General features: G+C 50.3%; 4 protein-coding genes and 2 long non-coding RNA genes across 37 annotated transcripts in view; 2 read left to right on the forward strand and 4 right to left on the reverse strand.

Moving 5' to 3' along the window:
* Ube2f (ubiquitin conjugating enzyme E2 F (putative)) overlaps positions 1–14452 on the reverse strand; it is a 39018-nt gene extending 24566 nt beyond the window's left edge. Inside the window, exons 1-3 of one of the 4 annotated variants that reach the window (XM_005005695.4) lie at positions 14293–14447; positions 13271–13379; positions 10116–10245 (exon numbers count right to left, since the gene is read on the reverse strand). In XM_005005695.4, coding sequence (XP_005005752.1) covers positions 10116–10233 — 118 coding nt within the window. In that variant the 5' untranslated portion in view covers positions 10234–10245; positions 13271–13379; positions 14293–14447. Of the gene's footprint in view, positions 1–10115; positions 10249–13270; positions 13380–14292 lie in introns of all 4 variants that reach the window. The other 3 variants (XM_003474573.5, XM_023566965.2, XM_005005696.4) reach the window with 3 other exon arrangements.
* A 9709-nt stretch (positions 14453–24161) lies between these two features.
* Positions 24162–54337, reverse strand: Ramp1 (receptor activity modifying protein 1). Its single transcript, NM_001173009.1, is given in 3 exon segments — positions 24162–24603; positions 45340–45478; positions 54193–54337. Coding segments are annotated over 3 exon segments (447 nt in total). The 5' UTR covers positions 54245–54337; the 3' UTR covers positions 24162–24347.
* A 9515-nt stretch (positions 54338–63852) lies between these two features.
* Positions 63853–99667, reverse strand: Rbm44 (RNA binding motif protein 44). Of its 2 annotated transcripts, XM_063237039.1 has the most exons (16): positions 99551–99667; positions 98873–98963; positions 94685–96273; positions 94037–94092; positions 92126–92299; positions 91221–91404; positions 90999–91021; positions 90793–90877; positions 83674–83788; positions 83307–83435; positions 76832–76911; positions 76672–76745; positions 74710–74983; positions 73602–73747; positions 73344–73477; positions 63853–64224 (listed from the first exon to the last, which is right to left on the reverse strand). In XM_063237039.1, exons 2-15 carry the CDS (start codon positions 98946–98948, stop codon positions 73348–73350), a joined length of 3135 nt encoding a protein of 1044 aa, XP_063093109.1. In that variant the 5' UTR covers positions 98949–98963; positions 99551–99667; the 3' UTR covers positions 63853–64224; positions 73344–73347. The 2 variants fall into 2 exon arrangements, with proteins under 2 accessions (XP_063093109.1, XP_063093110.1); XM_063237040.1 differs by lacking the exons at positions 73602–73747; positions 74710–74983.
* Positions 64218–105486, forward strand: LOC134473261 (uncharacterized). Of its 3 annotated transcripts, XR_010043440.1 has the most exons (5): positions 64218–64496; positions 92402–92512; positions 98439–98559; positions 99500–99653; positions 104621–105486. It is a non-coding gene; the product is annotated as an uncharacterized LOC134473261 (long non-coding RNA). The 3 variants fall into 3 exon arrangements; XR_010043438.1 differs by lacking the exons at positions 98439–98559; positions 104621–105486 and adding an exon at positions 92935–93190 and having other exon boundaries at positions 99500–99634; XR_010043439.1 differs by lacking the exons at positions 98439–98559; positions 104621–105486 and having other exon boundaries at positions 99500–99625.
* Positions 105487–113117: 7631 nt separating this feature from the next.
* Lrrfip1 (LRR binding FLII interacting protein 1) lies at positions 113118–213329 on the reverse strand. 25 transcript variants are annotated; one of them, XM_013157394.3, is made up of 25 exons: positions 213138–213297; positions 165112–165198; positions 163376–163393; positions 160814–160861; positions 159622–159666; positions 159114–159164; positions 156268–156306; positions 153026–153085; positions 150113–150175; positions 145942–145986; positions 144853–144942; positions 142209–142286; positions 138079–138114; positions 137606–137731; positions 135995–136066; positions 134330–134500; positions 132550–132642; positions 131180–131272; positions 130099–130191; positions 128873–129014; positions 118707–118756; positions 116776–116893; positions 116123–116202; positions 114932–115036; positions 113118–113867 (listed from the first exon to the last, which is right to left on the reverse strand). In XM_013157394.3, the coding sequence occupies exons 1-25, from the start codon at positions 213225–213227 to the stop codon at positions 113757–113759; spliced, it is 2004 nt and encodes a 667-aa protein (XP_013012848.2). In that variant the 5' UTR covers positions 213228–213297; the 3' UTR covers positions 113118–113756. The 25 variants fall into 25 exon arrangements, with proteins under 25 accessions (XP_013012848.2, XP_013012851.2, XP_063093116.1 ...); XM_013157397.3 differs by lacking the exon at positions 156268–156306; XM_063237046.1 differs by lacking the exons at positions 131180–131272; positions 135995–136066 and having other exon boundaries at positions 213138–213296.
* Positions 213330–213368: 39 nt separating this feature from the next.
* On the forward strand, positions 213369–217087 carry LOC101789232 (uncharacterized). 2 transcript variants are annotated; one of them, XR_010043441.1, is made up of 3 exons: positions 213369–213523; positions 213853–213926; positions 215010–217087. It is a non-coding gene; the product is annotated as an uncharacterized LOC101789232 (long non-coding RNA). The 2 variants fall into 2 exon arrangements; XR_001202221.3 differs by having other exon boundaries at positions 215014–217087.
* Positions 217088–217901: the final 814 nt, after the last annotated feature.

Consider the following 217901-nt stretch of genomic DNA (forward strand, 5'->3'; position numbering starts at 1 on the left):
GAGAGAAACTAAAGACACAAATAAATGGAAAGACAGCCCACATTCATGGACTGGAGAATTAATACTGTTAAAGTGTTCATACTATCCCCAAAATTCAGATTCAATGCAATGCCTATCAAAATTTTAACGGCATTTTTCACAGAAATGGAACACAATGCTGAATTCTGTCTGGAACCATAAAAAGAGCCAAAGCAGTGTGGAGAAGAACCAACCAAGTTGGAGGCATCTCTCTTTACAATTTCAAGCTTCCCAACATATAATAATCAAAACAGCATGGTATGGGCACAAACATAGACCCATGGACCAATGGAACAAACATTGAGTTCAGAAAGAAACTCAGCAATGTACAGCAACAAATCTAAGGCTGCTAAGAAAACACCACAAGGGAAACAGCACTTTCCGTTAAGTGGCTGGGAAAACTGGAGAACCAAGACGAGAGAATGAAAGTGGACCTTGTTTTCCACACCTTGCAAAGATCAACTCAAAATGGGGGTTTAAAAAGGCTTAACCACGAAACCTGAAACTGTAAGGTTCCTGGGAGAATATACATGGAATAAATTCCTTGATTTGACCTCAGCAATTTCTTTTTGATATCATACCCAAAGATCAATCAACAATAAAGCAAAAGTTAACAAGTGGGATTGCATTAAAGTAAAAGGCTGCATGGGGGTAAACAGGGAGTACACAGACTGGGGGGAAATATCTGTACACCATACATCTGATAAGGGCTTAATAGCAAAAATATACAAGGAACTCACATAATTCAATAGCAAGAAAACAACCCAAACACAGAAAATGGACCTGAACAGACATTTTCGACAGAAGACAAAAACCAACCAACAGGTTTATGAAAAAGTGTGACTGTCACGAAACCTCAGAGAAACAAGGAACAAAACCACAATGACATTATCGCCTTGTGCCTATTAGGATGACTATCACCAGAAAGGCAAGAGATGACAAGTACTGGTAGAGAAAAGAGACCTTTGCACACGACTGGCACAGATGTAAGTTAGTTCAACCACCGTGGAAAATGCTGTGAAAGTGCCTCAATTGAAACCCAGAACCACCCCCTCTGGCAGTCCCTCATCCGCACACCATCAAGAAAGACAGTGGTACTGGGGAGATCACAGCACTTGTGTGATCCTCTGCAGCCCTGCTTATGACAGCCCAGTGGAAACAAGCAGCAGGTCTGTGGGTGAGCAGATGGAGGGGTGGAGGGACGGGAGGGCAGAGGGGCAGAGGAGAGAGGTGGAAGGGTGGAGAGGTGGAGGGATGGAAGAGTGGATGGAGGAATGGAGGGGCAGAGGAAAGGAGTGGAGGGATGGAGGGGTGGCAGGGTGGAGGGATGGAAAGGTGGAAAGGTGGAATGGTAGAGGGGTGGAGGGGTGGAGGGGCAGAAGGGTGGAAGAGAAAGTTGTGGTATTAACAGGAACATTGCTAAGCCTTAATAAAAAAGATCCTGCCATCTGTGACAACAGGAGTGAACCTCAAAGACACTTTGTGAAGTGAAATAACTCTATGCAGGGCATGGAACCCACCAGTCAAATCCACAGAAACAGAACAGGACAGGAGTGACTGGGGCCTCAGGAAAGGAGAGGGCAGTAGAAGATGGTGATGGTGGTCAAAGTGCAGAAAGGTGCCACTTGTTGGACCAGTCCAAAGATCCCAATGTGAGCACTCGAGGAGCAGATTCATAACCCTGAGTAGTGAGCATTTCGCTACAGATACTATATCAAAGCACCGTGCTATACAGCTTAATAATTCACAAGCCGGGTAATCCCAGCCCTCAGGAGGCTGAGGTGGGAGAGTGCCATGAGTTCAAGGCCAGCCTGGACTACACAGTGAGACTCTGTCTCCAAAAAAAGCCAAGAGTAGTCCACAGGGAAGCAGCCCCAAGAAAGGCCTCATGGCAGACTAGATCCTGCTGGGGTACCTGAGACAGTAAGAAAGCAAAAGAGAGAAGGGGAGTGCAAAAAGGGCAAAGCCATTGCGTGCATCCCCCATAAGGGACTCGAGGCCTGGCAGAGGGGCCAGCGTGCCCAAGCTGCATCCGAGTGCAGGAGCAAGGGCTGGGACAGCACGAACTGGAGTTTGTCCACCAGGCAGGCGTGGGCCTTGATGCCAACCACATTAATCCAGCAAGTGGAGGACCAAGTGTGGCGAGGGTTTGTGGGCGCCAGATGGCCACTCTGCCCTTGGGAGGTTGGCCAGGGGCAGAGGCGGATGGCAGTGCATCTTTACCTTCTCCAGTCTGCCACAAGCATCAGCCACAGTCAAATCCTTTTCAAAGCAAATCCTAGCATGCTTTGTGCTGCTGCTATTCGTATTTTTGTTGGTAAGAATTTATGAGAAACTGCTCTCAAAGGCCCTTCTTTTGAGAAAGTGATGTTTGCCTCTGGAATGTGGCTTCTGCTCTGTGGCTGTGGCCAAAGCCACTGAATTGAGGGCCATTCTACCTGCGGCGGGGACAGAAGTCCTGCTGTCAGCTCCACCTGACGAAATGGGAATGTGCTCAGAGGGCACTCACTGGAAGATGGGAAGCAAAGGCACCAGAGGGCAGTGCGTGTGCCAACTCCGGGGATGGGTGGGAGTGGGGCACCGAGACCTTGGCAGAGGTGGCGACAATGCGGGGCGGGAGGAGCAGAGTGGACCCATCCAGCAGCAGCGCACTGGGCCAGGCCCTTCAGGGCAGAGCATGGTGCTGGGATGTCCAGGGCAGGATCTGCAAACATGGCACTGGGGCCAGGGATCTGCAGCCCAGGGCACACTGCTCACACGGGGACCGTTTGATATTTCTCAACAACTTTAATGAGGGATAATTACTCAATATTAAATAGAGCTATTTTCCAACAAAGGATTTGATCATTTTTAGTAAATTTTGGAGTTTTGTCTCTATCACCACAAAGCAGTAGATACAGGATCTATGAAAAGCCTGACACCCCAACCCTAACCCACACCAGTTACATCTCAGTTTCCAAGCAAGGCCAGGACCCCTGAATTCTCCGCATTTTCTCCTGGTGTCTTAGTCCATTTGGTCAGTCATAAAAAGCAGCATATACAAAACAGGCGATTTGCTCCAGTAGTCTAGAGGCCAGGAAGCCCATGATCAAGACAACAGCAGACTCAATGTCCTGTGCAAACTGTTTCCTGCTGTGTCCCCAAACACTGGCACAGGCCAGCAAGCATTCTAGGGTCTCTTTATAAGAACACTTTCCTGAACTAACCACTTCCCACAGGCCCCTTCCTAACAGCATTGCACCCCTGATCAGGCTCTGACTTAAGAATCAGTGATAGCCGGGTGTGGTAGCACACACCTGTAATCCCAACACTCAGGAGGCTGAGACAGGACCATCCTTGCAAGTTCAAGATCAGCTTGGGCTACAAAGTCAGCTCAAGGCCAACCTAAACTGCACAGCAAGATCCTGTCTCAAAAAAGAAAAGAAAAAGATTTCCCAAGATCCCTCTCTCTCTGACATCATTTCCCAGGACCCCTCCCTCTTTCTGCCATCAGGAGGCTTCCCCCAGTCCTACTGTGACACTGCCACCCCCACATGTGTACTGGTCTCTTCTGTTCTCTATCACAAGTAACAGGCACTCTGCCTCTCACGCTGAGCAGCCTCCAAGGGATGAAAAAATCTGTGTGCCCCACAGAGGCCTGAGAAGGCAGTGGGGCTGGCGCTGCTGGGGCCCACAGAGAGGCTGCAGGAGGTTCATGCTGCAATGCTGCAGCCACTGCCACCTCACAACCCCAGCACTGCAAGGTCCAGGTGACAGTGAGCTGGCACTATTGTCCCCATTTTGCAGCTGGAGGAACCGAAGACCGGGATGGCCAACACTGACTTTGGGAGTAAAATCAAAGGTGAAGACAGTGGCTGTATCTGGGCTCCCATCAAACCCAAGACCAAAAGCATCATACTGCAACCTGAGGAAGCTGTAGAAGGGTGGCTGCTAGGGTCACAGGGAGGGGCAGCTGGAGAGACAGGGCCACAGAGCTGTCCCTTGTTCTGAATTTGGGGCAGAGAGGGGAGTTCATATCAGAATTTATTTCCATATCAGTTTTTATAAATTTTAAGTATTTATTTATTTGCTTATTGTAGTACTGAGGATTAAACTTGGGCCTTCACATTGAAAAAAAAAGGAGGAGGAGGAGGAGGAGAAGGGGGAAGAGGAAGAGGAAGAGAAGGAAGAGGAGGAAAAAAAGAAAGAAAGAAAGAAAGAATGAATGAATCTGTGGTGACAGAAATGTCACACAGCCCAAGTGCAGGACATTGTCTTAGAGCATTTTGCCATGTGACACACACAAACAACACACCTGCATGCACAATGTTATAATATAAAGCTCTGCTTGGGTAATGTAAAAATGACATCATACTATAGTCAAAAGAGTAAATTCCAAGACAAATACTTGGCTCGCATCTGTGTGGTCAGTGAAATTTACCTCCAGAGGACCTGCACAATTCCGTGGCTATGCAGCTTCCTTGAGAAACTACACTCTTCCTTTCTGAGGACCAAGTCACTGAGCCCACTGGAAGCATGACTGCACTCAAATACCAGATTGTGAAATTCACCTGTTAGCCACTAGGGCCCCATCTTAGTTACTTTTCTCCTTGCTGAGACTAAACACTCAGTACTCACAAGTGAAAGGAGGAGAGGTTTTTCATGCTCAGTCTATAGAGCTTTCACCCCTGTCAGCTGGCTCCAAGGCAGGTGTGTGGCCAAGGGGCATCAAAGAGTCACAGAGGAGGAACAGACCGTGGCCTGGTGGGCAGCAACAGGAACCAGCAGGTCTGCCTTTCTTTGTCCCTTTCTATTCAGCTAGGCCACAAGCTCACTGATGGGTGCAAATCGATTCACTACAGCATTAAGCCCAGGATCACACTCTTAACCCATATTTGCACCCCCTACTGCAGCCACCCCTGAAAACCCCCACCTATGAGGGCATGAAACTGTGGGAGACATCTAGACACAAGCCATCACACCCACACACCACGCACGCTCACAACTGGTACCTGCCCAGGTCTGTGTACCTGCTCGGCCCTACGAGCCACCTCTTGACACTGGACTGGGCTCACTACCCCATGGTGGTCTTCTCTCCTCACACACTGGGGACCAAGCAGGGCTCCACAGTGTTGGGGACTGAGCCTAAGCCCAGCTCCCTGAGATGATGATACTGAGGTGCGAGAAAGTGGGTATCAAGGGGGTCACTGAGGATGGAGCCCTCACAGTGAGAACAGAGCCAGGATCCCCCCCTCCTGCCATGGCAAACACAGGAGGTGGCTATCTGCAGGGCAGGAGGGCGCCCTCCCTGCCTTTCCAGGAACAAAGCAGCCACTGCTCAGGGGAACCTGACCTGACACGCAGCCTTCACAGCTCTGAGCAACAGGCACTGAGCTAATCCAGACGAGAGGCTGGTCACAGATGCACGCAACTTGGCTGGATCCAAGCCTGCAGACAACACCAGCCAGAGTAGCTGAGCCTCTGCTGCCAGGAGACATTCTGGGACACCCATTTGTGCCGAGTTCTTGAACTGACAATGTTCGAGCTTGCTGCCTGTCGTTCTGCACTGACATCTCCCATCTTGCCTTTTCTGTATACCCTCACTTACCCTCAGGCCTCACTGGGAGGTGTCCACAGCTGAGCCTCCTCACCCGGGAACCCTAGCGTCACTTTCTTCAGGGAGAAAAGCTGTGACCCTGAAAGCTAGGGCCTGGTGTCACTATGAGTGGAACCAAGGCCTCAGACCACGTGCTTTCAGCCCTAGCCCTTGTTTTATGCTCCCAGGCTCCTGTCTGCCACCCTCCTCTGGCTTCCTGGTACCAATGAATGGGGTATCCAAGTGCCCTGGGCATCTTCCCTGGTGCCCGCCCCTCCTCGAAGCACACAAAAGCAGCCTCCGGCAGCTGCCCAGCTCCACACTGCCCTGACAGTGGGACAAGCTGAACTGTGGTCCAGGCCAGGGGCCTGGGGCCTGAGATTCTAGCCAAGGAAGCGTGAGGCAGGAGGGCTGCAAGCTTGAGTCCCACTTAGGCAACTTGGCAGCTTCAAAGAGATTCTTTTGTCTCAAAATATGAAAATAAAGAGGGGCTGGAGAAGAGGCTCATGGTTGCAGCCCTGGGTTTAAATCCCCAGTACGGCAAAAAACAAACCAAAAATGAGTCCCACCCACCAGACTGGTTAGATGGAACAGACTGGGGAGCAGTGAATGCTGCTTCTCTTTTCCAGGATCAGACCCAGCTCTGGAGACTCAGGCAGGCCCCAGACCCCAGACTGCCCCGAGACATCCTGGGAGAGTCCTAAGCCAGGAGAGGACCTGTGCTTCCTGCTGGAGCCAAGCCTGCCTCTGTGCCGGGCCAGCCACACATGACGCAGGTCTGTGTCTCTGCTGCAACACCTGCAGATGTCCTTGACTCTGGGCCCAGCTCCGGCTGCACAATGCAGCACCCAGAAAGGCACACACAAGGACCAGCCCCAAGGTGTGGGCAAAGGCTCACGGAAGGCCAAAATCCTGCAGAAACTAAGTCCCATCAAGGCGGAATTAAAGGTGGGGCTACTGGGAAGCAACTACGCCACACCCAAGGGCTGCACTCCTCTGAGTGGAGCTGTGCCTTCCAACAGCTGAGAGGCCTCCTCCAGCCCCTTAGGACATGGCAGCCCTCACCAGACACCTTTGGCACCTTCCTCTTGAACTTTCCGTCTGCAGAGCATGGGGGCAAATGTACACCTTAGGAAAGGATCTGGCTGGTTACAGCAGCACAAGCACACTAAGGCGGTGCCCGCCAGAGGGCACCACCATGATGGCTGTGTGGAGGTGGGTCAGCCCCTCCGCAGTGCACAGTGTGAGCCTGCACTCTCCCTCACTCTGAGTCCCTCTACCTGGCTTAATCCAAGGAAGGAGCTCAGGCCCAGTCAGGCTCACTGGAGTGAGGGGCTCCAGCCCATGTCCACCTCCTGACCCTTGCACAGTGTCCACCCTGGGGATGGAGGACAAACCAACTCCTGGGCCTTTACTGAATCTGCCACTCTGCAGAAGCAAGAGCCTGGGCCATTTTCAGACGCTGTGTTTGCTGAGTACCCAGGGACCCTTCATGAGGACCCACAGAGGCCACCAGGTAGCTACAAACAGCATAGATCTTGACCCTCACTTGTATCTGTCTCCTTCAGGCAGTGCAAGCTCGGGGTCGAACCCTCCCTCCATGCTACATACAGGCAAGTGTGCTGACCGTCGAGGGTATTTCTCCAAAAGCTGGCAACACAGGAATCAGGCCTCCCCCTGTTCCAAGATTGACTATGCCAAGACAAGAGATCCTCAGGGACTCTCAACCACCAATAAACCCAGAAGCCGCCAGTCACTGCCCCAAATCCAGGTCACGAGGGTTCCAGCAGAGCCTCCACCAGACCAAGACTGCCTAGGGAGAAGGGTCACCTCCTGGAGCAGGACTAAGTGACAACTTCAATGCTTCCAAAGCTGGCCCTGTCCTTCGTTCAAGGGCCAGTCTGAGGTAGGGCAGGGAAAATAAGAAGATGAGGGAATCCTCATTTTCAAACTGGGCTTTAAGATTTCGAATTGCGAACACAAAGTTCTCCTGCGTACACCCAGCTGTTGGGAGTTGCCACTGAAGCTGGAATTGAACATGAGTGCAAGGCTACAGCATAGCTGATCTGAGAACAAAGAGATGCCTCAAGGAAAGGTCACAGCTGAGGACACCTGGCTCCAACCCCAAAGAAAAAGATAAGAGACTTGTGGAGGCATTCACTCCTGTAGTGAAAGTCAACCTGGAGTCCTTCTCTTAAGATAGCTCTCCTGAATTAATATAAGATAGCTCTCCTAAATTAACGTCGTCTGTTACTTGGAAAAATCCTGGAACTACTCCCAAGGTCCTGCTCAGTTTCCTGCATTTTCCTTCCTTTCCTTCCTAATTCCTTCTTTGTGTGAAACCTAAATAAATGTGGGCCACCCAGAGACATTCCTCGTCCGAGCCCCCAGAGTCTCAGACTCTGTTAGAGGGTTTTGATCCTCCCGGAGCTTTAAAATCATATCACTTGTCTCATTTAAGCCTTCGCCATACACTTGTTTGGGAGACTGGGGATCTTGGCCAGATCCCCAGCAGATGGCTTTCCCAGAAAGAAGGCTTTTTCCCTCTTCCAGCACTCACACCCCAAATCCCTTGAAGACACTCTGGACACCTAAACTAGCTTGGCTGATTAGGTAAAGGGAGGGAACCTGACCTTAAAACAGAAAGACAGATTCAAAAGCTTCAAAGAATGTTTTTGAGGAAAATAGACCCACTCTTCAAAAACGCACTGCACTGGGCCCAGTGACTTCACTGGTAAAATGAGCCATTACCTTTCTGCCTGCAGGTGTGGCAGCCCTTTTCTCCAGTACACCAGGCCCGAGCTCTCTATAAATCAAATCCCAGGTTTCCATCCCCAGAATATATAAACATCCCAGCCTCCAGACACTAACAGCCCCATGCTCGGGGCCGCACTGTGTTCTCTTAGTGCTTACTCTAACTCCTGCCTCGTGCACCCTTGTATGCCTCTCCAGGACGCAATCTGAAAGCTCCCTCTGGAGGAGAGGGGGTCAGCGACCCTGCAGCAGCCATGGCTGCCAGCCCCCAGCTCCACTATGGGAAGCGCCCAGACCCCGCCCACCCCAGGGAAGTCTCATTTCCCTGCTCCATTACTAACTCTGCCTGATAACCTTGCTATGCACTTCATTGACCATGCTGAAATGCTTTTTTGCAGCAAGTCTAGAAGCTACTGGAGGCAAGCTGAGGTCGCCATCTCTTTTCAGCCCTGTCCAATGACCACTCTTGGGCTACAACAGACCCTGAATACAAGCTGGGATTTAACTTATGAAATAAAACTGAGACAGAAAAAACAATTTTCATTCCACTTGTTTTCTGAGACAGGGCATCATTATGTATCTGGGCCAGTTTTGAACTCACTATGTAGCACAGGCTGGCCTCCAACTTGCAGCAATTCTCCTGCCTCAGCCTACTGAGTGCTGGGTTTACAGGTGTGTGCCACCATCCCCGGCTCTCTCATTCCCCCCATTAGGTTGTGTTCCCCAAAGCTAAGTCCAGGTTCAGCACAGCAGAGAGGCCCTGATAGATCATCACCAAACTGCTGCCTTTCTGTGCCCTCCCAGCTCAGCAGCCAGCAGCACCCGGAAGAGGATACCGTGCAGTCACACATACCATCTTCCTATCACCAGACTCGCCAATGCCAGGCACCCCTGCAGCCCACAGAACGGGAAGTGCATGCAGACAATGCTGGTGCTACCTCACCCTCCCGTGCTGCTCAGCTGCTGTATGCCCAAGGAATACCAAAGAAGCTGGTGCAGTGGCACACACCTGTAATCCCAGAACTCTGGGAGGCTGAGGCAGGAAAACCACAAACTCCAATTCAGCCTAGACAGCTTAACAAGATCCTATCTCGAAATTATAAAAAAACTGGGGACGTATCTCAGTATTACAAATCATTAACAATCATAAAGACATGTGACTGACTTGATAAATAAATAAAAAGTACAGTGAATGATACGCTCTTTAAAGGCAGGAACTGCTGCCTTTGTCGGCCTCACAACCCTAAGAAACTCACTCTGCACCCAAACACTGTTCCCTCACAGCTGTGCAAAAAATGGGTGCACAACTACACATGCACACAGACACGGATGAACACATACTTGCACATGCACACACACTCCCTCTCTCAACTCCACAAGCCCTTCTCGAAAAATAGTTTCCTTTACAGACATGGCACAAAGTGACTACTGTGGGCCTGAGACAGGGTTCACAGACTGAGTCCCTGCCTGAACACACCAGGAAAGAGTGCCGAAATGCCCAGCTCCATCCACCTGAGCTGGATTGTGCACCGGACCATAGCAGGGCAGACGGTGGCAATGGCACCCCGAAACCCATCTCCAGCCTGCCACTCCCACAGCCCTGCTCTTTCACGCTGGCAGATCCCACAAAGGACACGCTCCATGCCAGTTTCCATACCAAAATGCAATCCTGCCACCTACAAGTCCTCCCAGTATAGGTGACAGGTGATTACACTCAAAATCTTTCCTAACACAGGACGCACATACAGCTCACATGGATCACAATTACCTTTCACAAGCAGCTTGTCTCTCACAGACACCCTCCGTGTGGAGTCCGACGAGGTGGCTGCCGTCCGGGACCCTTTGAGACCGTCATCCCGCTTCAGTTTGCTGGCCAGTGTTAGCATTACTGCCACTTTCTGCTGAAAGACAGGGTGAGGGTGGGGTGAGGTGCTGAGCCCACAGGCTTTGTTCCCCTCTGAAACCCATCACAGATGAAGTTTGCCCACGCGGGTAAGACTGGATTCCTTCATCAGAAGCACAGCTAAGTTCTGTGCCATGCTCTGGAAGTCTAAGCTTTATGCATGAATTAAAACGTGCAGTAACGGAGTCTCACACTGACCATTACCTGGACACCCGAGCAGTGCCAGGCCCTGGGTGTGAGTCAAGTACGCAGTCTTGGAATGGCCTGGATCATGCTCAAAGGTGGCTTTGGAAGGCACCCGGGTTATGGGCAACTCAGTTGTGGACAGCAGCAGAGGAGGGGCCTGCTAGAAGAGGTGCTGCTCAGGGCGTGGCCTGGGAGGGCTTCTTTCCCTGCCTAGCTCCTCCCTTCCCTCTCCATTCCCTAAGTTAGATAGTTCTTTCTCTATGACCTCCAGCAGACACTCCTACTTGGGGGCAAAATAAACCTCCCCTTCTGGAAGCCGCAGGTGCCAGGCCCTGTGTCTCAGCCACAAGGAAAGTAACTGAGGCTGGGGCCTCCACAGCTTCTCCGCCAGCAGGGCCCACTGTCCATTGAGTAGGTTGCCTATCCTCCAGGCTAGAGCCACCCATCAGGAAGGGCAGCGCCGGCTCCAGGCTCCAGGCCAAGAGGGCCACCAGTGCCCCACTTTCCTTCAGCACTGTGCTTTGGCTTCCTTTCACAAAGGTGTGGGCAGAACCTTTGCCCCTGCGATGCCTATTTTATTTACATTTTTGGCAACAGCAACATCAAGACTAAATTGTAATTAATGCCCGAACTCCATTCTCTGCAGTGGGGCTTCTGGCCCACACAAGTGCAGGCAAGGACAGAAAAGACCAAACAAGGCACAAACACCTTTCCACTGAGACTCGCCCCCAGGATCAAGACCCTCCACCTTGTCACCACAAGGGAGCTGATGTGTCACTGTCACCAGGGCCACCGTTCATGGGGGTGCTGCTGCTTCCCAAGGATACAAACATCCTCAATAAACTGCCTTCTGTTTCTGACATCAAATCCCACTAACCTCAGGCTCCTGCTTTGTTCTAGAACCCTTTTTGAGTGACAACAAAAAAACTGGTCACCAGCATTTCCCTAATTTCCTTTCTTATTTTCACACCATTTCCTTCAGCACCATTCTGGTATTTTCAGTAGAAAATGACCTGAACTTCCCAGCTGCAGCCTGATTTAAGCACAGACTTGTGGTTTGAGGCAAAGATCCCCAAAGTTAAAATGTAAGAATACACTTCTCTTCATTGGTATCTTAGACCATTTTTAACCTGATACCTTACACGCTTCTCGCAGCAGCCTCTGTGTAACCCCTAAAAACTGTGAGGTTGGGCTGGGGGTTTAGCTCAGTAGCATTAAGTGCCTGCTTGGCAAACGTGAAGTCATGAGTTCGATCCCTGGTATTAAAAAAAAAAACAAAAAAACTATGAGGTTTGTTTTCTATCCTTTCTAGCACAAGAACAGTACACTTAATGTTCTCTTCTGAACGGTCTGCTGCCGAACTAAGGACTCGGACACACGCATACCCTGGTCTCCTTAGCAAGCACCTGTCCACATGCTCTAAAGGACCGCTGTTAGCACTCAGAACTGCAAACCTGGGACAGCCTGCTTCCCCTCGCCCACCATTTCACCATGTGGAACCCAGATAATGGGCCACCAAGACTGCTAGGAGCAGTCATCACAGAAACATTAGTTTCCCCTGGGGCACAGACCCAGAGTGTGGTCAGTCAGGTAGAAATCAAGGTCACATGTTTTCAATGTGTGCCTCCATTATATCTCAAATACAGTTCACAAAAATGTGAGGAAAAAACCCAAACCTGATCCTAGTTCCTTCAGTTCCACTCCTCCACGCCTCTTCTTTAGGGGGACCCGCCAGAGCTGAGCCTCCAAATGTGAGCGCACACACCCGGGCTTCACCCAGGGCCTAGGGACTTCCTTCAGCTGGTGCAGCCATTTCACAAGGGAAAGAGGGACACCAATGGGTGGAGGCTCTGGTCCCCAAGCTACCAAGCAGCTTCCCATCTAGAGCTGAGCTCTCTGCCTCTGCCTCTACCTGGGAAGATGTGTCAGGAAACTCTGCATCACAAGTCAGTGCCTGACCCCGGCCACATCCACTCCCACAAGCCCAGACTACAGCACATTGATCCTGCTATCTGTGAGTGAGGGTCACCTGACATAAGCCAACAGGGAGCCACCCACTGGCTCCATTCAGAGACAACCAAGTATGCATTGTCCAGCTACCTTCAGTGGTGCAGACTGGGAGAAAAGCAAAACTCAAAGCACAGAGAGTGGAAGAATTACAAAGAGCCCTGAGGAAAAGCCAGACCTGAGCACGGGTGTGCTCTGGCTCCTGAAGACGGGCACATCTGGAGCCACTTGCTCACAGGAAGAGGCACCACTGAGCCACTTCCGCCGTGCTGTGAGCTTTAGCTGTGCCCACAGCTTTTATACCACACTGGCTTCCTCTCTGTGCGCAGAGAATGAGCCTCTATAATCAACCCCCCAGAGGAGGTCAGATTCCTGGCTTTATCTTCAGCAAGTCTGTGGCCCTCAAGAGAACACGTTTGGCTGAGAGACTGGACAAGGCAGGAAGGAAAATAACACTGGTGTGTGGAAAGCTTACATATCTTAAGAAATATGTGAATATGGTGACCACCTCTGACTCTATCTGCATCACTATCACACGCCACTTCAGGGATAAACCACAGCCTAATTTGGAAACGTTTCCTTTAGCAGCAGAATCAAATCTATACAAAGAGTTTCAAACAAAAATTTTCAACTTGTGGAGAGGTCAGCTGACCACCTGCAGCTGCTTCAACATTCCCTCCCACTTCAATATTCACTTTTTGAGGATCTAGCTTAAAACTAAACTTCCCCTTTCCCACAAGTGACACTGACTGTGACAGCATTTCAGAGACCTTTCAGCCACAGCAAACAGTACACCCAGGCACTAATTTCTACAAGTTGCAACTGACCCAGTTAAGTTCCTCCTCTGGGTGGACCTGGTTTCAGAGTGTCCCAAGGAGAAGATTCACCAGCATTATTCACCAGTCTCATCAAGTGATGCTTGCTCCGAATTCTGGCCTGCAGTGGTGAAATCAGGCCATGTCATTAGTGCAGGGGCACTGGAGGCCAGCCAGCTCAGGGTGAGGGCCACTCCTCTCCTCCCCATAGACCAAGCACAAACGACAGAACTGCAGAAGACCAGGGGGCATCAGCCCCAAGCCCAAGGGCCCAGATCAGTCCACACCCACGGATCCTATAGAATGGCAGTCAGGGGCCTCCAGCCTGCCAGTCTAGCTGACTGCCCACTTGAGTACAGCCCGTATTATTTTCAGCAGTCAATCTGCTTCCCCCTCTGTCTGAATGGCAGGCATGGAGTGGAGGTCCCTAAGCCCTACATTCCACACGGGTGCCCATGCCTCTGAGTCTCTTCCCTCCTCTACACCTCTTTGCCCATCCAGGAAGCCGTGCGCCTCGGTCATTTCTGGAAGCTTCTACTCAATATGACAGCCGGGCCCGGGGCGCCCTCCCTTGGAGCCCCACCTGGCCCTACCCCGTTCAGACGGGCAGATCCCACTTGGCGTGCGCCGTGCCCTCCTCAGGCCGCTCCGGCTTGCCCGACCCCGCTCCGGGCCAGAGGGGCGCGACGCCGGGCGGGCCCGACCCGGCCTGCACCGCGGAAAAGCTGAGCAGGGCAGGCCGCGCCCCGGACCGCGCGGAGCGGGCGCCGCGCTCTTCGCCCCAGCGGAACCGCAGTCCGGGCCGGCAGTGACCTTGCGGGGCCTGGCCGGCCGCGGCCGCGGGCGCGGTTCAGCTCGGTCCGGCACGGGATCCGGCTCCCCACTGCCCCGGCCCGCGAGGCTGCCCTAACCCGGCCTTGCCCACGCGGCTCCTCCCGGCGTCCGGCTCGAGAAACCCGCGGCCTGAGGCAGCCCGAGTACCGGTGCCGAGAACCCCGGCCGCCCTCGTACCCGCCGAGGCCCCCGCCCCTCACCTGGGCACCCCAACACAGCGAGGCGGGCCAGCGCCCAACACCGTGCCCCGCCAGGTGGCGGCGGCGGCGGCGGCGGCGAGACGCGGCCCCTCACAGCCGCACCGGCTCCCGGCCGCGGGACCGGAAGTGACGGGGCGGGGACTCGAACGCTCTCGCCCGCTGCTGCTGCGACCGCTGCGGGCGCTTTAAAAAAAAAATTCAAAACCGTAGAAAACTTTATTGAGAGCCTCGTGCGCAACAGCAACGTGCGGGGGCCCAAGCAGGGCGGAACTTCACTGTGGCTCCGATTGTGTTCATTGGTACAAGGCGCGGCGAGAGGCGGACCCGGAGCCCACGGCCCGTGATGATTGGTTATTGGCAGTGGGGGCGGGGCTTCCTTGGGATTCCGGATGTGAGAGCCGGAGCCCACTGTATCTGCTTAGAGTTCCTTCGTCCATTCATTTCGCGGTGTGCGGAAGGTCGGCTGCCCCCTAACCATTCCAGAAGGGTCGCCTCGCTAGAGCTGACCGCCTCGGCGAGCTAAGCGCTCGGAGTACGAGCACAGTGCTCAAGTGCAAGGAACCAGCGGACCTCTACAGCCTGCAGCGCAGGGTTAGGGCATGAGGTGATCAGATGTGCGGTAGCCACCTGCGCACGGGAGCACCCTCTCCTGCCCGTATCTCTCTTAATTCCTTAAATTTACTTTAGAAATCTGTTTGAAACCGGGCATGGTGGTGCACGCCTGTAATTCCAGCACTCGAGAGGTTGAGGCAGGAGGCTCCCCCTAGTTCAAAGGCAGCCTGGGCTACAAAGTGAGTTCAAGGCCAACCTGACCTGCATAGTGAAGCCCTGTCTCAAAAACACAAAAACAAGGACGTCAGTCAGACTCATTTAGGGCTCGCTTTAATAACCTCACTTTATTCTGGTCAGCCCTCTCAAAGTTGGGGCACAGTGCCGAGATTCCTGGGGTCTGGCCTCTTCTGTAAACGCAGGTCCCACGGCTCTCTAGCCTGGGGCTGCAGCATGGGGCAGAGATAGAAACAGAGCTCTGCACTTATAGAACCCTAGCAGTTTGGGTTGTTGGGGACCGCCCATGTGGTTGGGATGTCAAGGGCTTTGTTCTTTTGTTTCTTTGTGGGTTTTCGAGACAGTCTCACGATGTGGCACTGGCTGGTCTGGAAGCCACTGCCATCCTCCTGCCTCGGCGCCCAAGTGCTGGAATGACAGGCAGACACTGCCTTCCAGTGTAAGGCCCTTGTTCTAAACCGGACCCATGGCTGAGACAGCGGTGGGGAAGGGTACTCAGCCAGGTGACTTCCCCTGCAGCTCCCTGCCCTCCCAGGTTCTGGCTGTGAGTGCTGGGGCCAATGGGCCCCAGATTGCGCTTCCAGCCCCCAAGAGCTTGGGAGCTGCCTGGTCCCTGTCGCTCTCCGTGGCCACATCAGGAAACCTTGGGAGGGATCCAAGTGCTCAGGTGCCCCCCTCGTAGCAGCTGTTTATCCTCCGGTCTGGCCATGGCCACCAGGACAGGACAATCTGGGGCATGGTGGCTCCAACCCATGCTCTGTGGAGTGCCCCTTCGTGGTGGGGTCCCACTTGTGATGCCCATCCTGGAGCAGCCAGCACCCCTGAGTCCACCCCACAGGCCCCTGGAGCACCAAGGTGGGGGCACTTTCCAGGGAACAAAAAGAGCTCAGGTGATAGGCACCCAGGGTGGGCCTTTCCTGCCTCAGCTTTCCACCCTGGCATGGCCTTGCGTGCTGTGGCACTGCTGGGGCTCCGGACGCCCACAGGGTCCCACAATCCCCAGGGCTGTTCTGTGAAGTCTTCCTGAGGCATGGCTCCTGCAGGCAGAGCTGGCACCAGGGGGCGCCCGGCGCACAACCAAGCGAAGCCTAGAAGTATGCTTAGCAGAGGCGACCTGCAAGGGGACTTCAGGCTGTCACAGTCTCCAGGAGGCTGCCAGACAGACTGACCTCTATCCCAGACCCCACCCTGCTGAGCACATGGAGGAGGCGAACCTGCAAAGGGTCTTGGCATCCAGTGGGTTGCAGATGCAGGCGAGATCAGTGAACCGCCAGCTGTGGGGGGAACCCCAGGCCTTTGTACTGAGTGACATCCTTAGCTCTTTTTAGTTTTCATTTTGCAACAGCATCTTGCTAAGTTTCTCAGTTGCCCAGACTGGACTAGAATTTGCAAGCTGGTGCGAGGTTTTGCTGGTTGGAAAATCCTGTTATGCACACACTTCTTTGTCACAGGTCTACTCAGATTATTTATTAAGTGAGTGTGAAACTTGTCCGTTTCAACTGCTATCTCCTTGCAAGTTAAAATTTCCATTACACATATTTAGGTGGAGTTGAGACAAGGGCTCGCTATGTACTTCAGGCTGACCTTGAACTCACTGTACATCTCCAGCTGGGCCTTAAACTCATACAGACGGCCTGCATCAGCCTCCCTAGTGCTGAGGAGGCCTGTACACCAAACCCAGCTGAAAATTTCCTTCTATAGACCCACTATTGTGTCACTGGGATAAACCCTATTCACCATAATATGTTATTCTTTTAATGAGCAAATGAATTCTGCATTTATTTTATTTAGGATATTTGTACCCATAATCCTATGCAAGATTGGTTCTAGTTCTGTTTGCTGTTTTGGTGGTGGTTGGTATTAACAGTACTTTCTTTTTTTTTTTTTTTTTTTTTTTTTTGTCTTTTTCATTTTTATTGGTGCCGGGGATCGAACTCACGACCGCCTGCATGCAAGGCAGGTGCTTATGCCACTGAGCTAAACCCCCAGCCCCTTAACAGTACTTTCTTCATGGACATGATCAGCAAGTCCTCTTTGTTCTAAGCTCTGGAATGGTTTAAGTATCCTTGAAAATATTTGTCCCTTAACATTTTTTTCTTTAAAGAATTTCCTTGTGTAAGCCTCATAGGACCTTTCCCCCTTCTGTTTCTTTACTGATAATGATATTTACATTTTCCCCCCTCTTCTTGGATCAGTTTCAGTGTATTTTACAAAAAAACTAAAATTACAATGGAAGAACGAAGATTGATAACTGGAAAGACAGTAAAAAGTGATTCTATCCAAAACTAGCATTCTTTAAATAGGGTCATGAATACATTTTGCCAATTTCTAAGTATTAGACAATTTTACTCTATTGTTTACATTTTTTGATAAAAGCAGTAGATTCCTGCCAGGCATGGTGCTACACAACTGTAATCTCAGCTCTTGGGAGGCTGAGGCAGAGGAGGATCACTGCATGTTTAAGGCCAACCCCCCCCCAAAACTAAACAACAACAACAAAAAGAAGCACTGTCGTGAAGTGTGGATCATCTCATCCTGTCTCCTTCTGCACATAAAATGCGCCCCCAGCCAGTAGGTTTCTTCAGTTTCTTAGTTGCCCAGGTTACAATTCCTGTTCCAGTTGCGGTTGCTCTTGTCTCATAGAAACAGCTGGGCACTGTGATGCACACTGTATAAACCCATCCCCTATTGACAAGCCATTCTGCCTCTGTACTTCCTGCTTGCCTATCCCATATAAGCCCAAAACTACTAGAGATTGGGACCTGATATTCTGGGAGTGACCCTAATCAGTGCCTGACCATGTAAAATAAATCTGCCTCCAAATCCTGGCTGTGGTATCCATGTCTCTGCTCACTGTTGCACTTCTGGATCTGAATTTGGTGTGGCATAACTTGCTGTGTGTCCCTGCATGCGTGTTCCCATGCACACAGGGGTACACACACAGACACAGCTGTCCCTCAGTGTCCCCTGCAGGCCCACAGTCTATGGATGCTCCAATGCCTGTGTAAAATCACAGTGTTTTAACGAGACCTCTGCACATGGCTGCAGAGTGCACATCATCTGGAGATTACTCACAACCCCCACAAACCAGGCGTGGTCCCTGCACTCCTGCCTCAACCTCTTGTCACCGATGGCCCTAGGGGAGTTGGCCTGCCTGCAGTCACAGATGTGGAATGAGAACTGAGTGGACAGAGTCTGTTCCTTCCCCTGTGATTAGAGGTGGGGTTTCCCCCCCCCCCGTTCTCATTTTCTGTAATGGAAGTGATACCCATTCTGGCACGAGTGTTGGCGAGTGGAAACTGTCACACTGGTGTGAGGGGTGCGGCCTCGCATGACCCATCTGGTGCTGTTTATACACAGCTCAAGGATCCCCTTGAACCCAGACTCCTACAGCTAAGCATCTGTGTTAGAAAGGAAAATAAAGGAGTCACACTGAGTATAATTTATAAATAGCACTGAACCAGTCAAACCCTGCCGTTAGGAGCTTATGACAAATGTGCTTGCCGTGGCACAGTGCCTGCCTGGCAAGCACAAGGTCCTCAGTTCAATTCCTGGTACCAAAAAAAGAAATAAATGAAGACTGTGCTCATTTAAAAATCTTGGGCTGGGGCCTGTATGGCAAAGTACAAAGTTGTGAGTTTAATACCCCAATACAGAAAAACCCCATCTTGGGCCAGGAATTTAGCCCAGCAGCACAAGGCCTGACTGTCAACTCAACTGAGTTCGATTCCCAGTATCAAAATAACCCCCCAAAACAAAAAAACACCCTATGTATTTGTCTGTGGTGCCAGAAACTGAACCCAGGTGCCCCGAGCATGCTAAGCAAAGGCTGTACCCGAGCCACATCCCTGGTGCTCTTTAGGCCTGAGAGGAGAGCTCTTTACACCACTCAGGCTGGCCTCAAACCTGAGATCCTCCTGCCTCAAGTTGCTGCTGCTCCCAACCAAAAGGAAATAGATTTTTTTTTGTTGTTCATTTTTCTGAGACAAGATCTTGCCATGTAGTTCAGGCTGTCCTTGAATTCACTATGAAGCCCAGGCTGGCTTCAAAGTCACAGTAATACTCCTGCCTCAGCCTCCTGAGTGCTGGCATTACAGGTCTGCACCTTCTCCCCTGGCTGCCAAAAGATATTTTTTGAAATTGAAAAAGTGATTTACAAAACAGGAGGAGCCACTGTTCTAAGTATCTGTCTCTGTCTGCCTATCATCTCTGTGCCTATAGCTAAAGTTTGAAGGCCATGTGTCAAAAAGAATGTTAAAAATTATCTGCTCGGAAGGACCCATAGGCTTACTGTTGCGTTTGCCTGTATTTTCCACAATTTACAAGATATTTCCATAACGGAAGAAGATTTTAAGTGGCATTCTGGTGACAAGGAAAGATGAGATTGAGGGATGGTGGGCCAGGTGTCCATCCTGGGACTGAACCCTGGACCCGAGTTTACCCAGCATGCTAGTGGCGGTGCCTGGTTCATGGAGCATTGTGGGTTCCTTGGCACTCAGGGCTCTCGCAGGGAATGTGCCTCAGGTCAGAAAGAAGAAAGAGAAAAAGAGAGAAGGGGGAGTAAGGGGAGGGGTTGTCTGTGTTTCCCAGTGGCCGCAGGCCAAGCTTGGCAGCCCAGGCAGGAATGAATCCTCAGTCCGAAGAGATGAGGCTTTTGAGGAGGGGTGCGGGGCTTGTGGCCCCCTGCCACCATTTCCATCTTTCTTTCTTTCCTCCTTCCCTTCCCTCTATCGCTGTCTATTTTTCTCCTGCTCCTTGTGAACCCAGGCTGCCGCACCACGGAGCTACAGCCCCAGCCTTTCTGATTATATTTTTTATTTTGAGACAGGCTCTTGCTAAATTGCCCTGATAGGACTTGAACTTGTGATCTTCCTGCCTCAGCCTCCATCAGTGCTGGATCACAGGCTTGGGCTTTCAGCCCTCCTGAGAAGTAGGCGCGAACAGGTGTCCTGCTAGCTCCTTCTCCCAAGAGAAGGAGCAGAGCACCCTGGGCCTTGTCCAGGGACAGGCAGGAGCCAGCAGAGGTGGCTGCAGCGGAACTGGGCAGGGAGGAGGGGTCCCACAGGGGATGTTACCCCACAGCCCTGCAGAGCCACCAGCCAAAGCCACCCTTCTTCTTCTCCTCCCCTCCTCTCTCTCCCTTCCCCTCTTCTTCCTGTCCTTCTCCTCCTCTCCCTCCTCCTCCTCAGCCCCCAGTTCCTGATTATTCTCTTGCTCTGGGCCAGAGAGACCTGGCGCCAGCACCCACATGGGGACACCTGGTCAGTGCTGTCACCTATCTGTGCCTCGTGTCCCCACCAGTGAAATGGGTCTGCGAAGAAGTCTGGCAGGCAGAAATGGTGAGGTGTGCAGCTAGGGGTGACGCCCGTCCCTCTCACCCGCCTTGCTCTCTCCTGCCTGGCTGCCTTATTGGGTGGCCTCCCTGAAAGCTCCAGCTGGCATAGCCACCTCCTCCTCTGCTGCTTCTGCCAGCCTGGCTAAGCTCCTGAGTGTTTTGTTTTATACTGGGGACTGAACAAAGGACCTTGCCTTTATCCACATCCCTAGCATTTTCTATTTCTCATCTCCTGATAGTCTCACTGAATTTCTAAATTGCCTGGGCTGGGTTCAGATTTGGTATCCTCCTGTTTCAGCCTTGGGATGACACTGTGTGCCAGCCACCTGCTTGGAATTGCTTCTGGTACAGGGAGGGTGATAGGTGACGACCTGAGTAGCCTCCTTGGGCAGTGGCTTGTACTTGGTGGGCAGTGTGGGGCTGCAGGTGCCATCATAGGAGGTACCCTGATGCCGACTGCCTGCCCTGTGGTTGGGAGGCAGCCCTGAGGCCTCCTCCTGGGGAGGGGCTCTGTTGGGGGGCCATGACCAGGCAGGGGCTATGGCTGGGTTGCAGTCAGTATTGCAGGCTGTGCAGCATACAGCTCTGTAGTGTCCATTGTTTTTTTTTGTGAGACAGGGTCTCACTGTGTAGCCCAGGCTGGCCTTGAACTCACAGCCACTCTCCTGCCTCAGCATCCCAAGTGCTGGGATCACAGGTGTGAGCCACCATTCCCTGTCTTGAATGCCTAGAACTGTGCTGGGCCGTGGGTTTCCTCCCCGTGCAGGCATCCGAGGGACCACTGTGCCCCTCACACCAGAGAGCAGGGGACAGTCTGAGGGTTCCGCCCACTCCTTAGCATCCTGGGCCCTCCCCTCTGGAAGAAGGCCTTGAAGAAGCCTAAACTCTGTCCCTGGGTGTCCCTGGGTGGTGACTCACACTGTCACCTCCCCCAGGCACAGTTATCAGAGAGGAAAAAATGCACTCAGCCCCCTTGCCTGTGTCTGCCTGGGCCTCCCCACTTCCTGCTGGGGGTCTGGGGTATGGAGTGACCTGACCTGAGGGGGTGTTTCCAGCCATGCTGACACAGAGGTCACCTCGATTTCCTGTTTGGAAACCTGCCTTCTCCAGGGAACTCTGCCCCCTGTGCAGGCTCCATGGCCCAGGCATCACAGGGAGTTCCTGGAAGCCAGATCCCTGGCAGCCCTGGTCTCCACCATGCTCTGTAAACACTCTGGGTCAAGCTGGGCCTCTCTACTCAAGTCCTGGGGATAAACTGCTAGAAGGGAAAAGTAGTACTATGAATAAACACTTACCAGCTTTCTGGGGGAATTGTGGTCACCTCACTTCCAGTGGTGAGGCCAGGTACAGCACTAACTTTCTACCTTGTGACTGCACCCCAAACCCACTCATCCCCTCTGGTCCGGCTGCTCACCATTATTGTATCCCAGCATTGTATATTATAACCCTTGAAAATATCATAATCTCTTTTTCCATTCACCTTGAAGTTCAGAAAGTTATATTTGTAATTCCATTGATACTTTATTGCAATTCCAAAGAATTAATTCCAATCTACCACTTCCAGTGCAACCCAGTGAGAATAAAGACACTAAGACATATTTACAGTTAGGGGCAGCCGAGGGGGCCTGAGTCTAGTCCAGGTGAGGACACATGGAATGAAGGCCCTGATCCAAGGCCTCTCCCACAATTTATTACCTGGTAAAAAAGGGAGTGGTTCAAGGATGAGTGACAGAGAGGATGGTGGGAATTACGTGAGCAAGGTGAGCTGAGCTGGCCAGATGGAGAGCAAATGAGCACCTTGAAATCTGCAGGGAGAAAGATATGCAGAAAGACCAAGCTGCATAACCCAATTGAGATAGCATGTGAGTGAATTTAGGAGGATGCTGCTTCAGTTTCTAATATGGACTTTTCTACTCTGGGAAGTCATAGCCTCTTATTTTGAGGCTCATACCCAGCTGACATCCCTGGAGCTGCCTGGTTCTGCCATCCCGCTGGGTTCAAATAATTATAAGAAACATGATGTGAGGAGACAGGAAATTGCAGCTGCTACTGAGGATTACATATCAGTACCTCAGCCAGCCCTATCTGCATTGCTTAAAGCCCTTCAAGTGGCTTGACGATGATCTTTGAAGCTAAGTGACAGGCCTGTTTCCCTGTCTCACTGTCTCCCTCTAAATGGTTGAGCTCAGTAGGATGCAGAGCCACACAGCTCCAGGGCTGTCAACTGGATTTCAAGCCTGGAGAAAGAGGCTACAATTTCCCAGGGCAGAAGAAGTTTGCACATCAGAAACTGAAGCACCATCCCTTAAACATTAAGTGCTACCTCAGTTGTGTGATGCAGATTGATCTTCCTGAATATCCTCCTCTCTGCATACTGCAGAGATATTTTCTGACCTCCTAGCTAGCTCAGCTCACAGTACTCACCTAATTTCTGCCATTCTTACAGTCACTTGTCCTTCATCCACTCTGTTCTTCACAAATTAATAAAATCTGGGTTAGGCTCTGGGTTGTGGCTTTTGTTCCAATAAGCCTCCATCTTTGCTGGACTAAAGACCCCTTGGTTTGGTTGCCTGTGATTACAAATATGTTTTAGTGTCTTATTTGCACCGTGGGTTGTACTGGAGGTGGTAGACTGGAATTAACTCACCAGGATTTCAATTCCGTGGGATTACAAATATCAACTTTCTGACCTCAATGAGAATGGGAAAGGGGGCTGTACAGTTCCTAGCCTTGCCCAGGGCATGGGACCCTGTCAGGCTAAAACACTGTCAGTCTCTCCACAGCTTTGGATGTCCTTGGGCTCAGATGGAGATGGACAAGGGGGAGAGTGGGGCAGGAGAGGGAGAAGGAGGGGACAGGACCTCCAGGCCCCAGTGAGAAGTTGAGAAGACCCCCCCCCACCCCCATTCTGGATCAGCAGGAAAATCTCACCTTTCTTGGGGCAAGGTCCTGGTCTCTACCACTGCTCTCTTGCTGGGCACCTATGAGTTCTCCATCCAGCTCATTTGCTGCACCTTGCACCCCCTGAAGGACACAGCTGGACTCCTCCTTCAGGAAGGCCTCATGGTTTTGTAGCTCTAAGGACTGAGAGGTAGATTCATGGGGTCCCTGAGCCCCAAGCCCACTCTGCGCCTGGCACCTTGGCCCTCTCCTGCCCCAAGTCTGCCTTGCCACACCGGTGGATGGAAGATAATCTCAGTGAGAGCTGTGGCTTGGTTTCTGGAACCCTCTGAGGCTGCTGCCCCCACGCTCATGTATTCAAGCAGCCTGAAGACACCAGTGACCCCGTTTCCCAAGCTGCACTCCCTCCCTTTCTTTTGCCATTTTTGGATTCTGTGACTTTCAACTCATTTTTCCCCTGTGAGTTTCCGTGACGAGCACTCGTCAGGTCTGATTTTCCCAATTCCAGTTGTCACGGCCTCTGGGGGTGGTGGGCGGGGACAGGCCATCCCAGCCCCCCCTGGCCGGGTCTGTTCTGTGCCAGGGCCTCCCTGGGAATTTCACAGGACTGCAGTCCGCTTCCAGTTCTGGACAGGGTGAGGGGGGGGGGTGTTGTGCCATGGGCGAGGGACTGGATGACTGGAGCTAGAGGTTCCCGAGATGAGAACAGGGATTTCAGGGAGAGCTTGTGTCCTCCTCCCATCCCCCAGTGACAGATTATATCTGCCCAGGCCAAAAAAACCCACCACAACAACCTCCCCCACCCAAAAAAAAAAAAAAAAAAACCCACAAAAAAACATGGTTCCTTGGTTTGAGAGCAGCTTTTTAATCACGACTACTCATCCACAAACACGTCTACGGGGTATGAGGTCTGGGCTGGGGCGCGGAGCACAGTGGTGGGCAGCAGCACACAGGGACAGGATGGGGTTCTGAGCCAGGGTGGCCAGTGGACGTCACCTGGGGCGGCTGGGCAGGCCCACGCCCATCCTCCTGGCTACACGATGCTCTCGGCGCGCTTGCTCCTCCACACCACCAGCGCCGTCACCAGCAGGGTCACCGTGATGGGGAGCACGACGAAGGGGCAGAGGATGGTGCTGGGTGGGTCCCCCAGTGCACGGCCAGAGGCAGGGCAGCTGCGGAAGTAGTGCCGGTGCACGGCCACGAAGAACCTGTCCACCTCCACATTGGGCCAGAAGCAGCCCAGCCGCTCGGCCAGGTTCCGGGTGCAGTCGGTGAGCTCCCCATAGCTCCTGTGGGGGCAGAAGGGAGCATCAGGGACCCTGCAGGGCACAACCTGTCCCCCTAGAGCCAGGAAGAGGGCGGAGTCTGTGCCCCCTGCCCTCCCGTGTCCTGCACCCTTGGACACCTGCAGGCCTAAGGGTCAGGAGCTCCAGGAGGGGACAGAGCCAGGGGCCCCGGCTGTGCCCTGTTCTTGCTGTGTCCCTGACGTAGGTGACAGTGGGCAGCCCCAGGTCCCTCCCCACAGACTCTCCTGGGCCATCCCCAGGGGACAGGTGACTGTCGGGGCAGGCAGTGCTGAGCGTTGGGGGGGGGGGCCCGTGTGGGTCCATGCTGTCCCGTGGGTGTCCAATTCTGTGTCACTCTTTGCGTGGTGACTGTCTGACATGTGTGTGACCCTGTCTTCAGGAGTGGCTGGAGTTTTACCCATAGGTCACTGCACTGGGGCCACCAGCGGGGCAGCAGGTCAGGTACTGTGCTGACCAGCGGGTCTGTGGGAGAAGGGTTCCTGGAGACGCCAGGATGGCAAGCTCCCCAGCTGGCAGAGGGTCTGTCCCAGGACTCCCAGTTCTTGGCCCAGGGTATAAGTGGGCCAGAGAAGCGGGTGCCCCCCTCAGCGGCCTTTCTTGTCCCTCAGGCACTGGGCTTGACTCCCTTCCCAAGGCGGAACGAGTCCCAGGCAGTCCTGCACATGGCCCTGCTCACCCTTTCCAGGCAAGGATGTGGGAATCTGGTGTCCCCATAGCACAGAGGACACTGAACCTGGGATGCCTGGCTCTGTTGGTGCCAAACACGTCCCTCTGGACCTCTTACTGGATGTGACAGCTGTGGACTCAGGACAGAGGGCCTTCATGGGGTGGGAGGCAGGGCCTATTTTCAGGGCCCGATGGCTGTATAGGAGTCTTAGAGGCACTTCACCAGTGTCCCTGGTTCTTTTCTCTTTTTGTTTTTTGGGACAGGTCTCATCATGTTATCCAGGCTGGTCCTGGATAACACAGCGACCATCCAGTCTCAGCCTCCACAGCTGCGATTCATGGCATACACCACCATGCTGGGCTGTCACTGATGGTGGTGTGCCTGGCCCAGGATTCTGGGGTATGGCTGTGACTTTCCGGGAAAGCTGCAGGGTTGAGGGGCTGGGGTGCATGCCATGGTCCCCACAGGCCCTTGACCTCCCTGCACCCAGCTCCTAGACCTCCCTGCCTGGACAGCCTGTGCTCCTCTAGGGCACTGGGTCCCCCTCACACCTACTACAGGACTGGTGTGCACCTGGAAGGGCACAAGTGCGCCCTGGCGGTCGTGAGGTAACTCTTGCTGGGTTTTGCCAAGTCCCCAAGTCCCTGGGTCCTCACAGTCCCCTGGCCTGTGGGGCATCCACAACAGCAGCCCCTCCTGCTTCATCACAGGCAGGCCCAGGTCTGAGCATCATATGTCCTGAGGCTGGGGGTGGGTGCCATATGGTGTCCTCACATGCACCTAACCCTGCTGAGTGGGGTGTACGTGACTCTGGGAGGCTGGCATCCTGCATCCCGGCCACCATGCAGGCTCTCTGCTAACCTGAGCCAAGGACTATGTCGTTTCCAGAAGGGGACCTGGGGAACTTTCCAGAAATGGGAACATACGGTGGCACATGATTGTTATCCTGGCACTCGGGAGGCTGAGGCAGAACGATTGATGTGAGTTCCAAGCCAGCCTGGGTTATTCAGAAAGACTGTGTGTGTGTGTGTGTGACTGTGTGGTGTGGCCTTGGGCTCTGTCCCTGGCACCACAAAGAATCAAGGTGAATCAGCACAGCCTCCATGAGGCTCCCACCAAAAAAAAAAAAAAAACACCCCTGAAATGCTTGCTGAGACGCTCCATCACGTACCCATCTCATCCTGATGGATGAGAACAGAGACCGGCAGCGGCAAACAACCACAAAAGACATGGCGAGGCCGAACCACTAGGAAACCAATGAAGCCTCTAGAAGTCACTCGGGAAAGAAAAAGACCCACACAACAAAGGCTGTGGAATAACAGTGGCTTCTGACTGAAGACCAGGGAGCCGGTGAGGTCCCACACTTCGGCAGGCAGCCTGGAATCCAGGGCCACCACACGGAGTACCAAGACAAGATCTCCACAGAAAAAAGCAGCAGGGTGATCGACTGGCCAGCAGATGTGTGCTGCAGGGGTGTCAAAGATCTCCACCCAGAACAAGGGTCCTGGAGGAATCTCTTTTTCTGAGATAGCTGTGTAGCCCAGGCCAGCCTGGGACTTGTGGGGCCCTCCTGCCTCAGCCTCCCAAGTGCTGGAATTACAGGTGTGAGCCTCACACCCAGCTTCCAGGAAAAATTTTGGGCCCAGAGAATGAAGAGCTCCAGAAATAGTAAACAAGGAAGACAGTCAAAAGATGTGTCTTTACTTTTTTACCTAAATGGAGCAACAGCCATAAATCAACTGTGCACACACCTACCAAGGTCTTGTCCGTGGCCACGTGCCTGTAACACACAGGACAGCACAGGGCTGTGGCTGCCCCCATGCTCGCAAGGCCTGGCCCGCATGTCCTCCCCCAGAGAGCAGAAGTGGAAGAAACCAGCGGGGGGGGGGGGGGGGGCCGGGGGGGGGGAGCGGGGACTGGCCGGCCGGCGCCAGGACCCATACGCGCAGAGCAGCGGCCCCTGGTGGTCGGTTGGGGCACAGCACTGGTTGGAACGACTCCGCCCGCTGGGACCCGCTGCACCCATGGGCTGAGATGTCTTTGGGAGAGGTTCCAGGTCCCAGCTGGCCGCCGTCACCACTGTCCCCAGGCTGGGCCCCACGGAGGCGCCTTGGTATGCGGGCTTCTAGGTGGCCGCCAGCATCGTCTAAAAATAGCCCAGTGTAGTTGCTGCTGACGACACTGACAGCTGAGGCCTTGGCGCTGGGGGAGGAGGAGGTGACATGGCTCCCCACCGGGGTGGGGCAGCAGCAGCCCTGGCTGGGGACCCAAAATAGCCCTGGACGCTCAGTTCCGGGCAGCCCGCTCACCACCTTCTCGGCCAGGACTTTCTGCCCTGCACCCATATCTGCGGCAGGCACGGGCTCCAGACTCACGGCTTCCTTGAGTCTGACCCCGGCCTGCACCCACTTTGCCCCAGTGGCGAGGGGCCTCCCGTGCCTGTTGGCACCTCGGTCTCCTTACATGACAGTAAAGCGACAAGTGCCCCACAGAGAACAGGGTGGACCATGATCAGCCAGATGAAGGGCCTGGCACAGAACTGGCACCCAGTTAAGTATGCTGGCCCATGCCTGTAATCCCAGCACCCCTCAAGGGGCTGACACAGGAGGACTGCAGGGAGTCTGAGGCCAGCCTGGGCTGCAGAGTCAGATCCTACTTCAGAAAAACCAAACCAAACAAACAGAAAAATCAGGCAATCCACCCCGGAAGTTTCCTCTTCACTCTCCCAGCAGGCCAGTGGGGCTCCCGTGGGCACACATTCCGGTCCTGTAAGTCAGCATCGCCCAGGCAGCGTGTCCACATCCGCAGATCTAGGGAGGAACTGCTTTGGGTTGGGCCCAGCTCTCTGAGCGCCTCTCTCTGCCACAGCCAGGTCACAGCCTGCTGGCTTCCGGCAGCATCTGGCACGGCCAGGGGACCCACCTGCCTGCCAGGCTGCCAAGTGCCATGGCCCAGAGGGGAAGTTTGGCCACACTTGGGAGCCTCGGGCCCAGGGCTCTGTATCCTCCGGACACAGCATCCATAGCCAGGGCCAAGCCTCGAGGATGAGCATTGAGAAGGCAGGAAAATGGTTAAGTGAGCAGATGCCCGCCTGGCCCTGCACTGGTGCTGTCCACTATGGCAGTCAGGAAAACACTTTGGAAGCCACACCCTGGAGACCCCTCTGGTCTCGTGACTCTGTTTCTGGGAACTGTCCTGTTACAAGCTCTGCACACAGCCTGGCGTATATGCGCACCTGTCATCCCAGCACTCTAGGAGGCTGAGGCAGGAGGATGGCAGCCTGAGCCTGGACAGTGACCCAGTGAGACCCTCACTCAAAATAAAAAACAGAAAAGGGCTGGGATGCAGCTCAGTGTGAAGGCCCTGGCTCTGATGCCCAATACTGGAAAGAAAGTGAAACACGGACAAAAGTCCTGACAGAAGGCACTGATTGCAGGGAAGACCGTGAAAGACGGCAGACACTGGGACTCTGGAAAGGCTTTGTAAGTGGTGCCACTGCGCAGCCTGTGAGGTGATATTAGAAGAAATTTAGGCCATTGGTTGATACTCAGCTAGGAACTTGAAGGAAATCGGCAGCCAGGAGGCCCAGTTACAGACACCTGAGGCTTGAGGGGGGCTGAAGGGAAGAGACTGATGATAGGATGAGGGGTGCGGTGACAGGGGTGCAGTGGGAGAGGCTGGCTGGGAGGAACAGGCTGTGGCCCATCTACTTTTGTTATGGATTTGTCAAGCTTTTTACAGTGAGCATTCGCTGTCTTCATAATTCTATAAGAAAGCTCATTTAGGGCTGGGCATGGTGGTGCACACTTGTAATCCCGGAACTCAGGAGGCTGAGACAAGGAGATCCAGCCTGGGCTGCACAGGCATACCCTGTCTCTAAATAAATAGATAGCATTTTAAAACCCCCATTTTAGGAAGACCCTGCAAGAAGGTGCCGAGTCACACCCCATCCCTCCCTGCTCCTGGGCGACCCCCCCAGGAGAGTAGGACCCCCTCCCTGGCTCCCCATCTTCCTGCATCCCAAGCCCTGCTTGGAGAGGGCACTTCCTGCCTTTTCCCAGAGCAGCACAAAATGGGAATGGAAACTTCTACAAGGAACCGATTCTGAGGCTGCCCTGCAGGACTCATCATCTCCTTCAAAAGCCCCAGAGTCTCAGGAGGCTGCTAAGAAATTCCCAGAGCAGAGCCCAGAGTGGATGCTCTTGGACTAGAGTGATAAAAGCTAAAGAAGTAGTAAGAGATGAGTAATGAAAAAAATAGAATCCCTAGAAATGCAAGATCACATATAATGTGGGGAATCCCTAAGAATGTGATTAAAAATCCAGCCACAATCTCTTAAAAATAAATGGTGATGCTGCACAGAAAATCAGTGGAATAGGTCCAAAACTGAATTCTGAGCAAAAGTTATACATTATCTTATTATAACTAAACAAAAACAAATGCAAATAAAATAAGTACTTTAAAAAATAAAAGCTTTCCAAAGGGTAAATACTTCAAGGCCATTAATAAATATTAAAATGTTGATATATTGCTGCGTGTGGTGGCACATACCTGTAATTGCAGGACTCAAGTGGCTGAGGCAGGAGGATTACTATGAGATCCAGGCCAGCCTGCACTACACAGCAAGGCCCATCTCAAAAAAATAAAAAACAAAAACAAAACACAACAACAACAACCTAAGACAGATGCTAATTTGTTTCATTTATCCTATTGCCCTCCTTTGTTCATTGAAAAGGAAGTTCTGTCTTCTCCCTGGCTTGTACTTTGTTCTGGCTCTCAGTCTGTACCCCTTCACCGTTCTTTTAAGATCATGGTGCATTAACCACTGTTATTCTATAGCTATTCTGTTATGAGACCTGGCTTTATTTTTTCCTGGAAACAAGAAGTGTTTTTAAAATATTTTCTTTATTAACCTCTACTAAAAATGCTTTAGTTCTCTCGGGCTCAGGTACGCAGTGCGGGGCCAACCCCAGGCCTCCTGGGTGGGCCCTCATGGAGTGGGCACATGGCCCTCAGGACATGTAGTAACATGGAGGGCATGTAGTCACCGGGATGCGCTAGACCCATCTGTAAATCATGGCACCTCGGCACATCAAGGAAGGAACCAAGCCATCCTCAGCACAAGTCAAGATGGTGTTTGATTAAAATTCAGCACTTATTTCTGATTTTAAAAGGCCCCACCAGGAGTGATGACACACACCTGTAATCTCAGCCCTCTGGGAGGCTGAGGCAGGAGGACTGCAAATTTGAGCTCTGCGTGGGGAATTTTCTGTCTCAAGACGGAAGCACATTGGGGCTGCTGCTATTCTCTTGGTAGCTGCCCCCCTGGCATCAACCTTGGGCCGCAGGTGTCCCAGCAGCCAGCAGCAGCTCCTTTTGTCCTGAGGTGTCCGGTCTGTCTTCTCCCTGGTGGCTTCCGCTTTGGTGTCTGGGTTCCCTCTCAAGTTTCCAAAAATAGTCACAGAGGACCTTCCCAAAGTAGGCGGCTGATGCCAGCATGTACTTCCTCTGCCTCTGCAAAGCCACTGTCCCGGTCTGGGGTGCCAGGGCCCACTGGGCACACATGGGGTCGTTGCCCAACAGAGGCACTGAAGTCTCCATGGGCCACCGTGTGCCCTGGGGACAAAGGGAGGCTTTGGAGCAGGGCTCTGGGTGACCCTGCGGAGGATGCTCCGCATGCAGCCCTGGAGTCCCCAGAACTGGGCCTCACCCTAGCCACGTGTGGAGCTTCTGGCTGGGGTTCCACCAACCCTGCTCTTCCCATGAGGCCTCGTTTCTGCACGGCCCAGGCAGGGGGACCTGCTCCAGGTAGCCTTCTGGGACAGGAGCAATAGGCACACCAGCTGTGCTGCTTCTGGCTCTCCTGTGTGCCCTTGGTGACCAGGCAGGGACTCTGACCCTCCAGGTCTGCTGCTCACAGCCTGGTCCAGCCAGAGGGAACCCACTCTGGGCCTTCGGGTCTGCTGCTTTCCCCATGGACACTGCAGTTCAGGTTGATCTTGAATTCATGGTGACTCTCTTGCCTCAGCCTCCTGAGTGCTGGGATTATAGACGTGTGCCATTGGGCCTGGTTCTACTCCCACTTTGGGGATGCAGCCACAGCAACATCCTGTGAGGCCCCACAGTGTCCTCTCACCCTGGTGCAGCTGCTGTTTGCTGTCCACCTTCCTCCCTGGGCTGTCCCTGTGGGTCCTGGTGCCCCTCCCCAGGAGCATACAGCGGAGCAGGGGCTGGACGTGTCTCGAGCCATGTGTGTCCTTGGGCTGGAGGCTTTGTGTCTCTACCTGGGCAGAAGGTGATGCTCCCACCCCTCACATAGAGCAGGCGCCCAGCAAGGTGTCTGCCACTAACACAGGGGACTTGGGCTTCTTCTGGAGAGAACACAGCAGGGTGGCAGTGCTGTCCACTGAGGCCCCAGACACTCCACAAGTGCTGCTGGGGACCAGGGAGGGCTCAGAGCCTGGGATTAGACTGCAGGAAGAAGAAAGGCCACAGAGGTGTAGAGATAGTAGACACCCAGCCTCAAGGGACCGATGGACACCCATGACCACTACAGGTGGGGGATGTGGCCTGTGCCCAGGCTGGCCTGTCCTCCCAAGTCCCAGGGGTCACCAGTCCTGGGGTCCCCGTACCTGTCCAGGAGGGACCCCTTCTTTTCCTCTCCTCTCTACCCCCTCACCTCTACCCATCGGCTCCAGGTGGGATAGACCTGGCCGCCTCTGCGCAGCAGGGAGGAAGCAGTCTCCAGAGCCAGTGCCAACTCCCTATGGCAGTGCTAGTCCAGGTGCAGCCCCAGCCACCAAGCCAGGCCAGGCAGTGGGGTCCCAGTACTCCGAGCCAAAGCCATCCTGGCCCCTGTGGGCTGAGAGCGCCGGTCAGACGTGGCCACTGAGCTGCGGCCACACTGGGTGCCACATGAGATCCTCCACCTCACTTGATCTGAGGGCTCTTCTGGGCCCCTGTTGCTGTTGGGGACACCCAGCCTGGAGAGGGGACAATCCCAAGTTCAGCTGTGAGGCCTGCTGGGACCAAAGCACTTCTGCACTGCCAGGGACATGGCCGTGCCATGTGTCCAAGCCCTGGGATTAGGCGTGACAGCCAGGACACTGTATTTGGAGGCTGTCGCCCAGGGACACTGTCCTCCTGTAACCACATGGGAGGCGGAAAGGAAGGGGCACCTTGGCTCTCTGTGCTTCCCAAGGCTGCCTGAGCCTCGAGATCTCCTGGAGGGTTCCCAGCTCTCAAGCGAGCCCTCTTCTCTCCCCACAGGGTCCCCTGCACCCTACAGCTTGTCGTCCTCACCCAGCTCTGCCGGACCTATTGTGACCAGACTTTGTGGTGCCAGGTTGGGAGAGGGACAGCTGCTCGCCCTGCCCCAGCACCTGCAGGCCCCTCGATCACCTCCCATCACTGACTGGTGGAAGTGGTGCCTGCCCAAGGGGAGCTCAGCCTGGTGCTGAGCACAGGTGTAGACGCCTTGCAGCCGTGACCTGCAGGCAAACCCGGCCAGGAGGGGAGCACCCAGCTGAGGATGAGGACAGCGTGTGCAGCAGGAGCTGCCAGAGCCTGAAGTGACAAGTGGGAAACTGAGGTACAAGCCTTCAAGTGCCACTGCCCAGAGGAGGAAGGGTGACAGCCTCCAGGGAAAGAGGGTGGCTGTGGCTTCTCTATGCCCTGAGCTGAGAGCCCGAGAGGCAGTCTCACCTGCTTTGGGGACTACCCCAGGACAGGTGGGGTCCAAGGTTGCGGGGCCAGGGTATGGGCTTCAGGAAGGCAGAGAGGACTCTGCACTGCTCCAGCTTCTGTGGCCACTACCATGGCCATGTCCCTGCTGCTGGGATCCTGTGTCTGAGTCCTGGAGCCTGAAGGAGACCTTGTGGTGGTAGTGGGGGGCCGGCACTTGTCCTGCCTCCTCAGACATGTGTCTGCCTGGGCTGGTTGGCATGCCACTGTGTCCCACCTGCTTGGCCGCCTTCCAGCCATGAGCGCAGAGAGCTGGCTTCCTGGGGTAGAGGCCAATCCACCCAGGAGGCCGGGATGCAGGCAACTAGAGTGTCAATGCTAGAGTGTCCATCCAGCATCCCAGCCAGAGGATTTTGGGAGTCAGAGGCAGGACAAGAACAGGTGGTCTGGAAAACTCCCCAGGAGGTGATCTAATGGCTAGGGGGATGTGACCAGTTCAGACAGAGGACTGGACAAGATGCATGAGGTCCTCCCACAGGGGATACACACATGGGGCAGCCTCATGATGAGTGAGGCTATTGGCATAGCAAGTCATGATTATCCTAAACTGAAAGCCATGCTGCTAGCGGCCATGCCAGAAAGGAGGAGTCAGATAAACAACAGAGAGAAAGAGACAGAAACTGACATACGGTACGTGGCTGTAATCTCATGTAATCTCAGCCACTCAGGAGGCTGAGGCAGGAAGATCTCAAGTTCAAGAACAGCCTGGCCAATGTAGTTAAGACCCTGTTTCAAAATAGAAGGTAAACAAAAGGGCAAGGGATGTAGCTCAGTGTTAGGGCGCTTGCCTAGCACATGCAAGGTGCTGGTTGGATTCTTGGTGCTAAGAAAATCTGTCAATCTGTTGCAATTGCTGCCTTCTCTGCTGATACAGAACCCAGAATCCATGGGCCACCAGCTACAGGGGACACTGAGTGCGGCCATCAGAGGGGAACAAAGACCCAACCAGAGCATCCAGGGCTCAGAGGGAAGTGGGGGTCTCAGAAGAGAGAGGGAGCAGGGGGCTGAGACTTAGGGAGAGGGAGGGGGCCAGAGCCCAGAGAGCCCTGCCTCTCCAGGGAGAAGGCCAGAGTGCAAGGTCTGATTAATGAGAAAACACAGAACAAGAATGTCCATCTGTCCACACTTCGCGACTGGCCAGGGGAGGAACACTTGCCAGCATTTCAGTCTCATTGAACAAAACACGATCAACAACGGGGAGAAGAGAAACCGCAGAAACAGGACACTCAAGAACACAAGCCGGGCAAGGGGGCTCCTGCCTGTAGACCCAGTACTTGAGATGCTGAGGTGGCAGGATCACAGTGAGTTCGAGGCCAGCCTGGACTACATGGCGAGACCCTGTCTCAAAACAACCAAACCAAACCAAACCAAACCAAACCAAAAGACAAAAAACAGGGAGGCTGAAGACAGAACACAGGACAGGCACGATGCCCTTTCCACTGGCAAGAGGTTCGCTGACTCTCTGGATTAAAAAATACCAAGCAAAAAACTGTTTGCCAGGGTGATAATTAAAACAGAAATTTACAGGAAGATGCGAAAGAGCCAAGCTCTGGGGTTTCAGGGCTCATATGAGACACAGCATCAGTCAAGGCCAAGCGGCGTCTGGCGAGGAGCCATGCAAGAGGCATCGCTGAGGGCAGCATAGTGACAGCGCCCCAGAGCAGAGTACCCGGTTAGAGTGCTGTGGGGCAAAGAGCAGAAACGTTAAACACGGCGACCTCGGGAGACTTCACGTTCTCCCACGCAGAAAACCTGGGGACCCGTAGCAGGTGGTGTCCAGATGGAAGCAGGAACCTCAGGCAGAGACTGGGCTTCGTTTTCAAGTCCATATTCACCATGTGCAACCAGGCTCCAGGAAAATCGAGACAAAAGTACAAAAGCCAAAATGACCCGGGTTGCAGCCTCTCCCAAGCAGAGGATGTGGAAGCTATGGAACCTGCATGTCTCCTTGAGGTACACTGCGGCGGGCACAGTGCAGGCGGCCAGCTGGACCCCCATGTGGGGGTTACAAGGAAGGAAGCTGGGGCTTTGAGCCCTGCACCGAGAGCTGAGCTCCCAGAGAAGCATCGGAGGACTTCCTCAGGTGGCAAAGTGACAGCAATGAGCCAAATGGTTCTGTCACATCTCAGGAAATGGGGAATCAGAGAGAGGGTAAAAGATAAGACCCAGAGCCAGAAAATCAGGGTAGGAGCTAAGGGCCGGCCTGTCCCCTGAGAGCTGTCACCGTGTGCCCACACACCAGGGATGAACGGGCTTCCTCAGCTCCTTTTGAGAGTGAGCGAGCCTCCAAGCGAGCAAGGCCCAGACAGAACAAAGACAGAGGCTTACCCAAATACACAGGTTACTAAACATTTAAAAAATTGTGTTTTTGAGTGAACTGAAAAATCTGAAGGCTGTGTGACAAATAAACACAGATGAAATACAAGCACAAGACATAATCCAAATAATTTGTTTGAGGTAGCCCACACCTATCATCCCAGTGACTGAGACAACTGAGGCAGGAGGATCACAGCTTTGAGACTAGTGGGGCAACTTAACAAGCCCTGGGCTTATTCTCCAAAGTGAAGAGGCGAATCCCTGTGTGCTTGGCTCTGCTGGCCCTCAAGGCCAATGGCTCAGGCTTCCGGGGAACCAGCTCATATCACAGCACAGCCACTTCCCAGCCCTGGCCTGGATCCTCACACTTGCCTGCAGCAGCAGAAGGAAGGGGACCAGGGACGGCTGAGGTGGCAATTGCCATGCTCAGAGTCCGGCTGCAGGGCTGCAGGGCCTGGGCCCTGGGCCCGGGACAGTTTTTTTTTGCCAGTGGCGAGGTGGAGGAGGCAGGCCTGGAGAGATGGGCGAGGGAACCAGGTGAGGTCCTTGGCCTAGGCTGAGAGGACAGCAGCTTGCAGTTGAGAATGTCAGTTAAAACCTCCCCTCTGATCACTTCTGCCACCGTCCCATCCTGCCAACCCATGAGATGCTGGGCCAGCACTGCTCTGAGGGACCCAACCCCAGGCCAAGCTGCCTCGGCTTCACAGCACCCACACTGGCCTCACAGGCTGCCTTCGGGATGGGCCTTAGAGAAGGCACTCTTGGCCCTGCTCCCGGGCAGCCATCCCCTGCCCACCACGATTGTCTCTGGCGAGGTCCTTTTCTTATGGCCAGCAGCTGCAAAGGCTCAGTCGACCCTTCTTCGGAGGGTGCTTGCTGGGCGTCTTGCGAGCAGCTTCCTGAACAGCAGCACTTTCAAGTAGCCATCCAGTCAATCTCAGTGATGGCCAGTGGGCACTATAGATATGGTTCTTAAGTTCTTTTGGAAAAAATGGGCAGAAAATATCTCTGAGAAAACAAAACAAGGCCAGAGATAACAAATGTGGGGTCTATCAAGAGCAGCTTCTGCATTAGAGAAACTGTCATAAACACGGGGTGATTTAAGTAGTGTGATGCGGTCCCAAGACCTAGGTGAAAATGTTCGGAAACTGACTCTACCACACCAGACACGGCAAGGTGACCGTGGCATGGTTTCTCTGACATGAGAAACTCAGAGCAATTTAAAGAGCAAAATAAAAGAGGCCAGGAAACAGCAAGGTGGACCTTCTACAAGTGGGAAGGAGATGGGGTGGGGACAGGGATTAGGATGAGGCACTGGACCTGGAGACCCCTGCCCCAGCCTGGGTTCAGGTGTCACAAACATGTACCAAAACCAAACAGACAAACAAACAAAAAGAGAAGAGCCGGGTGTGGGGCATATATCCGTAACCCTAGCCCTCAGGAAGCTGAGGCAGGAAGATCACCTGGTGTTTGAGTACAGCCTGGGCTACGTGGTGAGTTCAAGGCCAGCCTGAACTGTACATCGAGACCTTGTCTGGGAAAACCAAACCAAACCAAAAATCCTCCAATGGGTAAATGGAAAATCTGTGCCTTTGCCTCAGTTTTGCTGGAAATCTAAAATCACTTTTTAAAAGTCTTATAAAAGAATTTAAAAAAAAGAAGAGTTGAATTCGAAAAGTGGAAATAAAGCTTTTTCGAATGAGAAAGGCATCAAGAGTTGTGGGGAGCAGGGTGGGACGGGAGGGGAGGGGACAGAGCCCAGAGGAGAGAAACTGCCATGATGCAGGGAATCATTGCTGTGAATGTGAACAGGTAAAACGAAGAAGTGTTCAGCAACTAACCAGAAACACCCAGCGGCCAAGCCCGCAGACCAGGGTTGATCCTCCTCCATTCATAAACCAAGTCCCAAGCAACTGTAGCAAAGTCGCTCCACCTCACTGATGCCCTGAGATGGGCAAATTAGAAGTGGAGACCTCAGTTCTACCTGCAAAAATAGGAGTCTATCTGCTAGCGCTGGCCCACCCAAAAGGAGACAGGAGTGTCCATACACAGCTGATGGAGCTGTCTTTGATGGGATTCCTTGGGAGTGTGACCCAGCCAGCATGTCAAGAGTGCACTGTTCACACACATGCCACGGTGCTCACTGCCCAGGGTGATGATGGATGGCAAGGGTGCCTGCTGCTCCTGGGGCACTACACTGAGGAGGAAGTGGGGGGAGGGGGAGGAGGAGTAGGAAGAAAAATTGGGGGAGATGGGGGAGGAAGAGGAGGGGGATGGGAGGGGGAAGAGGAGGAAGAGGAAGAGGAGGAAGAGGAGGACCAAAGGGTCACAGAGCACACAGAAAGCTTTCCACTGCAGCAGGGGAACAGGGAAGAGAAGGTGGCAGGGGGCACTGCTTGTGGCCTGAGCTGGGCTGCCTCTGCCACACCTGCACTGTGGCTACTCCAAAAGAGTAATTTTTAAGAGAATGGGCGCCACATTTGTGAGACAAAAAGCTGGGAGAAGAGACTCACAGCAAAACCATGCCTCTGAGCAAGACACCTCATGCTTTGGGTCCCAGAAGACCTTCACGGAGAGAGGGGTCCTGACAATGTGCATGGGAGAGCCAGGCACAGCGATGCACCTGAAATCACACCTCCTCAGGAAGCCGAGGCAGGAGGATGACCAGTTGGAGGCCAGTCTGGGCAGCTTTGTGAGACCCTTTCCAAAATCAACAAAAAATGCAGAGGGAAGGCAGCTGCTCCAGGGCACTGGCCCTGTGTGTGCCGGGGTGAAGAGAAGCTTGGGGAGGGACCTCAGCTCCTGCATGACTTTCAACGGCCACACACACTGTGACATGCAGGCACAGCCCTGGGACCTTCTCCCTCCTCTCCCCTGAGATGGGGCTGGGCAGGTTGAGCAGGCCTTTGGGGAAGCCAGGTCCCTGAGGCACCCCCTGGATTGCGGGGCGGGGGCTGCCACAGCACCGTGTTGGGAAAGGCGGGGGCGGAAGACATGGGCCACCTGCTCGCCCTTTTGCTCACAGCCGTGCTCTGTTCAGCATCACCCCTGTGTGACCTTCCAGGTTCTGGCGCACAAGGAGGATATGTCCTCAAACCCAAGTTCAAAACAGAGGACTCAATCAGTGCTACAGCCGGCACTGGTTACTATTTGCCTGGGAAGTGGCCGTGAGTGTCCACCCCTGGGCTGGAGGACTCGGAGTGCTGGCTGAGGAGCAGCTGAGAACAACAAGCAAGCAGGACGGAGAGGGGCAGAGCTCCCCATGTGCATTTCTGGGGAGCTTCCTGAGAAAGGAAGTGGGGATCCCTCACCCCTAGACCTTTATCCACTGGTTGAGCATCCAAGACCTCTGGGGTCCTCATAGGGCACACGTGATGTCCAATGGGCCAGCCTGCTGCTTCCTGTCCCAAATGCCCTCCAGAGAAAGCCACTGGCAAGTGGGGCAGGGCCCTCGGCCTCCTCTGTCCCATGCTTGCTGGCTGGGCTGGCCCTGGATGGCCTGGTCCCCTGCTTCCTGCTCCCTCCCCTCCACCAGCGTGCACCTGCCTTGCTCCTACAGTGATCAGGACCCCAGGTGGCCGAGGACCCGCTGTTGGGTAGGGATGTCCAGAGCTCGTCTTCTAGAGGAACAGAGCCCCGAAGACGGTGGCCCCTGGCCACCTGGTCACACTGTGCACCGTACCATGGTTCTGCCCAGTGCCTGGGGCCCTTCATGGAGCCTTGCCAGTGCCCTGCCACCAGACTGGGCACAAGTGTGGCCCAAGTGCTTGAGGGTTTGTGGCAGGTTCAAAGGCAGATGCCTTTGGAATCCCAAGAGGGGACCCAGGTGGTGCCAGACCCTGCTCTGCAGGTTCCTGCTGGGCAGGAGGTTGCCCTGCAGTGGCCTCTGGGCCCTCTGTGGAGCACTGGGGGTGGGAGCCCCCTGAGATCTGAGAAGGATGATGTGTCCACCACCTAGAGGCCTCAGGATCCCTGAAGATGCCACCCTCTCCGTTCCTGTTGAAATTCAAACCATGGTCAGCTGTTCTAACTCTGCCACTGAGATCTGAAGAATTTCCTGACCTGACCAGACACACAAAGGAGACTGTGTCCTGCAACAGCAAGGGGACTGTGCAGCCCGGAAGAGCTGTGTGGTAGCTGCGCCTGCCTGAGCCAGCAGCCCTCTGTGAGCCTCCTCCCAAGGCCCTGGCGCAGTGTCCGCCTGTGACCTCCACCAGTGGCTCACGCCCACCGCATGTCTGGGCAGCATTTGGGCTGGGATGGAGGGCAGGTATGCTACAGAGCCCGGCCTCCGGATTCCTGTCCGGTTCCTGAGGACCCGCCCACCTGGAGTCGGTGGCCAGGGCAGGCATGGCAGGTGTGGTCCCCAGGGCAGAGGAGGTGGCACCTCACCTGGAGTGAGGTCACACTGGGTTGTCTAGAGCCACTGCCCTGCACAATGTGGCCACAGCAGACAGCAGCCCTGGCTGCAGCCCTGTCTCCTGCATTTTCCCACCTTTGACATCTTTCCCTTACCAAAGGTGACATCTTGGATGCTGACATGGTACAGGAAGGAAGGAAAGAGCAGAGCTGTCCCCTTCTCTCTTCATCAACTCTGCACAGCTCATTTAGGTGAGACAAATCTCATCAGTAGTTACTTTAAAACCAGCCACTTTCCCATCTGTCATCCAAGTACTCAGGGAGGCCAAGGCAGGAGGATCACATGTTTTAACCCAACCTGGGCAACTTAGGGAGATCCTGTCTCAAAATTAAAAAAAAAAAAAGTTTCAGAGATATAGCTCAATGCAAGGATCAGCGGTTCAATTCCCAGCCTGCCTTGCCAAAGAACAAAGAAAAAGTTGAAAAACCCCTCTTTCCTCAGAAAACTGAAGCTAGCAGGACCCCATGATCCAACCACCCAGCTCTCAGTTTCCCTGGAAATGAAAGGGGTGTGGGTGATGTGAGACTTAGGCATCGCCCAGTTCACGGCTGCACCACCCACTACGACTGAGAGGAGACGCCAGAGTGTGCATCCCTGGTAAGCAGAGGAAGACGACGAGACAGACACTGGGGACGCTGCTTGGGGCACAGAGGGTACAGCTGGAGCTCTGGGAGTGAGCCAGGCACAGAGGCAAAAGACACGCGAGGTCTTCATGCAGAATCTACACCAGGATCTCAGAGCCCAAGGAGGGGAGCACGGTCCCCAAGGCTGGAGGCACCAGGTCACAGCTAGATGGGAGCCCAGGGCTGGGAGAAGGAGTGGAATGTTTTCACCATACATAAGCCTTTAACATAGATGTGATGTGGCACATCACCTGCCTGGCAGGTGGAAGGTCCTGAGTTCGATTGCCAGTACAAAAAAACAAAACAAAGACCTGGTTAGGGGAATTAAAAGTGACACAGTGTATTAAAAACTGACACAATGTATCCACACATTGAAACATCAGTTTCCTGATTTTATGCATCAGCTATAAAACTGAAGGTGCCTCTGCTCCCTCAGCTGGAGGCCACGGGGTGCTGAGGCAGCTCCCTGCTCCAGCAGGCTTAGAGCACAAACTGGCCACGAGTTGTGAGCACTGCTGCCCTCCAGATGCCCCATCCATGTAGAAGGAGCTTGGGGATACCCTGGAGCCTTGCACAGCAGCCTGACAAGATCACCCAGCGGGCAGGGAATCAGAGGCTAAGTGCAGTGTGAGGTCACAGTCAAGGTCAAGCGCAATCAGGGAGCCTGGGCCAATTCATACACAGGTGCAGGCGCCCAGGCTTTCACTGTCCTGCTCCTGCATCTGCAAAGTCAGCGCAGGCCATGGTCCTGGTCAAAGGAAACACGACTTCTGCGGTTCTCTCAATGCTGTCCTCAGCCCTGGGCCTCACTGGGGAGACCATCTGCTCTCTTGGCCCGGGTCAAGCTAGGCAGAGCACCCTGCAGAGCTACACTCAGCCCGCCAAGCATAGTCCCAGCACTAGACCAGTGTTCCCTCCATTTGCTTGCATCTGTCCCTGTCACTTGGGGAAGATGGGTCCCTTCCACATGCAGCTGTTGTGCACCTGGAGTCCCCTCTGCTTTTGGAGGAGATCTGGATGCTGGTCCTCTGCCACTAGAGACACTTGCAGGCCCACCAGGCCCTGGCATAATAGTGACCTCAGGCAGCCCACATTTGGGAGCTCTGGTGCTGCGGCTGCTGCCATGTCCTGGTCACCTGATCCCAATGGTAGCCATGCTGTGCTCACTGGGATTTCATCTTCGTCACAGTGGTGACCTCCAGTGAGCAGAGAGGCCTCTCCCTGTGCCTGAGTCCTCTGTCCAATCACCTGCCTGGCCCAGTCCCACAGCCTGGCTCAGGACAAACTGAGGCCAGCCAGGGCCTCACTTCAGAGCTCACTCCCATCAGACACGGTGCTTCCTGCCTCTGCCTGGTGATGCCAGAGATGGCTTCCTGCCACACACCGCCTGGCACCACTGCTCTTGTGCTGCCCTCTCTCGTCCTGCCCAGAGCCCCTGCTCAAGAGACCTAAAGGCCCTGTATGGCCCTGCTGTACACGCAGACCTCACATCCCTCATGAAGGCAGGTGCCCTGTCCCTCTCGGACACCAGGACAGAGCCGGGGTGTGCAGCTGAGAGCCTGGCAGAGACAGCGAGGGAGAAACCCGACTGCCTCTCCCGTCACTGCTTATGTGTAAAGGAGGTAACTGTAAGCAGCCAACATGAAGCCTGTCATGTGTAAGTGCTAAGCAGATGCCAGCTGTGAGCACAAGCTCTCGTCCTGGGATGAGGGAAGGGAGGACCCGGGAGAAATGAACAGCACAGGTTTGGGTGCAGAGGTGGAAAGGGATAAGGCACATCAGGCACCCCAGGGCAGCACAGAGTCGCTGGGGGCAAGGGAGGGCTTTCTGATAAATGAGACAAGTGGGTACCCATGCAGAAAGTGATGCAGGAGTCACGCTTGTGTGCAGGAACACACTCAGCTGGAGCAGGCTCAGCTACGCAGCTGATCCTTGGGCCAGAAAGAACATGGCGAGCTCTCCTGGCCCAGGCGGGAAGTCCTCCAATCTAGACGTGATAGAGACAGGTGTGTCAGATGACAGTAAAAATACTGTGCCAGGTGTGGGGGTGCACACCTGTTATCTCAGCACTCCAGGAAGCTGAGGCAGGAGGGCCACAAGTTCAAGCCAAGCCTGAGCAGCTTAGTGATTTCGAGAGACCCTGCTTGAAAGACTAAAAACAAAAACAGGGATGAGGGTGTACCTCAGTCTGAAGGCCCTGGGTTCAGGTTTCAGTACTAAGAAGAAGTGTAACAAAACTCACAAAATACCCAACAAGCTTGGAGGAAATATCTAACAGTGAGCATTAGAGATAAAGGCCTTGTGTCTTCGTAACATAAAAGAAGCTCTTGAAAAAAGACCAGAAATGTGATAGAGACAGAGAGACAGAAACATGTACAATTTATAAAAAGATAAAAGCAGAGCTTTTGCACATACAGACCACACTCATGTCCATGAGAAACCGGGGAGATGAAGAGGTGCCCACCACCAGCCTCGTTCCTCATTGATATCGGGCACCAGGTTCCATCTGCCCAGTACCCCCACAGGTGTGCTTGCCTGGGACTGTGTCCCCAGACCTTTTCTGTTTTTAAATTTGAGATAGGGAACCCCTGAGTCACTCAGTTGCCCAGGCTGGGTTCACTCTTGAGGCTCCTCCTGCCTCAGCCTCCAGATGCTGGGACTCCAAGTATGCACCCCATGTCCGGCTGTAAGAGCTGCTTTTCTGAAGTGTTAGTTTGGCCATGCTCTGGGGACCACTACTGAATGAAACATGAATCTAGGAGCTACTGTAGGGGTTTCTGGAGATGGGGTGAGTATTTAAAATCAGGAGACCTGAAGCATGGAGCCTAACCCTGACCATCTGAGCCAAGTCTTGATGTAAACCTTGTTCCAACACCAAGGTTAAAAGGGGGTGCACACTTCTCCAGGGGTCCTGTCAACATCCTGGGTAGGTGCACACTTATGCACATGAACGGCTCCTAAATGCCGTTCGCTAGCAAAAATGACTGACTGGGGCTCCCTGGAGAAAGGGCTGACTGAGGGCTGAAGCAAGAAGTGTGAAGGAATGGCAGGGTCACCTCACTATGCAGGAGGAAGAATGCATTCAAACCAGGCCAGGGCAGGGCAAGGACCAAGCTGAGCTGCAAGCCCTGCAGCGGCTGAAGTAGAGTTGTGTTAGGGAGCCCGAGACATCTAGGTAATGTAGAGTCATCTCCCTGAGCCAGAGCCACCTGCCCGGCTTCTCCAGGTAGGTTCCCTCCGTAGTGTAACACAGCGCACACGGGAACCCCAGGATCAGGACATGGACATCAGGGGTCCTAGGGCCGCAGGCTGGGCTTGGGTGCTACAGGGCACTTGCTGGGCTTGGTGTTAATCTTCTCTTTAGGTGCACTGTTTCTTCCAGGTCCCCTGCTTCTGTTTCTAGCTGTGCCCCCTGTGGCAGCTGATTATTCCCCCTGCCCCATGCCCCTGGGAAGCGCCTGCAGGGCCTGTGCCTCCCCAGGGCCTGGCGTCTCCTGGGCTGTGATAAATGCAACCTTTAATTAAGCACAAACCACTCAGCCAGGCAGGAAGCCAATCAGCCTGCAGCTAGTTCTGCTGCTTTTCGCAACCTCATCCTTCTCCATTTCCAGCTCACTCAGAACTTAAGGCTTGTGGTTTCCAAGAGGCCCCAGGTGCGGCAGTTGGACAGCAGGGTGAGGACCTGGCTGGGGTGCTGCCAGGTCTCCAGAACACCCCAAGGGGGGACCCAGGTGGGACCTCCCAGGTCCACTGTGCCCCATCAAGGGTTCCAGGTCCTGAGCCTGGGGGGAGATGGGGTCTGGGCTTAGGCCACAGCTCCTGAGCTGGAGCAGGGCATATAGCTGGGGTGTGAGTTCTTGACTGCAGCACTGTACCCCACAGACACCGTGCCTGCCTGTTTCCTGTTCCCAAGGCAGAGATTCACTTTGATGGCTCTCTGCTGAGCAGAGTACTCCAGCAATGGAGCCCCACAACAGGCACGTGGCTGGGGGAGGATGGGTGGGTGGCTGCTGGTCCACCCACTCATCAAGGCTGAGGCTCCACGGGCAGGGGGAGCCCTGAGCCCAGGCATGGGGGCGCAGTGTGGACCCACTTTCTGGACTCCACACAGAAGACCCCATGTGCCCTCCAGCTGCATCCCACCTGGAGGGGCGTTCACTCCATGGGGCTGGGCCAGCAGAGCCAGGAACTGGGCGAGTCCTAGACCCTGAGGAGATGTGAAGCCTCAAGCAATTTGTGTATGAGCTGGTTCCTTCTCCCTGCCTTCATAGAGACCCCCTAGGCAGGCCCTCCTCACCCTTGGCTCTCACTAGCATCTTCGGGGACCCCTGTCCTCTCTGGCCTTGGGGTGCCAGGATCTCACACCCACTGTGTGTTGTGCGCTGTGGTGCAGCACACAGACCCTGCTTGGGGATCACTCATATACCCCCAAGCACACGGGAGCCCGGGGCTCACACTGAAGCCGCATCGAGGCCTAGACAGTAGGTGACAAAGGTGGACAGCCTGGCCCAGCTGGGAGGACCTTGCACCTGGTGAGGGTACCCTACAAGTGAGAGGACGGACTTCAGGTAGCACACATGCCTGCCACATGGAGTAAGGGCTCGGCCAGCACTGGGGGATCACCTATCAGGGGCAGCCCAGCTTGCAGCTCTGAGCCCTGAATGGAGCAGTCAGCCCTAGCCTGGCTACAAGAACCTCTCTGTCATGATCTGTGGCTACCATGGTCCTGGCATGGGGCTGCTGGGCTGGTTGTCCCCAGACACCTGTGCTGGGACAGCTGGGGGCACGCCCAGCCTAATTGGATCCTCTGTCTCTTGCTGTTTTGGCAACATCCCCCACCCCCGGCGACCTGTGCTGTCGTCCAGGGCCTGGTCACCCACCCAGGGTCACGTTACCCCAGGTGGTCCCCGCCCCAGCTTTGTCCCACACCCTCAGGAACACTGACTCACCCGATGGTCTTGCCCCAGTCGCACCACAGCGTCCTCTCCATGGCCTCCATGTCCTTCTGGAAGCGGGAGAGGCACAGCTCCTGCATTAGGGTCCCATAGTGGGCGTCCTGGCAGGCGGTGACTAGGAAGAGCTGATGGGCTGCAATAGAGGGTGACAGGTGTCACTAGCTGCTCTCTGGCCTGTGCCCACCCTGCCCACCCTGGGCCTGCAGTGAGCTCCTGAGAGCAGGGCAGTGGTCAGGGCCCCTGCAGGCATGCAGAGCTCTGGGCAGGGCCTCTGGGTCATCCAAGTCCCTGTAACAGCCCTGTCCATGGATGGGGCCCAGGACGCCCACCCTTGCTTCACTTCTGCTACTGGAGGTGACCTGTAATTGCCACACTGGTCACAGGTGCCAGCACCCCTACACCAAACTCTCCAGCTTCAGACCTGGACACTAAGTAGAGAGAATGACTTTCTGGGACCCAGCCCAGGTCTGGAGCCTCCATACCTGAGCACTGAGCCTTGATGCCACCAAGGGCTCCCCTGGAGTCTGGGGAGGGACCGTTCCTGCCCCAGGCAGTGATGCAGGAGGGACTCTCAGCCCATCTGTCAGGCCAGTGGTCACAGTATGCAGCACAGCCCTCGGTCTGGGCATTTGCTGGATACAATCTGAGCCGGTGCACTGGGGCACAAGAGCAGCCCTGTGCTCTTACTGTGGCAGACACAAGCTCAGAGGATCTGCGGTACTGTGCATCACATGAGATCAAAATCCACCCATGCAGGAGCTCAACACATGGGCAGGAGGGCTTCCCCCAACCCCTGCCCGCTGGGCTCCTCACCTGGCCTCAGCCTCGCTGCTCGGACTGTGGCTGTGTCTTTCCTCCATTTGAGTCAGGCCCCTGGGCAGCCCAGCTGGAGGAGGGGCCGGGGCTGAGCTAGGAGCTGGTTGTGAGGAGCTCAACAGCTGCCACAACCCACCCCTGGACCCCACTCTGCTGCCCTGAGGCCGGGGGAAACTTTGGCTCTTAGAGCATGTCTGGACAGCCTCCCTCATCAGCTGATGGGCCCAGGAAAACACCCTGACCAGGCAAGACGGAGCAGTGGGGACCCACCCTGGAGCTTGGCCACAGTACACACGGCAGATGTGAGCTGAGCTGGGCAGACCTGCGCCACACACCTTGGCCAAAGCCATGGGATCTGAGACAGCAGGAGCAGCCACAGGACGGTGAGTGCTGCCCAGCAGGGCATGGGCACCAGGCAGCCCTGTGCCCTGCCCTGCAGTGGTGTATAAGTGATACCTGGCACGGTGCCCGGGTATGCTAAGGTCACGCCCCCACCAGGCCCCCAAGAGCGACCCTGTCCTGCCGAGTGGTGCTAGCTCTGCTGCAGGCTCACCTGGCATGACCCAGGAGGAGGACAGGCTGGGTGTGAATTTACACTGGCTTAGCATTCATTTCATTTTAAAGAAGTTATGTTTTGCACACATTTCATAACCTGCAGTGCAGAGGCCCCGGCAGGCAACTAGTTTATAAATAGCCAATACGGCATTGCCAGAGATTTTGCAGGTGGGCACAGGGCCAGCAAGATGGGGGAGAGGACTCTTCTGATGGGCAGAAGTGCCCAGGGCCCCAAAGGGGTCCTGGGGAGCTGAAAGCAGGGTCCTGCTCAGCTGGGCTACTTCAGAACCATGTCCTGCTGGCTGCCAATGTGTCCCAGGCAGTGAGACCTTTGGGCAGTGCCTGGGGAGTGCCCAGTGCTGGGCTCTGTTCTCCTTGAAGATGCCTCCCTCTGATCTGTCCAGGGGAGGCTGAGCACCTGCCCCACCTGCCAGCATCCTTCAACCAGCTGTTCAGGGGCAGTGGCACCCAGATGGCATGGGCCCTCCTTGGCCTGGGTCCCTGCTTCCTGTTGCCTGGCTTTGATTCCCCCTCCCCCTCCAAGCGCCTGCTCTGGGCTGGATGTGGGGTGCACAGGGAACAATTCTTGGTCCTGTCTTATGTCCTAGTTACTCTGCTGCCATCAGAAAGCACTGGTCCTTCCCAGCCCTTCTCTGGAGCATCATGGCCACCCTGTCCTCCACCTCTGTCCATCTTGGTGACCTAGTGGCAGATGCAACTGCCCACAAGGGCCCCCCATAATCTGCTCTGGCCCTTGCTAAAATCCTACTCATTGTCAATAGACATTATTTATTTCTGTACTTTGTAAGCCAAGAAATAATCATGCTTATTTAGGTCATAAAATAGAACACAAGTTTAACTAAAAACAGAGGGACAAGGAGAAAATACAGACATGGAGAAGAAACAGGAAGTCCCCTGGAAGTATTAAAAATTGGAATGCAGAAAACAAGACAGCAGATAAACACCACCCTTATTTCTTAAAACCAGGAAGACTACTGATCGTCCCCTGAGCCCGGACTCCGTGCCAGCCTCACACAGCTCCCATGTGGAGGCTCGAGAATCCCCAGGACCCTCCCCGTACACAGTGACTTCACATCACCTCCACCTTACAGATCGTGAGCAGCTCAGACAGGAAGTAGCCTGACCGAGATCGCTGGCCCTGAGGGCAAGCACAGGATTCAGACAAACAATCTGAAAGTATCCCTGGAATCCTCCAGAAGCTGAGCCAAATCAGGCCACAGGATGAAGTGACTCAGCAGAACATCCAAGAGGTGGGCGCTGGGATGTCACACGGATGGCCACGCAATCCCCGAGGATGTTAAATTCCAGCTGCAGAGCAGCAGGTGGCAGCGCAGCCACACGCAGGGGTGGCCATTCTGGGAAACAAAAACAAAACCAAGGAGGGGAGCAAGCGTGGGTAAGGTCTAGGGGGGTCCTGGAAGGCATGGGTGCTGCTGGCGGGGATGTGGAATAGCATGGCTGCTGTGGAGCATGGAACCACAGCTCATCACAATCTGCACACTGGGTCACGATGTGACCTGGCCATCCCACTTCCGGCAAGCGTCCCGGAGAACCAAGAGCCAGGACTGCAGCACCGCAGGATGCCTGTGTCCATGGCAATGTTGTTGTGGCTGCCGCAGGCGAAAGCATGGTTGGGAGGAGAAAAGGGCACATGCTGTCCATGAGCAGAGCCGTCAGGGTTGAAATCTCAGATGCCTGGAAAGGACCTCAGCAGGGGCTTGCCAGTGGCCTCCTCCACCGAGCGTTCACAGCAGACTGTGCACTTGGCAGGCGCAGGGGGAGGTGGTCATGGGCCAGGCTGCTGAGGGATGAGTGCCTTTTCCTCCAACTGGACCCTCTACCATTCTGTCTCTGCCCCAGAGCCGCTGGTCACAGGTGAAACCTAAGTGGAAACAAACTTGTCCCTCCTATGTTATGGGCAGTGGATATTTTGTCCCAGCAACAAGAAAGAGACTAGGATGGGAATGGAATTCCTTTGAAAGGAAGGGAATTCTGAGCCATGATGCATGGCTGGACCTTGATACTACGATACAAAGTGAGCTCAGCCATTCGCAGGTTGAGTTCCATGTGGTTTTGCTTTCAGGAGATCCTGGAGCAGTTCCAGTCTGACAGCTGGGCCAAGAAAGGGATGGGAGCTACTCCACAGTGACAGAGCCGCCGCTTTGCATTGAGAAGCTCTGAGATGTAACCTCGAATATGCTCAGCACCCTGTGCTGTGTCCTGACGGGGCTGGGTTGTACATTTTATGTCACATGAACTCCGCCACAACCAAAAAGCAATGAGTGGGAAGGGAAGGTTACCCCGTAAGAGTCCCAAGCGGCAGTGACTGACTGGTAGGGGGCACACGAGTGTGCTCCCTGCAGTGTTGCCTGCACATGGGGCATAGCCACAGGGCACAGACAGGTCCTCCTGTGTGGACGCCTGACATGAGCAAGAAATCAGAGAACCTAAGCAGTGCAGTTTCACACCAGCACATAAAAGTGAGTGTCGTGCTCTTCCCCTGGCTCCTGGCCATCCACAAAAGGAAACACAGGTGGGCCCGAGAAGGAGCCCTCGGTATAGGCCAAGCAGAGGCCGCATGTATCCCCTGATCACCGTGCAGTAAAACCAGCAATGACCATTGGTAGAAAAAGCCAAAAATCCCAAGCTACTGAGACTCAAACACTTGCTTCCCAAAACTCCCTCTGTTAGAGGAAACAGAAACCACATAGCAAAAAATCCAGAAAATATCAACAGTGGGCAAGAGACAGGCCAAACCTCCAGGGTTTGGCAAAGACGCCAGCAGTGGATAGCAGGCAAAGACAGGGGTCAGGTGGGCGAGGAAATAAACACAGGGCAGCTGAAGCCTGAGCTCAAGCGAAATGAGCCAGTTACCTCTCAGCTGTCCCCCAAACTCCTCAGAGGTGAAACATCCCAAGTGGGAAACCAGGCCCATGGGCGCCCTGCTTTGTGCGAGATGTGCTCATTCCCTCGCCACTGAGGGGCTGATCCAGGACAGCCACGGAGAGGGCCATGGAAAGCGCCACATCAAAATAGAAAGTATGGTTCCTACTGACTGTGAGTCACTTTTGGAGCACTGTAAAGGGGGACTGTGATGCTGCACCGGCGGCAGGAGAGCCTGCAGTGTCCTGATGGAAGGAGACGCAGAAATCGCTAAAGGAGACCTGCGAAGGTGTCTGTGAAGGCTCCGCAGAAGAAATGGGTACACTGGGGAACACTCCTGCCTGCCGCACGGCCTGCCATGGCATGGGGTGGGGGAAGGTCCTCACCTACCTTATCTTGGAAAGTAGCCCTGGGCTGGGGATTTAGCTCAGCGGCATAAGTGCCTGCCTTGCAAGCACGTGGTTGTGAGCTCAATCCCTGATACTGGTAAAAAAAAAAAAAAAAAAAAAGGAAAGTAGCCCTGCTCCAGCAAGGAAAACCCACAGAGGGAAGTGGAAGAAGGAAGGGAAGCTGAGGAAGGAGGACACCGCCCACCAGCTAGAGCAGTGATCGCCTCCAGCGGAGTACACTTTGTGCCTACAAAGATGAGGCATTCTCCACCCTCCTCCCACTCCTATCCCCACACAAGGAGAATACACTGCGAAGAAAGACACAGGCTCAAGGGTTATTGCTGAAGGCTGCAGCAGATGTTGGCATGACGTACCCCCAGTAAGGCCTAGGCAGAGCCTGGGCAGTGGTGAGGTGGATGCTGGGTGACAGTGGGGGTGACCCACCCTCAGGCACTGACACCAAAACAGAAACATGTGCTCCTGGACACAGAGCCACAGCCAGCCCTGCATGAACCAGTCCGCAGAAAAGGAGCTGTCTTATGTATCCAGCTGGATGAGTTAGAGAATGAATTGGGGTGGGGGATACCCGACTCACGTAGCAGCCAAAAATCCAGATCCCTGGATGCTGAATGAGTCGTCAGGGGGTCTGGATATGCCCTCCCGAGGACCGATGGGGTCACTGCTGTCACTGGGAGAGTGAAAGTCAGGTTGGGGGCACCCCAGCCCCCACCTGAGTGAGACAGCCCCAGGCCACATGGGCACTGGCCTCACAGACCCAGCCGACTCCCCAGCGTGTGCTGGGGCAAGTAGGGCAGGGTTTCGGGGCTCACGGGATGGGACCGCCTTCTCCACAGCAAGGAGGGAGCAGTTGTGGGGCACAGGGAGCCACCTCCTCCACCTGGGCCCTGCAAGGGATGCGGGATGAGAAGGCCAGGCTGGGGCAGCCAGTCTCATCAATGCACCTCCTGGGCCCCATGCCAGCAGTGCCATTCAGAACCTGCAATGCTAACGGTGACGTCTTCAGATGTCAGTGAAAACATTGAAACAAAGCCATTTTAGGAACAAAATCAGAAGCCTGCCTAAAGCCACACCAGCATGGCTTTCCTCCAGGGAGCCTCAACACAAACCCTGGTGGGAGGGGGCAGATGGCTGGCGCGCACGCGTGTATGTGTGTGTGTGTGTGTGTGTGTGTGCATGTGCCTGGGCACTGGCAGCAGCCCAAGGCCCCTCGGGATGGAAAGCTTGGTCTTCTCTGTCATGTCTGTGTCTCTGCTGAACAGAGACTCAGTGCAGAGTCTGGACAACCAGGGCCAGGCAGGCTGAAGCTGTGGGGGCCACCTTTGCCAGGCCTCCCTTCGCCCCCTTTCCTCTCATTCCTTGTCTCCTCAGCAGCAGTGTCTCACCCAGGAGGTCTCCCTGAGTGTCCTGTGTGCCACAGGATCCCCCCACCCCCCAAGAGTGCCCTTCCTGTAGACCCCTAGGCCCTGCCACCCACCAGCCAGCACCCTGAGAGTGGCAGATGCTCACTGACACAGGAGGAGTGAACCTCAGGGGTTCCAGCAGGAGCTCATATGCAGGGGGCGCTGTCTGTCTCTCTAGTCTGCAGGCAGCTGAGGCAGAGGACAGACACCGCTGATGGAGCCTCAGGCAGAAGGTTTGGGGCGGATGGAGGGGACACTGCAGCGGGCACTGGGCAAACCCTTGGGGCACCATTGCCAGCCCAGGATTTGCACTGCCGTGCACACCACATGTGGCACCCATGTCACACACTGCCCGATGCTGGCTGCAATCGACTGGGTGGCATATTGGAGAGACTTGGCTAGTCTGAGCTGGCCTTCAGGAAGGGTTCCATGGAAAAGGGGTGCTGCTCACCAGCCCATCCGCCTGGTGTAGAGATGCCCTCTACAGCCCTGGTGCAGACAGATAGCACACACACTGCCTGGCAAGCACCCACGGAAGGGAGACAAAAATCCAGGACTCTCGAGGCTGCTGAACACACAGCGACAGGAAAGAAACACACTGAGTTGATTAGTAAGTGAGACTCCTTTGGGCCTGGGCTCCAGGATTAGAACCAGGTCCAGCCTGAAAGCAGAGTCACGTAAACTGCATTTCCTGTGGTATCCCAGTCAGATTTGTGTTTATACAAAGCCACATGTTACAATAAATATCAGTGCTCAAATACTGCATGGTCCTGCAGTAGGACAGCCAAGGAAGGTACAGGTGGCCAGGCTCAATGACCCAGGATGCAGTCTCTCAGCAGCCTCATTCCCCAAGTGAAGCTTGCATGGGACGTAGGCTTGCAATGCAGTTACCAAGGAATAAGCACGGTTTGGCTAGAAATGTCCTTTATGACTGCTGGAAATTTTTGGTGGCTACGCACAAAATTTTAAAAATGCATGCGGTCATACATCAGCCCGCTGCAAAGAGCACAGCATCTGGAAAGGTCAGGGAAAATAGCAAGGTGTATGTAAGACTTAAATAACAGCAAGCAGAAAGGAAGCAGGTCAAAGAAGGCAGATTGATTGATTATAAAACTGTCGGACGAGTCTAAAGGGCAGAGGACGCTTCCACATTGCCATTCTGGGGAGCAAACCTCTCGTCTCCAAGGAGACCTGGCTGCCGCAGCTCAGGGAGGAGACAGCGCGTGCTCCTTGCTCTGCGCACTGCAGCTGGCCACCAAGGACGCAAATTTACCAATAAGCTCTACGAGCAGTGTTTGTTCTTCCAGAATATAACATTAGCCAGACCGCTCGGCACAGAGCTGCGATGACAGGATTCTGGGGCTCTTAGCAGAACATGCAGTTGGTTTCTCGGTAACAGGGATGGTCTTTCCACGCGACCGTGACACAGAATTTTATTTACATGAGCTTCAGGGGGTGCAACCTCTGGGTAGCAGGAAAGAGCACTTATTTATTTGCGTATTTATGAAAAAAAAAATCCCCAACCCAGCTCTCTGCTGGGTGAATCAAGAAATGAACGTTCGTTTCTGAGGAAACTAAAACAGCTCTGAATTCCTTGGCAGGTAGATTGGATTTTAACCCCGCAGAAGAGGATGCCACGGGATTTCGCTTTTCACAGGACTTCAGTTGCCACACTTCAGTAGCAGGATCCATCTCCACATTGTATTACAGGAAGCAGACCCCAATTTTTATGCAGATGGCCTCCTCTGTGAGGTTGGGGTGGGTCCTGGATGCAAGGCCCCCTCTGCAGGGCTTTTGCAGTCTCCAGGGACAGGGCCTTTGCCACAGGCTACTTCCCTGCTGTGGGCACCCCTTCCAGTAGGCATCGGTGGACAATGCTACTGGTTCCTCTGGACAGCCCCCCCCCCCTCTGGGGACAGGTCACAAAAGCCAGGAGTAACAGCAGGACCTTCCCTGGGGTTTTGGATTCCCCAACCTAAGCAATCTAAACCAGGGCCTTGTGACCCACGCGCCCTAAACCCAGCCCTACAGAGGCTGAGGCAGGCAGGTTCCAGTGAATCTGAGGCCAGCCTAAACTGCACAGTGAGCAAACAAAAGTAATCTATTTAATTTTCAGTGTAGTGTAGCTGTATCCATGAATAACTCACTGGCTTCATCAAAAAGGGTTCACAGTTTATGAGCACCTGAAAGGAGGAGGGGAGTGAAGTGCAGGGATTCTTGCCGCCGTAGATTCCGGCCTCCCTGAAAACAGGGTGCCCAGAAAGCTTGCCACCTCCGAGGGTCCCCACCCTCTCCGCATTTCTATCACCCAGGACGCCAAGTGAGGAGCAAACTAAACAGGCCTTGGTGAAACCCTTTCAAAGGACTCGGCTTAAATAAGCAGCTGCTGGGGGGCACGAAGTCAGGTGTTCAGTTTTGGCTAATTACTGTCCAGATAAACGGGCAGGGCCGTGGTTCCCATTCTGGTGCACCGGATTGCCAGGTGCTGCTTCTGCATTTTGCTAAAGCACGGCGGCCCGCACTCACCCTGCTGGCGACGAGGACTGCGGCAAGGGGAATGAGAAGGGGTGCCCAACCTGTGTCCTCCCAAAAAGCAAGGTCCCAGGCGCCGGTCCTCGGGGCCTGGGCAGTGCCCGCTCCGGCTCCGCCCGCCCCTAGCCGCCTCGCCTGGGGCTGGCGCCCGGAAGGTAGAAGGAGAAAGGTGGAAGGTGTGCGCAATGCCGCCCCGCGGGTCCCTGGGGCGCCGCGCCGGCTCTACTCACCCAGGAGCAGCCAAAGGCCGCGCCACGGGAGGCCGCGCAGCACCCGGACCATGGCGAGCGGAGGGAGCAGAGCCGCCCAGCGACACCGAGCGGGGCCGAGCCGAGCAGAGCTGCAGTGCGCCGCGCCCGCGAGTACGAGGACTGCGCCGCGGACGGGGACGCGCGGGGGGCGCGCGCGGGGGAGGTGGCGCGGCCCGGCCCGGCCCAGCCCACTGCGGCTCTGCTACGGCGGGCGGCAGCACCTGCGGGCGGTGCGGCGCCGGGACTCCGCAACCCGGGAACTCCTGAGCTCCTGAGCTCCTAAACCCCTGAGCACCCGAACCCCCGAACCCGTGAAATCTGGAGCCGTTGAGCCCTCAGCCCGAGTCAGCCGCTAAACCCCTGAATCCCTGAGTCCCTGAATCCAGAGCCCGCGTTCGCGACCGGGCTGGGGCTCAGGGCCGCGGACCCTGCCCAGGCCTGGGTCGGGGCCGGAGCACGCAGGGTCCCGGAGGGGCGGCGGGAGGCTGCCCAGGGGACCAACAGGGCTCGCGCATGGAGGTGACGGGCGGGGCGCGGAGCTGCGGGTGGACTGCGGGGCGTGTGTGGGCGTTCGTATGGGCTACACGGAGCGGTAGTGGTCCGGGCGGAAGCGGGTTCCGAGGCTCTGGCCTCACCTAGGATGGAGCCCAGGACCGGGCAGTGGCACTGCCGCGGGGACCGTCCGTCTTGGGCGGCAGAGGCAGCACTGCGGCCGGACCGCCGGCCCCGCCGCCACGGAACCCGAGGCCGATGGGCTGCCGCCCCCTGCTGGCCAGGCCCAGGCGCGGCGCGCTGACAGCGAGGCTGCCTCGGCCCGGAGTGGGCTGCAAGGGCACCCTGGTAGCCTTGCACCTGGTGGCAGGTGGCCCACAGCGAGGCCGGCTCGCGTGGCGGGGAGGGCAGCGTCCTCTCTCTGAGGGTCAGCCCTGAGAGACCCCGGAGGCCCCCACTGCACTCGTGGACACCACGTCCTGTGCTGCAGGCGGCCGTGAGCAGCCGGCCCAGCTCTGCCCTGCAGTCGTCAAAGCTTCACCCTCGGCGCCCTCATGGACAGCTGATGACTGCGCCGCGGGAACACGGTGAAGGGTCGTGCGCCTTGGCTGGGCCCGGCACGGGGCTGGGCCAGCATCGCCCGGGGCTCTGCGCGGGGATGCAGGCGCCAGATAAACTGCGCAGCCCGTCCCTCTAGCTCCCCTTTTCTACAGAGGTCTGGAGGCGACTCCCAGAAACATCTTGAGTCTGGCGACGGCGGCACCTCATGGCTTGTTCGAAGTGCTCGCGTCTCACCTCGGTCACAGGAAACGTTAGACACCTGCGTTTGCAGGAGTGTCAGGCAGCCTTTTGGTCCGAGGGCAGGGTCCGGAAGTTAAAGGAGGGACTGTCCTCGGGGCAGGAGGACACCAGCTCCAGGGACCTGGTCCACACTTCTGCAAACCTCAGCTGACGCTCCCAGTCACCACGAAGAAATGCTAGGCTTATTTTCCTGCTATAAGCAGAAACTTGGACAATATATATGAAATGATAGTTGTGACACCAAACGACAGGCAGTGTGGGGAGCTCCCTGGAGCTTCCACCCTACAGAGGGGGAAAGCCGGGCGCCAGGGTTGGCAGGGAGAGAAGGGGCTGTCAGGAGAAGGCACTGGGGCGATCCAGAGTCCCCTGTAGTCTCTGCACACTGCTGTCCCTGAGGCAGGGAAAGACTTCACCCTAGACAGCAGTAGTTCTGGTTCCCGGCAACCACAGGGGAAATATCCTGAAGCACAGAACGCCAGAGACCAGTTAAGGGACTGCTTCAGTACTCAAGGAGAACGACACAGGCCGCACTGGTGCCACCTAGCACCACTTCAAGAACAAGATCTGCCAGCGCGAGGGGACACACCTCCGACATCAGCATTCTGGAAAGCTGAGGCAGGGCAACTGCAAGTTCTAGCCCAGCCTTGTACCAAAGTAGCAAGATCCTGTCTCCAAAAAAAAAAAAAAAAAAAAAAAAGGCAAAAATTGGCATTTTAAAATTTTTTTCTGTGAAATTCATGTATGGTACCTAAAATGTTTAAGGGACAAAAATGTGAAGAGAATGTGTTTCATGATGTTCCACAGTTAGGGGCTTTCCAAAAGAGATTGACCAGGCATTGAAGGGTTAAAAGGGCCAGGCAAATAGCTCTGTGTGAAGCCAGGGGTTCAGTTTCCAGTGTCCTCCTCCCTCACATTAGATGATTCCTGGGTAACAACTACATCCTGTGACAATTTAAAGTACACACACACACACACACACACACACAACAAAGCATGGAAGAGCCACGAAACCACTGGTGTTTACTTTCTGTTGCCATTACCTGAAAATATCAACTCAGGAGGCTGAGGCAGGAGGACTGAACACAGCAAGACTCCTATCTCAAAAAGAAGAGCTGCAGGTAGCTCAGTGTTCCCCGGGTTCAATCTCCAGAACAACTAACAACAACAACAACAACAAAAAAGCAAAACTTCTAGGAAAGCTATGTGTAGACCCAGAGCAAGAGAGCTCCCAATTACAAAGGCAGGACATGGCATGCACAGTGGTGACACCCGGCCAAAGCCATCTCAGTCATGTGTCCGGACAAGTGCTTATGAGGCGTGCGGCACAGATCCATAGACCGGTACTGCTGAGGGCACGGCGCTTCTGGGAAGTCTCAGCAAGGGATGGGGAGCACGTGCTGGATAAGCCCACATTCGAAGGCCTTGTACAGATTCCTAAGCCACATCCACCAAGCATAAAGGTCCCGAAACTCAAGAAGAAACTTGACCATTCTGGGCCTGGATGGGAACGCGGTCACTGAATGCAGTGAGGGGCATCGCGCTGGACTCTGGACCAGAACAGTGGAGCCCTGGGAGGCAGGAGAGGCCCTGTGTTCCCTGGTCCCGATGTTTGACCACGGTTCTCCCGGCAGCACTGGGGAGTGGTATGCGGTGTGAGCCCACGGTCCCCAGGCTCTGTAGCTTCTCTAAGGGCCCAAGTGGTCAGCAGATGCAACCTGCCAATTCGTTCCCTAGTCCACATCCAGACGGTATGCGTGTGTGGGAGGGGAGTGCGCCAGCCCGCAGAGCGGTGTCGAACATGGGGACAGTGCAGCCAGAGGTCTCGTGTGCCCAAGCTGCTCTGCATGCACATCCGTGTATCTGTGGGTGCTCATGTGGCGAGAGTCTGGGCAGAAGCTCCTTGGGTACCATCAGAGGTGACGCGCCTCTGATCATGCCTCTCCCTGGAGGTTGCCTGCTGCTCGCCAGCAGCCCTTCCCTGCGAGGGTGCCGGTGGAGCCGTGTGAGCCAAGTACCATCCCCTGAGCAAAGCAAGTGGTCTGGGCCTGCTAATTCTGAGGACTGTGTGGTTACACAGGCAGCTAGAGCCTCTGGCGGCCTTCCTGTGGACAAACACTGTGCAGTTCTCAATCCAGAGCACTCATCTTTAGTTTTTTGTGCTGTACTTTAAGTTCTGTTTTTACCATTTGTAAGGAAGTGTGCCTGGCCTTATATGCTGCTCTGTACCCTACCTGATTCTTAGAAGTATTGAGGCCTGATTCTTAGAAATGTTAGGAATATTCTGAGAAATATTGAGGCATTTATAGAAGAAAAGCAAAAATAAGAACACATGAAGTAAAACAAGGCTACTACAGTAAAGCAAAGAGGAAGTGACCTCCCCAAAAGATGTACCACACAGCCAGGGCAGATACTTCTCAGCATTTTTACAGACCAGGCTACCAAAGCACAAAGAAACCGTTTCTTGTTGGACTATCACAGCTGACAAAGTTGGAGTAGGAATCTGAAACCCAAAACCACTTCAGAGCCTGCATTCTGCTTAAGCAGTGTATTATTAGTCAGCTTTGGGCTTGGTGCTCAGCCTTTTGGAAGTTAGAGTCACAAGTACTGGTTAATATCCATTATACAAATCACAGATGCTGATCTGTCCACCCCACTGTCACAATTCGATCAGGGCATAAGCTCTGCATCTATAGGTGCAGCTGGAGATTTACACACACACACACACACACACACACACACACACACACACACCCTGCAAATTCAGGTTAAGATACACAGAACCTGTATAGATATACAAAACCTGTGAACAATCTTGTAGTATTGCTGACAATTTCCTGGAGACAGCAGTGTCCTATATTACCTTTCGCTTGCTGATGAAACACAGCAAAGCAAACTATATTAACAGATTCTCAGAGGTCAGGGGTCAGAGGTCAGATGCAATCCCTGGGCTAAACCAATGGTGTTAGTGGCGCTGGGGGAGCTTCTGCCGCCTTGATTTTTGTTGGTTCCTGGCCAGCAGGAGTGGGTTGGATTTGTGTGTGGCCATTTCTTCAAGTCCTCTGGCCAGAGAACTCAGGAGTGTCTCCCCTTCTCAAGGCCAACAGGCTGGACACCTTTCACGCAGCTGCCCTCTGATCTGCAGAGGTTGCTGGATCCTTCCGTTCTTGAGGGAGAACTTTATTATTTAAAAACCCTGAAATTTATAGTTTCAAATTATCTTTTCTGTATTTTACCACAATCAAACATAGTCTTTTATTGTTTTAGTTATTTCTTTTTTGAGACAGGATCCTGCCTTGTACTTTAGGCTAGCCTTGGTCTCACTGTATAACTCAGGGTGGCCTTGAGCTGGTGGTGATCCTCCTGTCTCAACCTCCCAAGTGCTGGGATTGCAGGAATGCGCCAGTTTTTTTGAAGTTTATGATGCATGATAATTGCATTCATCTTGAGGAACTGGTGCACCTCTGAAGCCATTTTTGCCACCCCTTCCTCTCCTCTTCCATCTCCCCTGTCTAGATCCTCTTCCTAGCTCCACAAAGCCTCTCCCTAGCATCTTTTGCTCTCTGTTTTGGGTTTCTTCATAGAAGAGAAACCATTCGGTTTAGCCTTTCCTGTCTGATTTACCTCGATGAGCATTATGGTATCAAGATGCATCCAATTCCCTAGAAATGACTCCGCTTTATCAGTGATTCCCATGGACCCATTAGATTCTCCTTCACCAAGGGTAGCTTCTCACCTCCTCCAGTACTGGCTCTTTACAGGCTGGATTGTGTGACTTGCTGGTTCTGACACACACACGCCTTTCACTTTTCCTCTCCTGGTCCCTCTTCTCTGTCTTCATCCCTCACAGTCAGGCAGACCTCGCCCTCACACTGCAGTCCAGGCGTAAACCTAACTTCTCTCTGTCTCGATTTCCTCCCCCTTTTTGTACTCGCCCCTTCCTCTTTCTTCTATTTGTTAGCCCATTCTTCATTGCTACTCTTACTGGTTGTTCAGTTTGGTACCGGGGATCAAACTCACAACCTCATGCCTGCCAGGCAGGCACTTAGGCCACTAATACCTGGCCTGAGTTTCAACTTCTTTCAAGGTTTGTTTTGTCTTCTTTAAGGTAGGATTTCACTATACAGTTCAGGTGGCCTTGGACTCACTTTGTAGCCCAGGCTAGTCTTAAACTTGTAGTGATTCTCCTGCCTCGGCCTCCCGAGTGCTGGGATTACAGGTGTGTGCCACCATACCCAGCTAATAAACCAGTTTTAAATTAAGTATTGCCATACGATTCTTCTTTGGGTGCTGTCAGTCCTGACATTAGTCCTGCCCTTGGAAGATGGTGCTAAGGACTAGACCCAGTGCCCGGAGGAGGCAGGGCGGGTGCCTGCACACTGAACTACCTATGCAGCACACCAGGGAGAAGCCCTCTTACTACGGAGGTCTCTTCTAGCCGCACAGCATTCTACCCCAGCTCATCAACAGCCTTCAGCCCAAGAATCAGGAGAAAAGGCTACGAGATGTTCCTCCAAATTCTGAAGTCCCCAAAAGCTGGTTTTACAGGACCTGAAGTGGATGAATTTCCAGAGAACTCAAGATATAGCTATACTATTTCTGACTGATCAGAGGGACTGACAAGCAGCTGTCTGAAGGCATCACTATGATGTGGTGTATTCAGAGATCTATACCCTCCCACTTGCCGAGAAGGGGACTGCCACAGGACACAGTACTTTGGCCCGGCAAGCATTTCTTTCAGGGCTGGAAAATGTCACTCCAAGCTCTCCTGGCCTCTAAGACTTATGCTGAAAAATCCACTGTTACTCTGATGTTTGCCTTTGGAAGATGTTAGACATTTCTCTAACAGCTCTGAGTGTACTTTGTTCTGAATTTCTGGGATTTTGGCCATGTGGTATGTAGAGGTTCTTCTGTGATCACGTCTGTTTGGGGTTCTAAATGTCTCATTTGCCTGGGGTCCATTTTCCTCCCTAGATTAGGAACATTTCCTGAAGTCTCAGTGAACACATTTTTATACCATTGAATTCTTAGTCCAACTCCTATTCAGTGTGGCACGCAGCACTTTAGCCAGTGATCAGTTAAGAGAAATACAAAAGGGGTAAGGATAGGAAAGGAGAGGTGATTCCTCAAAAAACAGCAAGTTAAAATTCCACCGGACAAGCTGGAGCACGTCCAGGGTGCTGTGGTTCTGGACGTGAATCCCGTCAGACTGAGCTGTGCCTCTTTCTGGGCCTGGCCCCAAAGGAGTAAAAGGTGCTACTCAGTACCGTGCCGCTACACGTACAGTCATGTCCACAGCTGGCAGTGCGCAACAGCTAAGCTTTGCCAACAGCCTGGATGACTACAGCAGACTGATGTCAAGTGAGATAAGTTTGACATGAAGTTAAGTATTGCATGGCTTCTCTTGTGAGAAACCCCAAACATGAATTAATCAAAAGGTAAAATGGAGAAATTGTGGGAAACAAGGGGGCAAAGCTTTTGGAGATGGAAAGAGGGTCAGAGGGAAGACGAGGCGGAGCAGTGGATAAAGGGGCTCACAATGATGAAGAAAACATATGTGTAATACACATACCAATTCCTAAACGGATGTATCACACAACAGTTTTAAAAACTCCACTCCACTTGCAGAAAGTATTATTTATAGTGGAACTATAGATGAACTTTTATTATATGTAAGTATACCAAACATAAATGTTAAATGGGTGATTTTTCCCTTTGACTCATACACTAGAAGATGGTCACAAACCTCAGGGAATTTGCCCCTTGCACATGAGATATCGTGCTTTTTCCTCATTTGCCTGCTCTCCTTTTACCATCTTTAGTTATGAAAGCTGTTTTCATTTTTTCCTGTTTCCTTGTCTCATCCCTCAGTCCCGTTCCCATTTGGACAGGTTTCTCCATTTCCCAGTATCTATTATATATTTTGGTCCTTGTTTACAGTTTTGGTTTCTCACATCGGTGAAAGGGTCTGATTTATTTCACTTGAAAGTACAGTCTAGGTGCGTCCACTTAGTGGGAACGTCTCAAGCTTATCCTCCTGTATGGCAGGGTGGTGCTCAATTGTTTAGAAACTCCATGTCTTCTCCGTCCATTCACTGACTGACAGGCCTCTGGGCTATTTCCAGAGTAAAGCTGTCACACACTGTGCTGCCAAATGGGGTGTGTGTAGCACTGGTGTGTGATGCTCTTAATTCTTGGGGGAAGATACCCAGAGGGGACCAGTGGAGATCATACGGAACCTCTAGGTTTAGTCTTTTGAGGACTCTACTGTAAACCCAAACACTGTAATCCCTTTTCATGTCCTCCTCATGACTCAGGAAATTTTATTTGGAATCCCATTGAGATGTTATTGGATTCCTAGTGAGTTAATTCCAATCTACTATCTCCAGTGCAACCCACAGTGAGAAGAGAGACACTAAGACATATGCAAAGTTACGGGCAGCCGAGGGGTTCTGAGTCTGGTCCAGGTAAGGGTACATGGAACAAAGGTCCTGATCCAGAGCCTCCCCCAGAATTTATTATCTCGTGAAGAAGGCGATGGGGCTCAAGGACGGGTGACGATGGGATTGGTGGGAACTGTGTGAGCAGCGTGAGCTGAGCTGGCCAGGTGGAGGGCAACACACTGGGAGAAGGGTGCGCAGAAAGACCAATCTGCATGACCCAACTGGGACAGCATGTGAGTGAATTTGGGCAGCTGCTGCTTCAGTTTCTGATATAGAAACTTTTGTAGCTTGGGCCATGGTCTTTTATTTTGAGGCTCATACCCACTTGACATCCCAGGAGCTGCGGGTTGCGCTGCCATCCCGCTGCATTCAACCATTCTACAGGGAACACTGTGAGAAAACAGGAAAATGTCGGTTGGCCTTAAAGGTTAAGTTTCAGTGGCCTTAAAGGTTAAGTTTCAGTGCCTCGGGTGGGGTGGCCTCATTAGCATTGCTTAGAGCCAAGGGCTCTAGGCTCTACAGGAGAAGGAAATAGCAGAGCCCGCTCTGTACCCATCAGTGCATGAAGACAGGGTTCTGTCTAACTGCTTGGCATTCAAGGGAGGCTACCCAGGGCATCTCTTACAAAGCACCACACTGACTTCCAGTGGCTGCACCAGCCTGCGCCCCCACCAGCGCTGCAGAAGGTTCCTTCTCCCCATAGCCCCGCCAGCATTGGTCAGGGGTCAGTTTCTTGCTAGTACCCTTCATGGAACCTCAGTGTTGTGCTAAATGGGAAACTTTTCACCCAATGACACCAAATCAGAAATGGATGTGGCCTACACATTTTGAACATTTGGAAAAGGAAAATCATCCTTAAATATTAATTCTACTATTAATAAAATGTAACTTTCAACTGTAAGTTTTGTTACTTTAAAAAAGCAAGCAATTCTTTTTGCTTTTTTTTAACCAGTACAAGTATTTCTCTACAGCGAACTCAGAGAAATAAGTAGTATAACTATCTTACTTTTAATATACATACACATATACATGTTATTTCTTTCAGTTTGTCCCACTAATGAGACAATACAATGTTCACATACGTGTGTCTTATCTCACTAAAGAGTATGTTCTCAAGGTGCGTCCATTTACCTGTAAGTGTCCAGTTTATCATTCTTTATGACTGAGTAGTACTCTATTGTATAAAATACTACATCTTTTTTATCCATTCTTCAAGTGATGGACATTTAGGTTGTTTCCAGGATCTGGCTATTATAAGCTGTGCTGCTATAAACATGGGTGCACATATATCACTGTGGTAGGATGTTAAAAGTATAGGCAATTAAAGAAGTTTATATTATATTCTATTTTGCTATTACATAGGGCATCAAACTAGCCTTTCAGCTTGCATCCTAACCTAATACAATGGAATTTATCACAAAAGAAACACAAGTAATATAGTGATAATTTAAATTTCAGTAGAATCTTTTACCAAACTACCCTGATTCACCCTTCTCTGTGAGAACACGTCTGACTGTTTTATACTAAAGTCATAAAGCATAAAAATGCACTAAGTGTAACAGCAATCATTTTCTTTTTTTTTAATTTGCCTTTTGTGGTACTGGGAACTTAACCAAGGGGCTCTGCACTGAGCTGCATCTCCAGCCCTTCTTTATCTTTGGAGACAGGGTTTCACTAAGCTGCTAAGTTGCCTGGGCTGGACTCCCACTTCCTATCTCCTTGTCTCAGCCCCCAAGCCCCAGGATTATAAGTGTGTGCCATCACACCCAGCCAATTTACTTACCTATAGTGCTTAAAAATATAAACGTTTTAAAATGTATGTCTATAGATTTAATTTAGTGTATTTGCCTGTTATCCTATACTCCAATGTAAGACTATTAAACAAATAAAAACTGGAATAAAGATATAACTTCAGGCTATGTATGGAAACCATTTAATGAACTCTGAAACAGTAACAATGAACCTCTTGGCCAATATATTTTTAACATTTACTTAACAAAGGGTTTTTAAAATGGGCATGACAGTTTTTCTTCTGATTCAAAATATGCAACTTACACAAAATTGAAATAAAGTTTAAAGCCTATTAAACTGTATTTTATATAAGACCTTAATATTATACATACATGTTGCCAGATTTTAGGAGAACTATAAAGCAAACTAACAGCTAAGCGCCCTTACAGAATCCACTTAATTATATCAGTCTTGCTTTACTGCAACTTTTTCTTTTGTGCCGCCAAACATTTTCTGGAGATGAGCACCCACGCCTTCCAAGGAAGCTCTATAGATAGGGCCAGGAACAGAAGGCAGAAGTTGACATTAAAATGCATTGACTATTAGTCCAGAAAAGTAACACCCTCATCCTAAGCAAGGGGAGGGCATGCAGACAGTGTGAGTGCTGCACCACCCTAGGGAGCAGCCTGCGTGCATTCAAAAGGCCGACGAGGGAGTGCTGGCTGCTGCTTTGGAGGAGCTGCAGTTTTTGCCTTCAGCTTGTAACTGACTACCGGAGACCTTGGAGACACCAAGACCAGGCTAAGTAGATGACGGAAGGTACGAGCAAGGTAGCAGTTAAGATATCATTAAGAAAGGAAATACAAAGCAATGTATCTAAATTTCTGGCTAAAAAGATGTGAAGAGGAAAAAGAAAGAGGAAACAGTACTCAGAGGTGACCATCTGGAGGCTGGTGCACAGCCCCCTTCAGCTGCCACTGCTGCTGTGTTCAGTGTACAGAGCCAAGACAGGGATTTTATATTTTAAAATACAAAATCTTAACTTCATACTTCGTACTTTCATATGGAATAATACAGAATATTTAAATTAAGGTTTGATTTTCTACCACTATATTTTTTCCTATTTTTGGCTTCTAATGTTAATTATCCCCTTTATATAAGTTTCAAAATATTACTATTAGACAACTAAATAGTTTATGATCTTGGTAGCTCATCACCTGAAGTTCAGTTAAAATGTTATATAAATGTAAATGAAGCCAGGCATGGTGGTATACTCCTGTAGTGTTAGCACTCAGGAGGCTGAGGCAGGAGGATCACTGCTACAAAGTGAGCTCAAGGCCAGCATGAACTTCATAGTAAGATCTTGTCTCAAAAAAGACAAAACAAAAGAAACAAAACAAAAAAATGTAAATGAAATAATTTCTTAGGTAGTTTTGTAACCAATTTTATGCAAATATTTTAGTTTTTTTCTTTTTAAAGATCTTTCCTTTAAAATTTTATATTGCACAAAGCTTAACTTCCAAAGCTGAAACTCAATCTATTATACTCAGAGACATTTGCTTTCTATCACTGTCTCTTCTTCCGATAATCTTTTATATTAGTTTTGCAGTTTTTATTGGTGTGTTTGCAGTACATGATACTTCCATTTGTTTTGGGGCTGTCTATCTTCTGAACATCTGTCTTATTTTAGTCTTTTATTTAAAATTGGGTGTCTCATGAGAGAAACCATATGATGTTTAACTGTGTGTCTGCCAATTCACTTAGCACAATGGCCTCAAGATCCATCCAGCATCTGCAAATGACATGACTCAAACCTTCAGGCTGAGTAGGTTGTCCTTGTGTTCTGACACATTCTCTCCATCCGCCTGCTGGGGAGCATCAAGGCTGTCTTCAGAGCTGAGATGGCTTTCCACAGCGGCTATGCCAGTGTTGTCCCCACACAGAGGGCGCCTTTTCTCCACTCCTCACCGGCATCTGTTCTCTGCACTGACTCCAGCCATTCTGACTTGCTAAGATGCATCTCAGTTCTTCTGATTTGTATTCCCTTACAGTGGAAGATGAAGAATATCGTTTCATGGACTTAGCAGCCGTTATTACTTCTTTTGAGAAGAATCTATTCAGTTCATTTGCCCATTTCTTGAGAGGAACATTGGTTTTGGGGGGGTCAATCTATGAGTTTTTATATCATCTAGCTATTAGTTCTCTAACAGAAGAGTAGCTGGCAAAAGCCCCCTCCCCACTTTGTAGGTTGTTTGCTTTGCTGTGCAGAAGCTTTTTAATTTGCTGTACTCCCCTCTGCTGGTTCTTGGTATCACTTATTGTGCTACTGGAGTTCTGTTCAAAAATCCTTGTGTGGTGAGAGCCCTGAGTGCTTCCACTTTGTCATCTTGTAGCAGTCTCAGAGTTTCTGATTTTGTAGCTAGGTCTTTGATTTGTTTAGATTTTTAGTTCAGGGCAGGAGGCATCATCTAGTTTTATTCTGCATGTGGATGAGCAGTTTGCCCAGTGCCATTTGTGTCCGAGGTTGTCTTTTCTCCAACATACGTTGTGGGCTCCTTGTGAAAACTCAGATGACTGAAAGTGCCTAGGGCTGTGTCTTTGTCTGCAATTCCATTTCATGGCCTATGCCTATTTTCATGCCAGTCACATGCTATTTTTGTTACTAGAGCTTCGCGGTTTTACAGCTTGAAATGTGGAGTTGTGATGCCTCTTGCTTTGTTCCTTTTGCTCAGGACTTCTTGGGTTACTTTGGGTTTCTTCTGGTTCATCACAAATTTGAGGATATTTTCTAGATCTGTAAAATTTTTTTTGTATTTTGATAGGGACTGCATTGAGCTATAATTGGTTCTGGTGAGAGGGTTATTTTAACAATATTTATTATCTAGGAATAGGGATATCTTTGTTTTGATTTTAAGACAGGATCTTACTTCATAGTTCAGGCTAGCTTTGAATGCAGTGTGTAGCCCAGGCTGGCCTGGACCTGCCTCTGCCTCCCAAATGCTGAGATGACAGGTGTGTATCGCCACGCCCAGCTTCCATCTTCTAACATCCCCTTCAATCTCTTCAGCATTCTACATCTTTCTTATAAAGGTCACCTATGGACTAGGTTGGTTCCTAGGTATTTACATTTTTTGAATTTTTTTTGGTAGTACTGGGTACTCATAAGTTACTATATCAATATGCAAACAATGATAACCATGATTTAATAAGACTTTTTTTTCTTTTTGCAGTACTGGGGATTGAGCCCAGGACCTTGGCACTGAATCATATCCATAGCCCTTTTTTCTTTCTTTTTTAAATTTTGATACAGATTCTTGTCAAATCAATGAATTGCCCAGGGCAGGATCAAACTTGAGATCCTCCTGCCTCAGTCTCCCAGAATGCTGGGATTACATGTGTGCACCACTGCACTCCGCCCCCATAATCATCTGGTCAGCTTCCTTCCAGAGTTTCTTCTCACAACTATGACCAAGTGTGTGTACAAGTATTTATAGTCCCACTTTCTTAAAGAGAGCTATCACACTGTATTATCTTCCTTATTTTAGATACTTAGTGATGTTTTTCTCATCAGTGTCTAGACCTTTCTTATTTTCTATAACTTCCTAATAGCCAGTTCACATGTATGCATTTCCCACCATGGGTGATTACGGACGGACTCACGAGACATTTCACACTTGCCAGTGTACATCTGACACAGACTGGTGAAGTTTTGGGTCACCACGTAAATGCACGCGTGACTTTTAAATTTAAAAACATGGAGAGCTTTTCTTCCATTTTCACCGGCTGCCAAACTGACAGGTGGGAATTTCTTTTACTATGGAAATCTAAATGACCCAGGACCATTTACTGAAAAGATGGTTCGTTCCTTGCTGTTCTTCAATGCCATGCTCACCTTAATCAAGTGGTTACCTATGCACACAATCGTCCTGGAGCTCTCTTCTTGTCACCTATTTGTCATTATGCCAAGATCACACTACCTTATTACAACTTTATGACAAGTCTGAACATATGATAAAGTCAAACCCCTTTATTGTTCTTAAAAACTGTTCTGGTTATTCTTAAATATTTGGTATTTTCTTAGAATTCTGAGACACTGCTTACTGAGGTCTACAAAAACACTTACTGGGATTTTTATTAGGATTGCACCAAATGTATTAACAAGCTAAGGAGAACAAGTAACTTGACACTACAGAGCCGTTTAATCCTTCAGTTTGTTTAGAATTTCTTTAATTTCTCTGCTTTACAGTTTCAGACAAAAGTGTTGCATATCTTCTGTTAAATATACTGCTGGGCCTCTGGTATTTTAAATGGTACCAGGAATATTTTCTGACACTATGCGTAGTCTGTAGAATTAAAATTGCCTTTTGAGAACTATCTAAACCCAGAAATTCTTCTGAATCCAGCAGTCTGTGCAAAGGATCTTTGCATTTCCTGCACACAGCATTAATTGTCTTCTGGGTCATGAGTAGTGTTTTTCCCATTCAGATGTCTACAGCTTCTTTTTCCTGGCTAGAATCCCCAGGACAATAGTGGGCAGCAGAGGCTGATGGACATCTGATGATGCCATGTCCTATTAAAGTACGTGGCTGCTGCTAGACACAATTCCCAGAGACTATCAGCATTTCTGGCAGGGCACTGACAGTATTTTTTTTCGGTTCCATCATTTCCAAGAATGGTAGTGCTTAGCCTGGGACAATAAAACCTCACTTCACCAGGCTGTCAGGCCAGCACTGGCAAATGGCTACTGGGTCACGCACAAGGTTTTGTGTCATTTTCTGTAACTGAGAAGGATTGGAGACATCTACATGTTGGCCTTTATGCAGTCATAAACTCTGTTCCAAAGGGGAAGTTTATTTACTGTCTAGTATGTTTCCCGCCACGATAAAGGTCTGACAATTTTCTTCAGTCCACTTAGAAATAATTTATATTCCCTAAACGTGGGGCTTATTCTTAATGCACGCTGTTGTATGTTCAGCACTGACACCCCTTAAAGAAACTAGGAACAAAACTGCTATCTGGCTACTGCTATTGCTGTGACAAAGAACTGTCCTTGCTGACTTGAATCTCAGGTGTTCTGTTAGCATCAGTAAACACAGGCAAGTTAGCCTGTTAGGGGCCAGTCCAAGGCGGTCTCGGGCAGCGGGGCCTCTGGCTTCCAGTTAAGGAAGCGTTCCTCTTCCTACTTAACAGTGCTGCTGTGTTCGGTGGTAAACTCTGTCAGCTACTTCTGCATCTATGAATGGTTTTTCATCTTTATTCACTCAGCACATTACATTCATTTTCAAATGTTAGCTCAACTTGCATTCCTGAAGTAAAGTCAATTTGGCCATAGAGACTTACTGTTTTCAGATTACTAGATTCATTTTATTCATATTTTATTTAGGAAGTTTGGCATCCCTGTTCGTGAGAGTGGTCTGTTAATCTTCCATTCTTGCGATGTTTTTCCAGTGCTGGTGTCAAGACTGCTGGTTTCTCTAGAAGATCTTAACACTGAGTTTTTCTTCTTTAATTACTTGGGAGAACTCAAGAAACACACTGGAGTCTCAATTTTATTTTATAGGTTTTTATGACTTGATTTCTTTAAATAAGACTATTGCATTTTTAGTATGTCCTAATATAATTTCTGTTAATTTGAATTTCCTTTCAAGGTTTCCCATGTAATCTAAAACTTTAAAAGTACTTTAGTCATTTATACTATCCCAATATAGTTTCATTGTCTATAAAATCTGTAGTGATGTTCCTTTCTTGGAAAAGAGCTATTTACCCTAGCTTTTTGTGACTATTTTTCTTAAGCTTCATCACATATCATTTAATATGAGTTCATATTCAATTTATCAACAGAAAGTTGATATTTTATTACATTTCTTTGAGAATCCACTTTTGGTTTTGTACACACATCCTACTCTGTCTGTCCTTTGTCTTCTGTTATTTTTTGAGAGTCTCTGTGTTGCCCAGGCTGATCTCGGGCTTCTGGGCTTAAATGATCCTCCGACCTCAGGCTTCCACGCAACTAGGAATACAAGAATGTGCAGCCATGCCTCACTTATGTACCTGTTTGTATTTCTATACTTCATGAATTTCTACACTTCAGCAGTTTTGTATACTTCCTCTGGGTCATGTTGTCTTTCTGCAAACCTCTTGGTCATTAGGCTTCACTTACTTTCTTTTTTTTGTCTTTTTCCTTTTTATCGGTACCAGGGATCGAACTCACGACTGCCTGCTTGCAAGGCACGCGCTTATGCCACTGAGCTAAACCTCTTTCTTTTATGGCAGAGCCGATCAGGGCCATCTGCTCAGTGAGCACACTCTGACTGCACCCTCCAGGCTGATGTGGGCCGTGTTCACCGTCACCTCCTTTCCATCCTGACTCCCTCACTCGCCTACTGGGCATTCAGAAGCACATTTCTAGCAGCCATGTCCCTACTCATCTTGTTACTGACTTTCAGGTTACTGGCACTGTGGTCAGAGAAAAGGCTGATTTTTTTCAGTCTGCCAAGCCTTATTGAAACTTACTGTCCAGTCTAGTACATGGCCAACCATTGTAAAAAGTTAAAGTGACCTGAAGGGTCTTTAATGTGCAGTCCTTGTTACTATATTCTATATATGTGTGTTCAGGGAATGAAAAGTTGATTTTTAAGGTAGTTCAAACGTTCTAGATTATTGATGGTTTTTTTTTTTTTTTTTTTTTTTTTTTTTTGGTCTGTGCCTTCTAACAGGGAGTTATGTTAAAATCTCTTATGATAATTGCAGACCTGCAATTATTTCTTTTGGGAGTTCTTTTGGAAGCACTTTATATATTTTGAAGGTATTTCATTAGATGTTCAAATTTAGAATTGTCATTTATTTTTGATGAGCCAAATACTTCTCTCTTAACCATTTTATTAGCTTAAAGTTTACCTGTTTTTAGTGTTAATAAAGTATGGTTATTTATGTTTGTATGCTTTTGTTTTCTGATACCCTAATACTTCATGTGTATCCAGAGATACTATACAAAGTAGTTTGTTTTTAAAACTCTATTCTGATTATCTACATTGTTTATAGTTAATTTAAATATTCATATTTAATGAAAAACTGGGCTTTCATTGTCTCTCTAAGTATGTTCTACTTATCCTAACTGTTCTATGTATCCTTTTACTCTTCTTTTTAACCTACGTTTAAGATATATTTTATTAGTCCACATGCCACCTACCATACTATCACAGAATTTTCTTACTGTGGTGAAATATACATAAAATTTACCACTCAAGTGCACATACCTCAGTACACATGTTAACACTGTGCAACCACTGCCGTCATCGATCTTTGGAATACTTTCCTCTTCCTGACGTGAAACTCTAGAACCATTAAACACTATTCTCCTCTCCGGCCATCCTGACAACCACTATCTACTTCCCATCTGACTACTCCAGGAATCGCATATAGGTGGACTCACAGCATTTGTCCTTTTGTGACTTTTATTTCACTTAGTTTTTAATTTTGTTGATTATTGTATTCTTAAGGTAAGTAGCTGTTTTAAGGGTTTTTATTTGCTATGATTTTTTTCTGAGGTACTGAAATTCTTATTTTTCCTTAGCCATAAATTTTGAAAGACTGTGTCTGCTCTATTTTCTTGTTCTTTTGTTAAAAATCTTGTTACACAAATAACAGAACTTCTTAGTTTATCTCATACCTATTATTTTTTTCTTTTTAATTCCTTGTGTTTAAATGCATAGTTCCTTTTCTCTCTCTCTGTCTCTGAAGAGTCTTTCTAAATATAGTGGTTCTGGCTAGATGGGAACCTACTGTGCAATGCCAGTGGCCTCAAACTCACATCCTCTTGCCTCAGCTTCCCATGTGCTGGGGTCACAGACATCTGCCTATATACCCAGATTAGAGAATCTTGTTGTGTCTAATCTGCTATAGTGCCCATTAACTAAGTTACTATGTTCAGTTACTTCACTTTGCATTAATGAAATGTGATAGTCAAGGTGATTATCAGATTGATTGGCTTGGGAGTCATCCAGGGGATTAATAAAGCACACTTCTACATGTGTCTGGATGGGTCATAGAGTTGTGACCTTAGGGTCTATATCTCCCCTTGCCCCTTTCTTCTCTTATGCTTAAGCAATACCATGCCATGATGTGCCTTAGAGCCATCTACCATTGACTGAGTCCTCTGAAACCATAAGCCAAATAAACCTTTCCCTTTAAGATGTGGGTATTGGGTATTCAGTAGCAGCCATAAATGGAATTTAATTTTTAAGATATTTAAATGATCTACTAAAATTCCCAGTCTTATCTCTTGTGTCTCTGAAAATAACACACCTATTATATATTGGTAAACCCTTTCAAAATCTAGTAGCTTAAAATAACAGCCATCTGTCTGTCCTTAAATCTGCTAACTAGCAATGGGCTAATTTCCATAAGTGATTCCAGTCATCTTGGATGGGTACACTGTGGCTAATTGCCAGGCTGGGCAGATTGATCTGATGCTCTATGCTGGTCTCTCTTACATGTATAGGGAGAGACAGCTATAGGCTGGCCCGCCTCGGCTGCCTTCCATGTAGATTTCGTGTCCTTTGGTAGACTGTCTGGGCTTCCTCACGTGAATGTAACAAATTTCTGAGAGTGATGTTTGGAAATGGTATAACTTGTCAAAGCAAGTCATAAAGGTGGCCCAGGTTCCAAGTGGTAGGAGGAGAGATTCTGCTTCAGGATAAGATGCACTTCAGCCCCACTCCCATGGCTGTAAATCTGACAAGACCCCACTCTCCTAGTTGTAGGGCTGTTAAAAGGGGTCTCTCCAGCTCCTGGCTGCTTCTCTGCAAATAACACTAGAGAAAAACTGGGCATATTTCTCTGAAACTCATCTTCTCGGTATCCTGTCCCAGTAACTGATCATTATCTTGACAGCTTTTTAGTGTTTCTGAGTATTTTTTATGTTTGTTCAGTTTTCCTAACTGTTCTCAATGGAAAGTTTGCTTGAATCACCTAGACAACTACAACTGGAAACAGAGCTTCTAATTCACTATTCGTAGGAAAGGGATTCTATATTCATCTGTAGAAATTTAAAAACTACAGTGTGCATGAATTTTTAAATATTCCTTTCTTTAAGAGGCAGCAGTCAACCTACCAGCCCCGTCCCACCTCACCACTATCAGTTTGAATGCAGTGACTCAGGCATGTGTCATGACTAAAGGCTGCATGATGCCACGAGGAAAGAGAGGCCCACTGCTGACAAACGGGGCCTCCTGCTGAAAGCCATGTAAGCAAGTATCTGAGAAGCAGATTCTTTCTCTTTGCCAAACCTCTGGACAACCGCAGTCAGATGGACACCCTAGCTGCAGCACAAGAGACCCCAAGCTGAACCTCTCTGCTAAAGCACAGTGCCGCCTGGTCTACAAATGCTGAGATGATAAACACTGCTTATAATAATCAATTCTGGAGGAACTGGCACTGGATTAGTAACTAATACAATCTTTTGTTTGTGTGGTGCTGGGGATGGAACGCAGGGCCTTGCTCATGCTAAGTACACACTTTATTGCTGAGCTACACCCCCAGCCCTACAATGTTTATTTTTAACTTTAATAGTATTATCTCGATATCTTAGCATTTTCACTTAAAATTGTTTTAATGAGAAGAAAATGAAGTAACTTATAATATTTAAGTGTAAAAAAAACACTTTACCTCTTTACTCCTGTTGGGAAGCAGAGCTTTTCAGAAGAGACGAGGTCATCTCCACAATAGTGCTAATAGACAAGCCATTGAGGAAACCTTTATGATTCAACCGCACTTCCTGAAGAGCATCTATAATGTGGTCTCTGCACAAAAGGAAACGCACAGCACTGTCCTCAGGAGCATGTTCTGAACGTGGCTGAATTATTACAATGAACTACTTTATTAGAGAACAGTTCCAAATTATTTAAAACATGGTTTCCATTTTACCTGCTGACTTCTGGGTGCAATTCAGTCAGTCTCTTGATGATCTTGGTAAAGCTACGGAGGTTTAGTGTATTTGGAGGAATGAACTGAATAGGCATTTTTTGTAATAACTGAGCAGATTCAACCTGTTTACAATTCTTTTTGGCATCCTAAAAGAATGAATAGAATAAATATTTGTAAAAAATAGATAAGGGGGACAAGAAACGGCTGGAAAGATGAGGGAGCAGGATGCAGAGATACTGCCTGGGAGCTTCCCTACCCACACACCGAGGCAACACGCTGCTACCTGAAGTGCGCAGGCCCTCTTTTTCTTTGCCACGCTCATGACCACTGCCACAGCTGACTGGACTGAGAGTGTGGTCTCCCCTATTACTACACACCAAAACCACGGGCCGGGTCAGCTCAACTTCCTGCCTAAAGAGTGTGGAGCTGACGTATAGAGCAAAGGTGTGAGTCTAATGACCAGATGGGCTTGTGTAGAAACACCAGAGTCAGAGCTACTCAGAACAAAACCAAGGGAAGCGGAAAGCAGTCGCAGGTACAGGACAGTGGTATGCAGAGAAGCAGGAAAAGGAGCATGGAAGTGGGCAGCAGAAGTGGCCACAGGCACCACACAAGAGACAAGGCAGAAACCAAGTCCCCAGACCTCTACTCAATCTGCCGGTACCCTACATAGATGCTGTTTCCTTCCTCCCGTGTGTGGATTGAAACTGTGTACCCCCAAATCCACCCTAAACATGCAGTATCAGAGATGAAAGGAAAACATTTTTAAAAGGATGGCCAATGTTAAAATACCATGTCGTGACTAGAGGCAGTGAAAAGGACAGTGTAAAAACCAAGTCAGGGCATTAGGACAAAGGTGAGAAGCAATCAAGTAAACCGAGGCACTGCCTGTAATCATGCCACTGACTGAGGAGCTGGCCTAGCACATGGGGAGCCCTGGTGCAATGCCCAAGACCTGCAGGAAACCACAAAACAACCACCACCACCACAAAACCCAGGTCTGATGGATGCTCTCATTCCTACCTCAACACTGCCCGCCCTGGAGTTATTTAACCTACAGAGACACCCAGGGAAGCATGGCCTCTGTGGGACCGATTAGGACACTAACCTGGTCCAGAGGTGAAAGCTCAGTGTCCTGCTCGGATACCAGTTGCCTTGGCCTAGCTCTGGGCAAAGTGGAAACAGAGGAGCCTGGCTTGATTTCTTTGTTGGAACTTATCTCCAAATTATTTGAACTTTTTTTTGAGAAAAGTGGTGATCTACACTCTCCATGAGTTTTGACAAGCCGCACATTTACTGATTTTCCATTTATTTCTGTCCCATTCATTTCTTCTACAGCCATATTTGCATCATGGTTTTTCTTAAAAGCAAGAGATGCATATCTATAGTATAAAAACACATGACCAAAAGTTCATCATAAATACCTTAAACTTAGCTTTCTAACTATTAGCTAAAGATATCTTTCACAAGAATAACTGTTCTTAAAATACAAAGGTTACTCCCAGGCATGGTGAGGCAGAAGGATCACAAGACGTTGAATGCTAGCCTGGGTAACATGGTAAGCTCAAGACCAGCCTGGACTATATAGTGACACCCTGTCTCAAAATAATTCATATTTGTAAATAAATAAATGCAAAGGTTATTGTATTATATTTACTTTGGAATAAAAAATAGAATACACACAAAACAAAGACGAAAAATAGTAAGTGTTTTAAAGAATTACATTCTATTAATATTAAAATTTAATGTTTAACTTTTCTATTATTTTAGTTTATTAGTATATATGTGGGCTACACAATGCTTTTCATTCCTTTTAGGAAACTGGTCACGTACGTGACACATTTTAAGTTCATTCATTGTATTTAACTATGTTTTCTAAAGTTCCACACAAAAGTTATGACTCTTTAAATAAGAAAAAAACACAGTTTTTTAAAAAGGACACTCAACAAGACACTAATACTTTAACACTGTGAAATATATTAACATCAAACCTACTAATAGGCCAAATTAAAAAAGCATATGACCTTAACTGCCTCCATTTAAGATAAGCATATTGTTAATAAATTTCAATACCAATTATAAATAAAATTCTTAATTGATAAATGCTTTTATATTTGAAGTAGTCATAATTTAAAATGGTAAAACAGTCAAGCCATTTCTATAAATTATTACAATTATTATTTTGAGTAATTTGACAATGTCACAGAGAGGTATCAGAAGTCACTATATATAGAGGCTATAGCCATCTATTGGGCCAGGAACTTAGCTCAACAGCTTAAGTGCTTGCTTGGCAAGTGTGAGGTTGTGAGTTCCATCCCGGGTACCAGAGGAAAAGAAAAAAAAAGCCATCTACCACAATAAATAAATAAATCCATAAAAATAAAAATTCCAATCAGAAATAATAAAATTAAAAACTTTTTCTTTTTTTTGGTATTAGGGATCAAACTCATGACCTCACGCCTGCCAGGTAGGCACTTATGCCACTGAACATAAGCCCAGGCCTTTTTTTTTTTTTTTTTGTACCAGGGATCAAACTCGTGACCTCACACTTGCCAGGGAGGTACTTATGCTGCTGAGCTAAATCCCTGGCCCTTTAAAAACCTTTTTGATCACCTGCTGTGGGCCAGGATTAATTTCTAGTGTATTTTTTATATTTATAATTTTTGCAATAATGCTATAAAGATACTATTATCATTAATAGTTGACAGATGCAGAAGCTGAAGCACAGATTGATAAGTAATTTGCCCAAATTCATCTGTCAAGTTATTGACAGAGCTTGGTGTTGAACCAAAGTCATGTGTTTTAGAGCCCATTCTCTCGACTGATACATGCTGCTTCCCCTAGGCACTGGCATGTAACAGGATAAAGTGATCACATAGGTCAGTCACTTTCCTATATGCCATAATAAGTTAAAGAGGATGCAGAGACAAAGGGCTGATGAAGAGTGACGTGTGCCTGAGACTCCAGGCTGGGTGGCCTTGGGCTTTGTCACGCTGTGCCTGACATTGAGGGTGGGGCCTCTGGTACACAGCAGACACTGTAATGCACTTACTGAATTTGGGGGACATACCTGTAATTAGTAGAAGAATCATAAATTGAGATTTCAGAAACTTGATATTTCTGGAAGTAAGATCTCAAATCAGCCTACAAGAGAAAAAAATTGTGAAAGGTAGAAGAAACAATTATAAATAATCAATGAATGAACCCCTCTCCTCGAAATCCTGGCATACCTCAGATACTGAAGGGCAGAGACCACCAACATGTATCAAAAACCCTTTCTCTCTTACTAAGGGTTCAATATTCTTCATTTCTGCTTATAGGAAAACATAAAACAGAAATGACCATTACCGTATTGTTATTTTTAAGAAAAACTATAAATGTTCAATTCATTATTTTGTCCTCAATTACAAAATATATTTAAAAATCATCAGCAAATACCAGCAGTGGACTGAAAACAATAGCCTAGAATATGATTTTAAGGTTTCTGAGCTCTAAACATATCATCCTAAAAATAAAGAGAGTTTGACTGGTTAATACTAAGTCTCCTGGAGATAAAAAAATGTATCAATTGCTGGTGGTCAGAAAGCTCTCCTTATATAATTTCTTCACCAAGGAAACAGCATATCAAAAAAACCTTTGTATCCGATAAAGATAACAGCACCTATGTAATTCTGTGATATAGTAAAGATACCCAGGAAAAGAGGAGACAAATACCATTATTCTAGAAATTGCAAAACTAGGTTATAGATAGTTTTTGTTTAATAACAATATTCAAAATTCTTAGGCTGCATTTTTATGTGTGGTGGTGACTCTGTGGTGAAGACAATCTGGTCTAAAATCAACATGAAAAAAAGATTCACTGAATGGAGACTGAAATTACTGTCAGGATCCACACAAGTATCTGTTGAGTGAATTTTTAAAAAGATCTTTTATTATTTATTTTGGTACCGGGGATCAAACTTGCGACCTCACACTTGCCAGACAGGTCCTCATGCTGCTGAGCTAAATCACCAGCCCATTTTTTTTTTTTTTTTGGTACCAGGGATTGAATTTACAACCCTGTGCTTGCCAGGCAGGCACTTAGGCCACTGAGCTAAATCCCTGGCCCCCATTGAGTGAATTTTTATGAGTAACTTTTATGCTTCATAATTCTTTTATGTTTACATAATGGGAGATTTGTAAATTTTACTTTTTTCATTGAGTAACAAAAAGAAGAGGGGAGAGAGGAGAAGGAAGAAGCAGAGAAGAAGAGAAGAAATGGTACTGCTATATTCAGGCAGAGTCTTTCATGTTTAGGTAAGAGTACCTAAGTTTCATTAATTTATTTAATTTGTTGCTCATTTTGGATTTAACATGTCCTCAAGACAAAACACTGAAACTCTCTTTATAATTTACACAGGCGGAAGAAGAGACCACAATGGCAGAACAATAAGCAGCAGAGAAGGAGTCTCTCTGAGAGTTGCAACGCAGACACTGGAATACAGCATCCCAAGGAAGATGAGAAGGAGGCAAGTGGGCTCCTGGGCCCAGGAAGAATCTGAAGTGCAACCTGAAGCCCATGGAGAGAGTAGAGACAGAAACTTCAATGATGAAGGAGGCAGCAGGTGGCGCCTTCTCCCTGAGATGGGACTCCGTGGACCCATGGTGACAGTGACTATGACGGCTAGGGATCCCAGAGGCCACTGCAAAGACGTGGCAGTGGAGGGAGCAGCAGACGCAAGGGACTGCAGGCTGGGGCTGTTGGTCCTGGCATTCCCTACCTGAGACTAAGGGACACGGGAAATACTGTAGCACAGTGTCAGGGAACCAGGACCGGGCCAAACAAGCAACAGCTTCTCATCTCCAACCAGCTTAAGAGGTAGCTCTTCCACCAGGCTCAAACCCAGCTACACCTGGAGTATACCTCAGGAAGCAGTCATTACCTGGGGATCCTAAGTGCTAGCAATAAAGCAACCCATCATAGGCAGTTTACAAGCAGCACCTCAGGAATTAAACTACAAAAAGAAAGAAAAAAGGAGAAGATACTGAAACAAAATGCAACCCCAGACATCAAGTGCACCAAAGGCCAATTCAGGGGGCAATGAGGTGGGGCAATCCAAAAACCTCCCACCTGGCTCCTTGAAAGTGATAAAAAAGCAACTGAATGAGGCTCTGGATAAATGAAATCAGAAATAAATCTCTCAGATAAAGACCATGATTGGTGAGATTACAGCAGATAAAAATAGACAAGCTTAAGAAAATTATGAAAGCTCAGCATACCAAAGAAATGGAACACATAAGGCAGATTCAAACAGACATTCAGGAGAATAAAAACTCCACTGAAAGTATTCAAAGCAGGTTAGGCCAATGTGAGGACAGGAGCTCAGATACTGAAGACAGGCTTGCTGTTAGTGACCAGGAAAAGAAAGGCTTCTCAAAAAAAGGCAAGGGACCATGAGAAATCAATCCAGCAGTTGCTAGATGAGACAAAGAAAAATAACTTAGGATTGATTGAAGTCAGTGAAAAAAAGCAGAAGACACCACAAATAAAATTTTAAAAATGTTCACAAATGGCATTGCAGAAAACTTTTCTGGTAGAGAAAACGAATTGGACATTTTGATAAACGAGGCATATAGAACTACAACTAGTAGTGATCAAAAAATCTACAGCCAGGAATATCAGTCAAGATTCCAGAAATTCAACACAAGAATAGAATCTAAGAAAGCTGTTAGGGAAAAGAAACAAATCACCTATAAAGCAAAGCCCATCAGAATTACAGCTGACTCCTCAGCACAAACTCTCAAGTCAAGGAAAGCCTGGGGGTGGATTACTCCAAATTCAAAAGGAAAACCGCTTTCAACCCAAACTGATGTAACCTGCAAAATTATCTTTCAAAATTGGAGAAATAAGATACTGTCACAACAAAGAACATCTGAGGAAATTTATGACCATCAAACCAGTACTCCAAAATGTTCTGAAAGACATTCTAGAAAGAGATAATAAGGTCTACAGCTCCATGAACCCCAACAGAAAGAATCCACCAAGGAAGGCAAACAATTAAAGTGGGAAGCCAACAACAGGAAAATAACATGACAAGGATAAGTCAATACATATAAGTTATAAACTTCAATGTTAATGGTCTCAATTTACCAATCAAAAGACACAGACTGGCAGAATGGATCAAGAAGCAAGCTCCAACTATATGCTGCTTACAAGAAACACATTTAAATCAAATAGAAGTTCATAGACTGGAAATAAAAGGATGAAAAATAATACTTCATGTGACAAGTACCCAGGAAAAAGCAAGGGTAGCTATTCTATTTGCAGACAAAATGAATTTCAAGCCAAGACTGGTTAAGACAGATAAAGTCACTACCTCCTCATAAAGGGTACAATATAAGAGGAAGAGATAACAATCACAAATATATATGCAATAAATACAAGTGCACCCAAGTATATAAAATAATTACTAATGGACATGAAAAGTCAAATAAGTCCTAATACAATTGTATTTGGAGACCTCAATACCCCACTGTTGCAAGATCAACTAGACAAAAAAAATCAATAATGAAATATTAGAACTAAATCAAACTTTTCAACAAATGGACCCAGAAGATGTCTATAGAGTGTTCCACCCTACAACATCAGAATCCACATTCTTCTCAGCTGCACATGGGATATTCTCCAAAACAGACCATATACTGGCTCACAGAACATACTTAAGCAAATCAAAGGAACTTGATCCCATGCATACTATCAGACTACAGTACAATGAAATTGAAAATCCATGGCAGAAGAAACCACCACTTCATAAACAGATGGAAATTAAACTGCTGAACAACCAATGGGTCACATATGGAATTAAAGAAGAGACAGTTTTTACAGTTGAATAATAATGACAATACAACGTACTGAAAGTTATGGGACACAATGAAAGCAGTCTTATGAGGCAAATTTAAGGGCCAGGGATCTAGCTCAGCTGCACAAGCACCTGCCTGGCAAGCAGGAGGTCATGAGTTTGATCCCTGGTACAAAAAAAAGAGGAAAATTTATAGCAATACATATCTATATCAGGAAAACAGAACAAGTGCATATAAACAACTTAATGTTGAACCTCAAACTTCTAGAAAAATAAGAGCAGGCTAAACCAAAAGCTTGTACAAGGGAGGAAGTTATAAAGATCAGAGCAAAAATTAACACACTGGAGACTAAAAAAACAATATCAAGAATCAGTGAATTGAAGAACTGGTTCTTTGAAACACTAAATAAAATTGAGAAACACTTATCTAAGCTTATCCAAAAAAAAAAGACTCAAATACATGTAACTAGGAATAAAAGGGTAAAATTACAACAGACTCTGCAGAAATTCAGAAGAACAGCTATATCTATTTTGAAAACTTGTATTCTTATAAGATGGAAAATATAGAAGAAATGGACAGATTCCTAGATACATATGCGTTACCAAGGCTGCATCAAGAAGATATAAAAACCCTAAAGTGGGCTGGGGATTTAGCTCAGTGGCATAAGCGCCTGCCTTGCAAGTGCATGGTCATGAGTTCGATCCCCAGTACCGATAAAACTAACTAACTAAATAAATAAATAAAAATCCTAAAGAAACCAGTATCAATAAATGAAATAGAAGATGTAACTAAAAACCTATCAACAAAGAAAAGCTCAGGCTCTAATGGATTCACTGCTGAATTCTAGAAGAAATTCAGAAAAGACCTAACAGCACTACTTTTCACTCTAATGAAATTGAAAGACAAGTAATACTTCCAAATTTCATTCCTAGAAGCAAGCATTACCCTGATACCAAAACTAGAGAAAGACCCAACTAAGAAAGAGAATTACTGGCCCATCTCCCTAATGAATGGTGATGCAAAAATCCTTAGTAAGATACTGGAAAACAGAATGCAGCAAATTGTCAAGATTATACACTGTGATCAAGTGAGATTCATCCCAGGGATACAGGGATGGCTCAACATATGGAAACCCATAAATTAAATATACCATATTCACATAGCCAAAGACAAAACTCATATGATTATCTCAATAGATGCAGATGAAGCTTTTGACAAAGTCCAGTACCTATTCATAATGAAAACTCTACAGAAAACTGTAACAGATTATCTTTATATCAATCTAATAAAAGCCATCTATGACAAACCAACAGCCAATTCCATAAAAAAATGGATAAAAACTGAAAACTTTCTAAAACCAGGAACAAGACAAGGATGTCCACTGTCTCCACTCTTATTCAATCAGTTCTGGAACTTTAGCTGGAGTAATTAGACAAGAAAAAGGAATAGAAATAGGAAAAGAAGAAGTTAAACTATCATTATTTGCAGATGACATGATACTGTACACAGAAAATCCCAAAAACTCCACTAAAAAACTGCTAGTAATTTGCTTATTTAATAATAAGCAAATACAGTAGCATAGCTGAGTACAAAGTCAACACTCAAAAATCAATAGCCTTCCTCTACACACATAACAAACTCACTAAGAGAGAAATTAACGAAATAACACCTTTCATAACAGCATCCAAACTGTATATACATTCATCTCCTCTCCTTGCACTAGTCCAATCCAAATGTCGGCTGAAGACCCTGTGCACCAAGCATCCGCCCTGGCGGGGAAGATGTCGAGTGAGCAGAGCACACAGCACTTCCTCATCTCAGAAGCAGCCAGGACAGCAAGCATCCTAAACACACAGCAGGCACTAAGAGACCACGGGTACCACCAGGCAAGGAGAGGAAACACGGTTACCACAGGAACTGGTATAAAGATGGCCATAGACTCAGATGGCTGCTCTGTGAGTGTGTACTGAGCACACACATGTGAGAAGACGTGCACAAAGACAGGCACTATGGGTGCCTATTACTGAGTGTACAAACCAGGTCACTAAATTTTTATTTTTTATGTTTTAAAATCTCAATAAGCATCTTTCTCTACAGAGAAAAAAATCAATACATTTATTGATATTATGGAAAAATATCCATGGAAGCAGACAGGAAAAGCCAAGAAAGGTAGCATAAATGTCATTAAAGCAGCAGAGGGGAATCTGGCATGGTGGTGCACACCTGGGTTCCCAGTGCTCTGGGAGGCTGAGACAGAGGAGCTCAAATCCAAGCTCAGATCTGGACTAGTAACTTAGTGATATCCTGTCTTGGAAAAACAAAAAACAAAAGGGGTGGGGAATGTAGATCGGTGGGAAAGCTTCAGTTCAATTCGCCAGCGAAAAAGAACCCTCATTACAGACACCAGACAAAATTGTATCATAAACTATTAGAGACTGTGACGGTGCAGACACCGCTTAAGTGAGACGCATCATTGAAGCATGGAAAGCAGACGGACACTGAGAAGCTGCTGGGCTGACCATGTGCCACCCCAAAAGTGGCTGCCAGGGCTCAGGAGACAGGAGGCTCCGAGCAGTGCTGGGCAGTGCTGAGGCGGCTCTGAGGAGGAGAGAATGCAGGCATCTGCTGCTGCCAACCCTAAGGCTTAAGTCATTTTCTGAAAGAGAAATGAACATTTAAAACTGATTTGCTCTTTAAGTATTGTCTTCCATTCAGTTTTCTCATTTTAAAATACATATAAAGAAAAGCCACAGACAGGAACAAAACACTATATATAATCCAATCTCCCGAATCAGCACAGAAGCCAGCATGCACTATTTTCAGATAAGCTTGGTTAGAATTTTTCAGTGAATCCCTAAAACCAACCTGCTATACACTTCGGGTTCCGTTCGTCATGATCTATCAGATGTTCCTGCGTTCCTGAGGAGTCCACCCCTGTCACGTTCTCTTTAGCATCAAACCAGTCTTCACTGATTTCATGGTTGTTTCTGCACTCTAAGATAACACAATGAGCTGAGTTGTGTTGATGTTTAACCCTCTGAAATCTCAGATCTGTTATCTTTCCATTGAGTAACAGTGACCCTCTAAGAAATTAAGCAATGGTACAGCTCTTTACTTCATTAAAATTACATTTTGGGGGAGGGTAATCTATAGGAAAAACTGACAGACAGGGATATTATGTACACATTATTTGTTTTCTAGCAACTATACAAATAATACTTTTTATGCTGACCTTTATCATCCAGTGTTAGTTGACTGAAGTCTACATTGATATCACCATTTTTAAAAGCATCTTCCTTGGGTGATGTATCCTGTTTAGGATGACTATTGTCAGCTAATAAAGACACCTGAGGATTAAGATAGTAACAACAGTAAGGACCATCAGTTATTAGTCTTTCACTACATGACAAGAACTCTCTCCCTGCATCACTTAGCTCTCCTGATACTGAGGGAGGTCAGAGTGAGATCCTTATCAACCTGACTTCACTGGGGGAAGACTGCTTCTAGGTTGCTAGCCTGTGTCAGTTAACAAGAATTAGATCTGACCCCAGGCTGTGGGCAGGGACTGTGTGATGATGTGGTTATTATTCAGGAATGTGTGGCACAAATACACTAGGACAGTTTTGAGATGATTTTTGGAAGCACAGAAATACTTATCATTTGGGCTTTTATATATTAACTTAGAACATATAATTATGTGTACTTTTAATTATGGGACCTAAAGTATTTTTCTGATATGTGATAGTGAGTTGTTCTTTACACTTCAATTTATTTAAAAAGGAGAGTAATTTAAAGAAAAAATATAATATTAATTATACTAACATTATATGTCTATGCATGGTAAACTATGAAGATACGTGAATAGCTAAATTTAAAAACACTATTACATTATAATGGCTTTCACAAATAATCACTTGTTTAATGACAGATATTGAAAAGTAACTCTAAGGTAACTCTTTTAAGAGAAACCATGTGATATTTAAACTTGTGTCTAACTTATTTCACTTATTATGGCCTCAAAGGCGCATCCATTTTCCTACAGATGATCCAGATTTCTTCATGACAGCAGTACTCCACTGTGTATAAATCTGTTTTTTTATTCATTAATCTACAGATGGGTATATAGACAGCTTCTAACATTGAACTATTATATGAGTTGTGATGCTGTAAAACATGGGGATGCGTGGATCATTGTGGCATTTTTAACTTGCTTGCGACTATTCCTTAGAAGGGAAATACCAAGTCAATTGGAATTTCTAGTTTAAGTTTGAGTAATCTTCATACCGATTTGCATAGTAGTTATATTGGTTTACATTTCCACCAACGATGTAGAAGGGTTCCTCCTTCCCTGATACGCCAGCATTTATTATTTGATTTCTTGATGATAGCCTCCCTTTCTAGAGTAAGGTGAAATCTGTGTTTAGTTTGCTTTTCTCTAAAGGGCAGAGATTTTATTTTTTTTATGTATTCATTGGTCATTTATACCACTTCTTTTGAAAAGTGTCTATTCACTTGGTTTTTTTTGACTGTACCTTTTATTTTTGGGGTCTAATTCTTTGAGTTTTTAAAAATATTTCTGAGGAAAAACTGGTAAAACTCTTCCCATTCTATAGGTTATCTCTTTACTCTGTTGATTGTTTCCTTTAAAGTGCACAAGCCTTTTAATTTGATGTGACTCTGTGTTGATCCTTGATTTTTTAAATGCAACTAGGGTTGTATTCAGAAAATCCTTGTCTATGCTTATGTCTGCAAGACTTTTACTTATCTTCCAGTAGATGACACATTTTTACATTAGTATTTAGGTTTCTGATCCTCTTTGATTTTAGTACATGGTGAGAGATGTGGGTCTAGCTTGAGCCTTACTGCATGTGGATAGCATTTTCTGAGCACCACTTGTTCATGGGGCTCTTTCACTCAGTGTGTATTTTTGGCTCCTCTGTCCAAGATCAGATGACTAGGTAAGTGTGTCGTGGGTTGTTTCTGCATGTTCTGTTCTGCTCCACTAACACACATGCCAGCATCCTGCTGCTGTTACCCCTGCATATCGGTAATCCTATATAACTTAAGAGTTATGCCTCCTACTTTGCATGTTACCCAGGGCTGCACTTGCTATTCTGGGGTTTTTCTGGTTCCACATGAATTTTAGGGTTTCTCTAGTCCTGTAAGGAATGATGGGACTTTAAGACTGCACTAAATCTCTATCAGTTTTGAATATGTGACCATTTTGATTCTACCTATCTAGGCACAGTATCTATCATACCATTTTCTAATATGCTATCTTTAATCTTTTTTCAGAGTACTATAGCTTTTGCTATACATGTCTTTCACTCTCTTGGTTAATTCTTAAGTACTTAATTTTTCTTGAAGCTGGTTTCAAATGGTATTGTTTTCCTAATTTTTCTTTGTGTTCATTTTTGGTGTACAGGAATACAATTGACTTTTGTGTTATTTTGTATACTCCTACCTTGCTGCACTTGTCTTAGTTCCAGGAGTCTTTTAATCTTCCCTAAGTAAAAGCTCATATTACCACTGAATTTACAGTGACCGCTTCCCTTATGAATGCCTTTTCCTTTTTTCTCTTGCTGAGTTACTATAGCTACTGTTTTGAGTACTATAGTGAACAACAGTGGTGATAGTGGACATCTGTCTTGTTCCTGATTTTAAGAAAAAGCTCTCAGTTTTACCCATTTAATATGATGTGGACAGTAAGTTTATCATAAATGGCTTTTATCAGATTGAGACAAGGTCCTTGTTCACTTATTTCCTTCAGAGTTTTTATCATGGTGAGATGTTAGATTCTGTGAAGGCTTTTTCCACATTACTGAAATGACCATATGATTTTTGTCCTTGCTTATGTGATATATTCCATTTGCTCATTTACATATGTTAGCCACCCTTGCATCCCTGGGATGAAGCCTACTTGATCAAGATTTATGATGTTTTTAATGACTTGTAGCCTTGTTTGCCAGCATCTTGCTAAAGATCTTTCCATCTATGTTTATTAAAGAGACTGTCTTCTTTCTTTTTTCTTTTCTGTTTCTCTTTTTTTGGTGAATGCTTGCCTTGTTTTGGACTCAGGGTAACACTAGTTTCCAGGAATTTGGCAGTAGTCCTTCCTTTAGAATTCATTAATTTGATCAGTAATTATGTTAGATCTTCCCTGAAGTATTTGTAGAATTCAGAGGTGAACCCATAAGGTCCTAGCCTTTAATTGAACAGTTTTTATCACTTCAACTTCATAGTTAATGTAAGCGGATTATTTAGAATTCCTGTATCTTTTGCTTCAGTTTTTATAATTCATATATACCTCACAATTTACCCATTTCTTTTGCATTCGAGTGATTTTCAAAGTAGTTACTAATAATCTTCTGGATTGTAATCGTGTCTGCTGTGACCTTACCTTTTTGTTTCTAATTACACTGAAATGGGCCTTTTCTTAATCTTTGGTAAGATTTGCATGAGTTTTTCTATTGTTTCTTCTTTCAAAGTATCAGGTTTTTGATTCACTGATTCTATTTTTTGTCCGTTTCATTAGTTTCTGATTTTTATGTCTTTAGTTTTTGCTTTGGCTTGTTCTTGTTTTTCTAGGACCTTGAGGTGCAACATTAAGTTACTGAAACTCACTTTTGGCCATTCAAAGCTATAAGCTTCCCTCTCAGGGTGCTTTAATTGTGCGATAGGTTCTGGCATGGTGTATTGCCATTGTCTGACTAGGAACTGTCTAAATTCTTGTTTCTTCTGGAGGCACTGACTAATTATTCATGAGTATACATTTTAATTTCCATGTTTGCATAACTGTATGGCTCGTTTTGCTATCAATTTCTAGTTTCACTGGGCTGTAATCTGATACTATGCATGGAATAATTGTAATTCTTCTGTTCATTAAGCCAAGGCCTGGCTATGCAGGTCAGGTTGGACTTGAATTCGATGTTGTTCAGGATGTCCTTGAACTCTTGTGTCTCCTGCCTTGATCTTAGGAGTTCTGGGATTACAGGCATGTGCCACCATGCCTAGCTTCAGTCCTTTGTGTTTCTTTACGTTTCATGGGCAAACATGTGTTCCATTTTGGTCTACATGTGGTCTATGTGCTGCCGATAAGAATGTGAATTCTTTTGTTTGGTGGAACACTGTAGATTATCTATTAAGTTCAAAAGTGTGGATCAACTGTATTTCTTTGATTTTTCGACTAGTTGATCCATTTGTCAAGCAGGGTATTCGGGTCCTCTGTTATAACTGTATTAATGTTTACCTCATCTTTATGCCCAGTAATGCTTGTTTTATAAAGCTGGTTATGTTAATAATTGTTACTTCTTCCTGTTGGCTCATTCCCTTAGATAATATATAGTGATCTTTTTTGCCTCTTCTGATTAGTTTTGGCTTCAAGTCTACTTTGTCTGAAGACAGAAGAGCTACATCTGCTCATCTTTGGGTTTCCAGTGCATGGAATTGTTTTCATCCTTGGATTTTTAGTCTATGAATTTCTTTTTTGAATTAAATGTTTCTTATATATGGTATACCATGGGATTTGGGTTTTCCATTCAGTCTGCCAATCTGCCTTTTGGCAGGGAGTTGGAGCTAGTCACATATAGAGTTGTTATTATTGAGAGGTACTAATTTGTTTCTATCATTGTATTATTTTCCAGATGATGTTTAGGTTTTTGTTTCTGCTTAACTGGTCACTATTAATGACATATTCATTCTACTTTTTGGTAACTTGTCTCATTTTAGGAATATTCTTGAAAGTTTTTTTGAGTGCTGGTTTGGTCCTGAATTGCTTAAGATCTTTCTTCTCCATCAATTTTGGAAGACAGTTTTGTTGGAAAGATCAGTCTAGGTTGGAAGTTGGTTTTCTTTAGGGTTTAAAACAATTCAACCTGTCCTGGCCTTTAAAATTTGTGTTGAGAAGTTTTCTGTAATTCTAATGGGTTTACTCTTATAAGTGATTTGTTTCTTTTCTCTAATCACTTCCAAGTGCTGGACTTCTGGGATTTTAACTATGGTATGTCATGGAGAAGTTCTTTTCTGATTGTGGCATTTGCCAAGTCCTTGGTCTTACACTTTTAAAAATTCTTTACTGTTATCCTTAAATAAGTAGGTTATACTACGGGGGTCATTAAAATGGGGGAAACTCCTCTAGAATAATAAACACCATCAAATGAGAAAGTTGTTTAAGCAAGCTATGTAAGAAATTTGAGTACACAGAAATCTAGTCTCGAGTCTGTTATGTCTTTGTAGAGAACTGAGATTTTTTACTTTTTTAATTCTGAAAGATAACCCAGGGCCTCATTTGTGCCATGCATTTAACAATGAGCTATATATTATAATCCTGAGAGTTCCTTTTTCAAAAAAAGTTTTAACAACAAGATAGTTTCATGAAGCAATTTACTTTTGAATTATTTCTCTTTGTAGAAAGGAATACATTTTAAGTAAGTATTTACTTTTGACTTTTGAATTTATTAGAGTATTATTTGAGATCACTCTAGGTATAGTCATGGTGGCATACATCTATGATCCTGCACTCTGGGAGGATTGAAAACTCATGCCTGGCCTGGACAACTTAGGTGCTTAGCAAGATCCTGTCTCAAATTTAAAATAAACACCGGGCTGAGAATGTAGCTCAAGTTCTGGGTTCATTCTCTAGTACTGTACTGAAAAATCAATTGATCAATAAACAAGTACCAACCTAAGTAACTAGAGTACTCCAAGATCTAGGAATATGGCTCAGTTATACAGTGCTTGCCTACCATGGACAAGGTGCTGAATTTGACGCCTAGCTTATAAAAAAAATAAAATTATTCAAATAATGAAAGATAAACATGAAGGGGGACTTTAGCTTTCCCACTTGTGGTGCAATGATAACTGGTGGTCAACTTGTAACACCAGGCTGAACTGGATCAGCATGGTGTGGAGCATTGATGGTCCACCTGAAAACTGTTGCCAAGATAAAGAAAACTAGAGAGGAAGAAGTAGTGTTGCTGGTCATGGGTTCTCCTGGAGGAGCTTCTTTCCTGATATGAACTTGGCTATTCTCAATGTCAGAGGAGCTCAGGACCCTGCTGTCACTGAGAATGGCTGCACTGTGGTGGAGCTCTGGTCCTTATTTTGAACATGGCTTCATGGTTCCAGGGAGGGCAGATGGTGCTCTTTAATCTCCAGAAGCTTGTCACACTGGCTTCCTGATATGAAGTAGGCTGTTATTGCTAGAGGAGCTTGGGACATTGCTGTTGCTAAGGATGACTATAGTACTTGCCAAGGGTTAGGGTTAGGGTTAGGCGTGATCCTTACTGTGAGCATTGCTTCCTGGCTCCCGTGCAGAATTCTCAACTTATGGACACAGATCCTTCATCCTGCTGGCACAGACTTTGTAGATTCCACTGCTGACCTTTGGGCCTTTCAAATGTATATTCACGAAACAGGTTTGCATGAGGGATTGTTGTGGGCTTTAGGACTCCAGCTGGACTTGTACTGGGCATGGTCATGGGCTCCAGGTCTTCAGCTAGAGTCACGTATGATGTTGACCTGGGGTCCAGGCTTCAACTGGGTCTTGGTGTATGGACAGATTTCCTGCACTTCTTTTAATTTTTTTGGCTGACTGCTATAAATAATCCTATAAATCATGTGCCCTCTGTGTAACTGTTTTCCTTGTAATCCTTGGCTACATCATTATCTTAGGGCCTCTTAAGAGTGGTATATAACTTATGCTTGTATATTATTTCACAATGTTCAGTGTTCTTACATCAATTAAACCATCTTTCTTAGAGGGCCGGGGATAGCTCTGAGGCATAAGTGCCTGCCTGGCAAGTGCAAGGTCCTAAGTTTAATTCCTGGTTAAAAAAAAGAAAGAGGGAACCCTCATCTTTCTTGTTATCTGACAATTTCCTTGGGGTAAGAAGAGACATTACATCTAAGACATTTAATAAAGAAAGGACTTAAAACTCTGACTTGTTCAAATGAATGGAATACTGTTTTGTTCTACATGAGATGAAGGTATAACTCCACTGGCTCAATATGGCAGCAAACTTTCATAGTTCTCCAGGGATACTCCAGGTTTGTATCTTCTGTTAGGATCAATTATTAATGTTATTTCTTTCTACCCTCCAAATCTCCAGGTTTGACGATAAATTATACAGCCACCCTAGTCACCATATAGTACTGTTGACATCTGTTTGTTTAGGACTAGACTTTTAAACAGAGCATTAATTCCTTTTAATCAGTTATATACCTCAAATGGGAGTATACAAAATAAACCAGTAAAAAGGAAAAGAAAGATGTGAGCGTTTCTTAAAGTTACAGTTTACTAGGCCATAAAAATCAAAGCTTTAAACTGAATGAACTTTAAAAAATATCTCACTTGAGAGTGTGGCTTTTTTAGGTTTGGAGAAACTTCCCCATCAGATGCAGTTTGATTACCTAGTTCAGAATCTGCTCCTGAAAAGCTAAAGACAGACATTAAGGATTTATCAATTTTCTGAATAGAAACCAAAACAAAATTTAAAATTAACTGAATTAAGCAATTTTTAACATCAAATAACTTCTAACTTAGATGATACAACTTACTCATGTGATTCTTCTCTCATTAGCTGTAAGTAGGAAAAAGAAAAAAACTTTGTTTAAAGTGTTTCTTGTCTAAATGAAGTAAAATTTTTACTCTTAAGACATATATGTAGGGGATGAAAAATGAATTAAGATGTATTATATATATACCAATTCCCCACAATTAATATAATTATTATGTACTAATATAAATCATAAGTAAATAAGTAAAACATAGATACATACCCTGGAAAGGAATGTAGAGAAAGTATTTAATAATTTTGATTCTACTGACAATGGGGGCAGCTCTTCCAATGGTATGCCTTTGAGTGCTTTTTCTTTTAAATTCACATATCTGACTTTTAAGTCGCCCAAAACAGATAGTAGTGCTGATCCTAATTCCTTCTTAGCAGAATTACCTGGTAAATTCCTGTTCAGAGTTCACAAGACTAAATTATTAATGCTCAAGTCATTCATTTAACACTAACATATGATACAGTTAGTTTTAACTGTCAGATCTTTAAATTTTCTTTCTTTTTTTTTTGGTTAAGTTTTCTTTTAATGTTGAGTAAAATAAAAGGGACTATAGTAGATGGATTCTCACAGGGGCAGTACAAACAACCACTGATGCACGATCTAGAGAGAACGTGGTAGATCATGGAAAACTCTCTCATTTTATCCTTCCTTGAACCTTTAAAGAGACATCAAATTTATCTATTCACTGAATTCATTGTTCCAACCACTGCATTATTGCCTATCCATGGCATTACTTTTTAAAAGTTCATTATCCTTAAGCTAGCTAACAATTCCATCACAACCTACTCTTTATTCTTCCCTTTAAACTGCAAAGTAAAGCTGGTTATGGTGGCACATGCCTATAATTCCAGCACTCAGAAAGCTGAGGCACAAGATTACCATGAGTTTGAGGCCAAGCTGAACTACACGGCAAGACCCTGTCTCAAAAAAATTTAAAAACAAAAAGGCTGGAGATACAGCTAGTGGCACAGCGCCTGCTGACAAGCACAAGGTCCTGAGTTTGATTCCTGGTATCCAAAAAAAGAGTCCCAGAATACACTAGTAATAACTTTGTATGAAAATACTGTTGACAAAAAAAAAAAGAAAAGAAAGTACTGTTGACAGTTTATAAACACCTGTTTAGTCCTCTATTTTCTATAACAAGTTTGTAAATATCACAGCAGAGGCGATGGCACATCTGATAGCGAACGTTTAAAAGGTGCATCTCTGCTTCTATAGCTCTCTGCATTATTTTCTTACAGCACTTTGATGGTAAATCCTTCGTCATGTCTTCAGCAAGTTGAAACTCCCTTTAAAAACAATAGAAAGGGATGGGTAAGACTCCAAACATTTTTTTACTGTAATGATGTGCTCCACTGAAGATGTTAAATTTCTTACATTTCCCTCTCCAGGTTCCATCAATTCTTACTAAAGCGGGAGAGGCTGTGGGACCACTCAAGAGATTCAGAAAGCAAGATCATTAGGCGTCAGAGATCAACAGATTCCTTCTGCGAGTCAAGGAAGTATGTAATTCATGAATCATACTTTTTTTTTAACTAAAGGATTCTGATTTCAGGTAATGACTTCATCCATCAGAAATGAATAGATTTTCTTTCGATCTAAATCAACATTTTTTTGTTTAGTTTTGTTTTTTGGTGCCGAGGATTGAACTCATGACCTCGTGCTTGCCAGGCAGGGGCTTATGCCGCTGAGCAAAAGCCCTGTTCCCTTAAATCAAGGTTTGACTGTGTGTGTGTGTGTGTTTTTTTAAGTTATAAACATTCCAGGTTGAAATTGTTCTTAAATGTATTACCTTCAATAGAAATAGATAATTTGTATTTTTTAGTAATTTAGGGTCAGTAACATAAGCAAATATTTTGTTGTGTGCCTGTCCTTTATTTAATCAAAAATTTAATCAAAAACTCCAAGGACTCTGTCTTTTCAGTGAAAAATTCTGGGAGTTTGCCCTTGCTACTGGTTGCCATTTCCAGCTGTTCTGGAACCAACTCTAAGTTCACAGAGCTGGGATGCTAATTACACATCACAAGATGGGATGGGCTATGGCACAGTGGTCCACGATCTGCCTAGTGTGCAAGAGGCCCTGAGCTCGTCCACCAGCACTACAAAAGAAATAAAAATATGTTTTTTTCAAAATGAATAAATAAAGAATGAAGGAAGGAACAAAATGACTTCTGAGCAAGGTAATTAATTTGGCTGTTCAGATATTCCTGTTTCCCTTTCCACCTCTTGGTTCTGCATGGTATTTTAGTTAAGAAGTACAAAGTAAATGATACATTGAATTAAAGTTAAAATTAAAATACTTCTGTGAATGTTGCTAACTTCAAGAACAAGACAGTTTCTAAAGCTGCTATTTTGTTTTGGTCTTCTACAGGGAAATCGAAAGAACACAGAAAATTAAATCAGTATAGATTTTGTTTGAATAAATTTAAGACTCCATGAATAATTAAAGGAATTACTGAGACTACATCTCACAAGTAAAGAGCTTTAAGATTCTATATTGTTTTAGTACTATTGTAAAGAAAGTCGCTGAACCAGGTATTTGTTAATATTCCTTTTAGCTATAATCTATATGGTTAAACATATTACACACAAAACAAACACTGTCCATAGGGGAAAGGAGGAAAGAACGAAGGGAAAAGGAAAAAGACATAAATTTGTATGTACACACACACACACACACACACACAAGCTAGCTAAGATGACTACACTACTAATTCTATTAGTTCTTGGAAAAGAACAGTTAATGTTCATATGGTTAGATCAATTTTACATGTCTGTATCTGGTAATCTAAGCAATCCTTTTGAAAGTTACAATATGCAACATAACAACCACTATTAAATTCCTATCATCTTGTTTCAAAGTCTATATTGTTATTGTTTTGGATTTGTTGTTGTCTCTTTTGCTTTTTTTCTTTTGTCTTTTTTCTCTTAAATAAAAAAATCTGCAATATTAGAAAAAAAAAAGAACAAAAAAATACCATCAAGGTTTCTGCATGTACATCTGCAAGCTTATACCTCTCACCTACCTCTCAGGATGTTTCTTTAAGGCTGTGTTATTACATGTTTTTAATTCCAGGGAATCCTAAAAACATGATTTAAAATTCTATCATTAGTGTCACTAAAGTTAGTACCACCCCGCCACCCCCCACTGCTAAATTTGACTGGCTTAAAAAAAATTCTCTCATTAATACAAATACCTGGTGACAAATAATACGTGTTAAATGATTTTTTTTTAATTGCTAGGGGTCAAACCCAGGGTCTTACACATGCTAGGCAAGCACTCTATCACTCACCTACACCCTTAGCCCACAACACATGGAGTTTCAAACTAATGTCAAACTGAATTTTCAACGAATTTTGTGGCAGTAACTGATGCCACAAGATAGAGCTGGTGGCAATCTAGCATTTTCTCTAAAGGCTTCAACACAATCAACCAAACACAAGGATATTAATATATACTGTATAAAGTAAATTAGTTTTATTTAGAGACAGAGTCTCACTTTACAGCTCAGGCTGGACTTGAACTCACTGTGCAGCCCAGGATGGCTGTACAGTGAACTTGAGGTGATCTTCCTGCCTCCTCCCAAGTGCTAAGACTATTGGCATGCACCATCACACCAAGCCTAAAATAATTTTATAAAATAAAATTTCATTATTGGTCCCATTGATTTTACCTTATTTTGAAAATTTCCATTGGGTTTTAAACTGTCAGCTAAGAGAGATTTTCCTGATCTTTTTGTGGAAGCCACCGGGGTATCCACACAGTCTTGACAACATGACCAATCTGTGTTACAAGCCACGCTTTGCTTTTCACTCTGCCATCTGCTGGGCCGCTTTTTACTCATCATAGTTACCTCTGTGTTGCTGGCTGTGGATACTACAGAAGGCCTGGCATTTGTTGCTCTGCTGGTTGTGAAACAAGCCCTAAAATCTGTGCTGACATCCACTGTCTCATGAACTGTGACTGCACAGTCTGTAGCACCTGTCACTGATCCAGGGTGTGTTCTCTTTCCCCCCTCAGAGTATGCTTTGTTCATGTTTCTGCCATCTGTATCTTTTAGGGAGCCGTCTCCTTTGACTCCCTGATCATCTCTTACAGCAATCCTTGCTGAGACAACAGGAAAGCTTGAGGCTGGGTTGGGCGTGCTCTGTAGGCTTTTATAACGCGAATATCCACAGGCAGAGATGATTGAGTCATCAAAAATAGAGGACCAAGAAGTCTGGCAGACATGAGAGGATTGCTGTGGTGTCTCTAACGTTTCATCCTGGGGGAATGTGCTAGGATTTTCGAGGTTCTGTGGGATTCTGTTCTTGAAAGTTGTGTTTTCATAAAAATCCTTACTTTCAGAAATCTCACATTTCATTTTGTTAGTATCCATTTTAGTTTTTAGTGCTTTCTGAGGGTTCAACAAGTCATTCTCAGACTGAGATCCTTTGTTTTCAAGAGAAGTACTTCTCTGTACAAAGTCATCAAATATTGTGGGATATTTTAAACTTGTCTCCTGTTCCTTACACTTTTCATACTTTGGTGCATAACACTCTTTTAACAGATTACAATTCTGAAATTTAGAGACATGGGATGTGTAGTCTTGTGCAAACACATTAAGTGAATCTGCAGAGATAACCGAGCTATTTTCTAACGTATTCTTATCTTCTAGATTGCTAGCACATTGCACTTCATACCCTGAATCTCTGAATTCAACAACTTTCAGATTAGATATACTGAATGCTTCTGCTTGGACAAAAGATAAATGGTTACTCATATATTCTTGTTCTTCTGCACTGTGATACTCCTGCTGAGAGTCTTCGTCCATATCACACCTCTGCGTTTCTTCAGCAGTTTCCTCATAGTTGGCATCTGAAATCTTATGGATTCTTTCCAAGGCAATAGTCCTATTACCTTGAGGTTCCAAACTATCAAAAAACATGTCCTCTCTTTTTCCCATCTTAGGATCTAATTCTGAATTTAAATTAGTAATGTCTTCATTCTTCAGTTTTGACTCTGAATATATACAGAAGGTCTTATTCAAAGAAGCATAGTCAATACGGTCTTCAAACTCACTGGACTGCGAGTGAGCATTCTGTAGATCAGTGTCCTGATTTTCGGAAAAAGATGACTCTGATGAACTTGTTGGGCTATTATTACTGATTTCTTTGTCATTTGCTCTTTGCTCTAGTGCCAAGCAGTCCCACTCATCACCAGGGTAAGCTGGTTTGACTTCATTACAACCACTGGAAGATTTCTTAGCATTAGAAGACAGATCTGATAAAAAAACATTAATAGAAACGTTTCAGAATCTGAACACAGAGAGACCTTAGACATGACCTGGTCCATGATTTGCCTAACACTGGAATCCTTTCTACATTACGCATATAGCCATCTACGAGACAGTAGGAGATGCCTGAACAGAAGCGACCGTATCTGTACCCCGATCTCCAGAACTGGGAGTACACAGATCTGTTAAGCCATGCAGTCAGTGGCGCCTTGTGAGCTAACAGGAGCCACGATTCCCCTGAGGTCTAATAAAACTTTTTTCCTAAAAAATTTATTTAATAAACTTTGAGTGCATCCCAACCTCAGTATTATATAAACAAAGGAAAAGCAGACACGGGTGCTGCCTCAAATCCTCATGCTTTCACTGAGGTCACAAATAAACACACAAAAATGTAACACAGGTCAAGAAAGGTACTGACATAGATGCACTACAGAACAGGTAAGTTTGACGAGAAAGGAGACACAGATTGCAGAGAACACTTTACATTTAAAAAGTATTTGAAAGAAAACAGACAAAATTATCTTAGGCAAATCCAACAGTAAGTACAGTTAGCTATGTGAAATAACAGGACATTTTAGGAAACTGCAGGCCAGCTAGCCAGAAATAAAAAAGTTCTAGAAGTGTGACAGGAATTTTTGACTGAAAATGGCTTTTATGATGTGCTAAAGAGTCTGGCTCCTATTTTAAGGCAAAGTCTTTTAAGAGGGTAAGCATGTGACTCTGAGCGGCACACAGCTTAGCCAACGGAAGAATGAAGCTTGAAGGAGGAGAGCAAAGGCTTTCCAGTGAGCCGAGAGCACAGAGGTGGCATTGGAGCAGAGGCTGGTGTAAAAGTCCCACAGCTACAAGGCTTGGCAGCAGATTAGAATTTGGCAGAAAGGGGAAGAGAAAGAGCAGTGGTTTTCATTTTTTAACTAAGACCACACTTAGAAATATATTTTATATCAGGACGCATATACACGAGTGAAACAAAAATTTTATAAAGCAGTAATTGCGCTATGAACAATGTGTTTTAGTTCATTTAAAACTTATCATGATCAGCTAAACTGATTTCATGACTTATCAACTGGCTACTACACGTTTAATATCACTTGAAGATAATGCTAATATTTATAGCTTGGGACTGACTGTAGTTGAATGAGAACATTCAGAGCCAAACAGGGACTTTGTAAAGGGCAGGTTTAGAAGATGAAGATGAAAAGTAAGATAGAGGAGGAGCAAGATGGGCGTCTGGATTGGGAAAGGAGAATTTAGAATTAGCAATAGCAGATCTAGTGTCAATGTTTAGTAAGAGTTTGTAAGTACAGGGCTAAAGATAAGAGATTTGTATAGGAGCTCTTTATATATTCTGAATACTAATTCTTTTGGCTTTGACATTTAGAATATACGTAAATTAGTTTATTGCTTATTTTTTAAATGTTTTTGCCAGTACTGGGGATCAAACCCAGGAGCTTTCATATCTAAGAAAAGTACTCTAGCCCTCAACTAGTCTCAGCCTTTTTATTTATTTTTTTACTTTGAAGTAGCATCCTCTAAGTTGCCCAGGCAGGTCTGAAACTTGAACCTTCCTACCTCAGCCTTCTGGTAGCTGGGATTACTGGCATGTAGCTGGTTCTCTGAATTCTCTGTGGTATATTGTCACAGCAAAGTTTTTAAGATTACTTAGTTAAATAAATCAGTCTCCACAACTTTTGGATATTGGTGTCTTTGGCCTTTCTTGTTACTTAATTATAAAAATATTCACCTACAAATTATTCTAACTCTGTGCGTAAACACTTAGCCTTTTTTACACTGTACAGAATAAAATTTTCTTTTTGCATATGGTAGGAATCTAACTTTTACTTTCTTCCAAAATGCATGCTTATGTGTTCTAACACCACTTGCTGAACTGCCCATGGTCTGCTGAGTTTGTACTCTGTAATCTGGATTTGGAATGGTTTTCAAGGCTCATGCATGAAGGAGTGGTCACCAGCTGGTGGCACTAACAAGAGGTGGTGTTAGAAGAGCTTAGAAGAGCGCCCTGCTGGAGGAACCTGGTGGTGCGGCTGTGCCTTTGAAGGGCACATCTTGTCCCTGGCCCCTTGCTCTTTCTCTGTTTCCTAGTCACTATGAAGTGACCAGCTTTGTTCCATCACGCTTTGCCTTACAATAGGTCCAAAATGATGAGGCCTAGCAGCATGGACCAAGCCTCTATAACCATGAGTGAAAATGAATCGTTTCCACTTTGAAGCTGTTTGGCTCACAGATTTTATCAGTGGTGGAAAGCTAACAGAGTTAAGTAACATCTTTATTGTATTCTGAAGTCTTCCTGCTTCTGTTTCATAATATTCTAAGGGCCTATTTTTATTGTTTTATTAACCTATTATCTTTTTGTATAACAATGTCATATTGCTTTATTATAGCATAAGATATTTTTATATCTGATAGATTTTCTTACTTTATTTTCAATACTCTTTTACATTTTTTCCTCTGGATTAAAAATGTTCTAAGTTAAGATATTTGCAGAATATTTTAAACTCTAGCACAAGTACATCTCAAATCTAACATCCCTCCCCTCCCAAAAAAGACAACAGGCCTCGTTCTCACCTCTTTGAACATTTCCTCCATCACGGTGACAGCCTTTCCCAGAAGCTGTCTCCACCAGGGCAGTGGCCTGCATCATTCAGGGATGAATACTCTATAAAAGACATTAACATTGAGCGATTATTATACGTGACACTATATTAAAAAAAAAAAAACCTATTAGCAGGGCTGGGGATTTAGCTCAGCAGCATAAGTGTTTGCCTGGCAAGCACGAGGTCCTGAGTTCGCTCTCCAGTACCAAAAAAAAAAAAAAAAAAAAAAAAAAAAACTATTAGAATTTGGAGCGGAATTTAGCATAGTATCAGTTACAGTCAAGAATTCTAAAATCAGAGGGCTAATGATAAAGCTGGTGGAACATCTGAATAGTTTTTAAAATCATGACTTGATAGCTACATAAAAACAAGGAAGGCAGACTCTTTTAGGACAATGAAGAAAAAAATTGTGTAAGCCAGTAAAGAAACAGTCTTAAAACTGTAAAGACACTATAATTCCAAACTAACTTGTATACTTACTAAAAGCCAAATACAGTGTAACCATACAATCTAGAGCATGTTCTAGTAATACAAGGAACAAACTCCTTTTCACTTCCAAGGTTTTCCGATTTTGGAACTTTTGCATAAACTTTAACAGGTGAGCGACTCCCGAGATCCAGCCATGGTGGGACTCAGGCAGCTTACTCACCAGCCCTCTTGGTAAGAGCCTGCAGCGTGGGCCAGGAGGAGAACCAGAACTCCCGAGATCTGGCCACAGTGGGACTCAGGCAGCTTCTTCACCTGCCCTCTTGGTAAGCACCTGCGGTGTGGGCCAGGAGGAGAACCATTACATGTGAGCCTACTGCCACGCGGGATGAAAATCAAGCACCCCCCGCATAGCTACTGGGGATAGATGTCTCAGCATGTCTTGGGAGGATGACCACATGCAGTATAGCAAATATGGGGGATTTCCTTCTATCTTCTGTTTGAAGGCAAAGGTTGTTTTCACTGTTGTGTTATGTTTCTTTTGCTCTATTCCGTATTCTCAATTGGTTTTATAATGTTCTATTTTTGGTTTGATTTTGCTATACCGAATTGCCTGGACAACTATTGTGAAGTTAAAGAGATATACCATAGTACCTATTACTACTATCCCAGTATCCTACTGTGAAATCTTGTACTAATTTCACTGCATTTTCTCGATTGGCTTTGTTCTGTCTTGTGCTGTTGCATTTTTACTACTTTCAAAATAAAATTAAAAAAAAACAAGTGAGCATCCTTAATCTGAATTTTCACAATGCTCTCAAATCTAAAAATTTCTTGAGCATTAATGTCCTGTTCATAAAGTTCGAAGCTTTTGAGAGCTTGAGGTTTGGCCTAAGGAAACTGTTTGTACTGCCCACTATTTTCTTGCTCATGGTTTAATTTTAAGCTCCTAGTTTTCCTTTGACTATATGCCATATATTACATCTGATAAACTGGACACATAAAGCTGGGCCCAAGGATGATGTCACCTTCCCGCAGAGAGTTTTTGTTAGCTGTTAAGTGCCATGGGGAACTAGTAACCTAGAATCCCTTTACTACAGCCAGAATTTGATGTTTTTCTAGGCTGCCCAGATAGCAATAGTCTGTGAAAGAGCTGGTTTACTTAGATTCCAGGGCACAGCCTTTGGGACCCTAAGCATACTGCAAGAGATGTTTTACCTGGTTCCCATCTTTACTGTAAAAGGACTTTTGTCCTTTCTGAAGCATATCCTCTCTGTCATTTCTTCTAAATTAGAAGAGCGTTTTGGGGGTAAAAGTTGTTCTTCTGCTAGGCTTACCTTTTGGCCTTTCCATCCTTTCCCTAATCATGGCCTGGAAATTCTTTCTTATCTCATTAGTTCTTACATACTTTTAAGGAGGTTTAAAAAATATTTATCTACCTTGTTAAATTGTCTTCAATGGACAGAGGACCTACATTACTTACTCTAGCATTACCCTTGATTTTAAAATTTAAATGTAATTATGTGATATAAACGAAATTAAAGACAAACCTTAAAATGTTATAGAGTTCATTAGTTTATCACTTATAGTTAAAAATAGGGAGTTTTAGGGATCTTAAGAAAAAGATATTTCTTCAGCTTTACAACACTGAGAAATACTTAAAAAAAAAATATTATGGCACACACAGCAGAACTCCAAATTTTTTCCTGTTCCCCATGTATCCCACCACATTTTCACAAATACTTGCCTGAATTTTTTTTTTTTTTTTTTTTTTGGTCCTTTTGAGACAGAGTCTCGCTACACAGTTCAGGATGGCCCTGAACTCACGTTGGTCCTGCTGTCTCAGCACCCGACAGCTGGGATTACAGAGTGCACCACCATGCCCAGCTCTCGCTGTTACGGAGCAGGGCACTCTGGGCAGAGGAAAGGTGCATTATTTTAAGGTTACAGTGTGCTCTCGCCCCATGAGCATAGCTGCAGACACACTCCAGTATTTGACAAAGCTCATGGGGAGCCAAGCTGGATCTTTGGGCTTTTTTTTGCATAATTACCACTATCTTTCTGAACCTCAATCTCCCTTTCAACTCAAACAGACCCCAGCTTTGTGTGACATCCTTGCTCCGTGGTCTGTAAAGGGCTTCCAAGGAGGAAGCTGGCTGTCAGGGCTCAGGCTATCGGCTTCCTTTTCCTATGATGCTCATTGTCCAGTGTCATGAAACAGTTACTTCACATACAGGACCTAGTTTTCAAGTTGTTTAAGGCTCTAGAGTGAATCAGTGTCATCTGTTACTCCATTATGGCCAGGAGTCTAAATACCCTGAAAGTATGTATCAGGACCACACTAAGAGATAACTCTTATTATTTGGAAATTAAACAACACACTTGAAAATAATCCATGAGTGGAAATATATCCCAATGAAAATTTTAAACTCAATGGTTATGAAAATATCACATACTGTTAAGGCATGGTAGTGCACAATTGTAATTTGAATACTCTGGGAAGCTGATGCAGGAGGACTCCCAAGTTTGAGCCCAACTTGGGAAGCTCTGTAAGACCCTGGCTCAAAATGATAAAGATTGGCATGCAGCTCAGTATGAAGGCCCCGGGTTCAAATCCTATACCACTTTCCCCGCAAAGAAAAGAAAAATGCATACATTAATTTGTGGTATGTGGTAATGAAATATATAGCTTTATAAGCTTATACTATAAAGCTTACATTATATATAATATAGTATATTATTTATAAAGCTTATATTACAACCAAAGATTTAAGGTTCTATCTTTAAAAACTACAAAAAGTAGAATAAATTAAACCTGAAATAGTAGGGCAGAAATAATATAGAGACGTAAACAAGCTAAAAATAGATGAATAGTTAGTTAAAAATCAAAATTGCTTATTGAGAGTAGGCTTCTGCAACCACTGTGGAAATCATTGTGGAGATTCCTAAAAAAACCTAAGGGTAGCAGTCCCAGTTATCCTCCTTCTGAGTGTCTTCCTAGAAGAATTCAAAACATTGTACCACAGTGATGTATGCACACCCATGTTTACAGTGGCGCAGTTTGTAACAGCTAAATCGTAGAAACAATTCAAATGCCCAATGAATGGATAAAAAAGATATGTATATACGTATATATATATATGTAATTACTCAGCCATAAAGAAAGATAAAATTGAGACATTTATAGCTAAATGAGTGGACCTTGAGACCATAATCATAAGTGAAATAAATTGGCCACTCATATACAAATATCACATTATCTCTCTGGTGTGAGAAACTGAAAATATTTAGTGAGAACATACACGTAAACAGATACGGTGAAATAGGAAGAAACTGTTCAAAAGGAAAAGGGAAATAGGGAGATGGGAGAGGGAGGGGAAAGGAAGGAAAAGAAAATAATGAGAAATGAAAACGGAGCTCCATGATACGGGGAGGGGAAGGGAGTCTTAAAAAAGTATGGAAATGGGGAAAAAAAACAGGAATCAAGAGATATCATGTACAGATGCAAAATCCATATAATGAACACAGTCATTATGTGTACCTAAATTGCACCAATAAATTTAAATAAAAAATGAAAATATGTATACAATTTATAAGCCAGGCATACTGGTGCACATCTGTAATCCCAGTTACCTTAGAGGCTAGAGAATCAAGAGTTGGAGTCCAGCATGGGCAAACTAGGGAGCTTCTGTCTAAAACCAGTCTAAACCAAACCAAACCTCATGCATACACCACAAAATACATATAAATTTATAAACACTTCTCAAGACTTATCTAACAAAAACTGGGGGCTTAGCTCAGTGGCCTAAGTGCCTGCTTGGCAAGTGCAAGGTTTTAAGTTTGATCTCTGGTACAGGGAAAAAAATTATTTAAGAAAAAGATAAAACACAAATTATCAACATCCTAAATGATGAGAGTGTTACTATAGACCCTACCTACAGACATTAAAAAGATAATAGGGATATAATAAGCAATGTATCTGGTAAATATTACAATTTAGATAGATATACATAAAAACCAAAACTTCTCAAAATACAAGAGATAAACAATATGACACTTCCATGTCTCTTAAGAAAATTAAATCTATGGTTAAAACTTCCCCTCAAAAATGCCAGGCACAGATGGTTTCACTGATGAATTTTTACCATCAACGAAAGTAGAAATAAAACTAGAATTCAAAGACAAAACTTCCCAACATGTTTTACAAGGCCATCATAACCTGAGGAGGACATTCTAAGGGGGTAAAAAAAATACCTGATGTACAGTCATATGTAGATACTTAGTGTTTTTAACAAGTGTTCAATTAACTTTTTGCAAAGTAAAAAAACCCAAAGCAAAACAACAAAAAAAAAATAACATGTTCTGATCAAGTGTAGTTTATCCCAGGAATGCAAGGATGGTCGAACTTTTGTCAATCAATCAGCGTTATTCACTATAGTAAGAGAATAAACAAGGAAAAAAAAAATCACACTATCATTTTAAGTGCTGGAAAAAGCGATATTTTAAAAAGACAAAATCTATTCCTAACAAAAATTTCTTGGCAAACCAGAAAATAGTAGTAGGGAACTTCCTCAATTTGATGGCTACTTACAATAAATAATCCTATAACTAACATCCTACTTGATGATACAACATTTAATTATTTTGTCAAATACAAGACATTTCTTTTCACTATTTATACTTGACATTGTATTTAAGGTCCAAGGCAGGACCATAAAGCAGTGGTCCCCAACATTTTTTGGTACCAAGAGCTGATTTCATTAAGGCTAATTTTCTCATAAATGGGAAGTGGGGGGGATGTGGTGGTGGGGTGCTCAGGATGAGTCAAAGGAGCACACAAACTAGATTCCTTGCATGTGCAGCCCAGTACTGGTAAGCCACACAAAGGGCAACTTTTGTTTGGGAACTAGCTGACCTAGAAAGTAATCACCATCCCCAATTTAACGTTTCAGAAATATTTTTAGCTTATAAGAAAAAAATTTGGGCTAACACAGAAAGTTAACAGACTTTAAAGATTTTTAATACCATAAAACCTTTTTGTTTTATACTTTCAAGTTTCATAACTTGAAATCACAGACTCACTTTCTCATGAAAATGAACATTCACATATTTAAAAGATTTACAGACTACTAAACTAGATTTGAATAACTTGGCTTAAGGAAATTTTAGGTAAGCAAATAAAAACCCTACTCTGTGAATAAATATTTTAAATATAGATTATGATGAAAACAATGCTACTTTGTCAAAATAATTCAGATCAGTGAGTTTCTTCCTTTTTTCTTTTTTGAGACAGGGTCTCATTACGCAGTTCAAGCTGTGCCTAGAACTCACAGGGCTCCTCCTGCCGCGTCTCCTGAGTGCTGGGATTACCTGTGTGTGGTACCACACCCAGTTCTTCCTTTTTAGATTCAAGAACTCATCCCATTCATGGAAAGTGTTGAGAACTCAAGAGTACAGTTATAGATTAAAATCTGGCAGTCAAGTTAACACCAGCAGAATTAAATCACCATGATGCTGAGCGTAGATTTTCTACCTGAGGAAAGTTGGCAGCATAGAGACATGGAGAAGCGAGGTATTGAGGCGTTGTGGGCTTTCCTGTGTTGCTGTTTGAGCTGTTAGTTCTCCTGGAGAAGCTCTGGTCCTTACATCAAGCATTGCTTCCTGGTTCCGGAGGGGAAGATGTGTGCCGCATGGTCTCCAGGATGAACTCGTCACTCTGGCTTTTTGGCATGCACTCACTCAGCTGTGTTTATCTTCGGAGGAGCTCAGGGCCATGTCGCTGAGGATGGCTGTTTTGCTTTTCAGAACAGCCCTGATCTTTGTTGTGTGACTTCTCGGGTCCAGCGCAGAACCCTCAACCTACCAGCTCCTTCATGCTGCTGGCATAGACTTTCTAGCTTCCACTGCTGACCTCTCGGCCTTCCTAGCACAGATCCATAAAAGAGACTGGCATGAGTCCTTCTTGTGGGCTCTAGACCTCCAGTTGGACTCATGGGAAGCATTGTCATGAGCTCTGGGTCTTCAACTGGACTCATAAAGGACACTGCTATGGGATTCAGGCCCTTGGTTAAATATTTTATGTCTCTGGTGCTGTGGAAAGATTTGCTGTACTTTCTTGTGTTAACTCTGGGTAACCATCATAAAATATTATAAACTCCATGTCCTGATTTTAATTGTTTTCCTCACAGCCCCTGACTACAAGTAATACAGTATTTGTTTATGCGACTATTAATACTTGCCATATTAAAGCTAAATATTTATTCATAAATAGTAAACACATGTAACATAAACAACACTCAAATTGGTGAGAAAAGCAGCACTATTTTATTCTGCAACTCTACTGTCTAAAGCTATCCTCATTTATGATTCTGCATTCAGTTCTGCTTTCAAAATCTTAATATAACAAATGTGCTTGCAAATAATATATCTGGATAGAGCTCTAGATTCAAAATATAGAAAAACATTACTCAACTACAACTAAAACCCTTTATTTCATTTTATTTATTTATTTATTTTTTTGGCAACAGGGTCTAACTCTGTAGTTCAGGCTGGCCTTGAATTCATTATGTAGCATAGGCTGGCTTCCAACTCACAGTGGTCCTCCTGCCTCAGCCTCCCAAGTGCTGGGATTACAGGCATGTACCACCATGCCTGGTCTAAAACCCTTTATTTTAAAAATGAGCAAAATATTTGAATAAACATTTTTCCAAAGAAATGCGAATACCCAACAAATACATGGACCGATGTTCAATATCATTATGCACAGAGAAATGCTAATCAAAGTCACAGTGAGATACCGCTTCCCACCCAGCAGGATGGCAACAACAGGGAACAAAAAGGGTTGGCAATGATGAGAAGGAGCTGGAGCCCTCATGGATTGCAGGTGCGAATGGAAAGGGGGCCAACATTTTGCAAATCAGCGATTCCTCCTAATGTGAAACACAGAATGGCCAAGCAACTCAGCAGTTCTGCTCCTAGGCATACGGTCATTTTCTATAGAAACTCTATCCTTTGAGTTCTCATTCAACAAACTTTTCTCCAGTGTTTTCATCTCCGTGAATGATCCCAGGACTCTGCCTTAACACCCTTCAACACCCTGCACCCAACCTGGGCAATTTCAAACTCATTCTCAGAGCTGGCCAGACCACTCTTCCCCAAATTCAATCTGATCTGTCCACCCTGCTGCTAAAATTCAGACAAGGAATGTTATTCGGTTTCAGACTAAAATCTGAGCTAAGTCTTAGGTGACCCTACAGCAGTGTTAACCTTTGGTTAACCTTCGCATGGTGCATATTCCAGTCAAACTGCCTGTGTGTTTCCTGTGTGCATACGTGCGCGCGCGCATACGTGCGCGCGCGCATGCGTGCGTGCAGTACTGGGGGCCGAACCCAGGTCCTTTGCACGGACCTGCATTCCTGGGCCTTTTAGAATTTCACTTTGAACCGCAGTCTCACCATTCCGCTCCGTAAGCACCCGGCCACGGTTGCCTCACGGCCTCCTGCCTTCGTCAGCTGCGTGTCCTGGGTGCTGGTTCGGTGCTCGCGGGGGCCCACCCCTTCCTTACCGCACCTGCCTCCCCCCCCCCCCGCCCCCAGGCACTGCAGCCCATACAGAACGCATACCTCTGGCTCGTGTTATTCATCCAGGAATAACACGCGCGGGTTTCCAACCCCGAGTGTCCACGCATCCCCGCGACCAGTCCTGCTGGCCCCGGGGTACCCGCGCGAGTTCAGGGCGCTAGCGCCCTGCTGAGACGCACCGAGGAGCAGCTTGGCCCGCCCGCCCCACAGCCTGGGTAGCACCGATACTCCGGATACCGGAGTGTCGCAGAGACCACCACCTGGCTCTTCGCCCGCCACCCTGCACCCACCCGTGGCACCTTGCAGCAGGGCCGTCGTCCGCGCCGCCACGAGCCGGGCGCCCACTCGCCACCGCAGCCTCCGAGCCAGCGCGGTACCAGGGTGGCAGCGAGGTCTGTCGGGTAACGGTCGCCGGTGACCCTCCCACCGTAGGGCGAGGCGTCCTCTTATTGGTCGGCGTGACAGGGCGGCACCGTGATTGGCCTGGTATGCAGCGCGAAAGCGCGGGAAGGAGGCCGCGGTTTTGATTGGGTGCTCCTGGCAGGAGAAGCGGGCGGGCGCGGAGTGCTAGCTTCGCAGCTACGGATCGCGGCTCCGCGAAGCCTGAGTTGCCGGCACAGTGGAGCGCCTTTCGGGGAGACAGAGACAGAAGATCGCAAGTTCAAGCCCACCCTGAGAGGCTTAGCGAGACCTTGTCTTGAAAGGAAAACAATTGAAAAAGGGGTGTGGCGCTGTGCGAGGGCCCTGGGGCGAACCCCAGCGCTGCCAGGAAGCTAAGAAAGAAAAATTTGGGAGCCGCGCTGTCTCCAGGGGGCTGGGCTCCGGACATCCCGTAATACCATTAATGCAGGCGTTAGAAAAAGCCAGAAGTCAAGAAAGCAAGCTGAGACTGGCAGAGTGTGCGGGGCCCCACTCGCTTTGAAAGAGCACCGTAGGGCTCACTTCGATAGACACTGTGTTTAAATCGGGGTTTTTCTTCATCATGGATTCGTTTTTGCACTAATTTTGATTTTTTTTTTTTTTTTTTTTTTGGTACCAGGGATCGAACTCATGACCTTGCACTTACCAGGCAGGCGTTTATGCCACTGAGCTAAATCCTCAACCCCAATTTTGATTTTTTTTAAAAAAAGTGCTTAAAATCAAAACAAGTACAAGTCTGGGAAGAATTTATTAGCACAGTGGCACAATTCTAAGCTCTGTTGATTGAACTGGATTCTAGATCTTAGTACTCAGTAGAAACCACCCCCCAAGAAAACCTTATTGTTTGTGTTCTTCATAATATTTTACTTTGGAAATAATTTCATCAGCCTAGGAATGATGCCCTCTTTTTGAAATATCTGGGTCGTTTTTATTTCAATGACTGTGTTCTGACAGCCAGAACCTGCCCCGTGGGAAAGGTGCTAGGCTTGCCTGCCACCCCTGTAGTTAGGAGAAAGGTGTTGTTGTTTTGAGACAGTCTAGCTGGGTAGTTCAGGCTGCCCTTGAACTCACTATGTAATCCATGCTGGCTTCCAACTTGTGGCAGTCCTGCTTCAGCCTCCCAAGTGCTGGCACTACAGGCATGTGCCACCAGGCCCCGCAAGGCCTTTTTTTGTTTTGCTTTGCTTTTCTGGATAGAGTTGTGGTTGCTGCCAGCAGTCATGTGGGAGAGTTGAACAGTTCACAGGGCTGCTTGCCCAGCTTTTCCAACTCAGCTTTGATGGGACTGGGATATAGGTATCCTGGGTAACCTTTGTCTGTGTTGCTGGAAAACCTGGTTTTCTGAGGGCCTGTCTGACCTTTGCCTGTGTAGGGCTGTCTTTGCTGGGGCTCTGCCTCAGTAGTGGCAGATGAAAGGACACAGTTTGCAGTGGCTGGAGAGCTGTGGGACTGGAGGAGGTCCTTCCTGTTTTCTGGATTTTGGAGCCTCACTGAACACTTGGGGTGGCTGTGATATCTTGGTTGGTGATTTGGGCTCCACATGATGGGCACTCAGACCACATTTGCCTGGGTCTTCAGGGCAGTGGGATTTTGCAGCAGAGCCTGAGGAAGTGACTGGGGCAGGGGCCAGCTCAGCCCCTGCCCCCTGCTTCATTTGTGGGGACCCTAGGCGGTGTCAGCAGACGGACTCACCAAAGGTCTTTCCTTGATGCTGTTAAAACACCTTCATCTTAATGTTTCCCATGAGCCACACAAGTGACAGTGCTAAATGTCTTCAGGAATGACACTGAAAAGCTCCGGTTCATTTGAACAGTCATGAAATGCTTTTTCTGGCTCCAAAACAAGTATGAATAGTTTTAAATTTTGTTTTTGTACTGGGGAAGTTTTAGATTTTAAAGAGAAACAGGTGGCTGAGGCAGAACCAGGCAGAGACAGAGGAAGCTGGGACGGGGCAGAGGAGAGGGCAATGGGAAGGGACGCTTGGGCTCCCTTGAGGAGCAGTTACAAGGTGACCGGGATTGGTGTTGCACACCTGTAATCTCAGCACTCTGGAGGCAGAGGCAGGAAGATCACCATAAGATCATGGCCAGCTTGAACTACATGAAGTGGGTTCATAAACAATATAGGAATCCAAGCAGCCAAATTGATAAATTTGTAATTTAATTAGCTGAGCTCAGCAACCACTTGTGTAGACCCATTTCAGAGTCTCACCGAGTGGCCCTGAACTGGAAAATTACAACACTTTTAAACAGAGGACCACAAAAAAACACCCTGTTGGAAACAATTTGGCTAGAATCTTATATTAATTTTTGGTTGACGCCTGTATCCTGCTTCTTTTGTTGAGCAGGTTAATTTTTCTCCTGTGGGTACAGTTTATTCTGCTTTTCTCAGGACTTATACCCTGAGTAATTTTCCATTTTCATGGGTAAAATACAGGGTACTAGTAAAACACAGGGCTCACGATGGTATCAGTTATGTCAAACTACAACACTACATAGCAAGACTGTCTGAAAAACAACAAAAAAAGTTTAAAAGTGCCAGATACCATCCCCAGCAATGCAAAAATATTTTTTAAGATAATAAAAATAGAGAATATTAGGAGAGATGTTCCATAAATACATAGTGTGGTAGTTTAAAAGTTATGTCCCCATTCTTTGACACTCTTCCCTGCAAAGAACGGAGCCTTGGCAAGGCATGGTGGTGCACACGAGTCATCCCAGCACTCAGGACGCAGAGGCAGGAGGATTGCTGAGTTTGAGGCCAGCCTGGGCTATACAATGAGTTCAAGGTCAGCCTGAACTACACAGTGAGACCTGTAAAAACAAACAAACAAACAGAAAAAAAAGAACAACAACCAAAACGGAACAATGGTATTCACCTGCAATCCCAGCACTCAAGAGATTGAGGCAGGAGGATTGCCTACCCTACACAGAGATCTTGTCTCCTAAAACAAAACAGAACAGAACAAAACAAAAGAAAAAAAATGGAGCTAGTCTCTATCGCAGAAGAGCCTGGAATGTCAGAAGTGTATCACTCCCAAGATGAAGTTTTAAAAGACCATGTCTTCCAGTTGAGTTTGGTAGTACACATCTATAATTCTAGCACTCTGGGAGGCTGAGGCAGAAGGATCACAAGTTCAAGCCCATCCTCTGCATCTTATTGAGATCTTGTCTCAAAATTAAAAAAAAAATACAAAAGAGCTGGGGAAGTGGCTCAGTGGAAGGCTTGGGCTCTATCCCCAATACTGTGGAAAAACAGATCTGCTCACTTAGATCTCTCAGGGTCAGTGGCGCCCAAAATATGCTGGACCGAATGCCAGATCCTGGCTTTTGAAAGATGGATGCCTCGTGCTGCTTCATTTCACCGGGTGACACATATTGAAAATATCTGTGCTGTTTTCTGAAGCCATCTATAAAGACGGTCACGGGTACAGCTGTTAAACTCACTCAGGCTTTACACGTGAAGACCATGAATCCCTAGTCTATAAAGCTTTGGGAACCTAGAATGAATCTCACGGTCTTGTGTTCTTCTCCAGTGCTCATCAACTGAGTCATGGGAGAGTTTTATGAAGACTTTGTTTCTGTTAACTTCAAGATCTTAACACAGGAGCATTTGCTGAATGTCTGTGCCTTCAGCAGTGTGGGCTGTGAGAGTCATGTTTTCCCATGTCATTCTATACTAAAAGGTGAAGATCCAAGAAGCTGCTTGTAGGTGATCAGTCTGCATAGATGGAGCATGCATGTGGACATGGAGACTTTCCAAATTACAGTGTTGATTTAAACACAGGCATTGATAGGTGTAGCATTTTAATTATAATCAGCAGTTATGGAAACCAGCTGCAAGACTCTACAAGAAAATGTGAAGAACATTTCAGTGACAGTGGCCAAGAGTGCTGCTTTTTGGTTTATGCCAACTTTTTGAATCTGTTGTTAATAATCCTGAACTGGCCCGAGAGGTCATGAATTTACTTACTTTGCATGTTGTTTGGAAACTGATAGGCTTTTGCTTTAAAGTCAAGTAAATTCTTCCAAAAACAGAGGAACCGGTTTATGTGTTTTTTTTTTTTTTAAATCAACTGGGGTACCATTATTGAAGGAACGTGGTTTCTAAAAATTTAATTTAGTTATTGGAAAACTTGTGAAACTCACATGAATCAATATTTTCAATTGAAAATTTTATGAAATCTCAACACACATTACCTACACATGATTAAAAACAGCATTCACATTCAAATGTGCTGTGAAATGAAACACATACTGGATTTGAAAATCTGCTGTAATGGAAAAAAGCTATGGCGGATGAGCTAATGGACCCCTTGGAGCCCCCAGTTGACCAGAGCCAGTGCGGTGCTAGGTGTGGAAAGCCTGCCTGAGGATTGTTACCAACCTCATAAAAGGAGACCTGGAGGGAAAGGTGGTGCTGCTGATTCTCTGGGAGAAGCTGTCACGCTGGCTTCCTTATACGAACTCCGCTGTTATCACCTGAAGAGTTCAGGTCTTCACTGTCTCTGAGGATGGCTGGGTTACTTTACAGGGGAGCTTTAGTCTTTACTTTGAGTATCACTTCCTGGCTCCAGGGCAGAACTCTCAGCTGCTGGCACAGATTTTCTAGCTTCTACCACTGACCTTTGGGACTTCCCAACACAGATCTTTGATACAGACTTGCATGAGACACTGTCGTGGGTTCTAGGTCTCCAACTGGACTTGTGGAGGACACTGTTGTGGGAACCAGGCCCTCAGCTGGATTCTTTGGGTCTCCAGCATGTGGATAGATTGCTTGTGCTCTTCTGCATTTGACTTTTGGGTGAATATTATAAGATAATCCTATAAATTATGTGTCCTGTATTGAATCTATTCTATTCCCTTACAAACCCTGACTACAATCAAAGCTTTTGTGAATCTGGGGGATGGGGGCTGAGGGGAGGGTAAGGGAAGGGAAAAATTTCCTACAATGTAAAATGTCTCATTAACAATTAAAAATGCGGGGCTGGGGATTTAGCTCAGTGGCAGAAGCGCCTGCCTTGCAAGCAGGCAGTCGTGAGTTCGATCCCTGGTACCGATAAAAACGAAAAAGACCAAAAAACAAAAAAAAAAAGAAAGTAACAATTAAAAGTGTTTATCTACTTGATGGAATGATAATTGAGATATGTTGCATTAAACAGAATTTTAAAATGAATTCTACCTGCTAATTTTTAAAGTGTAGCTGCTAGAAAATTTTTCATTACATATGTGGCTGTCATCACATTTCTTCATTGCTGCTGCGGACACTTGGGATGTGGCCAGACCAAGGGTTTTCACTCTCAGCTTCCAGTGCAAATGTCAGGCTCTCTGTGATGCTTGTCCTGCCTGGACTGCTGGAGAGGCCACCTGGCCGCCCTGGCCACACACTTCCTGTCCTCATCCCCTCTTCTGGTTCCCTTACCTCAAAGCACTGTTCATCAGCCGAAATCTTACTCGCCGTCTAGGGGTGCGCTGTTCTGCTCTCTTTACACAGCAGAACTGTTTATTTTTATGTATTTATCTTGCTGTTGTTGAGACAGCTTTTCTCTGTGGTGTAGGCTGCCACTCTATGCACTTTGATCTCCTGCCCCTTCAGTTTGTGGTTACCCCAAGCTCACTGATTCTGTGAACATACCTTTTTTCTCAACAGGGGAAGAAAAATAAGATGACCTGACATGCTTTAAAAACAGAACAAAACAAAACAAAAACTATGACCTTAAATATGCAGAAATGACAACTATGAAATCACTGAAAGTTCTTTTTCACTGGGAAAAAAATTAAAACCACAATGTTCAAGTCTTTCACCATTTCATTTTTATTTTCCTAACAGCACATTCTTTAAAAGAAGTTAACAACTTCAATCCAAATATAAAGATTAAATAATGCAAATGAAAAGCTGTCATTTTTTCAGTGAAGCTATTGCCCGATTACCCTGGAAAGAAGTATTCCTGTGACTGAAATGCTGCAAAAACCCCTTAGAAAAGCTCCCTTTGTGGCCTGGTAGAGTCTTCTTAAGGTCACTTTGTGGCCTAGGCTGTCCCCTCGTGTGCAGCGAGAGTTCCGCTTGGTAATGGCTTGTGGTTCCACAGTGTTTTGGGTATGAAAGCGCAGATTAGGAGATACTACTGAAGTCGCTCAGATTGCAGGCTCTGCCACCCAAGGAGGGTCCAGCGCTGTGCTTCCTGGACGTTCAGAAGACTCAGGAAAAGAGAACTTGTGTCCCACCACACCCTGACTTTGATCGCGGCCGGGGGCACTGGTGCTGGGAGGCTGCTGTGCTTGAGTCAGCGTCAGGAGGCCCCCGTGTGCTTAGAAGAAGCCCGCAGCCCGGAAACTGCTGAGTGCAGTCACCCTGGCGCTGATCTGCCAGGGGCAGGGAAGAGGCAGCACTCCCCACCCCGACCCTGCTCCCGGGTCGCCAGCCAGCTGCCTACTGCTGGGACAAGAGCACGCTCCGGTTGGCCTTCATCTTTTCCAGACGCTTCACCAAGTGGCCATTGCTCACCTCAAGCTCTTCTGTTTTATCCAGTGCTGAGCGAAGCTGGAAATGAGGAGAGACTGTGAGCAGAGGAATGGGTTCCCCCCAGAGCATCTTGGGCTCTGTGCCACCAAGATCCCCACCCCACTGACAACTGCAAACAGCTCGGAACCATTGGGACCCTGGGGCACTCTCCCTGTGTGTGTGTGTGTGTCATGCCTGTGGTTCCTACATCCTGAGGACAGGAGAACCCATCCTCTTTGATGTTGCATGCTCTTGTGCCCTGAAGTGAGGCACACAGATAGAACACACAGAAACTGAGCCTGAGGCAGGAAGGCCAGGGTCACACTCATCACAGTGCTGAAGCCAGAGACCAGCAGGACAGGAGACAGGCAGGGGGCAGGTGCCCTAGGGAGGGGCCATATGGACGCAGAGACAGGAAACATTAATATACAGTCCATGGCTCTGCTTCTCCCACCAGCACCCCCAAGGTGGGTGCTTGGGGTCCACAGGCAGAAGACCCCTTTCTGCCATCTCAGCAGGGTCAGAGGAGCCTTTGGGCAGGATATTTCCCCTGATGGGGCCCCAAGTTCTCCTGCAGTGACAGTATCACATGACCTCATGCAACACCACACGTAGGAGGAAGAGGAAGGGGCAGAGCAGAGCCCTATAGAACTGACACCCCAAGGCCAGCCCACCAGCTGCCAGGAGCAGAACACAGTATTTAAAGACCCAAGGGTGCAATGAGACACAGCTGTACCCAGAACACACACCTGTGCCCAGCAGGCGCTCAGGAGCAGCTCTGCCAGATGCCTACGGGAAAGTAAGATGTGCGTTCTGAAAGGATGCAACCATGGCAAGCGGCCTGGCAGCAGCAGGGAGGCCTGCCCATCCCTTTGTATCATTAAGTAATTTCCTATTTGAGGGTGAGTCCTGGGAATGCTCCCAGTGGACACTGGTCCTAGGATGCAACAGTGCGGTCCTCAGGCTCCTGATGGCTGAGCCATGGGTATTGTTAGGGTGCCAGCCCTGGGCTGGAACTGCGATGTCAGCCCCGTGTAGATTAATCCCATCCCACGGGGCACTCACCGCCCATTCCACTCCTAGAAACAGCCCTGGAGATTTACCTCTCTTTGGAGTTTTCGTTTTTCTGCCTTAAGTTCATCTTCTATTTTCTCTGCGTTTTCGGCAGCTGATTTATAACGCGACACTTGGCTCTCTAACCTTATTATCTAAAAGGGAGGGAAAAGCCAGCAGTGTAAATTACAGGCCTGCTTCCTTTCTCCCGCTGCTGTACGACAGTCAGGATCCAAGGGCGCAGCTTAATAAAATGGAGGAGCACAGCATGCTAGTTGGGACAAGGCTTTGGAGGGTACCCAGGCTCTGGCCAAGCACGCTTTTCACTTGTCCCCCAGGAACCCTGTCCTGACCCCAGTGGGGACTGCTCTGTTCTCTGGCCTTTGTCCATGGAGTGGGAGCCCTCCCAGTTTCTGTTTCCACTGTCCCCTCTGTGGGACTGTCCTGATGGACAGAGTACTGGAAGTAGACAGGGATGGCAGGGCAAAGGTCCCACGAGGATCACGGCCCTCGGCTGATATTCACAGGGCTGGCAGGTGGGAGATAGCAAGGTACAGGGTGAGAGTAAAAGAAGTGGGCTTTGGTGGGGATCCCCAGGCATAATTCCAGCCAAACCAGCGCTAGGGGAAGCTGAGCTCCTCTGCTGCCGGGATCAGGAGCAGGATGCATGAAGCTCGGCCTGTTTTAGCAGTGCTTTTCAGTTTTGCTCCTCCCAAAATCCCAAGTTCCAACTGCACATACACATGACTGAGGGTGAAAGGGGCCTGTTTTCCCTCTCCCAGGATAGCACAGATTGCTGTGGGGCCCAACATCTGGGGGTGCAGTGCCCCAAGTCCAGACATAGGGCAGAGTGCACCTGGCTGGCAAGAAAGCCTGAAAGTCTGCGGCAGAGGGACGTTTGAGCATGATACCTGTTGAATCAGCTAAATTATTTTTAAAGAACAAGATTTTAGAAACTCCCAAACCACCTCAGTTATTCTCTACAACTAAGCCTCCCTCTGAAAGGTCAGTGTCTGCTGTAACAACCCAAGTCCTGAATGCTTTCCTCCTCGACTCCTTCTCTGTGCACACGCTCCCAGATGCTGGCTGCTTCCAGCTGGGCCCCTCAAGACCTTTTTTGGTTCTAAAGGCCTCTGTTGCTTTTTAGCCTCAGTCTGAGGTGCTATTTCTAGCAAACAGAGCTGCCCTGCAGCAACAGTGTTGCTGCCCAAGACTGCTTTAAAAAGTGCACAGGCACGTACGTTTTGTTCTAGTGCAGTTATCTCTTGCTCAGACTTTGCAAGTTTAAATTTGAGGTCGCTGATCTGTCTGTTGGCATCACCTAAAGGTTGGGGGAGAAGGAAAATTCGTTATGCTCTTGGGCTTTGAAAATGTTAAAACAACAGCTCCCGGGAACCACGCCCTTCCTCATCGTCTGCAAATGCGTAAGTTCTGGCCTGTGTCCCACAGCAGCGTCCCAAGGCCAGGGCACCAAGAGTCTGTGATGGGTATGTATGAGGACAGGGGGCCACGGGCTTGTCCAAGAGGACAAAGAAACAGTGGAGTGGGGCTGGGGAGGGACAGACATAATTTCATCTCCCTTAAGCCTGTTTCTGATTTACTGGTGTAAAAATGCTTCTCAGTTTTTCCATATGAACAGCGGAAGACGGCAGTGGCCTGGAAAGCAAGCGTGGCTTCTATCAGAGCTCAGGCCTGCTCTGTCCCCTGCCGTGGGGAGGGACACCCTTGCTCTACCACCTGCCCGTCTTTGGCAGGCCCACAAAGAAACGCCTCTGGGCTTTGGTTTCTAGGGGCTCCTGAGGGGACTGCAGGGGAATGTGGGGCCTCCTCTGCCCTGACAGTTTCAGCACAGCCCTGGGGACAGAGCGTGCTCCCACCCAGAACTGACACTTACGCTGCAGGTCCAGGATGTGCGCATCAGTCCCGTTTTCCACAGTGTCCTCTTTGGCCCTCGGGCCGTCAAGCTTGTTGCCCTTCTGTCTTTCCTCCAGCTGCCCTTTGAGTTTCTTAATCTGAAAACACCAGGGGAAAGTTCTGTCAGTTTCTCCTTTCTCAAGGAGGCTGGAAGCTGAACCCGCAGCTCACCCGAAGGGACATGGCTGGGAAATGAAAACCCGACCCCAGGTGGCCACTGCTGTGTGGTTACTGAGGGTGTCCCCAAAGTGCTACAGAGCCGGGTGGCACGAGCATGCAACAGAGGAGTGTGGTAAAAGGTTGCAATCCATACCTGCCCTGCACCAGAGGGGCTCTGTGACCCCAAACCCAAATTAAAAACCTGCCCATCAGTGTGGTAGGCAGTGCAATGAGCAAAACATTATTTTTATAATATCAGGCTTGAACTATGTTTTAATGCGGGGTGAAAGTCCTCCTTCCCTCTGTCCCTTCCTCTCCTTCTCCTTCCATTCCTTTCCTTTCTATTTTTGCAGTGCTAAGGAGGGAACCACGGCCCAGAGAACACTAGCCAAGCTATATTCCCAATATACCCTCCCTTTTAAATTTTATTTTGAGATGGGATCTCACTAATTTGTTCAGCCTGGCCTTGAATTTGTGATCCTTCCACCTCAGCCTCTGTCACCATGCCTCATGACAAGTTATTTTTTCTTTTTCAGACAGGGTTTCACTATGCAGTTCAGATAGGTCTTGAACTCACTTTGTAGTTCAGGCTGGCCTTGAACCTCCCTCAGCCTCCCAAGTGGTAGGATTATAGGTGTGTGCCACCATACAGAGCAACAAGTTATTTCTAAAGCTGAAATTTCTCTAGGACTCAGGAGGAGACACTATGCTAAGTGTCTAAGTGTCGTGGAGTGGCTTACTGTGGACCTGGGCTTTATTCACAAAGAGAAAGCGCAGTCTGGAGCCTTCTGGGTGCAGGTATTACCCACCCACGCCCCAAACTGTGGTTTTCTCACTTGAAACAAGTACAGAACTATAGCTAGTACATTTTAACAAAACATACTTTATTTTTATTTTTAGCGGCATGGGGATCAAACCCTGCGTCTCCTACCTGCTGGGCAAGTGCCCTACCCCTGAGCCACACCCTCGGCCTGGAGATGTTTTTTAAAATGGACTTTTGAGAGGCTCCTCTCACCCCTTCTGCATCTGATTTGCAAGACTGTCCAACAGAACTGTGAAAAGCAAGGCAAATCCCTCGGATCAGGCTTAGGAGGGGAAATCAGAGGAACCGAATTTCCCTGGGAAGTGGTCGTGGAGTAATTTAATAGCTATCCTGCATAGAAGAAAGATCAAACAGAACAGATGTTTAGGATTTCTTGAGGTCAGAGGTAACAATGAGGCTAAATCACCATGGAAACAACTGATGAGCTTTACCAACACCTGTTGAGGGGAGCTGAAGCCAAGACTTCGGTCAAGCAGGTGAGGCAGTGGCAATGACCTAGCCTGGCCTAGGCTGGCTCAGTGGTCACCTTAGGTGCCACAGGCAGATTTGTTTTATGCAGCAGTTCCTCTGTACAAAATTCAGTCTTGAGTCTTGTGGACTGGTGAGGTTCTATTTTGACACACCAATGCTGGGGCTCAGTGATTTTTTTCCCCAGATGTGATGCATTTAGGAGTTTTAGGCGTTTGGCAGGAAGAATGGGAAGGTTCCTTGTTTCAGGTGCTCTGCTCAAGAACTCAGAAAAAGCTGAATGTGCTATTGAGTGGCTACAATCCCAGCACTTGGGAGGCTGAGACAGGAGGATTGCTGCACATTCAAGGTCAGCCGGTGTTACGCAGTGAGTTTAAGGTCAGGCCAGATACACAGCAAGACCCCCATCTCATCACTGGCCCCCAAATAAAGAACATAGAGATAATAAAAAAAATTGTTACCTGTTCCAATAAGCACTCCCGTTCGTCGATGAGCTTTTTGAACCTAATATCTGAAGAAATGAGAAAGATACAGGTTGTGGTGAATGTGTGGGGCGCGGTCAGCCCTCGCTAACCGGGAGGCTCGCTGGGTTAGTGGGATGAATGATGAAGGTAGTTACACACGTACCATGGTGAATGAGGCCACAGACAGGACGGGAGGACTCAGGAAGCAGTGGTGCCAGCCTCCCCTACATGCTTCATCAGGAGCGGCTTCCGGCTCATGCAAACAGCTAATCTTCTACTAGCTAGCATGCAAGTACGCTAGGCAAACCACACTGCAACACAAGAGCTCACAGGCTTCACGGTTTAACATCATTAGCATAATGCACAGTCAGGATGCAGGGGCACCAGCCTTTTCCTTTTCCTTTTGCAGCACTGAGGATTTCACCCAGTGCCCCCAACTGAGCTTCCAACCTAGCCCAGGGCTGAGATCGAATCTGTGATCCTCCTGCCTCAGCCTCCCAGAGTGCTGGGATTACAGGCCTGTGCCACAATGCCTGGCTAGCACCAATGTTTAAATAGCTTTCCTTTCTCAGGTTATACCTGGGCGTGCTCAGGTTTCTCATTTCTCTCCTAGACTCATCAGTGTCAGTGTTTTGACCACACGCTTACAAATCACAGTTCTGTGGACTCCACGTCTGCTAACCCAGTAACCCAAAGCTGCCATTCTCATAAAAGAAAAGTGTGGCTGCTTTGTTTTCTGAAACCCCTCTCACCCCAGGCAAATATGGGTGCAGACACAGGGTGATCAAAATATCCGGTGAATGTCTACTTAATACAGTAAAAGACACATTGCCATTAATTTGCCTCAATATATACCCCCACACTTTGAATAGACTCATCCCACCATTCTGATCCCTTTCTGATGCAGTTCTGGAAGTCCTCTTCCCTGAATGTCTTCACAAGGCATGACCAAAAATACAGTGAATGCCACTGCTAAGTGCCATCCAAAGGAAAGGCAGATTCCTAAAGACATGATAGTGTGTCCTCATCCGCCTCATTCACTGCATCTTGCACCACATGACTGTTGGCTCTTCCCCAAAGTGAAAGAAACCTTGAAAGGTGAATGTTTTGGATCAGTTCAGGACATGGAGGCATCCATGACAGTTCAATTAAAGATACTTAGGAAAGAGGAGTCCAGAGCTGCTGCAGGAAATTGCAAGGATGATAGGATAAACGTGTCTTCAGGAAGGGGAAGACTTTCAGGGGGATTTATGGCCCTGTGTCTTTTATTGTAATACATTAAAAAAAACCGAACATTCATCCTATTTTTCAATTACATTTTTATATAAGCATCTGTGCGTTTGTGGGAACACCAAGTGCTACAGCCTTTAGATTCAGAGGGGGAACCCAGCCTGAGGAGGGTTTATACCTGTTTAAAGGAAAACTAAGGATGACAATGGGGGGAAGGCCGAGGCACCTCCACGCAGCCCTCCACACAGGCAGGCACTGTTCTAGCAACTTCGGGCCAGTCAGGCTCCACTGGGTGGCTGTCACCACACCCTGCCTCTTCACAGGGAGGAGGTGACTTCCTTAAGGCCACACAGCCTAGCCTCAGGGGCCCCAACCACTGTGCTCCAGATGCCCCCTCCCCTCCAAATGGGACCCTGGCTCCTGGCCCAGGGCTAACTCCTGAGGGACCTCCGAACTCCAGGTTCTTCACAGAGAGGAAATAATTAACCTGGAAAATGATTCATACAAAACCCATCCTTAAATTAAAAATTTAAAAAAAATCCTTGTTCTCATTTTTAAAATAATCTAGCCGCATCCTGATCCAAGTTACATGATCTCTTGAATTGTTTTTTGAAAGGCACAGTATAACCAAGTAAGACAACAGAAAATTGTAAGCATAACAAACCATGGTCCTATGGAATCCCATTTCAATTTGCATGCATTGTTCTACTTCTGAAAGCCCACCCAACACTAAAATGTTTGTGCGTGCGCGTGTGCGCACGCGCGTGCACACACACACACACACACACACACACACACACCAAATGGGGGAGGGGGTAATAAGCCCAGCTCTTTTATCCAGTATCACTTTTAACCTCTAGATTTCATTTTGTACTCCTATATAAAAAACTCTAGACATTACAAGAAACAATGAATACATCACAACTTGATCTTGAAGCTCACATCTCTAGCTATTGTAACCTTTCTTTTCTTTTTCTTTCTTTCTTTCCCTTTTTTGGTGCTACGGATCAAACTCATGATCTTACAGACCTCGCACTTGCCAGACTGTTGCCTATGCCACTGAGCTAAATCCCTGGCCCCTATCTTTCTTACTTTTTCTTTTAGAAGACTCCAAATATGCTAGAAAATAATGGAAAATAAATGTTAAAATATAATAGCAGATAGTGGGGGTGATCTGATCTGTAGTCTTATGGTAAGACTATGAACAACTAGGGAGAAATGGAACTTTTAAAGAAGATAAATTCTAAAACAGAATTGACAAGGAAAACACAAACTAGCTTTCAGAAAATGGAAAACAAGACAGAAGCAAGTTATTTGATATGGAGAAAGTAAGAGGTCTACTTTTCACAGCTCAAGATTAGAGAGCCAAACCTGCAAGTAAACAGAGTCACATCACTGATAGTGTGACCCTTAACAAGAGAACATGGTGACTTATAGTAGCACCCAATGTATAAACAGGCTTTCTTTTATACTGGGAAATTAATCCCCGTTGCCTAGTGAAGATATTTTAATGACACTTAAAAATCTGTTTCTTGTAACTTAAATTCTAGCAAACCTTTAGTCATATGATTTAGAGACCCATGAAACAGTGTTATGGTTTATGTTTGGATGCCCCACCCCCAAGCCTCATGCAATCATGGACATGGCTGAGTCTGGTATTTGTGATTGGTTGTTGTCTAGCACTGGGATTGGTGGTGTGAATGCTGCATTCACCCAGGGGTGGAGCTGGCACACAACGTAAGGGCACGTGTTTTGCTCTTGCTGTTTGCTGTAGCCATGAATGGCTGCCTTGCCATGCCATTCTGCCTTGGAGCCAGCTGACTGAAGCCCCCCAAACTGTAATAAATTTCCTTCCTTCATTTTGAGTGTTGGGTATTTTGTCCCAGCAATGAGAAAAAAGTAACCAAGACAAATGATAAACAAAAAACACAGGCCTTCTAGGGAATTCCTGGGGTGGCCACACTCCCTGGTGCTGGGAAGCTCTGATCCCCTGTTCTTTCCAGCCTGTACCTCCAAGCTCACCAGGGGCCACTCAGGGTGGACCACAGCCACAGTCAGCAAGCACAGACTTTCTAACTGCCCTCCCCAGATCCTACCTCCCTGAAACCCTAAAAGGCAGGCCTGGGAGGGCAGGCTGGCTCAGAACCACCCACTCCTGAGTTGGATTCTCACTCAGCCCTCAGGGCCCCAGGATGCAAGGACATCCTGGGGAGCAGTGGGCATCCTGGGTCAGCTTGTCCTCCCCAGGTTCCACCAAGGTGCCTCAGCCATCTCTTTCTTGTGTTTGCAGAGCCCAAGGGGTCAGTAGATGAGAGATGGGTGCTTATATCAGTCACCAGCTCTTCCCACCATGGGTCTCAGAAACTCCAAGTGTAAAGAGCAAAGTGAAAGACAGACACCAGGAAAGACAGGAGTTTTTACAGATGAAAAGGGGCAAGATGGGTGTGGGGGACGTACAGAAAACAAAGCTCCCCATGAGGAATGGGGTCAGCTTGTGCTGCAAACATGGACAAAAAATAAAAACTGAAAAACATAAACTGTACACTGAAAGTGTATATATTTTATCATGCAACATATTCATCAACAAAATTATTTAAAGAAACATAAGAGTGGCAGTACAGGGGGAAGGACAAACAGAAGGGTCTTCCTCCCAAAACAAACTTTTCTATATACACAGTGTCATCAGACTGAATGCAAGTACTCTGATCACACGCTCACAAGCACACTTCCCTTTCCCAGGGACCCAGGTGGACATTCGGGATGAGCCTTCCTGTTGTGGTCCTGTGCCTCAGTGGCCCTGGCTGCTCCTTGCACGCTGTGATTTCTCACAGAAGGGGTCCATGGGTGCAACACAGGAGCCCAAGCCGTTCTGGAGTTCTGATGATATTCCCACACCTCCTTACACCAAGGACACCTATGCTCACCGATCCTGTGATTCTCGGCTACTGTGCCAGGCTACTGTGTTGTCACATTGCATACAGAGCAGACGGCTCTCAAATGGTCAGGAGATGAAGCCCAGCGTGGTGGCTCACGCCTGTAATTCCAGCACTTGGAAGGCTGAGGCAGGGGGATTGCTGCAAGTTAGAGGCCAGCCTGGGCTACAAAGTAGTGAATTCAAGGGAGCCTGAATGACATGGTGAGTCACTGTCTCAAAACAGCCACCACCAAACAAAAAGGTCAAGAAATACTGCGCTTGTTCTGACACCCTTTTCCCTTCTTTTTCACTCTCTCCTGCTTGTCAGCTGTGTGCTTCCCACCAGACAGCAAGGCCCCAGCCTCTTGATTCCCAGTGCAGCTTACCAAGGGCTTGCTGAGTACCAAGGTGGGGGCGACCTGGGGACCTCTCATGGAGGGACAGCAGGGAACTAAGAGGGGATGCTGGCTGTTGGATTGCTTCCCAAGGGCCTCTAGAAGTGGGCAGTGTATGTGGTGGGGACACCTACTGGAGTCCTGCAGCCCCCTCGTCTGCTGTTTCCACAGCCTGATCCAAGAGGATGCGTCATACACCACCCTCCTCTTCAGGATCCCCAGCAGGGAGGAAAATCGAAGGCTTTCACATCTAAGGTGGGCATCAGAACAGAGACGCCGTCAGCAGGGGCAGCACCCAGGAGCTGGGAGGTCACCCGAGGACAGACAGGGCTGGTGTGGGGAGTTGACTCAGCATGTTGCTGAGTGGGCTTTTGGAGTGGCCCTTCTTGGGCCGCTGGGAGCTCACACAGGAGGGGACACTGCTGTGAAGGGATGCTGTGACCCAGGGCAGGGTCAGAGGTCAAGAAGCCCAAAGACCGGAACCACAGGCTTGTGAAGTTATGAAATGCTTTTATTTCAGTTGTCTAACACTTCGGTTTGCTCAGGTTTTACCGAGGCTTTGGTCCTTCTGCACTCAATTATCTCTCGTAACAATGACATGAATTAGCATCAACTCATCGAGTGTCACCCGTATCCATAATGTACATTCTTGAGTGATTTTATATCTTATCATTACTTTTTATTTAACTTTACAATTACTTTTAAAGCTCTTTTATATAGAAAATATATATTTCTTTCGCAGGTCAAAACAAGAATTTTCCAATCAATATACTGACAAACAACAAATATATTTGTACCAAAATAACAAAAGTGATTGAGCTACTTAAAATACCCAATTATAGATTAATAAGTAGTTTCCACAAGAATAAGTAACTTTTATATTGCTCTTTTGACTAATAAGACATTCAAACAAAGAGTAGCAATTTCAAGATTTAAAAATTTGTGATTCCCCCCAGCAAAACTACAGTAGGAAATGCAGTTTCAACAGGTCAACTCTAGAAAAACATCTCCAAAAAAACCTTTTGAAAGTCTTTGTATAAAATGAATTTGGTACATCATTAGTATGAAGTCAAAATCTTTTACAAAATCAATTCGGGTACCACTGAGAATGAGACCCTCAAGTCTCAGTGTGAAACAAAATACTTCAGTGAGGTAAAGCAAATAAGACCTCTCTAGTACTTTCAAATATTTGTTATCTCTAAAACGATAATCATTGTCCTAAAGGTGAAAATCTTATCTCTCAGTGACCTATAGGCTACTTGGCCATTTATCTCCTTTAAATAAAACACCAGACAGGTTATAACATACACATTAAAATCAACTATGAAAAGTACATATATTTGAATGAGACGTAGTCGCTTAAATATCCACTATCTTCATAAAGCAGAAATCTAAGAATGCTCTTTGGTCATCTCAATTAGATGTTGATGTATTTGGTCAGGAATAGTCACATTATGTTGGTCTCAGGCAAATGCTAAGCTACACCGCCTAGGGCTGGAGCAGGCTTTCCTTACCCATGCTCCTGGAATGCTCTCATTTTGAACTTATGTCAAAAACAAATGTGCTTTTCTGATCCGGGTGATGAGTCTTGATGACTTAATAGAAACCTAAAAGTAATGGTCTGTACTGTGGGGTAGCAGAGGCCGGGCGGTCACCCTGCCACAATGCGTCTGAGACTCAGGATGACCTCCAAGTGGCCCTGGTGGAGGCAGCAGGTCAGCGTGCGGCCATCCCTGTCCTGGGAGCCTGTCTTGCGCCCTGCTTGCTTGCCTGCCTGCCTTATGACATGGTGCAGTCCTCTTTGCCTTTGCCTTTCTCGTTCCCTCCTTTTTCATGGCTTTTGCTCTCTGAATCCAAGCCCCCCAGCTCCTCGGTTGGCCCAGACAAGTCACCTTTTTCTAGGCTGATGCTGCCTGCAGCTTCCTGGACCATCTGATTCTGCTGTTCGTGTGTCACACACATCTCAGGACTTCCTGTCTGACAGGCATTCTCGGTGGTCCCTGAGGGGCTTTCATTTTGCAGCAGGGAGCTGCTGGTCCCATCTGCATTCTCCGCCTCTGAAGTGACACCAGCTAGGTCGACGCTGCCATCTGTGACACTTTCCGCTGACTCTTTCTCACTAGCATCAGTGCCCGAGGGCTGAACGGCACCACCTGCCAAATCCACGGCGTCCCGGGCAGCCCCCTCACTCCCTCTCCCCGGGTTCATGTCATCATCCTCTTGGTTCAGTTTTCCATCCCACTCGGGACAATCAGCAGGCTCGACACCTCCCGCCAGGATTTTCTGCGCTGCGTTTTCGGAAACCTCCTCTTGCGCTTCCTCTGCTGGTTTTTCACCAGCAAACTGTCCTGGCTCTCCCTGAGCCATGCCCCCATCTGCATCCTGATAGGTCAGCTCTTTCCTGACGTCTTCAAGGCTTTCCACAGGTGCAGATGATTTTTTCTTTTTGTTTTTCTTTTTCTTATTCTTTGACTTCTTCTGGGATGAATCCAATGACTCCGTCTGCTGGGTGTTCTTTACTTCACTGGGTTCATGATCGGGGTCTGCCCTCCCTGGACTCAGGACTTCCTCTTGGTTGTCCTTGGCTGCAGGAGCCTCTGGAATGGTCTGTGCATCTGTCTGGACTGGTTTCTCGTCCTTTGTTCCTGCATCTCCCTCCTCCTCCATGTTGTTCTCCCTGCCTACTTCTGCACTCTGAGCAGAGGCCTCTCCAGCCTCGGCTGCATCCTGTTTGGTGAGCTCCTTCTCTGAGCTGTGCCCCATGCTGGTGCCCAGCTCATTGACTGGATGAGTCCCAGGGTGACTTTCAGGGGCTCCCACTGCAGCTCCCCCTGTCTCCAGCTCCTCTTCTATGTGGCCCTCACCTGGCCCCCTAGGATCTGCACCACTCACCCATTCAGCTTCAGGTCCTTGCACAGGAGTGGATCCCTGACATGGTTTTGGGTGAGTCTCTTCCACCTCTGTTTTCAAACCTTGGTTCTCTTGGTCCTGCCTTCCCACAGACTGCTCACTTTGCTCTATGACATCTGAAGCATTACAAGTATCCTGTCCCTCGAGGGGACTCGAGGCTCCACTACCTAAATTCTCTGGACACTTGGGCTGCCCCAGGGATGCTCCAGTCCCCTCGGCTGAGATGACTGTGACTTCCTGGGAGCCAGTCTGCCCCAGAGTTTCACAATCCTCTGGATGCTGGCTCTGTACTTGCTCCTCGAATCCAGCATTTGCTAAGTCTTCAGAGCCTCTCTGGCCCTCAGCGTTCTCAGCAGGATCAGACACCTCTACGCCCACGCCATTCTGTACTGGGTCCTTTTTGTGCTGTCTGTGCTCAGCATTCTGCAAGATTTCTGTTTTCCCCACATTCTCCACAATTTCATTCTCCACCTCCACTTCTTTGGCTCTCCCTAAAAGACCATGGAGAGAATTGAAGGGACCCCAGGATGCAGTGGCCACTTAATATACAGTAAAATGTAAAGACAAGCTTGGACTGCCACCCGCCCTGTTCTGAGAGAGACCAAGAGCAAGAAAAAGAAAGACAGAGAGTGTGCACGTCGCAGGACACGGAAGCCGCCCACTTCTGTGCCACAAAGCAGTAACTGCGTTAGTGTGGTTTTGCCACCATCTCAGAGGCAGGCGTGGCCGCTAGCCCCACTGGCGTGCACTGGTCTATCCAGGTGAAGTTAACAAATAGAAAGAGCTTGGGCCAGGCAGCCAAACAATCCAAAATACTGGGCTTCAGAGGGACTTCTGGCCACACCGAGGTTTTCCTTCCTAACATCCATCACAATTACCTGGATGCTACCCTAACAGCAGCTTGCACATAGTTTTTAAAAAGCACATTCAGTTCACTTTCAGAGACTCAGCCTCAAGATCAGTCTTAAGGCAGATGCTTTGGGAGCAGCTCACAGAGCCGGGTGTGGTGGCACATGCCTGCAATCCCAGCACTAGGGAGGCTGAGGCAGGAGGATCACTATAAGTTTGAGGCTAGCCTAGGCTACCTAAGTGAGTTTAAGGCCAGCCCAAATGACATAGTAAGACTGTCTCAAAAGAAAAAAAAAAAACTTTTGCCTTTCATAGTGGCAAAAAGAAATCTGTGTTTCACCACCACACACTGTCTTGCTGGGAAGGTGTCCTGTGTCTACCCTGAATACTTGGTGTCCCCTGGGGTGTGGCGAGGGGCCTAGCAGAAAGGCATGCTGCACACCAAGGTGACCACTTAACCCAACAGATTTCTCGTCAGTTAAAAAGTGCATCACTAGTTTGGAATGAACAGCCAAATCCGGGATTCTCCAGAGACACACAAGCCCATGTGGTTGAGGTCAAAGCCTGATGGGTCACAACCCAGGGGTCCCACAGCTGAGGTGCTGACCCCAGAAGGTGGGGTGATGCCAAGACTCTTCCCTTATTTACTTCACCCTTTAAATGTGTCTACTATTGCACCTCAGGTGAAGCACGTTTTATATTAAAGAAATAGTGCACATAAATTAAAACTAAGTTCACCTAAGGGGAAGGTCCCCCAAGTCCTCACAGATGGGCTCTGCAGTCAAAGCTATTTGGGAAACACTCACGGAACAAGTGCTGAGGTTCTTTCAGCATCAGGGAGGGTTAGAGAGACCCACACATGGGGACTCTGACAAGAGCAGCACAATCAAATCCCTTGTGCCTTAGGGATGACTTCTAGAGCCTTGGTGGAAACCCTGTTTCTTCCAACACCTTCTACACACAAGAGCTGCTTCCTGAACAGATATACAGATAAAGATACCCCTCCCCGAGGAGCAGGTCCCAAGAACCTGGAGAAGCTGGGGCCTGTTGGTTCCTGCATCTGCAAGGATAAGAGGTCAGATGGAAGCTGCTGCCTCAGCTAAGGGTCTTGGCCCGCACCTCAATCCAGCCCTGTGGCAAGAAGGCAGCAGATCCCAGGACACATAGGGCTTCTGTGGGAGCTGGGCTGCGTGCCAGAACCGCCAGGGTCTCCCCAAACCAAATGTGATGAATACTAGTCAGTGGATTTCTCCAGATGGTGACATACTTTGGGATTTGCTGGACTCTCCAACTTTACATACTTGCAAAAGCAAAAGTGAGGCATACACAGGAGGACCCCCTCTGACAGGCAGGGTACCCTACTCCTGCTGGGAGGTGCCTCTCCAGCACAGACCTTGCCCAGGACTCCACTGACTGCCTGTCATCCGCTACTGATGCCCCAACACCCTCCATCTGCACCAGCACCAGCACTAGCATCAACTAGCTGGTTGGCACATACGGGCAACTGGCCTACTTCACAGCTCTGACGGATCTATCACAGGGAAGTTAAAAGCCGCTCTTGGCACGCATGCGAGCAAGACCGAGTGGCCCTCTCCACACTGCTGTGAAACTGCTTCCCACTTGGTAGCTCTGAGAAGCAGTGAAACGTGTCCTTGAGCCGTCCATGTGAGCACTAGATAGACACATGCCAGGCAACACGCGTGGGTGACCGCATGGCTGGGGGGAGCTTCCCCCACAGGATGGAGTGGGGCATGCTGGGTGACAGTAAATGATCAGTGACCGTGGCTTCAGTTCTGACAATGCATGGAAGATGGATCAGTGTGGACTGGAAAGGTGAGAGGATCAAAAGGAAAACCAACACTTACCTAGCGTCCCATCTGAGGCTGACTTGAGGGCGTTTATCTCTTCTTTTGACATTTTGGTAGGTCCTGGGCTCCCGACGTTATTAAGTGTGTCTGAAGTTTCTCCATTTGTAGCTACTTCTGAATTTAGGATTATTCCATGTTTCTGGAGGGGGGGACGGGGAGGAACCAGGCTCATTGAAATATACCATGGTATCTGGCTCAACTATCCTATTAATTATTATAAAAAGGGAAACTATTTTCCTGAAGTAGCGGGTAACTCCACAGAGACAGTGAAGCGCCCTTCTGGGCACCACAGCTATGAATATCTGTCAACGCACCCCAACTGGGATGCCTTCTTCCAGTGCTATCTCCGCTGTGTCCTGCTTTGTGGCCTAAGCTTCTAGTGACAAGACACTTTCAGTGGGCACCCTTTCCACGGGGTGATGGCCTGTGGGCTGTCACACAGTGCAGCATTGGGTCAGTCACCGAGACTAGAGTCCCAGCTTCGTGCTTTGAAGAGGAAGAAAGAGGTAAAGAAATACGCACGGGGTCTGAAAGGGCTAAGCAGGTGGGAGAAGGAAGCGAGAGGCAACTGGGACGCCTGGGGTGGTCACAGGAACCTCACTGTGGGCCAGCTCTGGGATCTCTTTACCGGCCACTCCACAGCCCATGGCCCTGGCCCAATGCCCTGCTCCCCCCAACCCCCGTCTCAGCTCCAAGCTGTACCCTGACAGGTGGCTACTCTGCTCTGGCCTTGGCCTCTGGGGCAAAACTCGATGTGTCCCTCGCAGCACTGAGGACTCTGCCAGAGCCGTGAGCCTCTCTGCGCCACCCCACTGCATGGGCCCTGGGCCATGTCTAGGGGTGGGGACTGTGCTCCTAGAATCTGGAGGGCTGGGTCTAAGCACACGGCCTCTCTCCTACTGCACCCCAGTTGCTGAGGAGCTGGAGAAGTCCTTGGAAGTGAGGGCTCCCGCCCCAAGTCTACCCTGGGACGTTTTCTGCCAAGGGTCAGAAGGGACCCGAGGGCTCTCTGAGAAACTCAGCGTTGGAATCTGGGCCACTTGCAGATGAGCTGTGCCTACACTCAGCCGAGAGCCAGAACAGCACCCCAACGTGGCCCATGTGTGCCACTCTGAGCCAGTCAACCTGATACAGGAGTGGCACCAACAGCGAGAGTATGACACGCAGGCCACCGCATAGCCGTGGAGGCAGAAGTTGTCTCAAGCAGAGCTTTGGCTTCCTACCTTGCATTCCTCTTTCAGCTTGGCTACTTCTTCTCTAAGGTCATCGCGCTCGCTCCTTACGGAATCAAAGAACTCTTTCTGCCTCTCTAACGCCTGCATGTGCAGCAAGCAGAGAGAAGGGAGAGTCACAAAGAGGAGAGGTCCCTGGGCAGGGAGCAAAGACTGCATCCGAGACACGGATGGACACGCAGGACACGCACGAAGCCCATGCTGGCAGCAGCTTGTCTAGGCACTGTGACCGCCCCCGGAAACAGAGCCCCTTGGTTCTGTGAGATCCAGGAGGCAAGTCCACTGCCTCACTTTCTAGTTTGGTTTGTGGTGTTGCAGAGTTAATGGCAGTGGCACGCACATTTAAGTGAGGGGCAAATAAAGGACAGAAAGGAACCAGGCATGCTTGTGCAAGTCTGTGACTCCAGGATTCATGAGGCTGAAGCAGGAGAGTGCCATGAGTTTGAGACCAGCCTGAACTACATAGCGGGACCTTATCTCAAAAAGGAAAGAAAAGAAAAGAAAAAGAATCAAAAAGAGAAAAAAGGAACTCTAAAGAGACCCCCAAATGACTGCAATCTGCTTATACACATTAATCGTGGGCGTCTGTGGTCACACACAAACACAAGTGGCTCAGCAACTGTCAAGGGGGGGGCCACGGTGTGGCTCTGCACCAGGACCAGGTGACCACATTTGTACCTCTGGCCATTGTTGGGGTGGGGTCCCCTCAAGCTGCTGTGTCTTAGAAACACCTATTGCCATGCATCAGCAGGAAACAAGGGGTCCCTTCCCCCCGCATGTGGGTGGGTCCAGATCTCTCTGAGGGAAACCCCCAGGTGAGGTGGGCACAAGGGATCCCCAGAACCTGGGCCACACAGGGTGTACTGCCCTCGATCTTTGCAGCTGCCACACGGGGAACCCTCGAGGGCTGTGGGTGGGGCCAGGGAGCTGACGTGTACATGGTTGTGAACTCTGTGTCTTGGGGCCTCATGAGCACCCACACGAGCACTGTTGCCAAGTGAAGACCCTAAGATTGGCATCTGCCAGGCAGCTTGCCCATGTGTGTAGGTTTTCAAAGACCGAGGACGCCTACCCCTATCTTTTTGTCTTTCCACTCTATTGTCTCCTGCAGATCAGAAATCTCCCTGATATAACCCGCCTGTTTCTGCTGCAGCTGTCGGATTTCCTGAGGAAAGGAACAGATGGGAAGAAAGCAGACAGAGTTAAGCAGGAAGAAAACAACCCAACCGGCGAAGGGTGACCTGGATGCCAGCCAGGACAGTGGACAGCCAGACTGTGTCACCTCACTGACCCCGCAGGCCCTGCACGCAAGGATCATTCTCCTTGTCTTGCTTGAAGGTTCCAAGGGATGGGGAGGGAACCTCTGCCTGCCTGAAAGTCACCACTGTGCTGAGTACGTGGGGAACGAAGAAGCCGCCCTGTGAGTCACACGCTGCTTCCTGGAGGGGCCCTTGGGTGAGTGTGGCCTTTGCAGACCCCGAGTCCTTCATAAGCTAGGGTGGCAGTGATGTCTCTGGACCATATGCTTGCGGGGACCACTGTCACACCTGCCGTGTGGCTGAGTGAAACTACATGGACTCCTGTGGATGCTGTGAAAAACTGTCATACACTCAGGGCTTAAATCAACATGGATTTGCTCTCTTCCAGTTCTGGAGATGGTAAGTTCACAGCGGGCCTTAGGGGTTCCAACTGGGCTTGGTCCTGCTGGGGACCCAGGAAGACTCAGTTTCCTCATCTTGCCCACCTTCCAGAACCTTCTTGCCTGCACTCCCTGGCTGTCCCAGCCCCTACTTCTTCCCTCGACTTGTCCTCTTTTTGGGACCCCTAAGGGGACATGGAGCCCACCCTACTGATCCAAGCTGATGTCACCTCTGGAGGCCTTGAATTTGGCTGCATCCGCAAGCTCCTGTCACCATGCAAGGTGACGTTTACTGCTTCCAGGGTGAGGACAGGGACAGCTTTGGAAGGTGGCACATGCAGGACCACTGCAGAGGAATCTGCACACCGAGGGGACTGCTGCCCTGAGTAATGCGTGGGGTGTCCCTGTAAACATGCAGGTAACATGAGTAACTGCTACGGACTGAGCTGGGTCCCCCGAATTTCCACGTTGGAGCCCTGACCTCCAAGGTGATAGTGTTTTGAGACTGAGCCTGCAGGGATCCATGAAGCTTAAATAGGTCCTGGGAGAGGGGGGGTGTCCTGCCCTGGCACAACTAGTGTCCAAGTGAGAAGCTCTGAGTCCTCTCTGCCTTCAAGGACACAGTGGAGGTGACCGCTGCAGACCAGGCAGGGGCTCCCTGGCCCCTCACCCAGACCTCAGACTTCCAGTCTCCAGAGCAGAGAGCAGTGGCCTTTGGTGTTGAGCCCCAACCCCACACAGCAGTCTGAATTGGAGCAGTGAAACCAAGGAGATGCCTGACCGCAGGAAGCCGCTCCACTCACCTCCAGCATCTCGTCCCTCTGCCGCAGGGCCTCCTTAACCTCAGCGAACTGGAACTGCAGGACGCTGTGTGCGTGCCTCTCCCGCTCAAACTCCTGCAGGAGGAAGCAGCCACGCCCTCTATCACTTTAGAGTCACGTGCCCCTCACTTGCTTCAATGACCTCACCACCACCTCCAAGTCAGAGGGCGCACAGGGCCACTCTTCCCAACACAGTGAAGACACCCCGATGAGTGGCCTCAGGGTGAGGAGGAGCCGATGCCAACAACAAGGCCTCGGATTCCTCTCTGGGGAGCAGGCAGGGCCAGGCTCGGCTCCAGCATCCCCTGGGGTTCCCGGGGTTGGAACAGGATGATAAAAATCACCCTTGATTTACAATAGGGCAAGGAGCACTTAGTGGGTGAAAGGAGACCAATGTAGCTGACCTGGGTAGTCAGCTTTCCTCCAGGGAAAAAGCAGGAAAGGCAGGGGCCATGGGGCCATGGAGGGGTCAGAGCTGCTCCCCAACCCTCACCCCACTCTGTGAGGCACCCTCCTTGGGTCTGGCTGCTGAGCTCCTCCATCCACACTCATCCACAGCAGCACACCTGTAATAATGCTCTGGGCCACAATTAACTTTGCTGAAGCTTAGAGGACAGCACTGTACCTGTCTCTAGGTCTGTCTCGTGGGCTGCTGGAGAAAGGATTTGACCTGGGTGCCAGGCTCCTTTCTGAGGGTGACAGATACCTTCCCTCCCGCTGGGCTTGGTTGGCTCTTGCCCCTGCCCCTGCCCTGGGCACTCGTCCTAGCACACGCAGCCTCTTGTAGGTGACACTATGGTGCTGGCCACTGGGTGCAGCCAGATGGCATCCTGCTTCTGCTGCCTCAGGCCCTGGCCTCCGGCTAAGGAAAAGGACAGGAGCTCGGCTGTCAGGAGCAGAACCCCAGTCAGCTTCTAGCCTGGTTCTGCAGCAGCCAGACCAGAACCCTAACAGGACCCTGGTTTTAACCCTCAGGATTCTGAAGATATAGCCAGTTACAGAAGAAAAGGAAGAAAAATGACACTCAAACGTTCAAGTCTATCTCAGAATCTCTAAGGAAATGGACAACATTAGGGATTAAAAAAATCAACCATGTCTAAACATGTGGAAAAACAAGCACCCCCTGCCCTCCGGCTCATGAAGAACCTCTGCTTGCAGGCTTCCCAGACCCAGGCACTGTCCCGTGCCTCCATGCAGACTCGGGCTGACCACAAGACAGCAGCAGGGCAACCCAGTGGTTCCACACAAAGGCCCACACAGGTTGACCCGTCACTGAGCCTCAGGATATCAGGATATTTGTTTTTTTTTTTTTTGAGACCAGGTCTTAATATGTAGCTCATGCTAGCCTTAAACTCAAGGTGCTCCTCCTCCCTGAACCTCCCCAGGGCTGGGATTACAAGCAGGTGATGTATTGAATTCTTAAATGGAGAAGCCATATTCTCCCAACCATAAGAAAATAAACGAATATAGTCTTCTTAAAATCTGTGACATTATTTGTCCAGGATGGTAAAGAAAAAAATTAAAACACGCAATGTGGGGTAACAGAAAACAAAGTCATCTGAGTGGGGCTTATCCAAGCGCACGGGCTTTTCCGTGGCTGTGTCTGCCTTCTGCACAGAATTCGACAGCGGCTTTAGGAAAACTGTCCTTGCAGGGGCCACGGCATCCCTGTCCTGGAGTCCGGGCTTCCTGGGCTCCTGGAGACCGTGACACACACACAGACCCTTGCACCGCCCATGACTCCTGAGCACCTGGCACCCACCTTGCTCTTCTCCTCACACTGCCGCCGGGCCTCGGCAAGCTCCTCCTCCAGCTCCAGCAGCGCATCCTTGAGGGTGTCCACCTGGTACATGAAGTTGGTCTTCTCATTGTCCAGCTGTGCATTGGAAACCATAGCCTTCTTGTATTTCTCTTCCACCTCTGCCAGCGAGTCCTGCAGAAAGGGTCAGGGTTTTGCAACTGCATTAGGAAACCCAAGTAAAAATGGACGTGGCACTCTAGAAAAACCAGCCGGCAGTGCAGAGAGACCTTATTTCCGGGAGCAAATAATCACAATGGGAAGCACGTGTGGTTTCCACTCGGCCTCTCAAGTGCACCAAATTCTCATCTGTTTTGAGCTGAGCCGGGATGAAAGCCCAGCATCCTCTCATTGGGGCAGAATCAATTGGCAGAAACCGAGGGCCACAGAGCTGGCCAGGGACTCTGGACTTGTAACTCAGTAGCTGGGCCTCCCCCGTGGTGTCAGGGCTGCTCACCAGGTGTCTCACACAACCACATGAGGTAAGTGGCTGTGGCTGGTAGACACAGTGACGTGACAGGTGGCAGCCTCACCATAACACAGGTAACTGCCTGTGTGCCCTGGCTTGTGAACCAGGAAGTGGCTGGTAGTGACTGCACACTTCTGGTAAACTGGGAAACTAAACACAGGCCTCACTGGAAAGACAAAGGTCAGTCCCCAGAGGGGACAGCAGGGAATGACACACGTGGTGGTGCCCTCATGTGGCCACATCTTTGCAGGTCCTGGAATGGGAGGTGGTGAAGCCAGAAGAGAGAAGGCAGAATTGTGGGTGCCAAGCACCAGAGCTAAGGAAAGCAGTGTGGGTGGCTTAGCTGGGAGCCTCACAGGCTGTGCAGAAGCTGCACAGGGGCTGGTATGGTCCTGTCCTGCACTCCAAACCAGGGCAAAGATTTTAGATGGGTCCAGGGCTTTCCAGGAAGTGTGGGGGTTCCCTTTTGACATGAGTTGAAAGCTAGACTTAGTCTTTCCCCTTTTAAATAGAGGGGACAATCCTGAGAAGGATGGATAGGTGAGTAGTGTATGTCCCCGTGTTCAGTGTTCTCTGATGGAGCTGAGACTCCATCCTGGGTTCTTCCTGGGGTGCTGCAAAGGAAGTAACAGACCTGCTACATTTCCATAGCAACTACTCATCCTACCATCAAGGTGACTTCTGTTTCCCATTAGTGCATTAGCACAGGTGCATGCACACACTCAAAGCCAGGTGACACTCATTCGGACAGAAGCCCCTCAATCAGTAAAAACTCACACCATGCAGGTAATCTGCACACTCCCCAAAGCACACACGTTAACCATGCCCTCGTGGTGGACAGCAGATGTTGAAGCCTGTTTGTGTGTGATGACTATGGAAGGTGAAGAGGACCAAAATCCTTCTGTAAGTGTCCCTGTGTCTGGACACTGGTTTTAGCCTGAAGGAAGGAAGTGAGCTTGACACACACTGGGAAATTGTTAGTGACCTTTCTCCTGGGGAGCTGCGGTTTCATGACAGGGCAGCACCATGCTGGCCTTCCTGCTGTCCCTGGCCTATCGCCTGGGCCCCTGCAGGCTGAGTCACACTTTGAATTCCTCCCATGGGGTTTTCCACACTAGCGTGGATTAGCACTGCGAGCACACACTTCCACACACTGGTACCTTCAGCTCTTTCAGGCCCTGCATGTACTTTCCTTCTACATCCTGAATCTGGTCCTTTAGCTCATTGAGCTCCTGGGAAGCAGCAAATGATGAGGAAAGTCAGGGAAAAATATTGGCTGGAGGAGGCCTCATGCAGCGGACTCTCACCCCCTGCATCGTTCCTATCATCTGGGCAGTCCCAGTACACACTTCCTTTTTGTTTCTTAAAGCATTAAAAGAAAATAAATAGCAATATTACAAGGCTCAGATGTAAGTGTACCACCTGTCATTTTATACAATTTTGCAAAATTTGGCCTTGTCTCATATACAGCAGTACCTGGGTACTTGTTGACTGGCTTTAGAGGGTGAGGTAAGCACCAGAAATGACCAGCACCACACCACCAATTTTGGCTGAAAGGGTAATGAGGCACCAGGAAGCGGAGACCAACAAGTACAGCCTAAGCATGAGGATAGGACGACAAGAACTGGAACATAACCGTCTTCTGTCTCTCTCTCTCTCTCTCTCTCTCTCTCCTTAAAAGAGCTTCTGAGGACAGGACTAAGCACATTCAACAACCCATTTTGTACCCTGGGCTCCTGCTCCCTGCATGACACAGCGAGAGTTTGGGGAGACATCGGCAAAACCTGCGCCTGCCCTCAGAAGTACCGAGCCTGCTCTGGGACCTTTTCCACCTCCACCGTCCTGGAGCCCAAGGCGGAGCGAAGTGCAGCGGGGCTGCCAGGGGCCGGCAGTGGGCAGTGTATGTGGTATTTTAGGAAAAACAGTCAAAAATCCATTCTGCTGGCTTCAGTGGCTCACAAAACATAGGCGACAAAAAGCAACTTCAGGGAATCCCAGGCCATCCCCAAGAGCCGCATAAATCCCCTGTCCTCCTGGGCAAATGTCATCCATCTGCTCAGGTGTCTCCAGTGTGGGCTGGCTTCCTCTGTAATCATTCTGAGGGTGAGAGAGCTCTTTGGTAGGAGCCAAACCCAACTCCTGAGGCTGCTCTGTCTTGGTTCTGTCCTCTGGAGGGTGTGACCTTCAAAGGTCACCTTTCTGCCCCATTCAGGGACAGTGGCCCTAGCTACTTGGACAAACAAGACTGCATTGTTTTTCTCTTGCATGGGGAACTTCACCAAATACCTGGTGCCGTGGGCACAACAGAGATGGGTGAAGGCCCACGTTCCGGTCGGAGGAGGAACCATTTCAAAGCAACAAGGTAACCCAGAGCATGTTCCGCACAGAAAGGCACCCTCAGGTGGGGGGATGGCCCGAGGTTACCTGCTGGGCCTTGGTGCTGCAGAGTCTGAAACACTCCAAAAAACATACACCACCGTCCACACGCATCAGCACACACGTGGCTGATCACACCAGCATATACGGCTACCCTGGTGGACCCAGTGTGCACAGGGATGTGAAGGGGACAGACACATCCACCTGGTGGGACCTGGACAGGTCAGGGCCCATAGGAGATGTGGGTTGAGTGGGGTCTTGGTGTTACAGGAGGCCATGCTCCAAGGGAGTCAGGATGGAGAAGAGTGAGCCAAAACCTGACTAAATGTGTCCTTTTTTTTTTCCTAACTTGAAGACTGATTTTTATGAGGTCATGAGTGAGCAGAGGGTCTTACCTTAATTTCCCTCATGGAGGCCTCGGTATCCATGGAGATGGAGGTGTCACCACTTCCCCTGCGGGAGGAGGTGCCGCCGAGCGAGGCCAGGGTGGCCGCGGACAGGCTGGGCATGTTGCGGGAGCCCTGCAAGGTGTGAGGGTCAGTGCAGCCGCAGCCAAAGCCCAGGCCCCCGGGGCGCCAGCGGCACTGTGTGTCTGTTAGCTCAGCTCCCCCGGGTGGTGTGAGCTGGGGTTTGCCTGCACTGAGGGTCCGCTCTGTACTGGGCATGGATGTCTCACAGGATCAGGACTCCACGGACCCCTTGGGGAAGTGATGCTATGCTTGGTGGGCCACTTACTGGTCCCGGTCACTCACCGCTGATCAATCTTACTAACACTAAGAGCCCTCTCTTCCCATCATCTTCACCTTGGAGTACTGGGTCCCCCTGGATCAATGCATGCCTCAGATGGAGCCACAGAGAAATTCCTTACCTTCTCAGTGAAATCTTTTTCCGGTCTTTCTTCAACCTATGGAGGAAACAGGACAAATACTAAACACGTCAAAGCATTAAATGAGTAACATGAACTGGGATAAGATGATTAAAAATAAAACATGAGTTTCCCTTATTTAAAAACTGAGAAGGAGGCTGTGGGTGCCTGGCTTCTCCCGCTTCCTGTGTGGCTGTCACCTGAGGTCCTTCTTTTGCCCCTGCCAGGTGGGCTCAGTGGGACCCAGGCAAGGGGGAATTAAACGTGGCGTTCTAAGCAGTGGGCGCAGCACATGCATACCTGGCTGATTTCTCTCCAGCACTGAATTCCACCGTTTGCTTTCCCAGTAAGAGATGCATCCACCAGATTCCTGAGACTCCAGACCCACCTGGGCCTCAGGGACGCAACGAAACCATAAAACTGTCACACTTGCCACTGCCACTAGATGGCAGCCTGGCACCAACATGAGGGGCAGAATGTAAACCAGGGGGTGCTCAATTCTGACCTAAAGCACAATGCTGTATCTCTAAAACATGAAGACTCGGAGCGATAAGGAATTCTTACGCCTCATCCCTGAAGCCCACTGAGTGGTCGTGTGAGGTGGACAGGGATGAGGTGCCGTCTGCCCTGTGGCCTGTTAGCTGTCTAAGCAGCACTCACAGCCTAGGCCAATGGGAAAACTCCTGGCAGATTTACAAAAGACGTTACTGCAGCCCTTGGAAATCACCATGAAGCAGGCATGGGTGAAAGGCATCCCTTGGGCATGGTGGTGCGCTTGGCCAAGGGACCCCGTTCTCCGACCCAGCTCATACCAGACCCTAGTAGGGAACAGGACCATGAAGGCAATGCCACTGCTGTGTCCTTCACAGCACAAAGGGATGGTCATAAACCCTGCTCAACAAACACCAACCCAAGGTCACTTCCTTTCTGATTTAAGGGACAGTGGCGGGTCCCGAAATAGGTGGAAGTCTGGGTTTTAAACACTGATATACACAGCACCCCAGACAATTCAGCCTTGCATACAGTTTTCTACCTGGCTGCTGGCTTGCTCCTCTCAAGACCTGAATGTGAGCCACCACTGATTCCTTGTCTACTTCCTGTGGCCGAGACAGTGTCAGCCCCTCCTCCTGTCCAGCAGCACACGCGGCCCAGCTCTGCTCCCCATGGGTTCTCAGGGACATGGTTGCTTGCCGGGCTCCATGGGGCGGTCAGCAGGCTGCATGCAGCAGTGTCTCTCCAAGCCTGGCAGCTCTAGTCCTGACCCTGGCAGTGGTCTTTGCACAGCGAGCTGCTTTTATTGTCTTGAATTGGGACCAGCAGCCCTCTCTTGTTCTGGTCACTTTTGCTCCTTAATTGCAGGGTCCCTGCCCCGCCTCCACTCTGTCCAGTGTCCCCCCAGTCTCAGAGGCTGCCCCTCGCCCTTCCCATGGAGGCCTTCCTGTGACCCCATGCACTCTGACAAAGTCCCCATCCAGGGACAGTTCCAGGAGCCACTGCAAAGTGTGCCAACTGCATCGTGCTGTTGCCAGAGCAACACCAGCCAAAGAGGGACACACTGGCCATGCCTCCTTGGGGGGCTGCTGTTAAAGGGATCACAGACATCCCAGATGAGGAAGGGGAGCTGTGATGCTGGAGCTAGGTATTGTCACTTCCTGCTCCTCGTCCCTCCTGGAGGCCAGGCCTGCGATTACTGGCCTTTGTCACCATTCTGCGGCACTGCGGGTCACTGCTGCTCCTCCCTCCCAAGCAGGGGTCCAGGGAGCCCACACACAGCCTTGGGTTTTCTGTCCATTGATGCCACTACAGACACATGGCCAGCCCTGAAGTCCAGCAGCCCCAGACTCACTGGCAAGGGTGGTGTGACAGGGCGGCAACTTTTGAGAGCAGCACAGAGAGGGTGGACCTAGCTTCCTGGCCTCATCAGATCCCAGCATGCACCTCTGCCCTCCGAGGCTCTAAGAACACGAGGGGCTGGGCAGGGGATTTAGTTCAGTGGCATAAGCGCCTGCCTTGCAAGCAGGCAGTCGTGAGTTTGATCCCCGGTACCAATAAAAAGGAAACAGACAAAAAAAAAAAAAAAAAAAGAACACAAGGGGCTCTGTCAGTACTGGCGTCCCCACCCACGAATGACAGCACAGGGCAGTGCCCAGCCTGCCCCACATGGGCTGCAGCATTCTGGCCTCTGTCCCTCCAGTGAGGTGACAGCGCTGGAATGGACCAACTTCACATCAGGAGCTGCTGACTCAGGGAGAATGACAGTTGAGCTGGGCCGACCATGGCAGTGCACAGGAGTCATCCCAGCACTCGGGAGGCTGAGGCGGGAGGACTGCTGTGAGTTCGAGGCCAGCCTGAGCTGCACAGTGAGCTGATGGCCAGCCTAGGGAGAGCAAGTCTCAAAAACTACCATCACCACCACCAGCAGAAAGGAATGCTCCAGGACGAGGCCCATCTTCCTCTCCTACTGACTGGCTCTAGGAAAGCAGTACCCTCGAACAGGAGCGGTCAGGGCTCAAGCTCCTGCGGTGTCTGCTGCTGTGCGCCTGAGTTCTGGACATCTAGACGCATCTGCACATGTGGCTTCCCCTCACTGCTGGCCTCTAGGGTGGCCGGGCAGGGGTCAGACTCACACGAGGCCAGGTGGACAGGGGCAGGACACAGGCAGACCTGGGTGTCCCTTTTTGTCTCTTCGTGCTGGATGGAGGGACATGGAGGAGACCTCATGTCAGGTCATGACATGACCGACTGCCCAGCAGTGAATGTGGCACAGCCTCAGTGCTATAGAAACTGGGGTATTGGGGACCCTGGAAGCTGGGCTTGGCAGAGGCTCAGAGCCGCCAGGGATCTGTGGGTCTCTCCCAGGAAACCACTTCTGTATCTGGCATGAGCCTCTGCTGTGACAGCTGGAGCTGAGCTCAACCAGTAGCTCCAGGCTGCAGACAACTGGATAAGGACCCGGCCCAGGGCTCAGGGCATGGTGCTCTGCGGGACAGTGCTGGGTAATGGAGTCTGGAGCACACAGAAGCTTCTCCATGGCTGGGAGCTGATTTTCTTTCTCCTAGTACTGGGGCTTGAACCCAGGGCCTTTGCACTGAGCTGCATCCCCACCCTTTAAAAGCTTTTTGTTTTGCAGAAGGGTCTACGTCATCCAGGCTGGGCTCCCGCCCTGGCCCCTGCATGAAGGGAGGACAGGCATGCCACATGTCCCACACCTGGCAGCTTCACAGGTGAAGAGTGCAGCCTGGCTCCAGCACGCACTTCCTACCCACTTGGATCCTCAGTGCCGCCGGCCTTCCTGTCCACCTCTCGGCCAAAACTGTCCTGCAAAATCCTGCATAGGACAATACTAAAGGAGGTCCCTAGAAAGCCTCGGAGGACGTGAAGCTGCCTGAAATGGAGATGGCCCTGGGAAAAGCACGTTACGGTGACAGTCGGGGGCAAGGCCAGCTCCTGGGCCAGGCTGTGCCGGGGGAGAGGGACCCTGGGAAGTCTGAGAGCTGGCAGGACTATGGGTGATGGAGCAGAACGCTGAGGCCGTGGTCTTCGTGGGCCGAGTTGGACCACAGAAAAAAACCATCTGGGTTTGACAACTGCCAGCATTTCCAAGCCAAGGGCCAGAGTCGATGCTGTGAAGTTTCCAATCACAAGGACCCACTCTGCGCACAGCTGCCCCCACCTCTGCCCGCTGCAGAAGTTTCCCCTCTAGGCCCCAACTCCACACATGCTGATGTCTTTCACCGCATCATTACCAAGTGCTCTAAATTTGGACCACTTTCCCCAGCTCTGTTTTTACTTAGACTTGAAATAAAGTATAGTTGTTTCCAGGGGAGGGGTATTTATGTATTTATTTGAGACAGGGCCTCCACATGTAGAGCAGGCTGGCCTTCACTCTACGGTGATCCTCCTGCCTCTGCCTCCCAAGTGCTGAGATCACAGGCATGCGTCAACATCCCAGTTTAAACTTTAAATACTACTCAGAGAGCCCTTTCTAACTCCACCTTGTGCTGACCTTCGAAGGCAGAGGTCATTTTGGAAGAACAGAGAGGACAGAATGAGAAGAGGAGGAGGAGAAGGAGGAGAAGGGGAAGGGGAAGGGAGAGAAGGAGGCTGCAGGGCACAGGCCGAGGCGGACTTACCACTGGGCTGGCGCGCGCCGAGCTGGCCCTGGAGGAGGCACGGGAGCCAGAGTTGAGGTGGCCGCTGTACTCCGAGGGCTGCCGTGGGCGCGGAGGAGGTGCAGATGGGACAGAGCACAGGTCAGCAAAGCAGCAGCCAGGAGGAGCGAGCCGAGGGCATGTCAGAGCACAGAAGAGATCAGGGTGAGAGGCAGCCTGAGCCCGTCACAAGTGTCCCCTTGCCCCCATCCCAAAGAGAAGAGAATCCACCCCAACAGCCCAATAGCACAGTAAGTGAGAGACAAAGCACCTGTCCTGTCCAACATGGGCCCTGTCATTTAGACGCCAACCATCACCTGTGGGTGTGGAATCCTTGGTTTGTTTTTTTTTTTTGGTCTGAGACGGGATCTTGCTATGCAATTCAGGCTGGCCTTGAGCTCACTTTGTAGCCCAGGCTGGTCTTGAACTTGCAACAATCCTCCTGCCTCAGCTTCCCGAGTGCTGGGATGACAGGCACACACCACCATGCCCAGCTTGCTGAAATTTTTGGAAAATTAAAGCTGCTCATAGACTGAAGAGGAAGACAGAGGGCTTGATGGCATAAACACAGGGGCAAAGGTCTGCTCTCTACTGTCTTACCCAGTGGAAACCAGGAAGATGTAGGGTTAATTCACAATCTCGTGTGGCTTTTTTTTTGAAGTACTAGATGGCCTTCCCCCTGGGGGCTGGTACTCCTGCCTGCCTGTCCACCCACGCACCTGGGCCACCTTGCTTCCAGTAAAGGGCAAGGCCAGGGCCACGCTACCCTGGGACTGGCCACTTAACCTGGACTTTCACCATGTCCCTTCCAGTCGTCAATCATTTGCCCATCACTGAAAAACTCGTTTTCTCTTGAGCAAGGCAGAGTGAGCAGAAGCAGGAAGGGGAGGTATGATTAAAGGCATGGCCACCACACCTGGCTCTGCTGGATTTTAGAGCACAGGAAACCACCTAGTAGGTGGGCAGTTCCCTTCCCTAACGGAGTTAGTGAATTTCCTCTTTTCTGATACAAGAAATTCATTTAGTTCCACTTTCTCCAGGACAATGTCATCCTTCAGAACTGGCTCACAGTTTCCAATACAAAATATTTAAGAACTGATGGGCATCACCATGAGGGGGCTATGAAAAGGATTTAAAATGAACCAATTGGCTTTCTAAGCTTTCTTGTGAGTCTGTCCCAGGCCTAGACTCCCTATCTGGACAGGGGTGGCAGATTCATAGTAAGTGAACCTCTATGAATCGCTAATCCTGGCGGAGGCCTGTAGCAGCCTATGATGCCAGAGAAACCTCAAAGCATAAGATAAGGCCACAGCTGAGAAGCCTGGCTCCCATCCCAATGAACTAGGTAGAGACTGCAGCTGCAGGCATCTCACTCCTGCCATAAATGTCAACTAGAGATAAAACAATTCTCCTGATTGGTGTAATTTCCTACTTGGGAAAGTCTTTGAACTGATTCCCAAAGTCCTGCTCAGTGTCTGTTTTCCTCAGTTTCCCCTTTGTTTGAAAACTACATAAACACAGGCGGCCAGAGAAGTTCTTTGTCTCAGCCTCCAGAGAATCTCGAGCTCTGCTAGAGGGTTCTGGAGCCCTAAAACCACACCACTTGTCTGCTTTATGTGAGCCTTCACCATACACTCTGTGATAAAGAACTGGGAGAGAGATTTATCATGCTGGGCTCTGCCACATCAAATGGTTTACGCAGCACCAAACTCGGTCAGTGTTTGAATATTAACAACCACAAACGCTGTGTCATTAGACTGAATACCACTAAAAGCTGCACGGCAAAGAAAACTGGTGGTTTGACTGACTTCCTTCACGAGAACTAGGAATATCTACGGTGACTGGAGAAGCAGCACAAAGACTCAGGAAACCGGACGGGCTAAGGAAGTAGCCAGCTTCTTTCTGCTCTGTTCCCCTTTTAACTTTCTCTCCCCTCCTGCTGGGTACCACACCCATGACCTTGTGCCTGGCAAGCCAGCCACTCTGAGTCACACCCCAGCCCAGTGGCTGGTAGATTTCAGAAGCAAAACTACAGCTCCAGTGGTCTCAGGAAGTGGGCCGGTCCCACGGAGGGCTCAGGGGCATCTTATAGGGTTTGTGTGGGAGCCAGGAGGTGGGGCTCCCCTCCTCATGAGGACCCATGAGTTTCTGTTTCTGGAGGCACTGAGGCAAGGAGGCTTCCCTACCTCCAGGGACCCCATGTGCTCCTTTCCCCTTTATCACTTGCCAGCTTTCGCTGCCCAGCCCAGGCTGGCATTTCCAATCTGCTTCAAGGAGCCTGCAGGAGCGAACTATGTACACTGCTCTGACCCCACAAACCAGCTCATTTCTCCCATTATTCAGAGGCACAAGTCAGTGGTGACCTGTCAGAGATCTGTTGGAGGCCTGCAGGCCCTTGGGCCGCTTGGTGCTATCTGTGAGCTGCAGGGGAGTGCGGGGAGGCTCAGGCAGGTTTTGCCTCTGTGACCCCAATTACTCAAGAGTGAGGACCCGAAACCATCAGTTCTAGTGCAAACCAAGGCGCGACCTTGTGTACTTCCACGCTGGACCTGCACCCGAGATCATCCAGGACCCTGGAGCAGTGGCATGGGACAGAAGGTCAGGAAGAAACCAGGAAGCAGCTTACAGCCAGGGAGCCGCAGGCACTGCCCCGCTGGGCCTGGTCGGCACTGCCCCGCCGAGCCCAGTCGATGCTGCTCTCCTGGAACACGGATGCCTGTGGTGGAAATGGATTGTCAGGAGCCCGGGAAGCATCATGCGAGGTGACCAGGGAATGTGTGCCGGGGGTGCCATGCAGGGTGGCCAGATGCCACCTCCGCCAGCTTGTCAGCAGGGAACCCGGGGACCACACGAGTGTCAGTCACTGTTAACCCCTGGTGCATCACTAAATCTGTACTGTGAAAAGCAGTCCACACTAAGGAGATATGTATTAATCCAGCGTCCAAATCAGCAGATGGGCCAGCGGCTGGAAGTTCAAGGCACCCTCGTGCTTGTAAGCTTAAAACATGATGCTATATGACCTCAGAGGAAAACATCAAACCATGTTAGTCACAGTGTTAACATTGAAGTGTGCAGTGCTAAAAGCAACCAAGTGAAAGGCAGGACATTTGGTCACTCTGAAAATCCTATGCAGTTAATCACAGAAATAGGAGCTTACAGCCGCTCGGGTGAGGGCCAAACCTGCCCGGTTCACTGGAGCCTGAATTTCCCACCTCCCTTTAAGGACAGGCTCCCTGGAGATGGGAGCTCCCGGCTCCTGACACCTCCGGAAACTGAGTTGAAGTGCTGTGTGCTGGAGCGGTGCAGCTGCTCTGAACACTCAGCCGACGCTTCCTGCCGCGCACAGGTCCCCACGTGTGAGGCTGGGGATCCCCAGGGTAACACAGTAACGTGGGCTGCAATCCACCTGCAGTGCCGAGGCGCCTAGGAGCCGGCTTTCTGCCAGCAGGTCAAGTGCAAGCTGCCCTCGCTCCATCCAGACTAAGGACCCTGTACAAATGGGAGGCGGAATGGGCAGGGGGCCGTGTGACAGTCCCATCAGCAGTCAGGAGTGAAAATCCAGACCTGGCCAAAGAGGACTGCCAGTGCCGCGGCAGTGTAAGCTCCAGGGAGAGGTGACACTGGGTGGGACAGAGGGGAGGTGACACTCTCAACAGAACCGGAAACTGGGTGGGACAGAGCGGCACATGCGTGGGCTGGAACGAGGACCACGCACCCGGTAACTCCCTGCAGGCCGTACCGCGCCGCACAGATACAAGGGCTGCGGGAAGAGAGCAAAAGCAGGTCGTCAAAGCCTTGAACACACAGCCACAGGCTGCCCTGAGAGCTGAGCCAGTGGACAACAGTTAGAAGAGGAAGGGCCGATTCAGGGACCGTGTTTCCAGGGAACCTGATTAATACAAAGCCAACATTTACAAGAAAGAGGCATGGGAGAAGGCTTCTAAAGTTAGCACCATAAGCTCTGAACTACTGCTGTTTTTTAGTCAATTCTTTTCAGGCAGCCCTGGAAGAAAGAGTTGGGAAGGGTCAAAACTGTCACAGGGTCCACAACAGCAGCAACTCAAAGCTCGAGGTGCAGACAGCACGCGGGCTTTGCACTGCTGCCCACTATATCTGAGGGCTCCCTTCTCGGTATCTAACCTCCCCAGGCTGGAAAAGACTAGAAAATCTTCTGCATACTGAACACAGAGGGACTTCCTCTCTCTTTGTTCCCCAGCTCAGCACACGGACTACCTGCAGGTTCTTACGCTGTCCTTGGTATCACACGTAAAGTCACCAAGGAGGACACAAAGGTAACAGGAGATGGCCAGGCAGTGATGGTGAACCTTCTAGAGCTTTCCATGATACAAACAGCCCACTGTGGCATGCATGCCACAGGTTCATCACCACTGTGCTAGGTTCTAGTACGTAACAGTTTACTGGGGGATGGGAACTGCTGTGGGCTCTGGCTTCCTTGGGGTCCTGGAACCAGCTCCCTATCAGATACCTGGGACGACCATACAGAAACCCATGGGTGGGACAGCTCGCCTCCCTTCTGAGGTCAGAGATGGTCACAGACACAGACAGGCCTGGAGGCGGGCACTGCAGGCCAGACTGGCACTGGCTGCAGTCCAACCCTGTGAAAGGGGAATCCAGGCCCGGAAGTCATGTCTCTATGACACTGTGGAGGGGCCATGCTGGGACATGGGGCAGCTCATGGGGTCCACAGCAGCCAGGACTCATAGCCAGGCCACTGCCCGGGATGCACAGAGTAGGCGGGGGCACAGCAACTCTCGTGTGCATGCAGGGTGGGGACAGTCCAGCCCCACCACAATGTGCAATGGTACATGACGCCCACTTCCTGCGTGGTACCATGCTCGTCACCTACAGCAACAAAGGCCACTTAGCCAGGGGCTGGCCTAAATGCAGGCCCTGTGAAAACAGGAAACATGCAGGGAGCCAGAGAAAAAAGCTGGTTCTCCCGATCCGGTCTGAGGAGTCAGAGAACGTGGAGACCTCCAAATGGCTTCCTGGACACACTGGCCAGCGAAAAATACTTTTTCAAAAAACAACCAAAAACTCCATGCAGGGAACAATTGGTGGAAATGGAGAGACCCAGGAGACCAATATTTTGGACCAAAGCTCTTGAAAAGAGCTCTTGCACAGAGTGCTCCATTTTTTTACATGAGGTTCTGAATTATTTTAGGTTTTTTTTTTTTTTTAAGATAGAGTAAAGTGGTCAGCACACAGTCCAAACCAGCTGAACTGGGCGGACATCATACAGAAGAGGCTGAAGTCCTCACTCAGGACCACATGTGTGGGGACAGAAAGGGAAGGGCCGACACCTTTCCTCCTTGCGGAGGTCCTGGGCACCGTCCACTCAGACAGATTTCTCTTTCCAGCCAGTACTCAAGGGGCAGGGGAACGAACTAGTGGAGTTAGTTAACTGGCAAAAACCACATGGATCAATTAGGGTCTTAACTCTATACAAACAAAGAAAAAAGATCACATACATTTATTTATTAGGGTTTTTGAAATGGGGTCTCGCTATATAGCGCAGGCTGGCCTTGAACTCATGGCGATCCTCCTACCTCTTGGATGCTGGGTTTACAAGCATATGTCACTATGTTTGGCTTAAAATTTAATTTTAATTGTTGGAAGTTATACAGAGATTTTGGTCTTTGTGACCTGAGTTCTAATTTTTAAAATTTGGTGGGGAAAAAACTAATTTGTGATTCTGCAGATATATCAACCTCTACTTACACAATAAAATTCTTTTTTTCTTTTTGTTTTGAGACAGTCTCACTGTGTAGTCCAGGCTGGCCTCAAACTCACAGGGATTCTCCTGCCTCAGTCTCTCCAGTGCTGGGATTACAGTCGTGTGCCACAATGCCTGGCTACGATAATATTTAGATGTTTTCCTGCCTGGCCCCTGTGGGTGGGCCTTTACTCTTGAGCAGACTCAGGATTCACAGGTGTGGAAAACAGTGAAGCAGATCGATTCTGACATTAACGATCTGGGAGTCAATAGCTTCCCCAGATAGAATGATTTACACAAATCAAGGCATCCTTGGGGGAAGCCAGTGGCCCTGACTGGTGTCCTGCCAATCTCCTAAGGAAGGGTGACCCTGAAGATGGTGGCTCTGGTAAAGGCACCCAAAAGCACCCACCGTCCTTTAGGGTCCTGGAGCTTGTGCTTCCAATGAGCTGCACCATGGCAGCCCAAGAGAGATGCAAGGGTCTCTGGGTGCATGGGGGGGAGTTTCCCATAGGCAACACAGGCGGTGGACAATCCCAGTCCTCTCCTGAGGGGAAGGAAGCCACCCTGACAACCCCTCTGAGGGGACTGACAGCCTTCAGAGTCACAGAGCCACAGCCAGCAGCCAGTTAAGTTCCCCGATGACTCACACATCCCAAGACCTCACTGAGGTCTGTGTCGGCAGTCAAATCCAAAGTGCCAGCTTGTGACGAGTACCACAGGGCATGGCCAAGGGCTGCAGGTAGCCCCGGCCCCGGAACTCTAACTGCTGTCTGATGCTCAGTCCCCACTAGGATCCTGTCCCTGGAGATGGGTCATCTCTGTCTGGGGAATTGAAGTGAGCCGGATGTAGGCTAGCAGCTCATGTGCCAGCTTAGGGCCTGGCATCTTATTTTGGGGGAGCAGCTCAGCTTACAGGACCAGGGAGACCAGCTATCCAAATGCTCGAGGGCTCCCTGCACAGCAAAACCTCCCCAGATTGAGACATCACACCCACACTTTGGTGCTTAGTGAGAACTCCCCCTATGGGGGTCACTCCTAAAACAGAGGGTCTTATGAGGGGCTCTAAGAATTTGGAGAGTGGGCAAATGAGCTGATGGGGCCAGCAACTGCGTATCATACCTCAGCCTCCTTGGCAGGAGGGAGGTAGACAGGGCAAGACTAATGTGGCAGAGGGGGGATGTGGAGGGGAAATGGGGTCAGGGCTGCCTGGCCTCCTGAGGTCAAAGATTACACGGGGATCAGGAGAGGCATCCTGTGGGTTTCTGACCTTTTCCAGTTCTCTGATTCTGGGGGGAGTGGCAGTTGGGGTCACTGAGCAGAGGCAGCCCGGACCTTCAATCTTGGTTCTCTTGGAGTCTCCTCTCCCTACTCCTCCAAGCCCAGCACACTTAGTTAGCACCAGTGTTCCTGTCCACTCCTCCACGTATGCATGCACCAGGACCTGACCTCCGCTGTGGCCGGGGCCCTTCCAGCTTTCCTCACCTCCCCAACTCCTGGCTATGGCTGAGTGAAAACGAGCTGGGGCTGACGCACGAGCTCAGCCACCCGGCTCCTGGGTGACTCAGAATCTGTCCTCAGGACCAATGGTGCTCAGCTGTGTGGACACCCGGACTGGACTGGATTTCCCTACCATTCACCCATTCTGGGGAAACTGCCATGAGTGAACTCCAACAAACTCCCCAGGAAAGAAAGCTGAGGCTTTCTCCTCATTTTTTTTTCCTTTTGGTTAATTCTAATTTAAAAATCTAAACTGGGTGTGGTGGTACATGCCTGCCATGCCAGCACTCAGGAAGCTGACGCAGGAGGATCACCAAGGCCAGACTGGTTTACATAGTGAGTTCAAAGCTACATAAACAACACAGGGAGACCTCATCTCAAACAAACAAACAAATCTACACAAAAATGTTTTTCTGTGAAGTCAGCTGAGTCCCACAATTGGTATGGAAGAGCAGGACACGGAAGAGTCTGAAGGAAAGACTCAGGTTAATCATGTTACAAAGCACCTGTCCAGGGAAACTGGTGAAATGGAGATTAGGAAAGAAAGGACACACTGATCTCACACTTACACACACACGTATGCACGCCTGCATGCCACAGAACCTGTAGTTTCTGAAGTCAGAGTACAAAGAATGAAATGCAAACCAACCAACTTCTCCTCCCTGGGCGATGACAAAGTGGAGAATCTGCCGTCCCCGCTGTAGCCGGAGTTCTGAACACCGAGAAAGAAGACAGCTGTCATGAAGGTGACCCAAAATGCTGCCTGCCCCACCTGCAAGGAGAGTGTGACCCCAGCATCCCAGGACAATGAGTAGCCAGAGATCGAGCAGTGTGGCAGGTCCTGGCCAGCATCCTGCTGAGCCTCACAGGTCAGCGCTCCTGGCCCTGTGGCTTCTCTATGCCCACACCTGCCTTCTCAGTCTCCACCTCCTCCGGGAACTAAATCCTATTTACTGAAATTTTTCCATCTCACTTCAGCCCCACTCACCGGAGCAGCTTAGCCTGGAAGCGCCAGGCAGGGAGGAGGAGCTAAGAGCCACTCAGAGAGGACACTGTCTCTCCCAAGTACCCCCGACAAAGGGCACACGGACAAGGTCAGCGCCAGCCACAACCCTGAACAGGGTTGGCCCAGGTGCAGATGCAAATGGAGACAGGAGATGGCGCTGTGCAGAGCGCATCAAGGTCAGGCCTTCCTGGACACAGGTGTCCCGGCACCTGGAAGGGGTCCCGCTACCCCACACGTTCTACACGCTCCACCTCACACCGAGCTGCGGTTTGCATTCTCCATACACTGAGAGGTTATTCTGGTCTTCAGATGTGGCCCTTTCTGTTTATTTATTCAATCAGTTTTATAGCTGGTTTCACTCTATGAGCAGGGTGGGAACAGAGCAGCTTTTGGTGGCATCTGGTAAATCTTAGCTAAACAGGAGAGCTCACCTCACTGCATCAATGTGAAAATCAGAGGTGAAGGGGCTGGGGATTTAGCTCAGCGGCATAAGCACCTGCCTTGCAAGCAGGCAGTCGTGAGTTCGATCCCTGGTACCGATAAAAAAGGAAAAAGACAAAAAAAAAAAAAAAGAAAAAAAAAGAAAATCAGAGGTGAAACCTCGGGAATATGGGTGGCACACAGGTTGCCGTCACCCTGCTCTGCACTGCGCTAGGTGTGTGATGACGCCACGCTGGGGATGTCTTAGAGGACGTGACCCTGGGCAGGAGCTGGATGAGAGAAGCGACAGTCACCTCCACCCCTATGTGACTCTGTGCTTAATGCTGGTGAAACAGCACATCAAGGGGAAAGCTGTGATCGAGACTCAAAATTCCTATCGTTACAGGCAGCTGAGCTGGACAGAAATATTACAGGCAGTCAGACAGGGCTGGGCCCTAGAAGGGGCCAGTGCAGAAGCCCAGGTACCCCGCAACTCTAGAGCAAACAAACACCCCAAGACAGAAGATAAATCAAATGCGCCCACATATTTCCTAAGGACAAAACATCAGGGACTGATATTCTAAATAGGTCTCTATTCCCTGAGGAAACCAGAAGTCACCATCCCAGCCCCCTACAGGAAAAGTCCCTGCTCTTTAAGCAAGCCTGCTTGCTGCGTGACTCAGCTATCAGCTGTCCCTGATTTAATCAGTTTTACCTGAGCAATGAACCTTATAGGCTGACCATAGTTTTGTCCCACCTCATGGCCACCTTGTGAGTTCCCAGGTTCTCCCCACCTCCCCACCCTGCCTCACTTTGTGGTTTTGCTCTATCAAAGTCCCTAAAAAAGACAGCGTCTTTGACAATCCTCTCGGGACCCCTTTCTGTCTCTCATTCAGACAGAAGCTTTATTTCTCTCGATCAATACATTGTGCGCCTAACCTCCATTGATCCTAAAATTCATTCTTTGATTTCGGAGAACACAAACTCATACCAGACGTCTAGTAGGTTGGGAGTTTCTTTCCTCTACATTATGAGAGGTCCAGGGCTCCTGGGGAGCTGCAGCTGCCCACTGGTGACATGGGACTCTGTGAAAGTGTGTGTCTGCACAGGGGTGTACAGTGGATGGCAGGGCTCCTCTCCTATGCCTGGGCTCACTGCCTCAGGAGCCCGCTGGACAGGGACAAGGAGGGGCTTTCAGCAGAGGATTTCAAAGTCAAAGAAAAGCTCAGAGGAAATGTAATCAAAGCTTGCACAATCCTGGAGGGTGAGGCTCACATAACCTGTCCAGCCGGTTCTGGGAAGCTGATATTGCTGCTTTAGTGGGGCGTGGGGTGCAGGTCACCCAGGCAAGGCCTAGAATGGAGCTTCAGTGACTTTTTTTTTGTTGTTTTTTTCCTTTTTATCGGTACCGGGGATCGAACTCAAGACCACCTGCTTGCAAGGCAGGCGCTTATGCCGCTGAGCTAAATCCCCAGCCCCGAGCTTCAGTGACTTTAATATCGTCATCACAGCACATTTAAAACAAAATTAAACGGTGTAAATGTATTTGTAAAAGGGAAGAAAACGACAGGACAGGAAGGTGTTAGAACAAACCCATGGTGCACGGTGAAGCTTCATCACAAGGCGTTCTGTTCAACCTGAACTGCCCAGGGCATGGCTGCCCGTTAAATCCGGGGCCTCTGGCCTGTCTCCCTGCAGAGGCCTCTACCTCCTCTGCCTCAAGCTGCCCACCCTCAGCCACACTCGTTCCACTCCTGTCACGAGCCTTTCAGACAAACACTAGACCTACCAGTGGGAGCTGCAGAAGTGTGCCAGGCTTGAACTTACCTGTGCATTCCAAAAAATAACCACAGGTGTCACTTTTAATCTAGCTTTAAACTGAGAAGTTTAACCTGGTTTTAAATTTAAGAGATCTTAACAGGATAGGCCTCTTCTAAACACCTAGAATGTCAGTCATCCTAAGAATGTCAGAGAGCATCCCGAGAATGTTTGCTAGCTGGAAAACATTATCTTTCTCACTATCGTGCTAGAAAAAGAAGCCAGCTTATAAAAACAAGCTAAATTTAGCAGGGACTCTTAGCAGCTTTCGGGCAGCCTGCGTGAGGGCCTGCGTGCGAGCCACTCAGCTGTACTAACCCTGCCGGATCTTCTGCTTGGCGCCTGCGATCCGTACAGCTCTCCATCATAACCATTGCTCTGTTTCAACGAAGAAAAGAGAAACCCGAGTCAGTATGTAAAGGCACACATTGGCACAGGCAGCAGGAAAATTAGCGGGAAGCCACACTCTTTCAGCACAGAGGGTACAGGGAAGTTTCGGGGTGATGCAGAACCCATATCCCCACAAGTTCCAGCCTCAGTACACATACCACTCCAACTTGGAGAAAACCACATCAGGCTGCGTAACACACAAGTTGCTCTTGGTTCTGAGGCTGCCCCCTGGGGTGAAGCCCACAACCTGGGCTGGCTCCCTCCTAGTTTTGGGGTAGCGCTGCAGAGATTCTAGCTTTCAGAAGGGAAGGGAGGCTGCGTGGCAGGCCAGGGGTGGGAGCCCATCAGATTTCAGGCCATGGTTTGGTCCTGGGAAGTCACAGCCCAGGATGAAGCACTGTCATGACATCTAGAAATAGTTTCTTTTAATCTAAAATTAAATGCAATGCTCAGCCAGGTGTAGGAGGTGCAGGTCTATAATCCCGACACTGGGGAGGCTGAGGCAGGAGGATTAAAAGTTCATGCCCGACCTGGGCAACTTAATCCTGTCTCACAATAAAAATTTGAAAAGGAGACTAGGGATGCAACTAAGTAGGTTCAGTTCCCACCTCTGGGATGCTGGGTTCAATTTCCCTCTCTGAGAAGGGCGGGAGAAAGGAGTGAAGGAGGCAGGGAGAAGTGTGTGTTAGACAAGCATCTTCCATATTAGTTTTTTCTTTCTTCCAGGCTTCCTACTTTGTTTTTCAAACTGAAACTGGAGGACAAACCAAATGGCCCCTAACGTGTTCTGTGGGAATGAGGGAGGCGCTTGTTAGGTGTCCGTGGCTCCCTTTGCCTCTGTCTCCCAGCCCAGGTCCCCTCCGCCCAAGCACTGGGTCCTCCCAGGGCTCCCGTCCTTCTATCCCCAAACCCACGCAGGTTCACGTAAGAGCTGTGCATCTTGGGGACGGAAGGGGATGTGGCCCACCCATGTGTCTGATAAGCAGAGAGGCAGGTGCCCTCAGTCACAGGTGACAGCTCTGAGCTCAGGCGAGTGAGTTAATCCACTGGTACCTTCACCAACAAGATTGCTTGATAAGGAAAAGCACGTCAAGGGCTGGTATAGTTTAGGCCTAAATCACTCTGCTATTTCTTTAGAAACTAGTTTTTGGAGCCAGGTGCAGCGGTGTGCACTGGTACTCTCAGCCACTCCAGAGGCAGAGGCAGGAGAATTGCAAGTGCTAAGGCCACACTAGACAACTCAGTGAGGCTTGTCTCAAAATTTAACATTGTATAAACAGGGCTGGGGTGTAGCTCCGGGGCAGAGTCCTTGCTCCGCATACACAATCCCCAGCACTACAAAAAAGAAAAAGAAAAACTAGTTTGGGGAAGAAGAAATGGACACAGTGCTACGGGTGGACCCGAGACAGCCAGCACACTTCACACAGACGAGAACGGAAGTGCTACACACACGTCAACCCTCTGGCCTTCCCTACCTGGGTGACCCCCTCCCGGATCAGCTGGTCCCTGGTTGACTCCCAGTGCAGAGAGACACACTGGACATCCTCCTGCCCCTGCCCCCCCCCCCCAGTCTCCTGAGTCTGGGATGGGCGGCTGCTTCTACAGGACTGGAGCAGGACTCAGAGGACTGATGGGAAAGCTGCTGCCACGACACCCAGGTGGAAAGCGTATAGCACACGGTGTCTCTGACATTGGTCCCCGAGGTCCAGCTGCTTTCACTATGTGGGACTCTTGCCATGTCCCTCCCCGTGTGGCTTCCTGGGTACAGGTGCTTGTTTGCTTTGTGGGTCACATGCTAGCTACCTGGGGAGAGTCTGCAGCTCACCCACACCCCAGGCCCCAATACTGGGCACACACACTGTGACAAGCACCTGCTCCCCAGGGTGACCTCCTGAACAGTAAGGGAGGGAGCAGCTCACTGTGAGTGCAGCACAGGGGCACTTTCATAAAGCTGCGAGGAAAAAGTCCTGGCAAAATCTGTGACTCCAACGGTGACATGTGACCCGTCGGGATCTCACAACAGCCGTGCAGCGGCTGCAAACAAAGCACTGGCACCAGCCCGTGTGACCACACAAAAGTCCAGCGTCAGCTCTGCCGATGAGTCACAGGAGATTTCTATTTTTCTACGTGAGTCACGTAGCAAGGCACATGTGTTGGAGGTGCAAAATCAACAAGCAAGGGTAAATCAAAAACTGTCACTGCGTGCTTGGTGATTTGATTTAATTCTAAGAAAGATGGCACAGGAAACAGAAATCCAAAAGGTGTTTCTGACCAGTGCCAGCATCTATGTTCATTCATCCCAGCAAGGCTGGCCCCTCACCAAGTCTACTGCGAGGTGACAGTCTGTTCTTTTACTTCTTGAAAGAACAGGGACACTGCTAGCTATGCTGTCACAAAATGCTCTCATCTAGCAGTGTGAGGGTGGAAATCTCTGCAGATAAATTACCGACCATCTGCACAGGGCACTCAGTAGCACCGCAGGTGGATCAAACCTGCCAGCTGGCACTCAGCATTCCTGGCTAATGACTACCTTAATCATAAAAGTGCATTTTAAAAACAAGAATTTGCCAAATGGTTCCAAAAAGAAGCAGTAACAGAGGAAACACCAAATGCTCTGAGATGGGGCGTCACTTCGAAGTCCCCTACGAAGTGCCACCTTAGCTGGAAGCCAGAGCTGCCTTCGTGCTGAGCCCACACAGGTGAGTTAAGTTCACAGGTGTTCCAGAAAAGCTGTTGTTTTTGTTACCCCTTCCCGAGCTTCTTTGAGGACGAGCAGGGGTACATTTAATCTCAATGAGTCCAGGTTGGACAACAATGAGGTTTTTATTAGGTGCCATGACTGCATTTAATCTTTGAGGAGAAAGCTAGAGGCTTTAGAACTTTTTGGCCCAAAAAGGTTCTGCCTATTTCACCTTGGCGGCACAACTGCTACCTGGGGGGCTGGGGGTACCAGTAGACAGACAAGGACATCTGGGCCTCCGGCTGGTGCCAGGAATCAAACCCAGGTCCTCCCCACGAGACACACCCACCAAGCACCAGCTCCAGCACTGTACCATACCCTGGCCCGCCAGGGCCTCGGACAGCACCGAGAGGTTAGTGCAAACTCCGGGATGTTATGGGTCACACCACACAGTTAGGGGCACACAGCACGACGCATGCGACTGTCTCACCCAGGCGTAGGGACCCCCAGACTCCAGGTCAGGCTGCGACTGGTGGGTAAGGATGAGAGGGGAAGAACGCAAAAGTAAGTGAAAGGGCGGGGAACATCAAAACACTGCGACCGTCTAGAAAATCTCAATGGAAATACATCTCCCATGACTTCTAGGATCTTACATATACTTATTAAAAAATTATATTAGAATGATAGCAACCATAGAAATCTCGACTACCATGACATCAGGTGCTATAGTTCATGAAATATGAAATGGCTCAAGTAACCTTATTTCTCTCTTTACATAACACATGCTCATTAATTAGAGAAAAGCTAACAGATGCACTGCTGCCAGTTTTTAAATTAAAAAAAAATTACAATCCTGTTTCCTAGAGGACCATCCACGCAGACGCCAGGCCAGCAGAAGCGTCCGGGGCCTTCTTAGGGTGCATAGTAATGGCTGTGGAATGTGTGGGAGCTGAGGAATTGAAGATGTGATCCTGCATTAGAACTCTGCAAGGTCGAGATTTCATTGTCAGGTGTGGGGCACCTGCCACGGAGGAGGCCACAGGCCCAGGCCAGGGGCAGCGAGTGCTGGAGCTGTCACCAAGAACGGGGACTCCAAGCAGGCCTCTCAGGCACCCTGGGCTTGTGTGGCCCCTGAGTAGGCTAGCCAGGTGTGGTGGCACAGGCCTGTCATCCCAGCCCTCAGGAGGCTGAGGCAGGAGGATCACAAGCTCAAGGCCAGCCTGTGCTACATAGATCTTGTCTCAAAACAAACAAAATAAAACACCCTGAGTGAATGAATGAATGGATGGATGGATGAATAGGTCCGATTCTCCTCTCTAGGATCCAAGTTCTCAAGTTCTGAGGTTTTCAAGGACAGTCTTTAGATACAGTCCCTTTGGGGGAAAGTCTGGGCTAGCAGACCCTGCAGTGGAACATGAAACACAGCCTGGGGACCTCCTGCCTGAAAGACATACTTGCTGTCTTGGTAAACAGCAGGGCACAGCAGACAGAGTTAACTCACTTTCCCAGGTAAGAGCTTTGAAAGTGAAAGAAAGGTCTGCTTTCAGTCACTTTGTACTCTCTGGGGACAGGAAAGTCTCAGAGAATCTTAATAAGAAAGGGGCTGTTCTCTGCCTAGAGAAATGTAAATCACCACGGTCTTCATACAATTTCAAGAGGAGCACAGATCTGAAGATGAGATGCTTTCACAGAGATATGATGTCCGTTTCCCTCTCTCCTCCTATTCTCTTATGAATCCATCAATCAGGTTTTAGGGGTTTTTTGGGTTCTCTCATTGTTGCTTTTTGTTGTTGTTTTGTTTCTTTTTTAAGACAGGCTTCCACTCAGCAGTTCAGTCTGATCTTGAACTCATTATGTAGCCCAGGTTGGTTTTGAATGCAGGGGGATTCTCCTGCCTCAGCCTCCTGAGTACTGTGATTACAGCGTGTGCCACCATGCCTGGCTTTATCATTAAGGTTTCTCTCTCACCATTGGCATGAGAAGTTTTGGCAATGTCCCTGGATGCTAAATCCAGCTGGCGTGTAGCCCTCCTCTGGCCCCTTCACTTGGCTTTAAGGACTCGCTTCTGGACCTGCTCACCAACTGACTGTGCACTGGCTCCAGACTTTGCTTTGAATTTACATTTTTTTCTCCCAGAGCAGGCTGTATCGCAGGGACCTTGCAGAAGTCACAGCTGTATCACAAAGCCTAGGCCACTATGGGAGGTTTCCAATAGCAAGGTGGCTCTCTATCCTGTCCTGTGGGAACGGGAACTGTCCCACAAAGCCACCTGCGTCTGTGTTAGCACTGCAGAGATGGGCACACCACCAGCGTGGCTCAGCAGCCTGTGACAGTCTGTCAAATTAAGCTCACACTTAGCCTACACGTGAGTCACGGAGCAGAATTACAGTCTCACGGAACAGTGATGGGAAGCAGCCTTGGGTCTCTCCAGCATCCCTGGGGAAGGAGAGGCTGCTTCAAGGTCCACTTAGGACAAGCAGGGGACAGAACTTCGGTCTTGCAGGGAAGCAAAGCTGACTCGCTCAGAGTGACTAAGTTAAAGCAACAACCAAACACAACTTCTCTGCCTCATCTCCCAGAGTGCACAATTGGCTCAAGCGTGACTATGAAAGCTTTCTACGTGCTTAAGGAAAACACACTGACATACATGTGTATATGTAAATCATGAGTCATTAAATGCCCTGTGCCCAGGAGATTTCCTATCATTATTAAAAGTAGAGGCTGGTGAGGTAGACATGATTCTAAGCCTGTTTTGCTAGGCAGCCTCCAGTAGCTATGCAAAGTTATCACTGAATAACAATGAACTTACAGCTATGGAAGTGCAGATTCCAATTTTGTTTTGTTTTGTTTTGGAGACAAGGTTTCACTTTGTGGTTGAAGCTGGCCTTGAACTACCAGCTAAACTGGCCTCACAGTCACTGCAATCCTCCTGCTTCTGCCTCCCACGTGCTGGGATGCCAGGTGTGTGACACCACGCCTGGGAACAGAGACTGCAGCTTAATGGGAAGTGTGGACCTGGGCACACAGCCCAGCCAAGGGCGGGAATGAGCCTTCACGCCAATTCTGAAACAACTGTTACTACAGGTGCAGTGGAACCAAAAACCAGTACCAAAAACCAGTGACTTCTACTCTTGGAAAGATGCAGACTCAAGTGTCTGCATACTAACAGTCCCTTGAGGACAGTGAAGCAGCCTGGTCACTTCAACATTAAGCAAGCATCTCCTCAGTTAGGCATCAGCAGGCAGACCCCGGGGACCAAGGAGGAGGGTGGGACGTGGGGTGGGAGGGCAGGGCTTGACTACACACTGTGCATGCAGACCCTGCCCCGGTACTGACCCTCAGGCTGCCTCTGCTGCCCACTGACAGGCGCTCGTCCTCATCCGAGGCCTGGTGAGAGAAAGGAGAACAGCTGTGAATGACGGCACAGCCCATGACAGGAGCCAACTCTGGCCTCATGGGACATGGCTGACCCTTGCCACAATGGTGAGTGGCCTGCACCTCTGGGTGAGCTCAGGGGCTCAGGCCCAGGTCCTCGGCAGCAGGGGTTTTGTCTGCCTCAGCCTGTTTCTGGATAAGGTGGATTTAATTTAACTGCTTGAAGTGCTAATATTTACATCACAGGGAACTCAGATGAGTTACACCTAAGCCTCCGGGTTTATCTCTAGTAAATCACCCACGGATATTCAGCAGCGACAGGCACTCAAAATGCCACTGACTTCCAAACACGCTCTGTGTACCAAGGCTGGCTTCAGAGTCTGTTCAGGTGCTGAGGGCCAGCATGCCTCAGCATTAGTAAGGACACCTACTTCAGCTGCCCTCAGGTAGGGAAACGCGGGGTACTGACCGAGGCGAGCCTCCGGGATCTGCGTGAGTAGCGCTCGCTGTCCTCCTGCCGGGGCCAGGGGAAGAGCAGAGAGCGTTAGGGAGGTGCAGGGACTGCTCGGTAAGGGCAGACCTCTGACCCAATGCCCACCACATGCTGTCTTGGCCTTTATTTAAGGTTTCAACTGGGTCCCGGGGGAAAGCTTTCCTCTATTCGGTCCTCAGCACAGGAGGGGTTGGTGCATTTCATTCTGGGCTTAAAAACAGTGACCTGGGGCCAGGGGCTCGGTTTTGGTTTTTCCAGGCTCTAGGACCGGACCTGTCTTAACCCAAGGCTGGTTTCTGAGTCTCTGCAGGCGGTGGTGTCAGCGTTAGCCGACTTCTCCCTGAGTCAGCAAAGCGAAAACAGTGGCTGACAGGGGTTGATCTGCCCTGTCTTCTATATCTCATGAGTCTCAGAGGCCATCGGGTAGACCTGCCTTTCCTGAGGCTGTCTGTGCTTGGGGACACAGGCAGGGCACACTGTCCTGGCCAGGTTCTTGGACACTAGGACCCTGGGAGGCCAGTGGGTCCAGCAGCCAGGACAGGAAGAGGTGCACAATTAATGGAGGAGGGAAGCCTGATCCCTCATGGGGATCATGGGACATCACCACCAGGTGGGGTCTTCTTGGAGGAGGGCTGAACACCACCAGGGTGACCCTGTGCCGTTCCAGATAGGCAGAGTGGTCACTACGGGGTCATTAGAGGAAACACATGGAGAAGGTAAAGGACTTTTCTCACCCTATGGGACGAGAGGACCCAACTTTGGGGTACACAGAGGTCGAGTGGAGGTGACAGAGGAGCTGGCTGCAACCTCAAAGAAATGGAGCCTGAGAACCCTGTGCTTCCAACTGGAGCCCCACGGGATGTGAAGGCCATGGACACTGTTCAGGTAGTCCTGGGGTGGGGGCTAGCCTGGTCCCCAGGGCACAGCTCTCTGCCCCTGGAAATCGGGAAGCCCCAGGGGCTGCTGGCCCATAGACGTCAGCACACACACAGCAGCCGGGCCAGGCTGCATTTGGAGATGTAAACAATCAGGACCAGCTGGGGCCAGGCCCGGAAGCAGACCTCTCCGAATTGAATTACCGTGCAATGGGGATCTATCTACACAATTACACTGCATGAGAATCACATTATAAACCATGCCAAGTCTTCAAACTGTATTCAAGGCCTACCATCCACTGCTCGATGTCACCCCATTTAGTATCCAGCCCATAATATTTCTAAGAAAGAAGGGAAAGAGAATTAGGCAGGCAGTAAAAACAGTGAGGGCCCAAGAGACTGTTGTGACATGCGCTCCCACCACCTTGAGCCTCCCCGCAGAGGTCCCCGTGAGGGTCACATGCCAGGCAAAGCCAGCTGCAGAGGAATCCATCAGCAGGGCAGGCCAATCGGACCCCAATGGAGCCGCTGCCCCCCTGGCAAGCGGGGAGGGAATCACACTGCTTAGGAGAAGCAAAGCTGAGAGCCAGGAAGCAGGCAGTCAGCAGAGAGGAGCCGCCCTGTGCTGCCCCCTAAGTTTCTGTGCAGAATGAAGTGGAGCTCAGAGCAGTGGGGAGGCCTTTGGGTGGACCTGCAGTGCTGCCTGCTCACCTCACTAACTCAGACCCCGGGGCCATCACAGTCACCAAGCACTGGGTCTCCATAGAGACAGCCAAGGGAGCCTCTGCAGGCTGCAACTGATGTGGCCTCTGTCTTCACAGCCTCATGATGAGAAGGAAACCATTGGATGCTGGAACTATGGTATCATGTTTGAATCGGTTTTCAGTCACTAGACTGTGCCGTTGCTGGGGTTACAGCCTGTGGCTCTCAGTGGCCTCCTGTCTCCCTCTTAGAGATGGCAGTGGGTAGAAAGTTCAGAAATCTGGGGCGAGAAATCAACAAAGCTTTTAAAAACCCACAGTACCCATATGAACAGCCACATGAGCCCTGGCTTCTTCGGCGAGCTATTCCCTTAGATTATAAATCTGGAAAGGAAAAGAAAAAATAAACTCCTCACCGAGTCCTGTTTTGACTTGGTTTCAGTGAGCGCACCAGGGTAGGGCCGCTCCTCATTCAGTTAGCATCAGTGCTACCCTTCCTCAACTCCCAGGCTTTCACATGGAGAACACAACGTCCCCTTGTAGCTTAATTTCCTCTTTACACACACAGAAGGAAGATATATTTTAACAAGAGGAAGAGCTACACGAATTTGTAAGTTACCGAATTCCCAAAGTCCACGTGGCCAGTTTTTCTATTTTTTGTACTTTTTTCACCCCATTTTATACTTAGAAGAAGCACTGCACTTCCTCCAGGTCTTTTGCTCATCATGGGTGGCTCTGACTCTGGCTGTGGCCCAAGTTGCCCCACTGGGGAGGACGTGCTGGGGGCCGCAGGTGCCACGGAGGGTGGCTGCAGGTAAGCAGCAGAGGTCTCAAGGCGTGCAGTGGGTGCTTGGCAGTGGGCCATGCAGCAGAAGCAGGAGCCAGGCCAGCCCAGGAGGTGCCTGGCTTTCAGAAACAGCTCAGATGCTAGAGGGGGGCACTGTTGTCAGAGGAGGGCTGCACATGGTGTGACTCTGGCGGCCCCGTGCCGTGGGTTCCCAGGGCTCTGGCCCTCTGTGCTGCGAGAGGTTACAGCCTGACAGTCCTCACCACTGCCCGTGAACAGAAACAGGAACCCGACGGGGATTGGGAAAAGAAGGGAGTGGATGCCACTGAAAACGACAGCCCGAGCCCTTTCAGAGGTCGGGACAGCAACGTTATGCCCTGAGGGGCCGGGGAGGGTACCCTGTCAGCCTTGGACCTGACAGGTTCTGCTGGACTCCAGGGAAGACTTAAAACCCAGTTACAGGTTCAGGACTTGGGCCCTAGAAACTAACAGTGGAGACAGAGCCTGTGTCTGCCAGCCTGTGTCTGAGGTCCTGGCCCAATCAGAACAGTGATGGGATGGGGATGATTCAGAACCGGTGCAGAACATGGAAACCCCTCTCCCTGAGGGTCAGAGTCCCAGAGGCCTGCTCCTCTCAATGCTGAGACTCAGGGACCAGTTTCTGTGCCCTAAGAGAACAGGGTAGTTCTTTACTTTGACACTAAATGAATTCACACAGAAATCCATGACGGTCACAATGGGCAGGGCTCACTGTACCCCATTTCCTAAATCCTCAGGAAGCTGGTCTCTCCCTACCTCATTATTGCTAAACCCCTCATCCCAGACCCAGCTTCCTTAGAAACTCCTGTGCCCGGCCTGAGGGGAGTCCCCAGCCTGAGACAGAGGCACCTGATACCCTACAAAATTCGGACGCTGGCGGCAGAGGGCAGGTGTATCTTAACCTGGTGGGTCTGACTATTACATCTTCATTTTCCTTTTTACCTAGATTTTAAAACCAGTATCTTAACAATCTCTGAACGTGTGATAATTTTTCTAAGAAAGCTACCAAGAAAGATAATCTTTTTCATTCAATATATGATTTCAAAAGATTCCTTGAGTTCTAAAATGTGTTTGTTTTTGTTTCTTTTTTTTTGCAGACTACTTTCTAAGACCTTGAGGAAAATGGAAAATGAGGATGAAAGTCGGAAAAATGTGCGACCTCTGCTCCCCATGGGTGGACGTGAAGACCGCACGCAGCCTTGCCAGACACACTCACCACCGTGCAGGAGGGGAGCAGGGAGAGGAGTTAATTCTGAAAAGGGGCCAGGCTCTGGGGGTGGCATGGGGGATCAAGCCATGCAAATCAGAAAGCAAAGAGGGAAGCCTACCTTTTGAACCTGATAGATCTACAGAGACAGGGACACGGAAAAAGGGAAAGAAACAGAAATCGGATTAAAGCAGCAGGAACATCGGAAAGGTTCTGCAAGTAACCAGAAATGAATTATGAGCCATTCTGAGAAAAAAAAATGAGAACTGATTGAAAATTAATCAGAATGTCTTAAGTCCTGTTGAAGGAATCAGTCATTTCTTCACTCGTCTGGCACCGAGTTAGCCACGCTAAGCCTCCACGGGAAGCCACCAGAGTCCCGCTCTCACCCCGACACAGAAGAGTGTGTGACCCAAGACCATGGGCAGCCACACTATCTCTCCACTCTGCACTCTGCAGGCTCTCCCCCTGGACGCCAGCCTCGGCTCCTCTGGGTGTCTTCAGACCAGCAGCACCTGTGCGCAGGTGCAAACAGGGTCTGTGATGTTCAAAAATGTTTACATCCAAACCTCCACCCTGATCCACAGGGCCTCCCAGAGCTGAGTGTATTCATTTCCCCTTAATCAACAACTTAAAATGCCAGTGCCCCGGGCTATCAGATGCTACCAGCGCAAACTGTTTGGCCTGTTCTAAGAATAGCAGGCCAGAGAGGCAGGGCAAGGCACACTGTGGAGGTGCTGGGGCTGGCAGCGGCTCCTCCCATCTCCCCAGATTTGCACACAGAATTCGGGCTCCTGGACCAGAGTCCACGAGTAGTAGCCAGGCGAGCGGCTGCTGCCTCTTCTGCATGGCTTTGTCTTAGGTTTGGCAGATGGCATCTCGAGTCCAGCACCAGGAGGACATTTGGTTTCCAAGGCACGGTATCCCCCCACCCAGAAAGGGACAAAGGCAACATCCCTTGCTGCTCTCTGGCGCAAATGCCGGCTCAGACCCCTAACTTTCATAGGGAGCTCTCTGCAGGAGGTGTCATCAGCGTGTGTGTCAATCGTTTCTACCCAAACAGTGAGGAGAGGACTCAATGCTTTTTAGCTGGCTCTGTAAGGAACACTCACTCCTCAGAAGGAGCAGAACCAGAGCCTGGGTGTGGGGAGCAGGACCTCGGATCTCACAGGCAGGGAGGGGCCTTGGGTGAGAGCCCAAAGGTGGCTCCCAGCTCCTAGGTCCTGGCCAGCATAGGATTGAGGTGTCCCCCAGTCCTTGCTGTCTTACAGGGCAAACCTCAGCACCCCAGAGTCAGCTCCAGAGCCCAGATTCCTCAGAATGGCCTCCCGGGGCCCTCTAGCCCCTGCATGACAACAGAAAGGGCAGGAACAGGGGTGTACACAGTTCCCACCCCTGAAGCAAGTTCTTCGGGCTGCTCACCCAGGATGCTCATGCTACCCTCTGGACACAGCCCAATGCATAGAAACCTTGCAGGAGCCTAAGCCAAACAAGCCTGGCCCTTTCAGCCAACAGCAATCTGTCCTTGTTCGACCTAATCCAGAGGCTCTGCTGAGTCCCTGGTTCCACAGTGAGACCTTGAAGATCACAGCTGGCTCCTTGGGCTCATTACCAGGAAGCAGGCCTGGGGAGGTCTCCCAGCGCCCATGGCAGTGGGGTGGGGCGTAGGGAGGCCTGGCACCCCTGCTATATGTACCCCTGGCCTGACCTCAGGCATCAGCCACACGCAAAGGCGAATTCCAGCCCCGGCCATGTGACCGGGACAGGTGCATCAGTGGCAACAGGTGCCTGTGTGAGTCCAGGCCGTGCCTAAAATTAAAACCGCCCTGTGGGGAGCAGCCAAGACCCTGGTGTTACCTCCTTCTGCTGCCGCTCCAGCTCCTTCATGCGGATCTCTCGGGCCTCAGCACGGGCCGCGCGCTTTGCTGCAAGCCGGGCCTCCGCCTGCAACAGACCGGAAATCTGATTAGAGACCAGGCTCATCACGCTGGGGAGAAAGTCCTGTTCAGAGTTTCATAACTCAGCTATGAATCACAGGCTCGAGGGAACTGATAGGGTCATCAGGAAGCAGACTGGCAGTGACCAGCGCACAGAAGCCCCATCCAGGCTTCTCCTCCAGGGCTGCAGTTATCTGGGGCCCAAGGAGGTCCAAAAACATTACAGGGAAAATTTCAGAGTTGCATATTTTTTTAATACTGGGGATTGACCCAGGGTTTTTGCACTGTGCATCCCTCGCCCCATTCATTCATTCATTCATTCATTCCTTGGTTTGCTTAAGAAAGGGTCTTACAAAGTCCAGGCTGAGCCAGAACTTGTGATCATCCTGCCTCAGCCCAATCCCACAATGCTGGATTCCGGGTGTCACTGTCACACCCAGGTGCGATTCCTAAATCTTACACTGTAGACCATTTGGCATAGCATGACAAATGCTCATGCTATCCTGTTCCAGCCAGCTCAGGGTGTAAATTAACTCTGTTCCCAGCACACCCATGCCAGGCACACAACTTGCCCATTGGTCACTCAGTGGCTATCAGGTTGACCACAGTAAAATAACAGTGCCCCTGGGCTTAATAACAGCCCAGGACCTCATGCTCCCCACCTCTCCTCAGCCTGGTGGAGTGGACGGAACCAGGAGGTCCAGCCTGAAGTCAGGCCCAGTTGCATTCCTTCAGGCAGGGGGGTCCTGAATCTGTCCCATCTTGGGATCTCCTTCTACCCTGTCCCTTTCGAGAGCCCAACACCCGTGCAGGTGAGGTGCAGTTCTCCTCTCCCCAGAGCTCGCTCTGCTTAAATCATTACTGCTTCTGACCAACATAAATGGCCTCTCTGACTTTGTCACAGGACAGCAAACAACTCCGACTGATGAACCTTCATGGCCGGGAACAGATGGTCTGGGAAGTCAGGGCCAGAGCCTCGCTGAAAAAGCTCTTGGGGTGCGGCTGCCTACTTCTGTGGAAAGCACTTGCCATGCCTGCTGCGGGCACTGCTGCCAACACTGGCACCTGCACATGGTCTCACCTGTAATCAAGTCTATGCTTAGCCTATTGCACGTGGCAGGTTTTCCAGTATGGATCAGCTGCCCCTTCCTGCCATGTAAGCTCTTTGTGGGTTTGTAGCTGCTAGATGCTTGGTGCTCCCAGTAACTGACCTCATACCGGTACTTCAGGGACACCAGCAGCCCAGGAGAGGGGACAGATGGCTGGGCCCAGGGTCTCCAAGGCCTGCCTCCTGCTTATCCATGAGCTGTGTTACAAAATGATCTCTACATGCTGATCTGTAGGGAGTGGTGACCACAGCTGGCCAGCCTATCTTGGGATGAGCTTGCTGAGGTCCCCCTGGGAAACTTATTCTATAACATTCTCCACTGCCGTGGGTTTCTAGACTGGTTATACCCTGAAAAGGCCTCCTGGGTCCATGAAAGGCCCCACAGCTGGAGAAGGGAGGAAGGGCACGGGATGCCCCGACCTCTGGCGTGGGCCAGCACAGTGGTTAAGGTCACACAAAGCACAACTGCCTGCCCTCCTTGGAGTAGAAGACACACAGCTCCTCTCAGAGAGGTGGCCAGGAACCTCAGGGCAGCAGGGTCCAAGGGACATCAACCAGGACAGAAGTACAGCAACATCACCAGACAACCTGCTGGCCAGTAACAAAGTCTCTGGAGAGGCCGGCAAGGAGTGCAGGTTGCCTGCACCAGGCAAAGTGGAGCAGCAGCCTTGGCTCAGCAGCCAGGGTGAACAAAGTGGAGGGCTGTGGAAGGAGGATGGGGGCTGCAGATGGTAGAGGGAGAGGATGCGGCTGGCAGAATTCCACAAGGCTCCCCGAGATTCCCCCCGTGTTCATGCCTCACTCAGCCCCTCTGCAGGAGCGTGGGTACAGCCGTGATAGAGGACATGGACGCCTGACACTTCGTGCATGCTTGGTGGGTCTGCCCCAGCCAGGCGAGGGCACAGAGGGTGCAGTGGGCAGAGACTCTCGGATGGCCTTGACAAAGCTGAGCTGCCAGGTAGGGGCTACCCGGCGGGCAGCCTCCAGGAGCTGAGAGCAGCGCTGGTGACAGCCAGTGCAAACAGAGAGTCTCAGTCTCACCCTCACTCTCACGACAACGGCAGGAAGCAAGTTTTGCCTGCATGGGGGAGCCGGGAAGGAGACAGCGTGAAAGAAATAAATGGGTCTCCTGCTCAGCAGGACACAGCTTGGGCTGACACAGGGCCACCTTGCAGGAAGCCTGGCCTGGTCTGAATTCCTGCAGGACACCAGCAGCTGACCCCACTGGAACTGACTGGGACCAACTGGGCCAACTGTTGCCTGCCATGGTGTCAGGAGCAAGCAGCCATCCTAAGGCTCAATGCTAAGCAGGGCCCCACAGAACCCAGGACACAGTGCCTCTCCTGACTCTCACATGGGGACCCAGTGCTCTGGGACAGGAAGTGGTAAGGCTCTTGCTTCCTGGAGTCTGCCTGCTGACCAGTAGTCGTGCCAAGCCCACGCTTGGCCCACGCCTGTCTGCTAGAGTGTGGTGACTCCTGGCAGCAGTCTGGGACACCCAGCAGGAAAACTGCACAGAGGCACAGTGACATGGCTCCTCCCAGTCAGACACAACCATGAAGAGCAGGGTCCAAGGACAACGGCCAGGATGTGACCACGGTGATGTCATCAGACAAAGTGCCAGAAGGGGATGGCCATCCACTGGACACGAAATGCAAAGCTCAGGTGCCTCCGAGTCAGCTGGAGGCCCAGGCTGTCCTGGGGTCAGGGAACCAAGGGCACCACACAATGAAGCCCTCTGGAAGGCTTCCATACGGCCATGACGACACATGTGAGGCCACCGCCGGAAGCGTAAATCACAGAGCGCTACTCCACCACCCGGGAGGACAAATCCAAGTCACTGGTGGGAAAATGGATGCAGCTTAGGGCCACACGGTTAAGTTCACACAAGCTTCAAGGGCACATGGTTTTTCCTACATGAGAACCCAACGTGCACAGAGCTAATAAAAGCTGGATCACAGGAGACGGGCAGAGCTTCTGCAGAGGGGAAGGGGACTAAGAGAAGGGGATGGCACCTGAAACCCAGCATCAGAGATGAAAGCACACTTTTCAGATGAAGAAACATAAACAGCAAATGGATATGTGAAGAAATGTTCAACATCACTGGTCATTTGAGAGATGCAAATTACTGAGAGATGCAAAACACTGAGATGCCATCTCAGCCAGGAAAGAATGGCTGTCATCAAGAAACCAACGGATGACAAATGCTGGAGGGGCTGCAGGGCAAAAGGAACCCTTATCTACTGTTGGTGGGAGTGTAGACTGGTGCAACCACTGTGGAAATCAGTGTGGAGATTCTTCCAAACACTAGGACTAGAGGTCCCATTTGACCCAGCTATTCCCCTTTTGGTTATCTTTCCAAAAGAATGAGAAACATAACACACACAATATATGTGCACCCATGTTTATAGCTGCACAATTTGTAATAGCTTGGAAAGAGTTCAAATGCCCATCAACTGAGGAATGGATTAAAAAAATGTATTTTTATACAATGGAGTACTACTCCACCACACAGAAGGCTAAAACTGGAGACTTTTATGGGTAAATGGATGCAACTTGGGACCACACTCATAAGTGAAATAAATCAGACTCATGTAAACACCGTGTTGTCAACAAGCATATGTTTGTGTGTGTACGTATAATAAAATTAGTTAAGTTACACTACTGATTTTTCTGAGACCACTGAAGAGGAAGATTTGTGCTGGTATTGTTCAGACAACTGAATGCAATGTCTTATGTTCTGTGTGAATGATTTTGGTAAAATGGATTTATTTTTTTAAAAAAATGTGGAGCGGAATGGGGAACAGAAAGATCTGAGATGTGAGCCGTCCATGTGCCAGCTCCAGCGAAGGGGACCCTCGAGCACTATGCCACACACCAGTACTGCGAGCGCCACTCCCAGCTCCCTTCTGCTTCTTGCCCTTGGCTCACAGGGGCCAGGGTTCCTGGTCACCAGCAGAGAGGATGCTAACCTGCAGTACTCACCCCCAGGGCAGCTGGGGAGGGGCTTTGGAGACTCGGTTTGGGCCCCGGGTTCCAGATGGAGACACCTCTGCACAACGTGAGCTATGCAGTGTGGGACGAGTGGGGGCACTGGGCGGGGACCGCAGCTGCTGAGGAAGGTGACCCCAGCACCGAGACTACACCTGGGGTGCAAGGGGCTGGCCTGGGCTGCAGGCCACAGCCCCAACCAGAGTTGGGCAGGAGCTCAGCTCCGTGTCTGCTGGGCCCAGGGGACCCTCAGGTTCCAGGAATGGGGCAGAGAGGGGATGGGGCCAAGACCTCGGGTCACACACGTGGACCGAAGTTGGCTGAGTGCTCTGGGACCCCCAGGACAGTCTCGCAGGCCTGCAGCCTGACACCCCAGTGAGACTCTCTGCCTGGAGGCAGGATAGGGGGGTGCCCCCAACAACCCCACTGAATGGAGGCTGGGGCAGGAGGATGCAGGGCAGCAGCAGGGCCTGAAGCCTTTGCAGTGTGGGCCCAGGGGAGCGCAAGCTGCATGGAAAGCAGGTCTGGAAGCGAGAAGTCAGTGCCCTTGCCCTGGCACTTGTGCCATGCTCTCATAGATGGAACCAGTGTAGCCTTTCTGCCCCGCACCTCAGGGGCCTGCATCTGCAGTAGCTGGACCAGCAGCTTCCTGGCCCAGGCCACAGTGTCCCTGAGGCTCTGGACTTGCCCCACTCTGATGGCATCCTCCCAAGATGGGGCCAGAATCCATGAGTGAGATGATGTCACTGTGTCCTAAGCCAGCCTAGTGGGGAAGAGTAGTGGGCACATACGGGGTGGCACTGAGGCCGGCGGGGGTCTAGGGGGCCCTGGGGCTCTCCAGTGTTGAACAGCAGGACTGATCAGGAGTGTGCCGACTCCTAGGCCGGGCCCCAGACTGGCTCAGGGATTAAGGTTAGGGTTAGGGTGATGAGGCTGATGCCATCTAGGGCCACCCACTCATCTCCTCAGGATGTGGCTGCTTTCAGAACTGCAAAGGCGCAGAAGGGAGGGAGATGGGGGGAGGGCAACAAGGAAAGGAGGCACCCAAACCAGCAGCCATGCGGGCCAGCAGCCGGGAGAAGGTGCCTTATCCCCTGGGCCTCGCTGGCACCTGGTGGGCTAGGGAGGGGAAGGGTCAGGCCAAGCTGTGCAGACAGCCAGGTTCCCACAGCTGCCCCATGTCCCTTCTAGGGATGTGCCTGCCCTTCTCAGGGCTGACGGCCAGGCACTGGGACAAAGGGCACATGCAGCCCTACAGTGGCCTCTGAAGCAGAGCTCTGGACAGCTGGACCCTGAATCTTTTTATATCTCATTTTACCCCACCCAGGTGAGGCTGAGGCCTAGAGAGACCTCAGACACCCCCAAAACTGCAGAAGGCACAGTGCAAGCACAGGCCTCGGGGCCTCCAGCCCCACACGGCCTCCTATAACACTCCTGGGCAGTGGTGGCCCTGGTCCAGCTGGGGCAGTCCTCTGAGACACATGCTCCGGATACCCATCTTGGTGAACAGCGGAGACACCCTCAGTCACTTCTTCAGGAGGCAATGAAAACCCAGCTCCCAGGGCTGAGCAGGAGGCATCCCATGCACTCTGGGTAGACGGGGACCCTTGAGGACAGCCGTGTGGGAGACACCTGTCTCTACACACTAGATCGAGGCAGGGCCCCTGGGGAGGGCGATGGCTGGGGCTTCGAAGAGAAGGGGCCCCTGGGACTCTGCTGCCTTCCTGGCTTGTCTGAATGATGCCCAGTGGGATGGGGCCAGGGCCATCTGCCAGCCTTGAGGTGGTCCCCACAAGGGAGTTGTGCTTTCACTGTGGCCTCCAGGCTTTGGAATCGGGAAACTGAGAGGCCCCACTGTGCTGGCACCATAATTTCTAACCTTTCTGGGGAAGTTTTAAGGATGGGAATCTCCTCCTGGTCCTGGAACAGGACGTTCCTGTAACTGCAGCGGCAAAAAGCAGGGTTCCCTTCCTAAGGCCGTATCCCAGGAGGAAGCAAGTACAGGACAGGCTCAGGCTCTGAGTCCTCATGCCTGCAGGTCATACTTGGGCAGTGTTAACAGGGCCACCACAGCTGCCCTTCCAGCTGCAGAGTGACAAAGTCCTCTTCCCAGGCTGCCTGTTAGCAAGAAGTGATGATATCCACTTTCGTTTCTATGGAAACGCCCACCACTCACAGCGCAGTGGCCCCCTAGCTGCCGCCGGCAACTCATTTCCGTCCCTAAGAAATTGCTCATCTGTTGGCCAGGGGAGGTGCTGTACACCTGTAATCCTAGCACTTGGGAGGCTGAGGCAGGAGGATTGTGTTGAGTTGGAGGCCAGCTTAGGCTACCTCCGTAACAAGACCATTCTCCAAAGACCTCAATAAATAAATAAATGAAGATACAGGGGATAGGAAGTTACAGACTAAAGATCAGCTTCATTTTTATTCACTCAATTTACTTAAAACACTGTATTTCTATAAAAATTAGTGGAGAGGAATTACAGCGCCTCAAATTCCATGAACTTTCCAAAAAAGCAGCAGCCTTGGAGGAGCCAATCCCTAGCTGCTGCTGCTGGTCCTGAGGCCCTAGTGTGGGGAGCCAGCGCTCCAGGCCACAGCTGCACCCTGCGGGCTCCTGCAGGCTGTGCAGGAGAGGTTACTTGTGAGCAGGGTGGTTGAAACTCTGCCCTTCACTCTGAGTTCCATCCCTAGTCCTTCTTCAGATGTTTTATTTTGAGAAGGGGAAGTCACCCAAGGCTGGGTTCAAACTCATCATCGTCCTGTCTCAGCCTCCTAGAGCAGGAATAAGGGCGTATGTCACCATGCCTGGCCAAATGACTAATTTTTGAACATCAGCCCTCATTGTAGAAGTTGGGGAGGAACAAGCTATGTGTAATGTCTACGAACTTCCTTCTCTGAAATTCAGTGTCTCTGATCTAAGAGTTTCCTTATTCTCTGGACTTACTTGTTTTTAACTTTTTTTTTGTCTTTTTGAGACAAGGTTTCACTATGCAGTTCAGGCTGACTTTGAACTCACTTCCTAGCCCAGGCTGGCCTCAAACTCACAGTGATCCTTCTGCCTCAACCTCTCCATTGCTGGGATTACAGGGGTGTGTTACCACGAGCAGCTGGATTTTGGATTTACTGGAATCCTAAAACAACTTGGATCTCTTTCTTACTTTCCTCACTGGAATGGTCATGATTTTGCTTTTCAGAATCAGCATATAGAGTATCTCTCTAAAATAACAAAGGTATGAACCAGAAACCGAGGAGGTTTTCTTATCCAAGCAGGGGTGGCTATGCTCACCTGCCCAAACCTCACGGAGCAAACCAGGGCCTAGGAGTCACCTACACCCTACCCAGCAATAGGACTGTTCCTAATTTCCTTCTTTCTTTCTCTTTTTCTCTTTCCACAGGGTCTCACCCTAGTTCATGCTGGCCTGAAACTAGAGGTAATCCTCCTGCCTCAGCTGCCCAAATTCTGGCATTATAGGCATGCACCATCAAACCCAGCTAATCCCCTACTTTATTTTTTAAGAATTCACTGAACATTCTCCTAGGAGTACGGAGTACAGAAGAGGTGGATGAAATGCAGACTTCTTGCCTGCACTCAGGCCAAGGACTTGTGCCCTTAGAGGCTGCCCAGTAGAGAGAAATCCTGCCGCCAGGTCCTGAGATGGTGAAACTCTGGGCCTCCCTAGGGTGGATGCCGCCTACCACACACACTTCCTGCCGGAGTGGGCCAAGCACTGCATCCCGTCCCACGGAGGCCCTGTCAGCGCAGGCCAGGACTCCTCCGCCTCCCACACTGCCGCAGGGCCTGGAAAGCCCCAGCCTGCTAAGCCATTTCCTCTTCTCAAAGAGATGGAGATAAACCCTGCTTCTTCGAACCCTGGCTAGGTTGAGCAAAGTGGCCTGGGAAACAGTGCTCCTCTTGCTACCTATGGGTATGGGGGGCAGGCAGCCCAGATTAGCCTTGGACTTGCAGTGATTCTCCTGCCTCAGCATCCTGAGTGTTGGAATTACAGGCATGCACCGCCACACCCAGCTAAGTGGAAGGTTACTGTACAAGGAGTGCGGCAGGACCACCCAGCCGGCAAGCCTGGTACCTTTCCTGGAAGTGAATTTCCAACCTTGCTGTCAATCATTTACTTTTCCCTGAGATGAGGACACCCTTTCTCAGTCCTCCCATTCCCTCACTGTGCCGGAAACATAGCCAGGGCCAGCCTGCTCTGCAGGCAGGATGCCTCCAGGCCACTCCTGTTTCTCTAGGGCTAGGAAAATCACACCTCCACTGGCCAGGATCAAGGACACACAAGTCAGAAAGGGCGGTGTCCAATAACTTCCACTACACAAACATGCAAAGAAAGGAGGTGTTGGGTAAAATTAAAAATAGCTTGCCAGCTCAGTATTCAGGAAGCTGAAGCAGGAGCATAGATGTGAGTTCGAGGCCAGCCTGAACTACACAGCCAGACAGACCTTGACCTGAAAATGAAACCAAACTGGCGGTAGTACCCATTAGTTTAATACAAATCACTTCTCTACTGCAAAGTATTTGTACTTTAGATTCAAGGGACATTAACTTGGTTTTGCAGCTGTTAAGCTACAGAAGCGAGGGGAAGCCATTGCAGACACCGACCCTTCCCGGAGTGAATGAGTCCGTTTCACAACACACATCTGTTGCTGGGTGGATTTCTGGTTTGGCTTTTTATTATTGTTTTGTGTATTTATTTTTGGTTTACTGTTTTTGGAATTTGGCCCGGGGCGGAGAACCAAAACAGTGGTCTGTAATCAGACAGTGAGTGGGAATTACTAAATCCTAGAAACCAGGCACAGCAGTGCATGCTTGGGACCCCGGCCACTAGGGAGGCTGAGGCAGGCAGATTCCAAGTTTGAGGACAGCCCAGGCAACCAAAGGAGGGAAACTCTCTTTGAAATATAAAATAAAATGGACTGGGGCAAGAATCTCAGTGGTAGAGCACTTGCTTAGCATGTACGAGGCTCCAGGCGCTACCAAAATTAAAACACACACACTTGGACATGTCCACAAAGACATTTTTTTTTTAAATTTGGGAGAAAGAAAGCTTACTTAATTTTATCTGGATGTTCATTTTATCTATGAAAATGAGCTTCTGTGTTTATAGTGAGACCCTGTCTCAAAAAACAAAACCCTAAAATTTGAACGGCCTGCAGCAAACACAGTAAGGAAATAAAGATCCCCCTTGCAGCGTCCACCGTCCACCCCGACAGCCTGAACGGCCAAACACCTCAGGCTGGGCACTCATCTGCAAAGTATGAGCAGATACTCTGGAAACACAGGAATGAGTAACCGGCTGGGACAGGCCATAAACAATCCCCTGTGACTCAGCGGTCCCTGAGGGCGCGAAAGCGCTCAGAACATTGCCTTTTGAGGAGCAGCAGTCCACCCTCCTGCAGTCTCGGGACTCAGCCCTCCTCAGGTAGGGCTCGGAAAAGCTTGGCGGAGACACAGCACTGCAGCTATAAATAACTCAGCTTCCTGTGCTCAGAGCAAGTGGCAGTTGAGACAGTGAAGTCTTTCTGCCGTTTGCTAAGGAGGCTTCCGCTCTGTGGTGTTACTCAGCCTGAACAGAAACTCAGAGAAAAAGGGGAATTTGGTCTGTCTTTATCCAGCAGGATGCTCTGGGTTTTATTCTTTTTTTTTTTTTTTTTTTTTTTTTGAGATGGGGTCTCGCTGTGTAGTTCAGACTGGCCTTGAACTCACTGTGTTACCCAGGCTGGCCCCATCCTCCTGCCTCAGCCTCCTGAGTGCTGGGATTACAGGCCTGTGCCACTGTACCCAGCCTCCTCCATCCACATGAAAAAACTTCCCCACTTCCTATTTATTTGTATTTTGCTCCTGTTTATTTATATTCTATTTTGCTTCCTACTTACCTATATTCTATTGTAGACATATATATATATATATATATATATATATATATATATATGTTTCTCACTTAAGAGAAACCAGACAATATTTAAACTCATGTGTTAGTTAGTTCACTTAACACCCATTTCACCTGTGAACGAATGCCTCAAATTTATCCTCCTTTATGGCAGAGCAGTACTCCACCATGTGCAGATACTGCATCTTCTTTATCCATTTACCTACTGATGGTTGTTTCCAAGGTTTGGAGTTATAATTGAGTTGCTATAAACATGCATGTGCATGGGTCCCTAAAACACTCGTAACTAGAAAAGACCTAACTCCCTCCTTTTATATCTAACTCACTGTTTTACCCCAAAATGCCAGGACTCCAGTGGCTGCTATTCGGGGACTAGGGTTCCCACCACCCTGAAGTGGGGCCTGGCCCAGGTTCCCACGATGGCGTACTAGACAGATGTGTGGGCACGGTCCACCCTGAGGGCCCTACCCAGGGCTGCACCCGCCTGAGGATGTCGAAAGAGTCAGAAGTGACACAAGCTCCGACAACATGAGGAAGTTGTGACAGCTGAAGGAGTGCGGGTTCTGCAAAGCCCGGCACAGGTGGGCTTTTGAAAGAGCCCTGGTCCCTGCTCATTCAGATCCGTTTCCTCCACCCCACTGGGGCTTAGCCACAAGGCACCAGGGACACACAGGTCACCAGGGCAGGGACACAATGCAAAAGCCAGTGGCACCAGCTAGGTGAATGGCTCCCCACCAGCCTCCAGCTGTGTCCCCACTCCAGGCTGGGCCACAGCTATTTCTGCTCTCCACACCTCTCTGGATAGTTTTTGCTACTATTTACCAAGACTAAAACCAGACCTTCAATCCCCCACAGGTTCACAGTTCCTTACTAGGAACCCTAGGGCCGGATGCAGTCAGCGCGCAGCTTTCCAGGGTTTGAAAGGCAATGGACACGGCACTGTGAATTCCGCATACTCCAGAGTAATAACTGGTACCCAACCCAGGGCCAGGCTGCAGAGAAACACAACCATTCCCATTCGGAGGAGAGAGAGAGAGACTAAAAATAACTGCCCTGGGTCACAGCAGGCCTCACTGCTGACAGATTCCACCATACACTCGCAAACACACACACACACATCCATGCACACATACTCATGCACACCCACTCATGCACACCCAAAAGAGTACACACATCCCTTGCAGGTAGTGGATTATGACTCTGGAGGGAGGCAAGAGGCATGGGCCAACACACATCTGGATCGGAGCGGTTCCGGGTTCTCCTCACCTCCTCACTTCCGGCAGCACCTGGACCCAGTGGCATGGGCAGGGCCAAGTGTTGGGTCAGGCCCCTGCCTGTCACTGCCACAGCTCCCCCTCCTGTGCCTGTCCCACTGCCTCCCAGCTCTGTGCTCAGTCAGTGGGTTCTCAGGCATGGAATCCACAGCATCCATGCCTTCCACGACCGACCAGGCAGCTCCACAAACCAGCTTTGGGCAGCTCAGGTGTCCCTGCTCACGTGGACCCCTAGGTCTCCCTGCAGGTTCCCAGGGCTGGAGAAACAAGACAGACAGGCCAGCAGGAACCAACTCTGAGCCCAGCCCACTGATGGGGCTACACAGGAGGTCATACAAACAGCACACACAAATGGACATGTAATCCCAAAGCAAGCAACTGGTAAAAAGCACTGGCAAGTCAGGTGTGGTAGTGCACACCTGTATTCCCAGCACTTTGGGAAGCTGAGGCAGGAGGATCCCAAGTTCAAGCTCAGCCTTGTCACTTGTCACTTAGCAACACCCTGTTTCGAAATAAAAAAGGTTTGAGGATGTAGCTCAGGCCAAAGAAGCTGGGTTCACTTCCAGTATTGCAACAAATAACTAAACATCCCTGCCAGTCCTCAGCAAGGAATTTAATTTTCAGATGTGCATTCATCAAAATCGGCTCCTCTGCCTCCCCCTTATGTCTCCTGGTGAGGGCCCCCAAGGCGGCCGCAGCCTGGTTGTGTGGACCGGTGAACAGTGCCCCTGGCTGAGGAAGTTTCATGGTTCACACACTCATGTAGCTCCTGCACCTCTGACTGGAACTCGGGACACCTTTCCCGGACTAACTCCGCGTTTTCTTTTTTTTCTAAACTGCACCTTTTCGCTTTCAAATAATTCCATTCAAAATTAACCGCAGATTGCAGGAAAGTGGGTAATCACCACCTTCCCCATCCTGCCCCTCCCAGGGTCAAGGCCAAACCACCCCACACCCAGGGCCCAACTCAGTGCGCGGGACCGGGTCGGGCGAAAGCCCGCACGCGAAGGGACCCGTCAGGTCCGGGAGGAGCTGAGCCCCGCAAGGGACCGGTCCCGAGCCGGGCCGGCGCCCACCCCACGCGGGTCGCGGCAGACAGCGGTGCCACGCGGCCCAGGGGCGGTGGCCCGGGCCCCAGCTCCCAGCGCTGCATTTTGTAAAATAAACGAGCGACTCAGAGACGCCTCGGCCCCGCGCCGCGCTCCGACCCGGCCCGGGCCACGCGAAGCCCGCAGCACCGCGCCCCGCCCTGCCGCGCAGCCCCCCCCGCCCGAGCCCTCACCAGCCGCTGGGCCTCGGGGCTCAGGCAGTCCAAGTCCTCGCTCCGCGCGCCCGCAGCGCTGGCCATGGCGCCGGCTCGCCGCTCGGGCCGCTCTAGCGCCGCCGCATCCCGCGCCGGACAGTCCACGCGGCGCGATCGGCCGAGGCGCAGCCGGGACGCAGGTGGCCGGCGGGCGGGACGCAGGGTGGGGACAGGGCCACCGCCGGCGCCGCCCCGCCCCGCCCCCGCGGGCCCCACTCCCCGCGCGCGTCTCGGGCCGCCTCCGGTGCCCCACGTGGGTCCCGATCCCCGGACCTTCACGCGGGCCTCGGTCCTAATCCCGAGCCCGAAGCCCCCTCGCGGGCCCCGCCCACGGCGCGCTCGGCCCCAGCGGCCGAGCCGTCAATCACCACGTGGGCCCGCCCCTCCGGAAGTGGGAGAGAGACCCCAGCGCCCCGCCCCGCCCCGCTTGAATCTCGGGGGAGGGCAGTGTGAGAGGGGAAACCGGAGGGGCGGGGCCGCGAGTGGGCGTGGACCAAAGTTGGGTGGGGCCTGGGAGAGGCCCTCTGATTGGAGGGACATGTTCGGGTGGGCGGGGCCTGGGCGGGACCGGGCCCGGACGCACCTGCTACCCGGGGATGCGCGGTCGCCTCTCGCAGTTGAGTCCCAGGTCGTTGAATCGTTCTGCTTCCCCTGCACCCCACGTTCTGGCGACACGGAAGCCACAGAGCCTCGGCCTGGCCCTTTTCCCAGGCGGCTGCAGGAAGCCAAGGAGACCCCAGGTCCCCGTGGAAGGTTTACAGCCCCCTCCCTCCGCGCGACTCAGGTCACCAACGGGCGCCTGCCCTGTGCCGTTTCTTTTGCGCGTGCGTGGGTCCAGCGCCCCGCGGGACGGAGGGGTGTCTGGGTGTCGCGAGGGAGTGCAACAGGAGGATAGGGCGACGCACTTGCGTGGGTAGCAGCAGCTCTCCGCGGAGGCACAGCGCTGCTGTGCTCCCAGCCAGCCTGAGCTGCGTAGGGAGCCCCTGTTACAACAAATCAGAATAGATCAAAATTTTTAAAAAATTTAAAGCTGCTGTAACAATTCTTCATTATCTAAGATTCGATGCATTGGAAAAATAATTTTCAACTACATAAGCAAGGTCAGGGTTTATGGAATGGATTGTGGGCAGCAGTTACAATTTTACTAGGGCCAGGGTTCACAGGTGATACTGGAAGCCAACTGCGCATCGCCTTTGAGTTTTCCACCCTGCTGGGGCAGACTGAAGCCCCCTCCTTCCCACCTCCGAGGCCCCCTCTCGCTGAGCAACGTGCCTGGCCGGCCTGGTTACCCTTCCTGTCCCCCAGCAGTGCCTGGAGACCCTGGCTGCCAACCCAGGTAGGTGCCAGCTTCTGAAGCGGCACAGGACAGGAAGGCAGTGAGCCCCAGACCTGCCTGGCGGGTTACTAGGCCTAAGGCTCAGGGATTCCTTTCTGCAGCACCCTCTGAAGCTGAGGGCCATGAGCACTGCTCACCTCTGAGGGGGCACCAGTAAACCTGGCTGCCTCTGCTGTATCTATGGCATTCATTAGGTCTCAGACCTAGAACGACCCCAAGGGCACGATGACATCTTAAGGTGACACACTGTGCACGCCCTTCTGACATCTGATCACTTGGCCATCTGTTTCCCCAAGGTGTACAGCATTCCGGGGGGCCAGGGCCCATGTCTGTCCGGAGGACACCACGACAGGGAGCACTCTTTAAAGCCCTCCCTCCTGGGCTGGGACCTGACTGAGATTCCTACCCCAATACAGCCCCCTGCGGGGATACCACGCCCTTGAAAGGAACAAGGAAGACATACTTGAGATTTTAACATTCCAGAGTAGCCCAGAAGAGAACCGTGGCTAAGGGTCATGGAGGGTCCCTGAAGCCCTGGCCTAACTGTTCTGTGCATACCAGGCATCCAAACTTGCAGATGTGGGCTGGGCATGGTGGTGAGCACCTGTAATTTCAGCACTCGGCAAGTTGAGGCAGGAGAATTGCTGTGGGTTCGAGGGCAGAGTGGGCTACACAGTAAAACCCTGTATTTGTCCAAAAACAAACAAACTAAACTGGCAGGTGCCTTCATAGCACTCTCTTCCCTCTCCCGAAAGTGTAACTCACCGCACCCACTTTACAGTAAGTTTTACCTAGACTTCTGTGGGGCCTGTGGGTTTTTGCTCTTTTTTCTTGTACCAGGGATAGAACTAATGACCTCATGCTTGCCAGGCAGGTACTGTGTGTCCTGACTGAATTATTTCATCAAGGGCACAAAGAACTCAGGAAGTGAGGGCTGGTGCCTTGTGCCAGGCCCCAGCTTCCTGGGGACACTAGCACTCCTCCAGCTGTAGGGGCCACATCCTGCTACACCAGCCCAGCCTGTCCTGTGCAGGCCCCCAACCTCAGGATGTTACCAGCTCCTGGAGCAACAGAGGGTTTGCACTGAGAGCAGGACACTTGACGCATCCTCCTTGGTGGCTGTGTTGACACCCAGAGACCCTGAGAATAAAGTGCAGGGAGCCCACATTTGCCTTCCATTGAATTTAATGCAAATGACTCTCTACTAGCCCCTCCCTGAGAGCCTGAGAGGCAGCACCCCAATGATTTGACCCACAGCAGGTCAGCTGTGAGGATGGTAACTGGAGACTGGGACCTGCAGACTCAGCCTGGGAAAGTCCCATGAGAGGTCAGGGAAAGAAGTGTGGCCCTGGAAAGTGACAATCTGCAGAATGGGAAATGTGGTAGCCCAGCAAGTTTTCACTCCAGCACTAATGGCAGCTTGATAGTGTAACAAAATCCTTGGTGGTACTGCAGAAGAGCTGCTTTAGGTAGAGTGACAGGCAGTTAGACAAGGCCAAGCCTAAGACAGTCACAGAAGAGAGGAGGCAAAGCAGCCTGTGGCCCAGGGCTGAGTGACAGAAACAACGCTCGAGATGGAGCTGCAGTGGCCAGGCTTGCAGCTTGTCCAGAAATAAAGGGCAGCTCAAAGCAGGGCTGTAACCTGGCCCTTTGCTCCTGAAAGCTGCAACAATGTAACACATGAAAGAAACAAAGTAACACACACTAGAAACAATCCAACAAACTAGAAACAATGTGACACAGTAGAAAAAAATGTAACACACACTAAAAAGAACGTGAGAAGCACATAGACAGATGATCAGGGCACTCAGACCTTCCTACCACTCTGGAAATGCCTGTGCTATGTACCTTCCTGCCTATATCAATTTTTTGTTAGATCAGTATTAGCTAAGCGACTGTACTTGTAATTCTATAGGTTGATTATAGCTTTACCCAACGTACCCTGCAGTGTGATTTTACTGTACAAAACCCTAAATGAACAGCTCAGTGGCAACCCACTTTCAGGACCTCTCCTATCTCTCAAGAACTTTCTTAGTAAACTCTTCCTACTCCTTTTTTGTGGCAGGGGGAGGGATATAACAGGAGTGGAACTCAGGACCTCGTGTTCCCAGGCAGGTGCTTATGCCACTGCGCTATATCCCTGGCCCACTTCCCCTACTCTTAACCTCCTTTATCTACAAGTCTATTCTTTGAGATTGTGAGACAGGAAGTTGGGTGATTTAACAGGTTGGGAACTACTTCCCTGTAACAGTGGCAAACACCTGTAATCCCAACATTTGGAAGGCTGAGGCAGGAGGCCCACTGTGAATTCTGGGTCAGTCTGGGCTACATAGTGAGTTCAAAGCCGGCCCAAATTGCATAGTGAGACCTTGCCTCTAAAAGCGAAACAAAACAAAACAAAGCACAGCCCAGCACTAAAACCACCTGAGAGTATGAAGAAACCAGAGAAGCTCCAGGTTTCCACCGGAGGGCAAGTTAGCAGAGCTAGAGGCACTGTGAATAGCTGAGTGGCATCCAGGGGATAGAGCCATCTGGACCTCTGGACAGCATAGGGCCTGGTCTTCATACAAAGAACTATGAGGTTGATGGTGCACAGCTCTGTTTGCTCTGCTGGTGAGGGTATCTGATGTAGCCACTTCTAACAAGCTGTCCCTGAATGTCCAGCCCCTGCCAAAGTGCCAGAAACATACTAACCCACTGTCCCCATTCAGGCTCAGGAGCCCTGCACTGGGTGGACAGGTCAGCTCTGGGGAAGTTCTGTCTGCGGGAAGTTTGGGGTGTGAAATCTCATGCAGTTCCCAAATGCACAGAGCCCTAGACAGGAACTTGGTTCTCAAAGGGCTCCTGGGAAACCTGGAAGGGTAAGTGGGCTGTCTCAGTGTATTCAAGAAACATCAGCATCACAGCCTCCAGCTCAGGCCAGTGCGAGGCGGCCACACCCGGACCCGGTTACTTGGACTCCCTGGTATTTGTCTGTTGCTAGGTTCACTGCTTTGCTTTCCGCTGTGGTTTGCTGCTAAGCTTGAGGGCTGCAGACAAAGCCTTAAGGGGACAACAGCTTGGAGCAGAGGGCAGGGCAGCTTCATCTCCCTGGGAGGGAAGTGTCATGCGGGCACAGCACCACAGCCCTATGGCTTCCACAGACCCCTATCTCCACGCAGAAAACTGGCTCTGAAGGACTGGGCACATGGGTGCTCCCGCCAGGGGGAGGGGACTTTGCTTGGACCCTTCTGACAATGACCTAAAAACCCTTCACACTATCCATGGGGCTCGGACACAGTCACCCAGGGTCTGCATAGCTCCCAGCCTGAGGTTCACAGGGTGTCTAACAGGTGCAAGCTGGAAGATGAAGGCAGTTTTCAACCTTCGGGGAAGTCCCCAGCAGAGGAGGGAAATCCCGAACATATTATCACCCACAATACCCCCGGGCCTGACACAAGGTCCCCAGCACCAGGGCCTTGAGGGGCCCTGGAAAAAATGCCGGGTGGACAGACAGAAGAATGGTTCCCCTAATAAACAGGGACTTTGACAGTCATCATGAACACACATTGATACTTAGTTAAGTACTTGTGTACTTTTGTAGCAACTGGGAATAGAATGAAAACTAAAAACTCACTCATTCAGTTTTTTCTTATTCATTTTGAGGTAGGTTCTCACTGTGTAGTTCAGGCTGGCTTTGAACTTAGTAATGTTCCTGCCTCAGCCTTCTGGGGCCAGGATTACATGCATGTTCTATTGTTCTATTATGCCTGGCAAGACTTCTCTCTCTCTCTCTCTTTTTTTTTTTTTTTTTTTTTTTGTCTTTTTCCTTTTTATCGGTACCAAGGATTGAACTCACCACTGCCTACTTCCAAGGCAGGTGCTTATGTCGCTGAGCTAAATCCCCAGCCCTCAAAACTTCTCTTTTAAAAATGATATTCCTGATTGCTGTGTTTTGAAATTTAGATTTTTTTCCTCTTTCAAACAAAATGGGTTTGAAAGAAGTGATGTCTTGAGATTTTTTAATAACCTATCACCTGAAAGGGTTTTGGCCCAGGCCGGATACTGTAGCCAGTAAAGCCCAGGAGCTCCTATCTCCCCCTCCCTTAGGAATTGCCTCTGGTGCCAAACTAAGACCAGTGGGCTACCTGTGCATCACTAATGCCCCCTTGGGTTCCACCCCAAGCCGAGACTACTTATGTGCCTCACTCCACGTGTTCCACGGAGAGATCTCCGGGCCCCCGGGGTGGAGATGCCACGCCCTAGGGGGTCGGGGGTGTCTCTCCCCACATTCCCAAAATAAAGGTTATTTATATTTCATACTTCTTATCTTTTCAGCCACGCCGGTCCTCCTCCTCCCTCCACAGTTCTATCATCTCCCAGCCATTTACCACACTTGTCACAGTTTTTCCAATTCCTTCGGACTTTCTAAGGAAAGGATTTGAAGCATTGGGTAAAGCCACAGGGCGGGTCTCACTGGCCTGGGCCCGGAAGCTGTGGGCCAGGCTGCTGACTGCTCCTGTTTGATGGACAGGTCACAGGCAGAGACCTAAGAAGAGTCAGAGAAGCAGAACGCAGAGGCACCTCCTAAAGCCACAGAGCAAGGACAGCAAGACAGAAAGCCTCTAATTTGCAAGAAGAAAACAGTGATTATAGAAGTCTCTCGTTAAAATTCTACCACTGCAGCCTGGGCGGAAGGTAGGCCTGGGACAGGGGTGGGAGAGACGTGTCTGTACCTCTGTCCGTCAGTCCGTCCACGAGGATGAACGATGCCTGTGCCTGTTCAGAAGAAGCCTGAGGGGCCAGGTGGGGGTGGGGTAGGGCAGGCTATGGGGCTGGCTGTCAGAGGGGACAGGTAGGAGCAGAGGCGCAGTGTGTGTGTGTGTGTGTGTGTGTGTGTGTGTGTGTGAGTGTGTGTGTGTGTGTGTGGTGGGAAAACAGCCCGGCCACACTGATCATCATCCCTGAGCACCGAGCTGCCCCAGGTGCCCCGCTGGGCATGACATCTGCATGTCACAGGATTTCTAATGTGCACGATAAATGCATCTTCTGGGAGGGCTGTGGGAATTCAAGGCCAGCCTGAACCACACAGGAGACCCTGTCTCCAAAATGCAAAACCCAAAATAAACTCATCTCCTAAAGCATCCAGGAACGAGTCCGGACTAATGCCCAGTGTGTCTACTTTTCCAATATACCCTCAGCATTATGGATCCTTGCAGAGCTGGCCCCATGGTCCCCAGGGAACAGTCACAGGGGCCTGGGCTAAATCTCTTAGGAAAATCAGTTCTGTTGATCATGAATATGAAGACCTGCAACTATCGACCAGCTGTTTTCTAAAGGTGTTGAAAATGACCACTAAAATCCATCATGGATTTCTCAGCCATGTGACAGTCAACATGCAAATGCCTGCCTGTGTGAATGCAAAGGAAAGAATACTTCTCTGCACTCCCAGAACTGTGTGCTCAGGAGCTTTTCTACAGAACAGACAGGGAAAGAGAACACAAGCTTTACTCTGCAAACATAGCCACTGGTTAGCAGGCTGCCTCACCAATCAGAAACAAACCAAAACCCCAGTAGATACCTACAGCAGAAAATAGTAATTTCAAGCATGTGCTACCATGCCTGGCCAATTTCAAAATAAATGAAAACAATACTTTCTTTTCAGATGCCTTTAACCATTACTTTGGCTTAGCCTTGGAAGTCCTGCCTGCGAGTGTAGCATTCTAGAAGAGAGAATCGCTCCTGACAATCATGACTATGAATGTCTTTACCCAGAAAAATCCCAGAAGCAGCTAAGCTACAAATATGATTGACAAATGTCAATCACAGAAAGGAAGTCAGGGGGAAGGACTCTATATTCTGAATTTAAACCGTGCCCAGAGCAAACTGAGACTTCAGGTATCGCGGCTGGGTTCAAAGGCTCACGCCGCAGGTATGAGGCTGGCCCCAAGACTTACCCGTGAATTGGACAAAGAACAAAGAGAAGCAACAGGGAAGGCTTGCAACCTTCCAACCAAAGGCACAGGAATTCCTGAAATAGCACTCCAAGAAGAATCTTCCAGAGCAAATGCCGCTCCCCAGGGGCAGACACTGGGCCATCACGACAGGGACACACACACACCCTTGCATTCACAGGGCTCCTCCAACTTGCATTTAGGCCCTGAACGACAGCCGAGATACAAGTACCACTCCCAGCCCGCAGGTCAGTGCCCATGTTCAGGCAGCCCCCATCCTCCTCACACCCGTGTAGGCCAGGTGTTCCTAGAGAAGCCCCAGCCAGAGCACAGAGCCTCACCTCTCAAAATGAAGGCTCCAGCTGGGGGTTACAGGAGCCCGGGCCCCACGGAGGAGAGCAGTTGTGGCGGGCACACCGGGCACCAGAGTGGAAATTCTGGACTAACAAGACATCAGACAGCCACTCCTGACCACGTCACCTTGATGTCCTGCTCCGTTTGGGCAGCCGCCCCTGCGTAATGGGAGGGTGTGGCGGCATCTGTGGGCAGAGGTCTGTGTGTGACCATCAGGCTGGATTTCGGTGACTTCAATTCCTTGGCTATGCCCTCCCTGGTCCTACCTCAGGAGAGGTGCGAGCCCTAAGCAGTGGGGGTGCCAGGGTGGACAGAGAGCAGGACTCTGGGTCACCATCCTCTGCCACTTGGGGTCAGGTGACACTGGACTGGCATAGGAACCTGACCTGTGTCTCGAGGGATGGTCAGTACTGTGGCCACCTCTGCCAGAGGCCAGCAGCACACTCCATCCCGAGTCACAGCCAAAGCCGTCCCCAGACATCACCACAGCCCTGTGGGATCCCCCAGCTGACAGGGACCCAGACCTACAAGCAAAGCAGCCCCACATGGGAATGCTGAGGGCGAATCAGGGCAGAAGGGGAAGTAGGAGTTGAGATTTCACCTTTATTTGGCTTCTTTTTTGGTGCTGGCAATCGAACTCAGGACCTCACCCTTGCCAGGCACTGCTCCACTGAGCGAAATCCCTAGCCCGAGATTTCATTTTTAAATGTTTTTCATCATATATGTTTGTGACCTGCAATAAATGCATGCCTGTGGGAGCCAGTGTGCTTGCCACCCTACCCCGGCCCTTCCCTCCCCTCCCCTCCCCTCCCATCCCTCTGGGTCTCCCCATAACCCCTTTCCTCCCCGGCCTGAGAGTAGCTGAAAAGATCAGCAAAGAAGCAGAACCAAGACACTTTCTTCAGAGAGGAGGCTCAGGGAGAGGCCCAAGGTGCATGACTGCCGCTGGCCAGGCCTGGGGGCCCAGGAGGCTGCAGCTAAGAGGTTGCTTTCCGCCCCCTAAATACAGGGAGGGCCCCGCCCCCTCTGCACCAAGCCGGAGCCCACAACACCAAGTCAGGGTGTGGGCCTGTACCTGTGGGCCTGCAGCCAGGAGCAGGGAAGTGAGGGGTTCTTTTCTCTGTGGCTTCAAGGGAACCCCACAACTCATTTTCTGCTTATTGCATAAAACAGGAAGCAAGAAAACCAGCAGACAGGGCTGCGTGGGGACTGCGGGGCTCATAGGACGGTGTGGGGCACTCAGGAGCAAGGCACAGCCCCTGCAGCGCATTCTGCTATTTCTTGGTCACCAGTGTTGCTTCCTCCTGCAACTCGAGGGGCTCCGGAACGGCAGGGCGCAGAGGCTGGGGAAGTTGTGGTCACCTCTGGGACTAAAGCTCTCAAAGCCTCTTGGGGCACATGGGGAGCCTCTGTCCTTGCTTTGAGCACTGCCCGGTGGGCCCAGCATTTTGTCATTGCCTTACGGCTAAGTGCTCCATGCCAAGGACTCTGGAAAAATCTATCCTGATTGTGAAAGATGTCAGCAAACAAAGACTGGAAGGAAACACAGGATGGACAGAGGCCGCTCCACATCCGCGGTGGGGCCGGAGAGCTTCACTGCTTTCTGAACACTTTTCTTCCTTCTTTTGGTTTTTTGAGACAGGGTCTTGCCATACGGCCCAGGCTGGCCTCAAATTTGCAGCCATCCTCCTGCCTCAGCCTCCCAAGAGCTAGGATTATGGCCCTGAAACCCTTCGATGCTGCCTGCATGCGCCTTCCACAGAGCACAGGGGTTCAGGACCTCGGCTGCCATCTGGGGAAGCAGGGCAGGACCTGCTGGGAGTGTGTGAACAGGTCAGCAGAGGTGGTGTCCGACGCAAGGCTACAAAGAGTTGAAAGTGACTCTTTTTACGCTGTTACTTCATGGCTGCTGCCACCTTATTCATTCTTCCTAGTTAATGTTAGAGTCCATCTGTTGAACTTTAAACCAAGCCTCTCTCTGGCCAGGTTTTATTCGTTATAAATCCCCTGGCGGATTCCCATGTAGCCAGCACTGGGTCCTCTCACTTGGAGTAAGTATTTCACTCTCCATGCTGGGGCTCCTTTTTCCTCAGCCCCCCCACCTCGGTCCTCACATGGCCCGTACCTGTCTTTAATCCTCTCTGCTGCTGTGAACGGAGTCTTAGGTTTTTTCCATTATTAAAAGAAATCACTGTGAAAGGGTACGGGAATGCATTGGATTTTTATTTTAACAAACTCTCTGAGAACTCTCAGTTTCCGGTTGATGGTCTGGATTAGACACATGACCAGCGATGAGCAGCACACAGTTGACCTACTTTCAGCAGTGATTTGTGGAGAGCTCCATTAGATAGAGTGACAGGCAGACAGGGCCTGGCCCATGACAATCACAGCAGAGAGGAGGCCACCTATGGCCAAGGGCTGAGTGACAGAAACTAGGCTCAAAATGGAGCTGTGATGGCCAGGCCTGCAGCCTGTCCAGAGATAAGGGGCAGCTCAAAGTGCTGTAACCTGGCCCTCTGCTCCTGAAATCTGCAACAATGTAACACATGCTAGAAACAAAGTAACACACACTAGACACAAGTAACATATATACTAGATACAATGTAACTTATACTAGAAATATAATGTAATTAGCCAGGCTGGTGGCTCACGCCTGAAATCCCAGCACTTGGGAGGCTGAGGCAGGAGGATCGTTGTGAGGTCGAGACCAGCTTGGGCTACAAAGTGAGCTCAAGGCCAGCCTGAATTGCATAACGAGACCCTGTCTCAAAAAGACACAAAAGAAAAAAAAAAAACAAAACAATGTAATACACTGTAGAAACAATGCAACAAGCAGATAGACAGAAGACCAGGGCACTCTGACCCTCAGTCCTCCCACTCTGGAAAGGCCCGTGCTTTTCTCTGAGCCACCACCTACCTTCCTTATGTGCGCTGATTTTCTCTCGGATCAATAGTAGCTACACGACCGCACCTATGACAGGTTGATTATCATGTGACCCAAGGTAAGCTATGGTGGGATTTTACTATATAAAAACCCTAGCTGAACCTCAGTGGTAACATAGGGAACTCATTTCCAGGACCCTCTTGTCTCTCTAGAGCTTCCTCTTAATTAAACTCCCTAGTCTTAACCTCTCTTGTCCTGGAGTCCATTTCTGGGCTGGTGAGGCCTGATCTCGAGAACCTAACAGGTTGGGAGTTACCTCTTTGTGACAATGACGTAACTGACATCTTCTTGGGTCTGAAGACTTCACCCCTAGTCCTGGTTCCCACAACAGTGTGGTTTCTTCTTCTTCCTTGTCTCCTTCCTTTTTTTTCCTGCTGATGCCAGGAACTGAATTCAGGGCCTCCCGCCTGCCAGGCAGATGCTGAGCTGTATCCCCTGCCCAATTGTTCTTTCTCTTTCTTTGAAACAGGTTCTCACTATGTAGCTCAGACTGGCCTTGAACTTGCTATATAACCCAGGCTGGCCTCGAACTCAGGGTGATCCTCTTGTGTCAGCCTCCTGGTGCTGGGGTGGCAGGCTGTGCCAGCATGCCCTCTTACTTGCTTCTTGTGTTGAGCAGAACCCTTAGGGAATCGTAGGGAAGTGGCGCCCTTGCAAGCCCGTGCTTGTGCTGTAATAACACAGGACCTGGGAGCATTAGAATTTAAACGGTGCTCTCAACTGGCACTGGGGGAAAGGGGAACAGTGCAGCTGGAAGCTAAGAGAAACAAATTACAGGGCTCATGACAGGGAGCTCCTGCCTGAGGCTGGATTCTAACTGTGACCAGTAAGAACAGGCAGGAGTCAGCCCGAGGTCCTGTGTGAGGACACAGCTGTGCTCTGCAGCCAGAGGCAGCGTGGGATAGGGACAGGGGCAGAGTCTGAGTCTCCTGTGGAATCATGGCCTTTGGGCAAGTCTCTCTCCCGCTTTAGGTTGCCATCTGTGAGCGGGGGTGTGACAGCTGGGTGTGGTGACAGATGCCTATAATCCAGGCTCTCAGGAGGCTGAGGCCAGAGGATCTCTGCAAGTTTCCAAGGCCAGCCTGGACTACTTAGCAAGAGTCTGTCTGTCCAAAAATAAAAAATAAATATAATAAATAAGCTAATTGGGAATGAAAATGGCACCCAGTCACAGGGTTTACCTGGGTAAATGAACGGTTAAATACAGCACTGAAGGTTAGCACAGGGATTATATTTGGGGTACAGTGCATGCCACAGAGTGGCTCAGGGAGGGTGAGTCTAAATCCAATGTACCCTCACAATCTAAGACGTGTGTGGGAGTCCACACTGGACCCCAGAAATTGGCCCTTCCCACCCACCTTCCTGCCACGCCCCCGGGGACGGGCTTCCACCTGGGACCCCTCTGGGCTCTGGACGACACCCACAGTGCATCCCAAGCAGGGAGCTCTGTAGCTGCTTAGGCACCCCCTGAGACTACCTGGAACTTCGAGGCCTGGGCTCTGGTGGGAGGAAACATGTTCCTGTCTACACTGAGGCCGGAAGTGGGTGCGGGGGCACAGTGGGGCACCAGGCACTTCCTGTTCAGATGCCTAGACTTGAACCCGATGGGCCTGATAAGGAGGGGGCTGGGCCTCCAGAACAGCGTTGGGCAATCAGACCCCATGAACTGCTGCTTCAGGAGAGGGGAACTTAGTGGTCACGGTGACAGAACTAGCTCCAGCCCAAGACGCACATGCGGGGACCTCTGTGACAGCCTCGATTCTCCAAAATGTATGACCCCCGTGCAGAGTCAGGGTCTGGGTCCTGCATCTTTCTGCTGAGGAGGCAGAGAGACTGGGAGTGAAGGAGACACAGTTGGATGGGGTGACGTCCCAAGGCCATCAACAACATGGCTGACTGGTCACAGGTCTCCTGGGGGCTTTCCGGTTCATCCGACACAATGATGCTAACATTTTAGGTGACTCATGCTCAGTGCAAAGAGGCGTTCATGTTGCGCAGGGAGGGGTAAAGTGCCGAACACGTGGACAGGTGAGTTGTGCTTCACCTATGTCCACGGGGATGTCTGCGAAGGCAGGACCTCTGCACACGGCACAGCCAGGGTGAGCCTCGGGGACATGGTGCCAGTGAGACCGGCTGGTCAGAGGGACAAATACCACAGACTCCCTCACAGGGTCCTAGAGTTTTACACTTTGTTTTGCAATGCTGCTGATCAAACCCAGGGCTGCTCCTGGGCTAAGCACCCACTGTGCCCCCCAGCCCTAGCCATCCAGGTCCCTAAGCAGAAGGATTCACAGAGACCCCAGATGGGGGGCCGGGGCTCTGGGAGGGAGGGGAGTGTTCCATCAGTTGCAGTTGTACAAGAAGACAGAATTCTGGGGATGTACAAGGTGACTTCTGTTATGCCCAGTTTATTACAGTTAAAGACCAGTGCACCCTTTTGTGTCTTGACTACTTTCTCATCTCTGGGACACAGGACCTGACACCCAGAACTTCAAGAGCAGGGGTTTATTTCAGCTCCTAATTTATAGAAGATTCAGTCCACCAGTCGCTTAGCTCCAAGCTACAGTGGCATGGCAGCGGGGCCTGGTTTTGGCAGGGCAGACAGGAGGCAGACAGAGATCAAAGGAGGAGGAGGGAGGCAGACCCAGGTCTCTCCCCATAACCCCTCCCCTGCCAGGCTGGCCTCCCAATGTCACTGATGAGTGTGACACTGGCTCATGGACCTGTGATACCGGATCAGTTCACTGAGGGGTTTACAGCTGGGTGATTCGGGGTGGTCCAGAAGCGGGAAGGGCGTCACACATCCCCGTTTCTCCCTTAGTCCCTGCTCTGCTCCTGCCAGGCCCCTCCCCTTGCTGACCATGGACTGGACCTGAGCTACAATCAACCTCCCTCCCTTAACCTGTGGGTGTCGGGTATTTCATCCCCGCAATGAGAAAATAACTAAGACAGCCAGGAAAACGGCGTTGCGGTCCACAGCTGCTCCTGGGGCCTTAAGCAGGGTCAGGGCAGGCACCGTGACACACTGTGTACATGAGACATGCTTTAACCGTTTCCCATGAACTCCTGCAGTGAGAGCGAAGCGCGGTAAGGTCGCTTGGCTTCAAAGGGACAGAAAGTGGAATGGGGGATTGGGAGGGGGTGTGTCAGGGCGCCGATGTTTGGAGGGGACAGAGCTCAGCCTGGGAAGAGGGACAGTCGCAGGGTCAGGTGGTGGTGATGGCTTTGTGACAGTGGGATCGGGAGAAGCCACGCTAGCCTCCGTGTGTTTTACCACCAGGAACACAGAATTCAACATACAAGGTGGACACTGCAAGGAAATGGCCACGTTGCCTGCTGCCCTGTCCAGGCTCTCAAACGGAGCCTGGCAAATGCTGGTGACCGCACCCAGTGCGCCAGCGCCAAAGCAGGGCCAGCGCTACCCAAGAGACCCACATGGCGCCCAGGGGTCCTTGGGTGTCTTCCCGGTGCTGGGCACGGCTTCAAATATCAAAATAGGAAAGGACCGCGGGGTTCATTCTCCGCTCTGGCTTTATGAGAAAAGGAAGGAAGAAGGGAGAGAAAGGCCGGCTTGCTGGTGCCGCCCAACCCGGGAAACTGCGCTTCGGGCAGGCCTGGGCTCCTCCCTGCCGGGGTGGCCCATCCTTTCCGCAGGCCCCCCAACCAGGGCTGCCCTGGGATAGTCTTCTAAACGCACAGCAAAGCACGGGGCTACAAAGGACACGGGTCGTTCTGAAGCCCGCTGTCAAAGGCTATTTATCCGGATCGAATGTAGCCCCTGGGGAAAGTACAGACATTTCGGTTTTGCCAGGACTGGGGACTCCGCCCAGGGCCTCCTTCTCAGCCCTTTTTAATTTTTATTGTTTTAAATTTTGAGACAAGGTTGTACTAAATCTCTCAGTTGCCCAGGACGCGCTCAAATTCAAGATCACCTTGCCTCGGCCTCCTACAGTGCAGGGGCGGTGGTTTTCCCCGCAGTGCCACCGCCAGGGGGCACTGGGGTGACGGGTGGCGGCAGAGGCACGGAAGCCTGACATCCGGAGCAGCTGGGGTGGGGACAGGCCTGGGGAGGCGGGGCGCCCCACGCCAGGAGGGGGCTCGATGGGCGCGGTTTCCGGGAACGAGGATCCGGTGGCGGCGGGCGCGTTGCTAGGCGACGAGGAGCCGCCGGCCGCGGGCGCCCTCTGCCGTCCGTTCTGCGCGGGCCCTGGCGAAGGCTGAAAGGCCAGGCGCAAACCCCTGTGGACGCGCACCCCGATGCCCCTCTGGGTTCAGCTGCTGCGGATGACAGTGACCTTTTCCTTTCCTGTCCATCCGCGATGGCCCTGGATTAAGAATACTTCTGGGCGGTGCAGATGTCAATACAAGGTTTTACTCTTCCTTTTTGCTTGTAAAGATCACGAGTGATTTCAAATAACTGTTGTTTTGTTTTGAGTCAAAGTCTTGCTGTGACGCCCAGGCTGGTTTTGAATTGTGGACCCTCCTGCTTCAGCCTCCAAATACTTGAATTATAGGTGTGTACCACCATGCCAGGCTTGGAAATTTTAACTTTTTCTTTTTTTCTTTTCTTTCTTTCTTTCTTTCTTTCTTTTCTTCGTCTTATTCTTCCTCTTCTTCTTTCTCCTCTTCTCCTCCCTTTTGAGGAGAAGGATCTTGCTACATAATTCAGGTTGGTGTTGAACTCTGGCCCAGGCTGGCCTGGAACTTGTGGCAATCTTTTTACCTCACCCTCCTGAGTGCTGGAATTACAGGTGTGCGCCACCATGCCTAGCTAGCGTAGCTAGCGTTTTAAATTTTTGTGTGTGGTTTTTTGAGACCAGGGTCTCGCTATGCCTTTCGGGCTTATCTTGAGCTCACTTTGTAGTCCAGGCTGGTCTCAAACTCTCAGTGATCCTCCTGCTTCAGTCTCCCAGGTGCTGGGATTACTGGCCGGTGCCACCATGCCCACCTTTTAATTTTTAAAAATATTTTGATACCAGAAGTAATACTGCACTTCCTTGCTTGGTCGCTCAGCTGGGGGGTACTTTAGGGCCCCTGGTGTCTGTGGAGCCCTTTCCTGTGGCCCTTCCACTCCCTAGGAGCTCCAGGACCCGCAGGGCACTGACCCAGCATCTAGAGATGCTTCTCAGCGCCAAACCTGTGTATCTTCTCTCTCTCTCTCTCTCTCTCTCTCTCTCTCTCTCTCTCTCTCTCTCTCTCTCTCTCTTTTGTATTACTGAGCTTACTATGTAGCCCAGGTTGGCCTGGAACTCTGGTGATCCTCCCGCCTCAGCCTCCATGCTGGGATTTACAGGTGTGCATCACCATGCCTGGCCAGACCTGCATTCCTGATTCCCTTTCTCTGCTCTTCAGTCCTGCCCACCGACCAACCCCACCTGGAATCCCAGGGGTGTCCCTGCATACGGAGCTGGGCCCCAAAAGGAAGGGTGGAGTTAGCGTCTCCCCTAGGGTGGGGGCCACGATGCTGCGGGAGAGGGGGAGCCTAAGACAGAGCCTTAACGTCCCTTAGGGTCATCTCACTCCCTGACATCAGGCCCCTGGGAACCCCTTGGAACAATAATTGTTCCTGATAATTGTCCCACAAGGAGGCCTCAGCGCTGTCCATGTGACTGTGTTCATTTTGTTCATTTACTCAATCAACAAACATAGATGAGGCCCTAGGGGGCCTCGGACCTCGAAGGGCATCTCCCGATCCAGCCATTGAGAGGGGCGCGCGCGCAGCAGCCGGCGACGAAGCTAAGCGCGGGACACAGGCTAGAAGCATCCTGGTCATCGCGGCCCGGGAGCCGGCCGGACCTCGATGTGCGCCTCCGGGGGCCGAAGCAGCCGTGTTGGGGGCGCGAGAGGGACTCGTGGTCCCCCAAGGCCCCTCCTGGGTATCCTCGGGCGTCCCCAGGCGCCCTAACTGCTCCCGCCCGACCCAACCTGGTCCGCGTGGCCGCAGAGTCGACACAGGGCGGTCAGCGGCGGCCCCTGGCGGTAACGTCAGGCGCGGCACGAAATTCTGTTCTGGGGCAGAAAATTGCAAAATCCAGCCGCGTTTGTGACAGGGCATGGTCCTGCCCTCCGCCAAACTGTCCGTGTCAGGCTTCTTGTTTGGTTTGTGTTTTTGACTCAGGGTCTCCCTGGGTGACACAGGCTGGCATCAAACCCCCAGCAGCCCTCCTGCCTCCCTCAGGCTTCTGTCTGGACCCCCATTGCTCGAGTGGCTCTTTGACAGCCAGCTCCTTCCCGGGCCACGCCTCATCCCTCCCCAATCAGGGCGGCAGGTTTCGCGCTGGACACCGCCCCGGCAGTCCAGGACGCGGGCTGGGGGGAGGGGCGCACCGGCCCTGACTCCTCGCTGGCCGTGGGGTGCCCAGGCCCGGCCCCTGGGGGGACAGAGACGTTGGAACCCAGAGTCCACAGCGCAGCGGGAGGAGCCTCCCTCAGGTCGCAGAGGCCCAGGAAAAGAACCGCGAGGGACAGGAAGGCCCGACCTCCAGGCGGCCACAGCCCTGCGAGGAGAAAGCGCAGGAGGTCCAGAGGGGCCAGGGAGGATTCAGGGGTGCGGGTCAGAGCTGTGGGTGTGCCTGACGCTGCACAACACACTTCCCGAGCTGGGCGTGGTGTGCACCTCCAATCCCAGCGCTCCCGGAGGCTGAAGCAGGAGAGTCTCAGGTTTGGGCTCAGTGTGGGCAACTCAGTGACTCAGAGAGCCTGGTTCTCAAAATAGAAAATAAAAAACGGTCGGGGATGCAGCTCTGTGTGCAGGTCCCAGGTTAAATCAGCAGCACAGAAGAGGCGAAGAGCACACAGCTTTCCGTGGCACTCATGGTGCAGGAGACGAGGGACAGCGCGGTGGCACTCATGGTGCGGGAGACAAGGGACAGCGCGGTTTGTCGTCAGCAAATGGGGCGCCCAGCCAGGGCTGGGCACAGACACGGCCGCCCCTGGCCCTCGTCCGGTCACACCCCGCCCCGTCCCAATCCCCCACCGGGGCCCAGGAAACCACAGCGCTGGTGCCGGCGCCCCGCCTCCGGGGCTGGGCAGGACGGTGACCGCCGCTCAGACGGGCAGGGATCGTACTCCCCCCAGGCTGGTGACAGGTCCGCTGACCGCGTCCTTCCCCAGCCCTCAAGCTCCTCTCGGTAAATCCTCCTGAGCTTTTCCCAAGAGGAGTCACCTGCCGCCACCATTCTGCTGCCGGACACCTGCTGGCAGCGGCGCGGGAGGAGGAAGGAGTCTGAACCAGGGGCACCCGGAGTGCCGGTTGCCATGGAAACCACGGCATCCCGGTCAAAGCCTCAGAGCCGCATAGGATCCTGGGACCCGCGTTGTGTGCGGCCACACGGGGTGGGGGGGTGGGGTGCAGGGGGTCGGGGAGCCTGATGCCCCCAGTCGTACATGCTCTGCGCTCTCTGGCTTCTCCACCAACAGCGCTACCAGAGGCCTGCGCTGTTTTTCAGTGCTTGGAAGTTCCAAGGCATGAAATAAGAGGCTACAACCTCGATTTTAATACTATGCTGCTGACAAATACGGCATCCAGAGGCAGAGTGGACGCCAACCCTGGCTCAGTAATTTAAAGCCCTGAAAGGCTCGGGCGTGGTGGAGCACGGCTGTTATCCCAGTATTTGGGAGGCCGAGGCAGGAGGATCTCCGTGAGTTCAAAGCCAGCCTGAATTACATAGCAAGACTTTCTCTCAAAAATACAAAACAGCCCGAGAAAAGGTAGGATCCTTATGTTTTATAGATTACAGATTCCTTTCATTCTGTTGTTTAAAGTGACAGATTCATACATTTAAACTATTTCAGTATATAATATAGAAATATCAGAACAACTCATTCCAGTAAAAAAAATCAGCTATTTCTTTTATGAAACTAAATTACTATTGTATTGAGCCAGGTGTGGTGGCACATACCTCTAATCCCAGCACTCAGGAGGCTGAGGCAGGAGGATTGCTGAGTTTGAGGTCAGCCTGGGTTACAAAGTGAGTTCAAGGTCAGCCTAAACTGCATGGTGAGATCCCATCTCAAACAAACAAAAAAACAAACAAACAAACAAAAAAATCAAAAAACAAAAAACTATTGTATTTCATCCTAATTCACAGAACCCTTGGGCTTTTTTTTTTTTTAATCGGTACGGTACCGGGGATCGAACTCATGACTGCCTGCTTGCAAGGCAGGCACTTATGCCACTGAGCTAAATCCCCAGCCCTCCCTTGGGCCTTTTTTTAAAAAATTAATAAAGGCAGAACACATCAGTCATGCCGCAGCCAGGAACAGTGACGGTTTAAACCCCTCATGAATAATTAACGTAGTCCCCATCCTTTAAGAGCTGCTCCACACAGGGCCCTTGAGGTCCTCTCTCAGCGTGGAGAGAAGGTGCTGACTCAGTCGTCCTGTCCCCCGCCAAGGCTGAAAGGAAATCCTTTCTGACACTGCCTCCCGCAGAGGAATGGATGGAAAAGAGCGAGCTCCCCGAAGTCTAAGGAACTTCACACCCTAGGGTCCAGCACTGTCCCCTCCAGCGACAAGCAGAGCCAGGTTAGCGCCTGTCATCCCAGCAGTTGGGAGGCCAAGGCAGGATCACTGCAAGTTCCAAAGTGAGCCCAAGGCCAGCCTGCACTGCACAGCGAGACCTTGTCTCAAAAAGATCAAACAAAAAACCATTCAAGATGATTAAGGAAGAGATTCCTTCAACACTGAAAAATTCAAACAGAAACTGCAGCCACCCTCGGTGGCCTCCAGGGCTGCATTTCCAGGATGGAACCCTGCTTGGCCCACACCACCAACCCAGCAGGTTCCTGTCTTTACCAAGGCATGCAAAGCCTTCTGGGGACACTGCGCCCAGCTGAGGGTGTCCCAGCACAGCCCCAAGGCGGGTGGCTTAGAAGCAACAGAGGCCTCTGCTCACTGGTGCCGGGGCTGAGCCCAGGGCTAAGGTGCTGGCAGATTCCCCGTCTGGAGGCCCCCGATGTCTCCCCCCGCTGCACTGGGCCCACACAGCGTGGGGCAGGGAACGAGCCCCACACCCCCCAACCTGTTTTACAAGGACACTGATCCATGAACCCTTTGCTTTTCGATTTATATTTTTTGCCACTGGGTCTCACCAGGTTGGTCTTGAATTTGCTGAGATCCTCCTGTCTCACCCTCCTAAGCCCTGGGACGACAGGCCAGTGCCACCACCCTTTAAACTAAAAAATTCTACTCATTTTAGTGCAACCGGTTCCTGCTTCCAGTGTTAACCATGCATCGTAATGTAGAGAACACGGGCGTGGAGATCCCATTCTGGGCGTAAGTAACAGGGCTACAGGTCGGATCACGACATCGGCCACGCAGTGAGAGGTACTCAGCGGCTGCACCCCAAACCCACTCAGCTTCTGTTCAGACCTTGGTCTTCTCTGCTTCTGTCCCCCAGCTCTTCACCGTGGTCCCTGGACATCACCCGTGGCTTTGTCTCCATATTTTACTCTTGGTGGAATATTGTCTCCATATTTTACTCTTAGTGAATTTTGAAATACTCCTCCTGCTCTTCCTGCTCGGGTTTTCTCTGGAGACTCCAAGTTTACCTCCCTTGGGTCTTCTTTGCCTGTCTTCCCGGTCATCTTCTCCACGCTTTTTCCTCTCTTTACTTCCCCCTCATTTTGCTCCCCAGTTCTGTCCTCTTCCTCCTGCACAGATGGCAGGCAGGTCCCCGTCAGCCTCACTCATCTCTCAGATCCTCTGTCTCTGGAACTGTGTGAGGGCCGGGCACCCTCCTGCCTGGCATGGTTTAGATCTAGTATGTTCCCCCAGCACTCTCATGCTCAGAGATGGTGCCCAGCTGGAGGGGTCACTGGGGTGATCTGGAAGGGTGTGCTCTTCCCCAGCCACCATGAGGTGAGCAGCCGTCCTCTGCTGGACCCTTCCATTACAATCTTCCTGCCTTGGAGCCATAGCCATGGACTGACTGCCCTGAATCGTGAGCCAAAATACACCTCTTCCCCTTTTAGCAGTGGGTGTTGGGTGTTTTGTCCCCGGGCCTGGAAAGTGGCCGAGATGCCATTCCTGCTGGGCCATTTCCACAGGAGCACGTGGGGTTCAGGACCTCCTCCTTGGGAGGCACCCCCCCCCGACAGTGAAACTCCTACAATAGCGGTTTTCTGCCATTTGTTACACTGCCTTTGATATTAAAGTCCCACAGATGCCACCTCACCCGAGTGGCTTCCACATCTCCGGAGGAGCTCAGGGACACCCCCTGGGGCACAAAGGGCAGCAGCCCAGAGGTCTAAACCCAGTGGTGTGTTCTGGCTGAGCACCCTGGCTTTCTTCCTGAGCTGGGTTCTCTGCAGTGAAACTCTCACCCCTCTACCGTAGTTTCAGTCTCCTACCGTCTCTGGCCTTCTTGGTGGTGCACAGTGAATTTTACTGTGGTGGTTGGCATGCATGTAAATCCCACACAGATCGTCACAGGTGTGTCCGTGCGGTTGGCTCTGCCTGCTGCTCTGCGCTGGGCCACGCTGGGTGCTGGATGCTGGGTACTTGGTACTTAGTGCTTAGTCTTGGTGTGTGCACAGCAGTCTATAGCTCTTGTCCTCAGAGATCTCAGGCCCAAAACCAAGGGCAACTGCTGCAGAAATTTAGCCAAACTCTCACCGATACAGATGCCCAGAAAGCCATAGCCAACTGACAGAACTCAGGTATTCATTTATTTGTTTGTTTGTTTGTTTAGAAACAGGGTCTTGCTATGGAGCTCGAGCTGGGCTCGAAATCATGGCTCCTCCTGCCTCAGTCTTCTGAGTGTGGGACTGTAGCTGTGCCACAATGCCACATCCTGCTCCACCCGTCACAGTAAGCCAGCCAGTCAGCTGTCTTGGCACAACAGGCGGTGGATCAACGAGAGCCTGTGCTCATTAATTCCTTTCCAGATGACAGATTTGTGGGTGGCTTGGGAATGAACACGATGTCATGTAGCACTCAGCAGCAGGAGATTTCAGTCATCGCTGAGGCCACCTGAATTCTGTTTTTTCAGATAACTGTGGATGCCAATCTAACTAAATTCTGCCACACATAGTGGTGCACACCTGTAATCCCAGCACTTGGGTGGCTGAAGCAGGAAGATTCCTGCAAGTTTGAGGCCAGCCTCAACTGCAGAGTGAGACCCTGTCTCAAAAAAAATCTAAAATCCTCCTTCATTAGGAGACCCAGCTGGCCCTGTGTGCTCAGTGAAAAGGGAGTGTGGACCTCTAACTCTGGCTCTCCAGTGTTGAGCCTGAGCCTGGAGGTTGCCGCCCCCCAAAGCTGCTCAGAGGACCAGGCATGGGCTGGGCTGCCCAGTCCGGAAATGCCTGGCCACGCCCACACCAGGAAGCCAGGTCTGGGGCTGCACAGGGCAGGCCCCAGGGCCACCAGGGCTGCTTCCGAATGGTGACTCACATCTCGAATGACGTGAACACTTCCAAATGCCTGGCATGCACCAGACACCCACGGCGTTTAAACACAGCTGGTCTTGAGGACGACAACTGACAATGCCTGAATACACCAAAACTGCATGGAAAACAGCGGCTCGGTATTTGGACCAATTCGGTCTTACTGATGCCATTCATTTCTTTTCTTTTTGTTTTTTGAGACTAGGTCTCATATGTGTCACCCAGGGTGGCCTTGAACTCACAGGGATCCTCCTGCCTCAGCCTCTGCAGATCAAAGTCATTCTAGTACAAGTTGCTCACCCCTTGCCTATGAGGTCTGGCCAGTTCGTGATGAGTGTGTGACCTGTCTCTTCCAGGAAGACATGGATTTGTGGAACTAAAGAGCAATAAGCCCCGAGCCAATGGAGGCAGAGGTCCTGGGGGCTGAGGTTCCAGCCTGCAGACCTCATTGCCATCCCATTCCTGGGGGACAGGGACACAGGGCCAGGCCCAAGTCCCCACTCCAGGTACCTGTGCTATTCAATCCCAGTATGTGGAGTCTTAGACCCCGTTCAGCTCAGTTCGGGCTGTCGCTAAGCACCCGGCACCCCGGTCTGATTGGCTTGGATGCGCGGGGTCTGGGAAGCCTCTACCCCAAGCCTCTCCTGGCACTGGGCCCTGGCACACCCAGCCCGGGAACGCACCCAGAATAGCGGCCCCCAAGCCTGGCTGCTCTGGCCAGAAGCACGAGGTGACAACAGCCTGGTGCCGTGGCCTGGCCGCTCAAACTCAGAGCTATTTCCAGACATTGCACCCACACCTCGGGTCCCCACTGCAGACTCCAGGCTAGTGGCTCCGGCTTGGGCTATGGCTGGGACTTGGCCAAGAAACTCGGGCCCTGAGTGACAGCTGCTCCAGGATGCTACCCTCTGGGCTAGGCCACCAATAAACTACCTGGTGGGGACACCATTCGATGGCTCTCAAGGGCAGGGAGCCCATAATGGGGGCTGGGGAGTGGGGGCCCATCTACCCTCAGTGCTGCCAGGTCTAACACCAGGCAGGGACAGAAGAGAACACCACTGTGCTTGGTGACCATGGCTTTTGCCCAGTGTCCCTCCTCCCCTCCACGGCAATGGGGCAGCAGCAGTGGGGCCTCTGAGAGGGACACGCATGGTGGGGGGCAGCTGAGTGTGTGTGCGCGTGGACCCTTGGTGGAGGTATAACAGGCACACTGAGGATTCATCCACCGCAAGTGTCCGAGTCAAGCTGTCTGAAAATAAATTCACAGGGCAGCACAATCCTTGTTGCAATTTAATTCAGGACATTCCTGTCACCCTGGAGATGCCCGTTTTATATAAACTGTTCCCTACGGTCTGTTCTGCACAACCTTGCCCTGAGGCCAGGTGTGCTGGTATAGGCACCAGCACGTTACTCACTCAGCAGGCTGAGGCAGGAAGATGGCTGCAAGGCCCAGTGTGTCAGTTAGCTCTACCACATACTTGGGGGCCATGAGTTAGAAGCCCCCGCCCCGCAGCCACCAAGGAACCATTCCAAGGGGTGTCAGGACAGACAGTGTCCCACCAAGAGAGGTCACTCGGTTTCCTCCCAGACCGGCTTAGGGGAAACCTCTGCACCCACTCCTGGGTGCAGGCCCCAGCTCCCGTGATGCCCCTCTTTCTCTGCCACCTCACTCCCAGCCCAGCAGTGAACCCAAAGGCTCCACTGGCCGACATGCAGGCTGTGACTTACTAGCCCCTGCCCATGCTGGCCTGGTGACCACCTGTGCCCAACCCCTGGTGGGGCATCTGCTCCTCATGCACCCTGTCCTGGCCCATCCTCCACTGCTGCAGGAACCGGAACTCGGGACATGAGTGGCATGTTAGTACCCATACGAGGCAAGTCCAGTGCAACCCCCGGGAAGAAGGCAGAGCCTAGGCCAGGTGTGGAGGCACATGGCTGCGACCCCAGCACTTAGGAGACTGAGGCAGGATGATTGCTGCCAGTTCAAGGCTAGTCTAGGCTACATAGTAAGAGAGTTCAAGGCCAGCAGACTACACACGGAAACCCTGTCTAACAGAATAAAATAAAACACATCAGAAACATTGACTTGGCTGAACTTCCTGGTTTCCTAAGATTCACCTCCAACATTTTCCATGCAAATTGATCTCCACATAGGCACTGCCTGCCCTGGCCCCGCAGATTCTGGGATGCAGGTGCTTACATGAGGCGAGGTCTCCCCAAGCCAGGTGTTCAGCACCCTTGGGGGGCTCTGTGCCCACCTGAGTTCCTGGGCATCCATGAAGGATAGCGTCCCCTAAGCCGCCTAAGTGACTTTAGCCCCTGGGTGCTGGCTCTCTGGGCACAGTGGATGCCCTTGTTGGGCATGATCTGACCACTCACAGGACACCCAGTGAGGTCAAAGTCCAGTGGCAGGGACTGTCTGACGGGTCCTTTCCAAGGGCCCACGCTGGGGAGGACAAGGAGGTGCCAGGGAGGATCAGGAAGGGCCTAGTTCTGGCTTTGGCTGTGCGCTCCACATCTGGTGACATACGAGGGGTGAAGGTCATGAGCTGTCTCTCCCTGGCCACCTGGGCAGCTGTGGTCCTTGATGATGGCAGCTCAGTCCATTTCCTCCCAACCTTACACAGCCTTGAAGGACCAGGTCCCCAGGGCCACAGAAGGCCACCTGTGGACAGCTTCCGGGCCACTCTCAACCCCTCCTGCAGGATACAGGGTTCCTCCTCCAGCTGCGGGAGGGGGGACAGCACCACCCAGAGACCTGCAGAGGCCATGCCAGGGCAACAGGTATCTGGCTCTGCCTCCTGACACAGCCACAAATGCACCTGCAAGCTGGGGTGCTCAAGAAGTGAGTCCAGGGGCTGGGGATTTAGCTCAGCGGCATAAGCGCCTGCCTTGCAAGCAGGCAGTCGTGAGTTCGATCCCCGGTACCGATAAAAAGGAAAAAGTCAAAAAAAAAAAAAAAAAAAGAAGTGAGTCCGTATCTGACGGCAGCGCCCCTGCCCTGCAGAGCCCACAAAGCCTGCTCAGCTGAGCCTATCGCCCCCTGCACGTCTCTGTGGGCCTCAGGATGTGTGGGGACTGAGGATCACTGCAGCCGGAGGCTCCCTCCCTGCTCCAAGCACCAGCAAGAGTCAGAGCCAGAACTGGAATCCATAACCCAGAGCCTGGAACGTGTGTGGGGAGCTGGAACTTGGAGCCCAGAACCCAGAGTCTGGGGTGAACCTAGAACCTAAAGCCCGGCGTCTGAAGCTCAGAAGGGGACTCGGAGATGGAGCCAGAGCAGCAGCTGGGCCTTGGCCTCTCAGCCAGGAAGTCTTCGGCTGGAGGTGGCAGGGGCGCTGTCCTGTGAGTCTCCCTGTGCATCTGCTAATAGTGGGGCCTCCTTGTGCTGAGGGCCGCCCCTCCTGAGTCCCACGATCACATCACCCTGTTCTCACCTCTGTCCCCCATGCCTGCCACTCTCCCAGGTGGCAGAGCTGCTGGATATGCTGGCTGCAGAGCCTCAGGCCAGGCCGAAGTTTCCCTCTCTGGGCTGTAGAGCCCCTGGCCGAGTGTCAAGAGGAAACGTCATAGTCTCATGGGCCAAGTGCTCTGTACTCAGGGCTGGCCTTTGCCATGAGCTCAGGGTGGCATGGGGACGCTGTAGTCCCTGGGGTTGCAGCTCCTGCTGGAGAGCTCTGGTGGGCCCAGCAAGATAGGGCTGAAACCCATCATCCCTCATCTGCCCTGGTCACTGACACATGCGTCAGGATTTGGAATGCATTCTGTGAGTGCTTCATGGACTTGTGGGTAAGAAGGTATCGGGGTCTCCGGTGTGCTTCCACTCTCTCCTCTGTGACTGGTTCTGGGGTGGGCCCTCTGTGCCAGGCCCACTGTGCGAAGTGGGTATGGGGGTTCCTGGGGGCACCCTCAAGGCTCAGGGCCTGGGGTGGGGGAGAAGAGGAGAGAGGATGAACTCTTGGTCAGTGTGCTAGGGGTGAGGGGGACACGGGAGGGCTTTTGAGTCAGGGTTTGTGTAGTTCAGGGCTCGCCCCTGGCTGCCCTGTCCTTGGACTTCAGGGACCGAATCCCTGCCCCGGACCTCTGGGCTACAGCATCTCCTTATCTCCATCAACTCCAGTCCACTTCTGGAACACAGCCAGGACTAATCAGATTTGCAGCTGAGGCCAAGGCTTTCGGAGTCTGCAGCTGGCTTCTAGAACAGTCTCACCTGCTTCCTGGGAGCCCAGGCTCTACTGTGCTGTCTTTCAGGAGTAAAGCCTCCAACAGTTTTTTTTTTTTTTCTTGGTAATTGTATTTTTAAATATTTTTGCGGTGCTGGGCACCAAACCCAGGGCTTCACACATTAGGCAGATGCCCCCATCCTGAGCTACGTCCCCAGCCAATGCAGTGCTCCCCAGGACCGCTGGAAACATCCCTGTTGCCCTAGCGAGAGAGATGGGAGCTCTGCATGTCTCAGACAGAAGCGACGGAAGCTTCATTGTAAGTATCCAGACAGAGAATCATCTGGCTCCACAAGCCAATGATGCCCAGGTTGACAAATCCGAAGCTGCTGAGCGCAGTGGCACATGCCTATAATCCCAGCACTTAAGATGCTGAGGCAGGAGGATCACAAGTTTGAGGCCGGCCTGGGCTACAAAGTAAATCCTTGTCTCAAAATATAAAATAAAATTAAAAAGCATGAGGAAAAAATGGAAAGAATTCAGAAACTAAAAGGAAGAACTGAAAGACCGTGAGGATGGCACCTCGGCTCCTGCAGTGATGAATGTGGTTGGCTTGGGCTGGAGGTTAAAAATAGGCAGGTAATTCAGTAGCTTCGAAGAGGTCAGGCAGCCTCGAGAGACACAGCGCAGGACGAGCCAACTCTGCGATGGTCTCTTCTGTCCAAGAAGCCAACCTGAGGCCCGGCCCTGGGCACAGCCGCCTGAGAAAGCAGCACGGGAGAGTCTGATACCCTCCTACTGCTGATCCTGACAGGGGACCAAGTGGTCAAAGCGACGCTGAACCCAGGGTCTCTTGCTCAGGGCTTCAGGGGACGCCAGCACTGCTGGCCCTTTTATCCTGAGTTTGTGTCACCAGTCCCATGTGCCGTCCACACCCTTCTCTGGCAGTGTGAGTTCCGTGATTCCCCCTCCTTCCTCTCTTCCCAGCCCAGCCCTTCACTCATGAGGTAAAGTCTCAGTCCTGGCCGAGATCCTGACAGGGCAGGAAGCACTGTGGCCTCCTGCTAGACTCATCAGAGCCAGGACACAGTTGCAGGACACGGCCTACATGGCACGGCCACCACTGCCTTGTGAGTGCTGGCAGATGCCATCCCTACCTCATCGCCGCAGCCACTCAGGACACCAGGCCTACTTCATGGACAGGGGAGCCAACTCGGAGAACAGACTGTGGTCACTCAAGCAATGAAGGCTGGCCGTGCTTGTTACGGTTTAGAGCAAAGTGTCCCTCCAGCCCCACATATTTGGGGATGGCTGGATCATGGGGGCACCACAGTCAGACTTAACGTGCTGCCAGAAGGAGGGGCCTGGTTGGACATGATCACTGGGCCCACGACCTGGAAGGGTGCATTCTTGTCCCCAGTTCTCCCCTCACTGTCTGCTTCCAGCTGCCAGGCAGTGAGCAGCGTTCCTCCTCCACACCCTTCCGCCATGATGCTCCTGCCGTGGAGCCAGTGGACCATGGAATGAACCCTCTGAAACCACAGTCTTATTAAAGCTCTGCTCCTTTAATGGCAGGTGTCGAGAATTATGTCCCTGCAATGGGACAGTGACTGAGACACAGTGACTGAGACAGTGCTCTTTTCTCCAGGCTGCACACCCCCGTCCACCAGGATCTGGCTTGGCTCAGGCCTGTCCACTTGCACGCCAGATCAAGAGTGACACACAGCCCTCGGGACTCCACAGATCCTGACCCTGGAGCATACCTCTATGGCCGCTCATTTCCACAGGAACACTCACTGCTCTGGAGCCGCCAGAGCAATAGCTCTCCTACACGGTAGCTGCCAGCCATGCGTGCCTGTTACATCTCCATCCGTCCACATGAAGTACGATTGCACCTGAGGCTCCATAATGCACCGGGGAGGTACAGGGATCTGCATCATGTCGGAGGGAGAGGGGTCCCATATCCAGGGCCCCCTGGGCCAGAGACATCTGTACTGGGGGCTCTGGGGTCTCTCTTAGGCACCTGGGGTGGGGTCACACTAGCTGTTCAGTCTGCATGGAAGCCCACCCATTCTCAGGACATGCACCCTAGGGGCCAAGAGACGGCCTAAGGGAAGGTAGAAAGTGACTACCATCGAGGCTAAGGGTGGCAGCAGGATCAGGGTGAGGCTGAAGCCTCACGGTGATTTCAGTCTCGGGGTGGCTACGCTGCAGAGGGATCGAGAACGCTGGGTCGCTTTTTGTGCCAGGAAGTGGATGTTGACGCTGTGACAGAGAATAGTGGTGGCAGTGAGTGGGGGTTCTTATGCCCTGCTGATCCCGAGGTCACCCCTGCAAGGGCCAGGTCACATTCTGCCTGCCCAGCTTCCCAGGCATTGGCTCGGGAGTCGCTGAGCAAATCCGCCAAGCTGTCCTGGAGGCCTGCGGCTCTGAAACCCGGCTTTCTTACAGCTCTCGCTCGCTCGCTCGCCCAACCTGGCATTTGGTCCCACTCTTGGTAAAGGACGCCGAAGACCAGTTCTCCTGTTTGTGAGGCTCAGACACTCGAGGTGAGTTGTCCTTCCCTGGCATGGGTCTGAGGCAAATCTCCAACTTTCAACCAGGCACAGTGGCACAGGACTGTAACCCAGCCAGCTACCCCAGAGGCTGAGGCAGGAGGATCATAAATTCAAAACCAGCCTAGGAAATTCAGCAAACTCTGTCTCAGAAACAAAAACCAAAAAGCAACCACAAAAGGGCCAAGGGTGTAGCTCAGTGGATGAGGGCTTGTGAGGTCCTGCATTCAGCCTCCAGGACTGCAGGAAAACACCTGCTCCTCCCGCCCATTGCCCTGTCTACAGCAGCAAAACGTGAGGTCAGCCCCTCACCAGCCTGCAGCTGCATCTCCTCCCAACAGCCACATGCGCGACCCTGGGTGGCGCTGACTGCACCACGGCCTGGGCGTGTCCTGCTGCATCCAGTAACATCGCCCCTCCTGAGCTCCATTGGTACAAAAGGATTCCGAGGGTCAGCACGCCTCCGGACATGGCTGCACGGTGAAGGACAGAGTCCAAGGCAGACAAAGGACAGGAAGAAACCGGAGCAAGTCAAGGAACAAAGGATATGTCAGAAGCCAAGGGCAGTGGCGCACGCTGGAGGCTGAGGCAGAACTGACACAGGTTCAAGGCCAGCCTGGACTACACAGGGAGATCCCGACTCAAAAACAAACAAATGAAAATGCCAGAAAAACCCAAAATGCCAAAGTAAATCCCCTCAGGTTGGTAGGACAAAGTGAATTAAGAAAAAGGGTACTGCTGGGTGTAGTGGCTCATGCCCGTAATCCCAGCACTTCGGAGACTGAGGCAGGAGGATCCTTGTGAGTTCAAGGCCAGCCTTGGCTAAACAGTGAGTTCAAAACCAGCCCGGTTTCAAAAAGACCAAAAAGAAAAAAAAGGTAAGAAAGCAGGTGATGGACGTTATACAAAAGCAACTTTGAACCAGCACCCAAAACACTAGAAAGGAGCCCAGGACAGGGACACTTACTGGGGGAGGGGAGAAGTAAACTGCATGGTCTCCCACAAAATCTAACAAAAGACAAAATATTTGAAACTAGGAGGGGAAAGAAGACTTACCCAAACAATAGGAGGGCCTGGAACAGAGAAGAGAGGATGTGCTGGGGGCAGGAAAGAGCAAGGGGAGCTCTGGGGATCCCAGGGCCAGGTCTCAGGACCCAAGGAGGCAGCCATGGCACACACTGGTGGGGGTGGCGCGGAGGGGAGAGAGCTAAACGGGCAGTAGAGGCAGCTGGTACTCAAGAGACCGAACGTGTTCAAGGCCATGGAATTCTCAGCCTGAAAGCTGGAACAGAAAGAGGAAATGTGGCGGCAGAAAATAGCTTTTAACTTTATTTTTATTTTAAGACGAGGTATGAGAGCCATGGGGCTCGGGTCAGAAGAGCATAATGCTCATCTTGCTTCCTCCGTTTTCCTCGGGGCTCTGCTTTGGGGTCTCGGACAGCCTCTGTCGGCCAATCACAGCCTTTCTCACACACAGGCCCACGGTTCCTCTCAGTTCTGCAGGTCACTCACTCCAGTTAGCAACCCGAGCTGCAAACCAGAATCCACCCGGAAACCTTCACCATCCTTTGGAAAATCATTTCTAACCTAGAAATCAGCGTGCACCCAAACTATCAACAGAGCACGAAGGTGGAAGCAACACATTTTCCAACACGCAAACACTCAGAAAAGGCACTCTTGTTGAGAAAGCTACTGAAGGGTGTGTTCTGGGAAAATGAGAGAAATTCAAGAAAGATGATGATACACAATCCAGGAAAAAGGACTCAGACCAAACACAGGGACAAAGGAAATTCTCAGGAAGATGGCAAATGGACTGACATTCTGGTGACTTCTGAAACTATCCAGACCAGACCCCAGGGGTCTCCAGGGGGCAGGTGTGTGTGCGTGGGGCATGGAATTGATAAATTGCCTATTCTGTTTAAGGACATAGAAAATAGTATCATGAAGGATTCTGCTGAAATGGTATTACAAAAAACTTGTGAAGAATTAGAAATGCTACCTCTGTAGACAGGTGAGAAGCTAAGAAGAAAGAATTTACTCCAGGAAAAGCAGAAAGTTGTATAAAAGGAACAAGGTTAGAGTTCACACCTTGGCTCTGCAATCAACACGACGGACTTTGCCTGCAACGTCCTCATCATCACCGGCATTTCCTAAACATTCGCTGCCCATCAGTCACTGTCCCGAGGTCTTTTCATGACATATCACACTTGCTTTTGTAAGCAACCTATGGGAAACGCACCCTGGAATCTCCCCACCATGCTCATGGGAACTCCAGGGACAGATCCAGGTTTGAATTCGGAAATGGGACTCTAACACCCAGGCCTTTGTGGACAGTGGGAAGCAGCAGTGGGGAGACGAGGGTCTGGCCTCAGGAGTCCCAGTCCCACCGCCCTCAGCTGGGAAGCCCACAGGCACCGTCTACGGCTGGTCAACCTGACACAGGAATCAGGAAAATGGGGCCCTGGAACAATCAGAGCCTCGGGACCCTGGAAGGACTTGGCATTTCCTGGGTGATGCCAGGAGCCCCTGGGCCGTCTCCCTCAAGGGCCAGCATGGCCCCAGGAGGAGGCCCCAAAGCTGCTGCGTGGGGAGCTGGCCAGAGAACAGGGCACGTTGCGGGCTGGGCTTTCAAGCTGGAGGAAAGGAGAGAGGCTGAGAGGCACTGAGGCGAAGCACACGTGGCTGTCATGCTATGATGTCCCCCCTGGCTCATGGGTCCACTGGGGACAACGTCCTGGCACGGGGAGACTGGCTGGACTGTGAGATGGTGCCAGTGACAGGCTTGTGAGGAGTCTCAGAGCTGACTCAGAAACAGCCTGGGAGCTTAACGGGCCCTGCGTGGCTCACTGGGTGGCCCAGGGCAGGTCCCTTGGTGCCTTAGACCTGTTTTCTCTCTCCAATGGAATACGACACCTGGACAGGGGTCATGGGTGTCAGTCTAGGGTCTCCAACTCCCATCAACCTCTTCAGGATTCCACACACAAATCCCAACCCAAAAGTCAGGTGTAGTGGCACACACTTGTCATCCCAGTACTTGGGAGGCTGAGACAGGAGGACTGCTGCAGGTTTAGGGTCAGCCTGGGCTCCACAGCAAGACTGGTCTCAGACAAAACAAAACAAAACACCCATCCCAGACTGTAGGCAAGGAGTGATTAGAGACCTGCCCAGGGGACAGAGCAGCTGGCTCTGATAGAAATAGCCATGCGAGAGGCCCTGAGGATAGCGGCCAGCAGGACTGTCCACAGCTGCGCTGATTTCCTCTGACCAGAAGCATGTTTTGGGATGCTTAGTCCAGGTTGTAGCTCAGGGCCACCCAGAGGTCCCCACGGTGTCTGTCTGTCCAGGGTATGGGCTGAGCTGGAATGCAAGGTGAGACAGTTCTTCTCGTTAGACCCCAGACTCCTCTGGTACCCCCAACTCACAGAGCAGAGGGTGGGCTGCTGCCCGAGTGCAGAGCCATGCAGTCAGCGGCCAGTGTCTGCTCTGTAGCACTCAGGGCTAAGCCCCGGGACTTCGTACTGCACTGTACCCCTGGTTGTTTTTATTTTTTGAGACAGGGTTCTGCTGTGTCACCTAGCAACTTGTGACCCTCCTGCCTCAGCCTCCTGAGCCACTGGGATTACAGACACTGCACAGCCAAGACAGGCTGCAGGTGGTTTTAACCAGTTGAGCAGTCTCAGAGAAGCAAATTCACAGGGAAGGAAGGGTGGTTGTGGTGGGTCCAGCCTGAGATGGGGGTACACTCTGCGTCCGGGGTGAGGGACAAGTGACAGTTACCAAGCCAGGCACAGCGTGTCCCTTTCTCTACCTGTGAGCAATTGCACAGAGCCCTGTGCTCCTGTCACTGGCAGCCAGGAGACAGGCCCTGTGGGGCCGCAAAGGAAGTGACAGTGCACCTGTTCAGAAGCATCCCTGGGATGGCCCAGCGGTGAACGTGAATCCTAGAGTGCCTCCTGAGGCACCAGGATCAATGTGGAGAAGGGAAGACCATTGGCTAGCTAGTGTGTCCCTGGGATCGACTGACTATTTATCTTTGGACTTTGTTAAGACAGGGTCTTGCTATGAGCCCAGGCTGGCCTTGAACTCTTGGTGATGCTCCTGCCTCAGCCTCCTGAGTGCTGGGATTACAAACCTGCCCTATCTTTCCTGGCTGCATCCACAGGATTAAAACCCCAGCTCGCCCTGCCATCTGCTCTCCTGTCTAGCTGCAGTGTAATGGGGGGCTGAGGCTTGGTCTTCGGGGGCATCATCAGGAGGCTTCGGCTCCTTCCTGGGGGCTCGTCTCTGACCACCCTAGAGGGATGGGTCCCTGGCCCCATGACTTGTGCAACTTGGCCTGGAACTGTCCTGAGTCCTGGAAGGCCCATTCTGCACCTACCCTGCCCCCTATTCAGTCTCTTGCAGTCGCCCACGGGCTCCAGGATGCGCTTGGCTCCTGGGCAGGGGGTCCTCGTGCCCCAGGGCTCCTCAGGGAGAGGCCACTGGGGCTCAGCACTGTGTCACTGAAGCTTGGTGTGGCCACAAGGGGAAGCCAGGCAGCAACCACCTCAGCCTCCTCAGAGCCTGGACGAGGCTGCCAGGGAGTGCAAGCTGTGGAGACGAGCTCCGGGCCTTCGAGGAGACATATGGGGTCCTTGCTGCCCTGCACTTTGCTCCTCAGGGCTGTACCTCTTTCCTGACAGCCAAAGCTCCCACTGACAGATGCGTCCTGCAAGGCCTCAAAGCACAGCTTTCTCCAGGAAGCCCCTCTCTGGTCCCTCCCGTAGGCTGCCTTTATCCCAGGTTCCCGTGCACTTTAGGGCTCCACACGCCCTTTCCAAGCCTGGTTGCCACCCACTCAGCCTGCGCATCCTGAGTTCTTTCCTCTTTTTCTTTCTCTCTCTCTCTCTTTCTTTCCTTCTTTCCTTCCTTCCTTCAACAGGGTCTCACTATGTAGCCCAGGTTGGCTTCAAACTAACAGCAATGCTCCTGCCTCAGCCTCCCAAGTGCTGGGATTCTAGGACAATAGGAATGACTCCTTTCCAACTCAGCACCTGGAGGGTAGAGCCCAGCTCCCCAGGACAAGGCCTCAGGACACCAAGACATGGATCTGTCACTCCAGTGAGGAGCCCAAACTCCGACTCTCAGCAAATACCTTTGCCAGCCGCACCATGCATTTAAGGAATCACACGTGGCCTGCAGTACAGCCCACGGTGGGACCTGGTGGCTGTCGGGAAGGACATGCGTGGGGACCGTGCCCACCTCCACCCCCTCCTGTTGCTAGTGCCCCCTCCCGTCGTCCTGGGAGCTCGGCCCCCCAGGTCAGAGCTGAGCCCAAGCTCAGGCAGGACAGGGGAGTCACAGCCTATGCGGCAGCCTGGGCTGACTCGGTGTCTATCTTTGTCACCACCAGCTGTGCTCGAGGGGTGGGGACCCGGCCAGGCAGCAGCCTTGAGGCCCCCTCGCCCCTCCTCCAGTCTATTTTTATAAGAGCAGTGGGAAGAGGCAGACTTTGGGGTTTTCATCCTCCCCATCTTTTGTCCCTGAACCCCAATGTTGAGGTGAGCCTTTGGCTCCTGGGTCCCCTCTGGCCCTCCCAGAGAACGTTCGTGGGCTGCAGTCAAACAGGGCACCCCAGGACCTCATTCAAGCAGCCAGGCTGAGCGAAGGCCTATATTTAGCCCAAGGTCCCAGAGTTCTATTTATTAACATGCACAGCAGACACCAAGAGTACCCACTGCAGGCCTGGCCTGTGCTGAGGCCTCGGGTACAAAAGCCAGACACCAGCTCCCTGGGTCACTTTCCACATTCTGACAGACAAGGCACCCAGACAGCTACACCAGGGACAGAGCGAGAAAGAGGGGTCAAGTGGAGGCTGGGAGACTTGTGCCAGGGGTGACAGGGAGAGCTAAGTACAAAGAGGTCTTCCAGAAGGCAGATCAGTGATTGGGTTTCCAGGGATGAACAGGAGTTTGACAGGACGGCCTTTTCCACCTCACACACAGAAACACATGCCTTTATTCACTCAGTGCACAGCACATACTGACTGCCACGGGTCATAAAAGCAGCATCAGACCTTCAAAGCTACAGACACATAAGAATCGGTTTCAGGGATTCTCTGCCCAGGGCCAAGGACGTGGAAAGCGACCCCTGTCATGCGCCCACGCAGGAAACCTGTGTGGACAGCGGTGGTGCCCGTGCATGGCTTTCTCTCCAGTGAATACATGCAGGCCCACGGAATCAGCTTGCGGAGGCCACAGGGGAAAGCGAAGCCCCTGGTCCACCCCGCGCCCCAGCCCGGTGTCCCGGCCTGGAAGCCTCGGGGACTCCTTTCCGGGCCGCGGGTGCCCCAGCCTCCTTCCCGCCAGTCCGGGCACCGAGCACCAAGCACCGAGTGCGGGACCCTGCTGGGAACTTCCAGGCGGCTCGTAGGCGCGGGACCTGGCTGGTCCGGACCCAGGGTCCAAGCCTTGGTGACAGTGGATGGCAGACGGTGCCCGGTGCATCCGATCCAGTCCGACCCGGCAGGGCCACGTGGGCTCCGCGGACACCCCGGCTCTGCTGTTCACGGGGTCCGCGCCGCGGGAACGGGGGAGGGGATGGCAGCACCACTGGCCGGTTCTGTCCGGGAAGGGTGGGGTCCCGGGGCCGGGACCGCGGGGTGCCCGCAGCTTGGGCCCCATCCTGCCCTGTCCCCGGCTACTCACCTCGCGCGCGATCTGGCTCAGCGTGTCGTCCTCGGCCGTCAGCCGCTCGCGCTGCGGGAGCCGCCTGCGCCCCGCGCCCTGTGAGCCCATGGCCCCGCGCGTCCGCGTCCCGGCAGCTGCGGCCGCGGCGCCTGCGTCCCCGCGCGCTCCCCTCTTCCCGGCCCCGCGCGTCCCCCTCCCCGCGGCGGCGTCATGGCGTCACGGCCGGGGGCGCGGGCGCGGCGCGCACGGTGGGCGGCGCGGGGAGGCCGAGGACGGGGCGGGTCGAGGAGGAGCTCGCGGGTGGAGCGGTCCCTGCACGCGTGGCCCCCATCCCGCTCAGTGCACCGCTGCTGCTGGTGATGGACTCGCCTGGCTCCTGGCGCCCTCTGACATGGCACCCTGGGGTACCCTAGAGTCCCGGGTGGGAGGTCGTGGGACCCTCACCCTCTGCCAACTATCGCTGGGGTCAGCGGGTCTTGAAAGAGGCGCTGGGGGCGGGGATGAGTGGCGGGGTTCCGAGGTTTGGGGAGAATTTCCAGGTGGCTGCCTAGGGCGGGGCAGAGCCGGCCTCTGTGCCCTGTGAGTTCCCCCGTAACTCGGGTGGGAGGATCACGGCAAGTGCCGACCCACTGTGCGCCTGAGGGACGTGACCCTGGTTGGCGGTGAGCATCACCCTGCTCCGCTCAGACCTGGCTGGAGGCGGCTGACACCCCCCCCCCCATCCATCTTTCAGGTACCCACACCTGGACCTGTCCTGCATTAGGCTGGAGGTGACCCTACAAGGGATCTGGCTGCTGCCCTCTGCAGGTGACTGCGAGAAACTCCTTTTCCAAGGCCCCTTCCAATAGTTCCACTCTGGGAGAAGTTTCTAAGTCCCCAACCCTCCCCACCCCCCCCCTGCCCCCACCTCCCTGTGTGGCTCAATGTTCCAGTCACTGAGGCCCAGTAGCACACCCACAGCACAGCGGACGGGAGGGTTAGTTAGGCTCCTGGTTTTAGAGGGGTCAGTCACTGAGGCCCAGTAGCACACCCACAGCACAGCGGATGGGAGGTTTAGTTAGGCTCCTGGTTTCAGAGGGGTCAGTCTGTGGCTGCTTCCCAGTGAGGCAGCCTGGTGGAAGGTGTGGTGAGCAAAGCTTAGGTCACGGGGCCTGGAAGCATAGTGGGGAACAGTGCCAGCGGAAAACGGGCCAGGGCCCAGACACAGCCCAGGTCACACCTCCATGTCTGAGCCAGATATGCCCAGAAATGAACTTCCCCTGGGTATTTTTTTCTTTCTTTCTTTTTTTTTTTTTTTTTTTTTTTTTTGTACTGGGAATCAAACTCACGACCTGGCACTTGCCAGGCAGGCGCTTATGCCGCTGAGCTAAATCCCCAGCCCTCCTGGGTATTTCTTAAACCAGGCGAGTTGACACCACTGAAGGTGACCCTGCCATTCCCTCTCCTGCCCTGCTTGGAGTTTTGGTTTTTTTTCTTTGTCTTTCTCTGTTCTTCCTGGGAACTTCGGGTCACCTGTCTTCTAACACTTTGAGGTTCTCCATGATGACCTCCTAGAAGAGGGCAGGAACGAATGTGTCACTCTTGTCCCCTCTGGAGGAATGACGGTGGACCAGCCCATGAGTATTGTGACTGAATGTGTGCAGGGAGTAGCTGCTGCTCAGACGGGGCTCCCACCTCCAGGACTGGGCGGAGGGTCTGGACCCTGTGGACGGGGTCCTCGGACCTCACCGTGCCCCCCCCTCCAGGGCACAGCCAGCCTTCAGGAACCCTTACTTACTGCACTTCTGGTCCACAGGTGCCCCTAGGTGTCCTTACAACCCTAGGACCCACACATGTGTCTTGTTTAGTCACTCGTTTTTTATTATTTCTTTGTATTTATTTATCTTTGAGACAGGGTAGTTGGTTTCTCCCTCACAAGTGGGATGCTTCTGGCTCATGGTGACACTGCTGCACACAGTGGGGACACTGTGCCACCGTAATGGACAAATGTGAGGTGTCTGTGGCAAAATGGGGGCACTTCATATTATGTTACATGAAATAGATCAGACAGGCAGGTTTGTCGCATGGTTTCTCTTTTATGGAAAACCCAAAATATATACAAAGTGCAAAGAAAAGATGACAGGAAGTAGGGGAATCTTTTTCAAATGGGAGGGGGGACAGAGACAGAGGGAACGGGTCAGGGAGAAGCATTAGGCTGCGTTCTGTCCCAGTGCAGGCGCCCCAGCAGGAACCCAGCCACCGTGTACCCCAAAGATGGATGCTAATAGATAAATCATAACAAATGGTCGATTCACGTGAAGACGTTGGCTGTGCTGCGCTTCTTCTGCGGTCGGAGGCACCGTGATCTGGTCACCTTCCACACCTGTGAGACTTTGGGGGGGACCCTTAGCCCTAAGCCAGACACACAGGCGCATGAGGCAGCTCTGTGGTTGCCTCCGTGTTCGGGGTGCCATCCTGCTGAGCCGTGGTGGCTGTCCCTCCGCCTGGCCTGTAGCCTTCCTGGGAGGCAGACGACAGCCCGATTCCATCCACATTCCTGTGGTCCTCGGGGTGTAGGGACCTCTCCACTCAGGAGGGCTTCTTTCTGGTTGGAGAAGATGCCTCACGGATCTGACGTCCAAGCCCAGGGAGTCGCCACGTCCATCTCCATGCCTGGCCCCAAGATGCTGCCACTTGTAGCTGCTCCTCTCAATGGCTCCTGTGGAAAATCTCCACAGCCCACGCCTGCCCCACCCAGAGTGGCTGTGGGAAGAGCTGTGGACTCCCAGGACACCACCATTTTCACCTTTGTTTGTTTTTGTTTTGAGAGGATTTCACTTTGCAATCCAGGGTACTCATGAATTCACTATGGAGCCAGGGTGACTTTGAACTCACAGTGATCCTCCTTGCCTCAGTTTCTGAGTCCTGGGATTTCAAGTGTGTGCCACCCTGGTTCCTGTGGGCTTTTTGTGTCTGTTGGAGGCAAAACTGTGGATTCGTCGTGGGCTCCTTTCTACCCTAAATATAACCAGACACCCATGCTCATCTTTTCCAGTCCCCAGCACTTCTCTGTGTCTGTCTTCTGTGTCCCTGCTGCCCTCATGGTCTCCTGCTGTGTACCTGAACCCCTCAGCCTCAGGCAGCTGGTGGTGAGCCCATTTCCTGAGCGTGGGGTCCCCGGTGTGGGGACAGGAGACCATCCCACCAGACACAGAGGGAAATACTACAACGGGATTAATACAGATTTTTAAACTAAAAACAAGAATGAAGTGCTTCTAATTTTCATTTATTTTTGGTATCAGGGATTAAACTCACAAAAAACCAATGTCTTTTTTTCTTCTTTGGTATCAGAGATTGAACTCACGACTTCGTGATTGCCAGGCAGGCACTGTGAGCTGTATCCCGGCCCTCTGATGTTTAATTTTGAAGCTCCAAGTGGTTGCATGTGCTGTCGCAATGGTACCCAGTGATGCACAGCCTAGATCATCCCCAGGGCTGGAGTGGCCTCTCTGTATCCCTTCATTTTCCGAGTGTTTGGACACAGTCTGTGAGTAGATGAATTGGGTGTGTGGGCTGCATGACCTGGTGTGAGCTAAAACTCAGAGAGCAAACAAGGGTTAGAAAGATCCTCACCGAGAAAATTTCCCCCAAGCACTCCAGAAGGGAGCAGGAGAGGCATGGTTCCTACCCTGATAGAGATCCTTGGCCCATTTCAATTCCAGGTGATCAGGCAGGGCAAGAACAATTGGTCATCACTGACACTTTCTGAGGATGGATGTCCACATCAGGGGCTGAGGATTTAGCTCAGTGTCACAAGCACCTACCTGGCAAGCATGAGGTCATGAGTTCAATGCCTAGTATACCCCCCCCCCCCCAAAAAAAGGTCCACGTCTGTCATTGGTTAACTTCATTCAGAGTGAATGTTGAAACTTCACTGACAAACTAGGAACATAGTCTATATGTAAATAAACACTAATCCTCCTGCCTCAGCCTCCTGAGTGCTGGCATCACGGGTGTGTGCTACCGCACCCAGCACTGTAAAAGAATCTTGGAATTCACTTCTTTTTCTTTCTTTGTCTCTGCCAGTTGATCCCATTTCCTGCAGCCATGGCCTGTGTCGTGTCAGCTCTCTTGGCCAGTGACAGTTTGTCCCCTACAGGGCAGAGGCTGGGTGTTCTAGGCTGTCTGAGTTTTGGGGTTTCCTGGGCACCCTGCCCAGTGGTGGCTCTCAGCTATGACTGCTCCCTCTACACACCTGGGCGTCAGGGGCGGCCACAAAGCAGGGCTCCTCAGGAGCCTCCTGAGTGCCAGGATTCCAGGTGTGGGTCAACAGGCCTGGCTCACCTGAGTTCTTTCCTGCGGAAGGTTTCTCTCACCTCCAGCAGGCAGAAGTCAGGCTGCGAGACAGGCACTGAGCGGATCCAACTAAACAACTCCAGCCCTGTGCAGAGGGTGGGCTGGGGTTGGGCGCAGGGCTGGGGTGGTGGAGGCAGAAGCTGCCAGCCCGGCTCTGTGTTCCTGAGAACAGTGCTGGTCTCCCACTGATGCGCGCACGTCCTCCTCCAACGGCCTGCAGGTGTTCTGGGCCCCTGTCCCCGTTCTGCAGGATGCATGCTGTATTTTTGGCAGCAGCTTTTAAAAGCACTCTGTGTCCTTGATTTGTCAATTTTAAAATAGCACGAACATTTCATCAGGGTTTTTGTTCTGATGAATAGCGCTCTCGCTGGAAATGACTGGCGGTAGGAAAGCGCTCACCAAGCCACCTTGGCCTTGCGGAGTGTGACCCCAGGACTGGACCATCAC

The sequence above is a fragment of the Cavia porcellus genome, unplaced genomic scaffold (assembly GCF_034190915.1).
Source record: "Cavia porcellus strain 051 isolate PalLab524CR breed Dunkin Hartley unplaced genomic scaffold, mCavPor4.1 scaffold_26, whole genome shotgun sequence".
Taxonomy (NCBI): Eukaryota; Metazoa; Chordata; class Mammalia; order Rodentia; family Caviidae; genus Cavia; species Cavia porcellus.

Excerpts from the sequence above, each read along its gene's own strand:
- Rbm44 (XM_063237039.1), bottom strand. The coding sequence starts at position 98,948 with ATGATGCAGGCCACTGCCCTGGTGGAGACAGCTTCTGGGAAAGGCTGT. Across the intron at positions 76,912-83,306 it reads GAACCCGAAGTGTATAGCAG|AAATGAAGAATATTGAACCC; the intron begins GTTGGTTTTAGG and ends TCCTATAAGCAG. Across the intron at positions 74,984-76,671 it reads GATTCTTCTACTAATTACAG|ATATGCATCTCTTGCTTTTA; the intron begins GTATGTCCCCCA and ends TTTATACTATAG.
- Lrrfip1 (XM_013157375.3), bottom strand. The coding sequence starts at position 213,227 with ATGGGCTCACAGGGCGCGGGGCGCAGGCGGCTCCCGCAGCGCGAGCGG. Across the intron at positions 156,307-159,113 it reads GCAGCAGAGGCAGCCTGAGG|TCGCAGCCTGACCTGGAGTC; the intron begins GTCAGTACCGGG and ends CTTACCCACCAG. Across the intron at positions 153,086-156,267 it reads CTGGGGGTCCCTACGCCTGG|AGCAATGGTTATGATGGAGA; the intron begins GTGAGACAGTCG and ends TCGTTGAAACAG.